Below are 288,358 nucleotides of genomic sequence, written 5' to 3'. Positions count from 1 at the left end.
TTAAGTTGAAAAACTGAAGAATAGAAAGGTCTAACATCTGAGTCTCTGTTCTTACATAGTACCTGATATTGCTATGAGTGCTGTGGAAGCTGAACTCATTCCTGGGTTTCCTTCAGAAGCTATAAGAAGAAAATACAAGCAGCAGAATTTGAACACCACCTTTCACTCCATAAAACACAAGGATTCAGGGCCACCCGGGTGGCTAAGTCAGTTAAACATCTGACTTCTGCTCAGGTCATGACCTCACAGTTCATGAGTTCAAGTCTCTCACTGGGCTCTGCACTGACAGTGTGGACCCTGCTTGAGATTCTCTCTCTCTCTCTCTGCCCCTCCCCTGCTTGTTCTCTCTCTTTCTTTCTCAAGACAAATAAATAAATACAAACACACACACACACACACACACACACACCAGGATGCATCCATAAAACACCAGGAATCATTCACCAGGATTCTGATAGACTAGACACAGACCGCCCTGCTGATCTCACTCATGATAAGTTACCACCCCCACAGATGGAATCTCAAAGAAAATAATCTTCTCTTAGACAAAAAGGCTATTCTTATAGCACAAAGGTGGATGACCTAGTAGGCCCTCCAAATTAGCCCTCACTGTCCATTTATGGTAAAATGGGGGAGGCAGACTTTAAACAGAAGGATGTCCTACATGGTAACAGTTCAAATACCTCACTCTCAACCAATGCTGTCATTGTGGGACATAGATCTCTTGCCATCTTGCACATATGAGAGTAACAACAACAACAACACAGCATCGACAACAACATCAATAATTATATTCCTCAGTTACTGAGCACTTTCTGTGTGCCAAGTACCAAGAACTTTACATGGATGATATCTATAAATCCTCAGAACATACAATACAGAGGCCTTGGTTATTATAATTTTACAGATGAAGAATCTTAAAGAAGATTCTTACGAAGATCCTTAAAGAAGAGGATACTTTTTAAAAAAATCACACAGATAGTAAATAGCAGAGCTATGTAAAGAGGTCCATCTCCAAAGCCTGTACTCATTATACAATCCCTCCCTTTTGTCCTTCTACCAACTTGGGCACTCCTTGCTTGAGAATACTGCATCTGGGGGACAGGCCCCCACTCTAAATAAGCCCATCATTCTTGCTCACATGAGCCCTTTGAGCTTTGTGGCACCAAATCTGATAAACTCAAATCCCAAAGGAAGACACAAATTTACTTTGTGTACATTGACTCCCAAGAACTTCCCAAATAGATGGTCATATGGTTTCACAGCTTTTGGGGGGCTTTTCACATAGAGACTTCCCAGTTTTCCAGAACTAACAAATTGCTCAAACAACTAAATAAGTGATTCAAAGAAAAGGAGTTAGTACACATTCAAACACTGATAAGAAATGGTGTATCATTCCAGACATCTATTAACTAATGGCAGGAACCCTCAGCATTCCTTCTCTTACTCCAGGGCCACTCTTGGCCTCCAAGCCCATGTGCCATATCCCCACTCACCTCACATAGCAGGATGTTTCTCTCTGCTGTAAGTTTTTCTTGCTGTGCCCTCTAACAGGACTGCCATTCTCCCTTTGCAGATATTTTCTGTCTGTCTGAACCAACCCATTTTTTAAAAAAAAATTTTAACGTTTATTTATTTTTGAGACAGAGAGAGACAGAGCATGAACAGGGGCGGGACACAGAATCCGAAACAGGCTCCAGGCTCTGAGCTGTCAGCACAGAGCCCGACGCGGGGCTGGAACTCACAGAGTGTGAGATCATGACCTGAGCTGAAGTCAGATGCTCAACCAACCGAGCCACCCAGGCGCCACTGAACTAACCCATTTTTAAGGCCCAGTTTGAATTCATCCTTCTCTATGCTGCCAATCCCAATGCTCCCAAATGGGAAACCATTGCTTTCAACTTCACACAACCACTGCATTTTCTGTAAGCTTCTTTATGAGCCCTGCCACAGTGTGATATGTGTGCTGGTTTAGAGTTTTTTACAAATATGCCTGTTTCTTTTACTAAATTTTAATCTTATATAAATTTCTCAATGTGTGTGTGTGTGTGTGTGTGTGTGTGTGTGTGTGTGTGTGTGTGTGTGATTTTTATTCTAGGACCTTCCTTGTTCACAATTTCTAGCCCATAGCAGAGACTTAAAATAGATTTGCTAAGTAAGCAAAGAGTGAATGAATGAAATTTTCTCCCCAGTGACCTTTATTAAGATTAAGAATATAAATCTTGCCTAAGGAATTGGCTAAAAGACCAAAAATTTCATCTCAAGTACACATTAAAAAAAATACACAGAGAGAGAAAGAGAGGGAGAGGTATAAATATAAGTAGATATATATGCTTTCTTGTCAGGTAACAATAATAATAATTAATACATGATGATCAACATATTCAAGGCACTGTTGTAAATGCTTTATCTATGTTAACTCATTTAATCCTTACAAAAACCCTAAGAGAGAGATACTATTATCATTTGAACTGGAAAGATAAGAAAGATGAGGCACAAAGAAGTTAGTAATTTGTTCAATATCTAAAAGCTATAAAATGGTAAACTGAGGCCTGCATTACGAGCTCCTCCAGGCTGACTGCCAGTGTTGATCCACAGAACACTGAATGTATAAGCATTTAGTTAATACACTGATGAACAGAAGAAAAACATCATTTATAGTACATTTGATTTCCCATACTTGTCATAGTGGACCAGCTTGAGACTCTTGGCTCTCTTGCTAATCCTTGTCATCCACCATCGCCCAGAACAAAATACTATAAACACTCATTATAATACTATAACAGAGAAAAATAACAGAAGAGTTGATAAGGAAGATACTTCAAGACACCTCTAGGTAAAACAGACTTGTGGACAGGCCTTAGATGCTATCATGTATGATTCAGCATCGATAAAGCATGGTTGAACTTATTCAACTGATAAGGATATTTGCCTTAAAAGTAGTAATTCCCAGGGCACCTGGGTGGCTCAGTTGGTTGAACATCCAACTCTTGATTTAGGCTCAGGTCATGATTCTAAGTCATGGGATCAAGCCCCATGTCAGGCTCTGCACCGAGCATGGAGACTACTTAAGATTCTCTCTCTCTCTCTCTCTCTCTCTCTCTCTCTCTCTCTCTCTCTCCCTCCCTCCCTCCCTCCCTCCCTCCCTCCCTCGCTCTGCCTTTCTCCCCAACTTGTGCTCTATCTCCAAAAATATTTTTAAAAATAATAAAAATATTTTTTAAATGAAGTAATTCGTAATTCTCTTTTTATCCCTGTTGAAGGGAGCTTTAAAGAAATTATCAGCCTTGGGGCACCTGGGTGGCTCAGTCGGTTAAGCTTCCAACTTCAGCTCAGGTCATGTTCTTACAGGTCATGAGTTTGAGCCCCATATCAGGCTCTGTGCTGAATGCTTAGAGCCTGGAGCCTGCTTCCGATCCTCTCTCTCTCTCTCTCTCTCTCTCTCTCTCTCTCTCTCTGCCCCTCCCCTTCTCACACTCTGTCTCAAAAATAAACATTATAAAATATTTAAAAAATTATCAGCCTTTCCTTTTGAATTTTTTTTAATGTTTATTTTTGAGAGAGACACACACAGAGACTGTGAACAGGGGAGGGGCGGAGAGAGAAAGGGAGACACAGAATCAGAAGCAGACTCCAGGCTCCGAGCTGTCAGCACAGAGCCTGGTGCGGGGCTTGAACACACAAACCGCGATCATGACCTGAAGATCATGATCTTCTGTGTTTGTGAAGAACACACAAACCGTGATCATGATCCTTCATGAAGTCGGACGTGCAACCGACTGAGACACCCAGGTGCCTCCAAAAATTATCAGCCTTTCCTTTTGGATCTTTCAAGAAATGTTGCTTTTCAGGGGTGCCTGGATGGCTCAGTCGGTTAAGCATCCAACTTCAGCTCAGGTCACTATCTCATGGTTCATGGGTTGGAGCCCTGTGTTGGGCTCTGTGCTGACAGCTCAGAGCCTAGAGCCTGCTTCAGATCCTGTGCCTCCCTCTCTCTCTGCCCCTCCCCTGCTCACACTCTGTCTCTCTCTGTCTCTCAAAAATGAATAAAAGTTAAAAAAAAATAATAAAAAGATATGTGGCTTTTCAGGCCAGGAATACCTGATTATTTAGCTCATGACATCAGCTACCCAAAGAGAACTAGAAACTAGAAACTAGTATTAAATACTAAATTCAGAATCAAAGAATTATGAAAGTTCAACTCCATCAATACGTATGAGAAGTGTGTTTTTCCCTCCTGCATTTTTCTTTGAGTCTCTCTTTGTCATTGTCATACACAGTAGCTGTCAGACTCCCTTTCAGCCTTTTGAGCTAAGGGACATCCTGTTTTGGGAACAGTCTGAATACACTATACAAGATAGGTTCTCACTTTTCCCAAGTGTGGTAACCTGGGATGACTCCCAATGATCCCTGCCTCATAGCATTCTTACTCTTATGTAGCCCTTTTCCTTCACACTGAGTGGGGCTGACTTTGTACATAATAGGATATCATGGAAATGAGGTAGAATGTGACTTCCAAAGCCAGGGCATAGAAGACATTGTGGCTAACATCTTGTTCTCTTTTGAATCACTTGCTCTGGAAGAAACCAGTTGCCATGTTGTGAGGACACTCAAGCCACCCTATGGGGAGGTCTATGTAGCAAAGAACTGAGGCCTCATGCCAACAGCCATGTGAATGAGCCATCTTGGGACTGGATTTTCTAGCCCCAGTCAAGTCTTCAGACACCTGCAACTCTGGCCAACGTCATAACTTCAACCTCATTACAGACCCAAGCCAAACAACCCAGGTAAGCTATTTCTGAATTCCTGATCTCAATGTTTATTATTTTAAGCCATTAAATTTTGAGATAGTTTGTTATACGGCAATAGGTAACCAACATACAATTTTATAATTAATGATTAATTTTGCCAATGCTTTTTTTCATGCATCATTACATCCTATCCTCTCAAGAACTTAAAAGTACTATGGTAGCAAATTAAGGCAAAAAGCAATGTCACAGCTATGAAGTGCCTCAATTGGCCTTAACCCCCTATCTGTCTGCTTCCAAAGTCTATTTTCTTAAGCATTATACTGAATCATTCAATGACCTATTTTTGTTAAATGACCAAAGTAATTCTGCCAGAATAGATGCTTATCAGTCCAGTTATTGGTCTACAAGGGTCTCTCATACCAGGAAATCTAAACTTCAGGCAGAGTGTTCAGTGTTTCAAAAGATTGCTTATGGTTTTTACTAGCTTATTAACTACTGTGAAAAAAATAAGTACTTAATACAGCCAACATAAAATTCATATGGCCTGTATTACGTAGAGGGTTACTCAATAACCTTCTCTCCCCATAGTCACTATGGGGCTGTTATCTGAGGAAGTCATTATTCCAATACCATACATTAAATTAGACTAGATTTACAAGTTGAGATTTGGCTACCAATAGGAGTGTTCTTTTCATCACTGCATTTTTTTTTAATTTAGGCCAAAAGCAATACCATCTGGTTAATCATCATAAGCAGTGTAACATCATCCTAAATTAGAGGGAGAATTATGTATCAGATTGGAGAGAATTCCAGAAAGAATAACTTCTAGGGTTTTCATTTCTAGCTGACTACCATTTGTCTACAGAGTTGAGAAGTCCAGAAAGGGCTGGATAACAAAGGAACAATTTGTCCATAACACAGGAGATGAACAAATGTGGTTTTAAAATAATAATGATAATGAGTAGCCTTTCTTGCCCTTTTAAGTATATAAAATCTCTTTACATATATTTGCTTTCAGGATACTTAATAATATTTTGGGGGGGGTGCAAGTGAGTAAGGGGCAGAGAGAGAGAGAGAGAGAATCCCATGAGAGGGGGAGGGGGAGGGGGAGGGAGGGAGGGAGAGAAAGAGAGAGAGAGAGAGAGAGAGAGAGAGAGAGAGAGAGAGAGAGAGAGAGAGAGAAAGCAGGGCTCACTCAAAGCAGGGCTCAAGCTCACCCGATAGGGGGCTCAAACTAATGAACTGAAGATCATGACCTGAGCCGAAGTTAGATGCTTAACTGACTGAGCCACCCAGGCACCCCAGAATGCTTAATATTCTATAAGAAATTGTAACAATGCCAAAGATGATAAAAATGTCAACTATTAGTACTCTGTTTCATAGAGGAGAAAATTGAGGCTTGTGAAAATCAAATAAGTCACTCTCAGTCATGAAGCTAATCACAGAACCTGGAACTCAAATCCTGGGCTTGATTTCATACCCAATGCTCTTTCCAGAGCCCTACTTATGTGTCAATCATCTTTGTCCATGTCGCTCAGGTGGCATGCTCCCTTACCAATAGTAGACCCTCAGTGCATTTTAGCATGTCTGAACATGAGATGTGGCTTATTTTGCAAGTGGAGGAGGAAGGGCAAATGGGTTTTCACTGAGTCAGTTCTAGGCTCGCTTTACGTCCCTTCTTCCTTCTGTGGATATTGAACAAGCAAACAAAAGATTAAAAAGTAAATGAACTGTCATGAAACTAGATTCCAGAATGATACCCCAAAAAGAGACACATTTTCTCATCTGCTGTATTTCATTTTCCTCCTTGCAAATGGTGTGAAAATAGTATGCATAATAAACGGATCATGTATTATAGGCAGGAGGGTCATCTTGATACCCCTTCCCTGGTCACCTTCCTGCACAATTTCATTTGAATAATCTGAGTGAAAGGTGGGCGATGGCAGCAGGGACATCCCTGGCTGGGTCCTTCCTTGCCGACCACTCTCATTTCCGAGCAGTACAGCTTAGTAATAAACAGCTCACAAAAGGGTTTGCTTTCACTCAAATCAGCTATATCTGAGCCCATTAATTAAAGCCAGATTCCCAGATAATCTCATGATACTTACGTGAGGATTAGGTCAAATTCTATTTTAAGAGGTAGACTGCAATTTAAATGAAGGTGTGGGTTCCTTCTTTTTCTCTCCTCCTCCCGCCCTCCCCCCTCTCCCTCTCTGTCTCCCAGAAGTAGCACAGACATTGTTTAATGCCTCACTGCTAACAGTAAAACCATTTCATTCAGGATGCTTGCTCTGGGCTTTTCCTGACAATTTGTTTACACGGGTAAAGGCTTTTTGAGGAGCTAATAAACACTTTACCTGTGTTCCCTTTGTAGAAGAGTAACATCTGAGCCTAAACACAGGAATGGTCTCATGAGTTGTGTGTATGTGCATGTGTTCCTTTACAAATGCACCAACACATGCATCCATTTTGTTAATAAGGTTACTTATAGAGAGCGTTTTTGTTTCTTTTCATTCTGTCTCACTTTAGAAGGTAATATTTAAATACATGCCCTTTTTTTTGGGGATGAGCACTGGGTGTTGTATGGAAACCAATTTGACAATAAATTTCATATATTAAAAAGAAAAGAAATAGCACTTTTAACATGGAAAAAATAAAAATTAAAATAAAAATTAAAATAATAAAATAGATTAGAGTAAAAAAAATAAAATAAATAAATACATGCCTTTTCTCAAAAAAGGGGAAAAAAGCACTGTGAGAGAGACCTTTGATTTACATTACTTTGTGTGGATGGAAACATACACTGATAAAGAAAAAAAGCACATTTCCATGAAAATAGAAGCCTAGAAGCTGGCCTGAATTGCCCAGTGTCAGTATTATCTCTTACTGACCGATTTCCTTAAGCTTGCTTGCTTGCTTGCTTGCTTTTTCTTTCATAAAGTTACCTTATTCTCGCTAAAATCAAATTATGCTTTTTCTCCAAGGGAATTAGGGTTGTAGAACTATGTGTTCAAACTATTAATATCCTAAGGACTCATGGTGAACTCCACAACAGGCAGTTCTGATATAAATTGTACTCGCCCTGTAAAAATACAGTCTTCAGCTATTAAGCACAACGGATGTGGTTTCTGAGTGCATGTTCAAAATGATTTAAATGCTTCCTAATATATAACTGAATTTAGATGAATACACTTAAAATACTACAAGCACATTCATTAATTAGAGTAACCTTTAGACTTCTATTGTTAACTAGAACCCCATTTTGAAATTTGGACTGAATTTTCTATGGCTTATTATAGTCATTATAGCTTATCACTGAGATGTGATATGCTGGGATTCCATAAGCACATGCAATTCGTACAGCCTTAATTTCCTCAAAGAAGGCCAGCCTCCCTCAGCATTTTCATATATTATTATACAGCCATTATGAAAGTAGAGAATTATATCAAATTTGACAAATGGTTATTTTTTAACTATAGAACTAAAACAAGACCATAACAAATGTGTTCTGTTTGTAGACACTAGCCTACATATTCTGCCCTGATGGTAAAAAGAGTCAGATTACTGCTATCAGAGTTAACTGGCATTTGGAATTGCAATCAAATGATGTTATGACTATGGAATATTCCCCCATATTGTTTTTCTGAATTTCCATTGTGTGTCAACAAATGGGTATTTGAAGAGATTCTTATAGAATTAGACTTGATCATGAGAGATAAGTAGAAACTGGGACCAGAGCCCATCACAACCAGTGTACTCCTTAATTAATCCTCATTGTTTCACCTACCTCCTCACCCTTCTCCCCTCTAGTGACCATCAGTTTGTTCTCAAGAGTATATTTCTTTGTTTCTCCCTCTTTTTTCCTTTATTCATTTTTTTTGTTTCTTAAATTCCACATGAGTGAATTCATATGGTGTTTGTCTTTGACTTCACTTAACATTATACTCACTACCTCCATCCGTGTCGTTGCAAATGGCAAGTTTTCATTTTTATAACTAAATAATATTCCTGTGTGTGTGTGTGTGTATGTGTGTGTGTGTGTCTACTCATACATAAAATGTAACCCATATTTGCCTGATTGAAATATTGGGAGAAATAAATCAAAACTGTGAGAATTTAATGAAATTGAAAAATGTATGTTAAGCACTATACCTTGTTCCTATTAAACATAATCACTTGAAATTTAACAAAAAAAAAAAAAAAGGAAAGAAAGAGGGACACCTGGGTGGTTTACTCAGTTAAGCATCTGACTCTTTATTTTGGCTCAGGTCATGATCTCACAGTTCTTGAGTTTGAGCTTGGGGTCCTCCTTCTCCCTCTGTCGCTGCCCCTCCCCTGGTCCTCCCTCCCTCACTCCCTCCCTCTCTCTTTCTCTCTCTCTCTCAAAATAAATAAATAAATAACTTGTAAAAAATAGAAAGAAAAGAAGAAAGAAGAGGAAAGACAAGAAAAAAGAAGAAAAAGAAAAAGAAAAAGAAAATGGGACCAGAATCTGTGGCAGAGTTCCAACATGGCTGGTTCTGTGACTTCACAATTATTCTCACCAAGGAACAGTAAAAGCAAAATTCACAAAGGTAAGTTATTCAGGATTTTGAAAGAATATTTCAAAAGATTAAGGATCATTCATCTGCAATACTTTACTTGAGTTGATTGACTTGAAATCAATACAACAATTTTATAAAATTGTCTTTTCAAATCTTGGTATCACATTTTTAGAAATAGCAAGACAACTTTTTAACTTTAATAAATTGGGCATCACTCAAACATTGTATGGGGATTTTGTTTAGTTAGTTACGAGGCATCTGGGCTTCACGGTTAGCCAGACCTGGTTCACATTCGAACTCTACACAGAAGGCAATAAACCTGGAGCAGCTGTTTATTCTTCTGAAGCCTTCATTTCTTCATCAAATAGGGATACAGTAAACTTCATAGACTTGTCTTGAGGCTTAAATGAGTGACAGTATACAAAGGTTCTACATACAGTTCTTGGCACATAGTAAAATACAAAATAATGCAAATTATTACAATGGCAGTGATTCTACTTCCAATTTTCAAGTGCCAATCATTAACAAATATTTAAATATGGAAAATTTAATTTTATTTCCTTTTCTCTCAAATTTTTATTTAAATTCTAATTAGTTAACATACAGTGCAATGTTGGTTTAAGGAGTAGAATTCAGTGCTTCAGCACTTACATACAACACCCAGTGCTCATCATAACAAGCACCCTCCTTAATATCGATCACCCATCTAGCCCATCTCCCAACCACCCCCTTCCCTCCATCAATCCTCAGTTTGTTCTATATCCTTTAGAGTTTCTCATGGTTTGTTTCCCTCTCACTCTCCCCCCCCATATGTTCATCTAACATCACATCAAGTATCACATAATCTGTCACAGAACTATGAAAAGATCTGACTCATAGAGAAGTTATCCAAAATATAAAACTAAGCAACTTCTTTCTTAGAGCAGTGCACACACACGCACACAAACACACACACTCCTGCAAATAGTAATTCCTAATTTCCTGTAAGTGCATAGCTATCCCCAAAAGAAAATCTTAAGAGCCTACAATCAGGTCTTCATGAGGGGGCTAACAATTGTAGATTCATGTTTCCTACCTGCAAAAATGTAATTCAGCTGATGCGGCACAACCAGCATTGATTTCTCTTCCACTCTAAAGCTACCTCAGAACTTAAGGTAGTTTGAGGTTATTTTCTATTGTTCTTGAATACGATAGTGTTCAGAGTCAGCTCTGACTTCTAATTTTAGTTTCCACACTAGCTTGATGTGTGACTTGGGCTAGTTATTTAAACCATCAGAGCCTTTGTTTTCTTATTCATAAAATGGTAATAATATTTCAAGGATTTTGTGAAAGTTAAATAAAAAGAAATTCATTTTAAAATATGCCACTGTTCTACACACAGTGAATTATAGTCTTTAAAAAGAAATAACAGCAATGACTTTGTGGTGTGTCGACTGACCAAGCTAAACTATGTTCCCAGAATCCCTGTCTATTATGTTTCCAGATAGGGTATGCTATAAGAGAGATTTTTTCAGGGGAGTCAAAGAATGGAAAGTAGCAGCCACTTTTGTAACATACATACATACATCTTCTCCCAATTATTTAATCAGACTCTAGGTCTGCTGTGAAAATGTTATACTGATGTAATTAAAGACTCTAATCAGTTGACTTTAAATTAGATTCTCTTGGTGGGCCTCGCTTAATAACTTGGAAGCCCTTTAAGAGACTGTTTTCCTCTCTAAGAGAGAAATAGACAGACACTCCTACCTGTGGAGAACAAACTCCAGCTTGTGTCCATAGAGTTCCAGTCTATTCCAGTCTTCCCTTCCTGACTGTCCTATGGACTTCAAATTTCCCCCAAATTAACTGCATAATATTAATTAGATGATATATAGATGGATGGATAGATAGATAGATAGGTATAGATGATTGATAGATAAATAGAGGACAGATAGATGATAGAATGATTCACTATATATCTATATACAAAGAGTAATAGGTTGTGTGTGTGTGTGTGTGTGTGTACACACCTGCTCTGTTTCTCTAGTTGATCTTCGACTAATACAATACCCAATTTGATGACTATCTTTTTCATTTTATTTGGATACCACCACTGTTCCAGGTATAGAGGTGCAATGCTGAATAAAGGAAGGGAGAGGAAAGGAAAATAGATTTAGATTCCAAAGAGGAGAATGTCCCAAGCCAATGCCTTAGCAGTATGCAAATGTCCCAACGTCCCAATGTTTTAGCAGTTTGCAAACATAGCCAATAATTTAATCTCACATATGCAAACGTGAGTGAAATTGTCACCACATTGTCTACTGCCTAATAAAGGCACAGCAAATGTTTTCCCTTTCCTTCTTTCCCTTTGGGTCCAAGATTTAAGAGGAATAAAATGAACTATGGCATGCATTTTATTTTATTAATCTAAGGAATACCTTTTTAGAGCTTACTGTGTGCCAAGGACTGTTAAAGTGATTTACAAACATTAACTCATTTAATCTAGATATCAATCCTGTGGAGTAGATATTGTAATCATTTTATAGATGAAGAAAGCTCAGTAGAGGAATTAGGTAACTTGCCTAAGGTCACATAGGTGGTAGATTAAAACCCAGGAGGTTTGGCTTCAGAGCCAATATGTTTGGCCAGTATGCTATATTATGTATGTGAAAACAACATAAAATTGTTGGGAGTATAAATACAATATACACAATATAAATACAAAATAGTACTGTATTCATTTGCTTGGGCTGCTATAATAAAATACCATAGACTAGGTGGCTTAAACAACAGAAATTTATTTTATCATGGTTTTGGTAGCTAGAAATCCAGGATCTAGATACCCACAAGTACAGTTTTTCCTGAGGACTCCTTCCTTGGCTTGCCAATGGCCACCTTCTCACTGTGTCCTCACGTGGTCTTTCCTCTGTGCCTGTGTACCCCTGGTGTCTCTCTATGAGTGTCCAAATTTTCTCTTCTTAAAAGGACACCAGTCAGATTGGATTAGGGCCCATGCTAACAGCCTCATTTTAATTTAATTGTGTCTTTAAAGGCTACATCTCCAAACACAGTCACATTCTGAAGCAGTAAGGGTTAAGGCTTCAACATACGAATTTGGGGGGAACATAATTCAGCCCATAACAATTACTGTTATTACTGCTCTAATAATAACCTGCCTACATTAGGCATTCACTAACAGTACACTGAGAGATTGAGCAAATGAATAGATAAATGTGGAATAGCTCATCTGAGCTGCACGAAGGCCTCTGATAATTCATCTATGATCTGAATTCTGGAAAACTGTAGATCATTTTGTTATTTCCTACATAATCAATATCATATCTTGTTCAGGGAGAATTTAAGAAAGTGGATAACTGGTTATTTATTTATTTATTTGACTTTAAATTCTGCTGCCATTACCAGCCAAAGTGCCTTTTAACCCGGTGAAAATGTGGTCTACATAAATCTACAATTTTCAAAGTTGTCATAAGAGAAATCAGTGCCTTGAGGGCCCTGAGAAATTTCTCATAAGAGAGAAGTGAGGCAAAAAAGCACTAAGAAGAAAGATAGCACCCAGAGGGTTTCTCAAAATGTGTTTGAAGCTGGACTAATAGATAGGAGATAGGCAGGGTTACTTGTGATTTCATCAACTAGAAGACTGTACCATCTGTTACCGCTTTAAAGAAAGGAGGCTCTCCTTCAGGTTGGTGTCCCCTGAAAGGTTACATAAGGACCTACATGAAGAAAATGAGAGAAGCTTCCATTTACTGAATACCTACTATGTAATAGTTGAAATAGCTAATATTCACTGCACATTTCATATTATCCAGTCACTCTGTTTTTCACGGATTTGTTCATTTATCATCACAAAGCTTATAAGGTAGGTACTATTATAATTCTCATATTATGGATGAGGAAAGGAATTTAGGGAAGCCAAATATCTTGACTATAGTATAACCAGGGTGTGGGCCCATGGAACATAACTCTAGAATACCTCTTCTTAAAGACCTTAGGATAAATGTCACCATTATCTCACTTGATGATCCCACAATACTCTTAACAACAATCATTGCCATCATTCCAATGAAGACACTAAACCCAAGAGAGACTGGACAACAATTTGGCTGTGGTCACACATGAAGTATATCACAGAGCTGGAATTCGAGGTATTCGTAACCACAGACTCCTTTTCTAAGAATGCCTTTCTCTATGGTTCTCTCAGGGTGGGTGATAGAAAAAACAACAGCAACATTAAAGCATCATTTCATTCTTTGGCTAAGAAAGCACTGTATCCTAAATAAAAGGGTATTTCTGACTAGAATATTTATAAAGGTTAATGAGAAACAAAATGAACTGAAAACCAGCAGGGAAATAGTCCCAGCTGCAAATACCAAACTTATACATATCTAACTATAAAAGAAAATATCCCAAGTAGAAAGTCAAGTTTTTTCATCAGATGCAGGTGAGTCAGCTGAGCAACATTTTTACCATTTTCTGTCTGCATTTTGGAGTTAAACTGACAGAACATTGGCAACATAACTCTACCCAATCAAACGTTATTATGTTACGATGTAGGTGCTCAAAAGGGGAATTGAGGACTCAACTCCTACCATGAGGAACCTTTTACAAAATCAGGGAAGATAATCTGTGCTTCCTCTCATCTTCTCTATTAAAATTATAAGGGTGTTTTATATTTTTTTATGAAAAGACAAGAAAGGATTAAAAGGAATGAAGTCACTTATACCTTTAAGTGTTTTTTTTTTTTTTTTGAGAGAGAGAAAGAGATAGAGAGAGAGAGGCACAGCATGAGCAGAGGAGGGACAAAGAGAGCGAGAGAGAGAGAGAATCCCAGGAAGGCTCCTCACTGTCAGCTCAGAGCCTGATATGGGGCCTGAACTCAAAAACCGTGAGATCATGACCTGAGCCTAAACCAAGAGTCGGATGTTAACTGACTGAGCCACCCAGGCAGCCCTATTTGTACCTTTTTTAAATGGAAGTAGGCTTTTGGAAAGCTGACAGCATGCATCTGATAGAAACCTCCTTTTTACCACGTGTATTCATGATTCATAAGCAAAGGCCCTGGTGGCATCTGTGAGCATCAGCTCGGGCAGCCTTGATGATCACAGTAACAGCAAATCCCCAAGTTTGGGGAGGGACCATAGTGACACAACAGCATTGATCCAAAGTGAGTAGAGAATCCAGGGCAAATTCCTTTGGCACATGAGAAATCTCTCAACAGGTTCCACATCACTTCTTACCTGCCATGGTTGTTGGGTTGCATCCATCTGTTAAGCTTTCTTTTATAAAGCCAGTTTACTCTTCTACTGGCAAGGAAAGTGAAGATCAGAGAGGGTTGGATAATAACCTGCCCTAGGTCACAGAGCTAACAATTAACAGGATTCTTTGTCTATCAGACTAATGACATCTTCTTTGTTAGCCATATCTGCTCTAATTTATTACAGCTCCCTGCTTTCCAGGCCCAAGAGATTTCAGGGTCCTAAACACCTAAAAACACTGACATCCAATGTCACTATCTTTCTCCCCTTGCCACCCTATGGCATTCATCATCCTGCCTTCCCCATTCTTGTTAATGTCACCCACTTTTTTCTAAGCCATGCAGGCTCAAAATCAGAGTCTGGTTCAACTCCCCTCCTTGTCAAGTCCTGCTAATTCTGCTTCCACAGTATCTTCAAAAGTAGTTTCATTCTAAGCATCCCAATTGCCAACGTTAAACTTAGGATACCATCATCTACCTGCATTTAAACTGTCACAGTGGCTTCCTAATCTCCCCCTTCTCTTCTAGTCACATTGCATTCAGACTCATCCTTCCTCAAATCCATCCTGACACCACATCTAAAGTCCCTCATATGTCAACCCTAACATAACATATCTTCTAAATATGTCATCATGTCACTCTACTGATCAAAAACCTTTTATCCAAAGTTATTCCAAGTAATTTCCAAGATATCCCACCTCATTTTAGAAGCAATTAATCAAATCTTCCCTGAATATATTCCCTGTCATAACGCTGGATATGATCCTTTTAAGTTCATTGGTTTTTTTTTATCACTTGGAAGTGGCACATGTGATTTCCTTTAATTTTCTTATCTTGCACCCTAATATTGGTAGTTTGATATGAGGCCACATCACATTTTCCAAGCTTTTATGATATTTAATAGTTTCTTTACTCAACAGGTAATCCATAAATATTTATTTCATCTGGGTCCAACTTAATTGAAAAGCCTGGAATTAAAGTGTCAAGGCCTGCCTGGAGCTAAATCCTTAAATTTAACACAAAACACATTATAGTCCATCTGCTTACTGCTAGGCACCAAGCGAGCTGCTTAGGAAGCAAAGGGAGTAGACACAATATGGGTCTTGCTCTTAACCACATCCATTCTAAGGGGAAATGAGTAAGGATAAAACTACTAAACCAGGTAGAAACAATAAGTCACACTTGAGGAAAGAAAACCAAGATTGGGCGGAAGAGAGAGACATTAATGTCTCGGGAAGTGCAAGCTGACTTTCTTTAAGCTAGCTCCCTGATGACTGCCTGATCTATTATGTTTTAGAGAGCTGGGAACACATAGTACCAGATTTGTGTCCGATATTCACTTTGGAGGAAGTACATGCAGCTTATATCATCTTCCTCGACATGTTTCCTTCATGTGAACAGGGTAAAAATAGCATTCCCCACTATCACGCTGGGCAACATGCCCTCATCACGTGGGTCCTAGCCAGGAGAAATCACAGGGGGCAGACCCATTTTCTAATGTAGGGAATCTCACCCTTAACAGGTTAATACAGTAAGAGCTCGTGAGAGAGGGATAAGAAAGGGAGCACATGACAAAGGCTACAGTATTGCAAGTAATTCAAATAGTTGTGTTAAAATGGAAATCACATAAATATTAGATGTGTGCTTTTCCGGGTAAGGCTCTGCAGACCAAATTGCCAACAGGAATGAATTTTAATGACTAGTTTATAACCTCTGAGATGCTTGAAAATCTAACACAGTTGTAGTTAAAATGTAATACTATTATAGCATCAGTGCAATTAACAATTCTGCAGGGAGCATTCCCTGCTGAAAATTTAAGTTTGCCTCACACTGGGAAACTAAGCTCTTTCTGGTCATTTAAGATAGAATGTGTCTAATTTATTGATCTGTAACTGTTACCAAAATATCTGACCCCAAATATTGAATCATATTACCGAACAATTCAGTCTCTCCGTGGGATAAATGTAAATATCAACATAAAAACTGACATTTATGCTGGTTTACAGTTTCCCGTTTTTATGAACGCAGTCATTTCTTTTTAAATCACTTGGGTCTTGAAAGCACAGTTAGGAAAACATTACAGACCCAAAATGCAGGTGCCAATAGAAGCGTTAGGTCACGGAATGGCTGCTTTGCAGCCTAAGTACAGCTTCATTTTCCATGTGCTAACATGAAGTCCCTCAGCAGCACCTCTATTAAAAAGTAGGGCTTTGGTAATGGTTTGCTTATTAGTAGGAGAGCAATTCCTGATATTCTATGGACTTGCAAAGAGGTAGTCATGACCGCTCATAGCTTTCACTAAGATCAAAAACTGTATCTCATAAACCTGTGGATGAGAGGGAGCGAAAAGGAAATGGCATTTAAATCCACACCTCAAAATATTCTTTTTCCTGTTCAAAGAACACAAAATCAATGCTTCATATAAAATCAAAACTAAATTTATCCCGGAGACCCAGGGCTGTCCATGTACAAAGGAAGCAATACAGAATTGTATATATATTCCTGGAATCTCACAGTCCCACTATTCAAGTTATCCTTTAGGTTAAAGCAGCTTGTCTGAAAACGTCTCTCTTAAGATAAAATTTTATTTTCTCTGATGAGTCACCCATGTACACCCTTCTATTAGCATATGTTAATGCCAATTTGATTTCTCAGTCTTATAAGACAGGAGGGCTTGAAGAGATTGGCTGAAGAACAGGTAAGTCTTGTTTCAGAGCAAAAAGGCAGAAAGCAATGAGCTGGCACATGGCATGGGGGCAGACCAAGAAGAAAGGCAGTTAAAGATCAGGCTAGAACCATTAAGAACACAAGTCCTAAATGTGGGGGACTGCTTAAGGAAAAGTGATTGCCATAGAAATATGGGGTTCATAAACAAAATGTGCCCAGTTTGTTATATTGCCCAGAGGCAACCCTGCTAAATTCTCCATGAAACCTTACGAAGCCATAAGGAGTAAAATATACATAGAATATTAGCTATTTAGTGATCTACCAGTAAAAAATGCTCCAATTAAGGTGTTTGGCATTGGTCCTAGAACCCAATGTTGGGAGAGGTGATCTGCCATGAGCTGGGTATACTAAGAATACAAAACCTGAAAGCTCTTTAGCCAGCATTTCTGAGTTGTTTTGCAGTGAGCAAGCAAGAAGCATGAAAAAAAAATGTCTCCCTCTGGAACTCAGAGTATGCTTGTTTACTTTTAGCCACAAAATGTTGAATTCCCAAAATCTGGTGATCCTTAGCTGCCATGAAATCTGTATATGGGCACAGAATCCATGTGGATTATCACCCTGTCCTGATGGGACTCGAGGGACAGGGAGAGGTCAAGGAGAACTGTTCCACATGCTGATGCTCATGATGCTTGCTGTACCGAGAGCAATAAAGTTTTTTGTCTCTTATCTAGCAGCCTTGTGTCTTCTCAGCATCCATTAAAACAAACTAACAAGTAGAGTTAAATCCCAGACCTCCACCTAGGAACTACTCACCAAAAGTAGCCATTATTGTTTTCAAAAGTATACATTTCAGCAACTCTGCCAGGAAAAGATATAATATAGAAGAACTAGAGATACATTCCAAGAGCTGAAATTAAGGATGAAGGTTTTAAAATGCAATCTTATGGTACAGTGTAATAAAATTCAATTAAGCAATCAGTGACTAAGGATTATTTTCCTCCCAGCAGTCTAAAAGAAAAAAATCAAGTCCACCTTTACAGTTAGCTTCATGTATAGCCTTATATAATTCAGGACTCTTTATCTCTCTAAACTTTTGCTTCCTTTATTATTAGCATATATAGGATTTCTTACCATTCTTGGAAATAATAAAAAACAGGGGCTCCTGGGTGGTTCATGCGGTTGAGCATCCAACTTTGGCTCAGGTCATCATCTCATGGTTCATGAGTTTGAGACCCATGTCAGGCTCTGTGCTGACAGCTTGGAGCCTGGAGCCTGCTTCGGATTCTGTGTCTTCTCTCTCTCTGCCCCTCCCCTGCTCATGCACTCACACACACATATTCATTCTCTCTCTCTCTCTCTCTCTCTCTCTCTCTCTCTCTCTCTCTCTCTCTCTTTCTCTCTCAAAAATAAACATTAAAAAAATAAAATAAAATAACTAATAATATACCTCCCAGTGTTCTAAGTATCTTAAAAGTATTAACAATTCAACTCATACAGCAGCTTTATGAGGTAAGTACTATTATTATTCCTATTTTACAGACAAGATAAACAGTGGAGCAAGGAATTGAACTCAGGTAGTCTGGCTCCAAAAACTGTGCTTTTAACTTGTACATTATGAGTCTTTCTAGGAAAAAAAAATATGGTTAATTATGGGTTGAAAAAAAAGGAAAACTAACATTTTGAACACCTCTTGTTACCAGACATTTTTGTAAGATTATCTCATATAACCTCCTTGCAGGGTAAATATTATCAGCATTTTGATAGGCAAATAAACAGGGGCCCAAAGAAGATATAGAATTCTTCCAAGACCACAGAAATAGGAATTTGAGAAGCCAGAACTTGAATTCAGGTTTCACATATACCAAACCCTGTGTTCTTTCTATTATACAATGGTGCCTTCAAGACACGTAAAGAAATGGCTATGCATACAAGACAAATTTTTCCAAATGAATAATATGGTAAGTCCTTTTTGACTTAAAAAGAAATGGAAACACATGGAAACTGTTCAACTGACAAGGTAATCTTGTCACTATATGCTTCCCATATTATTTGAAGGTTTATGTTTTGTTTTGTTTTTTAATATGCCTGACTATGTACAGGGACTTTCCATTTCCTGAGTATTTGCCAATCACGTGATTGTTCTTTCATTTTAACAGGTGTTTTTTCTGTTGTTGTTGTTGTTGTTGTTGTTGTTGTTGTTGTTGTTGTTGGTTTTTTTTAACCCCATACTTTAGGGGCACCTGGGTGGCTCAGTCAGTTAAGCGTCTGACTCTTGATTTTGGCTCAGGTCATGATCTCACAGTTTTGTGAGATCAGATAGAGCCCAGATTTCTCTCTCCCCCTGTTCTGCCCCTCCCCTACTTGTGGGCACGCATGTGCATGCTCTCTCTATCAAAAAAAAAAAGTTAACCCCATACTTTAGTATCACATAATTAGCATTGCACTGGATTCTATGATTGACTCTCTTCTAAATATCTAAATTGTATTAGCATTTTAACCTGCCTGGGGCTCATTTAAAATGACAGAATAGTGGAGCTTGAGGAGACTCCAGGAGCAATTTAATCTCAGCCAGAGAGGTAGTGACCTGCCCAAGATCACACAGAAAGTTAAAGGTAGTACTGGGTCCAGATCACGAAAACAGCTGTTCGCTGAGATCTCAAAAGACCTACATTTCTGTACTTCTGAGAACCTGTGACATTATTCACCTCCAAAAGTTTACATCCATGATAAGATCTCTCAAAATGACATCTTATTTCCTCAAAATTTTTTTGTGTACTAAACTAAATCAAAATATTTTTTGTAAGTATAGTAGATTGAACACACCTATCCAGTACCTAGAGCCACTAGCTACTAACATTACATTTGTGCTCAATGCTTCTGCTTTATGTATTTAAATATGAGTGTGTTTGTGTACAGGCATATAATGTGTGCATGTATATATGTATACAGATATTTTCTGCGCATGTACAGTCAATTCATGTTACTTGATATAAATACATTTTATAAAGTCACTGAAAACACTCAATGAATGAATATTGAGCCATTGCTCCAAGGGAAAATACAGGATTAGGTTCCTGTGCTCCCCTGGTCATAATATTTTCATCAACCAATCAATATTTAACCTTGTTTCATTAATTTTTGTTTAAAGTAACCTTATTTAATATTATTGTAAATTCAGTAATAGTGAACTCAGAGCCAAGAGCACTATAACTCATGTCTGAAGGAAGTGTATCTAACACAGGCCTTGTCTCCATGAGGCATATCAGAGCTTTGTGCATTCAGGAACAATAGACAGCGTGTTAGTACTATGCCAGGGGGCTATTTTAAAGCTGAGCAACAAAAAGCACAAAAAATATATATAAACAATGTAGCACTAAAAAGATGGTGAAAAGGACACATATTTACAATATGAGAGCTGAAACAAGAAGGCGCAGAGCTGCCTCCTTGACCTCAGCTAGGCACAACCAACTTCAGAGATACAAATTTTTCAGCACTTGGCGCCATGTCTGCAAATGACCATGAAAGTCCCGTGAGTATTGGTCTTAGGGTTACAAATAACTTAACCAGTAGGCAAATTTCAAATACAGAATCCATGAATAACGAGGCTCAACTGTATATATTTAAATTGAACCATTTAAATTAAGTAGCAAACCCCATGACATTTTACACTAAATACGTCAAAGCTGGTAGATTTTGAGTAGTGTCGATCTAAAGCAAAAGTTAAAATTAATGCACAAAAATATTTTGGAAATTTGTACAGCCTGAGCATTCACAAATCTCAGTTTTGAGGAACCATAACCATCCTTTATAGGTCTCTCTGGCCCCCCATAAGGCACAGCAGACCATTCTCAAATTCATGACCTTCCTAATAGGTAGGGCCAACTATAGAACATGATCTCAGATATTCCTGGAATGATCAACAGAACAGTTTAGTATCTGAATAATCTCTATGTGCCTGTGGCAGAGTTATCCATCTGCCCATCTGCCAATGGACAATGTTCTTTTTATGTCAATTTTGGATTTCATCCTCATATACACTATTTCCCTGAACCAATAATCTCCAGTGTCCACAGACCTGACATTTTACACAATTGCTCTAAAGCATGTCCCAGACATTGCAGTGAAGCAGGAAGAAACCTTCCTCCGTACCTCAGTCCTGAGCATTGTGTTTCTATTTATGCTGTATTGCCTATGTGACCACATGTCTCAGAAGCTAGAGCCAAAAGCAGGTACAAACCATGAGCTTTGGTTTCTAATCAAGGCTATCCTTTGGTTTGGCAAGGACTATTGACCATCCCTAGTTTCAGCAGGCTTCTGGATCCTCCCCCAGGCATCATGGTGGAGGAGCGAGGTTGCTGATGACTGTGTGGGAATAAAACAGGGAGATGAAGCATTGGTCTTGATCTAGTAAACCAGGTATTAGTGAGACAGAGAGGACTTTGGGATTTTAGGTTATCCAGATCCACTGTTGATGATAACAAAAGTCTCATGATTCTTATATTCCTTGTGCTTGGTTTAACTGATGTGGAGGAAGTTGCTGAGGGCCGCTTGCACCATAAATAAAAACTGTCTTTGGCCAAAGACTTTAACAAGGAAAAACTTAAAGCAGTTAGCAGCTGTTCCTCCAGCACCCTCTCGTGCAGTTTTCCCATTACACCCTGAGACCTTACACAGTCTGTTTTTGCACCTGGAAGTCCTTCGTGTACCTTCTTCAGCTGGCTTTCTCATGACTATTCCTCCAAGTGACTGAACTTTCTCTCCTTTGCTCACCAGTATTCCATGCCTTTGTGCTCCCCTCCATCACAATATCCTTCCCCCTGTGTTGTGATCCTTTGTCTACCTCTCATACAAGAATATGAACCTTTTGAAACCTGGTAAAGTCTGTGTCTTGTTCATCATTTAATCCTCTGTGGCTAGCACAGTACCTAGTGCAGAAAAGAGGTCAAAGAATATTTGATGCATGAAAGATTGAATAAATGAATGAGTGACTGTGAACTTTCACTTGCTCTAATTAGAACTGCCATATGTCTCTTTGGAATGTGTAACCTCTTATTTTTTCTTAATTGGGAATTCCTATAATTAATTCATAAACTTGGTTTTTTTTAAATGTGTCCATATTTCCCCTATCTTCTTCATTTTCCTCAGTTCCCCAGATCAGGAAGGAGGCTAGATATTAACCTAAGCCAGTTTACTTTTAATTATCTGCAAAGTGTAACTTTTCCACATTGCCATAATCCTCCTGTAGGGAAGAGACGCTCCTAACAAGTACAGCCTCTGGGGCACACAGAAAGACGAGGCAAAGAAATGGCCACTAATCAACTCACACACCCTCATCGCTCCTCACAGCTGACTGGGGAGGAGAGTGCTGTATGCTGACTTCTCCTCCTGGGAGGTCATGTAAGTCCTCTCGATCCTCTGAGCATCTGACTGCATGTGTGCCTCTTGGGGGAAGTTGACACAGGTCCTAATGAATCAATTTGAGTGAGCGAGGTCTGGGACCCATCACTTGACTTCAGCCACACTTCATCTTTCATGAATCACAAGTGAGCTGCACCAGGCCTATTTCTTTTTTTCCAAAGGAATGAAATGCCTTTAACCATTCTGAACAAATCAGTCTTGCAAGGCTCCAAAGTGCTCAAACATTCAGCTCATTTCTCATAATCCATAATTAAGCCCCAGACCTATTTGGAATGATAAAGAATTGTATTTGTACATGCTCAGCAACATTAGCATGGGAAGAGTAAACAGGGAAATTGGACACAGCAGACTCAGCTTCTCAAGGTGAATAAACATATGGAATGATTTTTCTGACCAAGCATTTAGAGCCAAGGGCAGTTGAAAAAAAAAATTCTGGTGACATTTGCCTGGTTTTCAGAAACTTTTAGGTGAGAATTAGATGAACTAAATAAAAATCATGTTAAAAAATAAGTAAGTTAGACTCAGCAAATAGCTTCTCTGCCATTGGTTTCTCCATATATATTTTCACAGGATGGATTTCAATAAATAACTGAGGATAGTCATCATCCACTTCAACTAACATGTATTTGGTGACCTCCAAGTGCCAGGTGCTATGCAAGGGAACTGTATAAATGCCATCTCATGTGATCCTTAAAACAACTCTACAAAGCAAGGGTTCTTATTAATTCTCACTTTACCAATGAAGAAACAAGCTCAGAAAGGTAATTGACTTGCCCCTGATTAAAACCATCTGTATTGCTCTGTCATGACCTGCACGTGCTTTGTCAACTTTGGTTATAAATCAATCATCTTATAATTTCTAAGGATGGGAAAAGATTCAGGATAGACAGACACCAAAACAGAGAGATCCCCGGGAGATGTCCACATCTGAATGTATTAATACATAATGAGCTCAACCGTTCCCAAGCATCCACCAACACCTATACACTGACCTTGCCACCAACTACATCTCCAGCTGAGTTATAACTGCTCATAAAACACCTTTACTTGCATGTTTGCCCACTGCCTGGAGTCTGACATCCTCAGCCAGGTGATCTTCTTAACCTCCTCACCTTGGAGGAATAGGTAATCTGCATATATAAGGATTAACCCATGAGCCAGGGTCAGGTGAAGAAAAACAGTGCACAGGGAAACAAGGGTTTAAAATGTAAGGCCCGCTTTCCCAGGCTGTAGAAGTCCCTTTTCAAACTTCCCGTTTATGCCATTTGTCTTGAAAAAATGGCAAATTACCCATATTTCCATAGTCTGACCTCCAGTGCTTCTGACCCTGGAACTGACTGTTCTTTTGTGTATTGTAACCTCATTTCAGTCTGTGGTGTCAGTTCTCATGCTAACATGATGACCTGACCATAGTTCCTGATTGTTCCCTTCCTGAATAGTTTGTTTTAAAGTTCTTAACTTGGACTTCATCCACCTCCAATTAGAACCAATGGAGTATTTCTTCTTTGACAGTTGAGCTAAAATTGGTATATATATTAGAATATTTACATTTTATATAAGATGAAATCAAGATACAAATATGTCGAGTCATTTTCCCACTGTCCCCTAACCTATGTATGAATCCAGAAATTGAACCTACCCACTCATTCTGCTGCTAGGGCTCTTAACTATTACACCACAATGCCTCCTATTAAGTAGAAAGACACCAAACCGAACCCCTGAAAACTGTGGGCTATAATAATTATTCTTATGGTGTCTCAGGCCACAATTCCCTGAGAAACTTTTGAATTACATCTCTTGTTCATCCCCTAAAGCCATTTGTCACCCAGTATTATAATTCTTTCATCCCAAATGTCACTTTATTCTTCATTTTCTCTCTAGTCCTCTCTGACCATCATTATTGCGATTGCCTTCTAACTAGTCTCCCCAGATTTAGTGTTTTTTTTTCTTCCTTCTCTAATCTATCTTACATGTTTGCCAATCAAATCCTCTTAAAATATCATTTTTATCAGATTGAAGTCTGAAGATATGTAGCCTTTCAGGAGAAGATTTAAAGCTATAATAGTTATTTTTAATCACGTGAAGGACTGTCAAGTGAAAAAGGATTAGTTTTATTTTGTGTTTCCAAAGAACAAACTCATGATGATCCACATGGGATGGGAAGGTGAAATTATAAAGAAAGAAAATTAGTCTTGATATGATGAAGTAATTTTTTTAGTGGTTAAAGCCATTCAACAGTGGAATAATTTGGGTATTACACTGTGATTCTCCACTAATGTGTTCATCTATGCATAGAGTAAATGACCACTTGCCAGAGGTATTGGCATGCCAGAAGGTTGGATCCAATCAGCTCAAATCTCTCTTACAACTTTGTGTGTGTGTGTGTGTGTGTGTGTGTGTGTGTGTGTGTGTGTGTGTGTTTTAATTCTGTAATGAGTCCCTGTTCAAAGGACAACAGTGGCTCTCAAATCTATATTTCACTACCCATTAACCTTGCCTCTCATACTCACCAGCATGAACCTCCATTTCAGGACAGGAAATTAGTACCCCCACACCAAGCTTATCACCCAACTCTATGCTTTTGTTTAAACAGGTTGACCCAGGGGCACCTGGGTGGCTTAGTCGGTTAAGCGGCTGACTTCGGCTCAGGTCATGATCTCACAGTCCGTGAGTTTGAGCCCCGCGTCAGGCTCTGTGCTGACCGTTCAGAGCCTGGAGCCTGTTTTGGATTCTGTGTCTCCCTCTCTCTGTGACCCTCCCCCGTTCATGCTGTCTCTCTGTCTCAAAAATAAATAAACGTTAAAAAAATTTTTTTTAAAAATAAAAAATAAACAGGTTGACCCAGTCAGAATCCCTGTCTCCAAACCTTCTACCCCATCAAATCATCTTCTTTTTGTTAATAATGTAATATTCCTCTAGAATTTCACCAAGAATACATATTATGTAATTTTGTGCCTTTTCTCCCTCCCTTCATTCAAGTCCTAATTTATCCATATGGCCTGCCTTGGACAAAGTATTCAATATTGACACATGTTTTATTTAGACATGTATTATTGTATGAGCTCCTAACTTTGGTGTCACCAATAACTTTAGAAGTTTTCCTGAAACTATATTCAATTTTTTATGTATAAATGCTCATGTGCTATTTTCTAGTGGATGCAATTAACCTTACAATTTTTAAGAGTTTATTTATTTTGAGAGAGAGAGAGAGAGAGAGAGAGAGAGAGAGAGAGAGAGAGAGAGAGAAAGAGAGCACACACATGACTGGGAGATGGGGAGAGGGAGAGAAAGAATCTTCAAGCAGGCTCCGTACCATCAGCACAGAGCCTGATGCAGGCTCAATCTCACAAACCATGAGATCATGACCTGAGCCAAAACCAAGAATTAGATGCTTCACGGGCTGAGCCATCCAGGCACCCCTAGTATTTTACTAGGGATTCAAAGAGATCTTTGTACCAAAAAGGTTAAGAAACTTTTTGTCTGGACTTTTAGGCACTCCTCAAAGTATATCATTTAGTTGTTCTCTTTCATATTGTTCCACTTTTATTCTGCCCTCGATTATAACTCTTTTGAGGATACAGACCTTTTATTTTGCTTGTTAACCATAGGCTGTGAATTCTTTTATAACAGGAGAGTATCATGTCTGCAGCCCAGGTAGCTGGTACCTAAGCAGGTATTTTAGAAATGTTTGTGAATGAAGGCCTGAAAGAAAGAATGGAATATCCCCTACTATAGGAAATTTCATTTACCTCTGGGAGCTCTCAGAATATCCCAGATTGGACCTAGCGTCTTCAAAATAATCACTAAAAAGTAGGATTCTTAATTCCTAACATACACCTGAGATATATAAATATCTCGTTGTGTTCTGTCAAATTCATCTGCCACAGATTACCTGTTTGGGACATTTTCATGCTGGCGCTAACTGCATTCACTTAATTTCCTGCTTAAGTGAAGTGCCTTTGATATACTTCTGATAATTACATGTCTGCCCCTCTCCTATTCTTCAGCGAAAGATCCTAAATATGAAAATATATGAAGAAAGTCAAAGGGATCTACAGTGATCACCCATCAAGACCACAAAAAGAACATCCTGGAGGCACAGCCCTAGAAAAAAATTCATTTACCACACAATGGCTGATAGGTTCACCCTGGATCTATTCCGCTCTCTCATTTACTGGATTAAAAAAAATAATAATAATGAAATGCAATTTGGTTCTCTATTCTTACAATGGCAAATCAATTACTAGGCTTGCCCTTACAGCTCCTAGGAGACTTCTGGGCACCTATTAGTTTCATTTTTAATATGGATGATGAACTGAGTAGAAACTGGCTCCTTAACATTGTCAATGGAGCTCTGTGCTAAGTACACCATCCAACATTTTAAAGTGTGCTCTCTCTTCACAGAGAACATTTAAGGCAGTGAACTCATTTTTGTAGCAATTCTTTAATAATGGTGTCTGTATGTTAACAAGAAGAGAGAAGGGCTGACTTTTGTCATAATTTTTCTCTTTACAATAGAAGCTGCTCTAAGTAATATTAACATTCACTGAGCACTAACAGTGGGCTAGAAACTATATTGCATATAGACACATTGTCCTTCTCAGTTGCTGTACTATATTGGTCAACAATAGAACTATTAAGTGGCAGACTTGCAAATTGAATTATATAAAAAGGCACAGACCTGGGTAAGCCTGGAAATGGTCTAAAGACAAAGCAAACTGTCTAGCATCAAAATGTACATGTTTGAGCACTGAACCTATGCCTGGGAACCCCCTGAAATTGTTTTCTTTCTTTTCATCTGATTTTCAGCTTTTAGTACTGACTTTGCAGGTAAGGAACAGATGCTTCAAAGCAATATATACTTATTGATGACACACTCAAGTGTTGTCAGTTATTTCAGAATAGTGACAAGAATAACTGTCATTACCAGTGGTAAACTTTGCATTATGCTTCCCTATGTATTTCGTTAACTCAAACCTCTCAACTCTGATTTGAGTTAGACTTTGTTACAGATGAGGAATCTGAGGTCCATTAAGAAGTAACGTTCTGGGGATCACCAAATGGCAGAGATGGAAATTCAATTTCAGTCATATGATTCCAAACCTTATCCATTTTCCATCATTTTAAGGACCCTCAGGAAGCACATATTTGTTTTGAGTCCTTGTATGAGCAACTCACCAGTCTTGTTCTTGGGAATGGAAAGGCATAAAATTGGATAATAAATAATGGCTCCTCTCAAGAACCTTAGAATTTAGTAGGAGTAGTAAGAGAAATAAGGCATGACTGTAAATAACTAGGACACAAGGCAGTGTGAAATAAATGACACATGAGCTATTTAAACCAGCAGTCATGTGCAATTAGAAGAAGGTAGCATGGGGCAAAGGCTTCCTGGAGAAAGTGATGGATAAACTGAACAAAATACAGGAAATGCACAAACAAGATGGAATGATAAAACAAATAAAGGAGAAATCTCAGAGTAATGGAAAAATGTTGCCTTCTACTGTGGAGAGATGTAAGAAACACAAAAGCTATAATCCCTGTGCTTAAGAACCTTACAATTAAATTAAGTAGAAAAGAACTTCAAGTTCAAAATAATTGAATAACAATCTAGGGCATCACACATAGAAACTGACTGGTGAATTACATGGCACAGGCAAGAGAATAGTGATGGTGCTCAGAGAACAAGCTTTTCAGGTTTTAAGTCAAGTCTGTCCATGAAGACAAAAGGAAGGGAGCAAATATTACCAAAGACAGAGAGAAGAGAACATGAGAATAAGGACAAAAATGCTTTGGGGATTATTTGTTTTAATACTTGTCAGTTTCAGTGTACTCAGTGTGCATAGGGCTATGTGTTCATTCAGAAGTCTCAGAGTCATAAATGTGTGACTGAAAGAAAAATAGCTAAGAAACCCTGGTGACTGCTAAGCCTAGAAAAAGGAACCAACACATCTGAGCTGAATAAGGAAGCCCTAAAGAGGAGACAGAGCTCTTTCACTAGTTGAATGGCCATGAGTAACTCTTAATCTCTGGTTCTCAGTTTTATCATCTATGAAATGGAGCTAATAGTATCTTCCTTGCCTCGATATCAAGTGAGAATATCATAAGACTTCTTGATTCCAATGACCAACCACCAAAGAAACTCAAAGCACTGCCTACACTACAAATACAATGCCAGATGCCAGGTGGAAATGCAGAAATACTAAAACACTGCAACCTATGCCCACATAGTCTAACCACACATTCCAATACATCCCATCGCTAATTCAACCAACATGTTTTGAGAATCTACTAGATTCTAGACATCATGCTTTGTGTGGGAGGATCCTAAATCAAAAGAGACAAAGTTAACAGAGTACATAGGTATAAATCCTAATGACTTCTTTCTTAGCTATAGTGCCTAAAGTACAAGCATAACATATGATATACAAGTACAAGATAAACAGATAAGGTAGATTTCATCAAAGTCAAAAACTTGTTTTTCAAAGAACTCTATCGTAAAATAATAGACAACTAAAAGAATGGAAGGAAATATTTGGAAATCATATATCCGATAAAGCCTAATATTCAAATATATACTGAACTATTACAACTTAACAATAAAATGAAAAATAATCCAATTAAAAATGAGAAATGGATTTGAATAGACATTTCTCCATAGAAGATCTATAAATAGACAACAGCATAGAAAGATATTCTCAGCACTATTAATCACAGAAATGGAAGTCAAAATCTGAATGAAATTCATACCACTTCTTGTCCCCTAAGACAATTATTATCAAAAAGATGGACAATAAAAATTATTGGCAAAGGGTACCTAGGTGGCTCAATTGATTAAGCATCTGGCTTCAGCTCGGGTCATGATCTCACGGTTCGTAGTTTTGGACCCACATCAGGCTCTGTGCTGACATCTCAGAGCCTAGAGCCTGCTTCGAATTTTGTCTCTCTCTCTCTATGCCCCTCCCCTTCTTGTACTTTGTCTCTCTCAAAAAAAAAAAAATTAAAAAAAATTATTGGCAAGAATGTGGAGAAATTGAAACCCTCATAGATTGATGGTGGGAATGTACAGTGATCTAGCCATGTTAGAAAACAGTCTGGAAGTTTCTCCAAAAGTTAAACATAGAATTATCACATGACCCAGAAATGCCATTCCTGGGTATATACCCAATAGAAATGAAAACACATATTTACACAAAAACATGCACTCAAATGTTCTTATGAGCATTATTTGTGATAGCCAAAAAAGTGGGGGGAGAAAAGGTTCACCAACTGATGAATAGATAAATAAAATGTGGAATATTATATAGCCATTAAAAGGAATGAGGTACTTATACATGTTATAATATGGAGGAGGCTTGAAAATACTATGCAGGTGGAAAAAGTCTGTCAAAAAGGGCCACATTTTATATCATTCTGCTTACATGAAACATCCAGAATAGTCAAATCCACAGACACAGATTCTAGAGTAGCAGTTGCCAGGGGCTGGAAGGAGGGAAAGTACAAGAGGATAAGGTTTCTTTTGGAGGAGGGAAGGTAGTAAAAATGTTATGGAATTATATAGTAGTGAGGTGTGCATAACTTTGTGAATATATTAAAAGCCACAGACGTGTATACTTTCAAAGAATTAATTTAACGATATGTGAATTTTATCTCAATTTCTTAAAAGGAGTTTACAACACGGTAGGAAAGAGAAACAGCCACAATGCAAAAACCATATTTGTTGTTCAATATAACAAGCTTCAGTGAGTTTGTGTCATACATCTAGAGAGATACAAAAGATTAGTTAATATTTATTGAGCACCTGTTATATGCCAGGTATTGTTCGAAGCATTTCACATGCTACCAAGTAATTTAATCCTCATGACAAACCTCGAGTTACATACTATTATTTCTTCATTTTTCAGATAAGGAAACCAAGGTAAAGAGTTGTCAAGACACTTGCCCCAGGTTATACTACATAAAGATATCAAAGGTACGCCTTGATCCCAAGAAGTCAGGCTATAGCATCCATATTCCTAACCATGAGGCAATGCCACTTTAAAAAAAAATGGAAAAAAATATTATTAACAAGTCTCAATCATGGCCTCATTAAATCTTGAAGTTAAAGTTTACCTAGCGTCTCCTCCTAGTTTATGCTTGAAATTCCTATACAACACTCTGCCCAAATGATCGTCGTACCCAGCCTATATTGTATACTTCCTGAAAGACAAAACTCTAGTACTGACTCAAACAATTTATTCCATCTTTGAGTGGCTCTGGCTATTTTGAAAGTTCTTCCTTATATTAAGATTGTATGCTTCTTAGAAGAAGAAACTCCATTGCTCAGGTTGCCCAGAAACAGAACCTGAGATGGGCATTTAGGTGGACGTGATTTATTGACAGAATGCTCTTAAGGATGAACCTGTGAGAGAGGGAAGAGAATGGAACAGGAAGTGGAAAGTAGTCCCCGTGCAGCACATTCTTGGCAATAGGCTAAGGCTTTCTAGAGTAGAAACCACAGCACAGGGTTGCCTGCCTTGAAGTGTCAGTCTGTTATGAGACACACCACTGGGGAGGGATGAATAACCCTAGGCATGGCAGCAGGAGAAGGGGACGGGGTGGCTACAAGCCATGAACAGGTAACACAGCAGCTAGGCCTAGGGAGGGTGCATGGGCCAGTTAAAGGGGATCTATGTGGGTACCCCAGTATCTCCTACCCTCCTCTGGCCTACCAAAGTGGTTCAACACAGTGGTTGGGACACATGATAGAGCCAGTTTTAAAACCTAAACTTACTCTTAAGCCTCTGCTATCTGCTGCCTACTAGCTGTGTGACCCAAGCCAAATCACTTGACATCTCTAAGCCTGGTTCATTATCCGGAAAATAGGCATAATAATACCAACTTCACAGGAGTGTAATGAGAATCAAGAGAAACGAGAAACAAAATGCCTTTAGTGTTCTGCTTTGCACACAGTCAAAGCCCAAGCAGCTATTACCTTAGCAAGTATATATTAAATACTTGTTGTTAGGAAATTTTGCCCATTTCTTTCCAAAGTGAAGTGAAAGAAGTTGAACTACTTGTTTAACCCAGCAGCAATTTCAAACCTTACAGTTTCCAGCCCCTACAATATAACAGCTTAGTATTTTCTCCCCATGGTTTGAATCTGCACAGTGAACATCTGCATTTTGCCCTACAATCCTCTTGCTATTCACTGAAGCCATCACCACCAGAGGAACAGTCTTTCTCTTGGCTTTGTCTTTTTGTCCTATTTGAATTAAGTGCTCATTCTGCACTATCAGAAATCCATCAGTGTCTGAATTTCTCCATTGTGATGTGAATACCAACGTCTGACTGTGAATCCGAATCCTGCTGTAATGATTTCAAATGTATTCTAGGTCCAAGGGTTGTCCCTGTTCAAGGCGTTTTTATAAGAATCTGGTATTTTGCCAGGAAAAGTCCTGTGGTCCAGCTGCCAAAACACATGAGAGCAGCATCTGACAGAAAGCCAGTGATGGATATGCTGTCTGCCAGACTGGCAGTTCTATCAGTGACAGTGGAACTGGACAGATTGGAGCTTGACCCGGGCGAGGTGAAAAACTGGTGCCATATCACAACCAATACAGAACACTGTGGAGAAAGCCTTCTCAATCACTAAGGGTAGAAAGACCCATCCCAACAAGGAATCAGCTGTACTATGCACCAGCATTGGGAGTAAATGACCAGCCATGAAGCTGCACTCAGTAACTCTGCAGAGGCGACGTTTAGCGAAGAAAGTCTTTCTGCCAAAACATGTCCTGGGACTCCAAGGCATATTAGGTAGTAAACTGATGTGCCATTTTACTATCCTACCATCCCCAGAATATTTCCAATCCATACACCTGCCAAGGCATACATTCTTTACTGGTATTCTTTCTATGGAGGCCAGCCATGTTCTTTTGTTCATGTATTCATTCATTCATGTATTCATTCAATGAATAGTCACTGAGTGCCCAGCAGGTACTAGGGACACCAGGTTGAAGATGGATATAGGATAAAGGTGACCAAAGATAGGTAACTGAGTTTAACCTTGTACACTACAAACTCTGCCCCACTCCTGGCATATATGACTATTTAAAAGAGAAATTCTGGAGAAAAAGCTCCTTACTTCAAATACTAAATCACTAATGGTGAAAATGCACATAGAGTCAATTTGGGGCCTTCCTGGCCCTTCTCAAGTCATGCCATGTAAACAGCTCGGCATTCAACCCAGAGAAAGGCTAGGCCTGTCTCTGCTTGCACAATATATAAAGCAGCTTGAAATCCCAGTGCCTTGAATGAACCCTTGGCAGTGCCCATCTATATCCAAGTCACCCCGTGGAGCCAGCATCCCGTGACTCCATTTTCCATTTTGTACAATGGGGATGCTGTCACACACAAGGCTGGCAGGCACCTGGGCAAAAGGAAATACTGCTATTTGCATATCTAATGGATTCATTTCAAACTGTGTTTTTCTTGTATGTTTGAAATACCCAGCCAATAATAATGAGATGGGATGTGACAACTAAAACTCTCCAATTTAGGAAGATTCATTTTGCAAAATCATCACAGAGCATTTGAATCACTGCCTAGCAGACTAGAACAACATCTGGCAAACAAGCGGTGATGTATTATAATGTTTTTAGCACCATATGGCAATATGTCTTCAAAGTCACCTACAGGTTGAAATGAAAACCTACATTGCAACTACCTCAGGAAAATAAGGGGACAAAGAATCAAGGGGTGCACTGGAATAATACTATATGGACACCCAAAACGTGCTGCTAACTATTAAAGTAAATGTTGAAAGAGCAACACGTTGTTAAGAAGTTAAAATAACAAGTTGTCTAAAGCCTTTAACTGCTGTAAAGTACAACAAACAAAAGGCTCATCTATTAAACCAGCAGAGAGTATTATCCAGCCCAATTAAAAATGATTAATAGTTTGTGGTCAGCCTTAATTAGGATTCTTGCCCTTTGATACGAGAAATGAAATTAAGAAGTCAGTGTCAAATATGAGCTTAAGTGTTCAGTGAGTTGATTTTCTTTTCTTATTTCTGTTAGAGAAATAGACATAGCAACTCCAACATTTTCTTTCCTTCTGATAAAGAACAGTCTTGCCCACCCTCTGGGGTGGTGAGAACAGTGTGAAGTATTGGAGGAATGTCTCTGCTCCAGCTTCTCTCCTCAACCCATTCCACCGCATGCTACTGTCTTCCTAAGCAAAGTTCTGTTCCTCCTCATCTCAGTGTAACCAATGTTATCCTACATCACACCAGCTTGAGGGGTGGGAGAGGAGGTACAGAGGGTAAAGAGGCACAAAACAATAACTAAATAATAGTTCATGGTCTCCTACCCTAGCTTCCTGAAATTCCTTCTTAGAGTTGTCAAGTCTTCAAAGAGGTAGTTCTACATCACTTCAAGTTCTACCCTCAGCAACATACCACCTTCCACCATTTTCCTCCCCTTCTCTTCTGGATCCTTGAAGTGATGCTGCTGTTAGGAGCCACCTATGTCCATGACATTTTCCTTGCTCCAAATGTGGTATGTGTGATCAGTGGCTCTGTCCACTGGGTGACATGTTCAGTAGGCTCCAATGGACTCCATCCTCAAGTGCCCCATCAGTCTGTTCAGGGACTACAACCCTGTGCTCCCTTGTGCTCCCCAAACCTCATGAATCCACTCTTCCAATTTTTGCCCATTGTACTATTGTCACATCTTTCCCTAGGTCTCAGGCATGACCCTATGGAGTTGTAATTCATAAAACACAACTGACCCTTATCTTTGCACCCTGACCCTGGCCTACTACCCTTCAATCAAGCATAAAAATAATGATAACAATAATACTCATAATTTGTTAAACTTGTGATGGTTTCCAGGCACTCTATTAAGTACTTTACATCCATTATGTCAATCATTATCTTGATCACTTAGAGACCTTGTATTTAGAACATGTTCTTTTCCAGATAAATCTTTAGGCACTCCTGGAACTATATTTCTGGAATCAAAATACAGCAAGAAATGCATGAATGAATCCTAGGCAAGTAACACAACTTAGTTTCTCAAGCTGAGACCCTCACTGCAGAGGCAATAATGATTTTTATATGTATATTTCCTCTTACTTTACAAAGTTTTACCTCATTGGTTCTTCACACCAGCTCTCAGTTCTGTGAAGAACAAAATAATTATTCAGAACATGCTGAGGGGCTAATATCATGTCAAAATGTTAAAGGAGAACTTGAGTCCAGGTCTTCTGAGTCTGAGCACATAGCTTTTTTCAGGTTCTACATTTGCCTCCCCTATGCCAGTTGGTGGGCAAGTTCATTCAAAACTAGGTTCTCAGACTTTATTTCTATCAGTTCCCTAAATGCATCCTCTGCTACAGCCAGAGGAGACCCTGCTATTCCTTTCACCCCATACCTTCCACCTCTGGGCCTATGCTCCTGTTTAAGCCATGTTCCTAGAATGTTCCCTGCTTCACCACAGATCCCTGAGGCCACCTGCGATGTGTGAAGTCTCTCATTGGCTCTACTATTTGACATTCCCTTCTTCTACTTTTTTAGGATTTTGTGTGTACCCCTCAGATGATAATTCTAATTTTAGGGTCATTGTGGGTTATTTCAACACTTGTTTTCTCATTTCTACATTTTAAATTGTAAATTCCCTTAAGAAAAGTACTCAGCTTTATATCCTATACCCCTTGCAGTACCTAACAGAGGTCTACATTCCTAGAAAGAACACTTAATAGCCATTTGTTAGGTTAAAATAACCTTAATATGTACTCCTTATTAACAGATTATATTTATGATCAACTACTATACATTCCATTTCCACTTGAGAGTCTCTATATTATCCCCCCAAACAAGGGCACTTTCAAGTTTTTTCTGAGCTTTTAATTTAATCTTCCCTTAATGGAGTTTGACTCCAAGTTGGTTCAATATATCCTCTAGAAGTCTGTTCCCTTATGTATTTATTGCCTTGAAAAACTTTCTTTTTCCTACCTTAAAAAATCTCTTGGATTATTTATTGTGGCTGATTCATATCTAGTACATTTATATTGTTTTCTTATCAAAAGAGAATATCCTATTACACTTCAGCCAAAATATCTTCGTTTTCTTCAAGCTCCAAGTGATTTATGATGTATAATGTATATTTGGGAAAATTAAAGTTTTTCTATAGATCTACCAAATATATTGGGCACGACTATTTCATAAGTCTTGCATATCAGAAATTTTCCTACCCAATTTTTGCTTTCTGTGCTGTGTTCAGTAGCAGCAGACTATGGTTCACGGCCAGGATGACTAAAGTAGCCAAATGGCAGACACTTGCCCCTGTAGCAATATTTCACCACCAACAGATTCACTGGTTATTCTGTTGAGAGTTCTTTGTTGGCCAATACATACAAAGAATTTAGGGAAGACTGTGCGGGGGTGGAGGGGGGTAGGGGGGAGTACCCCCCCCATTTCAAAACCATATGGCCTGAGTTTTTGTTTTTCTTTTTAATACTTTTTGCTTTTATTTGCAAGTTAATACATGAGCATGGTAAGTTATTTATACCAAAGGTATACAAAGAGAAATGTACTTCCCCCACCCCACCACCTAGCTCTCTGTCCCACACTCCAAAGACAACCATTGTTAGTGTTGTTGATACATTCTACACTAGAGATTTTGAAGAGAGCAGAGGAATTACAATCAGACTCAACAATAGTCAATCAATAGTTATGCGCTGAGCAGCTATTAGGCTCCAGGCACAGTGCTAGTGCTGCTAATGGGCCCCACCCTGTTTCATAAGGTTTATAGCTACGGGCAGCACAATAAGAGAGGCCTCAGTACATGGTGTAATCAGTGCCATAATTGTAGGAGTGCCAGGTGCTAGGGGAAATCACAGGCTTCCCAGAGGTGGTAAAATCCTTTATGAGGGCTCCAGTAGGGAGAATTTTGTCAGGCACAGAGAAAGGAAATGGTGATCTCTGAGAATAACCTGTGTGAAGCTAGGAGGCATAAGAATGCACGGCAAGCTTGACAAACAGGGGGGGAAAAAAAAGGTCAATTTGGTTACAACCTATGTTTGAAGTAAGATGGGGGGAGAAAAAGAGCCTAGAAAGGAAAAGTAAGCCAGTGGCCATTGACCACTGTCTTTGTTATCGTATTACAGAAAGAGTACTCCACATAAAATAATAAGAAAACCTAATTTTAAATATTGGCTAATTATCTGAGCACCTAAGTTGCCTCATGTATAAAGCAAGAGAAAGAAAAGCCATTTCACAGGGTGATTGAGAAAATTAAAGTCAATTATATAGTTCATGCAAGGTTGCCTAACATGGTGCCAGGCAAATACTAATGATAAAACACAACAAATGTTAAAATAAAAAAGAAAAAGAATCAAAAAATAATTATTCTAAGCCATTGAAATTTCTTCCGGCACATGTTCATCTGGACAAGCCTCAAATGCAAAGTTCTGAACTGTCAGGGCACTAATCAAGAGGGAGAATGGCCCTCTCCATCCCACAGGGTGGGAAATCCCAGAGACCACATTCTCCTATCGGCAGCCTGGTTTCACCTTGAAGACTAGGCCACTTTGAAGAATTTTTAAAGTGTATTGTAAAGTGACAAATTGCCTGCCTGATATTGCTTAAGATATTACTAATTGAACAAATAAATACACTTGTGGGGTGGGAAAAAAAGGTATTATTTGAGAAGCATACTAAGATCTGAGTCATTTTTATAAATCTGCTTTTCAAGCTACAATTGTAAAACTGGTAAAGGAGTTACTTTTTAAGATTGCTTGCATTCTTGTTTACTGGCATGCGTTTGTAGCCAGGGATAAACAAAGGTCCTAGCAGAAAGGTTATTCTAAAATGGAATACCCTCAGAATGGTAGAGCACTTACATTCTTTAAATGGTGGTACTCAGTTTGGCAACTTTCTGAGAATTTCTATGCAGCAACTGATATTGTGTAGAAAACTGAAGCATCGTGTAGTTGTGTATTTTTTATCCCTAATTACTGCTTAATTTGCACTTTAGTGCTTGCAAAATGGGTGTGAAAAATGAAAACTGAGTAACAATTAGAGGGTAAGAGACACACTTGTGTGATTCTGATATCCGGAATAGAGTTTCGATATTAAGGGCAAATTAGCTATGACAGTTCAGGCATTTAACCCACTTTGGGCCTATGGCTTGAGCACTTGAAATGCCAGGAGCTATAGTTTTCAAAGACTTGAAGAGATTAGACTTGACATTGAAACATACGAACCTATTGTCAAATGTACAGGCTTCCACTGGTAGAATCCTACATAACACCTTTAAAGAATTCTGTAGGCAATATCTCGGCATACAAAAAATAAAAAATGCAGACTTCTAGTAATGTGATATATAATCTCTAGAATGCTTAAAGTCACTTGATAACCAGTCGTGGCCATGCTACAGATGATAATTCATTCATTCATTCATTCATTCATTCACTCAATTCATTTCTTGGGAACCTACTAAAAAATCAGACAAAATACTAGACCCTACAAATTCAAAGATAAGTAAGACATGGTCCCTAACTTCAAGGAACTCATGGTGTAGTGTACCAAGTACTACAGAAAATAATAATCACTACAGAAAAATAATCGTGATATACAGAGCAGGGGAGGGTTAAAAATTTATCTGCTTTAGGGGTCAAATGCTCCAGATATACTGTTGGTAGAGATATAAAAATAAACAAATAATTACAAATGCAAAAATCACATGATAAAAGTATAGTTAGTATAATTTTGACTCCTTTAATTAGAAAATCAAGGTTATTTCCTACTCACATTGACCAATAGAAAAGAAAGAGCTGACTGAGGTAAATTATGTATTTAGTAGTTGTTGCAGGTTCAACAGAGCCAATCTAAATTCAAGAGGAAAAACGGTATTTATTCTTACAAGATGGGGTTTGGTGTTTAAGATCTACTTTTCAGCTATACAGAATCACTTCATATGCAACGCTTTTGACCTCTGTGACCCATGGTTGAGTCCTTTATACATATGGTCACTGCTGCAGGAGTATGCTGATTTTTCAAAATCTGAGATTAAAGGAAACGAAGAGCATTTGTCCTGGGTAAACACAGAATTATTAAAATAAATAAATAAATAAAAAGGCCAGTATGATGCAATGCATGTCATTGCTCATTACCCAGACCACCAACCTTTGGCCTTTCTTTGAAACTATAAAAATGTCTCTGACCACCAGTCAAAATTCCCGTCTGGTAAAATCTTTTATACTATGCAAACAGCACATTTTCCTTTAGATTAGCAAGAAGAAAAAAAAAAAAAAAAAAAAAACAGCCATATTTTTTCTGATTTATTTTTGCTTAATTTTCTTGGCAAAATTTGGATTCCAAAAATTCCTCTGAAGCTCTTTTAGAGTCTCCTCAAGCTCTTTTTTCCGCTTTGAATCAGAATACTTCTTTTCCCAAGATGAAGGAAATTCCTACTTCAAAAAGAAGGTTTGCAGATTCAAATCTGCCTTTCCTTCTAAACGAAAGGCCTGGTTAGAAGGATGTATCCATGGTATACATTAACAATACACAACTCAGGAAGCAATCTAGAGATTTGAAGTTGAAAAAAATGATTTCATTAACCCTTTGTTACACCATATTTTCACACTTAATCTCCCACGGTGATTCTTAGAGTTTACTAAATGTTCATTTTATGTATCTACAGATGTGTAGTTAGTGGCACATGGACAAAAAAGAGACTACAACACAAGATATCCTTTGGATGCAGAAACTACAGTGCAACTGGAAAACTAATATACACAGATGTGACATGTAAAAGAATTAAAGTCATTAGTGGCATATAGCCTTTTAACAGGAAGCTATCTTATAGACTACACAGACCTCTCATTTTAAAAATAAGAAAATTTAAACCAAGGCGGGGAGGGGAACAACACTTTTCCCAGAGCTACACATTTAGTTCATGGCAGAGCTAAAACTAGAATAAGGTCTTCTGACTCCTTTCCCACGACACTCTATCCTACACTACATCGTATACTTAAAGAAGAGTGATGGTTTGGGGATGATATATTTCAAAGCAACCTCTAAATTAACATGTGATGCTAAAACCACACACTAGAAACGAAGAAATTCAAAGAGAAGATCATTAAATGATGGGTATAAGGAAGCAAGATTATATAAAGAGATTGTCTTTGTGGTTCATCTTAAGGAAACTATAAGGTATGTACTAGTTAAAGGGAGAGAGAAGAATATTCTAGATAGGAACAATTCAATGCCATTCAGCAAACATTTTACTGAGTTCTTCTTATATACCAGGTAATACGCTGTGAGCTGGAAATACATAGTTAATGAAGACAAGATCTTTACCTGCAAATAACCTAGAAAGTAAGCGTATAATGGATCAAAATTCTCTTGAGGAAAAGTGGGATGCAAGACCTATTTCAGGCTATTCTAGAATCAAAAAACAGGAATAAGTAAACCAGATAGACAATCAAAGAAGACGCCCTAGAAGTAGTAATATTTGAGCAAAGTTTTGAAAGACAAGTGGTATTTTAGCTGGACAAAATGGTAAGAAGGGAATTCCTAGCAGAGGGGATACCAAGTATGAAGGCACAGAGGCTAGAAAGAGCCACACATCATTGGGAACCTCTGTGCCTGGAGCCAAGTGTCCATGTGGAGAGATGGCAAGCAGTGAAGTTGGAGAGAAACTACAAATGCGGTGATCCATAAGGGTGGCAAGGAGGAGCTCCAGGAGCAAATGGTCGTTTGTTTGAAAATCGTTACCTATATACTTTTCTCTTTCCTTGGATTCTTAGATGGGTTCAAGTCCTGAAAAGGACCTGTACCCAGTGGGGAGAGGGCTAAGTGGGAACTAGTTCATGAGGAGATGTGTGTGCTACCATGCTACTTTTGAACTCAGTTCTGAAAAGCATGAGTTACTGAAGCATCTGAAGCAGGGAAATGGTTATGATCAGATTTGTGTTTTAGAAACATTAGTTTGGCAGAAGAGTGGAAGATATATTGGTAGGGAAACAGACTGGAAACAGGGGCTCTAATCCGTAAACTGCAACAATAATCCAAGTCACCAGAGATTGGGACCCAACATAAAGCAGCCACAATGCTACAGAGATTCGGGAGACAGAAGGTACAGGACTTGGTGGATAAGGAAATGTGGAATATGAGGGAAAGGACAAGGAAGAGGGAAAAGAATGAAGAATGGCATTGCCATTAACTGTGAAATGAGAAGAACTTAGCAGACAGATGGTGTTAATGCCCCGGAAGTGCCTGTGATCTTCCGAGGACTATTTTGAGGGAGAAGAGAGCTGAGTGGGGTACCCTTCTGGAACTTTAAGAGACAGAGATGCTGTGAGGAGAGGTAAAAAAGGTGTTGAGAGGAAACCAGAAACAAAACACATAAAGTCATAAAGGTGGGGAGGAGCAAATTGTGATGTGGAAAGAAATACTGTGAGAATAGTCTAGTCAGAGCAGAGTCCAGGTAAGGGATTTGTAACCATACCTCATAAAGTGAAATTCAGTTGAGAAAAGGACTTGGAAGCCTGGGGGAGGAGTTTGTGTTTGATACAGAAAGCACTGCTATGCTAGTGAGTCCACTGATTTTTATTAGCAGCCATGATAATAATGTCTTTCTCTTGTGCTTTATACTATTTTGAAGTTCTTTCACATTCATTAATGTTCTCATTTGGTACTCATCATCTCTTTGAGAGAGATAGGGCAGGACTAATTATCTCTCCTTTACAGATAAGGAAACCAACTCCCAGAAAAGGCTGAGTGATTAGACCTTCCTTACATAGCAATTAAAGGCAGAGCTAGGACTGGAATCCTGATTTCTTGTTCCTTCATCAAGGACTCTTTATAATTTGCAATCCTGCCCAACCTCAGGCTTCTGAAGCTCAGAAGAATGCATGGGAGAGTGGTGGGTCCCAAGGAGAGGTACCTTCCCTCTGCCATTTTCCTAACTCTTCCATGGTAGTGAGAACTATGTGAAGCCATAACCCCCACTTGGCATCTTGAGAGAAATCTAATAGAATCTCCACCCTAACTCTGTGCTCCCTTCCAGCTGCTCTGGATCCCCTCCAGAAGGGCTGAGTTAGCAGCCACTGCTGCTGGTTTTCACATCCTGCCTTATAAATGGCAAACAGCCACTAAACTAGACGTGTGGTGAGCAGGTCTGTTTTAGAGATCACTTCAGGCCGACTCACAATTCTGCCTAGTCCAATTAACAAGGTGAAAACAAAGCTTAATTCTTCAACACAATCCTGCATGGGCCAGTTATGATAGCTCTGCCCTATGGCCGCACTCTCAAGCCAACCCCTATTTGCTCAAACGCACACCCTTGGTCAGATAGGTGAGGGACTGAGCGAAGGTTGTTATGCACATGGAAATCCACTCCTACCACTTTAAAAAAAAGTGCATAACTTTTTTAAAGTGTCGGGACTGTTGGAAGGAATCCAGAGCTCTCTACTATCAAGTGTTTGAATCTGGAGCTAAAACTCTGAATTGTACCTTCTCTATGTTGAAACCACAATGAAGTAACTCAAAATCTGGACAAGAACTCTCCAGTGTTCTGGTTTATGCTGTGTGCGATTCGGGGGCTAATAAATCTAGAGAACCAAATGGATTGCATTCTTGAGTCTCCAATTAAAACTTTTAATGACTTAAAACTACATCTACCACATCCAACTCAATTTTAAAAAATAACCAATAAAATACAACCACAGCTTTAGCTGCAAAGTAAATGAAAAATATAGAAAAATACTAGCTGGAAATGCAAGCAATCTTAATCTATGTCCCGCCTAACTAGAATTGGCCAGACGAGGAAAAGGTAGAATCTCGAGAGAAGGCTCACTGAAACAGGATGAATACAGGTCTATTCTGAGACCCAAGAGCAAGCAGGGGGATGAAATTCAGAGCAACCGATAAGGCCTACTTGCAAGAACATACAGGGAAGGATGTGATAGGAAAGTGAGGCTCATTCCTGCACCTGCCTTACAGGTCCATTGGAACAGGGTAGCTAACTTCGTTGTCTTTCTCAAAAGTGAGGGTAACTGCTACCTATAGCCTTGGTCCCAGCAGGTCCCTGAACCAAACTTAACTAGAAAAACAGCATTTTAGCAGTGTCAACCCTCCACCCAGGGGTGTCAGAAATTAATCTTGTAGTCATAGACTCACTGCTGTAAATCAGTTTGCCTGAAGGTAAAACCTGAACACAAAATTGCTAACTAATGCTCACAGCATTCACCAGTTACTGCTGGATTCGTTCAGTCTATATAACTGGGCTTCCAATTCAATTTCCTGTTTCTGATTCCAGCTTCTTGTAGAGTAGGGGTATGCAAACTATGGCCCTGGCCAAAATCCTGTTCTTAACCTACTTTTACAAATAAGGTTTTATAGGAACCCAGTCACATCATGTGTTTAGGGGTTGTCTATGGCTGCTTTTGCACTATGATGAGAGTTAAGTAATTGTGAGAAAGACCGTATAGCCTGCAAAATCTAAAATATTTATTATCTGGCACTTTGTGGAAAATTTGCCAGCCCATGCTATAGTGACTAAAACTGTCTCAAACTTGAGAACAGAGCAAATGCCTGAACACACTAGGGATTGCTCTTTGACACACTTTCCACCAGGAGTTGGCTCAACTTTCTATCCCTCTAGCCTCTCTCAAGGTGACAGCACTAAATGGATAGATTGCCAGGGTCAGGTTGCAGATTTATCATTTTTAGAAAGCAAGCCCAGCCCAAATTAAACTGGAATATACAAGGCACAAACTGAGACCTTCCATATCCACCCAAGAAAATTCCCTTGCACTCCAGAATGCTGACTTGTAAGGACCACATCACTGAACTCCTAGTCATCTTTTAGTTAAGTTTGCTTCCCGAGGAGCACCTATAGGAGGAGATCAAAGCAAGAGATGAACATGAGACAAGGGTATGTATTTGCCTGCCTTTATCAGTAGTCCTGGCAGTCAGCTATGTCCCTGAACCAAAGGTCCCAGATTTGGTTAAATAGTCCTCTCCACAAAGCTCTCTGTCTCCAGGATCTGCTAATTGTTCCCTCTCCATACCCCTTCAGGCCTGGACATAGTAATGGCCTCTACTATTACCAGTTCTGTGAACTGCTTTATCCCTCATTTCCCCCACACTTTATTAGTAGTCCCCCCATATCTTTATTAGTAGTCTCTTTATCAAATTATTCTCAAACTAAATTTTAGGTAATTTACACTAGGGTACTATTTTAGGGTGGAAATTTTAGGGTGTCATTTATTTCCTCTTAGGATCCAACTGGTATAGTAATTGGGATCAGGGTCCCATGAAACAGACCAAAAATACGGTATTTGGGGATTGGGGTGCTTACATAATTCAGGAGAACATCGACAACCTCCAGCTGGAGCAACTGGGACTTGAATAATATACAACATTGGTGGCAAGAAAATTACTCATATTATCTCCAGTGGTGGCATGGGATGAAATGCAAATAGAGGGCAAGGCTTTGGGATATCAACAGGCCCCTAATTTAGTTACTATGGTGATCATAAAAATTATGGAGTCACCCATCTTCTGCTTGTGGCCCTAGACAGCCAAAGGAATAAATAGAGAAAGTAAGAAATTGAAAGCTATACAACTGTAACACGGTGAGGAAGATCATATAGCTTATGGTAGCATAGAAAGATTCTTTCTCCTCCTAAATGTGAACACAGAGGAGCTATGACTAATAACCCAGGGCTTAACTGTAAGAGGTACAAAATAGTATTCCAACTGAGAGCTGAATTCCACCAGATCTTATACTGGTTGGGGAAAAGTAGGATTCTGATACTGAGAACTCAGGACTCTTAAATACGTTTGAATCATTTTTACTGGCAAAAGAGCCCCCCCCCCAATATACGAAGGAACCTGATTTGCCTACAAAAAAACCTGTTCAATGATGAAAGCTAAGACAGTGACTCACCAACTAATCCAACTAATGCCAAATTTTTCCGAAGCCACTCCACACAGCATCCATTACTACCTCTAGGTCCATATTTAACACTTAATTCCAATAGAGTTCAGACTGAGAAATGCATGACTTTCTATGGGATAAGACAGCCCATAAACAGAAAGATTTATAGAACCATGACATTCTGTATCACCTTAAGTGTGGAATTTGTGTTATGGTAGTGGATTCCAAGTTCATTAAATGGCAGACAAATTAAAGTCATAACTAGCTCAAATTCACTGAGATGTATCTATTAATCTAACATTGGCTGCTATTCACCTAACCTAACTGCTAGCTGGTCTGCTGTTAATGAGATCAAAACACCAGAACTTTGTTGGCATATTATAGAGGAAAATGACTGTATTAATCATGTTTTTAAATTTTTAATATTTTTTCATGCTTTGGCATCGTAGAGCCTTGCAGACCCAGGGAAAGACTATCCCCTCCCAAAGTTAAGTGATTCCTAGAGAGAGCAAACAAGTTGCTTTTCAAGCATAGCTTTGATAAAGAAGCCAACTAATACATAGGATCTACTCCAGACACCTTCCTTATCAAACTCATACAGCAAATCACTATTGTCCCTGCCCTAAATCATCTGAGAGCTAGGTAACTGACAACTAGGAACCATCCAGATATCCCAGAGCCCACAGAAAGTATTCAAGCTATCCAAGCGTAAGCTTACTCAGCATACCTCCCCATGTTGCCCATTTCTTCCCTTAAAAAAAATGCAGTAAAGGCTCTGTACAATGCTTTTCCTTTACTCCTTCTGCCTCTTGACTGAGCCAGGTCCTTCCTCATGTGGCCCTACATAGCATTGCATGCCCTTCCTCTTGTGAACTGTGAGTAATAAAGTCATCCTTTAATGCCGTTAAAGGATGTTTCATGTCTGTCATCTCATATTTGATTAAAACAAAATCCTGGGTCCATTTTAGAACAAAGACCAAATCTTCAGGGAAAAGGGGAGCAATAGAATGAATCAGTTTTGTGCTCATCCTCTCCCTAAACTATATCTCACTGGATGATCCAGAAGATACTTCTTTCCTATTATGAATGATATTATTGGTGGGAGGGGAGGGGAGTGCCTGGAAGAACTCTATGTAGTTGTGCTCTGTAGACTGGGGAAGATGACAGACAGTCCCTGACTTCAAAGGAAATGATGGGATGCTACAGCAGTAAACCAGATAGTGGCATTTAATTCTCAGAATGAAGGTAAGTGTAATTACCACAATAAGATTGGAAAAGTGATAATCAGGTGTTTTGACCTAAAGGGATCTGTGGCAATGGTTAATTGACCACAGGTGTCCCAGAAACAAAACAGATAAGCAGCCCTCTAAAATACAGCTTGACACATAGAGGTCTGGTGGACAGAAACCTAATTTCAGTATCAGTAGTGAGGATTCATAGTGTATAAAAAAACAACTTCCAGATCCAAGCCAGTTCATACACCTAGGTACATCCAACTCAGGGAAAGCTGGATGCTTTACTCAAGAGGTTATGCCAATTACAGGTGTGTTTTTGAATGTTAAATTTTCATTGAGTAAATCAACACAATCTTTTAAATCTGATATGTAACTTTCAACTTAATGAATGCATTTATCCTCATTCCCATCAGAGTTGTTAAAAATTCAAGTTTCCATCTGATTGTTAAAAAAAAATCAGAAACAATTTTCATTCACATGGCAAGAATAACAGTACATGTCCGTTATCTTGCCTCAGGGCTCTATCACCTTTCCTGTCATGTAGGTTGAAGGTAACTTTATTATCTTAATAACCAACAAAACATCAAGCTGGTCAGCCACATCAGTAGCATTATACTTATTGGACTCATGGAAATGACTACATACTTTTTAGAGTGCAACTTGGCCATATATGCCAAAAGCTAAAATACTAAAAGGTATTATAGTAATCATAAGCAATCCTAATATTTTATATTCAATTTTACACAAATGCAATAATTGAGCACATGCAATTATATATACAACCAAAAATGTTTATTGTATCACTACTCATAAATGTGAAAAATAGTATTAACCTAAATATGCTAAAACAGAAAATCATTTAACTACAATATGGCATATTCATTGTCTGGAAAGCTATATAGGCATGATAAAAGAATAGAGAAAATACATACTTAATGACATGAAGAGGATTTCTCAATATACCAAATGGAAAAGTATGTTATCAAATAGTATCTGTATTATGATACTACTTTGTCATAAAATGCTTATTTTTTTTTTAAGTTCATAAAGATATATACCAAAATGTTAACAAAGGTAATCTTCAGGTGGATATGGGGGATTTTACTTCTTTCCTTTGCATTTTCTGTCTTATGTGATTTTTTTATAACAAATATATTTGACATTTATAATTAAAAAAACAAAACTAATTCCAATTTGGAAAAACTAAAGAGCTACCTTCCATAAGTTGAGTGATATCTGAGAAAGGCTTGCATCAAAGCTGAGCATGCTGAACCCCCAGAGAATTTGACCAAGCTTTATGTAATCTCCCTAGAAAAAGATGTAGGTCAGGTGCCGGGGTGGCTCAGTTGGTTAAGCGTCCAACTTCAGCTCAGGTCATGATCTCATGGTCTGTGAGTTCAAGCCCTCTGTGCTGACAGCTCAGAGCCTGGAGTCTGCTTTGGATTCTGTCTTCCTCTCTCTCTGTCCCTCCCCTGCTCATACTCTGTCTCCCTCAGAAATAAGTGTTAAAAATTAAAAAAAAAAAAAAAGACGTAGGTCAACATCTAGGGGTGGACTGAACTGCAGGTAATGACCCAGGGGATCCGTCAGGGATGACTGGAGGCATGCAGGAGCAAGGATGGAGGAAGGCCATTGTAAGTCCTCCCTTTACAATCCCTAGAGTGTATACTTAGGCCGATGTACCAACAAAGTGAACAGAATCATGAGGAATTGAAAACTGTGGATAAAAATAAGGAGGAAAATAGATGGGTCTCTCTGATTTAATGACTCCTGGTTCCCAAAGAAATGAAATGTGAAGTTATTTGTACACACTTCATTAAGATTAATATGATTGTTCCATGTGACAGGCACCGTACTAGACATCAGATATAAAAAGATGGACATGATAGAACTAGTCCTTGGCTCCATAAAGCTTGTAACCTCGTGGAGGAGAGTCTGACAAAAGGGCAATTACATGAAGGGAAAGTCAGATGGCTCTAAGAGGCATAAACAAACAATACTTTATTGGGATGAGTAGTTGAAGAACAATTCCAGGAAGGAGTAACATTTAGCTTGACATCTGAAAAGAAGGTAGGAGTAACAAACTGAAATGAGAAAGGGTGTGGAAGGCGATGTGGGGGAGGAGGAGGAAGTGAGGCTTCTCAGCAGAGGAAATTTACAGTTAACCAATCAAGGTCTTACTCTGCATTATGAATTTTTCTATAAGTACTTATGCTTGAGTATTTTTAGCCATAGGGAATTGCTTCTTCCCAAAGCCGTCAATTCCATTTTGGACAGCTCTACTTGTGCGAAAGTACTTCTTTAAATAGAGTCCCACATTGCCTTTCTATAAATTCCATCTATTGGTCTATTTCTGCACTTAGAAGTTGTGTAGAAGGAGTCAAATCACTTTTCCCCATGATATTCCTTTCAATGTTTGAAGGCCATTATCAAATCCTTTGCTGGCTAATCCTCCAACAGTTCTTTCCTCTTGCTTTTTCATGATTTAATTCCAAATTCCTCAATATCCTAGTCATTCTCATCTAGACGTGCTATAAGATGCCAAGGTCCTTTGTAAATATTAAAAAATAATAATAGTTCAATAAATATTTATTGATCATGTACTACATGACAGGCATTTTTCTAGGTCCAAGTAAAAGCACAGGGAGTTAAACAGAGTCCCTCGACTTTGTGGAGCTTATATTCTAGTGAGGAAGAGAAAGAGAGATTGAAATATGAATATATATATAATATTATACTGGAATGTGAATTCCAGTATATGTAACATTCTACTGGAATAAGTATAATATCTTAGGGTATATTCCTAAAAGTAAAATTCTCGGGTCAAATGGTAAGCAGGTTTTTAAGCCTTTCAGCACACTTTGCCAAATCACCTTCAAGAATTTTTTTCCAGTTCCAATCCTCACCAGCAATATATAGGACTTCTAATTTGCCACTACCTCAGCCTCCTACTTAATCATTTTAAAGTATTTCAATGTGGTTGATGAGTAATTATATCTCATTTCAATTTACAACTTTTATTACTAGTGAACCTAAATATTTTTTTTCCATTTTGCGAGCTGCTTATGTATATCCTTTGCCCATTATTCTAAAAGTAGTTTTCTTTCGGTCAAATACTTGTAAATACTTTATCATATAATTAAGATACTAACCTCTTCACTATCCTATATGGTAAAAATAGTTTACCATCATTTCATAATTTTCTTATTGGTATATTTTTGTCAGAAATGGTGCTTTTAAGTGTGAGTTGTTTAGTAATCAAATCCATCCATCATTTTCTTTGTGCTTTCTCATTCTGGCTTTGACAGAGTTCTTGGAAAAAATTTTTCCCACTCTGTCACATAAATCTTCAATTATAATAATTCCGGGTCCAGGGAGCCTGTGTGGCTCACTCGATTAAGCATTGGACACTTGATTTCGGTTCAGGTCATGATCTCACGGTTCGTGGGATTGAGCTTTACTTCAGGCTCTACGCTGAAAGCATGGAGCCTGCTTGGGAGGCCTCTCTATGCCCCTCCCCTGCTCACACTCAAGCTCTCTCAAAATAAATAAATAAACATTAAAAAAAAATTCCTGGGGCGCCTGGGTGGCTCAGTCGGTTAAACGTCCGACTTCAGCTCAGGTCATGATCTCATGGTCCGTGAGTTCAAGCCCCACGTCGGGCTCTGTGCTGACAGCTCAGAGCCTGGAGCCTGTTTCAGATTCTGTGTCTCCCTCTCTCTCTGACCCTCCCCCGTTCATGCTCTGTCTCTGTCTCAGAAATAAATACACATTAAAAAAAATTATAAATTATAAAAAAAAATTCCTGATCCTTCTATGAATTTTAGAACCTAATATTTAATTATAATTTAATTAATAACAATATTTGGGTACCTACCATTATTTTGATGAAAATAAGAAGCTAGGAATCTTTACACTTTTCTCTTAGAAAAATCCAGGCATTTTAATAACATAACCCCATTTGTTTTTAAATGCCACTGATCCTTCTACCTAGCATTCCATATGAACAGATCACATGTAAATCCAAAGGACTGTCCATACTGGGCTCTCATTCCTCTACAGCTGCTCTGAGTAGCTGTTGCTGTGTTAGAGGAAGCACAGCTCTCTAATTCGCTAAGTGCTTCTCTTGCTGTATTCTGGCTCCATGTAAGCATATGAGTTTAGAATTCTGTCCTAGGACATTCTCTTAATTATCAAGTCTTGTAACTCTATTAAGTATCCATTTAGCACTCCCCCTTCCCCCACTAACACCTGCATTTCCTAAATAGCTCACCGGTATTAGTAAGAGTGCCAACAGCTCTGACAACAGCAGCAACAACATCTATAAATCTAGGGAAGAGCCCCTCAAGTCTCATGTCATACAGCTTGGTCTCATACAGAAGTGAATGCCCCAATGTTCAGAAGTCTTCTGAACCAAAGGGAGGAGTCCACAGCTTCTGAAATGCCGTGCAGGTGTCTAATTTGGTTTTACAGAACAAAATGGAGAATACCACTAGATAACAATTGCCAAGTTGGGATTTTTTCTCCCTTATTTATGTATTTTCCCTGTGCATGTACCCAGAGGCTGTTGCTGTGATGCATTCTTCATCAGCCCAGTCAGAAAAGTGGCATACTGATGTAGGCAAACATTTCCAAGTTATAGAGACCCAGAGAGCCATCAAAGAAAGTTAGATTGTGGCCCACACAATGATAGTCAGCTATCAGTTATGGGGATTGAGGAAATAAACAAGGAAGTAAATGGAAAACTACCCTCTGTCTTCAGGATCAGCAGCCTAGGCACATCACATATTTGCTGAGCTAAGAGTCATGTGAACTTGGCACTGTTCCTTACATACCCAATTTAAGAATAAAATAAATGACACTTTTAGATTACAGATGCTTTAGAAAGATGCCTCCAAACAGCCAACTCTCATAAAATAGAAGCAAAGGCTTCTATTTTTGTACAGTAGATGAGTGGGAAGGAGTCACAGAAAATCCCTTACTCAAAAAACCCTCTTTTAACTTGCCAATAGGTCAACAATTATACTATTTAAATGCATTATCCAAGGGGCATCTGGGTGGCTCAGTCATTTAAGTGTCGGACTTCGGCTCAGGTCATGATCTCGCAGTTCATGGGTTCAAGCCCTGCATCGGGTTCTGTGCTGACAGCTCAGAGCCTGGAACCTGCTTCCGAATCTGTGTCTCCCTCTCTCTCTGCCCCTCCCCCGCTCATTCATTCATTCATGCACACTCTCTCTCTCAAATAAATAAACATTAAAAAATTTTTAATGAATTATCTAAGAATATCTGGTAAAAGGATACAATGGTTACTATTATGAATCAACTTGGAGGGTGGTTTGGGATGAGATTAACATTTGAATCAGTAAACTTTGAGCAAACAGATTGCTCTTCTTAATGTAGGTGGTCCTCATCCAATAGTTAAAGGCCTGAATCAAACAAAAAAGACCAGTCTCCCTGAGCAGGAGGAAATTCTCAAGCCAACTGCTTTCAGTCGTCATCTGCACCATTGGCTATCCTGGGTCTGTACCTGCAATCCTTCAGACTGGAAACTGCACCATTCACTCTCCTGGGTCTTTAGGCTGCCGGCCAACACTGCAGGTTTGGACTTTCCAGGCTCCATAAGCCATGAGCCAATTCTTTAGAACAAATCTCTTTATAGAGATTTTAAAATATATTCTATATTTTATATTTAGATACACACACACACACACACACACACACACACACACACGTATACACACACACGTATACACATCGCTTTGGTTCTATTTCTCTGGAGAACCATGACTAATATGGGCAATTTTTACTAGCAAAAGAAAAAATCCTTTTCATCATATTTCATTACCAAATTAGCTATTCATATCTCTAGGTTCTGAAAAAATGGTACACAAGATAAATAAGTTTAATGGAGAAGACCAAAAACACAAACAAAAAATAAAATAAAACTGATTTGCCCTGAGTGTAGATATCTGAGCATCTGAAAGGCATCAAGGAAATGACGGTCATGGCCAACGAAAAGGAAGAGATGGACAAAAACAAGGACATCAAAGGCAAGCTATTTTATATTATTTTTCCAGGAGCAAAGCCTTAAGGTGGTAAATAGAAAGCTGAAATGCCTCAGAGGCGAGCACTACTAGACTGTGCCAGGACCAAAGATAAGAGTTGTATGAGTCACAGACCAGAAAATTCATAGATGTTTGGTCTGTGTTAGAGTGAGACCACTGGACAAGAACAGGTTGCCAAAGGAACCAGGGAGAATGCTCAATCTTCGTGAAATCTTGTTTTTTAAAAAACTAGAAAAGAAGAAGGTAGAGAAAAAATCAATGTTGGGCTCTTTGGTGCTCTAAAATGCCCTGAAATTATAGTAAAAAGATGGTTCTGTCATTTACCATCCGTGTGACCATGGGCAAAGGACTGCTTTCATCTATATATGATAACAGGAAAATGATTCTTCCTCAGGTAAATAAATACTATAAATTAAATAAATTTATTGAATACTATAGACTCTCAATAAACATCAGATTCCTTCCTAAGAACAAAGTCATTTTGAGCCTTTCAATAATCAAATGCCTGGCACATTCTGCCCTTCCTGGAGAAAGTAGTCTGGCGTATGCCAACCCACACAAACTCAAAGGTACCAACTCAACTGGCTGGTAGAGATTAGTTTATAAATACAAATCCCTATTATTCTTTCAGTTCCCTAGGTTTAAAAGCCCAAGAAGAGTTGGTAACTGCCCCCACCTGTCACCCATATTTTGTTAGTTACCAAGTTCTACAGATGTTACTTACCTCCACAATGTTGCCCACATCTGTCCCCCTGCCCTCTACCTCATCCCAAACTCATTCAGACCTTCACTAACTTTTGTGCTGAATATGTGTTGACACTTGAGATCCAGATAAACCTTTCTGTAGCATAGATCACATAATGTCACTGTGCTGCTCAATTTCCTCCTCTGCAAGATGGACATAATATTAGTGCTAGCTCATGGGGTTTTTGTGAGGATTAATTGACATAATACATATAAGAGTTCTTAAGATATTGCCTACTTAGGACTCATGAACTCTTGGCTCTCATTTTTTTGGTGGTATCACCATCATCATCATTGTCATTATCATCATTATTGCTATTATGAAGTAAACAGTAAAATAACAAAGCCCTTTATTTAAAAACTTCCAAAAGCTAGTCACAGCCCATCTTTTCACCTGGGAAACCAGAGGCAGGGACCCACACACCCATCTGTAGGAGCAGCATTGATAGAGCTGTGAAGAGGAGTTCCAGGTACCCTGGAGACCCATGCAGAACAGTATCCAGTGTCCGGTAGGTCAGAAAGAAGGACACACAAGTGTCAAAATTTCTGCATTCAGAAAGAATCTGATCCCCCTTACCCGTCCAGTGAAATTGGTGTGCTGGTGCTGTTCTGATCATGGCTCCTATCATTAGATAGAAGAGGAGGTGGGGCAGCCTTCTGAGTGCCTGAACCCTTCAACACCATGACATTCTGCCTATTTGTATAGGAAGATAATAAAGGCGGGTACACATAAGTAGCTCTAGAGCCAAACTGCCGGGAGTTGAATCTGATTTCTGTAGCTCATTAGTAGTGTGGCCTTGGACAAATACTTAACCTCTCTATGACTCAATTTTCTCATGTTTACAAGCTGGATAACAACATAAACTAGCTTATAGAATTTTGTGAAAAGTAAATGACTTAGTGTCTGTAAAGGGTATAAAGTAGTATTTGGTACATGGTCAGAGCTCAAAAATATTAGGTATTACTGGGAGGACGATAAGTAGCTAGAAGGAAGAGCACTGGATCCAAGAGCATGGGTCATTGCCAAATTGATCCTAGTATTTCTCATTCCCTTTTCAGTACTAAATGACAGCAATTCTTGTAATGTTCGTAAATCTGATAAGAAAAAATGCAACATTGTTTTAGTCACTTGAGCTGGGCATTTTGGCATGTTTACAGATGCCTCCTTTTATGTGTGTGAATTTACTGTTCAAGTTTCTTATTTTTTAATTTATAAAATTTTTTGCTCTCAGTTGTGCCCATTTTCACTACACAAAAGTGGACTCCATGTTCATGCCCCCTCTTGCACTTTCCCATCACTGCAGTCTGAGGAAAATGAAAGGACACACAGAGCATGCCATCAGACCATTTTCATGCTGGTAGAACAGAGAAGTCCTCTGGCCTATGCCAACTAAGGCTTAAAGGCTGAGCTCTAGCCAGCGATGGAGTGTGTGTTTATCAGACCTGTGTGCAAGAATCAAGCAAGGCAGCAAGGCAGTAGTCGGAACTAGACAAGAATTCTAGGTCCTTGCCACCTTTTTCAGAAACACCAGCAACACCCAATAAATGTGTGGCACATGTGCCTAAGCAAATGAGTACTGAAGAAATAGATTGAGTTCATATGTTTATTAGGCCAGTTACCTGTTGATTTATTTCTTGAGCAAGCATTTACCAACTAAATACTGAAATAACAGTATAGTGTTGGGCATCATTCAAGAAATGAGAAAAGTATGCAAATAAATGCTCTCAAAGGAAATTACAATAGCAACACGGACAGAAACAATCAGCATACAAGTCTCATTGTGACCTCCCATGATGGTAGCCATGATGGATCACAGAGCTTGCATTTTGCTCAACTCCAGGTCATGTGTGACAATCTTACTTTTATGGTATGCTGCCAAGGCCCCTTCAAAGGGCATGGACTCTATGGGCAGCGTTATTTGGAGGAGAATAAAATAAAAAATAGCACAGATGTTTGGCTCCTGATCAGATGACAATGAAGAGGCAGGCTGGTGAACGTTTTGTGATGCCTTCCTTTCCTCTTAATTCCCCACTAGGGGTATCATCTATCATGTGACATTTCCTCCTGAGTATCTCCAACACGTTTTAGACTAACATGTCCAAAATCAGATCATTACCAGATCTCATCTTGCCCCCAACCCTGGCTGCCAGCCACTGTTTCCTACCACCTGGGATGACACCACCATCTGGCCAGTCATGATACAAACAAATCAAGAGTCACCTTTGATTCCACTCTCCCTCAGCCTCACATCTACTCCATCATCTAATTCACTTCTGGAATAACGTTTCTCCATCCCTGCCCCCATCACCCTCTGTTTCAAGGCAACTTCCTCTCCTGTCCCTCTGCTTCTCTTATCTTTAGAACATTCTAATTTGTATATCTGCATCCATTCAGGACTTTCTCAGATGTGTCTTCCACAAGAGAGTCAGAATAACCTTTCCAAAAGGCAAATCATTCACACCTATGCTTTCAAGTGTCCAAAGCTTCCCACTGGAAGGCTTAAAACAAAACTTAGGTTGGACTTCCAGCCCCTGCACACCCATGGCCCACACCGACCTCTGAAACCATAACCCCCTTACTTGCCACACTCTAGCCACAGAGGCCTTCTCTTCCTCCATCATGCTTCCTGGGCCCCTCCCTCCACAGGCTCTCTGCACCCATCCTAATTCTCTCTTATGGGCTCTGTGGCTCTTGTGTTTATACTTTTTAATTTGTATGTGTAATTATAGTATTGTGCATAGCCCCAAAAAGACTGGAAGCTTCATTAAGGCAGGAACTGACTTTTTCTCCCCAGCCTACTGAGATATAATTGACATATAACATTGTATAAGTTTAAGGTATATAACATGTTGGTTTGATACACTTGTATATTGCAAAATTATTATCACTATAGCATTAGCACCTTCATCACATCACATAATTATCATTTCTTTTTCTGTGGTGAGAATGTTTAAGATGTACTCTCTTAGCAACTTTCAAATATATAACACAGTATTAATAACTGTAATCACTATGCTGTACATTATATCCCCAAAGATACATAATTCTTTGTTCACTGTCAGTGCCTGACCCATAGTGGAACTCAGAAAATAATGCTACCAAAACAGATAAATGAATAAATGAGCAAATTATAAAAAGGAGATAATTCTAAAATGGGCTACACCCTTTCCTATTATTTTTTATTTAGAATATGCTCATATAATTGGAGTCTTTCTCCTTAATGCTTTCCTTAGAAAATATAGAATTTCTTGAACAGTTTTTTTGTTATTTTTTTAAACATTTATTCCATGTCGGTACATAAGTAGCATGTACTTTCATTGAAAAGGAAAAAAAGTGAGTATAAAAAATGTAAAAGCCAACTATAATCCAGTACTGAAAGATTATTAGTGGTATTTTGGTATTTTTCTTTTTATATGTGTTTTCAAACAAATGAAGATATTCTGGTAATTTTTGTAACTTACTTGGTTTTTCCAATTAATTTATCAGAAATATCTCTTCACACCAACAAATGGTTTCCACATCATATTTAGTGACTATGTTACATTATTTTACGTGGCTTAGTTATAGTTTGCCTTTAGAATATCACAGAATTTTTTATTTGACAACTCAAAATTCTTTGCTAACAATCCTTGAAGTTAAATATTTATGTTATAACTTTCTTAGATTAACAATTGTTAAGTGGGCTCCATGGTGCTGGGTGGTGAGCGCTTTTTCAATGAAAGACTGTAGAGAAATTGAAACAGAGAAGATGACCACTCACAGATCCTGAAGGAAGCACATGGCCTTCCCAGTGGCCACATAAGAAGGGTGAGACAGGCTACAGGAAGAGAGAGGCAGGACCTGGGGTACCTGCCTTTATTAGGGTCCATGGGTGAGACCTTGGACTTCCCAGGCTAAGGCTGAATTGGTAAATTCAAACCCAAAAGAGCAAGGTTTTGGTAAGCTCCACAGGGAGCTGACCTAAGCAGAACTCAAGGAGAAGGCCTTGGGAGGTGGGAGAGACTGGTGATGAAAAGGACTCTTGGGGCAGTCTGTGGGGAACTTACATTTGCTCATGGCTCTGTGGGCTGCTACCCAGGGTACAAGCTTGCATATAGGGAGTAGTGTCAGTTGGAGCCCCCCAACCCCCACCCTCACTCCACCTGGCCAAACAAAATGGATGCTGAAGCAGCAATAACACAGAGTTATCTCAGCTAAACTCTTGACATCTTATGAACACAATGTTTTCCTTGAAATGCTGGGTCAAAAGATGCACAAATTTTTAAAGCATCTTATATGTACTGTCAAAGCACCCATTAAAAACTTGTACCAATTAATGTCTCCTCCCAAGACAGCTGCAGATGCCTGCTTCTTGCCCCTTGGCAACACTAGATATCACCTGGTTTTTAAATCTTTGCCAGTTTGACAGATAAATAAATATTGCTTTCATATTTCATTCACATTTCTTAATTACTTGGGGTTAAACATTTTTTCATTTCTTCATTGGCTATTTGCAGTTCTTTTATGAATTAACTTGATTCTGTGCTTCTGTTATTTTTTAATTTTTTAATGTTTATTTGAGAGGGAGAAAGAGAGCACAAGCAGGAGAGGAGCAGACAGAAGAAGAGAGAGAAACCCAGGCAGGCTCCGAGCCGTTAGTGCAGAGTCTGGCATGGAGCTCAATCCGACCAACCGAGAGACCATGACTTGAGTCAAAATCAAGAGTCTGACACTTAACTGACTCAGCCACTCAGGCATCCCTACACTTGTTAGAGTTCTGCCAAACAAACTATAAAACTAACTCTGGGCACCTCTTTGGCTGCTCAGAGAACTTCAGGTTCTGCTCCTGGGTGTGGTCTGTGCTACACATAGTGGATATTCCCAGGTAAATTCATCTAAATGACTGAGAAATTGCTGCTTATGCACCTTTTTTTGTTTTGTTTTGTTTTTTTCTTTGCCAATGGGAACTATCTGAGCTCTTAAGCACCACAAAACTCTGGGAAGTTTTGAGTCAACAATTGTTGGGCAACAGGCCCAATTAGAGCCAAGAAGTCCTGGGAATCCCCTGACAGCTTGTCCACCAGAACCATCTGGCCAAACCCAAGAAAATCAAAATAACTCCTCTCTGTCTTCATCATGAGCCCAGATTAGCAAAGAAGAAACAATTTCCTTCTCAGGAGGACTTACCACTAAATTTAGTCACTGACTTTCAGACACCTTCACTGCATAAATAGGCTAAGACAGATTGTTCTGAGAGCTTCCGAAAAAGTCAGATAAACTGTAACGAATTTGAAAACGAGCCAAAATAATTAATAGAAACTGTTTCATTGCTGTCTTGTTTCTCTTCCTAATTAATATTTATATGCACACATTCCAGAGACATTGCTGTTTGTTTAAGAATACACTATTGCAATATTGTTGGCCACAGCTGTTTTTGCAATAAGAATTCATTGAGCAGCCTAAAATTGACAGATTAATACCCTGGTAATTAAATTTCCTAAATGGGCGGAGCCATTTCTCTCTCCCTAAAAAATAAGCGAACCAAGTATAGTGGCAATTATAGGTGGAGAAATACCAAAGATCCTAAAATTGTCAAAGGAGTTTGGGGAATCAGAAAGTATGTTAATCAAAAAGCTGTCACAGGGTAAGGAATGACCAGACCGTGAGGTCTTGTTCCTAGGAGAAGGTGGGGCAGGTGTCTATGGGAAACTCAAGCTGTTTGCAGGAGGCAGCATTTGTGTTGGTAGTAAATGCTAGATGTCTTTACAATGATTTGTCATGACAGCTCTACACTGATGAATCACATCTAGGGCAGCCCCTAATCAGGAAGTTTCATTCATACCAGTGGGTCATGTGAGCTTGTCCCTCAGCAGGCCAGTTTTAATGCAGTGGCAAAGAATCCAGAAGAGTCAGGAGTGCCCCCTGGAGTGCAATACCCCTAAAACTACACAGGTCAACTGTACCGGACCCCCACCACCACCCACCACCACTCCCGGCCACATATTCGGGGAATCCAGTTGTGGTTTGCAGTGAAGGTCCTAGAGTGACCCCAGATCCTTCTCCAAATGAATAAACTTCCCAGTTTTCTGCTGGCAAGCTAGATTTGGCTGCAATCCTGAACCAAATTCTAGCATTTTTGTTATCTAGCATTTATATAAAACTTACTACTTTCCAAGTGCTTTGCAATCATTGATTAGTTATTAGCCAGCTTGTGATAGATGAGTATGCAGTTCCTAAATTATACTCTGCACCAAATAAAGCAGTGCATATCTCTCTCCTTCCCTCCTCTCTCCCTTTCTGTCTTTCTCTCTCTTTCCCTCTCCCTTACCCTCTCCCTCTCACCCAACCCCCAACCCCACCCCCCAACCAGTCCACCCTAATCATTCCAGTCGGGATCTCGGGGATCTCGCTCCTGTGAGCAGGTCTCCATCCTGCCAAAGTGGGAGCTCTGTGACCACCTCCCTTCTGCTGCTCCCTGATGCTACACAGTAAAGTCCCTTCTCATCACCAGGTCTGTCAGTCACACTAAATCCATAAATCATTTCTCTTGTCTGAGGTTTCAGCTTGGCCTCCCCTGCCCTCCCAGACTGATAGTTGGGAACAAATAGTGCTCTAACCGCCTGTTTATTAATAAAACATTTGCCTCCTCTAACACAAGCAGTAAGTAATTTGAAGTGACATTGCTGTTATGTTCCCAGTTATTTTTCAGTGCTGCTGAGAAATGCACGCATTTCTCTCTGTTTTGGGAAGCTCTAATTTACACCTTCCCTTAAAGGCCCTCGCCTCCCCTTTGTAGTTTGCCTGCCTTTCTCAGTTGCCTGTTTTGGTTTGTGTGAAGTCTATAGGTACCTGTCACTGGGGAGACTTGAGGCAAGCCAGAGAGAAAACACTGGGCATTTTGAGATTCTGCCAAAGGCACTGAGCCATCTTTCACTCCCTGTTCAAACGGGATTTCTTAGTCACATAAAGGTGCCAAGTCCTAGTCAAGGCATTATTTTGTTATGTACCCTGAATGATCCTTGATCTAATTTTACTCTTTGTCTAAAAACTGGTTTAGTACCGATTACAGTTGCTCGTAGCAGTATCAAGGGAACCCACTGGCTTCAACCCCGTCCTCTGGGCTCAGAATGACTGGTCTTAGCACCGTGTCAGGTAACCCGCCCTCTCCTTCCTCATCCATCTCCTCCTCCAGGTTTCCTCCCTGCCCCCCGCCCAGCTGGGCCTAATACCAAAATTAATTACTTTTTACTAAATTGTCAAGCTTTAATTTTTCCCCTCCTCTGCTAGATAATGCCACGAGTTTAATTCAGGGAAGCATTCCTGCAGTATTCCCACTGACTCCAATTAACATGCAACCATAAGGGTCTTACTTTCTGGCATCCTGAGTAATTGCTTATACACAGTTTCCACTTGAACCAGGCCAAAGACACAAAACAAAGAATAAAACAGCAACGACCAAAAAAAAAAAAAAAAAAAAGCCATATCATAAGGGAAACTTCATCAGTGCTTTCTGTTTGAAGATTTTAGCATATTGAAGCTTCTGAATGCTCTTTTCCCAGGATTCCAGACCAAAGGGAATCCGTTAAAGCAGAGGGCAGTTGCATCCATAATACTGCCAATAATACGTGCATTAGCAATGCTGCCCACTAATTAGCCAGGACTGTACAGCAAGAGCACATCTTGTCGCTTCAACTGCACACCAAATAAGCATCCCTCCTCCCCTGGGAAAACTGATTAACCTTTATCTCCCAATTTAAGAATCTAGAATGATGTTACAAACAATTACCTCTTGAATCAATCATTATTAGTCCATTTGTGTGCAGTGCAACAACACCTCCAAATTCTGTTGTTTTTGTATATTTATTAATTGGCTAAAAAAACATTGACTGTTCGCCATATTGAGGAATGGATCAGGTGCTGGAAATAACACAAAGTTCATGAGGCAAAACTATTACATGGCCTAACAGTAAGTTTATGGAAACAGAATAAAAACGAGGGGCGTTAAGCAGAATAATGCCCCCCAGATATTTATATCCTAATCCTAGGAACTTGTGAATATGTTATTTTACATGGCAAAAGGGACTCCACACTTCAAAGTTGGAAGTATAGAGTTTATCTTGGGTCCAATCTACTGACATGGGTCCTTAAAAACTGAGAACCTTTCTGAGATGTAGAGAGAAAGAGATGTGATTATGGAATCAGGGTAGGAGAGATGCTGTGTTGTTAGCTCTGAAGATGGTAGAAGGGGGCCACAAGGCAAGGAATGCAGGTAGCCTCTAGAGAGTGGAAAAGGAAGGAAACTAATTCTCCGATGAAGCCTCCAGAAAGTTAAGAAGCTCTATAGATAGCTTGGTTTTTAGCTCAAAGGAGTCCATGTTGCATTCCTGACCTATAGCACTGTGAGATAATAAATTGTGTTATTTTAAGCCACTAAGTTTGTGTTATTTGTTATGACAGCACTGGACGGTAATACAGGGGTTTGTCTGTGGTGAAGTACAACTGTGCTACTCATTAGCTGTGTGACTTGAGCACATTACTTAACCTTCTTAGTGCCTCAGCTTCTTTATTGGCTTACTGAATATAAAAATGCCTACTTTACAGATTAATGATGAGAAAAAAAGATAAGATGAAGCAGGTAAAGCCTCTGCACCATGCCAAAAGCCAATGGGAATTCAGTAAATAGTTGCTAAATATACTGTTGATACGTAACTCTGAAATTCATCTATACCAAGTCATCAGGGTTTAATGTCACTTGCTGTGGGGTAGACTAAGAACCCCAAAGGGTCAAAGTAGGCAGGAGAGGGGAGGTAATACAGAGGTAGGAGAAGAGAACCCTATGTGAGTCCAAAAGAGATTATTATTTCAACATTCTGCCTCATTAATCCTGTTGTTGCTTTTCTCATTTTACTGAAGGTCCTAGGGTGCCCTGGTGCTTGAACTAGGGGTATGACTACCATGGGGGCTCCCAGTCCACATTCAGTGGCATTCCTGAGCACTCAGCATTGTTAAAGCATTTATCAAGCTACACTGTGATTAATGATTTCTTTCCACTCACATTAATTCTGAAAACCATACAGATGTGATTGAGGCAGCATCCCAAACACAGAATCCCATAATAACAAAAGGGCTCTGGATCTCTCAATAGCCCATAACTACCTCCCAATATCACTTCATCTGCTCACATAGCTACAGCAGAGATATGGTGACACCAATGTTTGAGCCTGACTACAGACTACAGACTTCCAAATAACTAGAAAGCTTATAAGCTGGCAGAGATCTTAGAAGTCATGGGGTTGAACTTCTACGAAAAGGGGGAGGGGGTTCATAGTTGTTCAGAAGAAACTGGTGAATCTCTAAAGGGTGCAAAATAGTGTAAAACTTTACCAGGACCTTCTCTGTGGGTAATTTGAAGGTTAACAGCTTAAACTTCAGAACGTTCATAACCTTTAGGTGGCTATGAAAGTTAAATTTTACTAAAGTTGTCCCAGATGGAATATATTACTTACAAGAAATCAGAAGTGGAACATTTAAACAGGAGAAACATAAGAGATAATGCAGAAAATATTCCTGAATGGTTAAGGGGATCAGACTAAGATAACTTCCAAAGCTTAAATTTTATATGTATCTTCAGCCATTTCAGCATCTATACTGAGAAGAGAGCCAACATAAATAAGAGGTTTAACATAGCGAGATATTTCTTTAAGGAACGATATGGAACTTTAACTTATCTTTGTAATTCTCTGATGGTTTAATGTTAAATCCTAGAAGTAAAAGGTGGCTAACATCCGATGCTTTTGCACATTCAAAAGTTCTAACAAAAATGTTTATTTCAAGCTCTGTTGGAAAGAGGAAAACAATCAATATTGGCCAAACAAAGCAGTACATATTTGCTGGAGAAATACTATCACATGGGCTGGAAAATAAACTGTTTAAGGGAGAATGAACAAATTTTGCTTTTCATAACTGATATTAATTATGCAGCTCAAATGCTTCAAGCATGTACTTTCTCTTCAGATCAAAAACCTTTGCAAACTGTTTTCTGTGACCTTCACCAAAGTACTGCTCTGGAATTTCCTCTCCCTAAAATTCCCATGCTCCCTGTATAGAAATAAAAGTCTTATAATTCCATTTCTTCCATCTCTTCTTTTCACTCCAACTTTTTATCCAATTTCTTAATCTGGAAAATCATTTATTTTTCCTAATGGCAAGGTATTACAAATCTTTATAACCTTGCTTAAAATATGTCACTTCCAAGATTAACATAAAAATGCCTATAACTGAATTATTTGAGTTCTTAATTCTTTCCATAAATGTTAAAATGTTCATTCAAAATAGCCTATGAATAAATTATATTTAGCCAATGTATAATTCAAGCTCCAAAACTAAGAGCTTCCACTGCCTTCCTTGCCTGTAATTAGACCCTCGAATATGTGTACAGTTTTGTCAGAGGGATTTCTAGGCCACCATCTTTAGAATAATTTCCCTGTGTTCTTCTGACCCAGATCTCCCCTTCTTGGTGGGCCAACATTGATTACCTTTGTTGCCAACAACCACTGAGGCCTCACCGCTTTGACATGCCCAGCTGTCCTTGCTGGTTACCATAGCTGCCACTGTAGCCTCAGGAGAGATGATGTAGCTATTTCCTTTTATGCTATTCCAATGATAGAACATGACCTTCCCCTTAATCCCTCACAAAATAGGAAAGATCCTCCTGTAACTTTTAATGGTTAATGGATGGTCCAGGAATAATGGAAGAGCAACAAGACACAGAATGGTTTACAACAAACTACATGATTCCAGACAATCCCAGTGTTCCTTAAAGAACCTTATTCCTGCCTCCCTGCAGCCCAGTGCGTTTCCCATCCCCATGGCCAGAAAGGCTCAGGTCATCTCTATGGCTCAATATCTAGACCAAACTATCCCTCAGCCCACGAGAAGGGAAAAATCTTTCTCTCTTATTGGCTCCTATGTCTTTATTTCCCATACTAAAATTCACTCCCTTTTAGAATGATTAACAATAGTTTGGTTCTTTGGAACTCAAAAAAGAAAGTCACAATAATCTCAAACTTGCACATTTACTAAGGTACTTATTACCATGCTTTAAATTATTATTTGTATTATTAGCCTTGGGGCACCTGGATGGCACAGTCTCTTGAGCGACTGACTCTTGATTTGGGCTCAGGTCATGAACCCAGGATTATGGGATCAAGACCCACATCAGGCTCTGTGATGAGCATGGAGCCTGCTTAAGATTCTCTCTCCCTTTCCCTCTGCCTCTCTCCCCTGCTCTCTCTCTGTCTCTGTCTCTCTCTCTATATATATGTGTGTATATATATATATATGTGTGTGTGTGTGTGTGTGTGTGTGTGTGTGTGTGTACATATATACATGTATATATATACATATATGTGTGTGTATATATATACACACACACACACACATATATATGTACACATATATATACACTTGCCATTAGGCAAATATGTGTGTGTGTGTATATGTATGTATATACATACATATATACATACACACACACACACACACATATTTGCCTAATGGCAAGTGTGTTGCCCTACTATCCACCCATTTCTTTTCAGTCTCTCCTCTGGTCTCTCCACATAATCGATTTAAAAACATTGACCCACTTGGGAATGCAAGCTGGTGCAGCCACTCTGAAAAACAGTTTGGAGGTCCCTCAAAAATTCAAAATAGAACTACCCTACGACCCAGCAATTGCACTAACTAGGCATTTATCCACGGAATACAGGTGTGCTGTTTCAAAGGGACACATGCATCCCCATGTTTATAGCAGCACTATCCACAATAGCCAAAGTATGGAAAGAGCCCAAATGTCCATCGATGGATGAATGGATAAAGATGATGTGGTGTATATATATATACAATGGAGTATTACTCAGCAATCAAAAAGAATGAAATCTTGCCATTTGCAACTACGTGGATGGAACTGGAGGGTATTACGCTAAGTGAAATTAGTGAGAGAAAGACAAAAATCATATGACTTCACTCATATGAGGACTTTAACAGACAAAACAGATGAACATAAGGAAAGGGAAACAAAAATAATATAAAAACAGGGAGGGGGACAAAACAGAAGAGACTCATAAATATGGAGAACAAACTGAGGGTTACGAGAGGGGTTGTGGGAGGGGGGATGGGCTAAATGGTAAGGGGCACTAAGAAATCTACTCCTGAAATCACTGTTATACTATATGCTAACTAATTTGGATGTAAATTTTTAAAAAATTTTAAAAAACATTGAATCTCTAATGTCATGCATATCACACAGGGTCATCTTGGTACATGAGTAAAGATCTAGGTATGACATGGATTATCCCAGGTTTGTGACCAAACTGAGTGTAGAAATCATGTTGGGCTTCACAATGTTGCCAATGAAAGTATTCCCTTTAATAATATTAAGAGAGAGATGTCAAATGGTTTAAAATTATTCTATCTGCACAATTTCAATCACATGTATATTATCTTTATTTCTGAGAAAACTCTTTAATGTAAAATTGAGATTCAGAAATTTTATGGCTTGTTAGACCAAAACAAGTGACCAAGTTACAAGCTTGTGTTTCAATTATAAGATTGAATAATTTGGGGCACCTGGGTGGCTCAGTCGGTTAAGTGTCCAACTTTGGCTCAGGTCATGATCTCACGGACTGTGAGTTTGAGCCCCACATTGGGCTCTATGCTGACAGCTCAGAGCCTGGAGCCTGCTTCGGATTCTGTGTCTCCCTCTCTCTCTGCCCCTCTCATACTCTCTCTTTCTCTCAAAAATAAACACTAATTTTTTTTTTTTAAAAAGACTGAATAAGTTGGCTTCTAAAATCCAGTAGATTTTTAAAGTCATTATTCAGCAGCATATATCAGAGTCAAATGGAAAGGGAGTTAATAATTTGATGTCAACCAAAGGTGGACATTTTTATGAAAGCTATCTCATTTAATCATGACAAACAACCTAAAAGGTAAGTGTTGTTATTCCCATTTAATAAGTAAGAAAGATGAGACTCATTAAGCATATGCAACCTGAGCACTGTCATGCAGCTAGTAAGTAGAAACTTTGAAATTTTTATTCAGTTCTCTTTTGTTTCAGGGCCTGTGATCTATCTTTAAAAATGGATTAACAAAAACATAAAAATTAAATAAAATAAAAATTAAATGGATTAACAAAAACCTAGTAAGACATGAACATTAAATGATATCTACAGCAGAGGGTAATGAATTTAAACTTTTTGCAAAACTATTTTCTTTTCCTTTGAGAAACATCCATTGCCAGGTGAGGCGAAAATAACTTATGCTCCCATGTGACTTGGTTCATATGGGATAGACTGCTGGCTCCAGGACCCTAAAGGGTGGTGTGGGCTCTCAAGATGAGATGAATTAATTACAAAAAAAAACTTTATAAATTAACTCCAGTGAAAACAGAACCCACTGCTTGCAGGTTTCCTGACAGTTAAGTGACTAGAATTTATATCAAATTATAAACACTACACACTTACTAAGCACTCCTACTTCGGCCCATAAATCTTGCAAGATACCTACCTATGAGATACATCTAAATGATATCAAATCATAATTTGAATTTTACATGTGATGAAGGTACGGTTCAGAGAGGTTGCACAGCTTCCAAGCAATGAAGCCAAGAATCAAATCAGGTTTATCTGATTCCATGTTCAGTGCCCTTTCTACTGTACCTTACAGAATCAGAAATTTTAAGCACCATTTAAAAATTTGATATGACCAGGATATGGCTGAGGATAGGAGCTGTATACATGTATGAGAGAAAACTTTAGTTATACAGTGCTGAGTCAGTGTACCACAAATGGATTTTTTTCTAAGAATGTTTGAAGAAAGAAAGGTTTACTGACAGATTAGTGGGTGGACCCTAGTGTCATTTATCTTCTAGAAATGGGGAAGAGGAAGACACCAGGTTGAATAGTATGCTAAGTAATTAGAGACAAAAGAGTTATATTAAAAATGAGGGGTGCCTGGGTGGCTCAGTCGATGAAACGTCTGACTTCAGCTCAGGTCATGGTCTCGTGGTTTGTGAGTTTGAGCCCCACATCGGGCTCTGTGCTGTCATCTCAGAGCCTGGAGCCTGCTTCGGATTCTGTGTCTCCCTCTCTCTCTGCCCCTGCCTCTCTCTCTCTCTCTCTCTCTCTCTCTCTCTCTCTCTCTCTCTCAAAAAGAAATAAACATTAAAAAAAGAGTTACATTAAAAATGGTTTTAAAAATGCAAATTAGTGGGGCGTCTGGGTGGCTCAATCTGTTAAGCGTCCAACTTCGGCTCAGGTCATGATCTCGCGGTCCGTGAGTTTGAGCCCCGCGTCAGGCTCTGTGCTGACAGCTCAGAGCCTGGAGCCTGTTTCAGATTCTGTGTCTCCCTCTCTCTCTGACCCTCCCCTGTTCATGCTGTCTCTCCCTGTCTCAAAAATAAATAAACGTTAAAAAAAAATGCAAATTAGTAATTCATGACTTTTGCTTTTCAATGCTTCCTTGCCCAGAGATTTATGGGCAAAGATACAAAGAACTGGAATATGAAATAATAAATACTACACTCAAAAAGAGCAAAATTTTATATAAATTATCAAAAGAAACAGACCAAAACGACAAATAGGTATCCTGTGCTATGCCTTGAAAGTCAATTGCATAGACTTGCTTGATTTAATATTTAAAAATACACGGACATTTTTCTTTTTTCGGGCACTGCTCTTCAAGATCTGATTTAGAGGCTTAACTAGATGGATCCTTCAAATAACTTGTCAGAAGGAAAAACATTTTACAGTTGATTTAGAAACTGATTTAGAAGCGTTAAAATTTCTTTAGTTATATCCGTTAGATATAAGGAATATAAAGCAAGGAGAAATAGAGCAAATTCTACTCCAGTGTGTTTTCCATGATTGATATTAAAGGTAGATCAAAAGAAAAATAAACACATATAACAAAGAAAAGAATTAAAGGGGAAGAACAAGAAGAGGTGAGGAAATGATCAGTTAGTTCATACAGGTTGGCAGTTTAAAGTTTAAAACTAACATTTCTCTTTCTTATTTCTTTCCTTAATCATTCATAATGAAGTAAGTTTTCCTATGACAGGTGACAAAAAGTAGTGGCCATTTCCTGGCTTGATCCTGAATTGTGTGTGTAAAAAATCTCTGTCATAGAACGAAGATAATTGTATAATGTGGAAATAAAAGAGAAAGGATCTGAATTTGAAACAAATTCCTATCAACTAGGAAAAAATCCATTCTGTTGGTCACAAATATTGTTGAGCACTGACTATGTGCCACAGACTCACATCTTTGCTTTTTACCTTGCTCAAGGCTCACATAAAACAAAGTGGCACATGAAGTTGAGTTCATGTTTATGTGAATTCCTATCATCACAAATAGTACTTACTTGAGGGATTTCCCCTTTCTGCTATGTACCTCCCTGCCATAAACAAACAAAAACTGGACAAAATATATAAGGCTACTGTTTTCAAGCATTGGATAATGGACAACTTAGTACCACGATTCTTGAGAGAAAGGAAACAAAAGAGGTAACCCCATGGTCTACATTGCTCTCTGCCCAGGGAGATACCATTTCCCAGCCATAGCACAGAGAAGCAGAGCCCAAGCACAGCCCAGTGGTTGCTCTACACTGAGGAGCTCAAGACCAGAGTGCAGGGCTTTGGAAGCACCTGGAAGGTCCAGCCCAGATTAGCACAGAGGAAGAAGCTCTGCAGGAGGGGAATACCACAGTTGGGTGAAGGTGGACGGACACAGCATTGCTACAGAGCCCTGGACGATGTTCAGTGTAAGACTGTAAGTCTATCAGAGAGTGGCTGCTATAAGCTTGATATGGTGTGGAGCTAATTTAGGAGAGTTTGAAACACTGGTCCAGTCAGAGTGGAAACACCACAATGGCCACATTTCAGGAATAAGAGCCACGTTTTAAGTGTAAAGCTACCTTAGACCTGTCCTAACAAACACTAAACAGAGCTTCAGTAGGATAAAGGAAACCAGAATTCCAGTAATCAGTTGCCTATCAGAACAAAACTCAATGCTCTTTTAAGGAAGACAACATATCCAAACTCTGCACAATTATCCATGATGTCCAGCATACCATAAAAAAAACAAAAACAAAAACAAAAACAAAAAAAAAACTTCTATACATGCACGTAACTAGAGTATATATATTCTTTAAAATTTTTTTAATGTTTATTTATTTTTGAGAGAGAAAGACACAGAACGTGAGTGGGAGAAGGGCAGAGAAAGAGGGAGGCACAGAATCCGAAACAGACTCTAGGCTCTGAGCTGTCAGCACATAGACCGATGTGGGGCTTGAACTCACAAACCGTAAGATCATGACCTGAGCCAAAGTCTGACGCTTAACCGACTGAGCCACCCAGGCACCCATGGAACTAGGGTATTTCATGCTAAGTGAAATAAGTCCATCAGGGAAAGACAAATATATGATTTCACTCACATGTGGACTTTAAGAAACACAACAGATGAACATAGGGAAAGGGAAGGAAAAATAAGACAAAAAATGAAGGAGGAGGCAAATAATAAGAGACTCTTAAATACAGAGAACAAACTGAGAGTTGCTGGAGGGGGAGTTGGTGAGGGAATAGGCTAAATGGGTGATGGACATTAAGAAGGGAACTTGTCAGGATGAGCACTGGGTGTTATATATACGTAATGAATCACTGGGTTCTACTCCTAAAACCAATACTACATTGTATGCTAACTAACTTGAATTTAAATAAATAAATTTAAATTAAAAACTTTAAAAACCTTATCCATGCAAAAATGAAAGAAGATGTGATCTATAATTAAGAAAAATATCAATCAAAAGGTAAAGACTTTGAAATATCCCAGATGTTATAATTAATAGACAATGACTTTAAAGTAGCCATTAAATATGTTGAAGGGTTAAAACAAAAAGAAGGCCTTAATAAAAGACCTGATAGGGAAATCTCAGCCAAGAAATAGAAATTATTTTTGAAAGCTGAATAGAAATACTAATGCTAAAAAATACAGTGTCTGAAATTTTAAAATATTCGCTTCTTGGCATTAGTAAATTATTAGACATAGCAGTAGGAAGAGTCAATAAACTTTAAGACATATTCATAGAAATTAATCATTCTGATTAAAAACAGAGAAACAGAATAGAAAAAAGAGAGCCTCACTGATCTGTGGAAAGACATCAAGGAGTTTATATATGTGTAATTGGAGTTTCATAATACAGAAAAGAGAAAATGAGGCAGAAAAAATATTTAAAGGAGTTGTGGTACAATTTTTCCTAAATTTGGTAAAAAAAAAATCAGTGTATAAATTCAAAAAGCTTACCACCTAGCTTCCAGCAATATTCACATCACAGTCATATCACTGAAAATCAAAAATAAAGAGAAAAATCTTAAAAGCACCTAGAAGAAATGGCACACTACATACAAGAGTAAAAAAAAATAGTAACAATGGACTCCTACTGGAAACAACGCAGGTCAGAAGACAAAGGAATGGTATCTTTAAAGAACTGGAATTTGGGGAAGGGGATAGAGAATGGAGGGAAGGACAGTCCACCCAGAATTATATGTCCAGTGAACATATCCCACAAAAGTGAGAATAAAATAAAGACATTTTCATATGAATGAAAGTTGAGAAAATGTATTGCCAACATATCTGTACCATAAGAAAGACCAAAGGAAGTTTTTTAGGCTGAAAGAAAATGACAGAAGATGGAAACTGATCTACATAAAGAAAAGAAGAACTCAGACAAGAGTAATTTGTGCCTAAATAAATGATCAGCACTTTTCTTACTTTAATTTCTTTTAAAGGCAAATAGCTGTTCGAAATAAAAACAACATTGCATTATGTGTCTATAACATATGAAGAACTAAAGTATAGGGAAATAATAGCACAAAGGATAGGATAAATGGAATTAAACTGTTGCAAGATTTATACATTCATGAAATATGATTTTTGAAGAGTGAAGTGTAAAATATTTCAGTGTAAATTTCCAAGGAGACTGTGAAAATTTAAGATTTTATATTGTGATCTTTAGAGAAACTAATTAAAAACCTAGAAACAATCCAAACATCCTTTGATAGGTGAATGGATAAACAATGATATATTCATATAATTGAATGCTAGTTCGAAATTAAAAATAAATGAATTTCTGGTACACAAAACAGCATGGATAAACTTAATAAATATTATTCACCCAAAGAAGCCAAACACAAATTATGTAAAGTCTATGGTGATAAAAATCAGATCTATATTTGCTTGGGGCAGAGAGGAACTTTAAAAGAACACAAGTGAATATTCTAGGATGCTGATACAAGTGGTGCTTTCATGGGTATATAGGTTTGTCAAAACTGATTGAACTGTGCACCTAAACTCTCTGCACTTCATTATATGTAAACTGTATCTCAATAAAGTTTACTTTTTTTGAAAAACACTTTTTAAATATAAGGGAAACTAAGAGAATCATACAGGAGAAGGAAAAATTACTCATAATCCCATCACCTACAGGTAATAATTCAAATTCGGACGTATAATATTTTTGTACCCCTTTTTTACCCAAATTTTTCACACTATACATAGCAGTCTGCGGCCTTCTTTTTATTTTAAACTTTAGCAATGGTAAAAGTTTTGTATCAATAAGTGTTCTGTTCTAATAATTTATAAATTATTACAGAGTATAAATTATAGCTGGATTAAAGGCTTATGCAAATGTACAAAAACATTAAATATCGCAATGAGTATCAGAAAGACTTCTATCCCACCACTGCCACCAAAAAAAATACTTCCTTTAGTTTCCACTGCGTATCACTTTGTATTGTCCAGTTCTCATTCCCACTGAAGATTAAACATTAAATCTGTGAAGTACAAGTATTGTTGTCTTCCTACTTAAAATACTCACTTCAAGGTAATTCCTTTGTCTCTCAGGGTTTCTTCCACCTTTCTTGTGTTCTCCTTCCTAAGATGGTGCCTCAGTGCATTGATGGCATTCTTGTAGCATTACATGCGGGGCATCTGTGTTTCATGAAGTCTTTCAGATGCACGGAGTATTCATTCACTAGAGTGAAGCTTAGCCTGACTGGTCACTAGTTGTTCTTCACCTGTATCTGCTTGAGTGTGGCTGATGACATCTGACCTTTTGGGAATCATGTTATGACCCACTGCCAGTAACTGTAGACCTTGCCCTTAGCTTCACTCTCAACCACATCATTGTGCCTTTCTCGTCCTAAATCTCAAATTCTTAAATTCCATTGGTCTTCTTAGCAAAACTACATCTTGCTTAGAAAGCCTGAGAATTCTCAGCTGTTCATTCTACTTTATGCTAGAGTGTTCATGACACTGTGAATTTCCTCAGCCCCACATGTCTAGGCACCTCCCATAGTCATTGTTGTTTTATCATTCTGATGGCATGTTGGAAAAGAACTGCAATGAACTGGGAACACCTCTGAGAAGTTTTCATCCTTCCCAGACTATGCCAGAGGATTTAGGATACCAGCCCTGAAATTCTTCAAATTTTTTTTAAATTTGCAAGTGTTTCTTCCTCTACCACAAGGTGTCAACTACAAAGATTTAGAAAAAAAAAAAAGCCATAACATTTGCTTCTCTATTTTTCACCTTCTCTATTTTTACTCTTCTTCTCTCTTTTGGCTTTATCCTACCCACCTCCAATTCCAGGAAGCAGGTGGCAGAAGGATGCCTGGGTGGCTCAGTTGGTTAAGCATCTGACTCTTGATTTTGGCTCAGGTCATGATCTCATGGTTTGTGAGATCGAGCCCTGCATCAGGCTCTGTGCTGACAGTGTGGAACCTGCTTGGGATTCATTCTCATTCTCATTCTCATTCTCATTCTCATTCTCATTCTCATTCTCATTCTCATTCTCATTCTCTCTCCCTCTCCCTCCCTCTCTAAATGAGTGAATAAACTTTAAAAAAAATACATGGCAGAAATCTCCCTTATATCGCATCCTCCTCTTAGCTTTTCTTTGAATTTCTTTAGAATCAACCTTATAGGCATTGGTTCTTCATATATAAAATTCTGAGTTGAAAGTCTAGCTAGTATTTTAAAAGGGAATTGTTTGAAACCCAAAGAAATGACTTATGTCTGTTTTAAGGAGCCATAAGCTCAACCTGAAGGCACAGTAGTAATGGAGAAAAGACAGGCAGAAAGAGCCAAGAAGAGAAAATATATTTGCTCATATGTCAAAGAGCTTCTAGCTTGAACTATTCCATTGTTTCCATGTACCAAAATGTGTTTAACCAATCTCCTATTGTTGGACATGTAAGCTTCTACCCATTTTTAAAATTATTATTATTTTTTAAGCTCAAAAAGGAAATTTTAAGAGGACTAGAAATCAGGGCTTATATAGAAGATATAAAGATACAGGTAGGAGAAAAAGTCTGTGATACTGCTCAGCCTCCTTTCTCTTCCAGATGACTCATTGTCCCTACTATTTGAGCCTTGATCGGCGGCACAATTAAGAATTCAGGGGAGAGAGGCACCTGGGTAACTCAGTTGAGCGTTTGACTTCGGCTCTGGTCATGATCTTGCAGTTCATGAGTTCGAGCCTCACACCAGGATCGCTGCTATCAGCCTGCCAGTCTGTCAGCACAGAGCCTCTGTCCCTCCCCCACTTACGCTCTTCCCCCCCTGCACACACAAAATAAATATTGGGGTGCCTGGGTGGCTCAGTCAGTTAAGCATCTAACTCGACTTCAGCTCAGGTGATGATCTAACGGCTCATGGGTTTGAGGCCCACATCAAGTTCTACACTGATAGCATGGAGCCTGCTTGGGATTCTCTCTCCTCATCTCTCTGCCCCTTCCCTTCTTGCTCTCTATTTCCCTCTTGAAATAAATAAAAATAAACTTAAAAAAAAGAATTCAGGGTATAAATGCATTCTTTCTGGATTCCATCAGAATTTCCTCTAATGTGCTCATGAGTGTTCCTGATATGTGCCCACTTCCTCAAACAATGCCTGAAATATCTTGCAGCTTAAGTCAGCAGTTTCCTATCTAGGAATAAATAAATAAATATGCTATCCATGATGACTTACTATTTTTAATAAACTAAATGTCAGGCATAGAACCAAGAGGCATTTTTTAAAGCATTTCAATCATTTATACCTCTTTTATTGAACATCTAATTCCTACTGAATACACTCTTCCCCTAATCACCACACCTAATCCATCACCAAGTCCTATAAGCTCCGCTTTTAAACTCCTCAAATCTTGCCCAGTGCTCTTCATATACAATTGCATTACACTAAGGTCAGCCACATCCATTTTTTTCCTGAACTTCTCTGCAAAGCCTGATGTCAACTTTTATTCTTACCCTCTCCAACCTTTCACATAGCAGCCAGTTATCTTTTCAAACATAAAGTAGGTGACTCCCCTCTTCTGCTTAAACTTGTTGTACTCTGAATAAAATCCAAATGCCTTATAGTCTGTAAGACAGTAGGTGATCTTCCTCCTGCCCAACTCACTTTATCTTGTATTTCCTTTGCACATACTATCCTGAAGCCAGATAGGATTCCTTCATGTTTCTTGAACAATCCAGGCTCTTTTCCCTTCTAAGACTCTATACTTGCTTTCCTCTTTTCTATACTAGAAATCTCTTTTCTACACTCTCATAGTAGATTCCTTCCTATCCACCTACTTAAGATAAGCCTATCCTCACCAATATCTAAAGACTACTCAAGAAGCTATCTTATCATTCTTATGCTGATCACCATTTGAGGTATTCTTGGTTTTATTGTTCTATTTATTTATTGTTTTATTGTTTATTTATTGTTTTACATCTGTTTCCAACAGAGATTTTTAAGGTCCCTGAGGAAATAAACTTTGACTTACCCCTAATGCCTATCCACAACTCAAAATACAAAGATATTTAAGAAATATGTGTTTAATGAACATATGTATCACTTTGTTGTGAATCTCAAACCACCATGATTCAGACAGCCGGGGAAGGAATATATTAGAAATGTAATTCCTGGGTCGCCTGGGTGGCTTAGTTGGTTGAGTACCTGACTCTTGGTTTTGGCTCAGGTTATGATCTCATGGTTCGTAAGTTTGAGTTCTACGTCAGGCTCTGCACTGACACCATGGAGCCTGCTTGGGATTCTCTCTCTCCCTCTCTCTCTGCCTCAGTCTCTATTTTCTCTCTCTCTCTCTCTCAAAATAAATAAACTTAAAAGAATGTAATTCCTTTACCCCACCTCACCCAGATCTACTGAATCTGAAATTCTGGTGTGGCCCAGCTATTTGTGTTTTAATAAGCCCTTCAGTCACTATTTACTCTATTGTCCCATTTTACAGATAAAGAAATTAATAAAGGTTGTGTAATTTGCCCAAGTTAATAAGTGATAGATCTAGGTGCTAATTCTAAAGCCTTACACCTTAACCGTTAAATCACACTTCCCCAGAGTCCAGGAAACTAAATAACAAGAAAATGAAGTTTTTCCTTCAGGTTCAATACAATGAGTCAGAATTGTAGAATTGTATAGAAATAGATCTTATTTGAGTTATGTACAAGGTTCTAAAAGAACACAGGGGCAAGATACTAGGACTCAGCCTGGAGTGGGAGGGAAAACTTCAGCTGCAAGTTGCATTTCAGGTTTCCCTTTCATAATAAGTGAGAATGAGCTAAATAGAAAAGGAGTAGCATGGGTGAATCCAGCTATGAGGGAGTGAGGTTTTGGGTGAATAAGCGAGGGAAAGATGGTAAGTTTCAAAACTACAGAAGTAGCTAGATCCTGGAATAGTCTCAATTTGTATTAGCCAACTCAGGTGGCTTAAACAAAAAGCAAAAAACAAAAAAAAAATTTTTCTCAGAAATGGAAGCTAGAAATCTGAGACCAAAGTGTTGGCATATAGGTTTTATTTGGAGCAATCTATGGTGTCTCTTCTTACAAGGACATGAATCTCACTAGATTAAGACTCCCCTTCCACCTTGTGACTTTATTTAATTTTAATAACCTATTAAGGATACTATCTTCAAATACTTTCACACTGGGAGTTAGAGCTTAAATATATGAATATGGGGAGGATAAAATTCAGTCCATAGCACCTCTGTATAGAGTTTGTCTCTTATCCTAAAGGAAATAGGGGATTGTTGAAAGATTTTAATAAAAGGGCAATGACCAGTGATCCTCTTCTTATTCCCACCAAGGATATAACATTTGAATATTTTGAAGGAGGGTTCAGTATAATTTCAAAGAAAAAAGGTAAGTCAGCAATGCAGCCAAGGGCATTCTTATCCAACTGGAGGGTGAAGCAAAATTCTCTCCACCTGTCAGCAGCATCTTCAGTCACTTGGATTTTGCTTTGACTCCTCTATAAATTTTTTATTGTGCCCTGCTCCTAATTGGGGTCTGTGTGTTATTTTGGCATTAAGGTTGAATTAAATATCATTTCACACACACACACACACACACACACACACAAATTGACAACTGATGATAAAGGGAAAGCCACTATTGTAAATTATCTGGCACTTATAAGGTAAGACAGATCCTAGGAGTTGACTTTTACAACTGGGTTGAGTACAGATCCAGAATTTTTGCCTTGCAGCCATGGAATGATATTGTGAAAGGTACATGCATACAGAATTACATGTTTTTTTGCAAATAATTTGACATATACTTAAGAGCTTGTACACAGAGCAAAACCTTGAAGTGCTTATTCCTATTTCTTAATATTCATTCTATATAAGAAGTTATCTCATCAGCATATGTTTTATGCTCCCTAAATTAAAGAAATATCACATTATCCATAAAATGGCTTGAAAAGAATCCAGAGAAACATTAAACATACAAAGGTTTTTAATATCAGGCATTTCTGCACTCAACATCATCTTCATAGATCACAGATCCCTTTGATGCACTATGATTATGGCTCTGTGCAAGTTGAGAAGAGGAATCATATCATTGGACACTATGAACATCTAATTTATGGATATTTAATTCAGTTGTAGAGAGAAAGCAGTGAAAGACATTAATGAGCTCTGATACTCAGGACTGCATTGCAAACTAGAACACAACCATGGAACTACCTAAAATTAAAACCAGTTTAACCATGAAACACTGAAAAATGTGTGGCTTATCAAGGGCCATTCTCTTATAAGAAGAAGTTCTTCAGGTTCGTGCTGGGTTTCCATGAAGCATGCTCCCAAACTGAGTAGCATGAAGTTTAAATCAATTTGTATGCAGACATTCTTAGGGATTTACTGTGAAAAACTGCTAGTCTCTTGCACTGATTTGTTGTGCCAGCTATACAGCTTGGTACATTGAGCACATATACACTTGCTAAAAAAGACTGCAAGGGCAAATTATTGATTTTCAAATAGTTTTCACCTAATTAAGTGGGGATGTACTGAAGAAAATAGGCTTTCACCCCACTAAAATTAAAATGAATGTAGCATTAAAGAAGAAAAAAAATAATAAAAGTGTTGAGACAGGCTTGAAAGACTGACAATGCCCAGGGTAGGAAATAAAGACCGTGCAATTTCAGGAATAAGCAGGCCCACCTTTACTTTCCTATCAGGGTTTTTCATCAGTCCTGAAGCTTCATTTTCTTTCTTCTATCACCTTGCCTTAACTTTTTTTTTTGTCTCCCTAAGTTTCTAAGAATAAGAGCTATAATATTAGTAACATGAGTTAAAATTGAATAAGAACTTGCTATGTGCCAACTCCGTGCTAAACTCATTTAGTCCTTAAAACAATCTGAAGAACTTGGTGCTAATATTTTGGTATTTAACTGAACCTAAGATGCCATAAATTAATGTACACACCTCTATACTGGACCCAGTCGTGTTCTTCATCAGCTACGCTGAGTCTCACTGTTGCCCAAGCCTTGGCTGCTTGTCCTGCTTCCAGTCCAGTGACATCTCCAGCAGTGGCCTGGTTATAAAGATGTGACCACCTAAGCCTCATGGGGTTTGCAGGCAGAAAAGCAAATCCACTCTCCAATGTGCAAACACCCAGGCTCAGCATGGCCTCCATCATGTTCACTGTGATGGGGCCTCCATAGCTCTAGCACTGAAGTCTGATCCACTCAGATCCCTGCAAGCTCTCCTGCCCCCAGTGGAGACACCAGATAACACATCCCAGGCATGGTGGGAATCAAACCAAACTTAGACCAACAAAAAACAGGAGAAAGGAAGGAAATTGTTCACTATTCCCCTCCACATATTGAAATGTGAGATGCAGTGGTTCCATACGGCTTTTCTAGTCACATCCCTTCTGATCTAGAACTTTCTGGGTGTTTTGTGAAGCTCTCCCAGTGTGGTAATGGATTCCCTATTTTTGCTTTTACTTCTTTCCTGACTGACTTTACTTTCTCTCACTCTTTGGGACCGCAAGCTACACGTCTCACCCCCACCCTACCCAAAAGAAAATGCATACTTTTGGCCTCATGCTCTGTTTTCTAAGATACTCCAGCTAATAGAACTGATCATGCTATTGATTATAAAGTGCCTTCTGAGTTCAGAGATATTAATATACACTGATGCTTACACAGTGCCTGTCAAGCTCTGTTCTGAGCACCTTATATATAATTAATTGTTGTATTTCTCACAGTCTCCCACTGAGGTAGTTACCATTATCCGACTTAATAGGTGAAGTATCTGATGCTCAGAGAGTTTATGTAACTTTCCTGAAATCACACAGCCAGTAACTGATGGAGCCAAGGGAAGAACACAGTTCTTTCTGATGCCAAAGCACAGGCCTTTTAGTCACTATACTACATTTTCCACACCGCCTTTTTCCTCTGCAAAGCTGCATTGGCTTATCCATGGAAGAAAGTGTCAATGTCTAGTCATTGGGGACCTCTCTTGTTTTAAAGATCGATTCCAAAAATGTATGATATTGAGGTCATCTTTCTCTTCTTAAAGTCCCATATCTTTAGCAAAGCTATTTCTCTATTTCATTACACTAAAACCTTTCCCTTCTGAGTAATTTTAACAATTACCATGTACTGTCACATAGTGTCATTTAAAGGAGAGAGGAGAGTTTAGATTTACGGAGTGCTTACTTGGTATAGGGCATTGCATGAGTATATAGACATATTGCAAAATTAATTGCAAGAAAAAAATCTTTTTTTTGGCCAACACTATTTTTCCATTTACAGATGAAGACGCTGAATCTTGGAGAGGTTAAATAATTTGCTACGGTCAGAGTGTTTAACAAACAGTAGCAATCCACTGGTGGGCACATCATTTTACCACTCTTTCTTTTTTCTTCCAGAGTAAAAAAAATCCAGGTTTTTATACTTTTCTATATTCAGCCTAGTGTCTAGTACATCAACATCACTTACGTGAAAGACACCCAACAAATGGAGCAATAAACGAATGCAATGTAAGTGTGCCATAAAACACAGCGAGAAGGGGAAGAAACATTATTTTACTGCAAAGATGATTCCCCTACCAACATTTTTTTGGGTTCTATTGTTTTTTTTTAATTTTTTAAATGTTTATTTTATTTTTGAGAGAGAGAGAGACAGAGGGTGAGCCAGAGAGGAGCAGAGAGAGAGGGAAACATGGAATCCAAAGCAGGTTTCAGGCTCTGAGCTGTCAGCACAGAGCCCAATGAAGGGTCAAACCCATGAACTCTGAGATCATGACCTGAGCTGAAGATGGACGCTTAACCAACTGAGCCACCCAGGCGCCCCTCTATTGTTTTTTTAAAAGAACCCTTGAGATAAAGGGAGCCTTAGAGACTTTTTTTTTTTTTTTTTTAGAGAGTAAGAGCACATGTGAGAGGGGAGGGGAGGAACAGGAGAGAATCATAAGCAGGCTCCATGTTCAGTGCAGAGCACAATGTGGGGCTCAATCCCACAACTCTGGGATCGTGACCTCAGCTGAAATAAGAGTCTGATGCTCAAGTGACTGAGCCACCCAGGCACCCTGCTTCTATTGTTTTTTAAATTATCTAAAACTCAAACTCTGCAGTCACTTTTCTTGACTAAATAGAAATCCTTTAAAAGATTCAGTATATAATTGCTTCATTACTTTTACCCTCCTATGGAAGCTTTGCTCAGAATTCTTACACTTAAATATAGTAGTCAATCCTTTAGCCTTTGGAGAACAATTTCTACACTCATTACTGCACATATATACACTAGAAAGGGCCCAATAAAGAATCATTTATAAGCAATCCATTATCAAAAACAACGTGTGGATGTCAGGGTACGGCAGACAAATGAATTACTTGGATCTTTTTAGTCAAATCAGAATTTGCACTTTCAACTTTTTAAATCCAGTCATTAATTCCTTAAGACAGGCAAGAGCACTAGATAAACCATTTAAATGCCCTTTGGTCTTGGCCACGAACACAAAATCCTAAATCTACTTTACCTGTCAACTGGCATTCAGATGTATGTGCAATGCTGGATGGGCTCATGTTGAGTCTTCTATAGAATTTGATCTTTTCTTACCCAGAATGAGGTTATCTCTTCTTATCTAATTAGTAAGGAAATGGAAATGACTTACTTTAGAAAAGATGGATCTGCTTCCTTTTATTTCATTTTCGTTACCTATGAAGCCATTTATACCTCATTAAATGCTCTACGTAGCTGCGGAATGAGAGGTCCCAGAAATAAAACCCCATGCTCTGCAGACCTGTTTCCCCTGCCAAACTAGCAACATTTCCAACACTATAGAAAAATCCAGGGGAGGTGGGCTTCATAAATTAAGGAAAAGGGAATAGCAAGAAAGGAATAATAGTTTTTTTTTTTAAAAAAAAGATACGAGATTTATGTCTCAAATAACATGGTATTTGACTTAGTCTCCATTGCCAACAATAGCATGAGCTTATTTTGCTTGCCCATTACAAATCCAAATCTAATTTATCATCCACTAGCAAGACTTCAAGGTCTTTTTCACCATTAGTACTTTCCAGGTTTTTCTAATCCATTGAATACCTGTACTGCACATTATTTCACCCCATATGTATCAAATTGCATTTGCTACAACTGAATCCCATTCTGTTAATTCCTACTCCTGCTACTAACCTTTTTAGGTTCCTTTATAAGACTTTTCCATATAAAGCCCCCACCGCACTTCAGCACAAAGCCCTGTTCTTTTTGAGGCACTGCAATATATTTGATGAACAGTGACCATGTATAATAGGAAATATAATAATCATTCAGCCTCCATACACTCAGTAGGTCCCTGGTCACACATCACACATCCAGAAATCCATGCCAGGCTATTTCCTTCTGAAGGTATGTATGGGTATGCTCCCTGGAATGAATTCTCTGCCAAACCATGGGGATTATCAGAAATTGCAGCTCTCAATAACAATCATTGACCTTGCAGACACATTTAGCTGAAAAATAAAATGACTTTATTATAAGTTCCCAAATCCTGAAATTAAATATCCTACAAGCCTTCCAATACAAGTCTCAATTAACACTCAACGTTCTGAGCTTGGGTACAAATAATCATTGACTGAAATATTTTCTTCCCAACCCAAACCTCATATTAACTATATAATCCCTATATAAACCAAATGATACACTGACTACAATAATTTGTAAGTGTAATAGAATTATTCAGGTGATCTGACAGACTGGTACTCTCCAAGAGCCCTCAACACAGTAAGTGATGCCGAATCTTCCAATTACAGAAATGTATATGTCCACTGTTAATTTTCTAGTTGCTAATAATTATATTAAGTATAGGACATATTTCATGACTAACAGGCACCTTGATAGATGGAGAAGAGACCATCACTTACATGAAAAAGAATAGTATCAGGGGGCGCCTGTGTGCCTCAGTTGGTTAAGTGTCTGACTTTAGCTCAACGCATGATCTCACAGTTGGTGAGTACCAGCCCTGTGTCGGGCTCTGTGCTCACAGATTGGAGCCTGGAGGCGGCTTCGGATTCTGTGTCTCCCTCTCTATGTCCCTCCTCCACTCATGCTCTGTCCCTGTCTCCCAAAAATGAATAAATGTTTAAAAAAATTAGAAAAAAAAAAGGATAGCATCAGAATTCAGGAAATGTGGGCTATGTTCCCACCCCTAATATGAACTTTCTGTCTTGCTGAGAAGGTTAACATTTCTCTGGGCTGCATGTTTACTGATAACTACAGAGTGGGGCAAGATCATTTTAAAAACAGACAATAGTGTGGCATTCTAAAATGTACTTTGTATCTACTGATTTCCAGAATAACTCAGTAATACTGGATAATTAATTGTTCATGCATATAACCAATGAGAAAAGTAACTTCAGAAATGTAGGTCTATGCCTTTTTTAAAAGGTTTTTTGGGGGCGCCTGGGTGGCTCAGTCAGTTGGGCTTCCGACTTCAGCTCAGGTCATGATCTCGCGGTCCATGAGTTCGAGCCCCGCGTCAGGCTCTGTGCTGACAGCTCAGAGCCTGGAGCCTGTTTCAGATTCTGTGTTTCCCTCTCTCTCTGACCTTCCCCCATTCATGCTCTGTCTCTCTCTGTCTCAAAAATGAATAAACGTCAAAAAATTTTTTTTTAAGTTTTTTGGCTTTTTATAAATGAAATTTATAATGATAAATAATACTAATCTTATAACCACAGGGTAATGAGCCTGTGTTATATAGACATAAACCTTAAAGGTGAAATGTTTCTACTGAAACTTTTCATGTAAAACACTTACTATAGTTGATTTTATGTTCAAGAGTACATATACTGAGTAAATGTATCTGGCTGATTTTAGTTAATGACAACAAAAATACTCTAATTATGCTATCTGTGAATTGAATAAAATGAAATCAATTAACTTATAAGATTCATATTATATTCTAAAGCTCTAGTATATTATATTAACAATTACGGCCTATCACATTTTAAATTGAGCCACTATATAGTCCTTTAACAGAATAATACTAAAAGAGACAAAAGAATATTTGGTAGAGAGAGATGAAAACATCTCGCTGTTGTTCTGGATCTGCAAAGTGGACTCAATGGAAGCAGATCAACTTGGATGTGATCCATTTGTGTTTCCAGGATGTGTGGACAGACAGGCAAATCTAGTGGTTGATGTGTCGACATTCCATATTGCCAGTGGAGAACAGTGCTGCATCAGGGACAACCCTTTGTAGAGCAAACTCTTGGGGAGATTAGTCATCACCTTCCACAATATGGGAAGGACAGGATATTCTCTTCCCACGGACTTCCTCCTGGAAAACTCTTCTACACCTGACCTCTGACTGGAGAACAGCATGGAGAATCAGAGCCTGTGCCAGCTGCTCCCCTTTGAAATGACAGGGCTGAATCAAAGGAAGCTGCTGAACTTCTGCCTCATGAGGAGCACCGAGACAAGCCCGCCTTTCTCTTGTGGAGGTCCTGCTAACTCAGGGTAAAGCTGGTCAGACTGGAGGCAGATGATGGATCCTGGGCACCGGACCCTTCATGCCCACACCATGTCAGCCTGATGCGCCTCCTTCCTTGGAGATCTGGTCATCCAGAATATTCCTGATGTTTCTTTCGGGCCTCTCCCAAATGTGCCATTTGGAACAGCAAGAATGGAAGAATATTTTTCAGTGCCTTTATGTTCTCCTTGAACCAGTTTTTGAATGATGTATATATCTTCTTTGGGTATGTCCTCAAATGTTTCTCAACTGATAGCTGTTATCCGAATATCATGATCTTTCCCTCTTGAGGAGTCAGAAGGATTTGATAGTACTTACTGAGTTATTCTTCCCAATTTTCCTGAAATAATTTCAAGTGGAATTTTATAAGTGTGCAAGTCTTCACATGAACTTACTGATGTTTCATCTTTTTTGGAAAGATCCTCCTTCCCTTTATAGGGTAAATTATCTGTAAATTGAGTATGAGATACATAATTGTTTTTCTGGATTCAGTAGAACTTGGTGTTTTTTCTGGAACTTTTACCTCTCCCTTTCTAACTGGGTGTTTTCTAACTGAAGCCAACATTCTTGGCTTGAAAACTTTTTATATGATGTTTCAGTACATAGATTATTTCAGCTACTCCAGTTAATTTCTTGTGCATTTGGTTACTTTTGTTTTCAAGATGATGTAAATAAATATGTAACTCTACCACATTCAAAAACTCCCTAGATTTAGATGCCTGCAATATATCCAATTCCACATTCCCACGATTCATGTTGTATTCCCCCAAAATAGCAGCCCAGCTACTCATGTTTCACAAGGTTCACCTAGAAGCTTGATCTGACTTTATCTATTATTAGGAACTTGTTCCTCAGGCAGCGAAGGATTTTATGAAACTTTTTTTCCCCTTTAATAAGTTTTCCTGATCTTCCCTTCCATTTTTGAAGTTCTTATGAAAGCACCTTTATGCTTCTCTGAAGATTAGAAATTCCTTCCAAAGTTTCTGTTAGTGCTATCCAAATCACTTTGCCTTTTTCCTGATGGGTTTTAAGGGATATTTTGATTGCAAATACTTGATGTTGGTTTTGCTTTATTGAGTCTTCTGAGGACTGATTCTTACCTGTAATGTTGGTCACCAGCCAAACCTGTAAACATGTAGATTCCTCTTCTTTCCATGCTTTGTATTAAGAATTTATTCTAAGACAAAGTAGAAAGGTTTTACTTTTAAGCTCTTTATCCATGATCTCTATGTTTGCTGGACCCGAGACTTGGTTCTCAGGCTAACTTCTAGTATCTGGATTTAATGTCTTCAAATTCTTTCTCAGTGTGGCTAAGCCTATCAAAAAATTGCTGCTTTTCCTTAAGAAGGGCAGGTTCCAGTAGCCGGTTATTTGTCCTTCCTTGTATAGTAATAAAAAGCCTTAAGCACAAAACCTCCACTATGACTATAACAGCCACAATCTTCCAAAGCATTCTTTGCAGACCTGGGCCTGGATTAGGATACCTGGGCAGTGTCACTATCACCTAGCACAGGATCTCCAGGATTAGTATCTTAGCCCTCAGTAGACCTCCTATGGCTTCCAAGGCCAATACTAAGTCATCTCAGGTTTCCAGAATCCTGTGGCTAGAACTGACAACAGAGTGCTAAGGAGAATATTCTTCCCAGAGCCTGCCTAGTACCTAACTACCATGATAGATTTCAGTGGAGGTGAGTGAGGGGACAAGACAGACAAAAGCAGTACTTATCATGTCTTCTTCTCATCCAAATCCACAAAGACTGTGATCCTATCCCATGACACAGGGATATGGACTAGACTCTGCAGGCCAGAGGGGATGGCCTGTGGCTCTGGTCATCTTAGGCCCTTCTTGGCTACCTCAAGAACAGAGGAAGTCAATGTCTTTCTATACCTGTCACTGTACTGGGTCACTGGTTGGGAAGCTCCATGGTGGAGGATTTGCAGGCCTGCAACACTGGCCACTACTCTCTTTCTCTCCAATATACTTTTTACTCTGTGGCCTTGGAGACCTCACCTAGCCCATGAGATCAGAGAAGACTCCTCCTTGGTTTGTGTCTGGCTTGCCTTGAATTTGTTTGGGCAAGAGTATAAGGGACTATAAGGAGCCCTGCATGAAGTTTCAACACACTTCACTAATTTTACCTTCAAAAGAAATAAGGAAGATGTAATAAGAATTTTTTAATTTATTGCCTTTTTTCTCTAATAGACTATTTTTTAGAATACTTTCAGGTTCATAGCAATATTGAACAGAAGACACAGAAATTTCCCATATACTCTCTGCTTCCACACACGCATTGCTTCCCTTGTCAACATCCCCCACCAGAGTAGTACATTTGTTACAGCTGATGAACTGACATTGACACACCATAATCATCCAAAGTCCACAGTGTACATTAAGGTCCACTCTTAGTATTGTCCATTCTATGTGTTTGGACAAATGTAGAATGACATGTGCCCTATAATACCATACAGAGTAGTTTCATTGCCCTAAAAATCCTCTGTGATCTACAGATTCATTCCTTCCCCTTACTAACCCATGGCTACTACTGATCTTTTCACTGTTGTCATAGTTTTGCTTTTTCTAGAATGCTCATCATTGGAATCATCTAGTATGTAGCCTTTTCACATTGTTCTTTTGCTTAGTATTATGCATTTAAGTTTCCTCCATCTCTTTTCATGGTTTGATAACTCACTTCTTTTCAGTGAACAGTAATATTCCATTGTCTGAATGTATTACAGTTTATCCTTTCACCTACTGAAGGACATCTTAGTTGCTTCTGAGTTTTGGCAGTTATGAACAAAGCTACTAATAAATATCTACGCACAGGTTTTTATTTGTAGTCCATTGCCTTTTTACAGATGAGGAATGGAAGGCTTAGAGAGGGTATGTGGCTTGCCTAAGACCACCTGGGTGATGGGTAACAAGAACAGATTCTGTGTGCACATCTGGCTCCCAGGCCTCTGCTCAGTTAGGTGACTACCCTCTATCAACTGTAATATACTTCAGCTGTGTGATAATGGGGATAGAGCAATTAATGCTTTATAATGTTTACCTGGTTGCTTCTTGCAGGGCTTACTTCAGAACTTAACGAGAGAAGCAAATTCTGAACTGAATTCAAGCTCCAGGTCACAAAATTAGCTTAGAAAGGATGGAACCCAAGCTTAGAAGAAACTCCACTTACTAAAATTTAGAGTCTCTGCATCAGAATTCCAGCTCCATCATATACTACTCTAGACCCTTGAACCCCTCAGTTTGCTCACTGATAAAATGGGAATTGAAAGACACCGGGCATGTGATTGAACTAAAACAGCATTTAACTTCATTCCATCATTCATTTTTATCCAGACAGAGTCTGCACAAGATAAAATTTTATGGGCTAAAATACAGTTTCACAGTAGTTCTCATCCTTGGTCACACATTAGAATCACCAAGGGAGACTTTAAAAATTGCTGATACCCAACACAAGAGATTCATTATTGATCGACTTGGGGCTGTGGCCTGGGCACTGGCATTTTTAGAAGTTCCCCAGACAATTCTAACATGCAGCCCATGTTAAGACTATAGTATGTTAAAAAAAGAAAGTACTAATGAGCACTTGTAGATGCTAAACATTGTCACATTATGAAGCATTTAATCCTCACAGTGCTACATGGTAAGTGCTATTATTTTACCCATGGAGAACTTGATACTCAAAAAGATATGTAATTTCTCCAAAGTCATAAAGCTATAAAATGAGAATGTAGAGATTAGAATTTGGGTCTCTACCTTTAAAGACCAAGCTGGCACAAAGGCACAGGGTCCACAGTCCATTCTCATCATACTGTATGGCATTTCCACTGCTCTTATGAATTGTTAGCATCACACTCACACTACAATGTCAATGGTCATCCCACATTGTTCCTAAAAGGAGCTAAGCCAGATAAAAGAGATCAAAATCCCAGGTCAGCTAAGAGTTGGAGGTAACAAAATTCTCAGGCGTTTCACTAGCAGACACCCAAACAGACTACATTTCCTCCTCCCCTTCTCAGACTGTGCTTGCTGATCACTTTTGACCACCACTTCATTCCTCTTTCAACCACACTGCCCAACGGATCACTAAAAAATTATCATTTGGAATCACTCAGTGTCATTCCAAATATACTTGGCAGGAGGAAGGGCAAGGGGAAGGGAACTGGCAGCAAATGAGAGGGCATGAGAGTCTCCATGTCAGAAACACTCAGACCCTGGAGGCAACTGATTGATGTCCAACCCTGGCAAGAAGCTGAGAGTAGAAGACACATTGCCTGACAGCATGCAATAGATCCACATTATTTCTATCACCTGTCATTAAGCATCTGAGTCTCCCGCCTGGTGCACTCTAGTTCCTGTTTGTTGTCTAACACAGATATGGTCAGAGAAAAAAAGGTTAAGGACTCAGCTACATTGAGAAAACTTTTCTTTGAGCTTCATCTCAGAAGGTTCTCTTTATATTTCTGTGTCTTTACTCCCCATCATAATACTAAGTTAAAAACTTGCTGAGAGACAAAGGGCTACACATCAGAAACCTTGGAGTGGTCACATAGGAGAGGAAGCCCTACATTACCCTGGCTTCCTGATCATTAACATTTGTATCCATCAATGGGAGGGAGAAGGAAGACCCTGGTCCATCCAGAGTACTTAATCCACCAGAATACTGGCATTCTTCAGTAACTTTTATTGGGGAAGGGAGTGTAATTTGTGAAATAATCTTTATCTTTGTCATTAGGAAATATTGGTACACATTCCAACTATATGTTTAGTTCTATGAGCTTGGACAAGTCACTTAAACTTTCTGGGCCTCAGCTTCCACACATAAATTAAGGATAAAATAACTCTGTGACAGAATTACTGGTTGGAGCAAATAGACTAATGTACATGAAGGTTCATGTAATGCACTTGCCATCATACAGATTAGCTGGCTGTCTCCTGCTGCTGGAAAGACTCTTTTTAACTACCTGTAGTTATATTAAAAATCCCTACTGCTAGTCACCCTGGAGAAAGCAACACAGAGATGCCCAAATGAGAAGCAGCCTCGACAGAAATCAATGCTGATTATTCAAAGCATCTACCCTAGCGACTTTTACTTTGGGGCTCTGTTTGAAAGCACTATATGTTTTCTCATGCATATGCCATGCCTCTCGGGGTCCAAATTCCTATGGGCTCTTCACTGTTTCTCAGTTTCAACCACTCCAGTGAATGACTCTTTGAGTTGTTTCCTGGGACTCCTCCAAAAATAAATCTTGCATGTGCTACTTATCTTTTTAAATTCCTATCATACAATTCTAAACACACTGGCAAAAACTGGCAATAATCCATCTAGCCATTTCTTACATGCTGTGGCAACTGTCAAAGATATAATAAAATTAACTTCCATTACGTAGATATTCACTTAGTTTTAATAAACTTTAATTGATTATCTATTCTGTGTCAGACACTCTGATATGTGCTAGGAATATCACAAGACATAGTTTCCATCTTCAGGTGCTCCTAATATAGTAGGGGACACTTACACAAAAAAGATGATTCCACGCACTGTGATATATTCTGCACTGATACTTACCCGAGATGCTATGGGGACACTTTGGTAGATGGAAAACACGGGGATAGTCAAGGATCCATCCTGGATTAGTAGGTTTTGAGTAACCTAGTTTTGAATTCTAGAGTGAATCTAGGTACATAATATAAATATTTGGGTACATCTAGATTCTGAGGAAGTCATCTCCTTACAAAATAGCAGGGTTTTTTTTTTTTTTTTTTTGCTATTTAATTCATTCATTTAATAAATAATCCTAAAGACTCACTAGGTGCCAGGCACTGTGCTAAGAATTGAAGATATAAAGAAACATAACACTTTCCTTGCCCTCAAGGGGCTTGCTGTCAAAGGGCAGAGTCTAACATAGTATAGTAACAAATATGGTGACATCAGTGAAATAATAGGGAAATGTACAAAGTGCACAAGTGGCCCAAAGAATTTTAAGATTAGGTCTACTTTAGGTAGTCAGGAAAAGAATCCCTGAGAAACAGACTTTTGACTTGATCTCCAGAGGCCTGGGGTGAAGTAGGGTGGAGGTTGGGGCAGGAAGCATAGAAAACAACCCAGGCAGGACACAGAAAGAAAGTCACACAGTGTTTCTGAACTCCAACAAGGGAGCTTTCTTTCCCTCACCTCATTCTTGGGAGCACTTTCCACTTTCCACTCTGAGTGTGTAACAGTAGGTTCTTCTACAAAGCCGAGAAAATCATCACAAGCACTAAAACATGTGAGGTGCCGTCCCTGTTTTAACTCACCCAGTTAAGTAGTATCTAAGTCCCCTTCTGCTAAGTCTTAGTGGCTAATGCACAACTTCTAAAGTTTTAAAAAGAATATGATTTTTTGAAAGACTGAAAAATGAAACCCAGAGATAACAAAGTTTATAGATAGCTGATGACAGAAAGGCTAGAATCCAAGTCTCCTTACTCTTGAGCCAATAAATTTTTGCCATCCTGAAGTGACCAAGCTGGAGTGCAGATATTACGCTGGATATTCTCTGTTCATCCTCGTCCATCCTGTTGTGCGCCACACCCTCCAGGGAGGCTGATCTCTATGAATGGCATTAACCAGGCTGCCCTGATGCCAAGGTTCCAACTGGGTTCAATGGGAGTCACAGAAGTAAGAAGAAATAGGGAAGCGAAGGCCTGGGTATTCACATCCCTGGCTCCTTCCAGTTGGGAATATGCCTCTTCCAAAGGCCACAGCACTTGTCAAGGGGCTCTCTGTTGGGGCTACAGCCAGGCCCACAGTACAGTTCTCCCGAAGTGCTGGTAGCCACTCCCTCCCCTGACAGACCTAGTGATGCTCTATCACCACAACACTGGGTGGCTTAAAACAACAGAAATGTGTTTCCTCACAGTTTCAGAGGCTACAGTCTGAAGTCAAAGGTATCAGCAATTTTACACTCCAGAGGCTCTAGGGGAAAATAGGTTTTTTGCCTTATATATAGCTTTAGTTGACTGTCTACATTCTTTGGCTTACAGACTCAGCACTCCAAGCTCTGCCTCCATCTTCACACTGCCTCTGCCTCTCCTGTCCAGTGTTATTTACCCCCCACTGCCTCTTTCTTATAAGCACACTTGTGAAGGCCTTTAGGGCCCACCTGAATAATCCAAGATAACATCCTCATCTCAACATCCCTGACATAACCACATATGTTACCTTACAAAGTATTATTCAGTCTTCTCTCTAAGACAATCTTTAGTTACAGGGATTAGGATACAATATTTGAAGGTACCATTCAACCCACTGTGGTGGGTTTGTTTTCCTTAACTCTGCCTGTCCCGGGTAAAAATAATGCCTTCTAAAAACTAAGAATAAACTGAGGGTTGATGGAGGGTGGGAGGGAGGGGAGCGTGGGTGATGGGCATTGAGGAGGGCACCTGTTGGGATGAGCACTGGGTGTTGTATGGAAACCAATTTGACCATAAATTTCATATTAAAAAAAAATAATAATGCCTTCAGGGCACATGGGTGGCTCAGTCAGTTGAGCATCCAGCTTCAGCTTAGGTCATGATCTCGCGGTTAGTGAGTTTGAGTACCGCATCAGGCTCACTGTTGTTAGCACGGAGCCCACTTCTGATCCTCTGTCCCCCTCTCTCTGTCCCTCCCCTGCTTGTACTCTCTCAAAAATAAACAAACATTTTAAAAAAATAAAACAATGCCTTCACAAAAATAATAACACCTTTATTGGACTCTCAATTACTCTGCATGTCTCAGCCATCTTTTTTTTTTTAATATGAAATTTATTGACAAATTGGTTTCCATACAACACCCAGTGCTCATCCCAAAAGGTGCCCTCCTCAATACCCATCACCCACCCTCACCTCCCTCCCACCCCCCATCAACCCTCAGTTTGTTCTCAGTTTTTAAGAGTCTCTTATGCTTTGGCTCTCTCCCACTCTAACCTGTTTTTTTTTTTTTTTCCTTCCCCTCCCCCATGGGTTCCTGTTAAGTTTCTCAGGGTCCACATAAGAGTGAAACCATATGGTATCTGTCTTTCTCTGTATGGCTTATTTCACTTAGCATCACACTCTCCAGTTCCATCCACGTTGCTACAAAAGGCCATATTTCATTTTTTTCTCATTGCCACATAATATTCCATTGTGTATATAAACCACAATTTCTTTATCCATTCATCAGTTGATGGACATTTAGGCTCTTTCCATAATTTGGCTATTGTTGAGAGTGCTGCTATGAACATTGGGGTACAAGTGGCCCTATGCATCAGTACTCCTGTATCCCTTGGATAAATTCCTAGCAGTGCTATTGCTGGGTCATAGGGTAGGTCTATTTTTAATTTTGTGAGGAACCTCCACACTGCTTTCCAGAGCGGCTACACCAATTTGCATTCCCACCAACAGTGCAAGAGGGTTCCCGTGTCTCCACATCCTCTCCAGCATCTATAGTCTCCTGATTTGTTCATTTTGGCCACTCTGACTGGCGTGAGGTGATACCTGAGTGTGGTTTTGATTTGTATTTCCCTGATAAGGAGCGACGCTGAACATCTTTTCATGTGCCTGTTGGCCATCTGGATGTCTTCTTTAGAGAAGTGTCTATTCATGTTTTCTGCCCATTTCTTCACTGGGTTATTTGTTTTTCGGGTGTGGAGTTTGGTGAGCTCTTTATAGATTTTGGATACTAGCCCTTTGTCCGATATGTCATTTGCGAATATCTTTTCCCATTCCGTTGGTTGCCTTTTAGTTTTGTTGGTTGTTTCCTTTGCTGTGCAGAAGCTTTTTATCTTCATAAGGTCCCAGTAATTCACTTTTGCTTTTAATTCCCTTGCCTTTGGGGATGTGTCGAGTAAGAGATTGCTACGTCAGCCATCTTTTTGATCCAATCGAATACAAATGTGCTTTGGTAACTTTGCAGCAGACATGGGATTATATGTATAGGAAGCCACAGACAAAAATAATACATAAATCTTACTTAATAGAAAATAATTTAAGATAGAACTTTTCCATTTTAAAAAAGCATAGAAATAATGTGGAGTAGATACAAAATTCACATGCATTTTACAGACAACACATGATTTGGAGGAAGTTTATAACCCACCTTAGGTCATTTTTAGCTTCACTCCCTGATTCTTGTATCCAGCGACTGGGAGTAAGAGTTTTTAACACTAACTATCCTATAATAGCTCACGTTAATTTCTTAATTTGATTCTGTTTTTAGTGATTAGCCTCTAGGCTTGAAGGATATTGTCTGTGAAAAACCAGAGGTTTTGTGTTGCTTTGACCCTATTCCCTCAGGAACTAGAAAACTCATTTCAGCTCTGTCTCCAGTTTACCATCTGTGCCGTGGTAAGATGATCGGGTAGTGGAATGATGTTATGTTGATCAGGTTAATGCGATTTGCAGTATTGGACCATGCATGCACCTTCATTAGAGACACTCCAAATGCGTACTCATTCTAATATTACAGCCATAGCTCTGGTCCCCATTGATGGCTCTGGGTGATGTGTGAAAGGCAAAAGTGAAGAACCTTCTACTTAGCTGACTACTGACAAACAATGGCATATCTTTGCAAAACCTAACTTCGGATCCACCTCCCTGCCAAGAAAGCATTACAAAAGAATCACAGTGTGTGAGAACACTGCCTCAGAGAAGCTTAATGCCTAATTTTGCTATTCTTGACTCATGTTTTTTTTTTATCATTTGCACATGAAATTCATTAACAAATCCTGTTTCATCTATTATATACATATTATATATATATATATATATATATATATATATATATATATATGTATATATATATCCAGAATCCAACCCAGCTCCTTCTTACCAACACCTTGAGCTAGAGCCATCTTGGCTGATGGCAGAGCCTCCTAAGAAATCTCTGGCTTCTGCCCTTCCTCACTAGAGCCTATTTTCAACACAAGTATTCTTTTAAAACACAAGTTGGATATAATTCCTCTGATAAAAATCTTTCAGTGTCTTTGCATATCACTCCCTACTCAATGTCAAAAACTCTTAAAATAGATTTCAAGACCTTCGGTCAGTGTTTCTCCATGGGGGTGGTAGTGTACTGAAGAGGGCCTTTTATAAAATTCTCCAGGGGAATCTTACTGTTCCCACGAGTGGCACTCTTAACATCTAGTGAGCAGGGCAGCTGCTAGATGTTCCACCATGCATAGCACAGAGAAGAATCTCCCTGCCTCCTGCATGACTTTCTGGCATCCTCTCTGAACGTTATACATCACTTCATTTGGAACTTTATCAAGAATTGTTCTTTTCGCAAAGTCATGCCATCAATGACAATGTCACTAATTATACTTGAGTTACTCATGATATCCTATTTGTATCAATCTACAATTTTATGTCATGTTTATAGTGATTCTGACTATAGTTAAAGCATTTACTTCATTATATCTTCTGGTGCAATCATACACTAGGGTTTACATATATTTTTAGAATTTTCTCACCTAATTTTACTCTTAGGAAATTACATGAGTCTTTTAGAAATTATACGTATTAGTAGATCCTATTATCTACGGATTTAGCTTCAGAAAAGTATAGAAAGCATTGCAGAACATTTTCTATTGTATGGGACACTGTGTCTGACAGGTTCACTTTACATGATCTGACCTATGTCACTTCTGATGTCCCAAAGCCCCATCATCTCCATCTCTAGGTGTATGTCAGTGTGAGGTGATCTGGTGGCCAGCTCCTTTCTCAACTGGGATGGCTAGTTTGCTAGTCTTTTCTCTGTGGCAATACCAGTTTTCCAGGAAAGTGTCCTCTCAACTCTTCCTGAGAAGTATCATCCTGGCTACTAAGCTCTGGAACTGGGTGCTGTGCAACAAGAAGACCTGCACTTAGTCGATCTATTTGCTAGATCAGTCCCAGGTCCCCATTTCTCCAGGCCTGCCATTCCTTCTAGCCTCTCTGGTTCCCTTCCACCACAATCACTAGCTTATTCTATGTTGGGAGTAAACATCCAGGGATCTAAGATCTAGAAAGATAAGATCTAGATAGATAAGATCTAGAGATCTAAGATCTCTCCCCTAGAGAAGGAACACAGAATGGGGAGGGAGAGTGATTCTGGGTAACAATGGAGAATTAGGCAGAGACCAGAGAATCTCTCAAACTGAATTAAAAACTTAAGACTTTGATCTAAGAGCAATGGGAAGTCATCTCTCTAACCAAAGAGTAAGTATTTGGTTATGTTTGTTATCTCTGTGTGTATTTAATATTTAAATCTTAATCCATAAGCATTTTTCCATGGGCTTTGAAAAGGAGATACATGTTAATTTCCTTTCAAAATAGCTAATTTCCTAACACAGTGTAATACAGAGTCTGTTCTTTTTGTATTAATTTGTGATGCCTTCTTTATTATATATAAAGTTTTTCTATAAACTGAAGTTGCCTCTGAATTATTTATTCTATTCATTGATCTAACTATTTTTCCACGAATATCTCAAGCTTTAAATTATCTCTCTTCATACTGACAAAGCAAGTTCCCCTGAATTAGTCTCCCATACGGCTTTGAATTGAATTAGAAAATCCTGATTTGAAAAAAAAAAAAAACAAAACACAAAGTTCATACTGTTGCCACAATACCTTGATCTAAATATAAAGTAAAATTCTATCACAGTCTGTACAATTACAGAAAATGGAGGTACATTATACACTCCAAAGAATCATCTCATTATTAGATAACAGCAGCGATAGCAAATACTTACTCAACATTACCACTGTGCTATGTGTTCTGCATTGCATTAGCTTATGTATCCAGTCCTCTTACTGCTTAGTGATCCTTCATATGGTTCCAGTCAACTCCATCCACAGAGACAAATACTTTAATGATCCCCATTTTGCAGCTGAGGAAATCAAGGCTTAGATAGGTTAATTCATCTACTTAAGATTACTTGGCCAAGAAGAAATAGAGCCAGATGATTTTTCTACTTTACCATTTATCTAATACATAACTACTGTTAATTGTCCTTACTCTATATTCCCAAAGCAATCTGTATAAACTTATGTCACTGCCTTTATAGCACTCTCTTGCAATTTTGTTTGTCCATCTTTCCTGCCATACAACAGAAGTTGGCCATTTCTTATTTATGTCTATGCCCCGTTGCCTAACATAGTGGCACCATCTTCCATGGAATAAGTAAACATTTGTTCATTAAATTAACTGTTTGCCTTTGCTTAAACTGTACCAGAAAACTAAGAAGATGTGGATGGAAGTCAAGGACAGGCATACTAAACAGCAAGAAAAAGCCAAAATTTAAACTTTCTACACAATCTTATCATACTTAAAACTGATTGACCTAATACCAGCAATGTTGACCTCAACCCAACTTCCGCTTTATCTGAAGGAAGTTAAGGAATGAGCATTAGCACAGAGACAAGCTTTTTGGGGCTAATGCAGATGTGCCTCTAAGGACCAAACCCGAGGAGCAAAAGGAGAACTCAAGTGACAGCTCTGCTCTGACCAATACTAAGAATGTTCAGTGATTGGCGGCTGCACACTTGAAGTTTATCTAAGTTTAAATCCTGGGTAACTGTACACCCTTCATGAATTAGCTGGTGCCCTACACAGCTGTGACCCACAATGAAAAAGGAACTTATCTTCAGTTTAGATGTGTCGGTTATATTAGTTTCAGTGGCTTTTTATAAAATTTCCATCGCCTGGCAATCATAGACACTTTATCTTCTCCTCAGGGCCCATAATTGTCCTATTAAAACTAATTATAAGTTTTAATATCTCAGGAAATATCCATCAGCTCAATAAATGTTTAAGAGGAAACTCAAAGCTGACACCATACTTTTTATTTGTAAGGAGTGTCCAGACCAGAAAAACAATCCAACAAGCTGTCCTCTGGAAGAGATCTCAACCTCTCATGCTACAGAGAAATGAATGTGTTCATTTCTTATACAGTAAAGATATACTGAGCACTCACCATGTCCAGTTAATGTGTAGTGCATAATGAGTGATACCTACATAAATAGATAACGCCCCTGCATGTGGGGGCTTATCATCTACAGGAAAATGAAAACACAAAAATACTTAAATTATAATGTGATAAGGGATTTTATAAAAGATTAATCAACTTCTACAAAAGAACAGAGGAAGAACAGATTCATATGCACTTGGTTGGGATGGATGAAGGCTTCACAGAGAAGACACTCTATGAGATGTGTATCAAGGATGGATAAAAGTTTGGCCAGCAGACATGAAAAGAAAATGTCTATTGAATATGTTGTGTCCAGACACTATCTTAATAACAGTAATGGCTAATTTTTTTGGAGAGATTCTATGTGCCATACACTGTGCTAAGGGCTTTACATGCATTATTTCATTCAACCTTCAAATCATCCCCTATGAAAAATACTTTGATTCATTTAATAAATGCCTTTTGAATACCTACCATGTGGCAGGAATTGTTCTAATTATTAATATTATTCTCAAGACGAAGATGCTGAGGCTTAGGGAATCAGCAGATGTGGTATTTGGACCCACATGCTCTCCAGTCTGATAGTAGAGTGCTATATAACTTCCCACAGTGTTCTAAAGTCAGGCTGTCCAATATGGTAGACATTAGCCACATGTGGCTACTGAGCATTTGAAGTCTGGCTTGTCAGAATGGAAATGTACCACGAATATAAAATACATAGGAGATGTTAACTTAATATTTTTTAAAATATAAAATATATCTCATAATTTTTTATATCATTTATATATAAAATGATAATTACTTACTTGAGAGTAAGTAAATAATTCGGCTTAAATAATTATGCTATTAAAATTAATTTCATCTGGTTTTCTGATTTTAATGTGGCTACTAGAAAGCTACAAATTACAAATTTGTCTGGCATTAAGTTTTATTGGACTGCTCTGGAGATGACAAAGATGAGTACAAAGATGCTCTCAAGGTGACTGAATTGTAGTCTAGTGGGGAAGATGGGACAGTATGCACAAAGCAGTATGATGCAAGGCATGTGATAATTGCCAAAGGGGGGGGGACAAATACTATTATTTAAGAGCTCACAGAAGACAAAAATTTCTTCTAAGATAATTGGGTATATTTACTGGTTTAGTTACAATTGACTTTTTACAAAATTTCAAATCTGAATATTTTCTCTCACCTATAGGCTGTCATGTAAATACAAAGAAGTGCTGAAGCCCAAAAGAAAACCTCTAAGTATGACTTTTGATGGTTCAATCAGCTACATAGAAAGTGAGAATAAAAATGGATTAACAAAATCTATGGCAGCTCTGGAACTCAATTAGCTCAGAACTGTTTAATAAGTAGATTTCCTTCATCTAGTAAACATTTCTTAAGTGCCTATATAACGCTGAGATTAAGATAATAGATTCCACTCATAGTTAACCTATTGGATCCCTTTTGCCTTCTCACTCATGCATTACAGGAGAAATGGCTAGGAAGAGAATTGACCAACAGGTAGACAATTGGGTGGGTGTGAGTGGGGAAAGCAAGAGTCCTACAACATTCACAAATTGGGAAGTAGCCTCTGAATAAAGAGACTTAATTAGATCAACATAGTAGCTCCACTGGGATTTCACCCGTTTTTCATTTTTGAATAATTTGAAAAATCTCCATCTAATTTATGAACCAGCAGGATGTTGTGAAAGATAAACAAAGCTGTCTGCAATTTGAATTTCTCCTGACTTTGTCCAGCTCCAATTTCACATTTACCTCATTCTCTCAATTGTTATGGACTACTTGCTCTTTGACAACTCAAAGCACCAGATGTGCTTCAAACCAAGAGGCCAAATTCTTCTCCTGAGAATTCTTCTCCATGGGAATTCCTATAAAAAGTGCCATAAAAAGTGAATCTTCCTGGCAGCATTTTGAAGGCGAGCTCTTTGTTCCACATGGCATCATGTTACCTGGAGACCATTCAGCATTTGTAGTTCTGGAGCTGTAACTTTCAAATGCACATGTGATACAAGCAAGACTCCTTGAGACATGAGAACATATTGAGATGTCATTGTAATTACACAGGACGTAGACCTGGCCAGAAAGCCAGAACTACGTGTGTGTAGAGGTAGTTCGCTTCAAGCCAGTTCTTCTCTCTCCTCAACTCCCTGAGGCCCAGCCAAAAATCAAGACAAACCAAAATTGTGTGAGCACCTTCCTAGAATTGCAAACACTGACAACAAACTCTCCAGTTTATGAGCCAATGCTGAGTCTCTACCATATAGTAGGCACACTACTGACTTTATTTCTTACAATGGTGCTAACTAGATGTTATTCATTCCATTTCAAAAATTAGGAAACTGAGGTATTTAGCAACTAGGATCAATGTTTAGCAACAATGATCAAAATCAGAAGAGTTAAGATGCTTTCCCATAGTAGAACAAAGTTTGAAAGACAGGCTTATCTGAACCTATGTCCATGCTCCCAACTACAGGACATAGTTCCTACCACAATATTTCTTATTTTAACAATGTATGAATGCATCCTGCCCATAAGTGTGTGAACTATTTGATATAATTGGGCAAATCAATACATGACTGTTAGCCATGTTTTCTCATCTGCAAAATGGATTAATGATAAAAGTTCCATCATTACATCTGGCTGTGAAGTGGTCATATGTGGTCGTTTCTGCATATGTTTTATTTTGCCTAACTATTCCCCATTTCGTTCAACAAAGTTTTTGAAATGGCTTGACAAATGCTTTAACTGCTCTAGGCCTCTATTTTCCATCTACAAATGGGAATAATTATACCAGCCTTGTGCTGGCACATAGGGTTGATGGAATGAAATAATGAATCTGAAAACACTTTATTGCTAGGTGCTATACCAATATGACTTTGAAGGTGACTACCGAAGCTGAGTAAGAGTTTAAGAATCTAGAGTTTTATTTTATTTCTTCTCTTCATGCATAAGAGAGTAAAGTGAAGGCTAATAAAACACTTCATTTCCTTGTTTCTAACTTTTAGTTACCCACAAACTTGGGATGTGCTTATTTTAATTAATTCATCATGTTCCTAGTGCTCACAGCTTCAAGAGTCCAGAAAAATAAATAAATAAATAAATAAATAAATAAATAAATAAATAAGATAGCAGATTTCATCTGCTGTCAGAATCTGCTACCTGAAAGAAACTTTCTGGAAAGATGGGTGAATACTGAGTGGTATGCTTTGGGGATACTTAATAACAATCCCCAAGGTATCATTTTCTGGACAGCTCCATTCTGTGAATAAGGTCAGAGAGTAAAGTGAAGCCCTCACAGGTAAATATTGAACCAGGTGTTAAAACATCACCAGACACCATACATAAATAGCAGCTGCTGGAAGGAATGTGGAGATCTCATCACCTGGCAACAGCTCAGATTAAGGCTTCCTCGTGAGAGATGTTGGGAGAAGGAGGGAGAAGGAAAATCAAACATCCATGGTGTGTGGCCAGGCCTCCATGTCTGCACACAACAAACTTCCCTCAAAAATGCAAAAGAAATTACTCAGGGACTGTTAGAAAATAGAAAGACCAGGGAAAGGGATTCTTCTGGAACAGGAAGTGGGAATAGAGTCAGTCTAGACTCTTCTGTAACTCTGATCTTCCTATATATGTTTGATGATCCAGAGATGTCCTATGGGGAACTTGGTGCTGACGTGGCCCAGCTTTTTATTCTGCACAGTTTGTGCCAGTCACCCACGTACAGAGAAGAGAAGGAAGCTGGCACTTATTGAGCACCATCCATAGAACCACGTTCTAGGTCATGTGCTGGGCAGTTAGTTCTCATTCTCACTCTATTCTCCCGAGACCATCACAATTACTCCCAGGTTACAGAGGAGGAAACTGAAGCTCAGAATCATGCTCAAACTATGTAAGTAATCATTGATCAAATTAGGATTCAGTTCGGGTATCTGTTATTCCAAATCCCATACTTTTTCTGCTTTATCAAGTCCAACACTGTCCCAGCTGTACTTACTACTAATGGAACTTACTCATAGTCCTACTCACCCACCATTAAGCACATGGTGCTCCACATGGACTTGGCTAGTTTAAACCTAATTAAGCCATGAACTATGCTCCCTAAAGAATTTCACTGGTGTTGCTCAATTCTCTATTCTATTTTTTCCGTTTGGTACCCAAAGAGAATTTAAAGTAGAATTTCCTATACTTAAGCTTTATTTATTTTTTTAAAAAAATTTTTTAATGTTTATTTATTTTTGAGAGACAGAGAGACAGAGAAAGAGTCAGGGAGGGGCAGAGAGAGCGGGAAACACAGAATCCGAAGCAAGCTCCAGGCTCTGAACTGTCAGCACAGAGCCCGATGAAGGGCTCAAACCCATGAGATCATGACCTGAGCTGAAATCGGACACTTAACTGACTGACCCACCAAGGCTCCCCTATACTTAAGTTTTATTTATACACAGATATTAGTGCTTGAAATGGTTACTAAAAGCAAATGGTCCAAGTCCTCTAATTTTACAGATTAGGAAAATGAGTCACTAAAGGGTTAAGAGTATTCGTTTAAAGTCACATAGCAGTGAAGATAATAAGAGTCTAAGCCTATGTCTGTATCAGGATATCTTGAGATTCTGGGTCCTGTAATGTAAGAGTTATAGAAACAAATAGAATAGGGGCGCCTGGGTGGCTCAGGAGGTTGAGCGACCGTCTTCGGCTCAGGTCATGATCTCATGGTTTGTGAGTTGGAGCCCTGCATCGGGCTTTGCGCTGCCAGCTCAGAGAGCCTGGAGCCTGCTTCTGATTCTGTGTCTCCCTCTCTCTCTGACCCTCCCCCACTCATGTTCTCTCTCTGCCTCAGAAATAAACATTAAAAAAAATAAAAAAAAAATAGAATATATATTCTATATTCTATATATAGAGAGAGAGTGTATATACATAGAGAGAGAAAGAGTTCAATTAGGCAATGTTATGTTTCCATCTAAAGGGATGACAAAATTAAGCAAACACATATAATAACGTAAAATAACAAGCAAAGGCCTAGAATTTAAAGCCAGATGATCTGGATTTCAATCTTACCTTTGCTTACTTTGTGATCCTGAAAAATATTATTCAACTCCTTCAAACTTTGGTTTCCTTATTTACAAAATGGGGATGTTAATCCCTACCTTAATGATTTTGAGTATTTAATGAAACAACCTAGGCAAAATACCTGGCACAGCCAGGCATATAGTTTCTATGCAATAAGAATCCAATTTTTCCCTTCACTTCTTACAAATTTAAGAAAAAAAAAAACACAAAAGAGGTAACATCACTGCTGCCATGCTTATTATTTTTTCTCCTGCACACTTAAATCCTAGAATTGTGGGTCACACTTGAAAGAAACAAAAGACTCAAAACAATGTTAGGCGTCTAAACACGATATACAACCTAGTTACTACTCTAGCATAAAAAATTCATATAAAAACATCCACAGTTACCACATTATTTATTCATGTTGTCATCTGCCCATCAGCACTGTGTCCCCCTATGAGTAAAGCTGTTTGCAGTCCTAATTATACTCATCACACACTCACAATATCATGTTTTAATGTGATGCAGTCAACACCACTCTTCCTTTGGCACAGCTTGGCTTCATACTCTTCCTCTTACTTTCTTCTTGCAAAAAATTCCACTTAATCCTATGCCATATTCCCTGACTCCCTAAAACAGTATATATAGTCAGGTGTAGCAAAAGTTAATGTGCATGAATTCAAATGTGGCAGTACACCTCTGAAAGCAACCTGGTACAGGCTATGACCAGACTGCTGTTGAGCTCAGTCTGCTGATAGGATCCTTGCTCATCCACTCCCAAATCCTGGAGTCTGTCTGAGTCCTAAGTACCCAGGCTGGAAGCCAAGAAATGCACCTCTTCCCACTTCCTAAAATGAATAAGAATTTTCTGTATGATAAGAAAGTGTTCCAAGACTAAAGTCTTCTCAGGACACATGTTAGGAATTAAGACTTAATATTTATTTATTTATTATTATGTGGATTTTGTCTCCAATTTAACACTGTCCTCTTCAATCAGAATCACAGATTTTGACTCATAGAAAGTGGCAGGCCATTCTTTCCTTTCTAGAATATTAGTTCAAATCCGTCTGCGCTGATAATGACAGGCAATCGTCTCCAACTGTGTATGTTCTGTCTGTTGGTTTTAATTGAGTGTATACTGAGCAAATATTCATTGTCGCTAAACTAATTCTGCTCAGTCTTTCTGGAATTTTCAGCAGGGAGAATGGAGAGGAGAGAGAGAGGAAGGGGGGAGGAGGGAAGGAAAGAAGAAAAGCAGGAAGAGAGAAAGAGGAAGGAAGGAATGAACGAAGGGAGGAACGAAGGAAGGAAAGGAGAAAGGACAAATGACCTCACATATTAAGACCCACAAAATTCTGGATGTCATCAGAGAAGACAGTAAAGACAAAATGGAAATCATGCTCCCACACTTTATATGGGTGACTATAGGTCACTTTATAGGGACATGGTTTCTTTAGCTCTGCATCACCTGTGCCCACCCTCTTGTGGTCACTGGGTTAATCCTCAACAACTCTAGGCCAGGGAACTCAGCAATAAGGTAGGTCACTATGAACCCTCTAATCCTATCATAGTTCTAATTATTGGGCTTCTTTCTTCTTCCCATGATGAACCTTCCCTCTTGCCTTCCTATCCTAGAATTTAAATTCATATCACTTTCCATAGTTAAATCCCTGCCCTTCCTTGATGACCACCCAATATACCATTTCCTTCTACCATAAAGTTATTATTATGAACTAAACATCATGTAAACCAAACCTTTCATATTTTACTTTAATCCTTACAAAATCCATTCAACACAGGTGTAATTATAAACAAGGAAACTGAAGAGAGAGGTAACTCATTAGAGTCACACAGTGGTAAGGAAAGAATGGAATTTCAAATCAGTTTTCTAGAACCTATTCTTTTGAATGAAGAACTAGTAATGTCTCTCTTATTCTTGCCTTGAAGAGACTCATAATCTAGCAGTATATGGAGACAAGAAAATAAGTATCTAGCAGTATATGGAGACAAGAAAATGACACATACTCGTAAACTGTTACATTCGTTGAGGAAGAAACAATCCATTCTTCCTGGGAAGGCTGTGCACAACTTTACTTTTATGATGAATTTAGAAAGACAAATGAGGAAGAAGCATGAGGATGAACTTTCAAGACAAAAGAAATACACAAATGGCCAGTAGTAGTTTATGGTTAGAATTAAGGTGTGTGGTAGGAATGAGAAAACAGGGGCGCCTGGGTGGCGCAGTCGGTTAAGCGTCCGACTTCAGCCAGGTCACGATCTCGCGGTCCGTGAGTTCGAGCCCCGCGTCAGGCTCTGGGCTGATGGCTCAGAGCCTGGAGCCTGTTTCCGATTCTGTGTCTCCCTCTCTCTCTGCCCCTCCCCTGTTCATGCTCTGTCTCTCTCTGTCCCAAAAATAAAAATAAACGTTGAAAAAAAAAATTTTAAATAAAAAAAATAAAATAAAAAAATAAAAAATAAAAAAGGAATGAGAAAACAGAAGAAGCTAAAAGGTTACTGGAGACTAATTAGAGAAGAACGTGAATTCACACTAGTAAGTTAGGACACAGACCTAGAACAATGCTTTCAATAAAAATTACCTTTTCCCATAGCTGGAGAATGAATGAGAGCTGAGATAAACCAGAAGCAGAAAGGCCATAATTACAGCCCAGATTGAATGATGGAGTCTGATTCAGGTCTGCATGGCAGGTGGAAGAGAAACAATTTGGAGGAGGGATTAAAAGGTCTATTATAACTGATGGCCAATTCGGTTATGATGCTTGGCAGTAAAGGATGAGTTGAAAATTCTAGTTAGGCAATAGTTCCAGAAAGCTCACTAACCGCAAACTAAGAGATACATCTTGAAGCACTAAAAAGTATAATTAAACCAATGTGAGAAAGTACTAAACTATACAGTATGTTTATAAAATGTGTAAGATCATCAGCAGGTAGTCTAAAATAGTGCTTCTCAAATTTTAATGTGCATACAATTCACAGGAATTTTATTAAAATGTGGATTCTGGTTGAGTGGGCCTGGTTGAGGCCCAAGAACTTGGCGTTTCTAACAAGCTCCAGGGATGCTGACACTGATGTTGGTCCACAGACCACACCTTGAATAGCAAGGGTATAAAATGCAAAATGGAGATCTTCAAGATGCTTCCAGGCAGATGGTGACTATGTAATAGATCAATAAACCAAACTGCCTGTGGAAGATTTGAGGGTGTGTGGGGTGGGGGGAGGGATAGGATGGATATATCTTATCTTTTGTGAGTGCTGAAGGAAAGCCAACCATACCTTCCACAAAGTGTCCTGAGTGCTGCTTGCAGAGGCCACAGGGACCTGGATGTCTTGGCAGCTGTCCTGGGCGGTCTTTTCAATGTGTGAGATGGAAAGAATGAGGCCCATGAAACTGCCGGGTTACTTCCATCACAGCCAAGAACATTCACCTTCTACAGAGTAAAGGTTCCCCTGGCTTCTTCCTTTGCCAAGACTCAAAGACTTGTCCTGGAGATGGAGATGAAAACATTCTGTAGTCAGCTCCTTAAAGAATGCTAAAAACACACACAAGAGATCTTTGTCCAAAAGTAAATAATTATTGGTTGGCAAGTGCTTAAAACAGTGGATGGGACAATACACGCATTCTGTTCTCTCTTTACCAACAAATGCCTGCCAGCTTTTAACCTGCAGGTGTTGTTGTTGCTGGTTCCAGTTTTAATCTAGTTTCATAATGAAGGTATTCAACAAAATTACTTTTTAAGAAATGCATGCTAGCTTCCACCCAGTTAATTTACTGCTGTTTCTATAAAATTAAACTCCAAGAACTTGAAAAGTCAGCTGAGACTGCCAGTGATTCCATGCTGATAGCTAACTAAGTGATCAACTCCCCTCTGCTTGAACGCTTCCAGTGCTGGACAGCTCACCACCATTCCAAGATCTGAGTACACCTGCCAACTCTCCTGGAAAATACTAACTTATGTTATCCCAATCTGGCTTCGTGATTCTTTCATTTAGTAGTCCTAGTTCTACTTTGTAGAGTCACAAAGGAAAATGTAACCTCTCTTTCAGATAAGAGTTCTTCAAATGTTGAAGACAACCACCATGGGCCAACACCATCCACAGCTATCCAGGTCAAAAATCCTTAGTTCTTCTGACTACTCCTCATGTAAAATGAATTTAAAGCTCTATTGTCTGTACTCTAAAAGTACTTTAGCTTTCCTCTTAAACTGTAGTGTTCTTAAAGGGAAAAACCCAAATGTGACTTTGAGTAGCGTGAATTAAAATGTGCCTAAAATCCTTTCTTTATGTTACTTATTTCTTTTCACCTTAGTGTGTATTAAGATCATACTAACAACAAGGCAGAAACAGAAAAAGACTATGAATATTGTGAATGAAGGATCTGATATCAGTAATCTAGTTCCAACTCTTACTAGCTGTGTGACCAAGTTATTTAACCTAAGTTTAAATTTAAATTTATAAAATAGAAAAAATCAAACTTAAAAATTAAAGATGGACATGATATTTATAGATAAATGTATGCTAAGTTCCTAACAATGCCTGGCACATAGTAGACATTCAATAAACTGTAGTAATTATTATTAATTTTGGCGTTTAGGTGAGACATGTCAATGGTTAATCTACATTCCATTTACAATCACCTTAAAATCCTTAAATCCTTTTATGTATCACATTTCATTAGCACAATTATTTTATGGTAAAACTGGTGACATAAATTTACCTTTACCTATTTAAAACCTTTATTTCTTCAAAACATTTATATGTTATTTCAATTCATTGAATTCTTTATGGATAATAATTCTAGCATCAAATATTTTAACTAATATTTTTCTCAACTTTGAACTATATAAAATTATGATCATTAACTGAATGGCATGTCATGTTTAAAATGTTTTCAAAGAATGCAAGAACTTGTCTTAAAAAACAACAACATGGCATTGTTTAAAATGCAAAAAAACAAAAAAAAACCAAAAACTATACAAACACACACATACACAAGGTTGAAGGAAGCGTCCTACACCTCATAGAAATATCCTTCAGATAAACCCTGACTCTTTGAGTCTAGCCCTTGTACCTCCCGTCAATCACTCTGTTTATACTAAATCATCCTATGATGTTCACAAAGATATCACAGGAGACTCTGACATCATAATAAAATCAAAACAGGTATCATATTATACCTAACCCACCAAAGAAGGAAATGATTCTACCTTGAATGATTTCTTCTTGGTGAACCCATGAAGTCTAATAAAAACCTCTCCTTCCACTTCTAAATGCTTACAACATTTCTCCTTTCCATTTAAAGATTATATCTGTTTAGAGCAGTTTAGGTTCATAACAGAACTAAGAGGAAAGTACAGAGTTTTCCCACATACCTCCAGCCCTCACACAAGCATAGCCTGCCTTATTATCACTACCCCCCACCAGGGTGGTACACTTATTACAACTAGTGTCTGTAACAACTTATAACTGACACATCCTAATAACCCAAAGTCCATAGTTTTTCTCAGGAATCACTCTTGCTGTTGTACATTCCATGGATGTGGACAACTGTATAGTGACATGTAACCACCATTATAGTGTCCTACAGAGTATTTTACTGCACTAAAAATCTTCCATGCTCTACCTGTTCATCCCTTCCCTCTCCCCAGCCCCTGGCAACCACTGACCTTTTTACTGCCTCCACAGTTTTGACATTTTCAGAATGTCATATGGTTGGAATTATACAGTATGTAGCCTTTTCACACTGGTTTAGTTCACTTAGTGATATGAATTTAAGTTTCCTTCAAGTCTGTTCATGACTTGATAGCTCATTTCTTTTTAGCACATAATACCCCATTGTCTAGATGTACCACAGTATTTTTGTCCGTTTACCTACAACATTTCTTCCTAATAATTCCTTTTCAAATCTTGACCAGAATCGTTAAAAAAAAAAAAGACAACAACAACAACAACAACAACAACAACAACAACAAAACAGTCTTTCTATCACTAACACGAAACTAAGGATGATAAGAAAAAATTACTTCACATACCCCTTCCACATAATGTCTGGTTAAAATAGAGAAGTATTTTCAAACATATTTTACAGAGAAAATTATTCCAGGAAGATGCTCCATTAACAGCTTGGGAATGGCTAAAAACATGAGAATGTCTTTGAGATTTTACCTTAAAAAAATTTTTTTTAATGTTTTTATTTATTTATTTATTTATTTATTTATTTATTTATTTATTTATTTATTTATTTATTTTGAGATAGAGACAGAGCATGAGCAGAGGAGGGGCAGAGAGAGGGGGAGATACAGAATCTGAAGCAGGCTCCAGGCTCTGAGCTGTCAGCACAGAACCTGACGCAGGGCTCAAACTCACATAGTGTGAGATCATGACCTGAGCTGAAGTCGGATGCTCAACCGACTGAGTCACCCAGGTGCCCCAAGATTTTACATTATAAAAGCTACTAGGGTGCCTGAATGGTCTAGTTGGATGGGTGTCCAACCCTTGATTTCAGCTCAGGTCATGATCTCACAGTTACTGAGTTTGAGCCCCCTGTGGGACTCTGCACTGACAATGTGGAGTCTGCTTGAGACTCTGTCTCTTTCCCTCTCTCTCTGCCTATTCCCTGCTCACTCTGTCTCTCTCCAAAAATAGATAAACTTAAAAAAATAATAATAAACCTACTAAATAAGAATTCCTATAGAAAAAAATCTAATTTGTTGAAATTGAAAGTTCCTCAATATATTTGGTCACAAAATTATTCTCCTTAGACCACACATGGAAACATCCCTTATAAGTTTTTCAAATCTCTTTCTTTAATCAAAGGTATTGAGGAATAAACTTCCCTCATATAACAAGAGATAGCTGTTTTTTATTATAAAGTTTGATTAGTTCTTTTTTAAAATTTTTAAATTTAAAATTTTTATTTTAGAAAGAGAGAGCACACAAGAAGGGGAGTGGGGCAGAGGGAGAGAGAGAATCTTAAGCAGGCTCTATGTGCTGAGAGCACAGAGCCCCATGAAGAGCTCAATCCAACAACCCAGGAATCGTCACCTGGGCCAAGGTCAAGAGATGGACACTCAACCAGCGGAGCCACCCAAATGCACTAAAGTTTGATTAGTTCTTACAAATATATACACTCATGTGTAAACACCAACACAATAAAGACAGAATATTTGTATCACCTAAAGTATTTGTCTTGGGCCCCTTTATTATCAGTCCCTGAAAGAACTACAACTTTAGGCAACTATTGATTAGATTTCCCTTTTCTAGAATTCCATGTAAATGATAACATATGGTATATACATTTTTGTTTCTTGTATCTTTGCTTAGCATAATGTTTTCAAGATTCAGTCATGATTTTACACTTATTGGTGGGTCATTCCTTCCTTTGTGGCTGAACAGTCTTTAGGAATCCATCGTACGGATATATCAGAATTTGTTTATCTGTTCCCCTCTAAATACACATTTGCATTGTCTTCATTTTCAGATTATTATTAATAAAGCTGCTATGTATATTCGTGTATAAGATTTTGTGTAGACATATTCTTTCACTTTCTTGAGTGAGGTGAATTTCAAAGAAATTGTCGATTTGTTGTCTAAAGTGTGTTGAACCATTTAACACTCCTTTACATTTTACATATATGAGTGTTCTAGTTGCTTCACATATTTACCAATGACTGGTGTTGCCCAGAATATGTGTTCCGTTCTCACTAGGTGGAATGTTCTCTGTCAAGTCCTATTGGTAATAGTTACAGTTGATATTCTTCCTGAGTGTATCTCTACTTTTAATTTATCAGTTTCTGAGAGAGGATTTTGAAATCTTTAAATGTAATGTTAGCTCTAATTCATTTCTACTTTCATCTCTGTCCATTTTTGCATCATGCATTTTGAAGCTCTATTATTAGGTGCACTGAAATTTGTTAGGTCTGCATGATGATTTAACTTCTCAATCATTAGGGAAATTTCTCTCATTATCTTGAGTAATATTATCTGTTTTGGAGAATATTTTGTCTAATACTAATATGGCTATTCCTACTTTCTTTTGACAGCTTTTATTTACTTTTAAGCCATCTATGCATTCATATTTAAGTGTTATTGCAAATAGTATGTTTTTTTTACGGTCTGATAATCTCTGCTTTTAAATGTTATGTTTACACAACATATAGTTAATATAATTATCAATATGGTTGATTTCAATCTATTGTTATTTGTTTTCCATTTATCCCTTCTATTTTTATTCCTTTTATTCCCTTTCTGTCTTCTTTTGTATGAAGTGAACATTTTTATGATTCTATTTTATCTCTGCTGGTTTATTAGTTATATGTCCTTTTTTAGAGGATGTTGCAGACTTTACATTTATATCCTTAGTTTATCAAATATTATGCCATTTCACATATAATGTTAAAATGGTCATCTCCCCATCCTGCTGTTCTTTGTGTTATTACCATCATATATTTTACTTTTGCTTTTCTTATAAACCCTATGATATATTTGTGTTTTTTTGTAGTAAACAACGAATTATCTTTAAAAAAAAGAAGCCCTAATATTTACTATTTCTGTTGTCCTTTTTTTTCTCTACATCTATGGTTCCATATGGTATTATTTTCCATCTGTCTGAAGAACTTCCTTTAATATTTTTTTATAGTGAAGGTCTGCCAACAATGGATTCTCTCAGCTTCAGTTGTCTGAAAAAGTTTTTATTTTGTGCTCATTTTTGAAATATAGTTTCATTGGATATAGATTTCTAGGTTGACATTGTTTTCCCTTAATAGCTTTAAAAATAGCTTTTTATTATTTTCTGGCTTCCTTTGTTTGGGATAGGAAGTATGAACACATTCTTATCTTTTTTTTTCCTTTATGTAATTTTTCATTGGTTTTCTGGTATATATCCTGCTAGAAGTTCAATGAAATTTTTGGATTTGTGTGTTTATAGTTTTCATCAGATATGGAAAACTTTTCAACTGTTTTTTACTAGATTTTTTTCTACACCCTCCTCCTTGAATTTCAATTACACATTGGCAAAGCTAAACTCCCTGGTATTGTCTATCAGATGACTGAGACTCTCTTAAAATTTGTAAATCTGGGGCACCTGGATGGCTCAGTCTGTTGAGTGTCCGATTTGACTCAGGTCATGATCTCAATGTTGGTGAGTTTGAGCCCCACATGGGGCTCACTACTACCAGCACAAAGTCTACTTCAGATCCTCTGCCCACCCCCTCTCTCTCTGCCCCTCTCTTGTTCATGCTTTCTTTAAAAAATAAATAAACATTTAAAAACAAGTTAAAAAACATTTTTAATTCTTTTTTCTCACTATGCTACCTTTGGGGTTTTTTGTTACTGATTTCCAGTTCAGCAATCTTTTCTACTGTAGAATCTAATCTTTTAGTAAGTCCACCCAGAAATTGCTCATTTCACAACTCAGCAAGATACCATGCCGTGCCTTACTTCTTTGCCCATGCCATGGCTCTTAAACGGCCCCCAGGCAGAAAACCAAAGCAATCACAGTATATACCTCATGTGTCTCCCTTTTCTTAGGGGTCACAGCCTGCAAAGCCTCTTTCTTGTCCAATGTCTGAACACAATTGTTTCATGGATTTTGTCCAATGTTCTCATTGTTCACAGTCCCAGATTAGTTTCTCCTTCATGGCTAGCAGCAAAAATCTCATCCTGTGCAATTTTGGGAAATGCTAAACTAGAAAATTTATGTAGATACTTTAGACCTGTTTTTATATTTCTGAGTCATTACTTTCTAATAATTTATTGAGAATGATAATTAATTCATAAGAATTGAAAAATGAGAAGTTTCTAACTTAAATTGGTATTTAATAGCCAGAAGACAAATTGCATGCAAATCATTTGAGGAAGAAAAAGCTTAAATTAAGTCAGAATATTTTAAGTACAGTGATATAGGACACACAATGAGTTATATCATATTGTGTTTAATTTATCAGAAATTCTTACTTCTATATTAAAGAAATGGTTCTTTCCTAGTTCCCCAATTAAAACACTAAATTCAAGTATCAAAAAAATCATCCAATATTAGAACTAGAAGGAAAGTATGTACCATTCCTTCTATACCTCACATTTTGCAGCTTTGGAATGGAGAGTCAGAGAAGGTAAATAACTTTTTCATGCACCCAAAGCAATGTAGCTTGTTATTGAAAGAGCTGATGATACCTGATTCTCAGTCCCATGTGCCACACAAGCTTTGTTCCCTCCTCCCTCAGAATTTAGAGTATACTGAAACTAATCAGTATAAACAAATAGTCTGTTATCTTTCTAAAAATTAGAATTATTTTTCAATTATCATTATGCTGTATTATCATCAAACTTTTTTAATTACGTAAATACTAGATTAAATTCTGCCACATCCTTTATTAACAATTACTGCTTTTATAAAAATCAAGTAGCCACAGTCAGTTAAGCGTCCAACTTCAGCTCAGGTTAAGATCTCATGGCCCGTGAGTTCAAGCCCCACGTTGGACTCTGTGCTGACAGCTCGGAGCCCGGAGCCTGCTTCAGATTCTGTGTCTCCCTCTCTCTCTGACCCTCCCCCGTTCATGCTCTCTCTCTGTCTCAAAAATAAATAAACATTAAAAAAAAATTTTTTAAATCAAGTAGCCAAATTATGGTCTAAAGGAAGTGAGAAAGAGATATATCTTTCAAAAACCATTTGTTTGCCCTGTACACTCTTCAGCACTACACAGTATTATACGGAGTTGAAGTCTTAGAAGATAGTTATTATTTGAGCCCACAGAGAATTTGCAAAGAATTACATTTTTATCAAGAATCTTAAGTCCTTATAAAATATCTGATCTCCTCAAGAGGTCCCTTAAGGTTTTATTTTTACAATCTTACTTAGCAAGCATTTAAGCAAATAATTCATCTGAGTTGTCTACATAGTTGAATTAAATCTTTGGCAAGCTTGTGTCAGACAGATTAAATAATGACCTGAATGATGTTCAAACAGTTCGGAATTAGCTATCATAAAATAAGTTTATAATTCTCTTCACTTATTACTAACACTATATTACCTCATCTGCTTGAAAAAAATGGACACTGAGTTCAAAACGAGAAGGTGCCCCAATAAATGTAAGCTAAAAGGTGACCCACAGCTTTTGATCCCCAAACAACTTCCCACTGGTTTTACCAATGCTCCATGTCAGTGTTTTTTCTGGTCCAGAATTAACAACGACAACAACAAAAACATTATTAAAATGCATCTTTGAGCTAAAACATATTAGCTCAAGATTGTTATCAGTTGAAAAAAGAAGAATATTAAACTCAGAGGAAATGATTTTTCAAATATGCATTTACACATTTTAGTCAGCAGATAATTACTGAGAACCTACTAAATGCCAGACATTGTTTCAGGGAATATATTAATGTACCAGGCATAGTGATGATTAGTAATCTATACCGTCTTGCCCATTTGTCTATTTGTTTATTGCCTGTTGCCCCCACTTAGCACTAGCAAACACTGGAATGGAAACTCAATCAACACTCTGCAAATCTTGCTCATTGATGTATCCCTAGCCACGAGATTGGTTCCTGCCATACAGTGGGCACTAAATCGATATTTGTTGATTGATTACATGAGTGGCACTGCCCTGCCCTCATGAGAGTCTGATGATAGGAGATGGTTAGGAAAGTTGAGAACATGAGACAGAGTTCAAGTGAGAAAGTTGCTGGAAATTTTCAGAATGTTTTACTGCAGTCTATCTATATTTTATGATTCTGAATTTTCTGGGTCTTCAGGTAAGTACTAAAGGAGAAGTATTTATTTACATATATTTATCAATTTACATTTCAGTGGCTTCTCTAGATCTCTATTTCATCCTATTCTTCCAGTAATCCATATGCCAGAACAGATATAGAATCTCAGAACCCCCAAATTAGAAGGAATTAGTGCAATCTGGGTTGGAACCCAGACCCCTGGGCAATCTCTCCTCTTAATTGCTGGTGCACATTGAGAGCAGACTCACTGGTGTGTTCCTTCTCAATCAAAAGAATTAGTGAATAATGGAGATGTTATGGACTATTTCTTTGGAAATCAAGAGAAAGTTACACCACGTGGCAAAACATTATTACCATCACTACTTAATACCTCTTCCCTCTCCCAAGTACATCCTCATTCAAGATCCTCATCTCCCTGACACTGCTCTCCACCCCTCACCCTTGCTCAGTCTCTAGAATATACCCTCTCTATTGTACCAAACCATCCATTTCTCACCCTCAATTTGCATGTCTCACTAAACAAAACAGAGGTCACCAACAAACACCTGTGTTCCTTGGTCATGCCCTTAGAAGACATCCAAGTCATCCAGCCCACAAGCATACTCTGAGTGCAGGGGCAGGTTCAATCTGTTTTTATGCTTCTTCCTCTAAACAACCTTTCACAATAATAGATAGTATGCTTATTTTACACCTAAGGATACTGAGGCTTAGAGAGCACATGTAACGTGACTAAAATGGGATAGCTGGCAAATAGTAGTAGAAATTAAAAACCACATGTGTCTGTCTCCAAATCCTGTGTTACTTACTAGTTTCTATACGCTTCTTAATAATGGCTACTCTTAATTGAACACCTGCCTGTGTGAAGCATTTGTGCTACACATTTCATACATATCACGGAATTTATTCCTTACTCTGACCCAACTATGGGTGAAGTTATTATCCCCATTTTACAAATGAGAAATCTGAGGCTCAGCAAAGATAGGGCACTTTGCTAAGATCACAGAGCAAGAAAGTAATAGAGGGAAGATACAATCAGATCAATTTGGCTCTTTCATTTGTTACATTCCATCATACCACACTGTTGAAGGGGAACATAGTGATGCCCAGTTCGACATTCTACATCAATATATTAAGTTCCATGCAGGCATTAATGAATTTCAACTTTCTATGTAAACCTTTGCAGCGAAAAGATGTGCTATAGGTGTGCTCAGTGCTGTGAATATAATGGTGAGAACATAGATACAATCTCTTATAGCTTACTGATTTAAGCAGACACTAATAAAATAATTACACAAATTGATACATAACTGCAAAATATGATAAGTTTAAGGAAAATTACAGGAGCTTATGAAGGTGTATTCTAAGGGGATATTAGTCTAATTGGGTTGAAATGGGTGTTTTGGAAGCACTCCCTAAAAGGGGGATATTTAAAGAGTAAGCAGGAATTAACGAAGCAAAGATAGTTAAGAAGTAAAGCAAGTCAGTAAGATTTAGTACAGAGAACAGTATACAAGTCACTGTGGGGCGCCTGGGTGGCACAGTCGGTTAAGCGTCCGACTTCAGCCAGGTCACGATCTCGCGGTCCGTGAGTTCGAGCCCCGCGTCGGGCTCTGGGCTGATGGCTCAGAGCCTGGAGCCTGTTTCTGATTCTGTGTCTCCCTCTCTCTCTGCCCCTCCCCCGTTCATGCTCTGTCTCTCTCTGTCCCAAAAATAAATAAACGTTGAAAAAAAAAATTAAAAGTATACAAGTCACTGTGGCTGGAAGAAGCACTGGGCCTTCCAATAATGACAGGAAGGCCAGTGAGGCTGAACCTAAGGATTAACAGAGAGGATCAATGAAATTAAGGCTGGAGAGGAATATAAGATCCAGTTCACACACGAAAGTCCATACAAACGGCAGTAATAATTTTGATATTCAGTAGCAATAAGTATATTTAACACAGAGGTCTTAGTTTCAAATTCCATTCTCCAATAAAAAGAACCAGGGCTCCTTGGAGAAAGGATTGGGATAGGAAATATACTGGGTGAATCAGTAGCACAATGTAGTGCCAGGAAGTAAGGAAATGCTCAAAACAAACAAACAAACCAACAGAAAATGATGGAGGTATGTCAAAGGGACATAGGAACCCACTGAAAAAGCTTCTAATAGCCAAAAGGGAAACAGTTTCAGCAAAACAATAAAGTGGTATTGGACTATAACTCAAAAAATAAAATAAATATCCATTAATTCATGCTGATATGAATAATAAATAATAATAAATAAATAAATAAATAAATAAATAAATAAATAAATAAATAGGAGAGAATAGACACATATCCCTGTGCAGAATTCCAAGAGTGCCTGGGTGGCTCAGTCAGTTAAGCATCTAACTCTTGATTTCTGCTCAGGTCATGATTTCATGGTTAGTAAGTTCAAGCCCTGCATCAGGCTCTGTGCTGTTGGCACAGAGCCTGCCTGAGATTCTCTGTCTCCCCCTTCTCTCTCTCTCTCTCTCAAAATAAATGAATAAACTTTAACAAAAAGGATTCCAGATAATTTATACAGATACTCTGCTCTCCCAGAAGTGGAACATAACTTCCATTACTTAAGAGTGAGCTGAGTTATTTCCTTCCAAAGAGTTGAGTGTGGAAACCGGGGCGGGGGGGAATTTACAGAATAGAAACTTGACAAAAACTACCTCAGGATCAACCGTGACACACATAGGACATACTGATAGCATGCACCTTTGATATGATGTGTTGACAATGGCACTTAAATTCTGTCGAATTCCTTGCAAAGCCCAAATCCTCACTCTCATAATGAAAAAAAAAAAAAAAAATCAGACAAATCCCAGTAGTGGGACAGAAGACAAAATACCTGACCAGTAGCCTCCACAAATGTCAGGGTCATTAGAAACAAGGAAAGTCAGAGAAACTCACAGCCAAGAGGAACCTAAGGAAACAGGATGATTAAATGTAATGTATTATCCTGCATAGAATCCTGGAACAGGAAAAAAAAAAAAAAAGACATAAGATATGAGCTAAGAAAACTGGAATAAAGTATGGACTTTAGTTAATAATGATGTATCAGAATCAGATCAGAATTGTGACAAATATATTATGTAATGTAATATAAGATGTAAATTTGACATGAGTATATGAAAACTCTGCATCATCTTTTAAATTTTTCTGAAAATTTAAAAGTATTCAAAAATAAAATGTTTTCAAAGAAAACAGAAGAAGGAAGGAGGAAAGGAAGGGGGGGGGGAGGAAAGGAATGAAGCAAAGGAAAAGAAAGCAAATAAAGGAGAAAAAAAAAGGCCTTTATCTGAAGTCACAGGCTTGGTCTATGGTACAATCAGGACTCTGGTTTAAAAGTGTTTCCACAAGATCACTCTGCAGTAGAAAGAAGATGTCCATTTGTCTCTTTATAATGCCAGCCACCTGACCAACCTCAGCATCCCTGTAAATGATCCTCTAAAGGCACCCTAGGCTCACAATTCATGAACTTGCTGAACCTCAAAGATCTCCACCTCCACGTCATGCCAGCACCCACACATGCCCCCTTCAGACAGGAAATGTCTGCTGTAAATCCCCCCAACATCCTGTTCTATTTCTCCTACTCTCTGAACCCAACCTCTACCATCATAGGAAATTCCTATTTCTTGTCACCTCCCTGTCATTTCACTCTACCGACTCTCTTCTCATACCATGCCTCTCCAGAACTTGGAGTTCCTGCAAATATTCCGCTTTACCCCAGATTCTCTTACACTCTTAGCATTAAGCAACTGTTCCTTCCCCAGGCCCCAGGCAGCTGATCTTCTAGTCCTTCTCCCAGAATGCTCAGGGTTGTTGACAAAACTCAAAGTACTCAGTTGATTGGCTTCAGAATAATAGCCCATCTCTGCTAGGCTCCTAATGGGGTCCACTGATCCCTTTTCTTTTCCCTAAATGCTCGTGTACCAAGTCTGTCAACAAGCTTCCTAGACCGTGTCCGTTTGTTTTGAGTCCCTAGCCTACACCCTTCCTCCTTCATTTTCTCAAATAGAATTGCTTCTGGCCTGAGGAGATTGTGGCCATCTAACTCTAACCTCCTCAGTGTCCCTCTCCCTGCCCTAGGAGGAACACCCTCCCTAACTCCCATCCTTACCACTTGGTCACCCTCATCCTGACAACATGCTTTTCTCTCTCCACCATCTTCTCATTTTTCCCAAAGGATCACCTCTCAGAGATCTTTACTGTGCCACCTCCAACCATTGTATAGAATCCCTCTCATTTCCTGAGGGGTCTTATCTCCTTAAATACCCTTTCTCTCTCTCCTCATGACTTCACTGTCTTCCATGTCCACTTACTCTCCTTGGCCATCAAATATTCCCCCATCCTATAAACAAGTTTTGCTTAGCTGTATTCGATTGCCAAGCAATGATACTGCATTCATTAATCATTTGTTAATTAATCTGCTTGATAGGCAAGTTTTTTTTTTTAATGTGAGCTGAGGAAAAGAAAAAATATAATAAGTGCATCACTGGCAGTGAAAATATGGTCACTACTAATCAAAATGTTCTCTAGACATCAAGATGGTTTCCATTTTCTATGGCTCTCTAATTCATCTGTCATGTTTCTGTCTTTCTGGAGACTCTGGGAAGGGATTCTAACAAAACCTACTTCATCCTGTCTTCTATTGTACTAGTTTACTGGCTTGCCTAAAACTTTCTTGTGGGAAGATTTCACATTTTATGTATCTCTAACCTAGTGTTTTGTGAATAATAGGTATTAATTAATTTTTAATGCTCTATTCCTGAAAGCATTTGAAGCTGCTGTTTTCATTGTTAAGTATAAAGAAACAAAAATAAGGAACAGAGCCTTAGGACCCAGATGATATGGAAAATGATCTCTGCAATTTATTTGATATAGATTCTACATGCTGCCAAGGTAGGTCCTTGAGAACAAGGTCCCATTTTGATGTATGTTTTGTATAGTGCCTATATCAATGGGAATTGATGGTGAATAAACTGAGGGTGAAAGCAATGTGACTAATGGTGAGGAACTAGAGTCCTATAATCTATTATCAGCTCTAGAATTACATAGATAGCCTTTAGCCTCTAACATAGGGCTTTCAAAGTTAAATTCTTCAGCCTTAGAATCAGAAATAATACTTGTACACCTAGCTGGTTTCATAAGGGTTTTGCTTAGGGTAATGGCCACAAAAGAACAAAGTATTGCTCTTCACTGAGTAGAATAAATCAATAGCCAGTACTCCAGAGAGGTCTGTATGATTATGACAAAATCACATTCTATCCATTCTCCTAGGTTCTTTCAATCCAAATCATTGTATTTGTACTCCTCCTTAATTACAGTTGCTGGGATTTCATAGTTGCTTAATTAAATTGAAGGAATAGCAATTCTGTGATGCCTTTAGGAAAGTGATTCCAATTATAGGGCCAATCTGTCAGTAAAAGTTAAGAGGCCAAAACATTTTAATAGCAAAGTTTCAGGGAACAAAGGATGAATATAATAAGTAGGAGGTATACTTAGTAATTAGTCTTGCTATTAGCTAAGTTTTATAGAAAACGCTCATAATCTTTGACTTAAAAACTCTGAATGCAAGGCATAGGCATGTAATTCAGCACTCTCAACTCAAATGGCTTGAGTAGCTGTTTGGCGTCCCTTAGGGACAGTACCATATGAAGGCTCAGCTTCACCTCTGCTGTGACAGGTCAGACATCAAGCACCAGTAGTGTTAGGTGAACTGTCATGAGAGGGAGCATATTTTCCATCTGTAGCACTCTGACTACTCTATCACTGACCCATTGTGCACTTTTGGGTGGCTAAGGACAGAAGCTGGCTGGCATTACCAGGAAGAGTCATCCTATCCACACAGTTTTTCAATGTTTCAAGTGATATATGTTCTCTGTATTAGTTATTGATTGCTGTGTAACAAATAATCCCCCAAACTTCGCAATTTAAAACAATATACATTTATTATTTCAGCTTCTGTGAGTTAGGTATTTGGACACTGCTTACATGGGTCCTCTGCAACAAGGTCTCTGCCAGGGCAGGAAGCTCATGTGAAGGCACAAATAGAGAAGGGTATGTCTCCAAGCCCTAGTGGTTGTTGGTAGGACTCAATTCCTTGCAGTAGTCACACAGATGGTCTTGATTCCTTGTTGGCTGTTGGTGAGAGACTGCCTTCAGTTTCTTGCCACATGCCACCCCCCCCCCACTATGGTAATTTGCTTTATCAAAACCAGCAAGATAGAGAGAAACTGCTAGTAAGATGGAAGTAATTTTCTTATGTGACATCATCTTTAAGTGACACTGTATCACCTTTGCCACAATATACTAGCTAGATATAGTAGCCAGGCCAGCCCACAGTAAAGAGAAGGGGATTATACAGGACATTGATAACAGGAGACAGATATCACTGGGGCCATCTTAGAATCTGCCTGCACAATCTCCAATGGACATTTTCATGAAACACAAAGATCCACACATTTTGTGTCCACTCCTATAGGTCCATGCATTCACCTCTTCCCTAGATCTGATTGACATGTATCTTCCTCTTTCTAGGCTGCTGACCAACTAGCTGAGTCATTTGCTACTTCCCATGAATATGTTATTATTTCCATACCTTGGACCATCCCTCAACAGAAAGTTGATGGCCAGGTAACTTCAATGCTCTGCCCACTAAGAGAAGTTCCCTTCACCATTGTTTTTCACATCTGAGTGGGTGCAGAGCACTCTGTTTCTCACTCGCATGTTCTCCCTCTCTTTTTTAACAAATTCTCTCTTTTTAATAAATTAAAAAGAACTTTTAAAAGAAGTATACTTATTGCTTTATTCTTGATTGCAAATAATATGTAAATTGTGAAAATAAGACTAAAATGATGGAAATTAATACTTGTGACATTATAATCTAGAGATAATCATGTCTGTGTATATACATATATACAAATACTTATTACATATATTTGCAAATATGTAGGTACACATACACACATTACATATACATATTATATATATTATATGTTATTATATAACATATATTTTATATTATATAATATATTATATTATATATTATATATATTATTGGATCTAGTATTTGATTTGAGTTCTGCTGCAGTTTCATAGATATAGGTAGAAGATCTAACTCCTGGGCCACAAACAAGGAAATTTATTGCACAAGGCAAGGAATAATGTGTAAAGCCCAGATTGGTTACTTTTCCTTCAGGCCATAGAGAGCCTGACAGGCTACAAACATAAGCTAAGGGAGAGATGTCAATGCAACAGATGCAGATAGCTATGGATTCTATGCTACCTATTCAAGTAAATCACCACATTTTCCAGACCTGCTTAGGCCTGAGCACTAATTATCACTTGTGTCAGACAATGGACTCTGCCTATCCAAACTCATGATTTGTTCTGACAATATTTTTAACAGGAAACTCCAGCTACACAGTCACTTAACATTCGGTGATCAAGTATTTGGTCTCTATTAAGACCCAACAGCACAACAGGAACCACATTTTGAACAGTGATTAGTTCTTGCCATAAATGACATGCTCTTGCTCTAGAACTCATCAGTGTGTGCTATGAATTTCCTCAGGCATTGCCAAAAATTGCACTCAGCCTCCTCATCTGAGGCCAACACCTTTAGTACCATTGGATCTACTAGGTCTTGTGGTCCAAAAGGCAGAACTTCTCTTACCTTGTTGGAAAGCCATCTGTTGCTCTGGATAGGACTCAAAACTGACACTCTTCTGAGTTACTTCATAAATGAGCTGGAACAGTATTTTCAAGTATGACATAGGCTGTTTCTAAAATTCAAAAAATGCTATCAGCTTGACACTCCTGGGGAAGATGGCAAAGTAGGAGGCCCCTAAGCTCATATTGTTCCATGGATATACTTAGATAACAGCCACATACGTGTAAATAACCCAGAAAATGACCCAAAGACTGGCAGAAGAAACTCTCCACAGCTAAATGCAGACAAGAGGCTACATCCAAAAGAATAGGAAGGGCGGGTACACATCAGGAGCTAAATGGACCACCAGCACTGTTCCTGGGAGGAAGAAACACTGCAGGCATACAGATGGGAGAGAAACACACTCTCACACCAGGAAGCCTACACAGGGAGGATGAATCCTCATAACATTTCACTTTTAAAACCAGAGGGGCCAAGTTTCTTGAGTTCTTGCAATCATCAGGGCTTAAAATCTGACACTTGAAAAATCAGCAGGCTCATGGGAAAGCAGGGAGGGCAAGAGAAAACTGAGTCCCTTCACTTAAAGAGACAGCATAATAAACAGCCTCACAGAAACACAGCATAGAAACAGCAGTTTGAAAAATATCTGGGGAATACAGGAGGGAGATTTGTGTGCTAATCTCAGAGCTCATCTGGAGGGGCAGAGGTCATTGGGAGACTTCTCTAGGAAAAAGGAGCTTGTAGGTACTATTTCCACCCTCCGCCTTCCAAGCCTACATACATGGACACCTGTAGGAACCAACACAGTGCCAAAACCCCCTATCTAACTTGCTAACAGCTCAAACCCACCCCCATGTTCTCCTGTGGACACATCCCCTCCAGTTGAGCCTCAGATCCAGTCCCATTCCATGGCAGACCCTGGTAAATCTTGTTAACATCCAGCTCCTGCATGCTTCTGTGGATCCACCCCTCCAACGTAGCCTACCTTGGTCCCTGCAGCTACAGGTCCCCTCCCTCCACCTCAGACCTTGCTATAGCAGCATGCCTACCCACATATTCTCCTGCAGTTCTGTGATACCACAACTCTGGCAAACACCTGGTCTAACTCAACTTAAACCCAAGGTGGCTCCAGACTGACCTGCTAACAACACAGGAACCTCAAAACAGGTAAAGAGGCCATTGCAGATGACTGCACTGAAGGAGAAAGTAGCTCAGGCAAAACAACTGGACACATGGAACACACATAGATGACTCCCCTAAAGCATCAGGTTTTGATGACTAGAGGACATTGCACTATGGACACTACAGGACCTACTCTTCATAAGGCCACTACTTTCAAGAGCATGAAACATAGCTGACTTTCCTAACAAATAGAAAGGGGTGGGGGGTCCTGGGTGGCTTAGTCGTTTAAGTGTCTGACTCTTGATTTTGGCTCAGGTCATGATCTCATGTTTTTCACAGTTCTGCTTAGGATTTTCTCTCTCCCTCTCTCTCGGCCCCTTCTCCCAATCTCTCTCTCCCTCCATCCCTCCCTCTTTCTCTCTCTCTCTCAAAATAAAACTTAAAACAAAAAAAGAAACTGACACAGAAAGTTAGACAAAGTGAGTACATAGAGAAATATGGCCCACATGAAAGAACAGAACAAAATTACAGCAGGAGAACTAAACAAAACAGAGACAAGTAATATTCCTGACAGAGATTTAAAGTAATGGTCATAGGGCTGTCTGGGTAGTTCAGTTGGTTGAGCATCCAACTCTTGATTTTGGCTCAGGTCATTATCCCAGGATTGTGGAATTGAGCCCCACATTGGGCTCCACATTGAGTATGGAGCCTATTTGAGATTCTCTCTTCCTCCCTCTGCCCATATCCCCGGCTTGCTCTCTCTCGCTCTCTCTCTCTCTTGCTCTCTCTCCCTCTCTCCCTAAAACAAAAGAAAAAAAAAGTAATGGTCATACAGATACTCACTGGAATTAAGAAAAGAGTGGAGGACCTCACTGAGACTCTTAACAAAGAGAACACATAAAAATGAACCAGAGATGAAGAAGTCAATAAATGAAATTAAAAATACACTATATGAAATAAATACTAGACTAGAGAAAGCACAAGAACAGATCATTACCTGGGAACAAACTAATGGAAAGCAATCAGTCTGAAGAAGAGAGAGAAAAAAGAATAATAAATGAAAATAGACTTAGGGAACTCAGCAACACCATCGAGCTTAATAACATTTGCATCAAGGAATCACAGAAGAAATATAGAGAGAAAAAAGGCCACAAAACATATTTAAAGAAATAACTGAAAATTCCCTGAATCTTGGGAAGGAAACAGAAATCTAGGTCCAAGAGGCACAGAGATCCTCTAACAAAATCAACCCAAAGAGGCCCACATTAAGACACAAAGTAATTAAAATTGCAAATGTAATGATAAAGAAAAATTTTAAAGCAGCAAGAGAAAAGAAAAGAGTTGGGGCACCTGGGTGGCTCAGTCAGTTGAGTGTCTGACTTCAGCTCAGGTCATGATCTCACGGTTCGTGAGTTCAAGCCTTGCATCAGGCTCTGTGCTGACAGCTCGGAGCCTGGAGCTGCTTCGGGTTCTGTGTGTGTCGGTGTGTTTGTGTGTGTCTGCCCCTCCCTGTTCATGCTCTGCCTCTCTCTCTGAAAAAATAAACAATAAAACATTTTTAAAAAAGAAAAAAGAAAACAGTTACATACAAGGGAAACCTCATATGCCTATAAGCTGATTTTACAAAAGAAACTTTGCAGGCCAAAGGGAGTGGCATGATATATTCAAAGTGCCAAAAGTTAAAAAAAAAAAAAAAAGTGGAGCCAAGAATAGTATACCAAACAAGGCTATCTGTCAGAATACATGGAGAGATAAATAGTTTTCCAGGCAAACAAAATTTAAAGGAATTCATGACCATTAGGCCAACGCTACAAGAAATGTTAATGGGGACTCTTTGAGTGGAAAGGGAAGATCATAAGTAGGAGTAAGAAAAGTAGGAAACACAAAAGTGTGTATCTATAAAAATCAGTTAAGAGTTTCACAACATAAAAGGATATAAACTATGATAACATATACCTAAAATGTGAGGGGAAGAGGAGTAAAGAATGGGTTCAAACCTAAGAAAACATCAACTTAACATAGACTGTTATATGCAGAAGATATTATATACAAACCTAATGGTAACCACAAATCAAAAACCAGCAATAGATATGCAAAGAATAAACAGAAAGGAATGCAAGTATATCATTAAAGAAATCCAGCAAACTGTGAGAGAAGAACAAGAGAAGAAGGGTACAGAAAAGAACTATAAAAACAATTATAAAACGAATAACAAAATGCCAATAAGGACATAACTATCAAATGATTACTGTCAATGTAAATGGACAAATCTTTCAATCAAAAGATAGGGTGATGGAAAGAATACAAAAATAAATAAATAAATAAATAAAGCCAAGAACCATCGATATGCTGCCTACAAAAGACATATTTCATATCAAAAGACACAAGCAGATTGAAAGTAAAGGGATGGGAAAGCATTTATCATGCAAATGGGTGTGAAAAGAAAGCCAGGGTAGCAACATTTATACGATATAAAATAGACTTTAAAACAAAGACTGTAATAAGAGATAAAGAAGGACACTATATAATCATAAAGGGAACAATCCAACAATAAGATATAATAATTGCAAATACTTATGCAGCCAACATGGGAGCACCCAAATACATAAAGCAACTAATAACAAACATAAAGGCATTAATTGATAGTAATTCAATAATAGTAGGGGACTTTAATACCCCACTTACATCAATAGATAGATCATCCAAACAGAAAATCAAGTAAGGGAGGAGTGGTTTTGAATGACACATTGAACCAGATGAATTTAACAGATATATTCAGAACATTCCACCTAAAAACAGCACTATATAAATTCTCCTCAAGTGCAAATGAAACATTCTCCAGGAAAGACACATATTAGGCCACAAAAAAAGTCTTAATAAATTCAAAAAGACTGAAGTCATCATTTCTTACCACAATTATGTGAAAATAGAAATCAACCACAAGACAGACTCTGGAAAACACACAAATACATGGAGGTTAAATAACATGCTACTAAACAATGAGTGGGTCAACTTAGAAATCAAAGAGGCAATCAAAAAATACATGAGGACATGGGCGCCTGGGTGGCTCAGTTGGTTAAGCGGCCGACTTCGGCTCAGATCATGATCTCGCGGTCCGTGAGTTCAAGCCCCGTGTCGAGCTCTGTGCTGACAGCTCAGAGCCTGGAGCCTGTTTCAGATTCTGTGTCTCCCTCTCTCTCTGACCCTCCCCTGTTCATGCTCTGTCTCTCCCTGTCTCAAAAATAAATAAAACGTTAAAAAAAATTGAAAAAAATACATGAAGACAAATGGAAATTAAAACATAGTGGTCCAGGGGCGCCTGGGTGGCGCAGTCGGTTAAGCGTCGACTTCAGCCAGGTCACGATCTCGCGATCCGTGAGTTCGAGCCCTGCGTCGGGCTCTGGGCTGATGGCTCAGAGCCTGGAGCCTGTTTCCGATTCTGTGTCTCCCTCTCTCTCTGCCCCTCCCCTGTTCACGCTCTGTCTCTCTCTGTCCCAAAAATAAATAAATGTTGAAAAAAAAAATTAAAAAAAAAACAAAAACAAAAAACATAGTGGTCCAAAACCTTTGGGATGCCACAAAAGTTGTTATAAGAGGGAAGTTTATAGCAATACAGGCCTACCTCAGGAAACAATACTCAAATAACCTAACTTTATGCCTAAGATGCTAGAAAAAGAACAAACAAAACCCAAAAGCAGAAGAAGAAAGGAAATAATAAATGTGGGAGCAAAAATAAATGATACAGAAACTAAAATAATAGAACAAATCAATGAAACCAGGAACTGTTTCTTTGAAAAGATCACCAAAATTGATAGACATCTATTCAAACTCATCAAAGCGAGACAGAGAGAGAGAGAGAGAAAGGACTCAATTAAACAATATCAGAAATGAAACAGGAGAAATAACTAACACCACATAAATGCAAAAGATTCTAACTGAATATTATGAAAAATTATATGCCAACAAATTGGACAACCTAGAAGAAACAGATAAATTTATAAAACCATATAACTTTACAAAACTAAGGAATAAGTAGAAAATTTGAACAGACTGATTACCAGCAATAAACTGAATCAGTAATCAAAAACTTCCCAACAAACAAAAGTCCAGGACCAGATGGCTTCACAAGTGAATTCTACTAAACTTTTAAAGAAGAATTAATATCTATTCTTCTCAAACTATTCCAAAAATATAAGAGGGATAAAAACATCAGAAATCATTCTATGAGGATAGCATTACCCTATACCAAAACCAGAAGGACACTCCAACAAAAGGAAACTACAGGTCAGTATGTCTGATTAACACAGATGTAAAAATCCTCAACAAAATATTAGCAAACTAAATCCAACAATACATTAAAAAAAATCATTCACCACAATCAAGTGGGATTTATTCCTGGGATGCAAAAGTGGTTCAAAATTCATAAATCAATCAACGTGACACATTGTATCAACAAAAGAAAGGATAAAAACCATATCATCATTTCAATAGATGCAGAAAAAGCATTTGACAAAGTAAGACATCCATTCATGTTAAAAACTCTCAACAAAGTAGGAATACAGGGAACATACATCAACATTTTAGAGGCCATATACGAAAATCTCATGGCTAACATATACTCAATGGTGAAAAACTGAGAGCCTTTCTCCTAAGGTCAGGAACAAGACAAAGATGTCCACTCTCACCAGTTTCCTTTCAACACGGTACTGGAAGTCTTAGCCACAGGAATCATACAATAAAAAGAAATAAAAGGCATCCAAATTGGTAATAAAGATGTAAAATATTCACTATTTGCAGATGATATGAAACTATATACAGAAAGCCCTAAAGAGTCTGTGAAAAAACTACTATAACATATCAATGAATTCAGTAATGTCATAAAATACAAAATCAATATACAGAAATCTGTTGCATTTCTATACACCAATAATCAAGCAGCAGAATGAGAAATTAAGAAAACAATTCCATTTATAATAGCACTAAAGATAATAAAATACCTAGGAATTAACTCAACCAAGAAGGTGAAAGACCTATCCTCTGTAAGCTATAGAACATTGATGAGGGGTGCCTGGATGGCTCAATAGGTTAAGCATCCAACTCTTGGTTTCAGCTCAGGTCATGATCTCACAGATCTCACTGGGCTCCGTGCTGACAGTGCAGAGCCTGCTTGGGATTCATTCTCTTTCTCTCTCTCTCTCTCTCTCTCTCTCTCTCTCTCTGCCCCTCCTATGCTTGTGCTCTCTCTCTCATAATAATAAATAAATTAAAAAATTAAAAATAAAATAAAACATTGATGAGAGAAATTGAAGGCAACACAAACAAATGTAAAGACATTCCATAGTCATGGACTGAAAAAGCAAATATTGTGAAAATGTCCATACTACTCAAAGCAACCTGTAGATTTAATGGAATCCTTATCAAAATAGCAACAACATTCTTCACATAACTAAAACAAACAATCCTAAAATTTGTATGGAACCACAAAAGACCTTGAAAAACCAAAGGAATCTTGAGAAAGAAGAACAAAACTGAAGGGATCACATTCCCAGATTTCAAAATATACTACAAAGCTATAGTAAACAAAACAGTGTGGAACTAGCACAAAAACAGATGCATGGATCAATGGAAGAGAACATAGACCCAGAAATAGATGCATGATTATATGGTTAATTAATCTCCAACAAAGGAGGCAAAAATATGCAATGGGACTAAGAGAGTCTCTTCAACAAATGGTGCTAGGAAAACTGGACAGCAACATGCAAAAGAATAAAACTGGACCACTTTTTTACACCATACACAAAAACCAACAAACAAACAAACAAATAAATAAATAAAACTCAAATAGATTAAAGCTCTAAATGTGAGACCCAAAACTATAAAAATCCTAGAGGAGAGTACAGGCAGTAATTTCTCTGATATCAGCTATAGCAACATTTTTCTAGATATGTCCCCTGAGGGAAGGGAAACAAAAACAAAATTAAACTACTTGAACTACATCAAAATAAAAAGCTTCTGTACAGAATGGAAATAACCAGCAAATACAAAAGACAACCAACTGAACGGGAAAGGATGTTTGGAAGTGACATATCTGATAAAGGATTAGTATCCAACATACATAAAGAACTTACACACACACACACACACACACACACACACACACGAATAATAAAGAACTTACACAACTCAACACCCCCAAAAATAAACAATGAAATTAAAAATGGGCAGAAGACATGAACAGATATGTCTCCAAAGAAGACATACAGTTGCCAACAGACACATGAAAAGCTGGTCAATGTCACTCATCACCTGGGAAATGCAAATCAAAACTACCATGAGATATCACCTCACACCTATCAGAATGACTAAAATTTAAAAAAAAAAAAAAGATAATAAACAACAAGTGTGGTAAGAATGCAGAGAAAAAGAAAAAGGTACCTTTGTGCACTGATGGTGGGAATGCAAATAGAAATAAACTGGTGCAGCCACTGTGGAAAACAGTAGAGATTCCTCAAAAAGTTAAAGATAGAACTACCCTATGATCCAGTACTTTAACTGCTGAGTATTTACCCAAGGAATACAAAAAAAGACTAATTTGAAAAGATATATGCACTCCTATGTTTACTGTAGCATTATTTACAATATCCAAATAATAGAAAGAGCCCAAGTGTTCACCAACAGATGAATAGATAAAGAAGACATGGTGTATATATTCAATGGAATACTACACAGCCATAAAAAAGAATGGAATTTTGCCATTTGCAACAATATGGATGGAGCTACAGTGTACAATGCTAAGGGAATAAGTCAGTCAGAGGAAGACAAATACTATGTGACTTCACTCCTATGTGGAATTTAAGAAACAAAACAAGTGAACAAAGAAAGAGAAATCAAAAAACAGACTCTTAACTATAGAGAACAAACTCATGGTTACCAGTGGGGAGGTGGTGGAGGGATGGGTTAAATAGGTGAAAAGGAAAAGGATTAAGAGTACACTTGTCAGGATGAGTACTGTATAATGTATAGAACTGTTGAATCATTATATTGTACACCTGAAACTAATGTAATACTGTACACTGGGATTAAAGGTATAAGCTTTTATACCTCATTCCTAATGGCTGAAGGTAAAGAACAATAAGTTTATCTTTTAAAAGATGTTTTCATTTGCTCTAGACCACTTTATTATTGTACAGGTTTCTAAAAGATTATAAAGTGTACTCTCTACTCTCCAAGTCACGTTGACTTGATGTTCTCAATATAGTAGACCAGCATGATATTGGATGGAATGAACAGAAATGGTAAATGCCATAAGGCACTAGAGATAGTCTCTAGTCCTAAGCCACTTTGATTAGAGAGAAAAGGAATATAAAAATCAAATACCATCAGAAAATTGTATGTTGTACCTATCAACTTCACTGTAGGGGCAAAAAAAATGGAATACAAGTTTAGAGACAGGCAAGAGCATTGTACTTCAGACAGTTACTATATACCAACACATAAAGCCAGAATTATACACAGACTAAAACACAAATGAATGTGTTTATTATTCATGTATACTATGAATACAATCCAAAGAGTTTCCATATCAGCTGGAAGACTTGATACCACACAGCCATTTAGGAATCCAGACAAACAGATGCTTTGTCATCATCAACACATGCTTTCCTAGGTCTCCTCAGACTTTGATAAGCCATTAGGGGAAATTAATGTTTCATGTGTGCAAGTTCTATGAATCTAAAGTGGCACACATCCCTTTCTCTCATATTGTATTGGCTGGAACTCAGTCACTTGCTATACCTATTATCAAGACTGAGAAATGAATGCTAGCCACAGGACTGATTACATAATTAACAGAACCCTGTTCAAAATGAAAATGGGGAATCCTTGTTTAAGAAGCAGGGAAAAAAGTGCTGTTAAAGAAACTAAAATATGAAGTGTTTACCCTTCTCTTATGGTCTCTGTCTCAATTTGCCATGGTGTTTTTTATTTGATTTTGAATGTCATTCTAAGAATGAAAAATTTCAATTATTAACATGAGTTTTGTCATTCATCCTTGTATTATGCATCTTGTGATGCAAATATGAGTATTTAAAATTCATATGTGAAATCACTAAATGCACTAAATTTAATTTGTTTTTTATAGCTTGTATAATTATATGTATTTTGGTCTGAGCAGAACAATGGAAATATTGTACAAAACAAACTCAACTCCTTTTATTTCACTTCTTGATACATTCTGCCAACACTCTATCTTTAGCTTACTAGTGAATAAGAAGAATCAAAAGGAAAAGTCATCCTGGGTCACCCTATCTTTCCCTTTCCTTTCACATCATCATTTTCAGTGTAAGTGGTTAGGTAATATAAGGAAGTAACATGAGTAAGAAATGATATGGTAGTGTTTCTTTGTCATTTATGTTTCTTAGAACATCACTGCCTTCTGCTTTCAAAGCAAGTTCAGGTTCAAAGGGTACCCCAAGGTGGTCTCTTAAGGTTGTCAGTGACCCCATCCCTTCGTCATAGATGTAACACATTTGTCTTGTACTTGCTCTGAGTCTCACTGAATTCGTACACATGGAGGATGCATTGGAATCCTGTGCTCATGAGGCAACGCAAACACTATATGCAAATGGTCAGTAAGCGACAGTGAACGTGCATTATTGTGTATAGTTCTCCTGTACATCCTTGCTTTACCGTCCCACTGGACTTCAGCTATAAAACACACGGTCAAGAATAAAATTATTAAGAAATTTTAGGATGATGACAGCAGAGCATTAAACCAAGCACAGGGCCCTCTGAGGATGGTGTCCAATGAAACTGCACAGGTTGCACAGTCCTGAAGCCAGCCTTGTGTTGAGTACCCAGAAAAAAGAAGAATTTGGTTTTCTGAAAGGAAAGTTTTGTGAAAGGATTAATGCTTGAGAAAATCTAGGTCATAAGAAGTATGGTTTCTGTGGTTTATTTGTCATTTACAATTATGGTAGTCATACACCAATATATATGCCTAATATATACAATATATATGCCAGAGTTTTGTTTTGTTTTCCTAATCTGTATGAATCAAAGACAACCTCAGTAAACCTTATGGAAATGACCTATGGTCTAATCAAACCTAACTACAGACATGATACATTACTCCTTTCTATCACATCACTATGTGGTTATGTATCCATTGTTTGATTATTCCAAGCAGTGGGGAACTTGTTTATTCTCAAGCAGGCATTTCATTTGCAGAAAGTCCTCAACAAAGCATATCAGCATCAAATCCAGTGTTATAAAAGTGTTAGACTCATATTTTCATGGCATAAAGCACTATTCTGTGATAAAATTAGACTAAGACATAAAAATATTGTCTTCCATTCATGATTACTGATGCACAATTTGATAATTTCCCAATGAGGAGGTATCCTGGCCAGGAGACAGCTGGGGACAGGCGAATGAGCCTGCAAAGCCTGTGGTCTCTGGTATATCATGTCTTGCATTTTGATGGGCTGGTGAGAGACAACGTCAGCAAAAGAAAATGAACACTGTAGAGTTTAAAAACATCTAAATTCAAATCTCAGTTACACAGCTTGTTCCAGGCCACTAGCTACATGATGGTAAAGTAGAAACTTAAGCTCTCTGAGTCTCTATTTCCTCATCGGGAAACTAAGAACAATAGCTACTTCACAGGAATGTTAAAAGAATCAGACATATCAGGTGAGTTGACATAGATCAATGTTCTTTATAAATACAAGGTGTTATACAAATATAAATATCATTATACCTTCCAGTACTTAAAGTACATGAGTGAATATAAAATCAGCTGGAGATGAGAGAGTAATTGACTAAAAGCAGTGCAAGATATACAAAGAATGAAGAAAACAGTGAAACAAACATCATGAGGAGAAAATGTTCTGCCGTCTACATTTATTAAGAGTAATATCTTTATACCCAATTTTATGCTACATGTTGTCAGAATTTAAAAAGTAATAATAAAACAATAGAAAAACTGATCCTAACCTTACCAAGTGCTTCCTATTACAATTTTGAGGCAGAAGACCTGGTGGCCTTATTATTTACGTGACTTGTTCCGTGATTTTGGTTAAGGATATAGCCAATTTGAGCCTCATTTTCCTCCTCTGTAAAACGGGAATGATAAATTTCTATCTTCCCAGACTTTCCGGACTAATGAAAATTAATTGAGGAAGCATCTATGAAAATATACTATGAACATGTGAGCTATTAGGGTGATTCTGTTCACAAATGGGCTGGTACAAATATCGATAGGGTAACAATTCATAGGCTCCATCCACCAGGAGTTGGAAAGCTGTGCTACTACCTATTGATGAATGAGGGAGCAGCAGAGCAATAATCAGGATAAAGAATCTTTGGGAAACCATATTTGTTTCCCTATAGAAATTACAATTTAGGCTTTAGCTCAAGAAGACAGTCTGAGATCTGATGCCATCAGGCTACATTAGAGAGTTTCAGATCCCCCATAGAAGCTTGGAACTCATCATTTCTATTTGACAAATGCAGCCATAAACCTGAAACAGGAGAGGCAGACATAATTAAAGACTAAATGACTGTTCTTTAATGAGAAACAATTTCTGTTTTGACTCCAACAGCCTTGAATGTTGCCTTGAATGTTAAACTCCTTGAGACGCCAAGGAGTTTAACTTGAAAATACAATTCAGGTAGAGAAATGGTGATTTCAATAGAAGCATTATCACTCTTTAGGTTCCTTTTAAATCTAATTCTTAAACCTCCCCCAGTGAATGGGATGATGATAACAGCAAATTCACAGTACATGGACTCTTGGATTGTTTGTTTGTTTGCTTGTTTACATGTTCATTGTGTTTGTTTGCTGCATAGCATGCTCCCTTTCCCTGGAAACACCACACCTATTTCCTTTAGTAGAATTGCCTCTGTGCAGCCTTGGTGAATCTTATATAAATTATTATTTCTTTCATGAAGGGAAGGGTGGGCAGTTCATGATTCAAGCTTGGCCAATGAGACATTGAGTGTAAAGACAAAGGGTTCTTAAAGATGGCTGGACCTGACTCCTCCTGCAGTGTTATCTGATGAGACTGTGATTAACTCTTGCTACCTGATTTCCCAAAAGCTCTCGTTTATAAACTCTTCCCACTGTGGTTCCTCAAATGTTCCTTTGGTTCTGTGAGTCAACTCATACATTTTCATTAAACAACCTCTGTTTCAATTAACTAGAATGGGTTTCTGTTGCCGGAAACCAAAACCAAAACAAACACTCAAAAATAAACAAAAACAAAAATGCAATGATATCCCAACCTTGTAGAGCTCAGAGGGAATTATTTCATTCAACTATAAGACTTGTGGGAATAAGCAAGTTGTTCAGATTTATTTTCCATTGTGCCTTTAACAAAGGAGACAATTTGAAAGTAAATCTACCCACCTTTACAAGGCAGAAACTCCATCTCTTCTCAGTTTCACATAGGAAAAAGCACTCCTTGACGGCGTTTAGACCTGCCAAAAACAGAAATTTTGGTGTAGTCCATTTATCTTTTTATTACTGTTTCATTGCTTGTGCTTTTAACGTCATATTGAAGAAATCATTGCTAAGTCGACTGATCCACTGTCATGAAGCTTTCTCTTTTTTCTTCTAAGATTTTTATAGTTTTAAGTCTTACATTTAGGTCTTTGATTCACTTCAAGTTAGTTTCTGTACAGGATGTAAGGTCACAAATAGAAATTTAAACTTTATTATCCAAGAAATCTTGGCATCACTTGGTGGAAGTTCTAACCAAGGCAGTTTACAGAATCAGAATCTCTGAATGGGAGAGAAGAGTGTAAAGGAATAACTAAAGGCATAATGTAAGGAAAACTATGGGTTTGGTAAAGTGTGCTTTGGGTACCATCCCACTTTGTTTATGGCAACTCTTTCTGCCCATCTAGCACTCAAAGCCAGTCCTCATCCATATCCTTCAAGATACTACTCTTTTCAAACTTCCAACCAAATACCACCAAGGTAAATGCTGGGAAAGAGAGCTGGCCTTTATGGAGTACCTGCTGCATGCCAGAAACTACTGTATGATCTCATTTCACAGCATGTGAACAAAGTTTGCTCATGTCTATCCTGTATATGGTTCCATCTGCACTCAAATGAGGAATTCAAGACTAAAAACCTTTCAAATCCATTTATTCCTTCACTCATTCATTCATTTAGTCTTGCTTCCTGATAACTATTGAGCACCAACTATGCACCAGGCACCATGCTAAAATTTAGAAATATAGCTATTAACAAGCCCACAAAGAACTCAATACCTAATGTGGAAGGCTGAGATAATGCAAGTGATTCATTTAATAACTTCAAAGAAATCCTTGAGAACAGTAGGTTTGCAAATTGATATTTGGGAGTAAGCAACTCCTTAGCCAAAACACCTTGGGTCTATACCTTATAGGATCTTATTCATGAGGTCATTCCACATTCTTCTTAGGTCACTTATGATACATATAATGAGATTTGAAGCCATAGTGTTTTGAATTTTGATCAAATGAGAGACCAGCTGGTATAAGAACAGACAGGAGAAATGATAGCACATTGTCCCCTCTGGTATCTAGCGGCAATTCAATTGTGTCTCATTCTCACCTCCTCTCGCTCATCAAAAGATAACTGCCCGTTAAAGTCCAATAAAAACAAATACAAAATTCAATTTTTTTGCTAACTTCACACAAGGCCACAGATGTTACTTGCATGAATGCCTAATAAATTGCTGACTTTCCACAATTTTGCCACCCTGACTTTGTCCACACGTTTTCCAGTTACAATCTCAGGCATTATAAGAACATGTCCTGATTCCCATATTTTAAAGCAATTGTATATTTACGATGTAGGTTGCATATGGTTTCATGAAAATTTTTGCCTGAGGTAGAGAATGAAAATTGCCCTTTATTGAGGTTTTAATTTTTTTTTTAATTGAGATTTCTGTTGTTGTTGTTGTTGTTGTTGTTCCTCTGTTTCTTTCTGTTATGGTGAGTTTTCGATTAGGAGATTTGGTTTTGGTTTGCTGAGGGCTTTTCTCAGAAATTTCATAGTCCACCTCCAGGAGGTGGTGTCTTTCAGCATTTCCCATATGTCAATCCTCTGTCAACTTAGGACAAAAAATTAAAATTGAACCAGATGACTCACTTTTATCAGAAAATGAGCTACACTTTAAGCCTAACTTCTGTTAACTCCACTGGGAAGGGGGAGGTAAAAGTCTGTGAAGAAAGGCTTCTTAGAGACAATGAAAGATATCTAAAGTGGATCAACAGGACAAGCACACCCATACCTCGTGTTTTCTGACACGAACAGACACTTTTGCAGCACAATAGCTTATATTCACAAGATGTCGGGCTATTGAAAGATTTCTTCAGACTTTTTGAAATCTCTCTCTAATGAGAAATTAAAGCTAAAAGAGTGATAGTATCAGAGAGATTTTTTTCCCCTCATTTCTTTAGCTTGAGAAACAAAATCCCTGAATACTCTTTTGTGATTGGACTTATTGACCATTTCTGGAGGCTCGGGGGAATTTCTTTACATGGCTGTTTAGAAGACTCAATTCAGGTGGGGAAGGTTGAGACCTGTCAGCTAACCCATCCTCCCTCAGGGAGCTTTCAAAAGGAAGAAGAGAGTGAACACTGATACCCAGCACTTAGGAAGTGCTATTCACCTGGGTTCAGAGGTTGCTTTACCTCGACAATACCTATTTTCATTTATTGAGCAACTGCACTCCATGAGGCACCTGATCAAGCACTGACCCAACTGAGATTTCAGCTCCTAAATCATAAAAAGGAGGCAGAAAGCACAAAGGTAGAGATAGATGAGAACATGCAAATGTAATTCACCTAATCATCCAGGAGTCCTAGGTAAGCCATAGGGAGCCCACATTTTGTCTCCTTCTCAGATGCAAGAAGTATAAATGACCCACTGTAGAAATTCAGCTTACTTTTCTTCCAAGTAGATAAGCAGGCAACCATGCAGCAGCCTGATTTGTGGAAATCTAACATATTACAACTCAAATTCATGCATGCCCTCAGACTACATTTACGATTCTAAGGCTTCTTGTCTTCCAATCAGTGATATGACCTAGTGTCTGGGGCCTACTGTGTGACCGGGAAAGACCCTGACTGTCTCATTCATCATTATGTCCCCATACCTGGCACTGTGCCTAAAACACAGTAGAGTCTTGATAAGCGGGTGATGAATGAAGGAAAGAAAAAGGGAAAGTAAAATAACCCCAAATTATTAACAATATGTGCTGTATGTCACTTTTTTCTACTTAATCAGGATTCTGTTGGTTTCTGTTTTGACTTACCATTTTGTCTAATATGATAAAATGGAAGTTTGGATGTTAAGGAGTGTTTCTCTGTTTTGATTTTTAGATTAGGGCTGAGGGCAGACATCATAAATGTGGTATTTTTGTCCCTCCCGCTGTTAGCCTCCAGTAGGACTTTCAGCTTCCCTCTATTCCTCTTTTCATGTTATGTCTTCTTTCTGCCCCAACAATGTAAACAGGCCCATTTTTTTCAGAAGGAAAAACCTTATATAAGAACACAGCTATCAGCACCTATTGGGCAAACACCTCCATGGGCCAAAGCAGTAACAGAACACAGGTGATGTTCTGGCCACCTCTCTTCTTCCACTGCTTCGGCACTCTGGGGACTCACCTGTTATATCTCAGGGGAGTAAGGCAACTACCAGAGCCTGCTTCCCCTTTTTCTCATTCCATGTCCCCTACCTTTCCCCTCCCTCCTCTACTTTTTCATGCTCTTTCCTTTCTTTCTCCTTCTTCCTCTTGGCCAGAGTGATTGCATCTGTTCTCAGGCATTCCTCTTCTCCCAGGAGGCTAGGGAGCACAGGCTGGTACAGCTATCTTTCCTAATCTCTGTTGCTCACCTCCCCTAAGTTGTTTACCTCATTCACATCAAAGCATGAGAGACTTAGGTGGCTATCCTAAAGATGAAATTTAGATTTCCTTAAGCCTCTCCTTCACAAAAATCTCTGCCCATCAAGCTGCCATGATAGCATGCTCTCTTCTTAACTTGCTCAATATTCTATCATTTCTTCCCTGAAGCAACACTGTAGAAGCCGATTATAGAAAGGTCCATGCGATCTGTGATGGAAGGATGGACTGCTTAATAGATTACTTCAGTGTCAACCAATATAGTATACTGGTAAATAGAACAGACTATGGAGTCAGACTGCCTGAGTTTTATTCCCAGATCTTTATTTATTAGCATTAATATTTTGAGCACATCCCTCTTTATTTATTAGCATTAAGACTTTGAGCACATTTCTAGGGGTGCCTGGATGGCTCAGTAGGTTAAGTGTCTGACTTCAGCTCAGGTCATGTTCTCACAGTTTGTGCGTTTGAGCCCCGAGTCAGGTTCTGTGTTGACAGCTTGGAGCCTGGAGCCTGCTTCAGATTCTATGTCTCCCACTCTCTCTGCCTCTCCTCTGCCCCCACCTCTGAAAAATAAACATTAAAAAAATTTTAAAAAGGACTTTGAGCATATTTCTCAGGTTCATCATTTGTAAAAGGAAGATAACTATAATACCTATCCTAAAGAGTTGTTGTGATCATTAAATAAGCAGTTAGATAGAAGATACATAGATAAATAGATACATAGATACACAGATAGATAATAGAGAATAGTCCTTCACATTTGGAAGCTGACCTGGCACTCACAGGTAAGACCTGTTACTGTCCTGTTGGGCATAAAAAATCTCAAAGAATACTAACTTCAGACAAAGTTATTCTGAGACCATGAGAGAGTAAGACAGAGCATAGCCACTTCATAATTTTGTCTAAGAACAGACAAAAACAAGGTCACTGTGCTGCTCATAAAATGCTAAATACCCCCCCACACACACACCACCCTTGGCTAAAATGAGTGACTGCTACTTCTTTACCAATGACAGCTTTACTCTGGCTCCAGTCTCCACTCCCCAAAGACAAGATTTAATGAGATACTCGATCGTAAAATTTCCCCTGCTTTTTGACAGCATTCAATTTAGCAGAAATGCCAGCTTTCTTAGACCTTCTCCCAAATCTCTCAATTGGATCCTAAATTCTTTAAGTTTTTTCTAACACCCTAGTGTTGAGACATCCTACCGTTCCCTTCTCATGTTCTCGCATGTTCTCCCTTTTTGGCAACTAGTAATAAACTCAACTTGTTCAGCTTCTGGTGTTCCTGTGGTCTTTGGCTGAAGGGCACTGATGATAGATGGATGAGAGGCACAGAGAAGGATAGTGCCTGCTCGGCCTGCTAGGCATATCACACGAAGTGTTTTAAAGTCTTTCCTAGCACTATCATTATCCATACCTTGAGAATATTAAGTACAGGACAGGGAAATCATGTGCAACATAAGAACCAAGAAGGAGATTCGGAAGGTCAGGCCTATCAATCAAATAATAAGAATAAAGCATGTGTCTAGGACAGAAAGTCAGTACCAAGGCAATGAGACAACTGGGTAAGCACCGAAGAGCAGAGAGGCATTTTTGGTCAATAAACAGAGCATACTAGAAGTGGCAACACAATGCCTCGCACATAGAAAGCACACAGAAATGTAGCTATTTTTTTCATCATTTTCATCAAATGTTCAGGAAACCACTTGGAAATAAGATGATGCTGGCCCTCTGTTTATATGGTAGGAGTCCACAAAGGACAAGAACACTCTTTCTACCCGAAACAGTACATGACTAAGTACCTGGAGGTTCTCCTTTCAGAAAGCTCTTGGCATTTATGTCTGTAACTGGAAAGCACAAATATGTTTTTGCACAGCAACCATATCACTGTCATTTGGCATTCTGTGGTACGGCCCGTGACAGCCATTTGCAGTGTAAATTCGAGTCACATCCCAGCAATTTTGCTATCACTCTTACTGTAAAGTCACCTTGCAGGTTTCCTCTATGAGGCTCTGCTTATTTTTCAACTTTATTGCTAAGCTGATTTGTTTTCCATTTGCTTATTGATGAATTGCACTGTTAACCAGAAATATTTGTTCAGTGGCTAGTAGCAAGCCCAAGGAATCTTTGCAGGACAAACCTTACCAGTTGGCAGGAGTAACAGGCAAAACTCATGTGGATCCAGCTCACATTGTTCATTCCACAGCCTGTGTTCCAGGCACTTATCAATTTATTCCACTGATAAGAATGGCAAGCTCACAACAGTCATGGGGAGAGGAAAACAATATATCTCTGTCCATTATTTATTCATGCCCAAGCCACATGGATGAAAAATACTAGCCATTAACACCAGAACAGCAATCTTTTATGATAATTGTGCCATTGCTTTCTGTACCATTCATTCCATAGTGTACTGCATACAGCAAAAAACGGTAGTTTGGTAATTAGTTCTCAGCGACTCCTCCAGAGCGTAGGAGTAGAGATCAGAGTTTCTGGCTTCTCATGTCAATATTGTTGGTCTCAAATAAACACATAGGGTAACTCACTTCACATTAGTTGCCAGGATTAACAGGAAAAAAAAATTCTATTGCTTTCGCATCCCTCCAAAAAATACTCACTGTTAATATCTTAATGTGTTTTAAATATTTTTAACGTCCATGGTTTGTTTCACACATAAACATTTATATATACATATGTGTGTATACATATGTGTACGTATATGTGTACATGTACGTGTAGTTGTATTTTCATCATACATACAATTTTAAGAAAAACGTTTTCCCCATCTAATATATATGTTCTGGCCGTATCTTCCAAGTGTTTGGCTGGAAACTCAGGGAATACCTTTATTCTACCCATATACATATTTTTTTTTAATTTTGCTTTTTCTTCATATGCTTATTCCTCTTTTGTATTAAAAATGCAAAAGAGGGGCACCTGGGTGGCTCAATGAGTTAAGCGTCCAACTCCAGCTCGGGTCATGATCTCATGGTTCATGGGTTTGAGCCCCACACCAGGCTCTCTGTTGTCAGCACAGAGCCAGCTTTGGATCCTCTCTCCTCCTCTCCCTATCCCTTCCCCACTTGTGAGCCTGTGCATGTGCGCTCACTCGCTCTCTCTCTCTCTCTCTCTCTCTCAAAAATAAACATTAAAAATATATTTTTTTAAAAACGCAGAATTTTACTCTGCCCCTTTCATAATGTGTTATATCCCCAAAATACATGCAGTTTTGTTTCATTGTTTTTGTGTGTTTGCTTGTTTGTTTGTTTGGTTAGTAGATTTCATCCTTACATCAGTGATAGCTCCTGTTTCTCAAAAGACATTACTTAACGACATCCCGGAGAAAAATCATTCACATAATTGCCAACACAGCAGTAGCAATTTCAGTACTGAAATCTTGTATTTCTGTGTGTGCCATTGTTTAAAGGAGGATAGTGTTGGCTAAATTTCCACATGGGTAGGCAAGACCTGGAGAGATCCTGTAAGGGACACATGGAGAAACACTTATATCAAATAAGGTAGAGATCACAGTGGGAGATAATGTGCAAAGACTGGAGGGTGGGGGGAAGTGCAAGGAAAAAGGTAGAACTGCAGAATAATTTATCAAAAAGAAATCTAACAACCCAAAGGAACACTGTAGCTTGTTACACAGGTTCCCATGACTGGAAAGGATTAGAAAAGTTCCTGTATAATGAAGGGGCAATTAGAGTGAGTTTAAGGCAGCCTTGTTATTTATGATTGAGCAAGGTCAACGTGATTAAGTCTCTTCCATTATTTATAAGTTTGTATGTAATTACTATAAATTCTAGGTGTTTTGTATATTATAATAGACCTCACAGTAATGTTATTTTAGATCCTCTTGATGTGTGCATCTGTTCCCCCCAAAATTTCAGTCATTAAACCAAAAATACACACAGTATATTCTGACACTAATCAAGAGAAAGAGCAAATAATTTTTGGCAGACTCAAATTTTTTCAAAAGTGTATAGTATAATGAAAAGCATAATCACTTTCATTCTCTATCCTTTGCTTATGGAAAACAATTTATATATTTATTTTTAGAGAGAAAGAAAGAGAGAGTGTAAGTGGGCGATGGGCAGAGGGAGAGAGAGAATCTCAAGCAGACTCCATGCCCACTGCAGAGCTAGATGCCAGCTCGAACTCACAACTGTGAGTCATGACCTGAGCCGAAATCAAGAGTCGAAAGTTCAAGCAACTGAGCCACCCAGGCGCCCCTGGGAAACAAATTTAAAAGCAGTTTACATCAAACTCTTGACTTGAATCTTTTTTGGAAATGTCTCTCTTGGTGGCCACTTATAATTTAACACACAACTCTTATGATTATTGGCAATGTTTGTGACTAAATGAGTCAATTGTTCAATCAGCTACAGCACTGAAATGTAGGCATGAACAATGAAGGAGCACTCTCCTCCAAATTTGCATGACTAACATTTCCACTTTGATGGGAGAGTTAGCTTATAGCATCTGTTTCAGACACATGAAAATTCAATTAAACTATCAGCTATCAGAACTGCCGTGGAGCAAATATCAACAGAGGAAACCATGACCTAATTATATTATGAATTTTAAACCAGAGATTAAAGCTACATTCCAAGTTAAGTCACATTGACTGACTCATTTCCCAGAAAGCTAACAACTATTTTTGAAATAAAATATTCTCTGGAAATATAGGCAAAGGAGAATCTTCTCTAATATATTACTAGTTTTTTTACTAGTTTTTTTACCAGATCCTTCTAAAAATACAATTTATTATTATTTATTACTATTATTATTATTTTGAGAGAGAGAGAGAGCGTGCAGGCAGGCATGAACGAGGTTGGGGGGAGGGTGGGGAGGGGCTGTGGAGCAGAGAAAGAAAAAGACTATCTTAAGCAGGCTCCAAGCCCGGCACAGAGCCCAAAGCAGGGTTTGATCCCACAACCCTGGGATCATGACCTGAGCTGAAATCATGAGTTGGACCCTCAAGCGACTGAGCCACCCAGGCACCTCTAAAAATACAATTTATTATTAACAAATGTAAAGCTTTAGTAAAAGAAGTTCAGACATTGGAGCAAGAGACAAGAGGTTAAATTGGAAGACTGAGCAAAAATTTCTACAGTTTTGCCCTAGCTAGTAAGAAGGACATTGAATCAAGACTTTGACAGCCTTGAAACTCTATTCACACTAGCTCTGACTACAAAGGAAAGCAGATGTGCTATGTGTGAGATCAGAGAAATGGTAGATCCTAGCATGAGGGAATCTACCCAGGCAGAGCTAAAACTAGACAGTCTGTGTGAAGACATGCCACCATACTGGGAGTTTCTTCCATTGGAACTTAGCTAAGGAGTTCAAAAGTGGTTACCTGTCACTCTTCCTATTTAAATTATACATGTAGTTTGGTCACAGAGGCATTCAGCCAACACCAGGAAGTGGAAGCCTTAGAACAAGATAGAGCACCAGAGGCCGGCCACCATGCTCACTGAATATACCAAGTAGAGTCTTGCCTACCAAGTCTCAGACATGGAGTCCTCTCATCCTCCCTGACCTACGGTACTTATGAATTCTACCTTATTTACTGATTGATGTTCAAAATTGTTTAGTCTCTTCCTAAAACAAATGACTAAAATAGTTACCTAAGGACAAAAGACTTTATGAAGTGACAAGTCTCAACCAGACAGAGTCTTATTCAGTATTAATCAAGCAATAAGACCACGAGTGTCACTATTGTACATACTCATCTTATGTCCCCAGTGTTCCAGCCACACTGGACATTTTACACTGCTCAAGCACATATGTTTGTCTCCATCCCCAAGCCTTTGCTCATGCTGGCTGCTCGTCCTATGCCAGATATGCCCCTGTGCATCTTGTGTAGCCGGTCAATTCCCAATCTCGCTTTAATATCTAATTAAAATGTCTAACAGCACACTGTTACCTCACAAACTCTCTTATAGCCCCTAGTATACTGTATTTTGACATATATTTGTCCCTGTGCTTTTTTGATTGTGAACTCAGTGACAAAAGAGATCTAAGAAAGATGAATTAATTCATGTGATAAGGTCCTCTACAGAAGAATCTTTAATTGCTCTGGCCCTTAATTAGGATAGGAGTATCTGGGGGAAGGAAAAGGACTTACTTCTATTTCCTTGCCTAGACCCTTTTCTTAAGAATGAGGAGATCAAGCTCCCATTCCACCAAGGAATAGGAGCAAATACACAGGACAGTCCATTATACAAACTGGATACATGTGAGGGGGAAAGCACAGTTAATACTCACAGAGGTACTCATGTGTTCAGTTTACTTCCAAGGACACAACACCATGGAAATGAAGACTGCAGACTAAATCCAGACTATTCACTCTGGGGAGTTTATCAGAGCTATAACAGACACCGGTTGATACCTATAACAATAACCTAAGGATGAAGTCTGAGGCCTGGGTCAAACAGAATCTTTAAACTTTGTGATCATGGCACACAGAACTGGATAATAAAACTTTGTGCCTACTTCAGAACTGTTAACAAGAGCTAATGAAAACTTTTAGCATTTTTCCATTCCTGTATCATTCCATATTGTCCTATCTAGTATTTATAAGTCATTAAAAGAGTTGAACTGACAGAACAAAGCAGTTACCAGATTTCAATGGAAATAGATTAGGGAAAGTGAGAGACCTACCATCTTCATAGAGACACTAATATTTTTTTCTGCCTACATGTTCATGGCAAATCCTATTTGAAATAAGATCCCTGTAGCCACCAAGCTTGTAGGTGGGTTGTGGGAATCTTAGCAATCATTAAACTCCATATGCTTCCTCACTGCTGCTCATGTACATGTATTTTTGTTACTAGGCAAATTTTTTTCATTGAAGGAAAAGTGACTCTAGCTCCATGCAATTTTTAATATGTAAAAACCCAGAAAAAAAGATCATTAAGAATTTGATAAAAATTCTTGTAAATATATGATATCCTGGGGCACCTGGGTGGCTCAGTTGGTTAAGTGCCCGACTCTTGATTTTGGCTCAGGACATGATCTCAGGGTTCATGAGATCAAGCACTGACAGCACAGAGCCTGCTCGGAATTCTCACTCCCTTTCTCTCTACCCCTCCCCTGTTTGCTCTCTCTCAAAACTAAAATAAATAAACATTTAAAAAAAATAAATGAATAAACATATGATATCCTGTTTTTTCTTATATATCTTTGATTACAGAGAGTTGTCTACATTCTCAGTCTATTATCCCTTTCCTCCCAATCTCTCCTAAACCCCACTCTACTCAGGGATTTGCTCTGTCTTCCTCCATTCTTCTCAAAGTAACCAATGTGACCTCCATGTTTCTATGGAGCTAGTGGGCAATTCTTAGTCTTTATCTTACGGATTTGCCAACAATGTTAGAGACAGCTGATCCCTTTCTCCTCTTTGATATACTTCCCTCACCTTGCTTCCCGAATGCCACCCTTCCCTTGTGTTCCTTCTTTTTCTCCTTTGCTAGCTACTTTTCCTCACCAGCCTTTATCATTGGAGTGGTTCAGGTGTTCATCAGCCTTTGCTCCTCTTCCCCTCTATTTGCACTCATTCCTTTGGCGATCTTACCTAGTCTCTTGAGTTCTATGTACGCTCTGCATGCCAATGAGTCTCAAACATGCACAAACATTGCAATCATGGCACAAAATTCTTTCCCAAAGTCCAGACTCATCTATCCCCTGCCTATTCAACATCCCCCCTACATGTGTCTAATAAAAACGTCATGTTTAACATGTCTGCAGCTAAATCTTTGATCTTCTCCCCCAAATCTATTTTATCTTCAGCCTTCTCTCTCCCTGTTGTTAGCAATGCCATCTGTCCATTTGCTCAGGCCAGAACTTAGAGGCGTCTTTGACTGATTTCTTTCTCTGGCTCCCACATTCAATTAATCAGCCAATCTTTTTGGCTCTACCTTCAAAATATTAATCCAGAGAAACAATCATTCTAGAAATATCTACAGGGAACAAACACATTGTTCATGGTACTGAAATATAATTTAAGAATCACTCCATGCCCATGCTTGCATGGATTTCTATGCCATGTAATGAACCCAGTAAACAAACTGCATATGGCACCTGAAACTATTGTTTTTGTTTCTTCTCTGAACATACTAAGCAAAAGAAAATTAAGTTTTGGTTTAATCTCTGCTTTATTTTTTTCTAAATATCTTTCTCCACTGATGCTAATGTACCACAGCTAGTTCATTATTAGAAATTGACTATTTTTTTCTCCCAGAAGAGCATAACACTATTCATTTGAAACTCCAGAGAGCCTATTAATACAATTTAAGGTATGTGAGGATAATCAAGGGCATATCATTTTTAGCTTAGTGTGCTTGCCAGGTAATTAGTAAGAAAGAAATCATTCATTTCCATCTCTTACTACTGATGTATTTATCCTTTCTCTCTTTCTTGTTTCCTGTTTTCCCTGTATATATAAAACACATTTTTCATCAGATAGGGGTACACAATTAAAAACAGTGGATGGTAACAAATTCACCTCCATGTTCTAATCTATTCAGCTAACATACATGATATGCCAGGCACTTTGCTAGGCACTGGAGCTTCAACAGTGGTCAAGGCAGATGTAGCTTCAGTCTCTCAGTACAACTTAGTCTAGGGACAGCTACAGTCAGAGAAATAGTCTATTTACTACAATTGAAGATCTGCTGAGATAGGTGAGGACCAGAGTGTCACAGGAACGCTAACTTGAGCATTTCAGCAATGACCTCTAAGAGAAGGCAACTTGCAAGGTATGGTCTGAAGGATGAGTAGGAAGAGTCCGTTTGTCAGGGAGGAGAGACTACTGTTTTAAGGAAAAGGAATGTCACATGCAAAGACCCAGAGGTGAAAGAACACTAAAACACACTGGCAGTTCAGAGTGTTCAAAGAAGCGGTAAGGAAAAGAAACAAACTTGGGCCAATTCTAAGAGAAGGCAAAGGGCCTGCACTTGATAGTAAGAACTGCAGAGAAACCATCTCAGTCTGCTCAGGCTGCTGTAACAAAACTACCAGAGATTGGGGGCTTAAACAACAAACACTTACTTCTCATAGTTCCAGAAGCCAGGAAGTTCAAGATGGACGCACCTACAGATTTGGTGTTTGGTGAGGGCCCATTCCCCATTTCAGAGATGACCATCTTTCCTTTGTACTCTTACCTGGAAGAAGCTTCAGGGGAGCTCTCTCCCTTTTTATAAGGGCCCTCATTCTATTCATGTGGGTTCCACCCTCATGGCCTAATCACCTCCCAGAGGCCCTAGCTCCAAATATCACCACGTTGGGGTCAGGATTTCAACATATGAATTTGGGGGACACACAAACACTCAGTCTCTGGAAGAAACCTTAAGCCTGAAAGTGAACAACCCAGTTGTGTTTCAGAAAGATCACTCTCACGTCACTGTGAAGAAGACACAAACAAAGGGGCAAGATTAGAAGTAGGAAAACAGGTAACAGCTAACATAATCTTGGAGAGAAATGATGGTGGTCCGAACAAAATGAATGAGAATACAGATAGAGATAAGAAACAAGAGAGACCCCACAAATTTGGATCATTGCCAAATAAAAGTGTGGCTGTCTAGGGGATTTTAAATTCTAGCACATTCCCTTAGCAGCACTTGTGGAGCACCTATTATCAAAACAGGCAAACCATTATCTGGAAAGTAAGACCCAAGGAAATTAATAAAATTAATTAAAGTCACACAGATAATTACTGGTATAATAGAGTCTAGTATAGGTCGTCCAGTCCAGTGATTACAGCTCAATGTTTTATATGTAACAATGCTCAAGCTATCTCAATAAAATGAATTCGTATCTATCCATCCAAAGTGATACAAAAGCAAGGTTAGGAACTACAATGTTTAAAGTGAGCTTAATTCTGATCCTTATAATTCGCATTTTAGAAATGTAATTTGGTTGCACACCTTCCCTCAAACAGTTTAAGTCCCTTTGAATTAGGGTGTACGTACAACTGTATCTCCAACCAAGAAGAGCCTAATATTGTTTGCCAGAGACTGCCTCCAGCCATGCCACTCAATTTGGTACAGCTATCAGCAGACAAATTTATCACATACATTAACCTGCTGCCTTGAGTGGAAGGTTACTGAAATAATGACTAGGAGTATCAAAATCATGAATAAAATATGGGAATTGGGATTGCAAGTTATAAAGTTCCTTATCAAGTCTGCAGACTAAATGTGCTCTCAGAGGTGGTGCTCCCACCTCGGGTGACACAGATGAATGATGACACTTATTTTAAAAAGAGAGAAGAGCAGATTCGCACCTTAGGTTGAATTTTGTTGGCGTTGCTATCAGTTGGATCCAAATAAAATGTGTTAATTTTTCTGTGTTTTCTCAGAGTTCACTTGTGAAAATGGAGCTGTCGCATGGAGAAGAAAATAAGAAAAAAGTGAAGATAAAATAGGTCTTTTCAAGAGACAGTAGTACGGCAAGTAAAAAGAGAGGATATTTGGGCTAAAATCAAATTCTTCTTTGGACCAAGATATAGTCTTAGTTTTCTTACACAGAGTGAGGCATGGAAAATACAAGGTAATTTGTTGGGATTATAAGTGGTAGGTGGAGAAGAAAGTGGAGTATTGCCCTGTACAAAGTGGTGGGGCAGGGGTGGGGGGGTTAAGTTTAACATATAGAATGTATGTTTAGACTCCTGGGTTGAATTACCTAGATAAGCTTTGACAAAGCTGTTAAGTATTTTTTAACAATTCTGCCAAATCTCTCCAAATTCAGTCATGATTTAAACACTACAGAGAAGCTAGCAATTTCATAGGGCACCAAGTCTTATCGAAAGAGTCCAGAGTAAGCCAAATTTGACTGACCCTTGCCAAGAACCTCGCAGAGGTTTTAATCACAAGAAGGTCTACTGGACATCAGCCCGACTTCCTGAGCAATTCTGTAGTGTTTCACCTGGGAATCGTCTTTTGTTTGCAAGTCAGTGCTGGGTAAATTTCTATTTACGAGGGGGGGGGGGTGGAATTCACCAATCCATTACTTATTTTGAAAGTGTGATTATTCATCCTTGAATTTGGATCTTTGTACTTAGTAAAGAAAACAATCAGGCAGGTAAAATAATCACGTGCATAAAATGAGAAAGAATGTTTGTATATCTCTAGGGAACTAAATGCTTGCAAGCACTTTAAAAGCACCCCTTTGTACATTAACATAAGAATGTCAGAGTGGTCACAGTCAACTCAAAGAGAAATGTCCAGTTTTACTCCACATTACTCAGAACAGACCGTAAAAATATACTTGCTCCTTCTGATATCTACCTCAAAGTTTATGGATTAAGAAAAAAGGTCCTAGCTCCTGTTTTTAATTCAGGAGGAATTTGTTTCATCCCTTTAACAGTCTTATTATATTTTCATCTATAACTCATCGTTTAATGTTTCATTTAATCCTTATAGAAACACTAAAAAATAGGGATTAACTTATCCTCAGGCTGGAAAACCAGATAGCTTCATCTGGGAATTTATTCATTCAACAACTATTTATTTGTCTGGTTTTTTGGAGGTCATACAATGAATAGTTGAAATTGTTGCCAGATCTAGTTTGGAAAGTTTTGGAGTCAGACTGACTTGTGTTAGAGTCTCCCGGGTTTACTAACTTGGTGAATTGAACAAATTTCCTAAATCCTTTGAGTCTCAGTTTAATAATCTATAAAATGGGTTTAATAATAGTACTCACTACCTACCTGGTGACAAAATGTTTATAAATTGTTCTAGTGATGGCCTTCAGGCGCCCTTCAATTCTAGGAGCCCTTCAATTAATTGCACCCCAAGAGGAAAGAGACCCACTGTTGTTAGATCAGTGTTTATAAGATTTTTTTGTTTGTTTGTTTTTGGCATTGAGCCATTGAAAGGAGTCATTTAGCATTAAATGATCCTTGTTCCTAGTTTGACCTCATTTTCTTCTTTATTTCTTCCTTTGGGGAAAATACCCAGGGTTTACTTGTTCTTATTATCATTCTCGCTTTGCCGTCTCTCCCTCTCTCCCAACGCCACCACCGCATTCTCCTGAATGCTGCAACAGTGAGGGAATGAGCCTAGGCCAGTTCAGCTCTAGGATCAAGGGATGCCAACTCTCTTGGTTTGTCTCTAGCACCACTTCCCGTGCCTAATTTGTTTTTGGATGTTCTTTCCTCCCACTAGTGAGAAAGATAGAAAGTGCTGGTTTGGGCTTGGGGAAAGTATCAAGAACAAGTCTTGCATTGTTTTCTTTCTGGGCTACTTAATCTTAAGTAGCTTAGGGAAAAAACAGCCCTCTTTATGGTCCAGCTTAACTTATTGGACCAAAGTCCTAAATAATAAAGGGTTAGTGTGCCCTGCTTTGACTTCTTTGTGCATGGACCTCCCTCAAAGACTTCATACCAAGGAAGCAAGGCTGCACCAAAGCTGAAGTCTTGTGATCCTTAGTGTTTAGCCTAAGAACACCATAACCTTCACTATTATTTCAATCCTTGCTACAATTATTAATCAACTATTTGTCTCCTATTCTTAAGTTCTGTGATATGGAGGGAAACTCAGGAATTTAGTTTGTCTACATGTTTTATGATTTTAATGACTACTCTCACTTATAGGAGCAATGTTGTATAAAAACAAATTAATTTTATTCTTCTAAAATTTGTTTTAAGTTTATTTATTTTGAGAGACAGAAAGAGCAGAGGAGGGGCAGAGAGAGAGGTAGAGAGAGAATCCAAAGCAGGCTCTGCGCTGTCAGTGCAGAGCCTGATGCGGGGCGCAAACTCACAAACCGTGAGATCATGACCTAAGCCAAAACCATGAGTTAGACACTTAACTGACTGAGCCACCCAGGCACCCCAAAACAAATTAATTTTAAATCCCTCTTTCTTATTATCAGATAATTTACAATGTCGAACATATTAAGAAAGACTTTTCTTTGTATAATTATGTGTCACTGGAAATAATAATACTATATTTTTATAATACATATTCAGACTTTTCACTTATTTACATGGGCCTTTCCCTAGTTAATCCTAAATAACATTGTATTGATTCATAGGCTTTTCTTTGACTTATACTCATTCTAATCTCAGCCTCAGTTTTCTTATCCCTAAAATAGGAATAACAGAAGAGTGCTTATTTCCTGGTCACTTGGAACTCACTAAATAAGAAAAAAAAATGCTGTGTTTGAATAAGATGCTTTACAGTAAGTTTAACGTGACTGAATGAGGCATGAAGTAACAGCCATACACTTAGACCTTGAGTAAACAAAATAATACAGACATTTCAGTTAAAATTACCTTCTCATTAAAGACACTCTGCTGACACAAGCCGTGTTCCAATTGTGGCAAACTTGATTTTATAATCAAGTATTAGCCTTACGGGTTTTCCCAGCAAGCTATAAGATTTCAGAGTATCACTTTTAGGTGTATAATCAAATGCTATAACCCAAGACAGTCAAGCGGTTTTAAAAGGCATTCATAATACAAAGTCTTTCTAAATTGCTGTTTTTAAAAGATAACAGCTCTGAAAATGAAAGAGGCTCAAGAGATAAGATCTAATCTGATGGTGAAGAGATCCAAATGTCTTTCTAAAGATCAAGTCATTGAGGTACCAGGCATATAGCAGTGGTATTCTGAGATTGAGATATCCTTTAATTTAACAAGCATTTATTGAATGCCTAAACACGGCAGGCCAGAACTGAACTAGACTCCAGGGATACAAGAACCAACTCACTGTGACTCCAGGCCTCAAGAACTCCTAGTCTGGTGGACAGGGTTGTGTATAGTACAGTGGGGTAGGGACAACTATTCACTGTCTATGCCTGAGGACGGAGAGTAAACGGCCTAGTTCAGGAGAAGTTTTATAGCATGAGTCATATATTTCCAAATATGCTTTCCCAAGTAGTAAGAGAACTGATGTAAAATTGAGTAATTTCTTGAGGTGTGGGGAAACAAACAAACATTCATATAATTTATCTCATTTAATTCTCCCAGCAAACCTCAGAGGCAGAATTGTTACCCCTTTCTATAGAGGGTGTGATAGAGATTCTGTGGCTAAAAGACTGTCCCTCACAATGTGCTAATATGTGGCAGGCCCAGATGCTTACCCAGATACAGCTGATTTCAAAGCTCTGTTCCTTCTGTTGTACCACGTGGCTCCTCTGCAAGGGTGTGAATATCAAGCTGTGTCTGAATAGTGTCTGAGCTTCCAGAAGGGAAAACTCTGACTCCTGCTTCAGAGGATAGACCTAGTAAGTTGCTCAAATTGGCTACAGCAGAAAAGACAGTCAAAACCTTAATATAGGACGACACACTACGAGGTGTATGAAAGAAGTTGGCTGCCACCAGATGGACCATGTGCACTAATTTGCCATCCTTCCTTGTCCAGAGTGTTGTAACACACTGGGGTAACTCTAATTACACAAAGGGGTAGAGCAATGGTGATCACGGTTATGCATAAGATTGTCGATCACATGAGTCACAACAAATGTAAAGGTGATAAAATACTGCATCTCAACTGTTAGCTATGTATATAAGCCCTGGGTCTGTGTCCTGTTCACTGGTGTAAGCTCAGCACCTATCACAGTGTCTTCATACAATAGAGTTTCAATACTTGTTGGAGGAATTAATGAATGAATGATAGCAGCAGACAAAACTCCATATACCTTAGTGCAAATTATAAGTCAGGTTTTTCTTTCTCAGTCTGATGATCTGAGGCCAGAAGGTGGGCCTCCAAGTAAGCCCTGGACTCTGATTGAGGAGCTCCTATTTACCTCCTGGGAATACCCACAATCTTCCAGGTGAATTCAGTGTCTTCATATAATTTCCCCAGAGCTCAGCTGCAGCACCTGTTCAAAGGGCAGCCTCGATGCCTGCCTCAGAATTTAAATACCTAGTGGCCCTGAGTATGCTCTGTAAGCTCATCTGGGTTTTTTTTTTTTTTTTTTACAAGGAGTCACTGCTTTCTGTCTATGCAACCTAGTCTGCAGATCAGCATAGGAGAATTAATGATGTAGTGCATTAGTGCAGAGATTCAGAATCTCCATCAGCACATGCTGTCTCTCTGCCTCATCAATTCCTAAAAATAAATCTGTCATGGTGAAGAACCAGAGGACTCATCATAGGACCCACCTGATGTAAAAGAGAAGCAGGGGGCAGTAAGGGAGAGCTGACAGGCAGGGTGCACATGTGTGGGGAGAGGTTTATGTATGCATTAGGAAGTATGAATCTCAATATATTTAGAAGAGGTAAAAATAAACATGTCAGTAAGGTAGTGTGTGATATGGGAGAAGCATGGACCTTGGTGACCAACAGGCTTAAGTTCAAATCTTACCTCTAACATTTACTTTGTCATGTGACCTTGGACAGGTTATTTCACATCTCTGGGCTTGAGTGATCAATTGTATATACCTTCATGGGTTATGGTAAAATTTAATTGAGAGAATTATGTAAATCTAATGACAAAGTGCCTGGCACTTCACAAATACTAGTGACTTTCCTTATTCTGCCTCCTGAAAGGGGAAACATCCCTTACTAGTATGCTCCTTAATTTGGGAGCCTTCTCCTCTCCATTCATCCAGAGCCATTTTCACCATCACCTAGTCACTAAGAACCATATTAACAACCCCAACCACCAGAGTGACTTTTCTGGTTCGCTATTAGAGACATCACTCATCCTGTCTTGACTGTATCAGAGATACTGAAAAAGCCTCCACCATAAAGCAATGCCATTATTATTTAGATTGTCAGAGTACTTTCCTATGAGGCTGATCATGAGAGGAGTGGCTTCCATGTACGGAGTTCTGATGAGGGAGATAGAATTTCACAGTAATTAGGAATGTGGAATTTGGGGTCAGAACCCCTCTAAAATTTCACTCTACCACATTCTAACCATATGACTCTGGAAAATTTATTTGATTTTTTTTTAAGACTTTTTATTTATTTAAGTAATCTCTACACCTAATGTGAGGCTCAAACTCACAACCCTGAGATCAAGAGTCACACACTCCACCAACTGAACCGCCTTCTTTAAGCTTAAGTTTCTTTTAAGCTTCTTTAAGCTTTATAATCTCTATAATATAGGAATAATGATAGTATCTATTTTGCAGAGTTGTTGTGAGGATTAAATGAGATATTTATGTAAAATAGCATTAGAGTCAAACCCAACCCATGTTCGTTTTTATTGTTACATAGCAGATTCTCCATGGAGACTTTTCTAATGCAATCCTTTCAGCCCAGGGCAGTTGAGGCAGCTGAAACTCAGAGAAGTTAAGGAAGTGTTCCAGATTCTCACACTCTTTTCATTTCTTTATTGATTGCCCCTCCCTCCATAAGGCAATTCTGTCAAAGCTGCCTAGAGCAGGGAGGCTCCTGCAGCGTGGACAGAGAGCAGGTCTAGGAGCTGCGAGAGACCATTTAAGCAGTCGTTACTCCACTTATCAGCTGCACAAGGGGGCAATTCACTTCACCACTCTGTAAATGAGAAGGTTTGACAAGGTGTTTGCTAAGGTCACCCCTGGCTCTGACACACAGATTCCATGTGACAGGTTTGGAGACAAAGAAGCACACTCATCTCATGGGACCTCAGTGGGCCTAACCGATAGTGATGACATTGCTGGGATCATCACCCTGCTTCCCTCACTATTCCATTCACCAGGATGGCCCTGTCATCCCTCTTCCCACAGGGAACTAAATGAGGTTCTCATTATAATTCAACTTCCTCATCTGGAAAAGTATATTCCCAAACACCAATCATGTTTCCATATGTACAAAGAATAATTCATTTCCTCTTTTTGCTTCCTTTGATTTGTCATCTTCAGTCTGGGTTGTCACAAGGTAGACTTCCTTGAATATTTTCAGGCCATATCCACTAAAAATGATCACAAGAGTCAGAGGTTGTAAATATTGAAATCATAAATAACATTTTGAATCCTAATTCTAAGGACAGACTTGAATTGCACTGTTTCTGGGAAAGGGTTCCCACATTTATACTGAAATGGCATGCATAAAAATAATATTCGATGGGGGATGGGCTAAATAAGTGAGGGGTTAAGGAGGGCACTTGTGACGAGCACTGGGTGTTGTATGTCAGTGATGAATCACTGAATTCTACTCCCAAAACCAATATTGCACTATATGTTAACTAACTAGAATTTAAATAAAAACTTGAAAAAAATAGCATTCAAGATATTTTGTTTAAATTAAAATGCTGATAATCTCATTACACTGGCACAAATATATCTATTCCTTTGCTATATTTAATATGTATCGATCCCTCACCATGCCAGGCACTGTGCTAAGAACTTCTTAGGACCTATCTCATTTAATCCTTAGAGCATCCTGGGGATACTAGAACTATAATTAATTCCATTTTGCAAGTAGGGAAACTGAGGCTTCGACTGGTTAAGGGAAAAAAAAATACCCCAGATCACACGGAGATAACGGAGATAATTAGATTCCTAATTCCATGGAGATAACATGGGCCAAGTTTTGAACCCAGGTGTGTCATATTCTAAAGACCGAGGTCTAAATGGTTAAGCTATTCTGCCCCCATCTGTAGTCTTTCATATTTTTATATAGTGTTGATAACAGTGGGCATGAGGTTCTTTTCTGGAATCACTTGAATTAGTATTTAAAAATGAAAATAACAATGAACGTCAACATTGCCAGCACCGGGCTAAGTGCTTTACCATCACTCTTATTTGACCTTCAAAATACTGGTGTAAGGTAAAGAACTACGTATGTCTCCATTTTGTAGATAAAGCAGCAAGCTCCAAGAGGTTATACACCCAACATGGTCACAGCACTTAGACATGGCAGAGCCACAATTTAAACTCAGATCTGCCTGACTGTAAAGCCCAAGCTCTTAACTCGAGCAATACACTGAATAACATTCTGATAACACTAAAATATTCTCTGCTTTCTAAAAGGTGCAGAGATAGCAAGAAGTAGTGGGACTTCCTCCAGAAGTGGTATTTCTTTCCATTTTCACCTGTCATTATTCAGGGACTCTGAGCTTTCAATAAAGGCCTAGGACCTCTGCAAACCACAGACGAGATTACAAGAAGCTCTGGTGAGAAAGGGGCTTGCGATGGAAGCCATGCACAGCACTGCTTCAAATGACAAGGCCACTAAGAACTGTCCACATGGAAGCCCCATGGAACTCAAGAGGAAGGCACAGAAAGTGATTCCCTCAGTTTGGCTCCTCAGTGACATCTTCTACCACTAGGCAAGCCAGAAGCTGCCCCTCGTGGATTTCCATGTGGGTTCTCTATTCATACCCATTCTCTCCATTGGCAGAGATGGTCTTCCAACTATTTTTTCCAGAAGTTTAGGAGAAGAAAAAATTCAACAAATGCCCACTGATAGAGTCTTGAGCTCCACAGACAACGTCTGTGAAAGAAATGATAAAGAAAGTTGTAGATGTGGGCTTCCATCTCTGTTTTACCCCTTTCTAAGCATGTCACTTCACCCTTTGAATAGCAGGTTTGTCATCTATAAATATGGGCATAAAATGTCCATAAATATGGACATAAAAATGTCCCTCTGAAGACCTTGTAGGGAATGAGATAACCGACACAAGACAGTTGGAGCACTCTTTTCCCGCATTAACAAAGAACACAAATTCTGGGCCCTCGTGCAATGGCTACCTTTCCTCACGGACACACATCTCTGAAATCAGAAGACATTCTAGTCTGAAAGACCGCAAAAGCTGACTCACAGCTTTGAAAGCTGCCGAGCTATCCAGTGGTACTATACACTCTACATGATTTTATGGCAAGGAATATAGCCATATTCCTTGTAAAATCATCGGTTTAGAGCCTCCTGTCCAGCCCCTATTAATTTTCCTGCGCAGACGATAAAACGGAAGAGAGCTCGATAGTGCCAAGGCTTCAGACAGCAAAGGCAAACTCCCCCTCAGCTGAATTCACTTACACACAGATTATGCTTAAACACTGGTCATTATGCAGGCCTAGATAAGATTTCCAGATGTGCACATTTGGGAGACCAATCCTGTGTGTTGGAAGACTGAAGTGAACTGTGTTTTCACTGATGATAAATGATCTCTTCACCCATGGAATAACTCTCAGGAAGATAGGGACGAGCATGTCTGGCCACCACAGGGCTAATCCCCAGTTTTTAGGCACATGCGAGGCTCCTTTCTTGGCTAAGGCAAGACCCTCATCCATCAATGGAGGGAAATCTGTGTTTTTCAATACTTGAAGTTACTTCTGAAGCTTGGAATGCAGGATGGTGGGACGGCTAGAATTCTGCATCAGACCCTAGTGTTGCCTCTTGTTATGCAGGCTCTGAATCATTCAAGGAACAAAACACTACCCTTTATCTCCTCTGCTACTTTTTATCCCACTAATAAAACTGGAGTTGTAATAGTGATACCTGTGTCTAATTATAGCAAGGGCTAGGGTTATGGAGCACAGTTCAGCCAGGATGGTAAAAGCATTTTTCAAAATATAGTTCATCCATTCTCTCAACCTTCTTCCACTCTCATAAGCCAATTCCTGAATGCTAAAATTATTTGAACAGGCACAGAGCATGGTGCATTAATAAATGATCAAAGGGTGTGCATTTTCTAATGTCCCTTTGGCCTCAATAAAGAAACTGGCAAATATTCCATTAACCACAACCCATGAAGTCATTTTTTAAACTTGAAATATATTTCCCCAATCTCATGCTGGAGGTGGGTCACCAGGATTGCTTACTTTATGCACTTGAAAAGTGGATCCTTAAAGAAAAAGGTTGAGATGGATTATTTATGAACATGTGTAAATTATGTAGTGACTTCATTGAGATTTCTGGGACTTCTATGAAGTGGAATGTCCCCTGTGGTGGCCACATCTCATTTAAGCCATCCGTTTCATCTTTTCCTCCACTTCAGAGAGTTCTCATATTTTAAGGTTCACTTCGAAACAATAGCTCTTTTTGAAATGTAATTTAGAAATATATTTATTATTATGTGTTTCTGTGTAGCATTAAATACTGCCATATATATATATATATATATATATATATATATATATATATATACATAAAGAATCCCACACAACAGGAACCAGGAAAAAGGAAGTCATACCCAAGAGTCACCTTTCATTTACAATAAGATGGGCAGGGGTTGGGGGGGGGCTAAGAATATCAAACGAAATCAAAATACGGAAAAACAATGAGAAAAATTGGAAAATAATAGCCATGAAAACTATATGTGGCATCATTCTCCTCAGTGCTGTAAGGCACTTATTATCTTCCACAAAATCAGAGTATTACTAGTACTATAATACTAGTAAGTACTACTAGTATTACAGAGTATTACCATTTCTACTCATTAGCCATTTCATGAGTAGAACACTGAGGAACATAAACTCACACATCGTACCAATCTTACATAAGTGAATCACTTACATATCAGCACTAGAGATCTGCAAAAAATAAACGTAGTATTTTCGTCTCAGCTGCAGAATTGGAAAACAGGAAGTCACGGTGGCCCTTGGTCAGTATTCCAAGGGACACAATCCACATAAACAAGAGAACATTCTAAAATGTATTTGTGTGGTTAAACTCCATACTTAATATATGCATATCGGTACCCTATTACACAAATAATATCTACATAGGTAATATATCAAAAATATTGTGTAAAATTAGTCATCACAATTTTTGGAAATTATTTTAATATTTAATAATAAAGGAGTATATCCATATAATAAAATACCAAGTAGAAAATTAAAAATAGCATTAGAGGCAAATCTTTATTAACATGGAAAAATGTTTTTTTCTTATATTGCTAAGAGAAAAATAAAACAGGCCTCAAACAGTACTTAAGTTGTAGTATTTTTATAAAGAAAAAGCATGGAAAACCCTGACAGATTATACATCAAACTTTAACAGTAGTTACCTTTGGTGGTAGAATAATAGCTGATTTTTGTTTCCTTTGTAAATCTCCATGTTTTATAATATTATCATGTTGAGCTTTACTATAGCTGTAATTAGGGAAAATTTGCAAACCACTTTTTAGAAGTAAAAATAAAAATACTTTGTAAAGAGACCACACCCAGTAGTGATTAAATGAATTATACAGATTCTGGGCACTCTCTTCTTGAACCAGTCAAATTTTTCACCATGTTAAATATGCATTTTGATGCCTTGATGGTCAAGTTCAAATTGGGAATATCATCATCTGAAGAAGCCTTTTCCTTAATTTTCAAAATGAATAGGGACTCTAACATGAACATTTAATGAAGGTTTATCTATAGTTCTATAACTCAAAAGAATTGAGATCTGAAACATATGAAGAGGCACAGCATAAGGTTTTGAGGTTGTTATCACTCAATGTTTAAGTTGAATCAACAGTCTAATTTAATCCAACCAATATTTACTGAATACACAATATATGCCGGGTACTCTGCTATGTGAAAGGAAAACAAACATGAATAAGACATGGTTCTTGAAACTCACAGTCTAGTGTAGAAGGCTGTGTGTGCTACAGGAAAGAAGACAGTATATGAAATCAGAGAACAGGTATCCAAACCATACTAAGGACTGAGAGGCAATGAAGATTTTCCCTGAAGGACATGACGTTGAAGTGAAGAATAAATACAAAATGAAGCACGTAAAGAAAAAAGGCAAGATCACTCCAGGCATAGGGAACTGCACCAAAAAAAAGGAGAGAGAAAGAGGGAACTAAAAAAAAGACAAATATTTGAGTTATGTTCTAGCAGGACTCGTGATGCAGGTAGTGGTGGGGATAAAGGCTGGACAAGTAGGCACAGGCCAGATCTTATACTTACTTGGTTATGAAGGAGAAGGAAGGGCTTGGGATGGAGGGTGAGATTTATGATGACTTTCAAATTTTTTTTTAACGTTTATTTATTTTTGAGACAGAGAGAGACAGAGCATGAACAGGTGAGGGTCAGAGAGAGAGAGGGAGACATAGAATCTGAAACAGGCTCCAGGCTCTGAGCTGTCAGCACAGAGCCCGACGCAGGGCTTGAACTCACGAACTGCGAGATCATGACCTGAGCCTAAGTCGGACACTTAACCGACTGAGCCACCCAGGCACCCCTATGATGACTTTCGATATCTTGGCTTGGATAGGTGGTTCCATGACACCTCTCACTGAGATAAGAATAATAATAGTAATAATAGTGTACACTTCTTGAGATCTAAAAACTTGATAGGACCTGTGCTAAACACGTTCACATATTGGCTCACTGAAACTTCCTAACAAGCTTATGAGCCAGGGCGATGCTGAGATGCTGGGAGATAGTAAATAGAGGCAGGTAAACAGCCTGGGTGGGAGGAGCAGACATTGAAATCAGGTTTAAACACACTGAGGGGTGCCTCGGTGGCTCAGTCAGTTAAGCGTCTGAATTCAGCTCAGGTCATGATCTCACAGACCATGATCTCAGAGATGGTCACCATCAGGCATCAGTAGGAATGGCTGTAGAAAAAGGCAAAGGGCATTTATAAACAGTGCTGTGCTCTTACTAGTGACCTTAAATTGTTTCCACAAAGTACATAAGCTATTTTGAAGGATGTGTGCTTGAGAAATAGTATTTTGATGGGGCACTGGATGGCTCAGTCAGTTAAGCATTCAACTCTTGGTTTCAGCTCAGGTCATGATTCCTTGGTTCATGGATTCGAGCCCCACATCAGGCTCTGTGCTGATGGTGCAGAGCCTGCTTGGGATTCTCTCTCTCTCTCTCTCTCTCTCTCTCTGTCTCCCTCTCTCTGCTCCTCCCCTGCTCATGCTCTCTTTCTCCAAACAAACAAACAAACTTAAAAAAAAAAAAAAAAGAAATACTATTTTGTCAATTTTGTAGAGAACAGACTGGGGGAAAGCCTAAAATGTAGACAGGTAGACCCCTGTGAGTACCTAATGTAATAATTCAAGGTTGGCTAATGAGGCTTGACCTAAAGAGATGAAGATGACTTAAAGTGAAGGTAAAGATTGAGAGGAATGGACATTTTAACATTATATAAAATTAGCAAAAAAGGAGAGAAATATGGAGTGGGCAACATGGTTCCTAAACATCTGATAATACCGTTCATTAAGAGAAGGGAAACAAAATAAAGAGAAGAAGTTAGGGTGGAGTTGGAACAAGAATCGAGTATTGGCTCATATATGATTAGTTTACATGTCTATGGGTCATCTCACTGGAGATTTGCAATGAGAGGTATGCACAACTAGATTTCAGGAGACCATTAGGGACAAAAGATGCTGGAAGCTATCAGAGTAATGGTTGATAAATCTACTGCTAGGCCTGTAAATGGTAGAAACGGAATTCAAAAACAGATGGATTTGACTCCAAATGTTCCATTCTTCCTTCCAAACACTCTCGCTCCCAGTCATGCTGTCATGACCATGAGTAACTCTAAGCCTGATTAAATCATTTAAGAAATCTACACAAATGGGAAAAGAGAAGGCATAAATGAGAATCCCGAAGAACATCAATATTTAAAGCTAAGTGGAGTAAGGAAATACAGAAAAGAAAAGAAGGAAGACCAGAAAATGTGGTTTCACAGCCACAAAGAGCTTAGGGTTTCAACAAGGACTACTGCCATAGAAAGCGGTAACATAAGGACTGATAAGTTTCCATTGGATGGAGTTAAATGAAGGCAGTTGTGACCTGGGGATGGCCTTTTCCATGGAGAAAAGGGATGAAAGGCAGATTGCTTCCTGTTGAAGATTAAACATGTGAGGAGAAAAAAAGATAGCTTAGAGGTGAAGAGAGGGCAAGAGACAATTAGCAAAATAAGGTAAAGGAAAGATTTTCTTATGATTTTGTTTTATACTCATGGAGGGACATGAGATTTTTACTGAGAGAAAAGGAATGGCAGAAGTTGGAGAAACAGGCCAGAGGAATTAACTGATGAGTTGAGTCTCTCAGGGAAAACAGGTGCCAGGACAAAAATGGTGACATTAGTTTCCACTTCTTGGAGCCACCTTTCATCTACCAAGATGAGAATGAGACAAAGAAGGGGAGAAGGCAGATAAGACTCTTCCCCCATATACAAGTTAACCACCACTTAATGCCACATGAATTATACTACACTCACCAGACCCCGTGGGCTTAAAGATTACTTAAAAGAGAAAAAGGAAGAGACCTTAGGCATTATAATTTTCTAAAGCCCGTCACATGCGTAAATAAATTGGTTAAATTATTTCCTAACCACAGCATATTATTCTAATTGCTAATAGTCTAAGGAAAAAATCAAGAAATCAACAAGTCAACATATCAACTCTCTCATGAACCCTGCTGATCTTTAAAAAAACAGACATTTTCTGAGGCCAAAACAATAATTAAAATCATAAATATGTATTGCTACATCAAGTCAAACAATTGGAAAAGGCAAACTCATTAAGAACATTTTAATCATCTCATTACTTCTGTGTCATAGTTGTATATAAATAATTTTAATTGTTCTACAGTTTAAGTGAAACATTTCAAAAACACAACTTGTTTTTTGTGTGTCTTTTTTCCCCAAGGCAAAAGCAGAACTTCATTGAAACTGGGGTACTTCCTATGGGATAAACCTTTCACAAGGAAATAGGATATGGAAAGGCATATGGATGAAGTGACATTTTGGTTTAATTATTGAGACCACTGTACAAACAAATGCTGTGAATAACAAAACAAGTCTAATTCCAGGTTGCTATAAACAGAGAAATGAAAATCCCATCCACAGATGATACCTCTAATACATGATGCTGAAAGTGGCCTTGGAGATTCACTTCTCGTTACCTTCACCTCACAGAGTCACAGGCCTCTGAGAAAGGAATGGGAAATATACCCATTCATCCACAGTGCATCAGCAATCAAAGGAATGGATGGAGGCAGCCATACAAGGCATCCATACATCACCCCTCTCTCCATCTCTCTTCTCCTTCCTCATTGCCCCTCTGTAGGCCGGTCATCAGTCTTTGTTCCCGACCTCAGACACAGAAAAAAGGAGTAGTTTTCCAAAATGACAAATAAATATTCACACTGAGATTCAGTCTTTAGCTTTACAATGTACTGCATTATGTTGCACCACTGGCCTCCAGCCCGGTGCAACAAGATGTATTTTCAGAGGTGGTGGGCAGTGGGGATAATGGGAATGAGGCCTTGATTCACATTCACCAGAGAAACAAGCAAGACACCTCTCTTTCGGTGAACCCAAAAGGGTCACTGCCACAAATCAGCAGAACTCTCATCCCATGCAAAGCAAGGCAAGTATTCATAGGAGACGAGTGGTTGATATTTCCCTGTGCACACTGCAAGCCCAGATAAAGGCTTCTTGCTTTCATATATTTTTTTAAAAATTCCAGTCTTCTCAGCAGCCCAAGGACTGTTTAAGAAATATGCAGATTTTAAGTTTTCTTTTTATAGACTTGAGAATAAATTCTATGTACATTAAAAACATATGTGGCCATCACTTTCCACCCCATTCCACCAACCATGCCTTTACTAATAAGCCAACACAAAGGCTAACCTAACCTCTGACCAGACTAGGGAGTTATTTTGCATGGAAAACTATGTTCAAGAATTAAAATTCACTGCTTCCTAAGGCAAGAAACCCGAAGGTGACAAAGGAGTTTAGCTTCCGATGGCAAAACAAAACATGCTTGTGCCAGGTGGGGAGCAAAGGAACAATTTTTTTATTCGGTAGCCAAAGTTGCTGAAGTGCCCTATGGAAGAGATGGCAGTTCTATTCAAAAGTGCTAGTAGGCCCAACTTTGGCAGAAAGCTAGGCCATCCTGACCACCCTCTCAGAGCCATCTCACCCTCACACCTATGATCAGAGGACATTCACCCATCAACCTGAGACGACCTGCCCAGCAAGTGCTCTTCATTCCCGAGACAGGGCAGGGTCACTGTCAGCCCAGAATTGTTTACAACACCTAAGGAAAGTCAGAGGAAACCTGAACAGTACCTTAACACTTGCTCATTCATTCAATCAGCCAGTTAGCAGACAATTCATCTGAAAACATTTACCAAATACTCATTACGTGCTTGTCACTGTACCGAAAACTGGTGAGAAGAAGAGGCACAACTGCTCCCCCCAAGGCTTATAGCTTAGTGAGATCAACAGGTTCTGATGTAGTGAAATAATTCGGGAGCTCTGCATGCTCAAGGCTGTGGGCTCTGCTTTTACCTGGGATGGGGGGGGGGGGGGGGGGTAGGGTGGTTTGTCGCAAACATAGCTCTGAAAAAGTTAAATGTGAACTGAGATCTCAAAAAAGGAATAGGAGTGAAGTAGGATGAGTGTCCCAGGCAGACAAAAGAGAGCATGGAAAAGCCCTGAGATAGGAAGGAGTGTGGGATAGGCAAGGAACTGACCCAAGGGACTGGAGAGCAGAAAGGCAGAAAGGAATTCAGAGTGGACACCCAGTAAATGTTTCCAGTGAACAAATAATGGATGAGAGAACACATGAATGAACAGGTGTCCGGTTACATAAGCATCCAGCATTCCAGCCATTCATTCACATAAGGATACTCAGGCAAATTCCACCTGCTTATTTTCTTTTGACTTCTCCCAGTCTACCTTTTTAAAATTCAAGTTTAACAAAAGTAGAAAAATTAGAGAAAGGAAAAAAGAAGCAAAGCAGAGTCATCCTTTCCAATATCTCCAAACTGAGATCTACCACCATCATACCACAGGAGAGAAGTGTGCCAGGCACCTTGTTAGGGGCTTTTAATGCACATTATATTATTTAATCTCTACAACAACCTCATAAGGTAGCTATTATTCCTCCTATGTTTTAAGGTAAAGAACAGAAAGGTTTATCTACCTTGCCAAAGTCCTGAAACATAAGCATATGCTCTAACCTTTAGATCAGTGATTCTCATCCAGGGCCAATTTTGCCCTCAGGGGAATATTTGGCAATGTCTGAAGACACTTTCAGATACCATTGACATCTAGCAAGTAGGGGCCCAAGATGCTAATAAATGTTCCGTAATGCATATGGCACCCCTCACAACAAAGAATTATCAGACCCAAAGTATCAGTATCGCTGAAACTGAAAAACTCGGCTTTACACCATTCTGTCTTTGAAAAAAAATATATACTTTTGCATCTCAATTCTTGCACTTACCAGCACACGTGGGGAACTGTAACACCATTAAATGGTGGTTTTATGTCAAACTGTTTACTCTCCCCAAGAGTAAGTACAGTACATGGCACAAAGTAGATGCCTAGTTATCATATGTTCTTATTGCTTTTGAAGTTAGGTAGTTCAAATATGGTAAAGGGAATCAGTGACTTCCACTGGAGAACGGGTATGGGCAATAATTTCAAGGCTGAGTGTCATGCAGTAGCCGAAGGCCTCGTCTCACCCTCTGGCACAGACCTTTCCTCCGTATGATCAGACTGCCTATAAACATTCACGAGAGGGACCTTGCCAAGACAGAAGGAAGAAAGCCAGGCCAGGATGGTAAGATTTAATATCCTCAAAAGGTAATGGATTTTTCAAAAATACACCTATAGGGACAACATGGTCTCCAGGGCAGAATCAACTTCTTCATCTACACTGGAGATTAAAAAGACATTATGTAAAATGGCACAGACACTTGGAAAAGCAGTTTATCAGTTGACCCAGTATATACCCAAGAGCACTGAAAACATATGTCCACATGAAAACCTGTACATAAATTGTCACAGCAGCACTACTCAAATAGCCAAAAAGTGGGGGTGGATATTTTCAACTGGTAGATGATTTTTTAATGTGGTATATCCATACAATGATATATTTTTCAGTGGAAACGTACTACATATGCAACAACATTGATGAACCTTGATATCATTATGCAAATTGAAAAAAGCCAGACCCAAAAAGACATATATTGGATGATGCCATTTATATGAGATTTCCAGAATAGTAAGCCCAAAGAGACAGAAAATAGATTCACAGGTGCTAAGGGCTGGGGCAGAGGAAATGGGGAATGACTATAAATAGATATATGTTTCTCTTGGGGGTAATGAAAAGGTCCTAAAATTAGATAGTACTAATGGCTGCACAACTTTGTAAATATACCAGAAAACACTGAATTGTACACCTTAAAAGGGTGAATTTCGTGGCATGTGAATTATATCTCAGTAAAGCTATTACTAGCAAAAGGTGTTTAAAGTATTTTACTTGCTTCAGTGAGAGGATCCACCATTATTCATGCTATTCTTGGTACTGTATCTTAAAAAGTATTATTGTTTACCTTTGAATAGGTAATTGAGTGATTACAAATTCATTCGGAGATTTCGTGACTAAAGGGCACTGCTTCTGAAGGTGACTTTGCCTGCCCACTTAAGAATGCAATGTTCTTCAAGATTTCCCTTTCTGGTATTTACAAAGTTAGGTATTCATTTGCTTTCCTCAAGAGTCCACCTCTTCAGCAATATCACCCATTATAAACTTGGCCTGGAGATGTTACAGAATCAGAATAGACAGAACTGAAAGCTAAAAAGGGGGAACTTTATGTTATTTGATCAAATATCTCTAACATTTCCTTGCAATTTTTTAAACACTTCGCCTACAGTGAGAGTACCTGTTTTATTTTCTTTCTATATCAATGCTCAAATCCTTCAGGATTACCAGGAAAATTGTATTTTGAAAAAAACACATCTACTGTCAGTTTCAAACTAATTCTAATCTCCTAATGTTACCATCCTAGTTTTCATTAACCACATCAGTGGGGAGAGCTTTAAAGATTAAAATTTGAAGGACACTAAGATCCTTCCAACTTTCACTCTTTCTCAGGAACCAGAGCCTTCCCTTCATCTTCCACCTCACACCCTCATCAGTCAAAACCATCCAGGGAGGGAACAAAGAAGAAATAGACCATTTGATTTCCTTAAGGTCCTTTTCTGAGCACAAAATGTCGACATCTTCCATCCATTCAGCAGAAAAAGGAAAGACTAGCACAGAGCAGGTAAGTGGATTCCAAGATTCTAATTTACTTCCATAGCCACAATAAGGACTACAGGCAGACACCAGGGCCAATGGATTTTGTGGACCCTTGGGCAGTTCCATGATACCACCTGGAGCTCTAGAGTGCTTATGACATCTGTAGGCTCTGTGGTGCTTGAAGATGTAGGAGCTCATGGGACACTTTTTCACGAAAATACAGAATCTCATAGTTGTGAAAAAACTAAATATGAAGTTTTGAATTTCTCCTCCAAAAGTAATTATCTAGCCCTCATTTGCATTGCACCATTAATGAGAAGCTCATGACATGGAAGATAATAATTTGAACTTCATTCCCTGTTTTGGGATTAATGAAACCAAAATGAAGAGCATATTCTGGTCTAGACTATAATTGTAGTTTTATCTTTTATCGTGTGATTATTACCACTATTATTTTCCCCTGACCACCTTTCTGTCATTATTCCCATCTTCCCTCTCAGCAAAGCATCATGGATCAGACAAAAAGATAGAAATGCTGTGTTAGACCCTCTTTCCACCTTGAGCCCTGAATTTAAGTGCCCAAACAACAAAGCAGGGCAGCTGGTTAGCAAACACTAAAGAGTGCCACACATCCTTAAGGAAACTAAGCAGAGAGCTTGCTGCCCCCTAACATTTATCCAAGAAACAGAAAGCACCAAGCTATGATTGGCTGATGGTTTGAGTGCCACAACTCAGAAGCCTGAGTGCAATCCAGCCTCTCTCCTTGAGAGAAGGCCTTAAGTAGGTATGGGACAGAGCACACATGAGCACATAGAGATGACCCTGAGCTATGGCGCCAATGCATATTATCGTGTTTCAGGATTTCATTTAGATTTAGGGAGAGGGAGATTATTTATTTAATTATACCTTATATTAAATGGCCCTAAATTGGATGAGTGGAAGGAAAGAAAAATCAATCTCATTTTTACTGAGAAACTACAATATGCCAGCCCTGGTGCGAGACATAGAACCATTCATTCCTCAGAAAAGCAATGACTACACCTAGAGATGGAACTGAAGCCTGGGAATTGAGCCAAAACCCAAGAACCTGCTTAGTTACTGAAGTGCTCTCCAGTGCTCATTGTCCCCAGAGGGAGCAGTCAGACCAACTGGTGTCAGCTGCCCCATGGCTTCCTGGAAGTCTCTTGTTTTAAAGCCCGTTGAAAGTAAAATGACTTATGTAAGCATCCTAAAAAAAGCCCTAATTCTGAGATGAACAAATCCAAGAGGAATTCCTTCTACATGCTTCTAACACCAAAATGAAGCACAGAACCCCAAATTAGCCACTCCTTGAAACCAGTAAATTGAGCACCACATCAAGAGTCACTACTCTATCCCTGGGACAGTCTATGATCTCTATATCCTTCAGTTAATATTTACTGAGTTCTACCATGTGTCACTCATTGTGATACAAATAGGGCATTTTATAATAGATAAAAATTAGTTTTGTGTCTTTAGGAATGTATACTCTTTTAAGGCGGTACAAACACACAGCTAGCTCTGCAGGTTAAGATGTTGCTGAGGGTTTTAATGGAATGCAAATGGCAACCTAAAGAATGGAGAGATTAATTACTATTTTGAAGCATCCAGAAAAGCTTCCCAGATCTGGACATTATTAAAAGCCCAAGATTTTTTTTAAATCTTTTTCTTTTAAGTTTATTTATTCCGAGAAAGGAGAGTGGAAAAGAGAGAATCTCAAGCAGTCTCTGCTCTGTCAGCACAGAGCCTGATGCAGGCAGAGCTCGATCCCATGAACTGTGAGATCGTGACCTGAGTTGAAATCAAGAGTCAGACACTTAACTGACTGAGCCACCAGGCACCCCAAAAGCCAAATATTTTAAGGCAGTGTAGTACATCCCCTGTAGACAACATAGCATAATAAAGGCACAAAAGTATATTGTATGTTTGAAAAAATCATGTGGATGACTTATTTTGGAAGGGAATGTCATCCTAAAATGTTCAGCCTTGATTTCTGAGGTGACGAAAAGCCAACAAAGCCCTTGAGCAGTGTGTTAACATAATCAACACTATATTCAAAGCTAATGAGCCAGGAGAACAAGGGAGGGCTTAACAGAGGAGGTGACTTTTCAGGTAGGTCTTGAATACTACTTCAGAAAATAAGAATACTGATCAAAAGAAAGGCAAAGACCCTTCCCTCGAAGATGAGTAAAGACACAAAGGCAGCAGAGCCCAGGGCACATTTTAACAACATCCTGGAATCTAGTTTATCCAGGTTTTAGACAGTACACATGACAGGAGGGTTAGAAGCAGATCATGAAACACCTTGAATACAAAAGCAAAGTGTTCAGAATTTTTCAAGAGATGCTGAAAAGCTACCAGTGTTTTTGCTTGGATTTTGTTCATTAAAGTTTTGCTTAATGAGACTGAAACTGACAGCCTGAGATAGAAAAATTTAGAGAAAGACAATGGAAGAGAGGAGATCAATGGAATGTTGTAATAACAATGGCTAACTTTTATCGAACACATAATTACCTTTATGTGCATTATTTCATTCTTCACCTATGGGGGTCAAAGCTTATTTTATCTGAGTTAAGGGAACTAAGCATTTGAGAGACTGCATAACTTTTACTATGGCTCACAGGTAGAAAATAGCAGAGCTGGAACACAATCCCATTCCATCTGAAACTGTATCTCCAGTACTTAGGATAGCTCCTGACATAACGGTAACTATCTAACAAAAAATGGGTGAACTACTTTTGTTGAGCCATTTCAACTCTGAGGCCTAGATCCAATACCATCTATTAAAAAAAATATTTTCCTAATATTTTCAGCTCAAAAACGATATATTTTTCAGCATCCCAACTCTATGGATAATACTAATTTGGGAGTATGTCCCACTCCAAGTTTGGGTGGGTAGGCAAGACATGTACTTCATTTATCTTTGCGGTTCTCACAAGATGTCCACCACACTGTCTACTATAGACAAGAGGCTTGATAAATATAGAATGAAGGGATGGATGAATGAGTGAGTAGCATTTGCTAAGTGGTCTCCTCTCCATTTTAGCACAGGTAAATTTCAATGACGTTTCATGAAACACCCAAGGCATATAATTGACTCAGGATTCTCAATCAGATAATTCCTTCCATTTTCTTTTCTGATGAAAATCTTTATTGGTTGTGACTTAATTTAATCATTGCATTCATATTCTCTTTATAGAAGCCCAGGGGCTCTAAGGTGGTGGGTTCTGTTTAATTAAATTTAATCAAATAATAATGATCTTTAATTTCCTAAAATCAGGATCATCGAGCATATAAGAGGCCTTTATTTAATGCAATTTTATGACGATGTTCTCATTTCTGTGTTAACAGATACATGGATCGACTAGGTGTCCTCACTGTGAGATTTAGTGGAACTAGGAAGTCTCTTTATTTAAAAATAACTCTCATACTAGCCCGCTCCACTCACTAAAATTCCAGCACTGATATCTTATTTCTTTGGGTCAGCAAGGGATTCCTTTTAAAATGCAAATGATTCATGTCAAGGAAAGCAAAACCTTAAGTGACCCTTTGCATCTCTTTTATCTTTTCTGTGCAGGGACAAAGCAAACTAGTATTTATAGATGAACATCTACACACCAGGCACTGTACAAGGCACTTTAAAGACATTACTTCATTTAGTATTCACATCTCTGTGAAATATTTCTTCATTTGCAGATGAGAAACCCAAAACTCAAAGGCGATGAGAAATTGGACAAAATCAAACAGAAAACAGTAGAACTGGGATTCTGGATTTGCTATTTCTAATTCAATAGTTCTTTCTTCTTTTTTATGCTGTCTCATCTTTGAAAGAATGAAGTTGTGAAAGGAAAAGGGGGGCATTATGTTGTAATGCAGTAATATGGTAGGGCTATAACAAGAGACTGAACTGCCAGTGGGCAACGGGAGAGATCAAGGGGATTCTAAGAGAAAGGGGAGTGGTTATAAAACTTATTGGCCATAGAATGCTCTAGGCCAACTGACTATAGAGGATGGCTTATAGGTAACTAATTTCAAAGAAAATACTTGCTGATAAATGTCAGCATTTGTCCAATAAATCGTATATTAGAAATATACAAATAAAAAGGTACTATTTTCTTTCCATTTAACCTTTGCTTTTAAACCAATAAATTGAGAGATTTTCCCAAAATGTTAACATTTTTGCACACCATCCATTATGAACTGTTTATGAGGGGAAAAAAAAAACTTTAGAAATCTACAGCGTGGATTATGAAGGCAGAATTGGAAAGTCTCCAGCCATATGAAAAATTCACCAGGCTTTTTATCTGATTCAGAATCACAGACCTCTTAACCTGTTTCTGAATGATATGTGACATTTGGTCTGAGTCTTATGGATCAAACATGCCCCAAAAAAGACTGGCCTGGGTAAAACACACACAATGTTACAGCTATATGTTCAACTTTAATGCCTTTATAGAGATGAATCAAATCAGTGTGCATTTCTGCCAACTGCAGTTTCTTGGCGGCTTTTCACCTTTAATTTTAGAAAAACTCACCTTGAAAAAAACTGTGATTTTTTTTTTTATTTTTCACTGCAAATTAATTCTTCACTCTTAATTTTTATGCTCACTAATAATTGTTGTAGGATTTGGGGGAGGAGAGGGATTGTCAAGAAACTAGTGAAATCAACAAATTTAGAGAGAAAGAAAAACCTACATAAAACAGAATATAATTTCATCCCCAACTTGTATTTTACATCTGGATGAATTGCCTCAACTCAAGTCCTCCTGCAACGCACCCCAATGAGTGGGAGGTGGCTCTATTGAAACACATAACATCTTTTTACGGCCAATGTACTGCGAGTTGTTGCTTATAGAGACACCACAAGATCAATATTGCAGGGCACCCCAGTGTACTATATTATTGTTAACATCCTGCTAGATTTCCATTTAATTGTGTTCTTATTTAAAATGTCTGCTGCACCTGCAGCTGACTTGATCAGTATTAGCTATTTGCCTGGTGTCGTGCACATTCATGAACAATGAAAACTTTAGAAAAAACGTCAGAAAAGATACACAGATCATAAATCACAAGATGATAACATCTCACATGAAAAGAAAGTCTCTGAGAAAACAGCCCCAGTGATGTAAATATTGAATTTACCAGCCATGCCATATCCCTATGGAGGCTGGACAATAGGCTGTTTCTTAAATGGCAAAAGGGATGAGCTCTCTCCTTTATCTGTATTCACTTTTCCTTTTATTTCATTCCTGGGAAAGAGAAATGCCAGAGGAGAAGCTTAAAACAGATTAGACTGTGAGTACTGTATATAGGCTATTACATCATAACTGTCTTTGAAAACTCTCAAACAGCTGACCTGTTTATATTACAAGACAGGGTCAATTTCCATTCTAGCGACTCTTTTGAAGTTTGTGAATACTAATGGTCTCCCCAGAATGCTGGCTTTAGAATAACAGCAATTGAACCATTCAGCCTTCTCTGATGCAATCTTTCTGCAGCTAGATAGGATTCTATACATGGATTTCATTGAGCCACACAGCTTGGCATGATCAAAAGCTTTGCTGGAGCCATCAGTAAATGATGTTTCAAATAATAAAGTCACAATGATGCCTACAGTTTCTACTCTAGTCACTGAGGCTGTATGTATGAGCATGGATGTATGTATGTATGTAACAACAATGCCACAGTTTTGCTTCTGTTGGAATGCAGAATGATTAAACATCAAAATGAAATAACAGGGTCATTTTCATAGTAAATGTCTGAGAAAGAGAGAGCTCCACAGCCACACAGAGTGCTAAAGAAACTGGTGTAGCTGTGGCGTGAGCAGGACATGGATTTGACTTCCATTGTTACATCTTTCCAACAATGGGAAGTCAAGCAATTTATTTGACCTAGGCCTCTGATGCCTTATTTCTAAAATGCAAATGACATCATCAACCTGAAAGGTCATAATGTAGAAGGGATTTATATACAGCAGCAACAACAATAATAATAGTGATTAACACTCTTTGGGAAATTATTACATGCCAGGCACTCAACACTTGACGTGCACCATCTCAAACCAATCTTTCTTCACAAGAGCCTCATGAAGTAGGTACCATATTTATCCCCTTCCACATATGAAGAATCTGAGACTTAGAAGTAAGATTTGTAGAGATGAGTAAAAGGCCATTAATACATACCTCTTAAGACAAATCAAATAAGCTATGGTTTTCTACCTAAACAGGTGCAAGTCGGCGCATATTTTTAATGGAAAGGCTGTTCTAATCAACATTTTACCTTTGAATATTAGCAATAGAAGAGACCTTAAATTACGTGCAGTCCAACACTCTAAAGTAGGAATTCAGACATCCTCATCCCTTGTCACCATCCTGGTCACCATCCTGGTCAACACCTTTAGCACCATGAAGCCCAGCCCCACAAACCAGCCTATTCCACGTATGGACAGCATTCTCTGTTACAAAGAATTTTCATCTACTTCCCTTTATACTCCACCCAATGGCCCTGTAAAGGTAAACACTGACCCTTCAAATATTGAAAAGTAGCTTCTTATTTCCTCTAATCCTTCATCAGGCTGAGCATCCCCAGATTCTCAACTGTTTCTCCTTAATCTCCTCACAATCCTAAACTTTTCTGGTTTGTCAATGCCCCCTGAAAATATGACAACTGAACTCTGGTCACTTTAGTTTGTAAGGGTAGTTTACAGTTTTATAAAGGAAAGATATCAACTCCTCTTATTTGCCACAATCTATATCGAAAATCAGATTCCAGATATTCGTCCCTTCATAACTCAGCCTTCTATTGAAGATTTTACCACCACTTCCATTTGCAATAGACAGGCCTTGCTATTCAGAGGGTGGCAAATTATGAATTATTTAAATTTTATTTAAATACTTTCCGAGTTTAATCTCCTTCAGCCAGCTGGGCACCAAATGCTTGATAGCTTCAGTTTTGTACTGGCAGGTGAATCAGACACAGAGTCTTCCAATGGAAATACTGACTCTAAAAGCTTAATCACTGAAATTATAATTTTCTCCCTTTAGGGCAGGAAGGGGACCTGAATTAAAGACATTTCTTCCTGCAAAGTAAGGGATTCATTTTTTTATGGCAATGGTCTCAGGGTTCAAATTGATTAAAATTTTATAGCATTTTTTTCTTTCACTTTGATACAGTGAAATAATGCTCCAGCTCTATTGTTATCTGGCCACATTACTTTGGGCAATTCCTCTACACGTCAAGTCCTCACCTGTGAAATGGGTATAATATTTATCTAGCCAGGTGTGCTCTGATGATTAAATAAGAGAATACAAAGGTGTTAGTATGATTACCACTGAAAGGGAGAAGGGGCCATGGGGGGAAGAAATGGAGCAAGAGGAAGAGGAATAAATTAATACTCAGGAAGGGGAAGCCTATCCCTTTCTGTGGGAAAAGTCATGAAGTTAATTTTTACTTAACAATGAATTATATCTGTATGGTTGTTTTGCTTTCACTTACACCTCTCCATTCAACCTCAAAACAATCCTACGATGTATATAGGTCAAGATCCATTGTTACCACACTTGACACTTAAGGAAAGAGAGGTTGAGGGAGGGTGAGTACCAAACCTCCAAGATCACGCAACCTAATGAGGCAGAGCCCAACTAGAAAGATTTTCTAACTCCAGAAAGAGCTGTGGAGTAGAAAGAGCATGCACAGTCTGTCTACAGACCTGGTCTGCCACATACCAGCTGCATGTCCTGAGATAAGCTATTTGCTAACCTTGTTTACTTTCATAAATTGCTGATAATTACTACCTTTCCCAGTCAGGCTACTTCAGAGAATCACAGTCAACAGGATAAGAAGATGCAGTGGGTAGGGAGGATACAGATGCACGTGTTCAAAGAATGAAAGATTTATTTTAATGAATAGGCTCACACAACTGTGGGGGCCTGCAAATCCTAAATCCACAAGGGAGCCCAGTGGGCTGGAAAACCAGGTAGAATTTCTATGTCACTCTCTTGGGGCAGAATTCCTTCATCTCCAGGAAATCTCAGTTTTGCTCTTAAAGCATTCAGTTGATTGGATGAAGTCCACTCACATTACTGAGTGCATTCTTCTTTACTTAAAATTAACTGATTGTAGATGCTAAGCACATCTACAAAATACCTTCACAGTAACATCTAGACTGCTATCTGACCAAGCAATTGGACACCAAATCCTAACCAAGCTGACACATAAAACTGATTATCATGCTATTTCACAGAGTTTTTGTAAGTTTTAAAAGATAAACTACGCATCTCGTTCAACGTGGTAAGCTCTATAGATCGGCACAGGGCGAATGGGAATCCAGGGGTTGCTTGATTCAGACACAGGATATCGGGACAGAATTCCCATAAGAAGTGAAGCTTCATTAGGTCCATTCACCTCTTCCCAATGTCTACTCGGGAATGAATCCAGGTATGTGAGGTTTGAAGCTTCTACAATTTGGATGTCCTTCTTTAATGGCCATAAAAATAGTCACAATCATTACAAATTTAAAGTGTTAAAGCAAGTGAGAAATTATACACAATTTGGCCAACATGGAAGCATATCTTCTTTGTTGTCTTATGTCTACTTATTAAAGAATGGAGAAAATCAAATTAAAAGTTAATGAAATATAAAAGGAAAGCACACAAGATAAGCACTGAAATCAATAGAAACTGGTTTGACATGAAGAAAATTGAAACTGTATTTTTCAGATCATACCCAAGGCAATAATTTATTAAAAGGAAGAGATGAATTTTGAATAGCAACCATAAATAGACTTCTGGGTTGTTTGATAATCCAATTAATGAAAAGGAGTGAATCATATGAAAACATTGGCAAAAGATTTTAATTTCCTGCTGATTTGATACTTAAATAACAAAACTATCATGCTATTTTTTTTCTGGATTTTGTAATGCTCCAGCTATTTTTCAGCTTTTAGTCATTTGTGTTTAAAACTGTATACACTGCAGAGGCGCCTGGGTGGCTCAGTCGGTTACGTGTCCAACTCTTGATTTTATCTCAGGCCATGATCTCTTGGTTTCGTGGGATGGAGCCCTGCGTCCACCTGTGCACTGGCAGAGAAGCCTGCTTAGGATTCTCTCTCTCTGTCTCTCTCTCTGCCCCTGCCTCGCTTGTTTGCATGCCCTCTCACTCTTTCAAAATAAATAAACTTTAAAAAATGAAAATAAAAAACAAGTGTATACACTGCATTATTAAGAAACTTTCTGATAGTAAAGGACTTCTTTTTTGACCAGGTATCACTGAAAAATCCTCACATGGCTCATGTTTAGAAGGATTTTCCACAGACCACCTCTCAGCTCCACACATATGAAATCTTGCTTCTTTTCCATTACCCATGTATTTCTAGTGGGTGCTGGGTGTACAGGGTGTGCTCTTACCACAATACCATTTGCAGTTCTGAGCTTTGGTTTCATGACACCAGTTGGACCAGCACAGTGGGAAGCAGGAGTGTTCCTGGAAACTGTTCCCACACCAGGGTGACTAGTAATTACTTAACTTTACAGAGAATTAACTGTGAGCTACATATATATGACCCACTAAATTGAAACCAAAAGCATCCTCAACTTAGCCTCCTGTTAGCTAGATACCAAAAATGCCATGGCCTCTCCAACATCTCTGGACAAGAGGAGAAGATGGGGGATAGCTGGAGCAGAAATCCTTTTAGTTAAAATATCTTACCCTTCAAAATTATACTATATATAGTATAGTATATAAAAGATAGAATACCTGTGGAGTCCCAGGTGCTTTAATTAGAAGGCTTAGATGACATTTAAGTGTTGCCTTTTTTTTCATTTTGTTTAAAACTTTTAAGCCTAACCATTTTGTTACTAAATAAAATATTTACTGGGTGCCTATTCATTGCTCAAAACTGATCTAGTTGCAAAGGGTACAGAGTGAGCAGTAACAGTCCCTGACTTCATGAGGTTTATAAAAGGTGTGTTACAACCAGGTGATTGCAACCAGGCCATTGAAAGTGAAGGGCTCTGAAGCTTAAGCTTCATTAGCTTCATGTAAATCAGCCTCTGCCTAGTGCAAAAATAATTTGTTTTTCCCCAAATGGAGAAGATTTTTGAAAAAGTGTGTGACATCTCTGCAACACACATTAGCTGGCCTCTTAGTGCCCTGTCCTTGCTTCTTTTCATATACAGGTAGCCCCCCAACCCTCAACTGAGCTCTAAACCTCATGAAGTCAGGTACTGCTCACTCTGTACCTCTTACAGCTACATCAGTTTTGAGTAAGGAGTAGGCACCCAATAAATATCTTACTAACAACATGACTAGGTTTAAAATTTTTAAACAAAATGAAAGGAAGGGCAACACTTGAAATGACTGTCATGACAGCCTTCTACTGAAACCTGGGGTTCCACAGATGCCGCAGTTTTTTATAACTGCAAACAAATTACTCTAAAACTTAGCAGCTTAAGACAATAATCATTTATTTTCACTCAAGGTTTCTATGGGCTGGGAATCTGGTGCAGTCAGATGTTACTGGGGCTGGGTCATCTCAAAGACTTCTCCATTCATGTGTCTGGTACCTGGGCTGGAAGAACCCAACAGCTAGGGCTGACAGCTGCAGCAATTTGGGCATCTCTCTCCATCGCCCTCTCTCCTTCTCTCCACCCCCCTTCCTCTCTCTTCCCTCCCTTCCTTTCCCTCTCCCTCCTGTCCTTCCCTCCATCATTCCCTCTCTCTTTCTCTCCCTGCCTTAGTGTCTTCCCCGCTGTTCCTCACTCCCTCTCCCTCCCTTTCACAGGCAGACTCAAGTACTCACTCGTGCTCTCTGGTTTCTCTGCATAATCTCTCCAAGTAGGCAGCTGCTATGGAGCTGGACTTAATGTTAGTTTATGTTCTCAAGGTGTATGGCCCAAGGAGAAGGGCCAGGTGGAAGCTATTTTGCCTTTTATGACACAGTCTTGGAAAACATGCAGCCTCACTTCCATTCCATTCTATTGGCTGAGAGGGTTACCAAGATTCCCCCAGTTTTGAGGGGTGGGAACATAGACTCAACCTCCTTACAGAGGCATATTAATGTCAGGCATATTAATTGTAAGTAGATCATCTGGGATAAGATATATACTGGTATGGCTATTTTAGGAAATATAAACTGTCCTATAGGAGATAGAGGTTTCTAAATTTATAAGCATTTTTTAAATAATGGAAATTTTTTGGGCTCTTGCTACTAGCTACCAGCTATTGTTCCTTTGGGGCCAGATCACTGGGTGCCCCTGCTGAGGAAACAAAGCATTGCACATAAACATTGAAATGGCCTTGCTTTCAGGATGCACACTGGTAGATGATGTTACATCTCAGAGTAGATGAAATATGTGATTTACTGTGGTTTTCGAAGTGCCTTCTAGAGTTCCACACAGCAGCCCTCTTTCTCTCTGTTGCCACCACCATTCAATACAGGGTGGCCAAAGTGAATGACTAATATTAATACAACACAGCTGTATACTGTATTGTTTGTGTCTCCTCCAAATTCATATGCTGGAATCCAATCTTCTATGTGATTAGGAGGTGTACTAGGAGGTGGGGCTGTTTGAAGGTGAATATGTCACAGTTTGAACTTTCATGAATGGAAATGGCACCCATTTGGAGACCCCAGAACGCTCCCTTGACTCTCCTGCCATGTGAGCACATAACAAGAAGTCAGAAGTCTATGAACCAGGAAATAGGCCCTCACCAAATAACAAACCTATCAGACACTTGCTCTTGACTTCTCAGCATCCAAAATGGTGAAAAATAAGTTTGTGTGGTTTATAAAACATCCAGGCTGTTGGTGGCAGCTCAAACTAAGACAAGCCCTATATTCTATTTCACCCTCTGAGGATATAATAGGCACATCTTATGGACCTCCTCAGATTCCTGGACTCATCTCCTTTGTTGTCACCTGGCACTGCTGAGGCAAAAACAACTATGCAGATCTGGGAGGTTCTGCCTCCACAAGCTGACGAACCTCATTCCTCTAGTTGCTAACACCTCCCACCACTTCTACTTCAGACTCCAATAAATGGCCACACAACAGGATATGGGATCTGACTTTGGGAGCAGCTGCCAGTTAATGCCCTGTGGGACAAATCGTGACCAGCTGCAGACAGGATACAGAAGGGAACCAGCAGATAAATTCCCTCTTCTCTCTTCTCACTGATGGTCAGTCTGTAAGCACAGTATTATTTGTCTGGAGAAATTCTGCAAGGCCAGATCATGCTGTAGTGCCTGGCACAGGACTGCATTCTGTTACATAAATTATCTTTCTTACCTGCTACACTTCCTTTTTCACTCTCAATGCTCTGGGATGACATCCCCCCAAAAAAACACAGCAACTAATCCTTTACTCAGGCTCTGTATTTTAAAGAACCTAGGCTAAGACTGAAACCATTCTTATTATCATCATTGTCTTCATTTTAAATACAAGAAAACTAAGACTCATAGAATTTTCTAACATCTCGCTGAGTGAAAAACAGTATTTGAAATAAGCATTTTTCCCCCAACTACAAAGTTCACATTTTATTTCCTTTTCCACCATGCTACTTTTTCAAGAAGTATAGCACATAGGAAAGCTGGAAACCAGGGTTGTAGTCCTAACCGCAATGGTGGATTAAATAAACACTGGAAGTAATATAAGAATAATATTAATAATTAGTAAATAATAATAGCTAACAATTGTTAAGTCATTACTAAGTGCCAGACTCTGTTCTACCTAATTTATACATAATTTCTTTAATTATAGAAGTTACTTTATGATTTAAGTAGTATAATCATCACTACTTTATAGATGAGGAAACTGAGACACAGAGGTTTTCTACCAAAGGTTCCACAGGTACTAAGTGATGGAGTCTTTGTATGTCTGTCTGCCTATCTGTTAAATGTAGACATAACTCCTCTCATGCTTACCTCACAGCACTCTCATAAAGATTTGACAATGACATAAAAATGCTTAGAAAAGTACAAATATGAAGCAGCTATAATATCTTATCTGTCCTTTCGATAAATGGAGTAAAATATCCATGTACATGCAGCATCAGAAAGCAGGTCTTCAGGCATGATCTTCAGCCAACAACAGGCTCTACCTGGCGTGCCATCTGGCTCAGTCAGTAGTGCACAGGACTCCTGATCTCAGGGTTGTAAGTTCAAGCCCCACGTTGGGTGCAGACATTACTTAAAAATAAAATCGTACACAAACAGGTTGTATCAAGTAGAACCACATTCCCAAGTAGGCATTAACCAGGCATCCATACTCCTGTGAGTAAAGGCACTCACTCTCTCTCCTATCTTAAGATCTCAAGTACACACAGGGAGCTTTCTGTTCCTCCTCTGAGTTCAGCATACCCATTTCCTTTTGATTTCTATGTATTCTAAAGATCACATTATATCAGTAAAGATCACTTAGAAGGAATCATAAATCACCCTCAATCTCATCACCCTCTCAATACCTAGGAGATTAGGTATTTTCATATGTGTGATTTCCCTTTGTCCTTACACATGGACATTTTTACACAGTTGTAACTATAACGCAGGAAAAATAGTTTTATTCTACTTAATATTACAGGATAATTTTTAACCTATCTCTAAAGAATTGTTGTTACCAACATTGAGTAGTTAGTAGAAAAGAATTTCATCATTAATTAGTCTATTTTCACCATGAATTTGGCAACAGACAAAATCAAGGCAATGGGCAATCCCTTATGAACCCATTTTCTAACTCCATTGAATCTGACCTCACCACTATCTTAATTCCCAACCCTACAAGTGCATCACTGCCTAATCAACCTCACCCTAATTTCTATGTGGGCAGGGACCATACCTGTGTCATTCATCTGTGCTTTAATAAATCACCTGAAAGTGTTCGACACTCAAAATTTCCCTTCCCTATACTTCAGAAATTGCTCAAAATCCCATTACCACAGCATTTTACATGGAATTTCCCTATCAGCTGCATCACCCAAAAGCACACAGCAGAATGCTCGATTCACGTTAGAAGTACACATCATGGGCTGACTATATTTGAAAAGAAATTAACTTTGAGATCACTGCTTAATTATACCTGCAACCTCATGATCTGGCTTAGGTGGCAATCACTATAGTTTCCTTCTAAAAATTGAAAATGTAACATGCAAATAAAATGTAAATTGTTAAGCTCTCTGAGGGCAGAGACTGTTTCTTTGGTCTAAAATCAGATAGTAGTACTGCTCCTGCTTTTCTTTTTTTTCAGCAATGTTTGCGTGGTGTAACTTTTCTTTCTTTCTCTTATAACATACCTATGTTATAATACTTGAAGTGAATTTCTTGTAGCCAGTGTATTGTTGGGTCATGTTTTTTATCCACTCTGGCAATTTCTGTCTTTTAAATTAACTTTAAACTATTCATATCAATTAGTGATATGGTAGAGTTGAAGTCTGTCTGCCATTTGTTTCCTTGTTGTTTTCTGTTTCTTCCATTCTTCATTCCTGTCTTCATTTTCTTCTTTCCTGTGGGTTATTCAAACTTTTTTTTTTTCGGGATTCCATCTTGACTCATATTTAGTGTTTTTGATATATCCCCTGGCTTAGTTTTCCTCGTGGTAGTTTTAGGTATCACAATATGCATACATAATTTCTCTTGGTCTACTGGTATCCACATTTTACCACTTCAGTGACACAGAAATCTATTTTCAAACTTCCTTCTTGTTAAATATAATTATTTTAAGTATTTCCCCTATATACATTGAGAACCACAACAGATGTTTATAATGTTTGCTTCAATCATTAAATACTATTTAAGAAAATCTCATGAGGATAGTCTATTATATTTTGGTTTATTTGTACCCATGCTGATGGTCTTTTTTTTCCTTTCTGAAGCTCCCAGCCTTCTTTTGCTATCATTTTCTTTCTGTTCAGAGAACTCTCTTAACCATTCTTCAAAGACAGATTTTCTAGCAACAAATTCTCTGTTTTCCTTCATCCAAAATTTTCTTTCTTTCCCCTTCTTCCAGAGGACATTTTCACTGAATACAGCACTCACGCATGACTGTTCTTTTCTTTCATTACTTGAAGACTGTTGCACTACTTCCTTCTGGGATTCAAGGCTCCAGATGAGTGACATACTGTCATTCTAATTGGTCCTCCCCTATAAGCAATGAATGCATCTTTTCTCTCTGCTGCTTTCATTTTTTCTTTATTTTTTAGAAGTTTAATCATGATGTGCCTTGGCATAGGTTTCTTTGCATTTATCCTATTTGAGGGTTGCTCACCTTGAATCTATAGGTTTTTGTCTTTTGCCAAACCTGGGAAATTTTCCTCCATTATTTATTTAAATTAATACCACTCTTGTCTCTCCTTCTGGAACTCCATAATATAAATGGATATTATACCACAGGTTCCCTGAGACTGTTCATTTTTATTCAGTCTACTTTCTCCCTTCAGATTGGGTAAATTCTATTGACCTGTCTTCAAACTCACTGATTCTGTCCTGTCATCTCCATTCTACTTTCTGATCTCATCCAGTGATTTTTTTTTTTCTTGGTTATTTCAGTGTTGTATTTTTCAGTTCTCTAATTTCCATTTGGTTCTTTTTTAGAATATTTCTTTCTTTGCTAGGTTTTCTATTTTCTTAATATGCTTCAAAATAATGATTGAGACTTTTTTTTAGTTGAAGTATGGTTGACACACAATGCTACATTATTATTTCTGAATGCACACTATAGTGATTCAACAACTCTATAAGTTATGTTGTGTTCACCACACACGTAGCTACCATCTTCCAGCATACACTATTACAGGACCATTGACTATATTCCCTATGCTATACTTTCATCTCCGTGACTTATGCATTTCATAACTGGAAACCTGTACTTCCCACTCTCCTTCACTTGTCATACCTATCTCCCCTACAAGGCAACCCCTCTTGGAACCACCAGTTTGTTCTCTGTATTTATGTGTCTGTTTCTGCTTTTTGTTTGTTTGTTTGTTGAAGCATTTTTTGATGGCTGCTTTAAAATCCCTGTCAGGTAATTCTGACATCTGATTCACATTGGTATTGGTGTCTATTGGTTGTCTTTTCTCATTCGTGCTGTGATTTTCCTGGTTCTTGGTATGACAAGTGATTTCCTATTCTGACATATTGGATATTATATTATGGGATTCTGGATTCATTTAATCTTTTGTTTTAGTACTCAGTCCCTCTATTAAGGTGTAGCATGAGGACCAAATGGGCCCCACCATTACCATCTAGCAAAATAGGGGTACTGATTCACAATACCCCATAACAGAACAGTGGAGTGAACATTCAGCTCTCCCTTAGTCTCTGCTGACTCCTTTCCTTTAAAAATGAGGCACTAATAGTCAACTGCCTTATTGTCTCCAAGTGGAAGTGAAGATTAAGATCCCAATTGGGCCCAGCTTCCATCAAGTAGGAGTAGAGGGCTGACTCACACTTTGTTGCAGCAGAGTGGGGATGAGTCTCAGCTCCCCAGTGTATCCCACTGACATGGGGTGGGGAAAAAAGGAGAATGAAGTCCTTATTACCCTCAATTTGCACCACCATGTTCATTGATGTCATATAGGGGTAGAGACTCAACTCAGCAATAGACCCAATGACACCAACCTGGTGGGAGAGCCAGAGTCCTACCTGGGTCTGCTGGATTGGGGATGGAAGACCAGTTCACCAATACCATCTGGCATGGGGGAGGTGGAGTACTGACACCTGCTCCTTCCAACTAAGGAATGGAAGAGAAGGTCTCTGCTCCACTCAGCTGATATCAGCCAGTGGGAAATTGGTGCACAATATTTGCTTCCATGGGGAAGGGACTGAGAGGTAGAAAGAAAGATCAGTTCCTCTCTGGCAGGCTGAAACTATGGATAAGAAATAGTACGGTTTTTCTGCTAGCATTTGACTAGAGTAAGGTTAAGTACTGCCAAAAAGAGTTCCTATTGTTAGGCTAGCCTTTTCTTGGTCCTTTAGCTAAGGGAAAGCTAAGGCCTTTCCTGGAGATTTCTGTCTGTGCTTATTGGTGTTTCTGGAATGGAGGTTTCTGCAGCACACTGTTGAGGATATGTTGGAGGCAATAAGGAAACCCAGGGAACTTATCAAAATTTTGTTCCTCAAGTCCTAATGTCCCAAGGCAGTCCACCTTCTTCTTTCCACTTCGAGAGTCTTCCTGACCTTCTTTGTCATGTTATAGTCAGGGCTTTTAGTTGTAAGAGTACCTGTGAGGAATAAGCTACTCCACCTTGACAGGACCCAAGAGACTATTTCTTATTCTGCAAGTATCTTTGTATGTTATTAAAGTACCTGGCATACAGTAGATATTTTGACAAATATTTAGCCTACAATGAAGGAGTCACTAATGCAAAGATGGATATAGTACAGTCCTTCCCTATAGTAGTTTAGAGCTGGATTCTCTCGGTTCTAAGTTTATGTTTTACACCTGCCACTTACCAGTTTGGGCAAGGTCGTAAACTCTTTAAGATGTATTACCTCTAAAATGGATATTCTAATCATTTCTGTCGGAAGTAAATGGTTTTCCCCAATTCTTATGTTTCTTTCCATGTCAAAGTGGCTTCATTAACATGTCAGTCCTGGCCTCTCTTCCCAGTTTCTTTCTCTACCCCAAGCAAGTGGGGTGACTGCTTGATTGGTGAGTTTGGAAGGAGAGACTGAAAATATATACTGAACTTCTAAATCATTCTAACTTATCTACACAGACATCAACAGCACTGGTTGGGGGCATGTCTCACAGGGAGGATCAGAGAGGATTGTATGTCTCCACTGGGCATCTCATGTCCAGGGAGACAGAAGGATGCGCTCTGCATACCCAGTGTCATTAAAATGGATTATAAACTTCTGTCTCTCCTAATTCATTGTAAGGTTCTTGAAACTAGCAAGGAATATTCAATAAATACCTCTTAAGCAATGACCAAGGGCCAGAGATTGTGTCGCTAAACAAAGATGAATTATTTAAGGTGCCTGCCTTGGTGTAGCACATTGACTATTTGGGAAACTGAAAATATAAATAGTAACAAGCAAACAACCTCTTAAGTGCTATAACAGAATTATGAAAATATGGTGAATTGAAACAAAAGTGTGGAGAGCAGGTAAGCTTTCACAAACATGGTCTAATTAACCTAGCATCAGAAAAAAAAGAAAAAAAAAACACCTGGGAAGTTAATTATAGTAATAATCACAATAGTAATAGTATTGGGCACTTACCATGATGAAGTGCTGAGTGCTTTACATGGACTATCTCCTTAATATCAAAGTAACCCTTTAAAGGACATACATCCCTACCCTCATTCAGGGAAGAGAAAACTAAAGCATAAAGGGGTGAACAAGCTTTCTTGAGATCACACAGGTAGTTAATGATGAGTCCACCCACCCCAAAGTCTATAATCCTAACCAACAGAAGACATTCTCCACTCTTAAAATGAAGAAATTAAGGCTTAATTTTATTTAGTTTTACATCTCCAGCACTTTACCGCATGCATGGCAAACACCAAGCACTCAATAACTACCAGGGGATAAAAATAAGATAGGAAAGGAGAAAAGAAGGGAGGCTCTTTGACTTAGAAAAAAATCATCCGTCAGAAAAACAGAATGATATATTATTGTGGCTCCTGGTAGTGGTATGACTGTTGTCACCAGGAAGCAGTCATTGAAGGACAATATATTTGTAAATATTTTGAGTTCTGATTTATTGTAAAAAGGGCAGGCTGAATACACAGCTGTGTGCACTCCTATATATTTGTTTGGTCTATAAATAATAGCAATGTGGTGACAGTCCAGAGGCTACTCAGAAAAAGCACTCCTGGGTGACTTATCTCACCCTAAACAGCCAGGCTTCTGAGACCAGTCTACATGACAAAGCAAGGGCTTTCCATTCTAGCTGACCTTAGCCAGAGAGTCAGGGCAACACAGACGACACAGGTCAGAGGAATGACCAAAGAGTTGGAAAATAGAAACAGTGGTCAGTATTTGATTACCGTTTTTTGTTTTTGTTTTAAACCATTTTAACACTCTGGAGTTATATTCTCTATTTCTTCAGAAATATTTCTATTTCTTCTTCTATTCTAAATCTTCTATTTCTTCAAATTCTATGAATTTGAATTGTTAACACCAATTAGAATTAATTCTACCTCTCAGAGAAAATGTAAAAATAGTTTCATTATTTCTCAGGGCATTTCTTCTGCCACGCACTATATAGGTGTATTCTGGCATGTGCCTGTCTGATGTTCTAAATACACGTTATAGGCAAAGGCATGCTGTTTTTTAAATTTTATTTATTTCTTCACTCCTAGTTTCTTGCATAATAAAGATATAAAATGACACATGAAAACTCTCAGTAAATGACTGAGAAATTGGTAAGTAGTCATTAAGCATTCCATTTTTCCTCATGCTACCAAATCTAGAGACTGAGTATTTTAGTCAGAAGAGAAAGTAGGATTTAACCTGTTGGCAGCTTCCTCCCTGCTTCTCTCCTCCCAATCCATCCAATCTTCTCCACCTACTTCCTGTTTATCTTCTTAAAAGCACATTGGGCTGCTTATTTTCTAAAGCTGCGCTTTCCCATACAGTAGCCTCTGGTCATGAATGTCTGTTTACATTTAAACCAGTTAACATTAAATTAAAAATTCAACACTTCCTCCCCACTTGCTGCATTTCAGTGGCCAAAAGTCTCAAGGGGCTAGTGGCCACTCTACAGACAACACAGAGAACATTCGCATCTTCCCAGAGAGTTCCCTTGGATAACACTGCTTGAAAGACTTCCTTCTGCCCCCAGCTCTTAAGGTAACACCTTTATTAAGAGTCTGACTCCTGCTTCCCCCGGCATACATCTATGTTTTAAAATGCACACACATATCTGTTGTGATTTCTCAGAATAATCTGGAGGCAGGCACAGAGCTGGTAGGAAATGTCTAGGGGACTGTTGGTAAAGGGGTTGACTGATGAAAGTGTCTAAAATGTGACTACGCCCCACATGAGAATAGGCTCCCCAGGACCTGTGCTATTTGAGCAATTACATGTCCAGGGTTAGATGATTTGCATTCTGATGGGGTTGAGGGGTCAGGTCAAAAAAAACAGTGCATCTCTCAATTCTTCTCCTAGGATGTGAGGGATTGTGTGTGAATCATTTATATGCTCCCCATAAATATTTATAGAAGATAATATATACGTATAGATGTATGTATATATTTACTCTATGCATATGGTTAAAATTCATCTACATTAGACTTGAAAGACCTAATGTTTGCCATACTAGAACAACTGTTATGCAACTAGAAATCATTCTGCAGGAATGAGAGCAGGGAGGATGCCTTTGCCGAGGCAGAGCAGCCAGGGGTGTGCAGCTAGTGAACAATATGGCTTTTCTCCAGCCATTTTTTTTTCCATCCAGCCACTGCTGATGCAGAGATTCATTGCTGTGACACTGTAAGTCTTGCTGTCTACTTCATCGGGGGATCTCTCTTATTGTCAGGCTGTTCCGTCCTCTCCATTCCCATTGTAGGAATGAACCATTGTTTTTATCAACCCACTTAAATACCAGTGTAATGACAAGAAAAAAATCCTCATTGAAATAGGTTGATTTTCAATGTGCTTTTATCTGCCTGAAATGGAAATCTTGCTTCATTATTATTAATTTATTGAATGCTTACTGTATACGAGACTCACTCTATCCTTTACCTTATCTGATCATGACAATGCCCTACAAGAGCAGCACCAGTAACATATCCATTTTAGAGATGAAGATATTAAAGCTGAACTAAGTTAAGCTCTTTTCAAAGATCACACAGCAGGTAAGTCTTAAGATTCTGGCTCAATATGAAGCACATCATTCTAAGAAGCCGGGAACGTGGGTGAATTAGGATGGAGGGAAGGGAACCTAATGTTGTACATCTTAGTGATTTATGTTTGCAGCAGAACTGCCACTGTCTTGGGATACTTGTCTATGTGGAAAGGCCATTCGTGCTCTAAACTTGACACTCACTCAGGAGCACACATTCCTGCTCTGTTATTTCCCCACAGACATGTTCATTTCCCAACTAGTCTTCCTTTTTGGCTCCAAAACTGGGACTGCGCACAGTAGCAGGGCTGGACACTAGGTTTTTAGATTGGTGAATTCCCTGTGTGCTTCCCTTAATTTCTTCGGCTTTCATTTTCACACCCTTTGAAAGAGGCACTCACAAATACTCAAACAGAGCAACCAAGAATTGAACCATCTATGGCTTCAGATAAGATTATTCACAAAGACAAAAGCCTGGAACATTTAACAAATGCAAGTGTAAGCAGCCAGTTCAGTCTACGAGGGGCAGAGAAAATAGATTGCAGTGTCAACTTAATCAATGGTTCATCGCTGTACTTTTTCAGTGCTTGAACCTTATTAGGATTGAGGCCGCATTGCTCAGCTGAAAATCAATCTGGAATTTTTCAAACAGCTACAAACTGTAGAAATAAAATTGCAAATAATTTGATGACTTCTCCCAGTACCTTGGGAAAATCCATGCAGAACTAAGTGGGTATGGTACATAGATGTGCCTCTGGCTGAGGCTCAAGGGCAGGAAAAGGATGAGGAAGCCAGTGGAATCCATGTTGGGGTTCCAAATCCAGGGCAAATTGACTGAACTCCTGTCTGAGCTCAGTTTTGAAGATGCAGTGACTAAACATAGTGGTATGAATATTAGACTCTCTCAATACAAAAACTGACTTCAGGCTAAGGTCGAACAACAGAACATACACAAGATCATAGAGTTTCTCTTTGGAACCTGACCTAGCATTTAGAAAGGTTTCAGGGATGATATGGATTCCCAGGACAAAGGGAAAGAAGAGAAGAGACACTGACAGATGAAAGGTGAGATAGTCTTAGTGAACCTAAGCAGGCCACAGTGTATAGAGACTTATATGTCTGACCCCAATTAGCTTGTGGCTGAATATATGATAGAATGATGCTCAATGCGGACATTAGAAAATAATTTCTAAAGTTTTAAGATACAGGGAATCCCAAAATGGCTAATAGGCTCATAAGTATAAAAATAGACATACTTGCATTGTGGCTAAGAAAATGAACCTTCATATAAGTGAAATCTGGATTAAATACTGCTCCACCATTTAGTATAGGACCTGGCGAGAGGTACTCAACCTCTCTGAGTCTCAATTTCATAGTTAACAATGCTAGCACTTCCCACCTCTCAGGCTTGTTAAGAAGATAAAAACGAAATCATTAAATGTCTAGGACCATGATTGGCATGTAATACATGGTTCCAAAGGGTACAAGTTGATGCTATTACTGTGAGGAAAAGAAAAAATACAATTTTAGACTAGGTCATTGTTATGCGTTGAATTGTACCCCTCCCCCAAAAATATATGTTGAAGTCCTAACCTCTGATATTTGTGAATGTGATCTTAATTCTAAATAGAGTATTTGCAGATATAATCAAGTTAACATGAGATCATTAAGGGAGGCCCTAATCCAGTATAGCTGGAGTCCTTATGAGAAGAAACAGACAGACATGCACAAAGGGAAGATAGAAGAGACACACAGAGAAAATGACCGTGTGAACCCAGAGACAGAGATTGGAATTATGAAGTCCTTGAGGATGCCAGCAGCTGGAAGAGGCAAAGTTTCACCCCACAGAGGTTTCAGAGGGAGCGCAATCCAGCTAACATATTGATTTCAGACACCTGGCCTCTAGAATTATGAAAGAGTAAGTTTCTCTTACCTTAAGTTACCTGTTTTGTGGCACTTAGTTATGGCAGCTACAAGAAACTAATACTGTCATAATTCATACCCAAAGAAAGTCTGTTTAGCGGACATTTAATTAACTCTCAGTCTTAACTAACTAGAGTCACTTTGGTGCAGTAGGAAAGCTCACAGAAATACAGAAAGACTGCAAAGTTTTGAATGCTGTAATTTTGAAAAAATTTGTGATTTTTAATATAGTTATAAGTTTAAAAATATGGTACAGTTTATTGCACTAGTTAGCTCAGGCTACCAAAACAAAATACAAAAGATTGGGTGGCTTAAACAACAGAAATTTATTTTCTCACAGTTGTGGAGGCTGGAAGTCTGAGATCAGGGAACCAATAAGGTCAGGTTCTGGTGGAGACTCTTCCTGGCTTATAGATGGCCACCTTCTTCTTTTTTTTTTTTTTTTTAATTTAAATTCTAGTTAGTTAACATATGGTGTAGTACTGGTTTCAGGAGTCGAATTTAGTTATTCATCACTTACATAAAACACCCAGTGCTTGGGGCACCTGGGTGGCTCAGTCGGTTAAGCATCCAACTCTTAACTTTGCTCAGGTCATGATCTCACGGTTCATGGGATCAAGCTCCTCATCAGGCTCCTTGCTGAAAGCATGGAGACTGCTTGAGATTCTCTCTCCCCCTCTCTCTCCCCCCTCTCTCTCTGCCTCTGCCCTGCTCTTTCTCTCCCTCTCTCAAAATAAACATTCAACAAAATAATTAACACCCAGTGCTCATTCCAACAAGTGCCTTCTTTAATCGCCATCACCCATTTAGTCCATCCCTCCAACTACTTCCCCTCCAACAACCCCTTCTTGCTGTGTCCTCACATGGCTTTTCCTTGATGCCATGTGAGAGAGGAAGAGCAAGCTCTCTGTTGTTTCTTCTTATAAAGCCATTAATACCATCAGACCAGGGCCTCATCCTCATGACCTTACCTAATCCTAATGGCCTCCTAATGGCTCTATCTCCAAATAAATATCATCACATTAGGACTTAGGGCTTCAACATATGAATTTGGGAAGGGGTGCAATTATTTACTTCATAACATATGTGTTGAACCAGCATGCTATATATTATTCACTTTCTCCCTCAAATATATCATGAGATCAGGTTCACATACCACTTTGGGTGAGAGGGGACAGAATATGCCCAGTGGTTAATAAGACATGGTCTCTGCCCTCAAGCATCTTACAGACTAATGGAAAAGATAGTTTGTTAACAGAACACTACAATCTAATATGGAAGATACAGTGCTGGAGGTGAGCCTGTGGGACAGCAGAAGAGGTTCAGGGAAATGTTCCTGCAGTGGACCCCTAAGTCCAGGGAAGGGGTATGCCTCATTCCTTCTCATCCATTCAGAGCACAGCATATTGCAAGTGATATGATTAGTGTTTAATAAATACTCATTGAAGAATAAAGAATAAATGAAACATATTGCCATCAACTAGAACACCAAAATTCCTTACCACCAAGGATGGTATGTTAGAATTTCATTATAAATTCTAAAATGTAAGTTGAGTTGTCATATAGGAAAAAACATAGAACTAGGAATCTAAAGAATAGGTTTTATTCCTCACTGCCTTAAACTAGCCCGGGAACCTTGGATAAGAGACTGGAAAGAATACATCTGAGAACAAAGGGATTCATCCAGCCCCTGTTAGCTCTAAAACTATAATTCTGGGATTCTCTTCTTGGATTTCATCTGAGGAACATTATGAATAACATCAGGATTTCTAAAAGTAACTCATTACTCTCTGTTTGGTAAGAAAGGACCCAACGATCCAGATAATAGCCACAGACGTCTGCTGAATAACAAACATTCAAATGTTGGTTAAATGTTAAATGTTTGTAAGTAGTATAATGCAGAGGTGCCAATGGATTTTATTCATTCATTTGAAAGTATTTATTCAACTACTACTAAGTATCACTCTAGGTACCAGGTAATGGTATATGAAATATATGTAAGTATATGTATATATATATATATATATATATATATATATATATATATATATAAATTTTTAAAAATACTAAAATATATTTCTCCTGAACAACTTTCTAAAAGGCTTTTTAAACTTTTCAACCTGACTGCTCTGTTGCCACAATCTCACGTTAGCAGTGCTCTGTGGAAAGGAATTTCCTCTAATGCTTTTAGTGTTTGGCTCTTGTATCTGAACCATGAGGTTACTGTAGTTGATAAAAGCCAAAAATAGTTTTATAAAATGCAGCCTCTTTATTCCCCTTATAAGTTGAAAATTCTTAATAAAGTTTCATTCACTTCCAGTTTTTTGGGAAGAATATTTTTAAATTCTTCCTGAAGTCAAGTCCATCCCAGTATCAATGAAGGATCACTTCCCAGCATTTCCTACACCCTAAAGAGATAATGAAGTTTAAATATACAAAGAAAATGACAGCCCAAGTCTTGCTCCTCTCTGCCCTTGCCTTAGGTTCCAAAGAATCATAGAATGTTAGTGGTAGAGTGACCAGAGGGCTGATTTAATCCGACTCCTTCATTCTGCAGATAAAGAGTACCTAGAGGAATGAATTGATTACCCAAGGTCTTTCAGCTAACTACTTTGTGAGGTAGAGACCATCTCCCAAGTCTCCTTACTTTAAGTTACAGTTGCTCCACTAAACCATGCAGCCCCATTGCCCAGTTTCCTTTTTGTCCTTCACATGGCTTAGCTCATAGATGTGGGCATTCTGAGATCTTTGTCATGCATTCAACTGGTTCATATCTGTTTAGATCAAGGGCCAGAAAACTTTTTCTGTAAAAGGCCAGAGAGCAAATACTTCAGGCTTTGAAGGCCATATGGTCTCAGTTGACATTCTCTGCTGTCACTGTAGTGCAAAAGCAGCCATAGACAAAATGTAAACAAATAACAGTACCTGTGTTCCAATAAAACTGTATTTACAAAAACAGGCAGTGAGCTGCATTTGGCCAGTGGGCCATAGTTTTCCAAACTCTGGTCTAGATAGATTTGTCTTCCCTACTCCTGATCCTAGAAGGCTACTTGTCAGGAGGAGAATGAAAGATACCATCTTTCTTCCCTTATTGTAAAAACAAGATCTTAAGAGTTTTATACATTAGTTCTACAGAAATCTATTGAATACCTATTTATGGGAAAAGAACAAGTGGTAAAATACACTGCGATAATAATAATAAGGTATGATATCTGTTGAGCACTTACTATGTCCCAGCTGCCAGGCAAAGTACTTTATGCACATGCTTCTCATTATCCTTACAAAACTCCATGATACTGCTAAGGATAGTAAGGCCTAGCAGGAGTAGGAAACTCATCCACAGGCATACAACTAAAGAGTTGTAGAAGAAGGATTTGGATCCAGATATGCATGGCTCTTATCACTGTCACTGTCTGACTTCCTGAGATGTTGGGGAATCTGGTCTCATGTAACAAAGGAGGCATAGCTCTAACCTGGGGTCCATTACTTAGGAGCAGGAATCCCCTCCCCCATCTATTCTTCCACCTCTGCTCTCGTTTGGCAATAATTTGTGTTCCCAGAGATAGCTGTGAATGGCGTGAGTTGTTGAATCAAAAGAACAACAGCAAACTATGGTGATATATTAGTCTAGGTTTCAAAAAAAAAAAAAAGGTTAAAAGCCTAATTATAGACCTTTTATTTTTTTTAAAGGTTTCTTTTTCTTCTGAAAGTTTATTTATTTTGAGAGAGAGAGAGCAAGCGAGTGAGCAAGGGAGGGACAGAGAGGGAAAGAAAGAACCCCAAGCAAGCTCCATGCTATCAGCGTGGAGCCCAATGTGGGGCTTGAACCCATGAACCAGATCATAACCTGAGCCGAAATCAAAAGTCAGATTCTTAACCAACTGAGCCACCCAGCCAACCCCAAATTATAGACCTTTTATAAATATATATGAATCAGTCTTTCAGTTTTTCCATATGTGTGATTTGTCCACTCACTCTGCCCCACACAGTGCTAGGCACGGCTAGTCCCTCACACAAGCAAGACTTTGAAGTCCTAAGGTTTAGCCCTTACTCTTCAGCTATTTAGTCAAGAGAACTTAGTCCAATACCTGTGATCCTTACATTCCCCTTAAGTAAAATGAGGGAGTTTTATTTAACACTGACCAAGGCTCAGATCGTCTTCTTACTGAGTCTACACACATGCAGCCCTCCGGATTTGACTATTCTTCAAAGAACTATCTCTGCTCCATAAGGTTCATGTGAAGGATGTTTCTAGGGACCAAAATTTAACTAGGAGCACCAACTTAATACAAATGCAACTGCATTTGTGTGAGCACACATATGCATGTGTTTGCCCAACACTGTAATGCAATAGTTAAGAACCCTGGCTTGGGCGTCAAACACCCCTGGTATCATGTCTTGATTTTATTGCTTTTTGATTGCATGGGCCCCTGCAAAGGGAGGGTTAAAGTGGACTGGACAACAGGTCTTCTCTAGCTAAGACATGAGAAGGGAAAGAAATGGAGGTGAGGGAACTGGAAGCTTCACAGCGTAATAAATTGAAACACTGGTGACTATAGGGGAGATGTCAGATCCAGATAAATAAAAAAAGGAAATGAAATGAGTAGGAAGGCGGTGAGCTCTCTGTCCATGGGAGGACTCAAATAGCAGCTGGACAATCACTTTTTGAAAATTATGAAAAAAGGAATTGAGTTACCAGATAAGAGTATAGCCCGACAGACTCCAAGATCCCTTCTCTGAAATTCTGTGACACTAGGGTGTATGAAATGGATTTGTTTGCTTATCCTCTGTCAAATATATAAGTAGTCCAAGGATCATTTGGGTTTAGTTTCCATTCTCTTGGAGTATCATGAAGAGCACTCAGCAGACATAGCCTTTCAGCATGCCCGAAGGGCATTTTCTTCCTTCCTTAGAACCCAGATGACCCCTCAAGTTATTTGTCCAGCATGTATGCAATGACCTTGAATTCACTGTCTTTTCAGGCAAAACAGACTGAGAGTTGTCCAAGTGGCTCCATGGAGTTCTCAGTTCAATGTTCCCTAACTTCATGGTCACAATCGACAAAAGTTTACATTGCTATTTAGAGTTTTCCAGTCACTAATCAGAACCCTCAGTGGAATGAGCTGCCTCTACAAGGTGTGGGCCCTCCTCACTGCAATGTAGTAGTTGGATAATACTCTTTCATTCAATTAACAAGTCATACTGTTGCACTTTCTAAATGACAGGCACCGTACAAACCACTGGAAATACAGGAGCCACTTGCCATTAGCCCTTTGTACCCCTAGTTCCCAGCATTAGTGCTGTGATTGATAATACCTTGTGTCTGGATCTCTGTGTAGGCAATGCCAGCACTGAATGGAACAGAGAGAAGCATCATTACTGGAGCCAAGTGTGATGTGATGAAATGGGATGCAGTGTCAGCAGTAAAAGTACATGAGATGATGTTCTCTCCAACAGGCGCATCTCTATTTCTGACTTTTTTTAGCTGCTTTGAGAGGCTTAGCAATAAATTGTCCAAGAATGTATGTGTCCAAGCTTTTGCCATGTCCTTATCAAAGTCTGCCATTTGAGCTCTGTTTTGGAACTTGTCCATTCCTCCCTACAGATCATCCAACTAAGTAACTCAAAATTCTTGAGGAAGTGTGTGGGGCTCACCTCCAGCTATCATATCCTCTGACTTCCCTCTCAGATTTCCCTTTACATGATTCCTAACAGAACAGAGCTGGAATAGCAATCATAATAATAGCAACAATAGTAACTGTGGTGTATGTTGTTGATTGATACTCAGTACCATCCCTACATTTCTCAGTTCTCCCCTCTATTTGCAAGGACCGAAAGCCTAGAACCTGTATTTTTGATATTCCTCTTCCTCCAAGATGTATGCTTAACCAATAAGGCACTTTCACAAGATCTGTAAAACATAAAAAAAGAAATACGGGCATGGACAACACAGCACCTCTCCAAATGCTTTCTAGAAAATCCCTGATAATCACCCATTTCCATGATGCTGGCAGCTGAGATCACAGGTAGTGGCTTCTCTGTGAATCCTGAATATCAGTGTGTTCTGAAACCCAACAGCAGCCGTCCTAATCTTCTTGCCCCAGTTCCTCCAAGTCATGTAAACCTCTCTCTGGACCAAAACTATAGATCCTAGTGGGGCTCATCTAAACTTTGACAAGTCTCAGTCTTGAAGGAACCTAAGTGTCAGAAAGGACAGCATAGCAGGAACTCAAGTATGTGCAATAAGACTGGGATACAGTGACCATTTGAAGTGGTCAGAGTAGAACAATGACTGATAGAAAGTAAGAACCCTCAAAATATAAAATGTGATGGCATGCTCTAGCAGCTTCTTGGCTACCCCTTTTCACACCGTCCTAGAATCACACTGTGATTGTTCTCAGAGACTAGTGAGGAGATAAACTTTGATGTGGGTGTCAGGAGGCCTCAGTTTTAGAATTTGTAAAAGTGAGAAGACAGAATTTAGACAGTTTATCATTACCATGCCATGCTTTATTCTTTTCCCTTATCATTGAGCCATTGTGTTGTACAAAGAACCACAGGCTACAAAAAAAATAAGCAATAAAAGCTATAGGTTGTGTTAGGTAGGGTTCCCTAAAAATTTAGTCAAGCGATTTATTCAGGATGCATTCTTAGGAGAAGGATTAAAAACTAAGGATTAAGGATCAAGGATCAAAGATTAAGTCCTTCCTTCTGATGTCACAGGGAAGCTCTGGAGAACAAACTGTACCACATAGTTAGCCCCACCTTGCAGCAAGTGAGATGGCCTCTTAAATGACAATGAGACTTCTGCCCCAAAAGAGGAAAGGAGGGATAGCCTCCAAGGTGAAGTGCTCCATGTTAGTCTAAGGGGCTAAAGAAGGGGATAGCCGTGAACTATTGCCAGCCAACACTCTCAGCAGGTGGGTTATGGGTACCCTTGGTGATTAAAAATATCTGGGCAAGGCCCCAACAGCATCCACTTCAGTTCACTGCTTACAGCACTTCGATCCATTTGTTTCCTACATTAAGTTCACTCCTTCTGAGTATAGATTCTTGAATTCTCATGTGTCTCAATTTCTTAGAGAACTTACAGGAAGATGGTGAATTGAGATGAACAACATCTGCTGCTGCTGCTGCTGCTGCTGCTGCTGCTGCTGCTAAGGCGTAACTGATACTCATTATCTCTAATTTCTGATGTCTGTGTTAGATTTTGCTCCCCTTGGGCCACAGTTCTACTGGTCTAGGTGACTTGTCTGATGCCTTACCATGAATTCTCATCCCTAGGGCTCTAAAATCCTGGTTACTATGCTCTGATTAGACAATGGTTGCTCTATTTGTTAATTTGAAATTACAAGTGGGCATAAAGTACCAAGAGATGCCTAAGTGGATTATCTCTATGTTAGGCATATTCCTCCTTGCCTTCATTATGTATAAGGAATCCTATCACCTCATGATAATCAGGGTTAAATACCTCTGCCACTATGGTAGCTCCTTTCTTTGGCTGATGATGGTCAGCTGGCTTGAGGATCCCAAGGTGACCATGAGGCGGCCATAACTTTAGATTAGGAGTACTCTTACTATGTCTCCTGGTAGAAACAATCCCCTCTGGGACCTAAGACCTTTAAACCCACAGAGCCTAAATTTGCAGGAAAAGTTTGCAAAAATTCCACAAATCGTTTACAGGGAGTCAAAATGAATGGTGCCATTTTTTTAAGCTTATTTATTCATTTTGAGAGACACACACACACGGCGGGGGAGGGGGGATGAAGGGAGAGCACGCACAAGTGGAAGAGGGTCAGAGAGAGAGAGAATTCCAAGCAGGCTCTGTGCTAATAGCACAGAGCCTGATGCAGGGCTCAAACCCACAAACTGTGAGATCATGACCTGAGCCGAAACCGAGTCAGATGCTTAACCAACTGAGCCACCCAGGTACCCCAAGAATGGTGCCATTTCTACTTCCACTCTTTGCTTCTCAGTCCCATGTATTCTACCTATTGGGAACATAATAACATGTAATACCATTAAGGTATATACTGATAACACTCCATCTTTGCAGGTGTCTTCTCAAAGCTGATGTTCCAACTATGACATCAGGAGCTTATTTTCATTGTTCTCTCAAGCTGTAATCTTCTGGGTGCTATAGTACAAGGTAGGAGCAGTGGATGCCACAGCCATGGGCTGCTTATGTCCAAGCTTTTGCAAGCCATCCCAGCACTCAAGGTCCTATGCCAATTTGCTAAGTGCTATGTCACAAGAGAGTGCCCCCAGTACAGATACACTCTCCTTATCTAGCTTTATATTCTATTCCCCATGATCTAGCATTGATTCATTCACAGGTATACTCTCCAGTTCCTGCCAGTACATGTGAGCCTAGTCCTACAGCTATTTCAGCATACAGTCCTGTCCTGTCTTAGTAGGATGGTTAGGTTATGCTGCAATTTGACTTTAATTATGCATATGGAACCAGAGGAGGTAGGACAGATCCCAAAGTGTCTTATAAGCCTCCTTCTTCCTTTGAAGTCTCTCATAGTCTTCATTAAAGGGGGTTAGGGGGGCAGGATTCCATTTCTAGAAGCTACTTCTGCCAGCCCAGATGGTTCCAAGGAATTTGGTGATTCCAGGTTCTCAAGTGCATCTACCAGCTATCCCCATCCCAAGGCTCAGAGTCTGACTCATTCCCTAAGGGGGTCTTGTCTTTTTCATAGAAGACTTGCCTAGGCTGAGGTTTCAGGCCTCTCTGAAGTTCTGCTCTCTTTTGATAAGTCTCATTCCTGACCCTCAGCTGTGGTTCCCCTCTAGCTGTTGGAGATGAGGGCTCTTTTTGAAAACTTCCAATAAAATTCCCTGCCTCTCACTTGGCTTTAAATTGCTGATAACTACATCCAAGACTGTCACTTCTCTCTTGAATGAACTGATGATGCTAAGAACAACTATCTACTTCCATAGTCTTTGGACTGCTATTTCCCTGCACATCTCAAATGCCTAATACAATGCATCAGCTAAAGCAACTCTTCCAACCCCAGCTCACCTCAGGCAACCTATACCAACCTATACCAACCCCAGCTCACCTCAGGCAAAGGTGAGCTACCTTTGTCAGAGATTATTTTAGCTACCTCATGCCAGAGATTATCAAGACCCCACTTACTACCAGTGACAGGAGTCCTCATTGCCATCCAGCCAGTGAGTGATCCAACTCCAGAAGCCCATCCCAGGGCCATCTGCGGTGCAAACTGACTCAGGTCTAGAAGCAGAGCCCAAGAACAAAAATTGGAGCGCTCTCAAGAGAAGTGCCAGGGAAGGAGGGTCAGGAATAGGACAATTTCTAAGCAAGAATGTTATCGCATCTAAAGATTAGCATAGATTTGATCCCACAGGCACACTCTGGAACACGAACTGCACCACAGAATCAATCCTATCCTGGGGCAAGTGGACCAGCCTCTTAAGCACCTATGCCAGTCTATCCCTGTCTGCAGTTTGCAGCAGGTGAGCAGGGGAGCACAAAGCAATTGCAGCTTACATTTAGCCAATGGTACTTCTCTAGAGGGAGAAGAGCTGTAAACAGTGATCAGCCAACCCTCACAGCAGTTGGGGAATGAGGTAAAGGGGATCTAGGCTGGGCCCAACAGCATCCACTACACAGGAAAGGATCCTGCTCAAGAAAATGTAAAACTTCTAACTGAATTAGTTATTAATTTGTTTCTAAATTTTAATAAGCAGTCACCAGTATGGGGTGAATTCCTTATCACTAGAGAGGTATGATCTGAGCTGGCTGGCCATTTGGAACTGGTAAGGAGTCAGTCCACTGGGCTCTGAGGTCCCTTCCACATCTGAGATGCTATTATTGCACTTCAGTGGGGAGAAAAGGAGTCGGAAAAATGAATGAGGAAAAAAGGGAGGTTAGAAGAAAAAAAAAAAAGAAAGCAGAATCAAAGCCCTAGAAAAGAGGTCATTTAGCTGGAGCCATTGAGCATGGACAATTTGGGATTGCTTATGAACCCCTGAATTTGTATGCAAACTTCTGTGTGAATGGGAGTGTGCTTTTTGCTAGGAAAATAGTCTATAGCTTTCATCATATTCTCCAAAGGGTCTGTGCTATAAACAGAATTAAGTGAGAGAGAAAGGCTCCTTCTTAGAGAAGCAGAAATCCCTCACTGGAACTCCCTACATCCTCCATGGCTGAGTTTTCCTTGTACTGTTTTGAAAATGCATTAATTGAATTTCTACAAGAGGAGATTGAAATCAAAACACCAGAGAGTAAAGACTGTACCTGATGTTCTGCCGCATAGCTTACAAGTTTTGGACCGACATGTTTTCAGGACTAGTCTTCCAATGGAGAAAAGGAAACCAAAGTAACTAAAGGCATTTCATTTGTGCTGAACTAAAACAAGGCCCTTCCTGGTGACTGTCACAACCCTACCATAACCTGTGCCTTTGCCACATATATTTTGATTCTGACTCTAGTGAGAGAAAGTTCAAGTTTGGGAAGAAAATTACAAGAGGAATAAGGAGGAATCGCCTCAGAGGACAGAAAAGTCCTACTGTAGAGATAACATATTTCTCCGGAATCCAATAAACCTCAGCTCTGTGTCAACAGCTCACAAAACCAGGAAAAGACACGTAGTCCCTGTTACTCAGTGAGCAGCCCCCCCTCATGATTCAGCGGTGAGGATGGGTCTGACCTGCAGGACTTGCCCTTATGAGATTTTTATTATGACAGCATTGATTCGCTCTACTGGATAGACTCATGGAAGGGATTTTATGGTTTATCTCAACGACTTCCTCATTTTACCAATTAACAAGCTGAGGCCCAGAGCAGAGAAGTGTCATGCTTGAGAGTGGCAAAGGTGAACCTAGCCCCAGATAATATTGTACAGAGAAGACAGCTGAGATTCTTAAACTAAGTTGCCTCAGGCCAAATCCTGACTCTGCTGCTTATTTGCTGACCTGCAGCAAGCCAGGTAACCTCAGTCTACTCGCCTATAAAATGGGGACCAGGTTACTGCAGATGGAACGAATTAGTTCTTGAAATCGCTTAGCACAGATCTGGTATATGGTGAAGGCATAGTTAACATTAGCTCTAGTATTGTCATTTAAACAAAAGTCACCTGACTCTGAATCCAGTTTTCTGTTCAATAAAGAACAACAGGATTCAAATTTGGAATATTTCACCTATTAAATAGGATTTTTTGGACAGGTGACTTAATCTCTCTATAGACTCATTCCCTTATCTGGAAGGTGACAATGATAACATGCATATTGCATGCAACTGTGTGAGGACAAAACAAAATAATGAGTGTAAAGCACGTCACATTTAAGAAACACATCACTTCCCTGAAAGCCTTTGATTTAGGACTTCATATTGTGAGAGAGAAGAGGGTAAAATGGTAGAGAACTCAGAGACAATTAATGATTATATCATTTTTATGCAGTGGGTTTGCTTTTACCTGTATCATCTTCACTACCTTCAATCCAAAACCGTGTCTACTATTAACCCAACTTTACAGATGAGGACAAGAGCGTCAGGAAGCTTAAGGAACTTTCTGGTAAGTCTGCAGTGTTAATGTGCACCAGCGTCGGGAGTCCTGCTGAGGTGCCAGGTCACAGAGTTTGTCCACCCCACTCACCAACGCTGGGGAAATGGGGAGTTACCACCACACCCCCAAGCCCCTTCCATATGCACTGCTCTGTGCTAGGCTCTGAGGGGAATACAGACACAGGAGGAGTGAGAACTACCATTGTCAGGTGCTCCTAGATCCAGGTTTTAACAATGTTATTCCATTTAGGAAGACATGACATCCTGTGAGCCTGGAAACCAGTTCCAAGAGGACAGCACAGTGTCTCAGTGTCTTGTGTTTCAATTCAGCACTGATTTTTTTTTTTTTTTTAATACTAGGGTAAGCAACAGTGGTGAAGAGGCTCCTGGGTCTGTCCACACAAATCTTGACTCAGTCACCATCCCTCAAACAATTGTATTAAGTAAACTTTGAGGTGAGGAATGAACAGCCAAAATCAATTGGAGTTGCACAGTCCACATAGGTTATCTGCACAAATATTAAAATGCCTTCTATGGATTTGGAATTAACTTCTAATCCTACGAAGAGTGATGTCTGGAATTCATTGGCCACCAGTACAGAAGCCATGAGCTGGATGTACCAGCACCAACCCGGATCTGGCTGTGGACAAGTTGGGCTTAGAAAATCAGCTTATCTGAGCTGTGAAAGCATTGCTAATTTAGCCATTTCTTGAAGAAACCACAGTTGTTATAACTGTGATGATTAGGCTGATGTGCTCCTAGTGAGCTCCTTTCATATCATTGTCTACGTATTGCCAACACATCATTTTAAAGAGTAAAAAAATAATTATACCCACATCATTGGTGATTATTTTAGCTACACACATCCACATAAATGGCTTATTACCATATTAATAATAATCAGTACATGCATGTTACTTTTCCAAAGGACACTGAAATGTTTTCTTTTATCCTGACAACTCTGGAAATTGCACTTGGGCTGTTATTCCCAATTAACAGATGAGAATGGAGAGAAATTCAGTGATTTTACCCAATATTACACAGCTGAAAATTCAGACATACTTAAGGTGGTCCTGAGTGTTTTTACCTAAAAGCTACTGCTATGCTAAGATACCAGATGTTAATGTTCAAATATCAGTTTGCTCATCTGTAAAATGGGGACATAATACTATTAAATCATAATATTGTGAGGATTAAATGAGATCATTCAACTAAATCACTTAGAACAGTGTTGGAAACATTATAAGGACTCAGAAATTCTAAATGCGTTATTAACAGTTCGTAGATGTAGCAATGGACTCAAAAAGCAGGAAGGTTCTGGTCCTGACCTAATACTTTATAACTGCATGAGTTGCAGATATGCCTAAATATAATATATTAAATACGATTAGGTTATTCTTGCACTACTAATTTCACAAGATGTGTGACATAAGTGGAAACGCTTTGAAATTTGCAAGGTCCTATGAAAATATCAGAAGTTATTATATTAGTGCAATAAAAACTCATCGGGCAGCAGAAATAATACTAGTTAACAAATACTGGCTCCTTGCACACATGCGAGACACTGTGCTCAGTGCTTTATAAGCTGACTCCTTTGTCATTCTCACAAAGACCTCAAAGGGCAGATACTAACATCCCCATCCAATGGATGAACATGCCAAGGCTCAAAGCAATTAAGTAATTTGCCCAAAGTCACTCAACAATAAGTGATGGATGGGATAAGACCTAAAATGAAATCCAAATCTTAAATTTAAGCTCTTAAGCACTATACCATAAAGATGAGCTGGTGAACTTTATAATGGTGAAGAAAGGCTCAACAATAAAAGAATAGCATTCTTTTATAAATGCAAGGATCATTTACAACATACCAGTGAGACTGAGTAGATAGGCTTTGTCTGGCCCTGAATGCATTGTCATAAAACAATAAATTACATTTAGCTAAATAGCTTTGTCATCTTCACATATGGACATTCTCCCCACTTGGGGGTTCTACTGGGGAATCCCAAACTGATTTCTTTAAAAAACCTACCTAAGTATTTGTACCTCTTTCAACTAGAACCCACCACTTTAAAATGAAAACAAGACAGTATTTAAACAGTGCCTCTCTCCCTCTCTGACCAGGGTATTCTAGAGAAGGAAATTAAAATGCCATTTCAATGGGGAAAAAATTTGAATATTTAATCTTGGGTATTTCAATCTGTTCTTTTGGAGCTTGGCAGTATTACAAACTTATTGGCATGTTTTTTAAGGAAAATACTGTGGGAGGTCCGATTGGATTTATTTTTACATAGCCATACCCCATCACCCCTATTTAGATGAGGTCATTTTGGAGGGATATTTATCTTTTAAAACTCAAAAACAAATCAGAATATTTTTTCTTTAAAAAAAAAAGTTTTCAGTGCATTTTAATAAGGCTCAAACTGTCTCCCTGTGAGTTTCCCTCAAGTTATCCATTTTTAATTGTCTTTAGATCTTGGCATCTTGACGCCATGGATAGGAATTGTGGCTCTGTTCTGCCAGTCTCTCCCACCCCCTTCCTTGTATGCTCACTGAAATAAGCTTAGCAGCCATCTGCATCTCCGTGTGGAGGCAGACTGAATGTCAGCCCTCCCGCAGGCTCCGCACATAAGAGAGCTCCAGAGGACCTGCTGGTCTTGCACCCAAACTGCCGTCCCCTTGCCTCGCTGTCTTTTCCTATGAATATTTCAGCGCTTGGGTTGCCTGGGCTTCGGAAGCCCTTTTGTCTCAGTAGGGAGCAGAAGACAAGCTCCATAGAGGGTCTTTTTCTTGCAGTTTGAGAACTAGTATTTAGATCTGACTAAAGAGCAGGCTCCATTATTGTCTCCTTGTAGGCTAGAGAGACTAGATATTCATGCTAACCTTTAGGAAAAGCAGAGGAGAAAAGTACAGGTTGGGCTGAATGTTAAGTAGAAGAGAAGGATAGAAAAGGGAGAGAGGACAGGATGAAGGAGGAGGCTTATGGAGAAACGGTTCAGAAAAAGGGGAGAATCTGAAGGAGGAATGAAGGTAGACAAAAAGAATGTAGGTACTGTGCCTAGTGTTGAGATTGCAGTTGTAGGTATATCTACAGTCAGGAGAAGAGAAGTCTCTGAGAAGAGACATGGAGGAAGGAGAAGAAAAATAAAGATACCTGTAATGCCTACTATGTACATACCAAGCAGGTGTTTGGGCTTTTATATCCTCTCTCATTTAATCTTTACTGCAGTCCTATCTGGTAGGTATAAAGAAAATTAGGTTCAGAGTAATTCTGAAAGTTGCTTAAATTTTCAAAGCTAATAGCAGAATCCAATCCTTACTGGTCATTATGTCATCAAGCAAATATTTGTTGAGTACCTTATGAAGAGATTCCCTAGGCTGTGACAGTTGTCCAAAAAAGTGATGTACAGTTTCTGCTCTCCAGAACCTCACAACAAATTGTAACAGACTTATCTGACAATAGGATGAAGCCTAGCCTCAGGTTGACTTGGCAGGGCTCACAGTCTGGAGAAGTCCATATAATAGAAACCAGTCTCTGTGGGGGCGCCTGGGTGGCGCAGTCAGTTGGGTGTCCGACTTCAGCCAGGTCACGATCTCGCGCTCGGTGAGTTCGAGCCCCGCGTCAGGCTCTGGGCTGATGGCTCAGAGCCTGGAGCCTGTTTCCGATTCTGTGTCTCCCTCTCTCTCTGCCCCTCCCCCGTTCATGCTCTGTCTCTCTCTGTCCCAAAAATAAAAATAAAACGTCGAAAAAAAAAAAATTAAAAAAAAAAGAAACCAGTCTCTGTGTTTCAGAATCAAGTTAGGAGCTTGTTCTAGGTTGGCTAGAATGTCTCTCAACTCTTTAGATTGTTGATGGAAGTTGCTTGGATGTAGGGCTCATGTGTTACTCAGTTTTCTCTTAATCTAGAGATATTTTATTGAGGTCAATGCTTCCCACACATACGAGGGCAAACATCAGCAAGATGATGGGCCAGGATGCCCTAATTCGTATCTCCCCTACAAAAACAACAAAAACAATAAACTCCAAACTGACAAAAAAAAAAAAAAAAAAAAAAGGCCTTGGCAAAGCTCTGGACTATGAAAGAGTAGGAGAAATCCTGCAAAGCTCAAAAACTTAGGATAGCTGCATAGACAAGTATGGGAAATGGTTTACCTGAACCACGGCAGTCCTGAGTCCAGAGCAGCTCAGTGTCCAGAAGGATGTCCACGGGGAGATTTAACCCCAAAAGGAAAAAGGAAAGCAGGAGAAACACAGAAAACCTCATCGCCACTGTGAATGCTTGTAGCCCTTGCTACTGAGGACCTCCATGGTCTTTACCAATGCAGAATCCAACTGATGGAGCCGCCCAGAGTCCCCATCACTGCATTCCCACCCCAAGTCTGGAGTTGTTGTTACAGTGAGACCTGCTCCCAGAGACTCTAGTCGCTGTTGTGAACCACTTGTCAGGTTCAGGACACCACAGCACATCGCCATCTATAGGACCAGAGTGGCCACTGCTTGGCACCCCACCCTTTGAGCCGTAAGTGAAGGCTTTAACCTGCCCAAACTGGGTCCAAGCTGCCAATGCTCTGTATCTTGCCCTCTGGCTCCAGACATGAGTCTTCAATGGACCACTGCTAGGGCCATGCTGCTGCTATTCTATGACTGCCTCCTGGGTCCTAAGTCACAGCTTGGACACAACATCACCAAGCTGCACTGCCGCAGTTCAGTGCCCCACCCCCAGAGGTGTGAGTTGCAGCTTTGACCCATCATCACCAGGGAAAGCTGACATTGCCCTGTGCCCCACCCCCTGGGTGTAGCTTTGACCCTCCAGCTTAAAGACTGTGCTGCTTTGCTGGTGCCCTGTCCCCAACTCACTGGGTTTTAAGTTCTGGCACTGACCCACTCTCACTGATCTGTGCTATTCCATCTTTGTGTTCATCTTCCTGGATCCTGAAGTGAAGCTAGGCCTAGCAACAATGGCCTGTGTTGTTGCTGCTCTGAGACCTACTTTCTGACTCCTGAGCTGGGGCTTTGTCCAGTATCACTAGGGCCATACTGCTGATGCTCTGCACCCTGCCCATAGGCCTAAGCCACCACCACACTCTCATTCCAGGGTCCACGCTGCTGCTGCACCTCTTGCCCCCAGCCTGAATCACAGCAGAAAGCCCCAAAGCCCCAGGCCCCAGACCCCAGCTCCCAGGAGATGTGCACATGCCTGCACTTCTGGCACCAGCACCACCACTGCAGCATGTGTACATGTACCCCTTCTCCAGACACCATGGTAGTTCCACATGTGCCTGATGCCAGGCCACTGGCTCCACTGCTACCTTGAGTACCAGCACACTAGACCTGGCACCAAGAGAGATGTCCTCATCCAGAACTTCCTCCCATGGACAATAAAGAAGAAGAGGCTAACCCACAAGCCTTTACCACTGAGGACACCAATAGCCTTAAGCTACCACTGCCATTCACAGGACCTCCACAGTCTTGGACACTGAAAAGACCCATCGTCTTTGCCAACACTGACCTAAGCTGACAGAGCTACATGAAGACTCTGATGCTACACTCTCCCCAGAACCAGAAACACTGCACTCCAGCCAGCCAGCACCCTCTCAGCCACTTTCAGGTGAAAATCTTTCCCCACTGAAGCCAGTCCAAATACACTGCACTCAAACGTGCAGATATCAACACAAAGTCACTAGGAATATAAAAAAAGTAAAAAAAAAAAAAAAAAAAAAAAAAAGACAGCCCCAAAATGCCAAAACAATTTTCCAGTTAATTGACCCCAAAGAAATTGAGGCCTGTGAGTTACCAGAAAAAGAATTCAAAATAGTTGTGTTATGGAAGCTCAGTGACATTCAAGAGAACACAGACAATTCAATGAACTCAAGAAAATAATGTATTAAAAAATTGAAAATTTCAAAATACAGAGAAATTATAAAGAAGAATTAAACATATCCTGCACATGAAGAATACAACAAATGAAATTTAAAATGCAATGAAGAGCTCTAATAGTAGGCTCAATCAAGCATTAGAAAAACTCTGCAAACTTGAACACAGGTATCTTGAGATTACCCAGAGGGGGATGGAGAGAAAGAAGAATGAAAAAGAGTGAAGAAGGGGAGCCTGGGTGACTCAGTTGGTTAAACATCTGACTTTGGCTCAGGTCATAATCTCACAATTTGTGAGTTCAAGCCCCGCATGAGGCTCTGTGCTGACAACTCAGAGCCTGGAGACTGCTTTGGATTCTGTGTCTCCCTCTCTCTCCGCCCCTCCCCTAATCACACTCTGTCTCTCTCTCTCTCAAAAATAAATAAACATTTAAAAAAAAAAAAAAAGGAAAAGAGTGAAGAAAGCCTACATGAGTTATGGGACACCATCAAAAGAAATGATATTTGCATCATGGAAGTCCCCGAAGGAGAAAACAGAGAAGGGAACAGAAAACTTATTTAAAAAAATAATGGCTGAAAACTTTTCAAAGCTGGGGATAGACATGGCCTTCCAGATACAGGAAGCTTGGAGAATCCCCAAAAACATTCAACCCAAAGAATTTTTCACTGAGACACATCATAATTAAACTCAAAAATCAAAGACTAAGAGATTTTTGAAAGCAGTAAGAGAAAAAAAAAATACTCATCATGTACTAGAAACCTGAGTAAGACTATCAGCAGATTTCTTAGCAGAAACCTTACAGGCCAGGAGAGAGTAGGATAATATATTCAAAGTGCTCAAAGAAAAAACTGCCAACATAAAATACTTTACCCAGCAAAGCTGTCCTTTAGAATCAAAAGAGAGTTAAAGACTTGCCCAAAGTTGAGGGAATTTATCACTACTAGACCTGCCTTACAAGACACAGAATTTCTTCAAGCTGAAATGAAGGGACACTAATTAGTAATATAAAAATATAGGAGAGTATAAAATTTGCTGGTAAAGGTAAGTAGTGATATTCAAAATACTCTAGTACTGCAGTGGTAATGTACAAAACACTTTGAACTCTAGCATAAGTTAAATGACCGAATAGTTAAAAATAACTACAACTGCTATATTTTATTCATAGGCACACAATATAAAAAGATGTAAATTGTGACATCAACAACATAAGTGTGGAGAGTGGGGCAAGTAATGTGCAGAACTTCTGGTTGTTTTCCGCTTAAAATATGCTCATGACTATAAGATGTATTATGAAATCCTCATGATAACTACAAAGAAAAAAAATCTATATAAGACACACAAATGAAAAACAAAAAAGAACAAAAGCATACCACTACAAAAAAAAATCATCAATACATAAATACAGCAAAAGAGGAAGAAAGACACAAAAGACTACAAAACAATCAGAAAACAATAAAATAGTATAGTAAAGTCCTTACCTAGCAAAATTACTCTAAATGAAAATTGTTTAATTTCTCCAATTAAAAGATATAGAGTGGCTGTTTTTTTTTTTTTTAAAGACCCAACTATATGCTGCCTACAAAAGACTTGCTTAAGCTTTAAGGATATTCATAGGCTGAAAGTGAAGAGATGGAAAATACAGTTTGTTCAAATGGAAACCAAAAGAGAGCATGCATGGCTACAGTTATATCAGACAAAATAGGCTCCAAGTCAAAAGCTGTAACAAGAGACAAACTTCACTATAAAATGACAACGGGGTCAATTCATCAAAAGTATATAACAAAAATATAAATATATACATACCCAATATCACAGCACATAAAGATATTAAACAGATCTGAAGGCAGAAAGAGACAGCAATAAAATAATAGTAGAGGAGTTTAATACCACACTCTCAACAATAGGCAGATTGTCCGGACAGAAAATCAATACAGAAACAATGGACTTGAATAACACCATAGGCCAAACAGACCTCACAGACATACAGAATATTCCAACCAAGAGTAGCAAAATACACACTCTTCTCAAGCATACCCAAAACATTCTCAAGGACATCACAAAATAAGTCTTAACAAATTTATGAAGATTGGAATCAGATCTAGTATCTTTTTCTGACCACCTGCATGGCACTAGAAATCAATAACAGGAAGAAAGGTTAAAAAATCATGGATATGTGGAAATTAAACAACATGGTTCTGAACAACAAATGGGCCAAAAAAGATATAAAAACGGACATCAAAAATAACTTGAGGCAGACAAAATTAGAAATACAACATACTAAAATTTATGGAATGCAGCAAAAGAAGTTCTAAGATGAAAATTTATAGTAGTAAATGCCTACATTAAGAAAAAAGAAAGACCTCAAACAATCTAACCTTAAACCTCAAGGAACTAGAAAAAAAGAAGAACTAAGCCCAAAGTTAACAAAAGGGAGGAAAAATTAAGATTAGAGTAGAAGTAAATTAAATGGGTGTACTAGAAAGACAATAAGAAAGGTCAAGGAAACTAGGAGTTTTTTTAAAAGTTAAACAACTATGATAAACTTTTAGCTAGACTGTGAAAGAGAGATGAGGCAAATTACAAAAATTATAAGCAAAAGTCAAGACAACTGATATCACAGAAATACAAGGGGTCATAAAATACTGCTATAAAAATGATATGCCAAAAAATTAGCTAATTTGTAGAAGTAGATAAATTCCTGGAGGCATAAAACTTAGCCAGACTGAATCATGAAGTAACAGAAAATCTGAACAGACCAATAACTAGCAAAGAAATTGAATCAGTAATCAAAACTTTCCCAAAAAATAAAAGCCCAGGACCAGATGCCTTCACTGATGAATTGTACCAAATATTAATATGAAATGAATTGTACCAAAGAATTAATACTAATCCTTCTCAAACTCTCCCAAAAACTTGAAGAGGAAGGAACACTTCCAAACTCCTTTTTAGAGGATCAGCATTACTCTGATACCAAAGCCAGACAAGGGCACTACAAGAAAAGAAAATTATGAGCCAATATCCCTGATGAACACAGATGCAAAAATACTCAACAAAATGCCAAGAAACTAAATGCAAGAACTTCAAGAGCACATTAAAAGGATCATACACCATGATCAAGTGGGATTTATCCCTGGTATGCAAGAGTGGTTTCAATCAATAAATATGATTTACCACATTAACAGAATGAAGGATAAAAATCATATAATCATTTTAATAGATGCAGCATTTGACCAAAACAAATTTAAAAAAAAAAGCATTTGAAAAAATTAAACATCCTTTCATGTTAAAAACTCTGAACAAATTACGTATGGAAGGAATGTACCTCACTCTAATGAAGGCCATATATGACAAGCTCATAGATAACATCATACTCTATGGCAAAAAGATAAAGCCTTTCCTCTAAAATCAGGAAAAGACAGGGATGTCCACTCTTGCCACTTCTATTTAACAGAGTACTGGAAGTTCTAGACACAGAAATTATGCAAGGAAAAGAAATAAAAGATATCCAAAGAAAGAAAGAAAGAAAGAAAGAAAGAAAGAAAGAAAGAAGTTATCTGTTTGCAGATGACATGATCCCATATAGAGAAAACCCTAATGTCTCCACCAAAAAAAGAAAAAAACACCTGTTAGAATAATTCAGTAGAGTTGCAGATACAAAATTAACATACAAAAATCAGTTGTGTTTCTATACACTAACAATGAACTATCCAAAAGAGAAATTCAGAAAGTAATCACATTTACAATAGCATCAAAAACAATAAAATACTTAGGAATAGATTTAACCATGGAGGTAAAATTGACTTCAAACTGTATTACAAAGCTATAATACCCAAGACAGTATTATATAGGCATAAAAACAGAACCATGGACCTGTAAAACAAAATACATACACCAGAAATTAACCCACTCATATATGGCCAACTAATCTTTCACAAGGGCATCAGGAACACACAATGGGGAAAGGATAGTCTTATATAAATGGTATTAGGGAAACTGAAAATCCACATGCAAAAAAATAAAGCTGGACTTCTGTCTTACACCATTCACAGAAACTAACTCAAATGGATCAAAAAATTTAAATGTAACACCGAAAGCCATAAAAGTTCTAGAAGAAAACATAGGGGAAAAGCTCCTTGATATTGGTCTTGACAATGATTTCCTAGGTAAAAACACCAAAAGCACAGGCAACAAAGTTAAAGTAGGACTACTTCAAACTGAGGAGCTTCTGGGGCACCTGGGTGGCTCAGTCGGTTGAGCGTCTGACTTCCACTCAGGTCATGATCTCGCGGTCCGTGGGTTCAAGCCCCGCGTCGGGCTCTGTGCTGACAGCTCAGAGCCTGGAGCCTGTTTCAGATTCTGTGTCTCCCTCTTTCTCTGACCCTCCCCTGTTCATGCTCTCTCTCTGTCTCAAAAATAAATAAATGCTAAAAATAAAATAAAAAATAAAATAAATAAATAAATAAATAAATAAATAAATAAACTAAAGAGCTTCTGTACAGCAAAACCTGAAAAGAGGTTAATGTCCAAAATACATAAAGAACCCATACAACTCTTGAAGGGATACATGCACCCCAACATTTGTAGCAGCATTATCAACAATAGCCATAGCCATATTATGGAAACAGCCCAAATGTCCATCAACTGATGAATAAAGATGTGGAATGGAATATTACTCAGTCATCAAAAAAGAATGAAATCTTGCCATTTGCAATGACGTGAATGGAGTTATGGTGTATCATGTTAAGTAAAATAAGTCAGTCAGGGAGAGACAAATATCGTATGATTTCGCTCACATGTGGAATTTAAGAAACAAAAGAAATGAATATAGGAGAAATAAAAAAACAAGAGACAAACCATGAAAACAGTCTCTTAACCACAGAGAACAAACTGATGGTTATCAGATGGGAGGTATGTGGGGGCTGGGTTAAACAGCTGATAAGGATTAAGGAGGGCACATGTTATGATGGGCACCAGGTGCTGTATGTAAGTGATGAATTACTAAATTCTACATCTAAATTCTACTAAATTCTACACTAAATTCTACAACCAATATCACACTGTATGTTAAATAACTGGAATTAAAGTTAAAACTTAATTAAAAGGGCACCTGGGTGGCTCAGTCACTTAAGCATCTGACTCTTGGTATCAGCTCAGGCCATGATCTCAAGGTTCAGGAGTTCAAGCCACGCATCAGGCTCTGCACTGAGAGTGTGGAACCTGCTTGGGATTCCTTCCTTCCTTCCTTCCTTCCTTCCTTCCTTCCTTCCTTCCTTCCTTCCTTCCTTCCTTCCTTCCTTCCTCCCTTCCTCCCTTCCTCCCTTCCTCCCTTCCTCCCTTCCTCCCTCCCTTCCTTCCTCCCTTCCTTCCTTTCTCTTTCTTTCTCTCTCTCTCTCTCTCTCTCTCTCTCTCTCTCTGCCCCTCCACATGCACATACTCTTTCAAAGTAAATAAACAAACTTTTAAAAAATGTAATTAAAAAAAAAAGAACTCATACATCTCAATAGCAAAAAAAGCAAATAATTCATTTTTTTAATGGGCAAAGACCTGAATGGACATTTTTCCAAAGACATACAAATGGCCAATAGGTACATGAAAAGTTGCTCAACATCACTAACCATCAGGTAAATCCAAATCAAAACCATATAAGATATTACCTGTTAGTATGACTATCATCAAAAATACAAGAGCTAGGGGCGCCTGGGTGGCGCAGTCGGTTAAGCGTCCGACTTCAGCCAGGTCACGATCTCGCGGTCCGGGAGTTCGAGCCCCGCGTCAGGCTCTGGGCTGATGGCTCAGAGCCTGGAGCCTGTTTCCGATTCTGTGTCTCCCTCTCTCTCTGCCACTCCCCCGTTCATGCTCTGTCTCTCTCTGTCCCAAAAATAAATAAACGTTGAAAAAAAAAAAAAAATACAAGAGCTAACCAATGTTGACAAAGATGTGGGGAAAGCGGTAGTATTACACACTATTGCTGGGAATGTAAATTGGTATAGCATTATGGAAGACAATATGACAGTTCTTCCAAAAATTAAAAATAGAACTACCATATGACCCAGCCACCCCAATCCCCGGTACATATCTGAAGGAAACGAAATTGGTATCCAAATGATATCTGCACTCCCATGTTCATTGCAGCATTATTCACAATAGTCAAAATATGGAAACGACCTTAATGTCCTTCGACAGACGAGCGGCTAAAGAAAAAAATGGATAAAAGAATAGACAAAATGAAATACTCTTTAGCTACTAGAAAGAAAGAAATTTTGACGCTTGCAACACCATGGGTGAAAGTGGAGGGGATTACACCAGGTGAGATAAGCTGGGCAGAGAAAGACAAACAAATGCACGGTGTCACTTATAAGTGGGATCTACCAAAAAAAAAGTCAATTTCATAGAGACAGAGAATAGAATGGAAACTGTCAGGGGCTGGAGGGACAGGGAAGTCAGAGATGTGGGCTAAAAGTTATAAACTTACAGTTATAAGAATAAATTCTGAGGCTCTAATGTACAACATGGTGACTATAGTTAATAATACTCTGTTGTATATTTGAAAACCGCTGAGAGAAGATACTTAGTGTTCTCACTGTAAAAAAAAAAAGTGAACCATGTGAGGTCATGGATGTATTAATTATCTTTTTTTAAAGTGTATTTATTTGTTTTGAGGCAGAGAGAGGGAGCCAGTGGGAGAGGGGCAGAGAGAGGGAGAGAAAGAGAATTCCAAGCAGGCTTGGCACTGTCAGCGCAGAGCCTGATTCAGGGCTCAAACTCACGAACTGCGAGAGATCATGATCTGAGCCAACACCAGGAGTTAGAGGCTTAACTGACTGACCCACCCAAGAGCCCCAATTATCTTAATCTTGGTAACCATCACAACAGATATGTACATCAAATCATCAAGTTGTACACCTTAAATACATAAAATTATTATTCAAATATGCCCCCATAAAATTGGAAAAACAGAAATTTTAAAAAAGAATAGGAACTGAGTTGAGCTACAAAAAAATAAAGAGATCTATTTCATGCAAAGATGAAGAAAAGAGAGGTACCTGGGTGGCTCAGTCAGTTAAGCAACCAACTCCTGGTTTCAGCTCAGGTCATGATCTCACGGTTCATGGGATCGAGCCCCGTGTCTCGCTCTGTGCAGAACCTGCTTGTGATTATCTCTCTCTTCTTCTCTCTATCCTTCCACTCGTGCTGTCTCAAAATAAATAAACTAAAAAAAAAAAAAATGAAGAAAAGCCAAGGGCTTTGGTATGCAGAAAGAAGAGCCACAAGCTCGACACTCTAGCACTTGTCATGTGCTAGGAAAGACAGAGGTCTGCAATGGCTGAATCTAAGAAAAGGGAGGAATCAGAAGGAAAATTATAGTAAGGATTTTAGATTTTTATCCTAAAAAGAAGCCCTGCAGAGTTGTAAGCAGGAGAATTATGTGATCTCATCATTCATACGTGTTCAAAGGATGATCTAGGCAGGTGGGGAGAAGGGTAGACAGAGGAGGCGAGAGACTAGTTAGTTGACCAAGTCAGTAGTCCCGGTGATAAAAGATGACAGCTGGGACTGGTGGTGGCAATGGAGATGAGGAGAAGTTCAGATAAAGAACGTATTGTAGTGGCATAGTTAGTGGGACTGTCTCATCAATTAGATATGGCAGGGTGGGCAGAACAGAGAAATAGATGATTGCTCAGTTTCTGGTTTGAACAATACAGTGGAAAGTGTTGTATTCACTAAGACCGGGAGGAGAGGTAAGAAACACAATTTTTCATTAAGTTATTGGCATGTAGAAACAATAGTTCTTTTTGGGAATTTTTACTTTGAGATACATTAATTAAATACACTAGTGGACACGTCTAATAGACAGGTGGGTATATAAGTTAAAATTTAATGGAGAAACTGGGGCAAGAAGCACAAGTTTTCAGCACATACAGCGAGAAGTGTAAATAGATGAAAGAAGTCATCCAAGAACTAAGCCATGATGTATTTCAACATATAATAGGCCAAACGGAGAAGAGGGAGCAAGCTCAAAAGTCAGGAAGGAATGACCTATAAGGTAAGAAGAAAACTAGGAGAGTGTGATGTCAGGAAAGCCAAGAAAAGAGAGCGTCTCTATTGGAAGGGTCAGATGAGTTATCTACTGCTGAGAATTTGTGGAAAATGAGAACAAGAGGTAGAGCTATTGAATTTGGCCAGATAGAGGTCACTGGTGATATTGAAAAGAGCGGTTTCCATGGAGTGTTAGGTATAGAGGACTAATTAGAATAGTTTGAGGAAGGAAACAGAGAAGAATGAGAGGCACAACATGACTCTTTTGAGACATTCTGCTTTGAAAGGGACAAGAAAAATGGGGCAGTTTTTAGAGATGGACCTCAGTCAAGAGCAGGCTTTTCTCCCCTCTCATAATGTGGAAAGTCTGAAGTTAGGTTTCCCTGACACGAGAATTCATGCGCAAGGACATTATGAAGGAAGTGTCCCCAAAGATAATAGTAAGGGAGTCAGGGAAACAAAATGGGGAGGAGAGGAGGCCCAGCAAAGGTGGGATCTCTGACATAGTCCTGCTGAGTACAGCTTCAGCCTAACGCACCAGGGGAGCTGTGTGGTGTAAGGTACCTTCAGAGCTCTCCATACCAGAAGCAGGGAATGCTGGACTCTCACAATCATTCCCCACCATCTGCCCCCTCACATTGCTAATAACTTCTAAGTACTTCTGGATTTCTGAGAGGACATTAGAAATGAACGAACAGGGAAGTGAGTAAGGAGCTTACTGAAGAAAAAGGAAAGAAAGGAGGGAGGAAGGGAGGAAGGGAGGAAGGAAGGGAAGGGGAGGAAGGAAGGGAAGGGGAGGAAGGAAGGGAAGGGGAGGAAGGAAGGGAAGGGGAGGAAGGAAGGGAAGGGGAGGAAGGAAGGGAAGGGGAGGAAGGAAGGGAAGGGGAGGAAGGAAGGGAAGGGGAGGAAGGAAGGGAAGGGGAGGAAGGAAGGGAAGGGGAGGAAGGAAGGGAAGGGGAGGAAGGAAGGGAAAGGGAGGAAGGAAGGGAAAGGGAGGAAGGAAGGGAAAGGGAGGAAGGAAGGGAAAGGGAGGAAGGAAGGGAAAGGGAGGAAGGAAGGGAAGGAGAGGAAGGAAGGGAAGGGGAGGAAGGAAGGGAAAGGGAGGAAGGAAGGGAAGGAGAGGAAGCAGAGCTGAGAAGTGTACCATCTAAGAGATGGCTGTTCTCTCTTGAAAGAAGTTAAGTGGAGACCTGACATAGACTCTGTGGGAACCTGTCTCCGTTTTGCAGCATGAAATTTCATTCCAAAGATATTTACTGACCACCTACTTACTACCTGCTTGTCAAGAATCCTCAGTGTTGATTTGTAAGCAAGGATGGAGCCTGGGCCTTTCCGCAATAAGCTGTGTGGTTTCCATAACGGACAGAAACTTATTATATACCATCCAAAGACAAAAACCTGTAAGTATTGAAGGGCTTTAATTATGCTTTCAATATCCATTCAACAGTTATTTTTTTCAACCTCATACCCTGAGTACTTGCCTGGAGTTCACTAGAAAGTAAATTGTTTTCTTCCCGCCTCTAACCGGAAATAAAGATTTTGCAATGCAGACTCTTATGACAGCTTAGTTGTTGGCATGAGCGAGATAATGGATTTCTCTGCTCCCACTGTTCTATTGATGGAAGAAGAATATAGCTAACACTCACAACTTGCAGGAAGAAGACAAAGGCATTACGTAGGCTGATTTCATATACTCCCCAGCTCTAAACACGTATTCAGTCCCCAGAATTGTCCATCCTGCTTGGTGCTGAGACTACAGAGATGAATAAGACAGCCCCTACCTTTGGTAGGCTGGACAAAATCCAAAAGTAATACAGAAACATAGAGCACCAGCAAACATCAATCTAAAATTATGTGAATTCATCCCCATTTCTCTTCCATCCTGACAGAATTGCTCAGCCCAGTAAATTAGCATTTACTCTGAGCCATATTGTGACATAAAAATTCCTTAGTGTCAGTTTTTGATACCTTCTTCCTTCTCCATAGCCAGGACTGTTGTTATATTTTAAAATCCCATTTCCTTAAACAGGCCTGTCAAGCTGACAATGCACGAGCAGTAATAAGGCCCAGAACAGTCCGAGCCTACCTTGAGACCCAGCTCTGTAAATATACATGGTTTCATAGGCACCTAAGATTCAGGGTTTTCTGAGCACGTGCAGATCCCTCTTTCTTTGTCAGTTTCTGGACACAGCCTCAGGCAGCTTTATAGGACCAGGCATTTCATCACAGGGATATGTGGACATCATGAGAGGGAAGGACAAGTCCATTGCCTACTTCATAGAACTCTTTCAGTGAGAAACATGGCCCCACATTGGTCAAAGCTGGAACAGGAAGGCTCCTTCATCCCACAAACATCATGGAGTTCTGTTAGTAACACTGTGATGTGCACGCCCTCCCCCACCCTTCAGAGCTCAGGTATACACAGTCCCGCTGTCAGAGCACTGGCAACTACAATTGTTTCCCAGGACTCTTGTGACACAGTGTACCACAAACAACAGAATTGCATTGTCTCAGAGCTCCGGAGTTTGGGAGTCCAAAATCAAGATGTGTGTGGATTGGTTCCTTCTGAGGGCTGTGAAGGAAAATCTGGTCCTGGCCTCTCCCCCGATTTGCAGATGGCAATCTGGCTGGGTGTTCACATGGCCTTCCCTCTACACCTGTCTGTGTAAAAATGTCCCCCTTTTTATAAGGACATAGTCATACTGGATTAGGACCCACCCTAATCATATCTTAACTTGATCATCGTGACCTCTGCAAAGACCGTATTTCCAAATAAGGTCACATTCACAGGTATCAGGGGTTAGGACTTTGACAATTTTGGAGGGACACAATTCTAACCATAACAGCAACTGAGCACTTGCCGCTAAAACGCCTCCTGAGATTGCCCTCAGCTAAAGACAGGGACCTCTCCTCCCAAGTCACTCTCCCTTCCCTGCTTCAGCCCACATCCTATGACTGATCAATGCAGAGAGTAAAAAGGCCTGAATCCCCTGCCCCAATTCAGGGCAACTGCAGGGTCATCCCAGCTCCAAGACTCCCTGTAGTGGTGGCAGAGATCTCTGCCTGGCCCTTCTTCCTTCACTTCTCCTACAGGCAGTAAAGTGGAAAACACACCCCACTAAATTTCCTGCATGCAAATAACCAAATCAGTGCCCACTTCCCAGGTCATACCTCTTGTAGCAGGGACTCTCTGAGCCTGCCCTGGGCCAGTGATGCTGGCGAATCAAAGGCAACAAGACAAATGGCCGCCCTCCAAGACTTTCCTCGATGGCAGAAAATGTTATAAGGTACAGAACCAAAGGCTTACCTCAAACACGTCCTGCCTTTGGGACCTCCATTCTCTGTTTTGTGATTTGTCTCCCTTATCTGCTCCTCTCCCAAATCTCAAACAATGGTCACATTCTTCTCTTCATGAACTGTGCTTCTATAAGAAAAAAATAAAGAGGAAAAATAATTGTTAATTAAGTAGGATTGAAAGCTAGGTATTTTGCATATGTGATTCCATTTAACTCTTTCAACAACCCTGCACCTTGCCATTACAAATGGAGAAGGTGAGATGCTTGGAGGACCAGTGACGACCAGCTCTTCTGGCTTGTAGTAGAACTAGAAGGAAGGAAATTCAGGGACTTCCAATGTCAAAGCCTGTGCTCTCTCTACCACACCAGTGGTTCCCAAACTTGCATTACACAGGTCAGTAAATTAAAAACAAAAAATTGGCAAACAGAAATAGAGCTGGCAACTTTGGATGATGCCAAAAACATTTATTAAATGTAGAAACTACCATTTCATAATCAAAGGGACATTCCAACTCAGAAACTTTTGCAAAGACTGAATCACAACATAGAGGATAAGCACTTATAATTAAATGAATTTAGCTTCATGGAAAATACACCACATTGCCCTTCATTTTCATTTCTCTAAAGATTCGTGAAAATTTTCTCAAGAACCAGTACAAATCCTGAACAAAGAAAAAAAGGGATTAGAAATCATTTCTAATAGATTTGGAATCTGTTTACACTGAAGTGAAAATGACCGCTCTGGGTTACTTAGCAAAATATTTTGAGTGTTTCAGAAGATGTATCTAACCTAGCTTTGATGTGATCAAACATAACTAAGGACTACATGGGAATGTTACATTTGAAGAAACAAAGTGAAAGCAAAAGGAAATCATATTTTATAACTTGGCTATTTTTCCCCAGGTCTCAGAGCTCCATCAGAACTCAAGAGCTGGCAAGGGTCCAGTTTTCAATCAGAAGATTTTCTTTCGGCTCTATCCATTCACATTTGAATGCTGAAGTTACATTCGACAATTTTTATTCTGCCGTCAGTTATCTCTGATAGAGAACAATAGTTAAAATTCACATGTTAGTAACTGAAAGCTTGTAACATCACAGCTTGGGTTTGAAATGTATACATTCTATAATGCTTGCTGCACATTCTTTCTAATTATTTGGAGGCAGTGTAATGAGCTAATATATTCAGTAGCAGCAACAAACACGTCGTGTGCAGAAACACCACGGGCTTGCATTCACGAGTGTCCTTCATTCTGGGTGCTCTCGAAGCACCTCATAGATGTCGTAAGAATCAGCCGCCCACCAGCAGATGCCTCAAGGGTAAAAACCCTTGTGTCTGAGGTTTTAGCAGCGCAGAGAGCACACTGCAGCATTACATGGGATGAGGCCCTAATTCCCCAAGTATTACAGATTTAGAACTGACGTGAGGTATTTCGTTTGAAGAACAGAAGTATTTTAAGAAGGCTGAGTGCAATTCTGAAGTGGCAATCATTCCTTACAGGCAGCTTGTCATAGCAGAAAGAATGAAGTCTCAGGAGTTCATCAGAACTAAGCATGCGTCCCAGCTTCACTCCTTATCCAGCAGAGTGACCCCGAATATAACCTGCTTCCTCTTTGTAAAAGTGGGAGTGATAACGATACCTTCCCACAAACTTGCTGTAAATATCGAATGAAAGACTGCACCCAACACATGATAGTCATTGTATTTTATCTATAAAATGGAGGTATCCTCAATCTCAGATATTGTGAAAATAAAAATAATAAAGAACAGGTAGTGAGGAGGTACAATGTGCTGGGAAATGTGCACGGCGCTTTACACATATTATCTCACTGAATCCTGACGATAAACATATCATTTTAACAGGCGAAGAAAGTGAAATCCCCGAGAGGAAGTGACACATCCAAAGTCACTGTGCAGTGAGGGTCAGGTGGTACCCAAATTTGTAGTGTTTAAGTGCATAGATGGACCAAACAAATGGTATTCAGCTGATCTCTTTAGAGAATCTCATCTCATCTCCCTACACCCATTCACGTCTCTGGCAAATTATTCTGAAGGGATTCAAAGTCAAAGTACACACTGCACCCTTAAAATTTGCCCTCTCCGGAATAGCTCCAATTCCATACAATGCACCAAATCATCATGGAGCTCGGGCAGAGTGCAAACACTGTTGCAGGCACCACAGGCGTACCAATGTTTTTGAGAAGCGGGTCCAGTGCTGCCTTGTACCAAGGCTATAATCACAGCTAATTAACACACAGGTTAGACTGAGCTAAACATGATAAAAGAAGTATTACCAACATTTTATGGACTCAAAGGAAAAGCATTTAATTCTGCTGGGGAAGAGAGGGAAATATACAGAGTGGGAGGAGCATTTCAGTAAGCCTCAGAGATAGTACCCTCTCTAAGCCATCCCTGATTGCGGGTAAGGAGTTCATTCCTTCAGCTAAGCAGTGCCCTCTTCTAAAATGTAAACGCCTCTTCCTGGAAGAGGAAGGTATTACATCTGTTACACAGGCACTTTTTTTAGATCATTTTCAGCTGTGTCAGCAGGCTCTGGGAATGTCAGCACACAGGGCCCTGGGAGAAAAGGAGCACCAGGGCAGGAAGGAAACAGGAAACCACACACAGGTGAGAGGCACAGTGGGCAACCTTCAGTGAGTTCGCCAACGTGCAGGACTATTAACGTGGAGCAGTGACCGCTGCTTTCTTGGCAGAGGCACAACACCCTTCCCAAAAGTCATGGGCTGGAATATCAGAAGCAGAAGTGTATGTTAGAAATGTGATGGGACATTTCCAAACGGCATCTAAGTTTTCAGTTCCAGAGTCCATTTACAGGAGTTTAACTGGAGTCGTCTGATTTCTGCACAGGATGCAAGAAACTGGGGATGCAATGCCCTGTTAGGGGTCTTCTCAGCTCTCCTTAGCATCTTGTTGCATAAAGGCTGTTCTCTAGGAAATTTACTTCATTTTCAGAGGGTAACCAACATATCATTTTTTATCAAAAAATCTGCCTGAAGCTATAATAATGTCATAGAAAGTATGAGTTTGGAAGCCAAACAGGTGTGGGAATCTATTTCCTCTCTACAGCTAAACCTTGCAGATTCCTAGCCGTCTGGCCTCTCGCAAATTAACTTTTCCAAGCTCCAGTTTCTTATCTGTAAAGTGTGAATTGTACTGTCTACCTAATAAGGTTAAATACAAGATGTAAAATAACATGCAACACTAGAATATAAGTCACATGAAGGCAGAGATTCTTTTTTTTTTTCTTTAGTGCTGCATTCCTGGTGTCTAGAACATTGCCTAACATTTACTAAATGAATGAATCAATAATAACATCCACTCAAAACCCACTTGTGCTAGGTTTTGTTCTAGTAACTGGATTCCTGTAAACAAGAAATGAGATGGTATCTACAAAGCATTAGGTAGGCTAAATAAATGTTTCTCTTTACATCTCAAACAAGAGCAGTGGATAGGGAAGAGAGAATCAACCCAAACTTTATTAGTGCCTGCCCTACACTCTCACTAATGTTCTGAATTGATCTGGAGGAGGTTCTCACCCACATCCCAACCCTTTGATTCCACCAGCTGCTGTCCCTTTATCAACAACTGAAAATCCTTAGATCCTGATTTGAGCACCGCCCCACTTGCAAATCAAAGTGAGCCTTACTTAAAGCAAATTCTAAACGTCTTTCCCATAAAAGGTTCACCTTGAAATAGAACTGATTTCCTGCCAATGCCTATTTTGAACAGACATATATTTTAAGCTCCTCAGGTATGTCTTTAAGTCTCCAGCATTCAGAAAGGCATTTAGCAGTGTTTTGCACACAGCGAGTGCTCAGTGAGTGGATTTTTTCTTAGGAAAGAAAGAGGGGAGGAGGAGGAGCAAAACAGAGAGAGTGAGGAGAGATGGGGAGAAAGAAAAGAAGATGAGGGAGAAGGAAAGGCTGGAAGGAAGGATCTTACCCTTGCTTGTGTGCCTATCTGTCCATTTAAGTTGCTCAGGGCAGTAGTTCTTGAACCTCAGTGCACAGAATCACTCAGGTAACCTGTTGAAAATGCAGATTCCTGCCCCCACTCCCAAATATTCTAATTCAGCAAGGCAAATCTCCCCAGTCATTTCTGATGCAGGTAGCCTGGGGACATTCTTTTGAGAAGCACTGCCCTAGGAAAGGCATGATAAAGGCTGCTGCAAAGAAAGGAAGTCGTTAAGGAATAGACACCCCATAGACTGAATTCAAAAACCTCAGGGACAAGGAAGGGAGTGGCTATTTTCTTTGAAATTTCACCACTGCAAAGAACAGAGTTAAAACATTGCTATTATTACCACGCTATATTCTTGCTAAACATTACAAAGTGTTCTCCACTGCCAGTAAGATAATTTTAGGAAGACACTCCATAATCTGGGTGCCACTACTTTGCTAGCTGATCCCTTTCCTCACGCATTGTTCATTGCAGGCAGAAGGATTCATGCATTATCCCTAGCATACTACAAACACCCCCTCTACATCTACGGTAGAATATTAAAGAGTTGACAAATAATTTCCACAATTGGGAGTGACTTAACACTTAGAATTTCTTCAAATCCAAGGACTGATGGCACCTCAGACTTTTGGACAGCTCCTGATATCCTGTCTCCTAAGGCCTCTGAGCCAGACTCTCAGGACTTCCCGGCAAGCCTATGAGTCCTAAAAGCCTTCAAATAAATTCTCCTTTGCTCAAGTGATTGAGAGTATTATTGTTGATTTGAATCAAAGAACCCTGACTCATACATATTCTTCCCTTTAACCTTTATTTTCTGTACCTTTCACTGGGCACCTTACATATACTGCGTTATCCCATTAATTTTTCATACACCTCTGAATTTTTCTGCAACTAAATGCAAGCTCTTTTGGAACAGAGGCTGTATGTTATAATTCTTTATGTGCCCCCACTAAAGGCCTAGGATAGTGTGTTGAATAAAACATCTGTGGTTTGGTTGGGTAATTGACTACCCCCAGAGGTACAAAGTCACCTTTCTGGCCTCAGCATAAAGTGTCCCTAACATTCTGACATCAAACTAGTTCTGGAATTTTCCAAGTCATTAGTAATCCTTTGCCAAGCCAATCTAAACTGTGATGGACAGGAAGCATTCCTGTCTGTAACATTTCCCTGGTGCCGTTGCTTAATAAAGATTGCAGCCCTGTGAACATCTGCTTAAAAACAAAAACAAAATGCCTCTAGGGTAACTTGATTTCTGATCTTCATCAAGATGTCTTGGATTCCAGCACTCATGGGAGCATTAGCAAACCCCACACTATAATTACAGAATGCTAAGCTACCCTTTTCCCTGTTTGGGAGGTAAAGGGTGGGCTTTCAGTGACACGCCCTCTTGGCAGTTCTCCAGGCTCCATTCTCTTGCCCTTTTCTTTCTAATTACCCAAAATATGTACTCTTCTGTACCCAGAGTACAGAATGCGTACCAAGGCTGCTTTTCATGAGTGAAAGGACACTGTTAAGTCAAATGGATTTACTGTGAACGTTGCCTTTCTAATTTCCACATGGAAAGCCCACAAAAACACAGTCTATAACTAAAATACTGTTAGTTTGCCCTTGGCAATACAGCCAGTCCCCAACGTACAACGGTTTCACTTAGAAACTTTTCAACTTTACAGTGATGCAAAGTGATACGCATTCAGTAGAAACGGTATTTCTAGTTCTGAATTTTGATCTTTTCTCAGGCTGGCAATATGCGGGGCAACCCTCTCTCTCAATGCTGGGCAGTGGCAGCTAGATCCAGTGCACAGTCAGCCTCATGACCAGGACGGCCAACACCTGATACACTTAGAACCATTCTGCACCCATACGGTTTTTCACTTTCAGTATGGTATTCGATAAATTACATGAGACAGTCAACACTTTATTACAAAGTTGACTTTCTGTTCAATGCTTTAAGGTACTGTGAGTGTTCCGAGCTCATTTAAGGTAAGCTAGGTGAAGCTGTGCTGTTCGGTAAGTTAGATGTACTAAATGTATGTTTGACTTATGGTATTTTATTGGAGTATAACCCCACCATAAGTCAAGGAAGATCTGTAATTTCAGGTATTACATAAAAAGCTATTTCTTAAGTAACTTCATGTATACTTTAGAAGTACCCATTTTGGGGGTGCCTAGGTGGCTCAGTCAGTTAAGCATCTGACTCATGATTTTGGCTCAGGTCATGATCTTGCAGTTTGTGGGACTGAGCCCCATGTCAGGTCTCTGCACTGATAGCATGAAGCCTGCTTGGGATTCATTCTCTCTCTCTCTCTCTCTCTCTCTCTCTCTCTCTCTCTCTCTCTCTCCCCCTCCCCTGCTTGCACACACACTCTCAAAATAAATATTTTTTTTAATGTACCCATTCCTTAATATAAACTGATATTTGGGGAGGAAATGGTGAAAAGATTTGGATATAAGCAATTGCTTCGGAATCCTGTTCATATACCCAAAAGCTTACACCCTTTCTTTGCAGAGACTCAGGGATATAACAAGCAGATACATAGATATCTTTGCTGTATTCAGTCTTGGAATATACTTTCAAACATTTTTTAGTATTTTTCAGTGTAAGAATAATCCCCTTTCCTCCCACTTCTCGTCATTTTGTCCTTTAATCCCTGGGAACCCAAAAGAAGGGAGTCTATATGCATATACTAATAACTTTCAAGATTGAATTTAATTTTTTGACAAGAAAAAAATGTGCTCAAGCCTGAAGCAATCTCGGGGATATTTTCCACTTTCAGGTGACATTTCTTCTATGATAACCTAAGAGAATTCAGCCTGGGGTTACATTAAGAATAAACAAAATATCTTCTAAAGATCTTAATGCTAAAACTCAGACAGTGAGTGACACAATTTAGACTTCATAAGAAATCTGTCTCTATCAAGAATTCCTTAGACAACCAAGTACTACATTTAGAGCTCTTATTCTCTCAACACAATTGAAAGTGTCACATGCACAAGAAAGCCAAAGTTTTTTAAAATCCTAAGAAAACAATGTGACAATGTCTTGCCTTCTACTTCTCCTCACTGCTTATTACTATTATTATTGATAATAAGCATTTCTGTTCCACTAAAATATTCACATTACCCCTTACAGCCATTCTATCTATAAGCTGCCATTCAACCCCTACATGAGGTGAATTAGTTTTATCCTGATTTTATTAACAATAAAACAAAGACCTCAAGTAAATAAGTAAGCTGCTCCTTCTGAAATGCTTTTACTAAGAAATCAAAATTCATATTTTTATCATATATTAATACTCTAAAAACACGATGTAGATAAAAGCACAAAAAATTCCACTGATAGTGGGATAATGATTTTTCTGCAAATATCCTCAAAGGTAGTCTCATAAATCTAGAGCTTTAATTTCTTTGCAATTGTATTCAAGGAAACAAATATTAACCTTGTATCCAGGCTTAATTTAACTTTCTTCAAGCAATTGTCAGAAACCTCCTTGGAAATGCCGAGGTTTATTTCTAAAAATTATGACAGCTGAAGTCATGTGTGACAGAAACTTTGTTTTACTAAGAACAAGGTAGAATTCTAACTACGAAGTCAACTGTCCCACCAATGTATCACCAAAATACAGCCACTAGCCACAGATGATAGGTCAGTAATATATGGGGTGCAATTTTCAAACTTGTATATTTATTAATACATATTCCTAATGAAGCCCCTAATGCTAAGAGCAGAGCTACTGGGTTATATAACCTCCCCCCCCCCCACCTTTTCAATGTCAGTTCATAATTGAGTGAAATACAAACCTTTGGAGAGGAGCTGGGGAAGATGGCAGAACAGGAGGACCCAAAGATCAACCCACACCCATGTTAAACTAGATATCACTCATATCTATGAAAAAAACAAAAACAAAAACAGAGAGCAATCCGAAGACTGACACAATAAATTCCACAACTAAATGTACAGAAGAATCTACATCTGAGAGGTTAGGAAGGGCAGAGACAGTGGTTAGGAGCTGCCTGGAGGTGGGAAGGAGCTGAAAGCATAGAGAAAGGAAGGAAAGGGTCCCTTGTGCCAGGGAGATCACAGAGGGAAGACAAACCCCCGTAACACCTGGCTTTGAAAATCAGAGGGGCTGAATTCCATGAGGAAATGCATAAGGAGCAGGACAAGGAGCTTGGAGCTTTAAAAGTCAGCTGACTCCGCACTGGGTAAGCTAGTAAGGCAAGTGATAGCTAAGTTTCCACCCTTAAAAGGACAGCAAACCACAGAGATGCAACACAGAAGGGATAGTTTGCACGCCTGGGGCAAATGGAAGGAAGATCTATTTATACTGATTCTGGAGCATGTTGGGGGACTTCTCTCAGAACAGAGGAACTAGTTGGCAGGTGCTGTTTTCCTGCCCCACCCCACAACATAAATACAGAGCCACCAGCAGGAGGCAGCACTACACAGACACTTGCTATCCGAACTGCTGACAGTGCATCCAACCCATGCATTCTCCTGAAGACGCTCTCACTCCAAGCCTGCTGGCCTTGGCCCTGGGCTAAGCACAGAATTTGCTAATGCCATGTTTCCAAGCACCCTGCCCAGCCACTGTGCACACAGACACCACAGGACCCCACCTGCCAATGCTGTGACTCCAGCTTCAATGTTTCCCAGAAACCCAGACTAGGACGAGTAGCTCAATGCAAGTTTTGCTAACACCACTGCCCTGCTCCCAAGTCCTCTTGTGGTCACACCCTCTCAGAGCTGACCTGCCTGGATCTCACTAACACCACAGACAAAGCACAGCCCACAACAGGCAGAGAGTCAATGAACACATCTGGACTGAAAGAAATAGTTAATCAGACAACAGCAGGACACAAGCAACACACACTACTCAAGTGCCAGGTTCTGGCGAACAGGGGGTACTACACTGTGAAGCACTACAGGACCTCTTCTTCATAAAGCCACTACTTTCTAAAGCAGAAGATATCGCTGATTTCCCTAAGGCACAGACAGACAGAGAGAGACAAAATGAGGAGACAGAGAAACATATCCCAAATGAAAGGACAGGACAAAATCACAGCAGGAGATCTAAGCAAAACCAGTAATAAGTAATATGCCTGGTAGAGATTTTAAAGTAATGAACTTAAAGATACTCGCTGGACATCAGAAAATGGTGGAGCACATCAGTGAGATCCTTACAAAGAGATAAAAAAAAAAAAAAACACATCAGAGATGAAAACTCAATAAAAGAAATTAAAAATATAATAGATGGAATAAATGTATGCTACAAGAAGCAGAGGAACATATATGGGACCTGGAAGATAGAGTAATGGAAAGCAATCAAACTGAACAGGTAAGAGACAAACACTACATAATGAGAACAGACTTAGAGAACTGAGCAACACCATCAAGCATAATAACATTCACATTATAGGGATCCCAGAAAGAGAAGAGAAACAGGAACAGAAAATTAAATAATTACAATTAATTAAATTAAAAATACAAAAATAAATTAAATATAAACATAAGATGGCAAAAAAAAATTGTGATAAAGCAAGAATTTTAAAGGTTGCAAGAGAAAAGAAGGCAGTTACATACGAAAGAAACTCTATAAGCCTATCAGCTGCTTTTTCAGCATAAACCTTGCAGGCCAGAAGGCAGTAGTAAGGTATATTCAAAGTGCTGAAAAGGAAAAATCCGCAGCCAAGAATAATATATCCAGCAAGGCTACCATTCAGAATAGAAGGACAGCTAAAGAGTTTCCCAGACAAAAAAAAAAAAAAAAAAAAAAGTTAAAAGAATTTACGACCACTAAGCCAGCCATATAAGAAAGGGGAACTCAGGAGTGGAAAACAAAAACCATAAGTACGAAAAAGAAAAAAACATGAAGCAAAAAAGGGGAAAAAGTAAGTATTTCTGTAAAAATCAGCTAAAATAAGCACAGAATACAATGATGTCAAAGATGTTCTCAAATGTTGAGGGGACAGGAGTAAAGAATGGGTTCAAAATCAAGTAACTATCAGCTTTATGTAGGCGGCTACATGCAGAAGATAATATAAATAAACTTTATGGTAACCACAAATTAAAAACCAGTAATAGATAGACAAAAAAATAGGGGCACCTCAGTGGTTCAGTCTGTTAAGTGACCAGCTCTTGGTTTCAGCTAGTTTGTAAGTTTGAGCCCTACGTCAAGTTCTGTGCTGACAGTGTGGGGCCTGCTTGGAATTCTCTCTCCTCCCCTCTTTTTTTTTTTGCCCCTCCCCCATCTCTCTCTCCCTCAAAATAAATAAACAACTTCAAAAAATATGTGCAAAAACTAAAGAGTAAGAAGTCCAAGTATTTCATTAAATAAAGTCAACTTATGACACAAGAGAACAAGAAAGGAACAGAGATGAAATACAAAAAACAACCATAAAAAAGTAACAAAATGGCAATAAGGACCCACATATCAATAATCACTTTGAATGTAAATGGACTAAATGGTGCAAACAAAAGATACAGACAGAATGGATTAAAGAAAAAAAAAAAAAACAATACCCATCTATACGTTGCCTACAAGCGACTTATTTCGGAACTAAAGATACACGCAGACTGAAAGTCAAGGGATGGAGAAATATTTATCATGCAAATGGAAGTGAAAAGAAAGCCAGAGTAGCAATACTTACATTAGACAAAATAGACCTTAAAACAAAGACTATAACAAGGAACAAAAAAGGACACTATACAATCATAAAGGGAACTATCCAACAAGAGAATATAGCAATTGTAAATGTACCTGTGCCCAAAATGGGAGCATACAAATACATAAAGCAGCTAATAACAAACATAAAGGCACTAACTGATAGCAATACAATAATATTAGAGGACTTTAACACCCCATTTACATCAATGGATAAATTGTGCAAACAGAAAATCAACAAGGAGAGAGTGGCTTTGAATGACATGTTGGACTAGGTGGATTTAAAAGATATATTCAGGACATTCCATCCTAAAACAGCAGAATACACATTCTTTTCAAAGGTACATGGAATATTCACCAGAATAGATCATGTATTAGGCCACAAAACAAACTTCAACAAATTCAAGAAGATCAAAGTCATACCATGCATTTTTCTGACCACAAAACTATGAAAGTGGAAGCTAACCACAAGAAAAAAAACCTGGAAAGCACACAACTACATGGAGGTTAAATAATATGCCACTAAACAATGAGTGGGTCAACCAAGAAATCAATGACAAAATCAAAAAATGCATGGAGACCAATGAAAATGAAAACACAGTGGTCCAAAATCTTTGGTTTACAGCAAAAGGTGTTCTGAGATGGAAGTTTATACAGGCCTACCTTATGCAGCAAGAATATTCTCAAATAAACAATCTAAACTTAAATCTAAAGGAAATAGAAAAAGGACAACAAACAAAATCCAAAAGCATTAGAAGGAAAAAAGAAATACTAGAAAGAGAAACCAAAAAACACAAAGAACAAAAAACAATAGAATGGATCAATGAAAACAGAAGCTGGTTCTTTGAAAAGATCAACAAAATTGATAAACCCTTAGCCAGACTCATCAGAAGAAAGAAAGAAAGAAAGAAAGAAAGAAAGAAAGAAAGAAAGAAAGAAAGAGGTCTCATATGAACAAAATCAGAAGTGAAAAGGGAGAAGTAACAACCAACATTATAGAAATACAAAAGATTATAAGAGATTATGAAAAATTATATGCCAACAAATTGGATAACCTAGAAGAAATGGATAAATTCCTAGAAACAAATAACCTCTCAAAACTGAATAGCCTAAACAATCTTGAAAAAGAAAAACATAGAGGAGGTATTACAAATCCAGATTTCAGATTATAAAACAAAGCTATAATAATCAAAGCAGTATGGGACTGACACAAAAATGGGTAGATCAATGGAATAGAATAGAAAGCCCAGAAATAAACTCATGTTTACATGATCAATTAATCTTTGACAAAGGAAGAAAGAATATGCAATGGGAAAAATACAGCCTCTTCAACATATGGTGTTGGGAAAATTGGGCAGCAATATGCAAAAAAATGAAATTGGGCCACTGCTTACACCATACACAAAGATAAATTCAAAATGATTAAGCACCTAAATGTGAAATCTGAAGCCATAAAAATCCTAGAAGAGAACATAGGCAGTAATCTCTCCTACATTGGATGTAGCCACTTTTCTCTAGATAATGTCTCCTAAAGCAAGGGAAACAAAAGCAAAAATAAACTATTAGGACTACATCAAAATAAAAAGTTTCTGCACAGCAAAGGAAACAATGAATAAAACTAAAAGATAGCCTATGGAATGAGAGGAGATATTTGCAAATGACATATCCCGTAAAGGGTTAGTATCCAAACTATATAAAAAAAACTTAAAACACTCAACACCCCAAAACAAATAATTCACTGAACAAAATGGACAGAAGACATGAACATACATTTCTCCAAAGAAGAAGTATAGATGGCCACCAGACACATGAAAAGAATGGTCAACATCACTCATCAGGGAAATGCAAACAAAACTACAATGAGATATTGCCTCACAACTGTTAGAATGACTAAAATTGAAAACACAAGAAACAACAGTTGTTGGAAAGGATGTGAAGAAATAGGAACACTCATGCACTGTTGGTAGGAGTGCAAACTGGTGCAGCCACTGTGAAAAACAGTATGTAGTTACCTAAAAAAGTTTAAAATGAAACTAGCCTATGATTGCAGTAATCACACTACTGGGTATTTATCCAAAAATATACAAAAACACGGATTCAAAGGGATACATGCACCCCGAAGTTTATAGCACCATTATTTACAACAGCCAAGATATGGAAGCAGCCCAATTGTCCATTGACAGATGAATGGATAAAGAAGATGTGGTATATAAATGCAATGGAATATTATTTAGCCACAAACACACACACACACACAAATTAAATCTTGCCATTTGCATTGACATGGATGGAGTTAGAAAATATAATACTAAATAAATCAGAGTAAGACAAATACCATATGATTTCACTCAAATGTGAAATTTAAGAAACAAAACAAACAAGCAAAGAAAAAAAAAGAGACCGAGACAAACTAAAATACAGATTCTTAACTATAGAGAGCAAACTGATGGTTACCAGAGGGCAGGTGGGTGGGGGGACAGGTGAAATAGGTGAAGGGGATTAAGAGTCCACGTATCTTAATGGGTACTGAGTAATGTATGTAATATATGGAATTGTTGAATCACTATATTGTACATGTGAAACTAATATAACACTATACGTTAACTATACTGGAATTAAAATCAAAAACTTAGGCAAAGTAAAAAAAAAAAATAATAATAAAGACAAAACTTTGAGAGAGAAAGAAGTGGTGAAGCAAGCTTTGTTCTGGATATCTCTTGTGATGGTGAGCACTTTCCACTACCAAGAGGTGATATATTAAGCATTTACACAGTGTATGACTTAAAGAGAGTACTAAATGATAGATAACTGAAATAAAGTTGAATAGAATCTCAGAAAGTCTACTGTACCAGATTGAGTTATTTACAGTCTTTTCTGTTGTCTCTACCTGTTTCATGCCATGTAATCATTATACCAAGTATATTTGCATTTGTGAACAAAGAGAGGAGTCATACCACCTCTACAGCCCCCATGTATCTAGTCATATTTCCAGTATAAACGACCAGGGCCACCCCATGGCCACACTGCTCACTGCACAACTCCAGGCAACCCTCCAGTGGTCACCAATAGGAGTGGCCCTTCCTGGAGGCTCACCACATGATAACCCTACAAAATTCCTTTCAGGCATGAGGCCCTCAGGACAGATGCAGCTTTGATGACTCCTTCTGGACTAGGGTTCAGAGTCTGTCTGTCTTTTCCTGTCCTGAGGAGAAAAGGAGATGTAGTGTTAGGTCTTTGGGGATCATCTGAATGAATGTAGTGACAAATGTGAATGTCAGTCCCAGGCTGTGACAAGGGCTTAAAGCTTCATAGAGGACTCATTCACCACTTCCTGACTTAACTGGTCCCTTTCCCCGAGGCTATTATGCCTGCCATAGGGGCCTTCCCCTTACTGTTATCTCCTCCAAAACGTAGGGCAAAAGGTTAAGTAGGATCTTACTACTATTAGCTTAACTGCTCAGTCTTAAGAAATACAATAAGCTAATCATCATTTTGGTTAGGTCATACTGACCAACATGAACAAATCTGGGTGGGGGGGGGCGGGGTGGTGCTGTTCTATTCATCTGAAGTGAAGACACACTATTTGAACCCTAAATACAGTGTTTATGACTTCTGTTACTTTTTGTTAGTAAGGAAAGATCATAAGAATACTGTGTGAGAACATTCTCAATATATAGACTGATACTTATATTGCTTTTTCTCATCATCTAAGTTTAAATTCTTGCAAATAGAATTTTAAAAATATCTTAAAATTTTTTTTTATATAACACCATACAGGAAACATTTGCTCACTCCACAAATAATGAATACTTTCATAAGTGCCAGGGAAATAAAGACGAACAAGACAGACACAGCCACTGCCTCAAGCTGATAATAATTTGTCTCCAGGATCTTGAAAGGAATAAAAGATTTTTCCAACCTGCATACTTCCTGTAAGGAAAACCATCTCATCCAGTGTTAATCCCATAGTAGGAGCTCAGCAATGGTTCATTTATGATAAAGAATAATCAGTCCTTCATGAAACTGATTCAGTACTCCAGAAATGTCACTATTTAAATGTGTCCTCCATTTTTCCATCTCTTCATATCAAAGTGACAATTGGTCTCAGCACCTGCAAGGTGCACACAGGTAACTTACTAAAAGTGTAAACACGCACTGATCAGCATGCAGAAGATCTAGATGCTGACATTTATTTTGTCTCTTCTTTCTGGGTGGCATTAAAGTCCCATTGAGAAGGAAAAGCAAAAGTCTGGGTTGGATTATAGACAAATGGGAGCCTAAAAGTCATGAGCAAGCAATTGATCTCTCATCTACATTATTAATCCTAGCACTTAAGTTACTTAAGTAAAAACTGGGGACGTATTTTAGGCTTCACTGTGGAGCCCCAGCACTCTAAGATCCCAGATATTTGAGATTCAGAGTTCTGTTATAGCTTAAAATATTTCTCAGTAAAGGGATGCCTGGGTGACTCAGTCAGTTAAGCGTCTGACTCTTGGTTTTGGCTCAGATCATAATCTCATGGTTCATGAGTTCGAGCCCCACTTCAGGCTCTGTGCTGCACTCTGCACTCTCTCTCTCTCCCTCCCTCCCTCTCCCCTCCAAAGCACTCTCTTTCTCTCTCTCAAAATGAAGAAACTTAAAAAAATAATATTGCTCAGTAAGTTATAACCCCACATATAGGAAATTACCCTAGGCCTTCCAGTAGGACTCCAAGAGTTGAAATTCATTGAGGTCCAACTGTTCTGTTAAACTTAACAAGGGTGGCCTGTATCTATGGCCAAATACCCTTTGTTCCAATAGGACTTATCTTCTCAAAATATCATGCCCTTTTGTAATTCAGGATACATTTGAGGTTTATCAAACCCGATTCCATCACCACCACCATGAATACAAACACATGCACACACACCCCACACACACACATTTTTCTTCCTATAGGAAATCCTTAATTATCCGTAAGGGCTCAGACCAAATATTCCTTCTTCTGTATCAGTGTCCTACAGGCAGAGCTCCAATATAATGCTGTTCATATTTCCAGTTTGAAATTTAACACATGATATTGTAAGATAAATATTTACATCCAGGTTCCCCAACTAATCAATGAATTCCTTAAGGATAGAGACTGAGACCTATTTATCTTCTTGCCACAAAGCCTAGAACACAGTAAGTGCTTAATAAACCCTGAATAAATACAAACATGGTTGAATGCAACAAACCAACCTATCCTAGAATATTTCATAGGCCCACCACCACAAAGGTCACCTGTCAGGACAACCATCCTCAAGTGGAGCCAGTTTACTTTAGATCTAAAGTTAATCCTTAAAGGGTCACTCTGAGGACATCTAACTCTCTATGGGTTTAGGGATATTAGTAGAAGGCGTAATTTTTTTTTTTTAAATTATGATAGATGAAAAATAGATAGATAGATAGATAGATAGATAGATAGATAGATGATAGATATTCCAAGAAGCTCTGGGGCTTTGCAGAGAAATATGTGAATTTAAAGGAAAAGAAATATTCCATCTCCGGCACAACCTCAAGTACCAAGAGCTGATTTTTCTTAATGAAGTGTTAACAAAGTGTTAGCACAGACCAGAACACTGCTGATTTGCATACTCCTTGGTTAATAGTATTAAACTAGGATTGCATGGATGTTAAATCCTGTTTATGTTAAAGAACTAAAATGCCTGTTAAGATTATTGATTCTTTTTGGAGACTCTTCGTACAGAGTAGACTAGTAAATTAAACGTGGATTCATTTGATTGCTCTGGAATGGTTACAATTCTAATTTTCCTTTTTTTTTTTTTTGTAATTTTTTAGTGTTCATTCATTTTTGAGAGAAAGAGAAACAGAGTATGAGCGGGGGAGGGGCAGAGAGAGAGGGAGACACAGAATCTGAAGCAGGTTCCAGGCTCTGAGCTGTCAGCACAGAGCCCCACATGGGGCTTGAACTCGTTAACTCCAAGATCATGACCTGAGCCTAACTCCAAGATCATGACCTGAGCCAAAGTCAGACGCTTAACCGACTGAGCCACCCAGGCAGGCGCCCCTGCAATTCTAATTTTCAAATAATATTTCTTCATTGTATCTTCATTGGATACATTTCTTCATTGTATTCAGAAACTAAAAGGTTGACTGGCCTTGAATTTTACAGACAACCTCTTGGTCCTGAAAATTTGAGATTTTGTGTACACCAGAGAAAGAGTTAATAAGCACTGGACCCAAAGTCACTGAACCCAGCCATTCACTGTTGACCACAGAAGTACTGGGAGGCATAAGTGCTAATGAACATACTGCATCACTGTTTTTTAAAATACAGTGTAATTACCTTCTGGAACATGATGTATCAGCAAAGTACCTTAAACAGAAATGCAAATGTACAAATAGTTATATATATTAATTTAATACATAAATATTTACATAATATATAAAATCATATTATAGTATATTTATTTAATATTGATATCTGACATTTAAATATTTAAACATATTTATATAGCTTATAAATAATACATTTATATAAGTTATATATTAGCTTAATATATAAGTATATATTAAATTATATATTGTATATACATATTTATAATACATATAAATATATAAATACTTGGTACATGCATTTAACACAATGTACAATGAGGTTTCAAGCTATACTGATGATAAATACAAATTCGTACGTGCATTTTATTTTCCTCCTGTTAGTATTACACCCATATATTCATCTGGAACTTCAAACTTATCAACTCAACAGCCACAAAAGTTACTTTTCATCTTCTTTTTCCTCCTCCCATAGCCCTCTCCCTGTTCGGGTCAATAGCTACCCAGTGAACCTGCAAAAGTCATCCATACTTCTCTATGTCCCTCATTTCCCCACACAGCAATGAATTACTAAGTAATTCCAACTTGACCTCTTTAATGTTTCCCAGAAGATACCTTTTGTCCTCTTCCTACAACTACTTCCCTGGTTTAAACCCTCCTCATATCTCCTGAGCATCACTTTCTCTCCGGAATCTGTCCTCCAACCAGTTACCACCATGGTTCATCCAAAATCCTGATGTTTCCTTGGTTTAAAACCCTTCAAGGGGCACCTGGGTGGCTCAGTCCAGTTAAGCACCCTCCTCTTGGTTTTGGCTCGGATCGTGATCTCCAGGTTGGTGAAATTCAGCCCGTGTCAGGCTCCATCCACACTGAGTGGGGAGCCTGCTTGGGATTCTCTCTCTCTCTCTGCCCCTCCCTCCCTCACGCACAGGTGCTCTCTCTAAAATAAAACGAAATAGAGTAAAATAAAAGAATAAAATAAAACAAAATAAAATAAAATAAAATAAAATAAAATAACCACACAGAACCTTCGACGACAGCACATTACTCACATGACAGGTTCAAGCTCCCTAACAAACCAGGAAAGAAGTGTCTCTGCTCACCTTTCAATCTCATCTCCAGGAACCGCATGCCTTGCTCTTTACATTCCAAAACACCTAAGTATTTATGCTCCTTTTACACAGAGCATGACGGTTTTCGTTTGTTTTACTTTTCTGGATTTTTTTTTTTTTTTTTTTTTTTTTTTTTTAATTCTGAGCCGTTCCTCGGCGTTCTTTCCTCATCTTGGCCTTGGGGATTTCAAGACGGAACTCAGATGTGTTCTCTATAGAGCCTTCTCTGACCTCTCAGGTTTCCCTTCTAGGTATTCTTCTCCTCTTCGTGCTTCGGTCTGGCGTCGTTCTTCTCCCCTACTGCTTCCTGGCATGGTGAGGGGGAGGTCAGACCCCGGATCAGGATGAGCCCTCGGAGGAGGCCCCTCCCCCACCCCTCTGCCCTCGGGGTGACCTTTCCGCTCCCGCGTCGCACAGCCGGAGCCATTCTCCAGGAGGCTGCCTGGAGCCCGGAGACAGCAGCTTGCTATTGACACCACCTGGACAGGACACGTGATGTCAGCCCCTTAAGTCCTCGTTATAAGCGTTGAAGACTCTGGCGCGCAGGTGCAGAGATTTACGCAAGTTGCGCCGACCCAAGACAAGCCCCGACCCAAGACACGCCCGCAGGTAAGTTCCCTTACTAAACCTGCCACGGACCTATCCAGGAGCGGCCTCTTTCCTTAGCGTGTCCTCGTCCTCTGGGTACGGGACCGGTTTGCAAACCAGCAATTGGTGAGCCAGCCGGGGTCGGCGGAAACGAGTCTTGGGGAAGAGGCCTCTGTGGGGGGAAATCCCGAGCTGGCCACCCACCTCTGTGTGGGGAGGGTTGGCCCGTACGCTAGAAGCTGTGGACCACCCTGGGACACCCCCCAAAACGCGCTTGTCTGAGGAACTGGGCCGAGCCCACTGCCGCAGAGAAGGGAAGCGCGTGGCGGCCACGGTGGGCTGGCCTCTAAGGGGGCAGCTTTGCGGGCTCTAGATGCCCCACTCGGGGCTGGAGCTCGCGTTAGAAAGGAGGAAGCACGAGGTTGGAGAAGGGCGGGTGCCCCCTACTCCGCTGGCTTTGGGGCCAGCAGACAAGGTGGGAGAGCAAGATAATCATCTGGGCAACTTAGCCTGCAGTTTTGCAAAGCTGGGCGGGCCCATGGTGGATTAAAGCCTGTGCATTTGGGACAAAGCCTGATTGAGCGGCCAAGACGAGGATCCCAGGCAAAGTGAAGAGAACCAAAGGAAGGATGTTGTGTTGATTGACAGCGAAAGGGAGGAAGTACCCTGTGCCATTGGACCCCTACTGCAAAGAAAATGTTTAAATAGGCATTATCCTTGACTTCTGATAATAGAGAAATATACCCCAAAACTCCTAGAAGACTTGCATTCTTTCTCTGTCCCTTGAAGATATAAATCTTACCAGGTGTTTGAAAGGTAAATACCCCAGGAGATAACTAAAAACACTGCCACTGTTCCCTGAGACTAGACAATGTGCTTCATGAAGGTAAGAACTATATTTGTTTGTTGATCACATCCCCTAAACCTAAGATGTGGCCTGGGAGACACTTGTTGAATGAATGAATAAAGCCATTCTTGTTCACTTCTAACTTCCCTTAAGAATTTTTTTTAAGCTCTTGGGGCACCTGGGTGGCACAGTCTATTAAGCCTCTGACTCTAGATCTTGGCTCAGATGAGGATCTCGAGGTTGGTGAGTTCGAGCCCCGCCTGGGCTCTGAGCTGAAGGTGCAGAACCTGCTTGGGAGTCTGTCTCTCCTTCTCTGCCCCTCCCCTGCTTTTGTGTGTACACGCACACTCGCTCGTTCTCACACACTCTCAAAAATAAATATTTAAAAAAAAAAGAATTTTTTTCAATTCTTAGGCAGGAGTGACCAAAGTTCTCAGAGCTCTTCTTGCCTCATTCTTTTCTACACTATTCATCTACTTCACAAATTCTTCTCTTATACCTTTCCCCTCCCTGCTATTTTATGGTTTTTAAAACTAATTTCAGAATACTTCAGGATGGTCTCTATTACCTCTTTCATTAGCTCTAAACATGGCTGCACTTAATTTCCTACTGGATAGGTCTGTGCAATCCTAGAATATACTGCTCACCTCTCTCACACATACATAGTGAAACTACTTGCTTTAATTTTCTCTCTCTCTGCTTAGTTGTGGAGGAAAAGGACCAAAAAAACATTCTTGGCTTCCTGATCTTTCTGACATGACTTCCAACTTGAGTACATCCTGAGACACTCCCCCACAAAGCAGAAATAATTACCTCCTCCTTCATTCTTGTATTGCATTATGTGACACAACAATGAACAAGATACAATCCTGCCTTCAAAGGGTATAGATGTGTGAAGAAATAAGACAAAGCAGACAACTGCAGCCCAGTTGTGGAAAACATTGTAACTCTCACCAGGGAGTTACTTTGAGAACTGGAGCCCCAAGGACAGGGAGCTGAGGTGCAGGAGACCTGCCTGTCTCCCCCAGAAGTGGAATTCTGCCCCTGCAGTGCTGTTCTCCGCCTTGTGTCCAGCTCAGGGGTGTCTGCAGGTGCTCTGGCAGTGACCAGCATGTGTGTTTCAGCCCTTCAACCACAAAGCAAAATAAGCAAGTCGCAGGCACTGCCTTAACGGGATTGCCAGTTAAGAGGGTGGTTAGTTCTTGGGATAGAATTTTAGGCTACTCAAAAGGGATGCCTGTCCTCAAACTCCTAAATGTACTTGTTTGGGAGAGTGTCAAAGTTATCAGACCTTGGTTCAACTCAGTGCACGGCTCAGAACAATAGCTCTCTTCTCTAAGAATCGTAAAAGCGGTCACAACTGAGCCTGCCTCAGAAAAGAGCAGGCTCACTTTCTTAAGTGTGTTAACCAGCTGGTGTTGCAGTTAATAAAACCTTGAAGCTGTTGCTTAGAAGCCTTTGATGGGAATGGAGAATTTAGTAAACATTTATGTATACCTTTATGTATTCATGCATTCGATAAACACTTATGGAGAAACCACTGTGTGTCAGGAAATGTACTAGGACATAGGGAGACAATCATGAATAAAACATAACCCCTACCACCAAAGGGTTTACCTTTTAGGAATTCGGGTAGCCTTCAATTATAATATGCACATGGAACGTGTGGGAGGGTTTGAGAGGAGATCACGGAAGGCTTCCCAGTCAAGTCAGCTTCCACACCCAGTCTTGAAGAGATTAAAAAAGGGGCTTAGGACCCAACCTCGCATTTGCTCTCAAGTTAACTCAGACTTGTGGGGCACACCTCTCCGCCTTAACTCTGTACTGCAGCAGTTCTGGCGATCCTCTCCTGAGATGAATGGAGACGTGCGGTAGAGGCACAGGACAGGGCTGGATTCGTTGGCTCACGTGTGATAGTCTTGCTAAATGAGTCCCAACTGCAGTGTTTACTGAATATATTCTTCATTAAGACAACAAACCTCTTCTCTAAACTTGAGGCATAAAAGTCTTTGTTTCACCTCTGGAAATCTGCATCTACTTGTGCATGATTGAGTGAACCCAGAACAACAGAAAATAAAAGTACTTATCAATAACCTTACTGATTGGTTCTGAAATGGAGACTATTCTATGTTCTGGAATGAATATACTTCATGTTTTTCTTAAAAAAAAATTTTTTTTAATGTTTTTACTTATTTTTGAGAGAGAGATAGAACAAGGGACAGAGAGTGAGAGGGAGACACAGAATCTGAAGCAGGCTCCAGGCTCTGAGCTGTCAACACAGAGCCCGATGCGGGGCTTGTACTCACAAACTGCAAGATCATGACCTGAGCTGCAGTTGGACGCTCAACCGACCAAGCCACCCAGGCGTACCTATGTTTTTCCATAGGAGGGTTTCAGTGTTGTTTTATTTGATCTGTTTCATTGGCTTTAAGTCACAGCTTAAAAACCAGGCATATACATTTAAAAGTACTTCACCAAACAGCTGCCTTCTTTCCCAGCACAAAATCTTTCTGTAACCATTTGAGTCACTACAATTATGGATATATTTTGTTTGTGATGGAACTTTAAATTGTTGAGACTAAAGGAGCCCAGGTGGCTCAGTCGGTTAAGCCTCTGACTTTGGATCAGGTCATGATCTAGAGGTTCCACCCCATGTCCTGCTCTGTGCTGACAGCTCAGAGCCTGGAGCCTCCTTTGGGTTTTGTCTCCCTCTATCTCTGCCCCTCCCCCACTGTACCCTGTGTGTCTCTTTCTCAAAAATAAATAAACATTAAATTGTTGAGACTAAACATTAACCAAAATTTTTCAAAACGGATGCCTCACAGGGTGCCTGGGTGGCTCCACTGGTTAAGTGGCCAACTCTTGTCTGCTCAGGTCATGATCTAATGGTGGTGAGATTGAGCCCAACATTGGGCTCTGTGCTGAGAGTGGAGCCTACTTAAGATTCTCTCCCTCTCCCTCCCTCTGTCCTACCCCACTTGCATGTGCGTGCATGCTCTCTCTCTCTCTCTCTCCTTCTGGCTCTCAAAAAAAAGGGGGAGGGGAGATGCCCCACAAAGTGATTACTTGGGTTATCCCCAAGGGAATAGTATTGAGGTAAGGGTGGGCTCTGTTTTTTACTTTGAACATTTCAGAAGTGAGCGTTTCGTTTTTGTAATACAAAATACAGTAAAGATGGAGGCTATAACTGCCAAATTTTGATTCTGTGATGAGACCCAGGAGAAAATAATATATTTCTCATGCCTGGGAACATTTCTCTTACAAAAGATATAATGATAAAGATATTCTACATTAACTAAGAGTCCAGGTGCAACATTGGATTAAAAATTAAGCTCATATGTTATTATCATAATCCCCCTTCGCCATGGGTGTCAGAGGGATAGCACATGGAAGCTGCTACATCGTCAGCAAGACAATCTTAAAAATAAGTGAGCAGATATTGTACAAACATCAATTTAATCTCCCAAGCAAATGCCACCTGCACAGACATCACTCCATTTATGAGTCAAATAGGTGAACCTACAAAGCACATTCTGTTTTCCAAATCTTGGAACTATGGGCTCTTAAAAGAAGAACCATAAAAATTCATGGAAATATTTGTAAGAGCAACATAAATCATGTGACATAGGTATTGTTTTTAAATCAAGTCTACTCTCCATGACTGGGCCAAAGTCCTTGAAAACATATATTGATATCAGGGAAACTAGCTGAGTTTGTGGAAACAGACATCCAAAACGGGACTTTGTGACAGCAACAAGATTATTGATAATTTAATCTGTAATGGATTGAACCGGAAGGAATGGCAGAAGCAACATGCTGAAATAGAATCATGATCAGGTTGGTTAGGGGCTTAGGCAGTGCATACTACCATAAACAATGCTGGTCCAGGGAATCCGAGAGTGAAAGTTCTAGTAGTGCCTTTGTCGCTAACTACAGACTCAGGAAAGACCCTTCACTCTGTTATAGGAGGATGTGCTTGTCCTTGTTTTTGTAAGGCACAGAACTTGAGGGATTCAACCAAGGAGTTCTTGGCAAGCACTTGAGAAAAGTCAGAGCTCTGTTGGAAGGGAAATAGCATCCCAACCTAAAAATACTCCTGCTTCCCAAGCCTCTGCTGAAATGGGTTGGCCCTCTGACTTGGCAAACGTATAAGTGAAGCTCTTTACTTCCGTAACATAATGATGACTCTGCCTCTTTCATGTCTAGTGTCTAAAGCATAAGGGTTTCACATTAGCCAATATCGTGGAATAGTTGTTAGGGAGGTCAATCATGAATGGTCTATGAGCCAGCACCTGCCTGCCGACAGCTGGCTTAAGCCATCTGATATTTGAAAAAGATGGTCTAATGGGTATGCTAAATACCCTTTCTCCTAGATTCTCCAGGCTCGCTGCATTTTAAGTTAGACCACCAAGAAGCAATGTGCTTGGACCAAATTATCTCAGTTCTCCATAGAAATGCCTTTGCTGATTGATGATGTAAGATTTTGCCCTGAGCCTTTACAGAGGGTCGATATGAAAACTGTCTCATCAGTATTTCTGTTGTTTTTGTAAAGCTGTAGCCAGGCAATGTCCCCTGTGCTTGCAAATATCAGTTTTTAAAGGCCCCACAGAAATTCACCTCATTTAACTTAATTCCAAGAAAAGGTTTGTTTCTGTCTGTAAATGTGTATGCTTTCATTTGTCTGTAGTGAACATTGGGTAACTAATGAGGTTTCTTTTTAGAACTACATTCAGACTTACTTTAGAGATTAACTCACCCTAGGTTTATGGCACTATCTATTTTTGGGGGAGGGCAGGGTTTAGATAGCATTTCTTCTGTTGCAGTCACCAACTATCCATTTTACATGATGTTTAACTTGGGAGCTGCTTTCTATCTTTTTCAAATTTTGGAGGCATATAGCTGAGAGGGTAAATACAAAAAGAACCACAATGCGCTGAACACTTAACCCTGTGCCGGGTAGTTACATATATAACCTTGGGTGATATTAAGTAACACCATAATCTTTTTTAAAGATAAAGTTAGGGTATGTCAAATAACATAATCAATGTTAGAAAGCTAGTAAGAGTAGAGCTGATAATTAGCCCCAGATCTTTTCTAGGTTTGTTCAAAGTATGTGCTCCTATTGAGGACTCTACTGTATATTTATTAAATATAAATTCTTGAAGCTTATTTTGAGCATGATTATTAAATTAAGTACCTAGTCTCCTTTGCAGTACTGTTGTGAGAGTAAAATAAAATTTAAGTATGAAAGTACTTTGAAAGAATTTTAAAATGGTACACAAATGTGAAATGTTTTATTGTCTGTTACTCCATTATACATATCATTGTAAGATTTGAATTTCTATATTAAAATCTAAGGGTCATGTGTGAGTATGCAACTCTACATCGTGAAGCTCCCCAGTTCATTACAGTTGACCCTTGGACAGCACAGATTTGAATCATGCAGATCATCTTATACATGGATTTTTTTCAATAAATACAGTACCATAAATGGATTTCCTCTTCCTTATGATTTTCGTAAGGACATTTTCTTTAGCTAACTTTATTGTAAGAGTATAGCACATAATACATATGACATACAAAATATGTGTTTACTGATTATTTATGTTATTGGCAAGGCTTCTAGTCGACAGTAAGCTATTAGTAGCTAAGTTTGGGGGGCCAAAAGTTATGTGTGGATTTTCAGCTGCACTGGGGTTGGCATTCCTAATTCCCACATTGTTCAAAAGTCAACTTAACATTCAACAATGATTTTTAATCAAGTGGAAAGCCAAAAAGCGCTTTGATAAAAGTCCCTCAGATGTAAAACACTTTACTGAAATTCATTAACAAATGACATTCTAAATTAAACTTGAGCTCATAACATTCCTATCCTAGTATATGAAATTATTCTTATACCATACATATAGCACCTTCCTATTAGCTATGTGAAACCATCCATTTGGAGATCCTACAGTGGTCTTGTGGTCTTGTGACCTGCAAACAGGTATTTCAAAGAAGACACATAGAGAAAATAGTTTTTTCCTATGTCTTATTTATTTATTTATTTATTTATTTATTTATTTATTTATTTTTTAATGTTTATTTATTTTTGAGACAGAGACATAGCATGAATGGGGGAGGGTCAGAGAGGAAGGGAGACACAGAATCCAAAACAGGCTCCAGGCTCTGAGTGGTCAGCACAGAGCCGACGTGGGGCTCAAACTCACGGACCGCGAGATCATGACCCGAGCTGAAGTCGGACGCCCAACCGACTGAGCCACCCAGGCACCCTGGTTTTTTCCTATGTCTTAAGAAACAGCCTCAGACTTTATGAAATGATCAACCACCTCCAAACACAGATAAGAACAGTCCCTTCATTCGTTACCCCAGCCTGAATCCTCAGCCAATAAAGTACAGCCTCATCATGCTTGATCCTATTTCATTAATGCCTCTCTCTCCGTCTCTCTCTCTCCTCATTTCAGCACTTTATCCTTCCAGAAAATGACTTTTGCTATTTCAACACTTGATACTAATTATATTTTTCATGTTGTGTTAGTTCTACTTCCTCTGGCTTGTCACTGAGAAACTATTTTAAAACATACTGCGTTATAAACCATGAATATTTTTCTAAGCATCAACTGCAAGTATAGCACAATGAAAACATCACTATAATGGGAAGAGTCTAGTACTGTTTCATTATTAAGAAGGTAAACAACTCAGGAAGTCGAATGCAGTACTGAGGAATATTTAAATAAAGCTTAATTCCTTCAGTAGGATGTTTAGCAAACTACAGACAAATTATCTTCTCTATCTTATTTTTAAATTAATGATTTGAAGAATCTTCTCACCTAACTCTTGCCCATGCTTTGTCCTCACTGGTGGTTGGGGTGTTCATCTTACACTTGTTTGTATTTTTAGAGGTGCTTGGACACCTGCCAGGTCAGATATTACATGGTGAGATGTGTCATGGAGGCTTCTGGTGCTCTATAAATTATAAATACAAAGGAAATAATAATAATATGTGACCCTTATATCAGAATAACAAAGGCAGTTCTCTTGCTGACACTCTGTTAAAGTGGTAGACACAAAGTTGGGGTTGCAGAGATGAGAAGTGCCACCTCTTTCTGAGGAGTATGTCTGATCCAAAAGACCTATTGAGGGACTACCTGTTGAGCAATGTTGGCATCTTGGTCTGGGAAACTTCACGACTCCCTTGAAGCCAATGCAAATGCAGAAAAATAGCAAAGAAAAATAAGGGAAAATGTGACTATACCTGACAGTTCTCTTGTCAGGAAGTAGAGCCTGCGGCACAGATTTGGATGCAACCTGTAAGTCAGAGAAGGAAGCAGAATGGAAGAGAGAAGCAAGCAAGGACATGGTGTCAAGTGAAGTCCAGCAATGGCCTGATGTGTTAGGGTTAGGCGAGACTCTAGAACAAAACCTGGCAGGATTTTCAGGAAAGGGCCAGTTAGCCTTTCTTGCAACTACTCAGCTCTGCCATTGTAGCATGAGAGCAGCCACAGACAATAAAACAAATGAGCCTGGCTTTGTTTGTTCTAATAAAACTTTATTTACAAAAACAGTCAGTGGGCCAGATTTGGCCCCAGAGACCATAGTTTGATTGTCTGACCACCCCAGAGGAAGGAATTTGGCCTTTACTACTCTGTACCCACTGGTCATCAGCTGTGGAGGCAGGGCAGGGGTGCTGCCTCACCCCCCAAGGTGGTTCTCTCAACTAGGATAGTAGTTCCCAAACTTCACTCTGAATCAGAATCACATGCAGTTCTTTAGAAAACACATTTCTGGGCCTCACACATTAGAGTGATTCAGCAGTTCTGGATGAGAGTCTGAGAATTTGCATTCTGTAGCAAGTTTCCCAGGGAGGTTAATGCCACTTTTTGGGAACCACTGAGATCACCAAGTTCAGACAGTTCTCCGGACAAGGGGCAGTTGTGAGCTGTTTTCAACCAACACTCAAAACAGCTAGAGGCCTGATGCACTGAGAGTAGCACAGTAGGACATCAACAGCATCTGGAACAACACTTTGACAACTTCGCATCAGGAAAGATACAGGCCTTTTAAAATGTACCTCTGATAAGGAAATGTTTATTCATGTCCATTCTCTTTTTATGAGGCTGCTCGCTCTCGAGCTGCCTTTGCCTAGCCTATTCTGACCCAGTTATTTCTTACTACTAAGTTATATCCATCTGAGTATGTTACTTATTTATGTGTGTTTTCCACCATGTGTTTACTGATGCACTCACTGATATTGGTTGGCATACTGATCTTTGTTAAATTCTAATCTTCTTGAGAGCACAGACCATGTTTTCTCCTAATTTTATAGCTATCAAGGGAAAAGAATTCTATGCACTTCACGGCTGCTTTGAATCAATATTTCCCTAGGGAAAATGAAACTCGTAGCACATAGAAAATAAGAATTTCTTTATTTAATTCCTCTCCAAACTTCTTATTCTTAACCTATATTTCTGTTATTATAAAATATTTTCCCAGGGGTGCCTGGGTAGCTCAGTCAGTTATGTGCCTGACTCTTGATTTCTGCTCAGGTCATGATATCATGGTCATGAGATTGAGCCCCATGTCAGATTCCACACTGAGCATAGAGCCTGCTTAAGATTTTTTCCCTCCTTGTCCCTCCACCCCTCCCCTGCTGGCATGAGCATGCATGCTTACTGGCTCAAAAAATTAAAATTAAAATAAATTAAAATATATTACCAGACAATTTACATGAAGATTGTAAACATTGACTCTCTCACTAAATTTGTCCTTATACATAATATGGCCCAAGGACTAATGCCTGCCTGTGAGCACTCTAAGTCTTGGCTCATGGTTTCATTGTTAGAAGACCAAAGCAGGAAAAAAACCTCTTAATTTGTGCCTTATGAAGTCAGTTGTCTGAAACACATGATTTTGAAGGCAAAGAATAGATCACTGTGTGGCGAACTGTGTATCTAAATCTCAATTTTATCTTTCTTGCTATCCTTGAAGACAAAGTCGAGAAATGAGGCTTGCAGTTCTGACTAGTTAACTACTTACCCAGTTTCTAGAGTGAAGTTAAGTCTACCTAAAGGATAACGATTGATGGAGTTATTTCAACCTCAAGTGTTCAAATAATAACACACACACACAGTAGCCCAAGAAGTAAATACTGAGGCAGGATGCTGGCTCATTTGGCCAGAGCTAGAGATGGGGAGTTGAGGGACTAAATAAAATGTGGAATATTATATACTACCAATCAAAGCAATAAAAACTACAGTAGCAGATCCAAACCAAAATGTTTTGAGAAGCACTGAGGGTCAAAAATCAGGCAAATGAACTAAAAACATCAAGTGAGTAAGAGCTAGATCATAAGCCATAGGTGAAGCCAAGATTCAAATAAAAAAACAGTAGAATTAGAACTCAAAAGGTCATAAAGAAAGGAAGGCTAGACATGAGTGATGACCAAAAGAAAAGATAAGTACTCGTGACATGTGCAGCTTTTCTTCAGGTATGAAGGCCTAAATGAAAAGCCAAGCCAAAGGCATCATTTGTAGTGCTGAACATCTGCATATATACTTCACAATCCAGCAACACCACTTACAGATGTATAAGCTAGAGAAACTTACCAAGGTGCACCAACAGGTATGATTAAGAGTGTTCAAAGCGAAGTTATTCATAAAAACAAATAACTAGAAACAACCTGAATGCCTATTTACGGGAAAATGGATAAATGATGCTATATTCACATAACAGAATATTATACATCAGGGGAAATAAATGAACTGCAGCTACGGGCAATAATATAAATGAATCTTAAAAATATAATGCTGAGTAAAGAAAGCATATAAATCCTGCTTCCACTTAAGCTGTTGTTCCTGTCCTGATGACAATAACAAAAACCAGATAGTATACAAAATCATAACTTTTCTTGAACCCTTCAGGGAGCTGAGGTTACGAGGCAACCACAAGAACTGAATTTCAGAAAGAGACAAGCCCTTCCAAGGAGAAATAAGACATGGAAATTATTTTACCTTTGCCAGAGCACAAGCAAAACACAGAGCTGCTACAAAAAAAGGTAAGAAGAAATTAGCTAAAGTATTAACAAATTTCTAAAGGCCACATATGGGCAGCATACAAGTTTAGAATAAGTAATAATTAAAAGAAAGTAATCTGCTTGGATTAAGGCACAAAGCACCATCCATTTCCCTTGACCTATCTTTTATAAAAAGTAAAAGCCTGGGACACCTGGATGGCTGAGTTGGTTAAGGGTCCAATTCTTGATTTTGACTCAGGTCACAATCTCAATGGTTTGTGAGATCGAGCCCCATGTTGGGTTGACAGCATGGTGCCTGCTTGGGATTCTCTCTCTCCCTCTGTCTCTGCCCCTCCCAGTTCATGCTCTCTCTCTCTCTCTCTCTCTCTCTCTCTCTCAAATAAATAAACATTTTAAAAAAGGTAAAAACTTTAAACCACTTGGGGAAGGGCAGCAAACCCTCTGTTCCTTGGGGTCACAAGGGAAGAGATAGAAGCAAAACCCATCCTTCTTTGAAGGAAGAATATAACACTTCCCTTCCTGCCACCAGAAACCTGCTTGGGGAAGAGGAGAAACAAGTTGTCTTCCCAGGAGAGAGAAAGGAAAATCTTTATGTCCAGGGTCCTGCACCAATATATAGCAGAGGTCTGCTACCCTAGGGAAAGGTCAGGAAACCCTTCTGCCTAAACCCTGCCACAGACACAAGACAGAGTGTAGTTGCCACAAGTGGAATTGGCAGGCACACTGTACACACCCCATCCTCAAGGTCCAGGCACATAGATCCTGGCTAAAGATGAGACTGGCCCCAGAAAACCAAAATATCCCCCAGTCCCACAACAAACCTAGCAACAAGTAACAAGCAATAGCAATCTACCCCTAAGGAAGGGAAAAGAGAGTAGAAAGAGAACTTTGTAATATAAGCATACAGGGACTGCTAAAAGCTGAGAGTAGAGATGAGGCCCAGGAAATAACCCTCCAGTACTCCAGGCCACACAGTAAGATGAAGGTAATGGCTGTTCACTGCTGGAGGAACTCAAAGCCTATGGTGTGCTAATAGTAACTATAGCAGCCATGGCACAGAAACCCAATTGAACTAGTGACTAGATTGACTCAACCCCCAACACTAATAGTCTGAGAAGATCCAAGTCCATTTCCAGGAATAAATGCTATTGACTCCAGTCTCTGCTGTCTACAAATGATGTAGCACATTCAGTCAAAAATTATTGGCTGGCTGTGGGTAGAGCATGCGACTACTCTCGATCTTGGGGTTGTGACTTTGAGCCCACATTGGGTATAGAGATTACTTAAAAAGAAAAATATATATATATTAAAAAAATTATGAGACAGACCAAAACAACAACAAAAAAGAACTATTGTCAAGAGATAAAGTAATAAATAGGATCAGAGAAAATTCAGGTGTGAGAACTCCTAGACAACAACTTTGATTAATATGCTAAAAAATCTAACAGAAAGGTTGAGAACATAGATTTAAAAATGAGGGATTGTAGGGGCACCTGGGTAGCTCAGTCAGTTAGGTGTCTGACTAAGGCTCAGGTCATGGTCTCGCAGTTTGTGAGTTTGAGCCCCACGTCAGGCTCTGTGCTGATAGCTCAGATCCTGAGGTCTGCTTTGGATTCTGTGTCTCCCTCTCTCTCTGCCCCCGCCTCCCCACCTTGTGCTCTCTCACTCAAAAATAAATAAATGTTAGAAATGGGGGATTGTATGTACTAGAGAGATGGAAACTATTAAAAATGTCAAATATAAAAGCTATAAATAAAATTTTGATATCAGAGATAATTCTTTCAACAGACATATCAGGACATGGTATATGGCTGAGGGAAGAACCAGTGAACTTGGAGATAGGTCAAGAGAAATTGGCAAACTTAAGACAAAGATGAGAGAGAGAGAATCAGAGCAGAATATCTAAGAGCACTGGTAGAATATCAAATAGTCTAACATATATGTAGTTGGAGTTCTTGAATGACAATTGCAGACTTCTCTTCAGAAATATTGTGACCTAGAGAATATTGAGACCTATGATAGAATATCATAATTAAAGTGCTGAAAGAAAACAATCTGTCAGCCCAGAATTCTACACTCAGCAAAGTTACCCATCAAAAAGGAAGGTGCCTGGCTGGCTCAGTCAGAAGAGCATGACTCTCTTGATCTCAGGGTCATGAGGTCAAGCCCCACATTGGGTTTAGAGATCACTTAAATAAAAACTTTAAAAAAAAGGAAGGCAAAACAAAGACTTTAACCAGAAGCTAAAATAACGCCAGTAGATTTGGATGGCAATAATTTTAAACACAGTTCTTTAGGCAGAAGGAAGATGGTATCGGATGCAAATTTGGATCTGTGTGAAGAAATGTAAACCATCAGAACTGGTAAAAATGAGAGTAAATATAAAGACTTTTTTCCTTATTTTTAATAACTTTACATATATATATTGTTTAAAGCATGAAAAGTAGCAATATACTGAAGGGTTTGCAGCACGTGAGAACTAAAATGTATGACAACAATAGTGCAAAGAGTGGGAGGGAAGAAATTGTTATACGGTTCATACACTCAATGTGAAGTAATATAATACGTGAAGATACACTATAATGAGTTAAAGACTTATATTTTAAACCTTACAATTATCACCAAACACATTATAAAGGTGATTTAACTAAAAAAAAAAAAAAAAAAGTGGAAGGGAAGTACAATCCAAGAAATGTTTGATTAATCCAAAAGAAGTCAGGAAAACGAATGGATAAAGAAGATGTGGTTTATATATACAATGGAATACTACTTGGCAATGAGAAGGAATGAAATCTGGCCATTCGCAGCAACATGGATGGAACTGGGGTATTATGCTAAATGAAATAAGCCAGGCAGAGAAAGACAGATACCATATGTTTTCACTCATATGTGGATCTTGAGAACCATAACAGAAGACATTGTGGGAGGGGAAGGGGAAAAGAAAAGTTACAAAGAGGGAGGGAGGCAAACCATAAGAGACTCTTAAGGACTGAAAGCAAACCAAGGGTAGATGGGGGTGGGGGAGAGGGGAAAGTCAGTGATGGGCAGGGAGGAGGGCACTTGTTGGGATGAGGACTGGGTGTTGTATGGAAACCAATTTGACAATAATATTAAAAAAAAAAGTGAGGAAAAGCAGAAAAAAAAGAACAAAGAACAGATCAGACAAATAGAAAGTAAGATAGTTTATTTAAGTCAAACCATACCAATAATTACATAATGTAAATTGAATGCTCTAAGAATGATAATGTACAAAAATTTAACTATAACATGATAGCATTTTTATAAACCTCAAAAATGAGCCAAACTAAATAATACCATTTCTAAGGATATATTTATATGTATAAGTATTTATTTATTTTTTTTTAATTTTTTTAACGTTGATTTATTATTGAGACAGAGAGAGACAGAGCATGAACAGGGGAGGGGCAGAGAGAGAGGGAGACACAGAATCAGAAACAGGCTCCAGGCTCTGGCCCATCAGCCCAGAGCCTGAGGCGGGCTCGAACTCACGGACCTGAGGGATCGTGACCTGAGCTGAAGTCGGACGCCCAACCGACTGAGCCACCCAGGCGCCCCTGTATAAGTATTTAAAATATAGGGTCAACTGAGTGGCTCAGTCAGTTAAGCATCCAACTCTTGATTTTGGCACAGGTCATGATCCCACAGTCTTGGGATTAGGCCCATAATCGAGCTCTGTGCTGAGCATGGAGCCTGCTTAAGATATTCTCTCTCTCTCTCTCTCTCTCTCTCTCTCTCTCTCTCTCTCTCTCTCTCTCTCTCTCCCTCCCCCCCTCCCCCTCCCCCTCGCTCCCTCCCTCCTCCTCCCTCCCTCTCTCCCTCCCTCCCTCCCCCTCCCTCCCCCTCCCTCCCTCCTTCTGCCTCTCTCCCCAGCTTATGCTCTCTCTCTAAAATAAAATTAAAATAAAATAAAATAAAATAAAATAAAATAAAATAAGAATAACAAAATTCACAGCAGAGATTACTTACAGAAAGAGACCAAGAACACAGAATTTGAAGGAATAACAGCAGCTTCAGTGTTACGATAAAATTCTGGTTCTTAAATTGGGTGTTGAGTATAGATTACATTATTATGCTTTGATACTCATATGCTTTCTTATATTTTGTAATGTGTATTAAATAAAATATTTTCAAACAGAAGATTGCATAAACAACTAAATATAGGAAGGGACCTCAAAGTAAGGTAGACTGATTTTCAAAAAGTAAAAAAAGAAAGCGTTTTTAAACCTATACTAAAGTGACAAGTCCCATAAGAATTTAGTTCAACAAAAAAATTTTTGAACATATATTCTGTCTGCAGGATGCTGAGCTATGCAGTGGATATAAAATTATGAGTAAGACAGCATTCCCAATTTGGACCACTTACAGCATAGTAAACAGTTTGTTGTCAAATCTCTATCTGAATATAATACGTGGTTTGAACATACCTTAAAATGCCCCAGTGGTGGGAGCACAAAGAGGGAGTCAGTGAAGATACAGATGAGATAAATTGGCCATGAGTTGATAATTTTTGAAACTCTGTAATAGGTATGAGGTGTTAATCTATTTTTCCACATCTATATATGTTTGAAATTTTTCCAAAAAAATGGTTTTATTTTGTTTGTTTTACAAAACTATCTGGTTCCATACTTCTAAACTAAAAATAAGATGAGGAATTGGTGAACTTTTTGATCAACAAAGAAAAAACGAGGTGACAGTTTCATGATTCCAAAGTTCTTGACAGGCTAGAACAATAGGCTAAATAAAAAAAAGAAGAAACGTAATAGAGATGCAAGAAAAAGAAACAAAAGACATACTCATTGGAAAGGAAGACATAAAACTGTCTCTACTTGCAAATGACATGATTATCTATGTAAAAAATCTCAAAGAAGCTTCAAAAAAGCTATTAATTAGAGAGTAGCAAAGTTGAAGAATACAGTGTTAATATAAAATGTAATCATTTCTGCATACTAGCAGTGAATAATAAAAAATTTAAATGTTTTGAATTACCATTTTCAATAGCACCCCAAAAATGAAATATTTATGTACAAATCTTACAAAATAAGTGCAAGATCTATTTGCTGAAAACTACAAAAGATTGTTGAAAGAAATCAGAGAAGATCTAAATAAATGGAGAGATACACCAGTTCACAGATTGAAAGATTTGAAATTGTTAATAAGCCAATCCTCCACAATCTGATCTGTAGATTCAAACATAATCCTAGTCAAAATCCCATAATTTTTTTTTTTTTAGAAATTGACAAACTCATTCTAAAACTTATATAGATAGGCAAATAAATTAGAATACTCAAAAACAGTTTTGAGAAAAGAGAACAAAGTTGGAAGTTTCATGTTACCCAAATTCCAAACTTACTATAAGAGTATATCTTTAGGTTCTGGTACCAATTCCAATGTGGGTGTCCATTGTCCCCACACATACAGCTAGCAGTGTTCTAACACCAGCTGAGTAGCCTACAATTTAACCCAACTCTGACAGTCTCTACCCAGAGATAGCATCAGACCCCACAGATTGAGAGGTCAGTCCTACAAGACTGCCCCACACATGCACTTCAGACACCAGTCACAAGCCCAGATTGCTACCTATACTTCTGACTAACTGGCTATAAATAAGAGAGTCTCAAGACCCCCTCCTAAGGTTTGATTAATTTACTGGAATGGTTTACAGAATTCAAAGAAACATTTTTCTTACTAGAAATATTAGAGACACATTTTACTTGTGTCTTACTTTACTAGATCATTAGATCAGATGCATAGGGCAAGGTGTGGGGAAAGGGTATGGAGCTGGAGGTGTGACAATATCCCAGCTCCACGTGTTCACCAACTCAGAACATCTCCAAGCCCAGTCCTTTTGGGCTTTTTTGAAGGTTTCATTACATAGGCATGATTGATTGAATAATTGGCCATTGGCAACTGATTGAACTTCCAGCCTCTCCCCTCCCTGGAGGTGTCTGGGGCAGGACTGAAAATTCTAACTCTCTAAATGATATGATTGGTTTCTATGGTGACCAGCCTTCATCCTCAGATGACCTAGGGGCATTCCACAAGCCACCTCATTAACATAACAAAAGACACCTTTATCATTCTCAACACTTAGGAAATTCCAAGGATTTGGGAAGCTGTGAGCCAAGAACTATGGAGGAAAACAAAACATGCATAAGAAATATGTGTTAGTCCTCAAATGACCAAATATATGTTTTTATAAATCAAAATATCACACTATCAAAGTCAAGAGAGTCTGATGAGAGAGTACAGACATAGTATAAATAAATGGAACAGAAGAGTCCAGAAATAGAAGCACACACATAGTATCAATTTTTTATGAAGGTGCAAAGACAATTCAGTGGAGAAGGGAAAGTCATTTCAACAAATGGTGCTGAGACAATTGGATAATAATGGGGAAAAATTGGATAAAAATTACATAAAAATTAACTCAAAAATTGGATAAAAATTACATAAAAATTAACTCAAAATGGATCATGACCTAAATGTCAAACCTAAAACTATAAAATTTATACAGGAACACATAAAGGAAAAACTTTGCATTCTTGAAGTTAAACATGAATTTCTTAGATATAACACCCCAAGCACAGATCATAAAAGAAAACGTTTGAAAAATTGGAACTTCATCAAACTAAGAACATTTACTCTTCAAAAGAAAATATCAGGAGAATGAAAAGATAAGCCACAGAAAGGGAGAAACTGTTTATAAATCACATTTCTGATAAAGAGCATATCCAAATTATGTAAAGAACTTTTAAAATCCAATAATAAATGGAGGAGATATTTGAACAGACACTTCATCAAAGAAGATATAAAGATTTCAAATAAATACATGAAAAGATGCTCAATATCAATAGTCACTAGAGACAAAATAAAAACCACAGTAAGATACAACTATATACCTATTAGAATCAAATTGAATTTTTTTAAAAATCTGAAAATACCAAGTGCTGACATGGATGTAGACTAACAGGAACTCTCATACATTGCAGATAGGAATGCAAAAGAGTTCAGCCACTTTCTGGAAACATTTTGGCAATTCCTTGCAAATTCAACATACACTTAACAAGTAACATAGAAATCCCACTACAAGATATTTCTCCAAGTGAATGAAAACCTATGTTCAAACAAAAAGAAGGGCAAAAATGGTTATAACAGCTTTATCTGTAATTGCCAAAATCTAGAAATAGCACAAGTGTCTCTCTACTGGGGAATGGATACACTTGATTTTAGTATATCTGTATGATGGGATAATAGCAATGAAAAGGAACAAACACTGGGTACATTCAACAAGCTGTAACTGAGTCTCCAATGCATTATACTGAATGAGAGAAGCCATAGTCAAAAGCCTTTATACTAAATGATTTCACTGAAATGACATTCTTGCAAAGGCAAAACTATAGGGGCAGAAAACAGCAGTGGTTGCCAGAGGTGGGAGTGGGAGACTGGTTGGCTACATAACTGTGGTGGGGAATGTCTTGGAGCAATTAAAGTTTTCTTTATCTAGATTGTGGTAGCGGTTACATGGCTACATAAATTTGTCAAAACGTGCAGAACTGTACCATAAAAACAGCAACCTTTACTATAATGAAATTATGCCTAATTTTTTTTCTGTAAAAAAATCCGCCTCCCAAAATATAGTAGGGATAACTATAAAATATTTAGATTCACAAAATTCATGAATACAAACATGAAGAAGATATGATTTAATGTACATCCATGTAGAAAAGCACAAGAAATAATTGTAAAATCTATATGGATAAACACCTGGCATGGTTGACCAAGAGTCAGTTAACTCTTAAGAGATACACAGATTTCAAAATAAGGCAGGGACAAGTACCCTATTATTCTGTACTACTGAGACTCATCTGAGGCATTAATTCAAATCTAGGCCCAGGTGGTAGGAGGGATATGAACCAAATACCACTATCTACAATAGAATGGCCTTTTTCCAGCCAGTGTGAATTCACCATCACTGTGTTCAAGTAGAGAACACTGAAATCAATTTCCAAGTGACTTAATAAGCCAGAACTTTAGGAATTGTTTCCTCTCTCCTCCCCAAAAAGTATCAATAAAGCACCTACTGTGGGCCAAGGACTCTATAGTCATGGTAATACGACAGTAAAGAGATAGATGTGTTTCCATCTTAGCAAAGACCTAGTTAAAGTTATGAAACTAAGTACTCTTTTCTCCAAACTGCAAAACCTATAGCTAGGAAAGTAGAAATGCAGAGAGCAATGCTTCCTATTTTATTTTAATTATGTCCAGGAAATCCTCAGGTGTTTTCAGTGGGAGGTGTAGGAGAACCACTAGGGATAGTGCCAGATATTACTCAGGATTAGTAATTTCAGAGCTGTTACCACTCCTAAGCTCAGAGACAAGGAAAGACAGGATCACCAGGGAGTCCTGCAGAAGACCATCTTAAGAGCAGCAGTGACTTGTGTTTGAGAGGGATAATGAGCCCAAAGAGACTCCTCAGACAGACCTGGGGGAATAAACACCCTGAGCCCACCCTTCTGCCTCCTTCCCATCTCTAACTAGGACTCTCATTGGCCAAACCAACTCAAAGGCCCAGGGAATGGGGAGCAGATGATATTATCTATCTTAGAAAATGGTAAATGGCGGAGAGTTAAGGTAGAGAGCAAAGAAAAGGTAGCCAGCACACCAACTATGATGCTTTTCATTTCTCTTGGTTAACACTGCATGAGCTCTTTCCATCAAAAGACTTGATGCATCTCAGCTCTGGGAAGTTTTATTCTATTTCTTTTATACCTTCCTCCCTTTCTTACTTTTCCTTTTGCTTTCTGAATGCTTTATTTTCTCATTCTGCAGCACTTCACTTGTTGTTATCTTCACCAAACTGTAAACATCTTGAGGGCAGAATCCACAAATTACTTACCTTTCTGTCTCCTACGGTACCCAGCACAATAGCTTGAATATGAATGATACTGGGAAAATGAGTTCTAAATTGAATTAAGTCTAAGCAATTTTCAGTTTCACTGTTGGTTGCTGTACAATATTTTATCATGAGACTTTAGAAGAGAAAGGCTTGCAACAGCATTTACTTTTCTCTCCTGCAGTTTTGCTTTGATATCTGCACTGATACAGGGAAAAAAGAAAACAAACAAATGGGGTTTTGTTAGATTTTTAATTAGGATTAGGAATGAATGTATATTCCCTTTATTCACTTAAAATGTACAGTACATTAAAACATCTAGCTCTTTAATAAGAAAGTAGTAAACAGTAATGACTAACAAGTTGTTGAATTTACACCTAATTTTCAATATACTGGAATTTTTTTAAAAGACACTGCTGAGATTCTGTGTTACAATTTTAGGTTATCATGGTGCAATCCATGGGTAGAACCCTTCATCATCATTTTGTTGCTGTTGTTTACAATTTTGAGTTTTTCAATGCCAAGATATATTTAGTTGAGATTTCTATCAGAGGAAAATGGAACATCTAAATTCCCATACTGCTTGGAGTCAGAAAGACCAACTCCAACCCAAGCTGTGCATTCTAACTCTACCAACCACCAGCTGATTGAATATAGGCACAATATTACCCACAAACTTTACATTCCTTACCCACAAAATAATACCTTAGATTATTATGACAATTAATTGAGATAATTTTGAAAATACCTTACTAACAGTCACCATGCCAGGAAGACCTATCTTCACATATTTTACAGACTAATGGAGAAGATAGCCAATTAAAAAAGGAATTAAACTAAAAAAAATCTATAGAACATGCTAGATTGGGGAAATCTATGGATGTATGGGAGCAGAAAGTAAGAGAATATTATTTCAATGGAGGTAGAATGTATAATAATGAATATAACAAGTAGCCTAGGTCAGGAAAAGTATATTGGAGGCAGATGGAATCTAATGTGTCTGGCACTTGGTGGGTGCTCAAAAAATGGCAGCAAATATTATTCAAACACTTGATGCAGTACTGGGTGCCAATGCAACCAGTAGATTGGCTAAATGATACTCAGAAGCAATGAAGGAGCCCCTGTCCTCCAACTGGGCATTCAAAGCCATTCTGTGGGGGGTTGTTCTTCCCCTGCCCATTAGATGAAATCTAGGCAGTCTCCATAACTTGTTCATTCCCTCTTAAATGATATGTACATACATACATACGTACATACTACATGCACTGGTTACTATAATTTCAAAAAATAGTCTTATTTCAGTAATTAATGTGTCTGTTTCACTATAATAAAGTCATCCAAAGTCAAAACTTCTCTCTTCCTCATTCAGAAGGATGGGTGTTGGTTCACAACCTAGGGAGTTCCAGGGTAAAATTGGAAACCAAGCATCCCCTGTGTACTTAGGGCAAGGAAACACTAAAGAAAACTGTAGGCCACTCCAGACTGGTAGGTGGCAGGGTTGGCAATTGGGAGAACTTACTTAAGAGACTTGTCCTGGGTGGCTGCAAGATGAGTAGATGTTCACACCCACCAGCCAGAATCTGAAAAGTTTATATAAAGACCTCAGTGGGGTTCAGTCAGGTATACCATCCAGAGGGTCTCAATAGCACATTGCTCTCTCAAGTCCTTCAAAATGGCTCCAGTGGAATGGTGGGTGGAGCATACATGCCAGGGACATGGGAGGGAGGAGGAGCCTCCAGTTGCCAGGGCCACTCGAGGGTCTGGCGGTCATGTCCTCTTAATAAGTGACAATGAGGGGAGCACTTTTTACTCCCCCCCTGCCACCCCCCACCCCTGCCTTCTACCAACCCTGGGCTGCACATGCTTTTCCAAGTTGGAAGCCAAGGCAGAGAAAAGAGGTAGGGAGTAGGAAAGGTGTTACTTTCTGACATTACGAATCTACTTTTGGTTTGCTCTGGACTTGTTGCAAGTCTAAAATTAAGTCTCTTTGGGGTTGGCAGACATTTAGACTGGATTCCTTGCAGACAGTGTCATTGCTGGGATCTTTCACTTCAGTTCTCACAACTGAGCAACACTTCATCTGCTTGTTCCCGTAAAATCCCCCATCTACATGATCTATGCCATGCAGACTCTCCCTTTTGAGGACACATCACTCTTCCTTCTTCAAGTCATTTCAAAACATCTCTGGGTGGATTTTGTCTCATATTGTCCCACATCTGCTCATCAAGCAGTCATCACGCATCCTTTTGCCAAAGGATCCTTTTGACAAACTGAGAGTTCAGGCTTCCCTAACACAGCTGCCTCTCCTCTGCTGTGAACACAACTAACCAGCTACAACCTCATAACTGTGGGCCTCTCTACACTTGGCCCAGGGCCTACAGAAGACTCAGGTCAGTTAGTCTGCATGGTTTCCTCAAGGCAATTCTCACTCAACGTGGGGTGAGTGTGTACAGAGTGGGGGTGTCCCAGCCTCGGTGCTGCCATAGCCTTTCTACCTACATTCTCTAATTGCTACCTTATTATTCTTCTAAAGGTGGGTGTTGATTCAAGGGCTACATAGCTGGAGTTGGAAAACTCTTTTGTGGATCTTGAATAGGTGGCCTGGTACTTCACTCCATTATAGAAATAGAAGGCAGCTGTTTGCCTCTGCCAATTTGGGGCCTCAGCCAAAACCAAGGCAGGAATGCTCCTTTGTAAAAGTCCTGCAAACCATAGTAGGGACTCAGTTGAATGATTGTCCAGCAGCGGCTTGTGTGGGCAAAATCCTCAGAGCAAGATAAGCAGATACTACGAAATAAAGTGACAAGAAGATAAAAATCTAACACGCACAGAAAATAAGTATTTCAACAAGCCCTACTAGGGAAGACTTGAGATAATAATGGGATGATGAACCTGACCCTAGTAAATAAAATAATAATAGTTACTAGTTATTAAGGGTTTAGTCCTTTCCAAGCATGGTGAAAAATACTTTATAAACAGGATCTCTCTTACTGCTCAAGCAACCCTATATATTAAGTATTACTGTCTTTACAATTCATGTAAGCAAATCAAGGCTGAGTAACCTTTCCAAGGACAAACATCTATGATATTGTGTGTAGTTTGTTGTTGACAAGTATGTATTGAAGCTGATGTATTGGATGCCCTCCTGAGGTTCCCATAAAGAATATTTTAAGATATTTTTAGAGGGAAGATTGCATTTGTGAGACCCAAATGGCACTTAAAATCCAGGTTCTGGAGCTCAGAGAGCACAGGTCAGGTTAGAGGCACAGTAACCAGAGAGTAACTAAATCAGGTCTATCCATATTTGAGGTGTCCCATTGCAAAAGGACTTTTATTTTTAGAAAAGAAACTGAAAGTTATCTTTACAACTTATTCAGAGGCCTCATAACTCAGATCATCTAAGATATAACTTCAATATAAGCTAAATCACTTATAACCAGGTTTTTCCCCATTTATAACACTATTTAACCCCTAGCCTCATTCATGGTTTAAGCAAAAGCCATTTTTAATAAGTAGGGGGAAAAATCACATACAGGAAACTTATAAGCTTCTAATAATTTTATGCCAATAACTAGCTAGTCCTTGAAGAATTTCATAACGTGGTGTTTCCAGTGGTTCCTTGTGACTTGTCAGAAACCCTGAATTTTTCTTCTTTCCTCCCTCTAGTACTTTCCAAGTCTCTTTTGATTTTCATGTATCATGTTGCCTATCAGATATATTCTTTAATTTGCTCTCTGAGATTTTAAATTTGCTTTCTATGTTAGTTACCAGAAAATATGCAGAGAGATTCACCTCATCTTACCACACTTTGAAGTACTGAATATGTATAAACAAATTAAAAACAAAAACAGAAACAAAACCTGACATCCTGAAGCCTAGTTCTCCAAGGCCAAGCACCTGCCAGTCCCTCCAGTGGATGCATCCTCTTTGAAGAAGGAAGGGCTCCATCCACCTAATGGTTCAAGTCATTCCATCCACACCAAAGGACACCTCAGATATCTCTACCTACCTCAATCATCACAGAAAACACCCTGGTTCAAACCACCAGCGTCTTCCCAATCCTCAAAGTGATCCTTTCACTTGTGTCCCTGCCTCGTCCAACCCTTTCTGCAAATAACAGCCACACAAGGGCTATTAAAAATATAAATGGCATTCCATGCACCCCTATTTGGAACCTTCAAAGGCTTCTCATTACAATCAGAATAAAATCTAATCTTCTTAAAATTGCTATAAAATCGTACATGGACTTGCCTCTGCTAATCCCTCCAATCATATGCTGACCATTCCACCCAGCTTTTATCCCAATTTTCAGTGTTTTCTGTGTAATGTTTCTCTCTCCCACTAGACTATGTGTTGCATGAAGGGGGCCCATGATGGTTTTATGCACCACTGATCATTTGACTGTCCCAAAATACCACATGTAGGTTCTCCATAACTTTTTGTTAAATAAATAAATAAACTTAAGTAAAAATTGCTATAATCAGTGGGAAGTATTCTATTACATGCAGCCAGTAAAATGGAAATTACAAACACAATAGAGAAATGTTTACAATGATATTATGTGGGGAAAGCAGAAAAGGAAACATTATGTAAAATACAATTGCACATACCATTTACAGTATGACTAACAATTTTTACAACATGTATATGTTGTAGATATGTATCATATTTATAATACAATTGAGGCCATTAGAACATAGAGTACACTTGCATAGTTTTTAAACTAATCCTGGTTTTAAAGAGAGGGAGATCTATTTAAACAATTATAAGAAGGGTCTGCATTCTGAGGTGGAAACTAGAGTTTATCTTTCGAGCAGATGATTCCTTTTGTTTGGAAGGAAATATTTTGGTGGCCCTTTTGGTTACACTCAATGAGGCAAAAGTCCTCTGAAATAAGAAGATGTGTGGAACGTAACTGCTCTGCATAATAATGAGTTTGCCTTTGATGTAGGTAGAGGTGTGTCTCTGTGGATTGCCTTTCCTTTTTGAAAAACCTCCTGAGCCTACGCTCCCCTTCTCCCCTGTGGGTAGCAGTGAGTGGAGGGGGGCAGTCTTTCGAAGATGCTGGAACATGAAACTGTGTAGAAACACGGCCTAGGAAATAGTATGCTAAGGCAGCTCATGACAGCTTCTAAGACCCAGCTGTTTAATTTTCAGGGATTTTGTGAGATCATTGTAAAGTGCAGACGTTATTAAAAACTCATTACAAAACCTTACAATTAAAAAATTTTTACTAACAAGGTAACAAATATTCAAAACCCACCACTTCCTGTTTTATTATATTGTACTTATGCTCTTCAAGTTACTTACACCTCTTGTATCAGGAGGGTGGAAATACTGTACAATGTTTGTTTTGTTTCACTTTTGCTATATTTCTTTATGCAAACCAAAATACCAACCAACATTTATGTCAGGACCACACATTTTGTCAGTCACAACCATATGTTTTCTATGGGCACAAAAGTTCTGCAAAAAACAGTGAAATCAGGGGCACTTGGGTGTCTCAGCTGGTTGAGCATTCGACTCTTGATTTCAGCTCAGGTCATGATCCCAGGGTCATGGGATCGAGCCCTGAGTTGGGCTCTGCACTGAGCATGGAGTCTGCTTGGGATTGTCTCCCTCTGCCCCCTCCCCTAATCACACACTCTGTCTCTAAAATTAAAATAAAATAAATAATAAATCAGTGACGTCATTATGTAAGAATCAATTGCTATTTGGAATTTACTATAAAAACAATAATATATTTCACTATAATGGTAAATTGTATTACACATCCTTTATATCAGTAAATTTAATAATTTTTTTTTCAACGTTTATTTATTTTTTTTGGGACAGAGAGAGACAGAGCATGAACGGGGGAGGGGCAGAGAGAGAGGGAGACACAGAATCGGAAACAGGCTCCAGGCTCTGAGCCATCAGCCCAGAGCCTGACGCGGGGCTCGAACTCACGGACCGCGAGATCGTGACCTGGCTGAAGTCGGACACTTAACCGACTGCGCCACCCAGGCGCCCCTATATCAGTAAATTTAATGATAAACTTGATATATGAGTTTATATATATACACATCCTTTTTTTTCCCTGGAGAGCCAGTTGTTGAACCAGCTGGGTCAAAGCCACTTCTGTCACAGAATGGAATATGTGAAAGACTAAGCCTTCTTTGGGATACATAGAAACTTTTTAGAAGGGGACCATAACAACACACTGCCCTCCCGACAACAGGGGTGAGAACTCCAACTATTGGTATTTGGGGATTAAAGGTGAAATTAAGTCCTGAAGCCTGAGACTATCTGGTTCACTTGTATTACCTATACATAACACGTATGTGCGTATAGACAGGGACTAGGCTGTGATTGGAATCATGGCCTATAGCATGGTGGGCTGGTGAGTGATTCTGTCTTATTTGAAAGTTTGTTTAAGTATCTTGAAAATATATGAAACATGATTTTCAGAGAATCATTTGTCTCAAAGATTTAAGAGATATGCAAATTAAGATTTGAAGTCTAGCTTCCCACTTATAACTAATATGGGTTAAATAGTTGGCCACACTGATCCTGTGGCCCATCTCCAAGGAATAATATCGCAGCCTGGCTCACCAGGTAATTATGGGGAATAAGCAATGCAGTAGCTTCGTACCATAACTTCTTAAAAGAATGACATATGGAGCAAAGAACACTCTACATTATAGAAATAACTAGAGGTAAAGCTAAAGTGTACTTAAATCTATTATGTTTCCTTGTGCACAGTTGACATTCTTTATCAAACCTGATGCTTTGAAATATCTATGATCTGTCTCTGGACAATCCTTCACTAATTCTCCCAAGTGTCATCTCTGCCATTAACTTTGAAAGTAAGAAATGTATTCTAATGAGAGTGTTAATTATAGAAAGTGCCTTATGTCCTAACGTGGCAACCTTATAAATCAAATGCTTTGTACTCTATGGCAACAAAGCTACAAATTTGCTCATTTCACAAGGCCAAAATTAACAAGCAAAATCTCCAGAAGTGACACCAGGGGATGTGGGTCCTATCACTGCTCTGAGAAATCCGGAAGAGCTCTCCTAGCGTAATGACACTTGATTTCTCATATACAATTTTTACAGAAAATAAATTTGTGGCAATGTTTTAAAATAATTGCATTTTCTAGATGAAGATAGTGTCAAATTGACATTCCTATAGGTAAAGGAAGGTTACAACTCACCAGGGAAACTGTTATTTCTTTTAATAAGTGGCCTTTTACCCTCTCATTATTTTTGTTACCTCTAACTGGTGTCAAAATGAGATCAGTAGCACATCCTTACCTCCATAGGACTCTTGTAACTATTAAGTGATATATGGAGTGCTTAGTATAGGCACACAATACACACTATAGAGATGTTGCTATATTATTATTATTATTATTATCATTATTATTATTATTAGGAATAGTAGTAGTAGTAGTATACATGTTGGCTATGAAAATTTGATGTCAGCTGTATGCTGCCTGATGTTTTCCCAAAGTACATTTTTACTATCCATCTCATAACTTTATGTCAGGCCATCTTCTCTAGCTGTGTTCTCTTATCTGACTTCTTTCTTTTTTTTTTTTTAATTTTTTTAATGTTTATTATTTATTTTTGAGAGAGAGAGAGAGAGACAGAGTGAGGGTGGGGGAGGGGTAGAGAGAGAGGGAGACACAGAATCTGAAGCAGGATCCAGGCTCTGAGCTGTCACGACAGAGCCTGACGTGGGGCTCAAACCCATGAACTATGAGATCATGACCTGAGCTGAAATCAGATGCTTAACTGACTGAACCACCCAGGTGCCCCTGACCTCTTTCTTGTTACTTCATCTAGACTTCTCCAGGATTCACTGGGCACCTCATAGAAATTAGAAATAGATATTGAGGGGCCCCTGGGTGGCTCAGTCAGTTGAGCAGCTGACTCTTGATTTTGGCTCAGGTCATCATCCCAGGGTCGTGGGATCAAGCCCCTCATGGGGCTCTGTGCTGAGCATGGTGCCTGCTTGGGATTTCCTCACTCTCTGTCTCTCTCTCCCTCTCTCTCTTTCCACCCTCCCCCACCCTTCCTTGCTCTCTCTATTTCTAAATTTAAAAAAAGAGAGAGAGGGGCGCCTGGGTGGCTCAGTCTGTTAAGCATCCAACTTCGGCTCAGGTCATGATCTCATGGTTCGCGAGTTCAAGCCCCACGTCAGGCTCTGTGCTGATGGCTTAGAGCCTGGAGCCTGTTTCAGATTCTGTGTCTCCCTCTCTCCCTGACCCTCCCCCATTCATGCTGTCTCTCTCTGTCTCAAAAATAAATAAACGTTAAAAAAAAATTAAAAAAAAAAAAGAGACAGCATTTGAGTTCACTAGTGGTATCCAGGTAGCAGATCTTCCAGGATTTTGTGCAGTTAGATTTTTCTAAAGCTCTATAGTATGCACCTGATTGTTTCTCAGGTTCTTGTGTAATGGCCACCTAGAGAATGTTATTTTTGATAATTTTCTTTCCCTTATTTTGTTTATTCATTCTTCTTAACTCTATATAATACTGTTTTTACTTGGTGTAATTTTAGAACAAATGGCAAATTGTTTTAGAATTGTGGAATGAAATGAGAAGAACCTGACACACTGAGATGTCAGGACTCTGTGGCATTGCAAAGCTTCCATTGTGAATCTCTCTCAGCTCTCCACCACTTTATGTCATTTATACTCAAGTAATGGCCACATCTGCATTGTTGCTATTTTTATCTGTCTACCGTTCCCACTTGCAAAGGGTCAAGTGGCATCGGCTGTTGAACTGTCCCATCACTCTGGATGCTGTCATGGTCTGAGGGTGGACATGTGACCCAAACAGAGCTGATCTGTGTTGTCTGAAGATTGATGCTAAGGGAGATTGTTTTCTTATCTATGGGATCACTAGCAGTGAGAATAGTTCAGGTCTAGAGTCCTCTTCCTCCATGCAAAGAAAGCCTTGCCAGGGAATTCAGTAACTTTTAATTAAATGAAGAAATTATCATTTGTTGTATTGGTAGGATATGCCAGGCACTGTGCCTGGTACTTCAGTCTTCTTCAATCTTTGCAGCAACTTTTGAAATGAATAATATCTTTTCACTGGTAGATGAGATATTCTGGATTCAGAGAAGTTGCTTGCCCCACACCGAATTATGCTTAACTGTCCATCACATCACATGATGATAAACAATCTCCATGAAAGTGAAAATTACCCAGTGGCTGGAGCAGCCTTCTTTCCCCCAGCAAAGAAGATGGGTGTTCCTGCAGTGAGAGCAGCACTGGGAAGAGACCAAGTCTAGCCCTGTCGCTGCCTGGAAGAGATGGAGTACTGCCTTGAAATGTGCCCACTCCACAGCTGTGACGAGAGCTGCCGCAGTCTAATTGCTAGGCTGTGTCACCAGATATGCTAGTAGGGGGAAGAGAGCCTGAATGTTGCATACAAGGATTTAAAGCAAATCCAGGCCAGCGCATAACCCCTGTATCCTTCAGTCCTCTAGAGCTACCAACACCATGGTCAAGACATATAAAAAAAGCAGTGATGCAAGGAAACTGACAGATGCTGTGAATGAGTTACAATATGCTCTGGGTTTCCCATGAAGTTGAAAACTGCCTCCTATTCTGATTTCTATAATGTCATTCTCTTGGTTTGGGTTTTCCTGAGATAAAATGAGTGAATTCTCTTTTAATGAATTCTTCAAAATATAAAAATAAAACATCTTCCCCTCTAAACATGTACACGTGCTATGTACGTGTATACACTACCCCCCTACATACACATACCTCTATTTCTCCTTTGTTCCTCTTTCATTGCTTGGTAATTGAAATTCTTCCAGACATTGCTTTGTCTAAGATTCTACTTGTTGTGCTTCCTTGCCTGACTCGGAGCATTGCTGAAGGCACAACTGGAGTAAACCAGGGGAAAACTTTGCCTGTCCCTTTCCTCAGCTCCATGCAAGCCCTGACCATAGAGCATGGCAGTGGTTTACGCTAGGTAGTTCTTCCAAAGGGAAGGGCCATTCCTTTTCCCCTGCTCAGAATTCTCCTTTCAAAAGCGCTTTCCGCTGGGAGTTTCTTTAAACATCTCTCACCTACATCAGTTTTGTCCCATTTCAAGAGGACTCATTCTAAAGGTCTCTTCCTTGCCTCTCATTTTCTTCATCTGCTGCCTCACTGTACTGAAGCCTTCTTTCTATTGCCATTCAAGTTTCAGTGAAGAATATGCAAACAAAATGTATCCTCACTTGCAATGCTGTTAGCAGGCTGCCCATGGTGGCTCTGGACGAATGCTGCCCCTCAACTAATCTTTCCTAGAAAATCCTTACCTTACAGCATTTGTCATAGGCCAGCTGCTGTGCTAAGTACAGCAGGCCAACTAGGGTGAACCTCAAATGATCCTATCTGATAGTTGTTATTATCATTTGCAGATTAAGGACCCATGGTTATAAAAGAGAAGCATCTTAATCAAGGTCACAGAACAAATGACTTTGTTTGGATCCCAACCTCAGTCTGTCTGATTCCAAAGCCCACGTTGGGGTGTGTGTGTGTGTGTGTGTGTGTGTGTGTGTGTGTGTGTGTGTGTGTGTTTCTTTTATCTCTTTGTTTAACCTGGGCATCTTGTGACTTCCCAAGGGAAATACTGGAAATTTGATATCAGAAGGCCTGAGTTAAAATCTCTGGTTTGTGCTGTGGACTTGGATTTCATTCACCCTTTCTGAGTCACCATTAACTTCCTATACCACCTACAGTTCTCTGAGTCTGCCATGTCCTCTTTGTCTTCGCTCCTTCTCCCTGGAATGCCCTCCCACACACTCCATGCTTAGCTAAGGACTACTGCCCTTCAGCCTTCAGCCCTGATTTCCTCTAGGCTAGATTGTCTCCACCTCAAAGAAGCTCTGTATGCGTCTATGCTCACCTCTGTCAGGTGCCCCATCAAAATGCACTGTAAGCATCTCCTCCCTTGCATGATGTCCACATTTATTTGGTACCAGCATCTTATCAGTAAACCATGTTTTGATGTAGATCAAATGTGTTCTACCAATATATGTACATATGTTGTATTTATATATATGTACATATATATGTATTGTATTTATATTTATGTATTTATAAATCATTTGCAGTATTGTCTTTCTGATGTTTAATGCATATTGTAAATTGATACAGAAAATACAAACTTTAATATGAGAAAAATTTTAATGATGTGTTCAATATTTTGGTAATTATAATGTCTTCAGACTACCAATTTGCTAATAGTTTAGGACACAATTTATACTTGGGGCAAAGTTCATCATTAAGAGAGTGGAAATAAATCAATATTTCAAATAGTCATCTTGGTATTGTATTTTTACGTGGCTTCTCAACACATCAGAATAGTTTGGCATTATTTTTAGCTCCTAATGTGGCTGACAAGAAAAAATGTCTGCCTTGCCATTTTTTACTCTTTGCTTATGTTTGTGTTATTAGTGCTGTCTTCAATCCATTCTTTCTTTGAAGGGATCTTTTTAATCCAGTCATAAATCCACTTGGCAATACCCATTTGACACAGTAAATGGAAGCAATAGTAAATAAGTAAGGAAAGAACCTCTCCTGGCTCCTTACAGGTGTAGAACTACTACTCTTCCCACAGCACACTCCCACCTATCCATGGAACAGACTGAGGGCCCAGGAAGAGTCCACACAGCAACTGGGACAACCTAATGCATGTCCTTCTTTAGACAAAAAATAACAATAAACAGGGCACCTGGTGGCTCAGTGGGTTAAGTGTCTGACTTCAGTTTAGGTCATAATCTCATGGTTCATGAGTTCAAGCCTGGCACTGGGTTCTGTCCTGTCAGTGCAGAGCCTGCTTCAGATCCTCTGACCCCTGTCTCTTTTCCCCTTCCCCCCCTCCTCTCTCTCTTTCAAAAATAAATAAACATTAAATAATAATAATAATAAGCACCTGCCTCCACCTTCAGAAGACCACTGCTCTGGACAAGGTCCTAGAGGGCAAGAGCTGTGTTTTCTTCAATTCAATCAGAGTTATTATGATAATCATAAATAGCCAAATTCTGTTACCCTTATTAGTTAATCTGTACAAGAAAACTACCACTTGGATATTGTTATGACTCCCAATTTACAGATGAAGAATGTGAGGTTTTGAAAAGTTAATTAACTCAGCTAAGGTCACACTGCTAGCAAGTGATAGATTTGGAATTTGAACCCAGTTATGAGGCCTTCCAATCCCATTTTATTCTTTTTTTTTTTTGTAATGTTTATTTATTTATTTTGAGAGAGTGAGAGTGAACAAGCAGGGGAGGAGCAGAGAGTGAAGGAGAGAGAGAATCCCAAGCAGGCTCCATACCACCAGCACAGAGCCCAGTGTGGGGCTGTATCCCATGAACCATGAGATCATGACCTGAGCTGAAATCAAGAGTTGGACGCTTAACTGACTGAGCCACCAAGGCACCCTTGAACCCATTTTATTCTTAATGATTTTATTCTGCCTCATCTGTGTGTGTGTGTGTGTGTTATAATGCCTTACATATATTATATAATGTATATAATGTCTTACATATTATATATGTGTGTGTGTGTGTGTGTGTATCCATCCATCCAATCTTCCATCCATCTATCCATACATCTACTCATTTATTCACTTATTCAACAAATAATTATTCAGAACCAAGCAGGGACAAGGTGTTGTTCTAGGCACCGAGGATACACCAGTGAATAAAGCAGACAAACATTCCTGCCCTTAGTGGGGAGAGACAAACAACACATTTAATAGGTAATTAACTATATTATGTTCAAAGGTGACAAATGCTATAGGGGGAAAAATCAGGAAAATAGGGATTTTAGAATATTATGGACGTATAATTTTAAGTAAGATAGGTAAGGAAGGCCTTGCAGACAAGGAACATTTGAACAAAGACTAGGAACGAGTTGAGTGAGAGAGTCACAGGATATTTCACAGGAAAGCATTCTGAGTAGAAGGAATAGCCAAAAGTGACGAGGCAGGAGCATGACCAGAATGTCTGAGGAAGAATAAAAAGTCCACATGGTTGCAGCATGGTGAGTGTGGAAGACAGAATCATGAACCCCTAAAGACGTCCACATTCTTGGGGCGCCTGGGTGGCTCAGTCGGTTAAGCGTCCGACTTCAGCTCAGGTCACGATCTCGCGGTCCGTGAGTTCGAGCCCCACGTCGCTCTGGGCTGATGGCTCAGAGCCTGGAGCCTGCTTCCGATTCTGTGTCTCCCTCTCTCTCTGCCCCTTCCCCATTCATGCTCTGTCTCTCTCTGTCTCAAAAATAAATAAAAGTTAAAAAAAAAAAAGACGTCCACATTCTAATCCCAGGAATTTGTAACTATGTTAACTTACACAGCAAAAGTGGTTTTGCAGATGTGATTAAGTATTTTGATATTGGGAAATTATCCTGGATTAGCTGAGTGGGTCCAATGTAATAATAAGCGTCCTTGAAAGGGAAAGAGGGAGGCGGGAAAGTCAAGAAGGAGCTGTGGAGGGACATGATTTAAGATACATGGGCAGCCTCAGAAGCTCAAAAAGGTGAAGAATGGATTCTAGAGCCTCTAGAAGGATGTTGGCTCTGCTCAGAGAGACCTCAGATGCCCAGAACTATAAAATAATTTGTACTGCTGAAGCCACTAAGTTTGTGGTAATTTGCTAGAGCAGCAATAGGAAACTAATACAGTGAAGAAGAGGGAGAACAGTGGATGAGATCAAGGACATCACTAGGGTCAGATCCTGTAGGGCCAGTTGGGCCATTTTAGAAACTTTAAGTTTTATTCCAGGTGAGAAGATGACCATTGGAGGCTTTCCACACAGAAGGTATGTGATCTGAGTTACATTTTAAAGGATTCTTATGCCTGGCTTTGTAAGAAAGTCTAAGGGGAAAAGAGCCTAAGAGACTAAGGGCAGTGAGGGAGGAAGGATGTCTAATTTGGAAGCAGGAAACCAATTGGGAAACCATTGAAATAATCCAGCAACAAATGATGGTAGCTTTTCCCAAGGTGGTAACAATGAAGAGGATGAGAAGTAATCACATATTGGAAATATTTTTAACATAGAGCCCAAAGGATTTGCTAATGCATTGGATATGGAATATGGGATATAAGAAGGAATCAAAGATGATTTTAAGGTTTGGATCGAGCAACTGGAAGGATGGAGTTGCCATAAATAAGCTGAAGAACACCTTAGGTATAGGTTTAGAGTGGGAGTAGGAAGGTGCAGTGAAGATCAGGAATCCATTTTTGGATATAATAAATTTCTCATTTGCAGTAGGCAGGTGGAACATTATACATTTATATTTACGGTGATTCCTGATACGATTGAAACTGTTCCTATCATCTTCTGGTTTTGATAATTTTCACTTACTGTATTTTTCCTTTGTTGTTCTTGTTGTTTAGCATTCTGCCTTCCGTTTGAAGTGATACTTTTTCTACATCCTTTTTAAAATTCTCCTGTTGTTATGGATAGTGTAGAAGACTTTTTTTCTTTTTTCTTTTATTAGACTTTTATTCTTTACTGTCTACCCTCAAAATTTTAGCATGTGTTTCTAAATACTTCTAAGAATGTCTTACTATTTCTTTCTCCCAGCCAACTTGGGGACCTCAGTATGTTTTCTGTTTTAACTATATACTGAAGATCTTCTCTCATCTTGGCACTGCTCCCCCTTCTTATTGTAGTTACCTAGAGTTTTCATTTCAATGTAAAAAAAAAATTCAGTTATATTATAACCTCTAAATTTCCCAACAGTTTATCAATTTCTGTGTTTGTCAGTGTTTCTGGCTTTTCATTTCTTCCTTCTAGTTTCATTTTTCTTCTTTCTGGGATGTCGTTTTGATGAAAGTCTGAGAGTAATAAACTCAGAGTCTTTTTATATTCAGATGTATCTCTTTTTTGCTTTTATTCTGAAGTGGTAGTTTATCTGGGTATATAAATCAGGGTAGATAGTTATTTTCCTTTAGAACTTTGGGTTAATGTTCCATTAGACTTTTGGCAAATAATTTAGCTGATGAAAAGTATTTTTTCAATTTGGTTATTGTTCCTTCTAGGTAATCTGTCTTCTTCTTGGATAGCTTTACAGATATTCTCCTCATCCTTAAAATTGTGCTGAGGTGCATATTTTAATTTTTATTCATCCTTGTCGTCATTCAAAGTATACTTCAAATCTGAGGACTCCTGTAATTTTTCTGACACAGGAAATTTCTCCCCATCATCTTTCCAAATATTGCCTGTAAGGCACACCCCCAGGGTCTCCTTTCCTCTCTGGCTCCATTCCATTACACAACAGGAATTGATTACCTGGAGTTACAGAACATAGACAATTTCCTTCCATTCTCTTTAGTCTCTTCTGCAATTTCTATTAGGCATATTTTTGTTAAAGATTTAATTTTTAAGTAATCTCTACACCCTATGTGGGGCTTAAACTCACAACCCTGAGATTGAAAGTCACCTGCTCCTCTGACTGAGCCAGCCACCAACCCTCCATTAGACACAGTTTGGAGCTTTGTGATCTATCCTCTATCTTCCTTACATGTTTTCTTTCATTCACTTATTTTTATTATGAATGTCATACATACAAATGAATATTACTATGGTACATAATTTATAATATATTGGTACTCATGTATTAAATAATCTGCTTCAAAATATAAGAAATAGGGGTGGCTGGATGGTTCAGTGGGTTAAGCATCCAACTCTTGATTTTGGCTCAGGTCGTGATCCCAGGGTCATGAGATTCAGTCCTGCATCAGGCTCTGTACTGAGCACGGAGCCTGCTTAACATTCTCTCTTCCCCAGCTCTGCCCCTTTCCCCTGCCTGTACTCTGTCCCTGTCTTTCAAACAAAAATAACTAATTAATTAACTACTTAATTAATTAAAAAATAAGTCATAAACCTTTAAAACCTTCTATTACAATATTTTCCAGTTTTATTGCATCTCCCACAAGAAGTTAACTCATATTATGAATTTTGTATGTATAAGTTCTTGGTTTTTCTTTACAATTTTACTGTAGATTTATATATCCCTAAAATAGTTTTGCACATTTCAAAAATGCATACAAATGGTATACCCTGTGTAGTAGTCTTCTGTATCTTGCTTTTTTTTTTTACTTAATATAATTATTTGTGACATGTATTCACATTGATGAGTGTATCTTTAGTTTATTCATTCTCGCTGCTGTATAATATTTCATTATGTAAATATATCACAATTTATTCATTTTCCCATCAATGTACGTTTGGTCATATGCTATTGCAAACAGTGCTGCTGTAAGTATTATTGTATAAGCCACCTAGTGAACATGTGCAGGAGTTTTTCTAAGGGGTATACCTTAGAATTGAAGTATCTCTTAGTGTATTAGAATTTCCAGTGATCTATATCCTCACCCACACTTCGTATCATAAGCCATTTTAATTATTACTAATACGATAGGTCTGAAATCACATATTTTTCATTTTCCTGAATTACTGCTAATGTTGACATCTCTTTGTATACATGTCCCTCATAGGTTTCTTCTTCTGTGAAGCCTATTATGACTTTTGTTTATGTTCTGTTGATTTGTTGCAGTTTTCTTGCTTATTTGTACAAGTTCCTTTAATAGTGTCAGTTTTAGACCTTTGTGGATTTGTTGCTCATACTTCCTCCCAGTTCATGATTTGTCTTTTCACTTTTTAAATATTGCCTTTGAATTTTAAAAGGAAGCTTTTAATTTCAATATTTGTTTAATCTCATTTCACTGGCTACTGTCTCCGTTAAAATATCAAAGAGAATTCATGACAGTGGCACCTTTTTCTATTCCATATGTTTAAAAGAATGCCTTACTATTTTACTATAAAGTATGGTATTTTCTGTAAATTATTTTCATATCCACTTAGTTTTGTTTTATTTCTACTGTGCTTTAAAAATATCATCCTGGCGGTGCCTGGGTGGCTCAGTCGGTTAAGTGTCCAACTTCAGCTTAGGTCATGATCTCACGGTTTGTGGGTTCGAGACCCGCATTGGGCTCTGTGCTGACAGCTCAGAGCCTGGAGCCTCGTTCAGATTCTGTGTCTCCCTCTCTTTGCCCCTCCCCAGCTTGTGCTCTCTCTCTCTCTCTCCCCCAAATATAAACATTAATTTTTTAAAAAAAAATATCATCCTGATCTTTTCTTCATAATAGGGATTTTTTTTTCATTTTCTCCTTTAAAAACCATGAGCACACTTATTATATAATCTTTATTCAAATTCTTTATTCAAATTCTTATTCCTATTTATCCTGTGGTAAATCCCTCCTCCATTTGTAAACTTTTGGATGTCCTTGTTAATTGTTTTGTTTGTTTTAAGTGTATTTTAGATTTGGGGTTGCAGCTTAATCTCAGTAGAGATGTTTCTGTTACTCTCTCCCTCTCTTTCTCCCTCTCTTTCTCCCTCTCTTTCTCCCTCTCATTCTTCTCCCTTTCTTGTTCCTTCTCCCTTCTCTTCCTACCCTACCCTGTCAAACCTTTGAATTTGCTTTCTGCCAACCCTTTGGCAGGACTGGTAGCCAGCTTGACTCCCTTCTTGGTCCTGAGGCTGCAACGATGTCTTCCAGCTTCCATAGCTGTGTAGCTACATATAAACTCCATCCTAGAAGACAGATGACATACTTTTTCAACATTATTTCACCAGTGGCAGAGGCACCTCTGCCACTAGTTTTAAGCAGTGAGCTTGGGGGCACCTGAGCCACTCAGTCAGTTAAGTGGCAGACTCTTGATTTCAGATCAAGTCATGATCGCACAATTTATGAGTTTGAACCCTGCTTTGGGCTCCATGCTGATAGTGGGCGGAGACTTCTTCTAATTCTCTCTCTCCCTATCTCTCTCTCTGCCTCTCGCCCTCTCAGGCTGCTTTCTCTCAAAATAAATAAGTAAACTTAAAAAAAAAAAAAAAAAAGCACTGAGCCTGGCTTAGGTCTCCACTTCTCTGAGAAACATTTTCAGTCCAGCTTCCTGCATAAACTGGATTCCTGGCTGACTCTGCCTATTTCTGAAATAGGCAGAGGCTGGGAGGCCAACAGGACACCCTCTCCGCTTACCTTTCATTTATTTTGCTTATTTCATTTGTGACTATGGACTTACCTTGTTTTCAAGCACAAAAATCTCTTTAAAAATTTCTCATTATATGTGGGTTTTTTTTTTTTTATTCCTATCTGGGGGAGAAGGTAGTATTTAAGTGCACAAATTACAACATTATATTGACATAAGTTCTCTTATCTTTGTCTTCCTAGTAATGAGCACAATTCTCCACAAATGATTGATGCATCAACGCAGACATGCAGGATTCCCTTCAAGGAGAAAATAATGCCTATCTTACAACACTGTCTTGAGGCTTAGAAGTAGTGGCTCTGACTCTTGCCTTTGGTTTTTGTATTTTTCAGCTAGCTTTATACTATCTGAGTTAGTACTCTGAGGAATGTCTGATTGTTAGACAGGAGTTTGTGGGAGGAAAAAGATTGCACAAAACCTTCCTAATCTGAGCTGGCTTCTGCCTGAGGGCAGATTTTGGGAGAGGAGTCAAGTGACTTCATAATTGGAAGAGAGGCGTGAATACCAGACTTATAAAGGAAGCCTCCTGGCTCTGGAAATGGGAGAAGGCTGTGTGGGAAGGTTAAAGCCAGATCTTCTGGGCTAGAATAAAGTGACATGTACTGTGTAAAAGAATTTGAAAAAGTATAACCCTAACCCTGTAATATGGGGATTAACAATCTGGAGACTTCCCTAACCTCTCTGTGGTCTGGTCTACCCATACGCAAATCAGGGGGAGAAAGTTTGTGCCGTCCACAACCCCATAGCGCATGTTAAAGAGTGGCTGAGAGTACCTGCAAAGCATTCTCAGCTTCCTGGAGGGAAAAAGGGCAGCAGAGGGTATATTAATTTTTAAGTGTTTTTATATTAATATTATTAGTAAAAGGTTCAAAATATTCTTTTTATGAGCCCTTCTGATTTAGAGGTGTTTATTACACGTGCTCTACAATTCGGTTATTTATATTGCTTTTCTCTAATTTTATTTTTCTCATATGTAACTTAAAGAATTTAATAGGAGAACTTGGTTAGGAAAGGCACTAAAACTCACATTCTCTTTTTTACACATAGTAAAACTTAATCCTCCTGGGGTAAATATATTTTAAATATATTTGTATTCACCATAAGGCAAAGCTCTGTATTTGTCTCTACTCCCTCTTTGAGCCTGCGAGGAATCCCCATCTATGAGGTGTCTTTGGGATGTTCTGAGCAGAGGCTGACCCAAGGCTGTAAGGACAGCCATGTCGAGCACCTGGCGTACCTGCCAACCTGTTGCTAAACCTATGTTTGGCTGCCAGAACCCTCTTCCAATAAATAAAAATAAATGCATACATGGAGGAACCAGACACCGTGGAAATAATCTTGCTCAGTTTGAAGGGGGTTTTCATGAACTGCAATTTTCAAGAACAAGAATTTGCCTCTGAACCGGCTTTAATAATGGAAATTGAAATAGTTCTAAAGACGAGAGAAAGATTAGTGTGTTTGAATACTCACAGAAAGATGTATTTCCTAATGGGAGGTGACAGGTATGAAATGAGGCCACAAAATTGTTGGCATCTATAAATATATTATTTATATTCCTTCCTGAATCCAGGTACCATACTGTGATTTTTATCCAACAGTTAAAAAGCTGTGAACCCTGATAAATTTAACCAAGAGCTATTATACTTCTATCATTACAAAAAGAGACCCCTTTTATTGCTTGAGTTAAGGGTCTGTCCACTGTCATTTTCACCCTGATTTCTGTGAGGTTTTCATCTGTAAAACCATATAAAGGGTTGAACTTGACATAAATTCTTCAGAGTTGTAGGCTTTGTACCATTTTTTTTTCCTGCCCTTTAATCACTTTCATATATTTTACCGTGATTCCCGCAGAATAAGCCAGTCTGATCTGAAGATCAGACTGTTGTAACCACTTGCTTGTGTTGCAGGAGAGGCAACATTCCCGTTGTGGGTCGAATTGTTAGTTGATTGGGCCTAAAGCAGGGGAGCCGGCTGTTAGGCATGTCTAGCACACACCACTCTTTCTCGGGTTGTGCCCGAGATCATTTGATCTTTACCACAGCCTTAGGAAACGGGAAGCGTCGTCTCCGTCTTAATAAATGAGGAACCACAGGCTCAGAGAGGTGAGAGAACTTGCCCAAGGTCACACAGTAAACAAGCGGTACGAAGGAAATCCCAACCCACATCTTCTCGACTTCAAAGACCCCACGAGATCTTCCTTTTCCGGTATGAGGGCTCAGAGTGGGGCCGCTAGAAGGAGGCTTTCAGCTCTCTTTGTTCTTTTCCTTTCAAGTTCCTTGAACTTCCAGAGACAAAGAGCAGATGCTCAGTGTGTGGACTAGACCCAGAAGTGCACTTTAACTCACATCTTTGCCATGGGGACAGTTGGACTCTGCGAAAGAGCTTAAGTAGCCACTCTATCTCCTCCTGATGGTCCATTTCACCAGCCCTGTGAAATGCTCTCTCCCCACAATAGCAGTGCTCTCTTGCCACCATTCGGGTGTCCTGCTGGCCACCCCTCAGGTTTTTATTCTCAAAGAAAAGCCTCATCCTTTAAGCCTCTATGGTCAGTCAACAGATATTTACCAAAGGCCTATACCAGCCAGAAACCATAGCAGAAAAGGAAGATGTAAGGACAAATAAATAATACACAGTTCCTGTCCTCCAGAAGTTTACAGCCTTGGCGGTGGGGGTGGGAGAGAGGTGTCCAAACAGGTAATCAACTACAATGTGACAAATACCTTAGGAGGGCCATGAAACAGGGAAGATGAGAACACGGTAGAGTGAGAAATGCACTCTCCCTATGGTATTTGGATCAGGCTTCTCAGAGGAGGCGAGATTTCTATTGAGGTTGGAAGGTTGAATAAGAAGTTAAATCACTGAGGAAGGGAAAGGAGAGAATTCCAAACAGAGGAGTTGTATAAATAAGGGGAGAGAGGAGTAAACGGGCATGGGAGTGGCATGGCTGAGGTAGAGAGTGAGGAGCAGAGCAGAGGAGCAGAGCAGAGGAGCAGAGCAGAGCAAAGGATTGGTTTCTAATGACTCTTGTAACCGAGCACCAAACACTGGGGCGGCCCACATAGCAGAAATGCACTGTCTCACAGCTCTGAAGGCTAGAAGTCTAAAATCGAGGGGTTGCCAGGGCTACACCCTGTATAGTCTCTAGGGAGGATCTCTCCTTGCATCTTCCTAGCTTTTGATGGTTGCAGGTAACCTTTGGTGTTCCTTAACTTGTAGTTTCTTCAGCCCGGTGACATGGCCACCTTCCTTGTTGTGTCTTCAGATCATTTCCCTCTGTGTGTGTCTGTCTCTGTGTCCAAACTCCCCCTTTTTATTAGGACGTCAGTCATACTGGGTTACAATCTACCCTAATGATTTTATTTTAACTTGATCACTATTGCAAAGACCCTGTTTCTGAATAAGTTTATGTTCTGAAGTACTAGGGGGTTGGTTAGGACTTCAACATATCTTTTGCGGGGGTATCCAGTTTAACCTATAACATAGATTTAAGACTGGAAAGGGAGGTTGAGAATCATTCATTCGGTAAACATTACCAGTCACAGACCATGTGCTAAATATTTTTCTGGAGAAAAAATAGTTCCTGTAAACAAGATGCTCAAACTTATTTGAGCTATGATACAATGATCTTAGAGTATAGAAACTCAAAGAGCATTGCGTCACTCAGCTATGTAATTGATCACTCCAAACTTGGTGGTTTAAAATAGGAATCATTAGGGGCACCTGGTTGGCTCATTCGGTTGAGCATCTGACTCTTGATTTCAGCTCAGGTCATGATCTCATGGTTCATGAGTTCAAGCTGACAGCACAGAGCCTGCTTGGAATTCTGTCTCCCCCTCTCTGCCCCTCCCTCACTTGGGCTTTCTTTCTCTTTCTCAAAAATAAATAAATATTTTTAATTAAAAATAAATAAACATTTTAAAACAAAAACAAAAAATGGAGCTTTCTAAAAAACAAACATAAAATAGGAATCATTAATTATTGATTATGCATCTGGAGCTCTCCTGGGGGTCAGCTGATCTAGTCTGCATTTATTTGGGGAAGCTGTTTCAAGTATCTCCCATCTTCCTTGGATCAGTGGGCCAGTTGGGACTTGCTCTTCTCCTGACAATGGTGTGGAACAAATGGAAATAAGCAGGGGCTTCACTTCTATTCATATACCATTGGTCTAAGTAAGACTTATAGCTGAGCTCAAAGCTTAGAGGGGACAACTGTAAAGTCACATGGCAAAGGAAACAAATAGAGAAAAGGTGAAGAATCAGGGGTGATTTACCATATGGACTCTGCAGTCAAATAGACCCGAAGTCATGTTTGATGAATGGAGATTAGGTAGATGGATAGACAGAGAGATAGGTAGGTAGGTGGATAGATATTAAATCCTTATTTTGGTAGCTGGTACATATCCATTTTAACTTCCTTTATACTAGGCAGTAACTTGCTTTTGTAGAGTGTTTGATGTCAAATTCTGTCCTTTCTTTACTCCTTGTCCTCTTAATCTGTTGTTAATTTGTTGTCAAAGAAGTAAAAATATGACATTTAATTTAAATGATAAGGACTGATAATGGTATAATATTTTCCCAGGAGTATGCTGAGGGACTCTGCCTAACCTGGTGGTGGGTATCACTTAATCCATCACAGTGAGGTAATAATGGTGGAATTTCAGGCATGTCTGACAGACTGGGGGCTAGCCATAATCTTCTCACTAACCTAGATAGGCAGTCACCTACTGCTCCTGTATATAAAGCAATTATGATGCTAAGGATACAAAAAACTCTCTGTGCTTATTTCTCCTTATCAATCATCACCCATTGAGGGTGATGCTAAGGGCTGCCTGGATGCCTTACAGAAATGGAGATTAAATCTAGGCTCTGGGGCCATGTCTACCTCTGTGCTCTGACAACAGCTTTATGCTGTTAGGACTCACTCAGTGTTCTTCCCCCATCATAATAGTCATTAATGTCATCCTCCCACCAAGTGAATGTGTGCTCAGCCTCACTGCCGTGGCACCTCCCACAGACCCAAAGTATGAAGACATCTCTGGGCTTCTATTGGCAATTGAATTACGGAATAAAACATACCAATTCTCGATCTGTGAAAAAGGTGAGGATCTGGATGCCACTGTGCTTCATCAGGCAGAAACACACTTTTGCTTTTATGGAGAAAAAAATTTAAAAGAAGGAATAAATGACTCTTTGTGTTCACTTCTAATAACTGGCAATTTTTTCCTTTAACTTTAAAAGTAAAGTATGGTCATAGACAATTAGGAAAATTCCAGAAGGATATATAAAAAGAATAAAGACCATCCATACTACCACCACCTGGAGATAATCACAATTAACATGTTAGTGGGTGGGGCCCCTGGGTGGCTCAGTCAGTTGAGCATCTGACTTCAGCTCAGGTCATGATCTCACAGCTCATGAGTTCGAACCCCATGTCGGGCTCTGTGCTGACAGCTCGGAGCCTGGAGCGTGCTTCAGATTCTATGTCTCCCTCTCTCTCTGCCCCGAACCCACTTGCATTCTGTCTCTGTCCCTCTCAAAAATAAATAAACATTAAAAACAAAAACATTTAATGGGTTTTTTTCATGTCACTCTTACATGTACATAAATACACATTTTACATAAAATTAGGTCACAGAGAATAAATGGATTATTTTTATTCATCTTTAATATTGTGGACATGAACCCAGGTCATTTTCATTAAATATTTTTGAAGAATGTGATTTTTTAAAAAAAATTTTTTTTTTTAAACGTTTATTTATTTTTGGGACAGAGAGAGACAGAGCATGAACGGGGGAGGGGGAGAGAGAGAGGGAGACACAGAATCTGAAACAGGCTCCAGGCTCCGAGCCATCAGCCCAGAGCCTGATGTGGGGCTCGAACTCCCAGACCGCGAGATCGTGACCTGGCTGAAGTCGGACGCCTAACCGACTGCGCCACCCAGGCGCCCCAAGAAGAATGTGATTTTTAAGTGTGTAGGCTAGTCCAACAAATAAATTGATGCCTTTTTACTTTATATTTCAGGTTATGACATTTGCTATCCATGAGTCAAAACTCAAGGCCTAATTTTAAGGATATTCATTGCTAAGATGTTAAGCTTCCACTTTCAATGTTTGCCATAACCTATGTCCTTCAGGAAATGGAGCCTGTGGCAGAGGGTATATGTGCTATTAATTTATTGGGAACACAATTCAAGGAAGCAAGAGTTGGGGGGGGCGGGGAGGGGGACAAGGAGAGAGAAGCAGAGAAGGAAGGAGAGCCCACACAAATGCATTATCGGGCTGATCCCCACAGTACTGTCCAGGAAGCTGTATAACCAGACCCTCAAGATCATCCATAGGAAGATGGGAAAGAAGAGACTTTATCCACAGGTACCCATCTCCCGTTGGACAAAGATTCACAACAGAGTGTTCATTCTCCTGTACGTCGGGGCTGCACCCACATGGACACCAGGTGGAGTGTCTTGTCTCTGGCCTGAGGCAGTCTGCATGAAGTCGTGGGAGCTGGTGCAGAGTGGCAGCTGGAAAACACACAGGCAGATCTCGAGTGGTGTAGAAGAGGTGTCTGCCATAATGCCTCATCTACTCTGCACTTGCAAATTTATAACTATTTAACACCCAAACAAGATAGAAAAAAAACAATAAATGTTATTTAAAAGAAATATTTTACTGTTAGTCTTATGATGTTAGGAGACCAAGGGAAGAGGGAAGAAAACCAGAGGGGAGGGTTGGTGTATCATATCCTGGTAGGGCATTTACAGCCACCTGCCATTTCTTTCCTTCAAAATCCTCCCCAAAATAACCTTTCTGGGATGCCTTTCTCTATTTATTCTCCCTGAATGAGCACTGTCTGCTTGGTGCTCCCCTGGCATTTTTGCACTGTCTTCATACCGTAGTCATGACAATATTGTAGGATGGATTCTCAGTTTAACAGGGTAGAAATTCCCAAGGATGACTGTTTAGTCTTTTACATACATATGTGCACTTAAAATTGTGAAGTGATCGAAAAACAGAAGTTTAGAGCTAAGGGTACTTCATTTCAATACGTAAATCGTATCAAATCCCCATCCTGTAAATAGCAACAGTTGGGACAGTTCCGTGGTCATGGAGATAAATTTGATGTGGCAGTAGGGCCGGGAATAAGGTAGCACAGGTATACAAATGTTTTATCCAATAAATGCTGCTTGATCACCTGCTCATTCATGCTAAGCATGAGCAAGGTATACACAAGAATCAGATACAACTCTTTGTTTCAAAGGTTTAACAGTGGAAAAAAGAGTATTCTCTACATTTGTTAAGAACTCAGAGTGCTCTTTAATAGATACTAATTAGATGTTTACAATAATTTTTTTTTAATGTTCAGGTATTTTTGAGAAAGAGAGAGAGAGAAAGTGAGAGGCACACGTAGGGGAGGGGCAGAGAGAGAGGGAGACACAGAACTCAAAGCAGGCTCCAAGCTGTTAGCACAGAGCCTGAGGCGGGGCTTGAACCCGCAAACCGTGAGACCGTGACCTGAGCCCAAGTTGGGTGCTTAAAGAACTGAACCACCCAGGCACCCCAATTAGGTGTTTATAATAAATAACTCTGGGGAATGAAGGGTAAGCCTCGGGGCTCCGGAGTAAGATGTAGCTTCAACTTTGGTTTTTCCAGCAGCGGTAGTGGGGTGGGGGGCATTCCAAGCTTCACTTCACTTACATAAAAAGGAGAATAGTGATAAAATGAACAACATTCACTGGGTTGCTCTGAGGATAAAATAATATATGTAAAGCACTTAGCACATTGCCAAACATATAGTAACTCCATGAATGTTAACTGTTTTTATGTTGTTCTGGTTTCCCGTTGAATTTAAATGCATTGTTCAGGATCATATGCCACAGCCAAGACTGGAACTCCTGTTTTCTGCTTCCCAGTCTAGTGAGATTTCCTCTGATATATAACAGGGAGGAGCATGGATGCTGGCTCCAGACTTTCAGCCCTAACATCTAGCACAGCATTTTGCGTGTAATGGATAGTCAGTAAATACTGGTGAATAACGGACTGGCAGCAGTTTCCAAGTAAAGATTACAGAGTTGCTAATGTATAAATAAAAATAAAATGTATTTCAGTGCTTTGCTTGGCATTGCTTGGGAGCATATTAAAGACACCAAACATAGTTTGTTCTCTTGGTCAGCCATCTGGTGACAAAAAATGTAGGTGCTCAGATCATGAACAATTCCTTCAAGGCCACATTTTGCTTGAGCAGAGTGGACCTGTGCACAGAAGTGTTGAGGACATAATTCTAGTTCTCATCATCTAATCAGGTAGAAAGCATGAGGTGATGGGAGTGGCTAAAGGAAGAAAAGGCTTTTTGCTTTGGGCTAAGGAGAGACCTATGGCTGACTCTGGAGCCCAGGCATCTGGGGAGAAGTGGTTCCTGGATCACCAGGGTCTGACTCATGCAGGCAGGAAAGGTGCAAGTTATTGAAGTCCAGCCCAACTGGAACAGAGGGACAGGTGCTTCTCTGAGAAAGAGCCAATGGGATGGAATCCACATCCTGAAAGGTTTCCCTGTGCTTATTCTCTGGAAAATAATGGTTCTGGAAAAGCACATTGTTGGAATTTTTTTCTATTTCATAACCTAAGTATGAAATAAAAATATAAGTATAGAATATAAATACCTACAGGGGACTTTCTAGTCACCATTTATTATCTGCTGTATGCCGTGGACTGTATATATATTACCTCATTTAATCCTCAATTCTCTTACTTTCTTGGGGCATTGGAGCTCAGGGTAGGGGATTTGTTTGTTTTGCTCACCACTATATCCCTGGTGCCTAAAACAGTGCCTGGAAGAGAAGGTTCTCAACAGTTTTTGCTGAATGTCTGAAAAGAATAGAGAACACCATCCAAACCTAGAGCTCAGAAGGGTTAAGTGACTCGCGCGTGCTTGAAAGTAGGGGACGGAGGCTGGAACCCAGATCCACCAGCAAGTCCTGCCCTCTCAGCCACTGCCCAGTGTTGCCCAGCCTGCCCGTTTCAAAGCAGATCACACACCGCCACCATTGGTGCCCTCAACACTACCTTCATCTTGTCACTTCTGAATTAAAAATCCTCAATGTCTCTCAGCTGCCTTAATGTGACATTCAGACTCCCTTGCCTAGCATCTTGCCCAGGACCTTGAAAATCTGGCTATCTGTCACAGAAAAGTAGCCCAATAGTCTCGCTACCCCTGGAACACGGTTTATGCATTTCTGTTCTCAATCTCTCCCTTTATATATGTCATTGGACATTACCAATTCCTCCTGCCCACCTCTCTGGATCCCCTCCTGTCCTTCAGGGTTCAGCAAAAGTTGAACCTCTTCCATGAAGCTTTTCTGACTATCTCCGTGTGCAGTAATTTCTCATTTCCCAGAAATTAAAAATTGCTCATCATGTGCCCTACTCTCTGGACAGTTGGATAATGTTCCTTATGATTCTGGTCTTGGTTGTGTTCCTAACTGGTCTTTGTTATACTCCTATGTCACTACAACTCAAGTGTAAGCATACTGAGAGCAAGGAACTTGGCCAGAAGCAAGCAAAGCAAATACTATGTCTAACATATAAGAATTATAGGTTGAATGGTTAATGCAACTAAATATTTTAGGTTATGCTAGCTAGATGGCATATGTTTATATATACTTATATATGTAATATATATGTTATGTATGTTATGATATGTTTTATCACGTTACATGTATGTTATATGTGTGTAAGGTTATTGATTTATCCTGATACTTATCCTGATACTGTAAAATATCCCTTCCTTTTCCCGTTCCTTTGCTTCCTCATCTTTTTTGGTTGGGAGGGTCCTTTATGGGTCCCTGTCACAAGGCAGAGACTGCCAATGTTGGACGATAGCATGCAGGGTCCGAGACTTTGTGAGACAAATGCAGGTTTGAGGCTGGACTGGAGTTCAAAGATTCCGGCCAAGATTTCAGGCGGGCTCCCTTAAGAACTATGGACATTTGAGTAGCAGATTATGCTGCAAGATTACTGCTGATGCAGTTTCTCAGTGACTTCAACAGGGACATGAAGGAGTGCCACTCAACATGCCAAGCCAAATTAGGGATTGGTGCTGTGAAAAGCAAGGGTTAGAAAAGATTGTTATTTCTCAACCCTTGTTAATGCAAAACCACAATGATATGCTTCTTATACTTAAGATGGAAGGATCATTCAGACTAAATACGACTGTTTCTTCCAAGTTAATCAATTGCTAGGCAAATGCTAATAAATCTGACGAAATACATGCTGTGTTAGAGCGGCGGTAGGGAGAAGCCATCTCATTCCTGCACTGGTGCAGGCTGCCACAATATGTAAAAAGCCTGCCCAAGTCTGTTCTCAGAAGGGCCATTTCTAACCCCTTTGGGGTAAGAGAATGATTTGTGCTGAGCAGTCGCTCAGCAGCTCTTTCTATTCCCAGAGGAATCCAGTTGCTAGCACCAAGGGAAAACACATACCACGGGGGAAAAAAAAAACCCTGAAGACTGCTCAGGAAGCAGACTGGGGCCCCTACACCCTGAGAGACAGAGGCACACTCCTGAGATCCTAGGCTGTTCCGGAAAGGTCCTTCAGTTAGTTGTTCACTTAAAAAAAAAAAAGGTCCCCCTTGCTCTGAACAACAAAGGCAAGTTAGGGACCTAGAGACTCTCTGACAGGGAGAGCCCCTCTGGAAAGGCAGCAGGGTAAGTTTTCGACTACATCACTTTACTGCTGACTTGTGTTCTCCAGCACGGTAGAGGTGACTAGATACAAATAGAGCGGGTGTAGGCTCTTTGAGGCAGGACTATGTTGCGTTAACCTGTATGCCCTCTGCTTCTGGAACATAATAGGCACTCATGAGTGTTTATAGAATGCATTTATGCTTGTGCAAGTCAACAAATGGGCTAATAAATGAACAAAGGTAGTTGTCTTTTTCTGTCTTGGATCTTATTGAGTATTAGTCCAAGATTATTAGAATGTTGTTACAAATCCTCTACTGTAGCACTCAAATTTACAGTAATTAAAGACTAATGCTTCCAGAATTCTCTATAGCTTCCAAATATTCTAACCATAATGGACTAAAAGCATGCATGTTTACTCAAAGTTTTAGAATAAAACACTCCACTCCCTGCTAAAAAAAAAGAAAGAAAGAAAGAAAGAAAAAAGAAAAAAAAAACAACTATGCAATTATGATGTGACCTCTAAGTGTTATTTTTCAATATCGAGACCGGGCCAGCTTCCTTGACTGTGACCACTAATAAAAAAACACTGTGTGCTACTACCTCTGGGAGCTGAAGATGTTCAACAGATTTGCAGGAGATTTTCACACTGCTGTGGCCTCTCTGCTAGCTTCCAGGAGCAGCGCTCCAATACCTTGTAATGCCATTACTGTCACTCCCAAACAAGCTCAGAAATATGTACTGAGAAATGAAATTTTCTTCAGACATTCCTTCACCGAAGCCTTCCAACTCAGAGAGACAGAAGGTTCTACCAGGCGAGTCGATTTTGTCTTAAAGGCAAATAAAAAGTTATTGGCACGAGGTTTCAAATATCGCAGGGAAAGTAATACTTGTAGCATGGCTTAAAAAAAAAAAAGGTTACTAGTTTGTTTTAGGCGCAACCTGGAGAAAACGAAAAAAACTTTCTGTGTAACTCCTTAAGCATTCTTTCATTTTTGGAGATGCCTAATCCATGTAAGTAATCTGATTACTTCTTAAAACCCAAAGGATTACTTGTAATCACTTGCCTCAAAATTCCCGTCTGAAGGTTTCAGAAATTGTGTGCCCCCGTGACTCCGACGGCAACAATATACGTGAAAGCAACACACTTAAATCGCACACAACTGCACTTGATGTTGACAGGAAAATCAAAGGTGCCGAGGTGACCTGCCCCACATACCCTGCTGTGATTCCAACAATGGGGAAAGACACCCAAAGTGGACCCAATGCTGGGCTGGAAAGCACTTCCTTCTCTCACTCACATGCCACGTCATAGTAGCATCAATTGTAGTAAGGAGGGTGTAGGAAAGAAACCTGTGAAAGGGCCAAGTAGATGCAGGTACCGATTCTGTTTCCTTCCTGAGTGGTTCATTTCCCCTCCCTGGCAGGTCTCTGGTTGGCTTCAACCTGAGGGGAACAGACTAGAATGTTTTTAGGATACTTTGGATGGTTTTGCCACCAGCTGTGCTTACCTAAGCAAAATGAATTGGTTAATTGAAGCAATTACCTGGCAGTTCAAGTCCAAACACCTCCCCATGAGAAGCAAAGGAGGATAATTTGGAGTATTTGCCAAATTAGGCTAACTGAATACATCCTGAGCACCGATTTAAAGGTTGAGTTAAAGAAGTGTGGCATTTCTGTCTTTGGGGACACAAAATCAGGCTTCACATGGGCTTACCCAGAACTGTGAGCACATGTGTATATGTTAAGAGTAAGGAAGATCTATGTACAGGAATTAAAATTCAAACACTTTTAAAAAGTACACCTGAAACTAATATAACACTATATGTTCACTATAGTGGAATTATTTTTTTTTTAATTAAAAAAACAAAAAAAAAAAGAGGCACGCCTGGGTGACTCCGTCAGCTGAGGGTCTGACTCTTGATTTTGACTCAGGTCATGATCCCAGGTCGTGGGATTGAGCCCCATGTTGGGCTCTGTGCTGAGCATGGAGTCTGCTTGGGATTCTCTCTTTCTCTTTCTCTCTCTCTCTCTCTCTCTCCCTCTCTCTCTCTGCCCCCCTCCCTGCCCCTCTCCTCTCCCTCACTCTCACTCTCTCTCTCTCAAATTAAAAAAAATAACAATGAAATAAAATGTTTTTTGAAAAAAGAAAGAGTGAGGAAGATCTAGGCTAATGGCTCTCAAATTTCAGTGAGCATCAGAGTCACCAGAAGAATTTGTGAAAACTCAAATTGCTGGGCTCCACCTCCAGAATTTCTGGTTCACCAGGTCTGGTGTAAGGCCTGGGACTGTGCATTTCTAAAAAGTTCCCAATTGATGCAAATACAGCAGGTTCAGGGACCACATTTTGAGAACCACTGAATTAGGCTTCTCTCTTTCTCTCTCTCTCTCCCCCACTGCTCAATAAGATGAAAGCAATGTGAGCCTTCGTATGGAAATTCCATTCTCTCCCATCTCTTGAAAATCCAAACTACTACTAAGATGTATTTATTCATTCAACAAGTGTTTTGTTGAACATCCATCCTATGATGCTTATCCTGGTGATAAAGAATTAAAGATCAGTCTGTATCCTTAAGAGGTTTCCAGTCTGGTGGAGAGAGGGACAACACCAGATGAAGATGAGAATGAAGTAGTGTGAAAAGTGGTACAGAAGTAAAGACCGGGTACCACTGGGAACACAGAGCTCCACTTGGACTGGAGGTCATCTGCCTCTCTGCACATAGTAGGCTTTCAGTGTATCAACGAATTATGTGCCAATTCAGCGATTGTACAAATACTATAGAGTGACCCAATCTGCCCAGTGGGAAATGTACTGAAGAAGTAGCTTGTTTCAAATTGACTCCTGAATCAGAGCCAAAAGCAAAGAACTTTTAATCACTGCAAATCTGGTTTGAATTGAGGCTGGTAGATTTTGAAATGAAAAAAAAAAAACTGAATCCTATTATCGACTCCTTGAACCTGCTACTTCCTCATAATCAGTTTTTTTTTTTTTCACTTTACTGAAAAGCAACTGTATTTGGTAAGTAGTTGTTGTTGGGTGAACGAAGGTATCAGGTATGAAAACAGATGATGTTCTTCCAGCTTCCTTTGACAAAAGCCCTGGGCAGGAGAGAGGCTGGTTCTCAGTGGCACTTGTGTTATGCAGACAGTCTGATGCAGCTCATTTCTTAAAACCTGCACTGACATCCGTGGCTAACATTTGGCCGGGTGAAATGGAACAGGCACTAGCTTGCTTAGCTGAAGTATTCAAAAAATAAGGGTAAATAGACCTTTTTGTGAATTCAAAATGAAAGGGGGGGGTCTGTGTTCCTTAATTTAAGGCAGTATGCCAATATTTATATTTAATAATACTTAGCTGATTCAATTAAGATCAAGTTAAAAAAAATCAATTGCTACTATTTGTTCATCAACCTCTTAGAAAGGCTTTTTTTTTTCCTTTTCTTTGGTTTTGGGGCTCCTTAGTTTAGGTGGATTTCTTTTTAACTTTCCTTTCTGCATTAGTCAATGAGTAAGTTAGAAGACCATGTATTTCTTCCTTTTAGCAAGTAGACAAAAGTCTCCATGTTGTGCCCAGATGATTTTTTGAAGGTATACTAGGGAAGTAAATAAAGACTGAAATAATAGGCAGCTGTGACATGTGGGCAAATTAAAAGACAGTGAGGCAAAAAAAAAAAAAAAAAAAAGACAGTGAGGCAGATAAATTCTACTTTTCTAAGATTTTATGGAACTTACAATAAATGATTACCTCATTTTTATATTACATAGCAACTTTCCCTTTTCCTTAAATTAAGACATAAAGGAATGTCTTAATTTACAAACAAGTAATGTTCCAAATGTCTGTAAGCCAGTTGTTTTAAACTTGGAATGCTTTTCCCAACAGAAATATGTTATAAATTGTGGTTAACTTGATTAGCCCACATAAGCATATTTCATTCATAACCTATCTAATGTACTGAAATATAGGGGCAGATAATAAGCACCCATAACTAATAATTTTAAAAGCAGTGATTTGTAAAACATTTTTCAAAATTATATTTTAGAGAGAGAGAGAGCTTGTGCAGTGAAGAGAGGGAGGGAGGGAGGGAGAGAGAGAGAGAGAGAGAGAGAGACAGAGAGAGAGAGAATCATAAGCAGGCTCCACGCTCAGTGCATAGCCAGATGTGGGGCTCGATCTCACAACCATGAGATCATAACCTGAGCAGAAATCAGGAGTCTGATGGTCAAATGACTAAGCCATCCAGGTGTCCCTAAAAACAGTGATTTCAAATGAAAAATTCTAAAGTTTCCTCAGGATATTTGAGGAAAAGGTTTAATGAGAGGTCAAAAGGATAGATGAAAACTTTGGTGAGGATGTTGAAGTGAGATCCTGAAACTATTAATAGCTTAGTATTTGATGACATTTGTCATTTATAGG

The 288,358-nt window shown here is 39.1% G+C and overlaps 2 long non-coding RNA genes across 4 annotated transcripts; one reads left to right on the top strand and one right to left on the bottom strand.

The window, feature by feature from the left end:
• Positions 1-104,260: 104,260 nt before the first annotated feature.
• Positions 104,261-235,414, bottom strand: LOC123380445. Of its 2 annotated transcripts, XR_006586207.1 has the most exons (5): positions 234,825-235,414; positions 216,774-216,890; positions 132,926-132,996; positions 120,397-120,505; positions 118,695-118,859 (listed from the first exon to the last, which is right to left on the bottom strand). It is a non-coding gene; the product is annotated as an uncharacterized LOC123380445 (long non-coding RNA). The 2 variants fall into 2 exon arrangements; XR_006586208.1 differs by lacking the exons at positions 118,695-118,859; positions 120,397-120,505 and adding an exon at positions 104,261-104,465.
• Positions 235,239-279,930, top strand: LOC123380444. 2 transcript variants are annotated; one of them, XR_006586206.1, is made up of 5 exons: positions 235,239-235,442; positions 246,189-246,322; positions 268,998-269,034; positions 279,294-279,427; positions 279,564-279,930. It is a non-coding gene; the product is annotated as an uncharacterized LOC123380444 (long non-coding RNA). The 2 variants fall into 2 exon arrangements; XR_006586205.1 differs by lacking the exon at positions 268,998-269,034 and having other exon boundaries at positions 235,244-235,442.
• Positions 279,931-288,358: the final 8,428 nt, after the last annotated feature.

This window comes from Felis catus, chromosome D1 (genome assembly GCF_018350175.1).
Source record: "Felis catus isolate Fca126 chromosome D1, F.catus_Fca126_mat1.0, whole genome shotgun sequence".
NCBI classification, from domain to species: Eukaryota; Metazoa; Chordata; class Mammalia; order Carnivora; family Felidae; genus Felis; species Felis catus.
The sequence above is the reverse complement of the archived record's forward strand: the minus strand, read 5'-3'. Positions and strand labels throughout refer to the sequence as shown.